This window comes from Tetrao urogallus (genome assembly GCF_951394365.1).
Source record: "Tetrao urogallus genome assembly, chromosome: 9".
NCBI classification, from domain to species: Eukaryota; Metazoa; Chordata; class Aves; order Galliformes; family Phasianidae; genus Tetrao; species Tetrao urogallus.
In genome coordinates, this window is record NC_136822.1 from 19698725 (window position 1) to 19980411 (window position 281687).

Genomic DNA, 281687 nt, shown 5'->3' on the forward strand with positions numbered 1-281687 from the left:
TCCCTCAACCTCCCCTTGTAGATAGGAACAAATGCACTTGTCCAGACGAACAGCTTGCTAAGCAAGGACCCCAGTTTCTGGCTTTTTGTTGCAGTTATTACTTTTTTTTTTAAGAAAAGAGTTATTTGAGGAGTAGTTTAATAAAAAAAAATCCCTTCAGCTTGTTTCAGCATCATCCTACCGTTCAGCCCACTGTAGTAGTTTTCCATAAGTCAACAAATCGTTCCCATGTGATACAGCAGACTCACTACAGGATGGAGCAGCGTATTAGCGCCTCAATTTCCATCTACAGAATATAACAAAGCACCAGCATGACAAGATGATTAATCAATAGCTCACCCTGGCCCAGACCCTCACCAGCACACAAGTCCGAGCCGCTGCTCCTGTGTCAGCCCCACTGCCTCACTGCGTTAACAGCCGCCGTTTGCAGCATAATGGGAGGGGAAGTTATTATAAAACCATTTGAGAGGCTGCTTTAGCTCAGAGGTTCAGTTTGGCCGGTTGCTGCGTTCACGTCTTGAACTTTAAAGCTTTCTGTCAGTTCCCCCTTTCTCAGGCACACGCAGGATCACTGCGAGCTCCTGGATCCCTTCCCCGCACCGCGCTGCCTTCCAGCCGCATTTGTGTCTCATTTGTGGTTTTGCTGGTCAGTCACGGAGCGGCGCAGAAAAGCTGCTTGAGTTTAAAGATGCTTCCAGTAATGATTTAAACAAAACACATCCATCTAGCACCAAACAGAAGATCCTTTCTCCATGCCAAAGACCACGTACCTTGCCAGGATTCCAGTTGTAAGAAAAATGTATCCTGAATCCTGGCCAAAACCATCCTCTTCCCATCCCATTGAAAGTCTGTGTAAGTTTTATGAGTATACCTACTATGTGGCTTCCACTCGTCCTATTAATTCATCTTTTGTTTCGATACAGAAAATGGTGCCAACATTAGGAAATGCTCAGCTTTACAGTTCAGATTCACTTAACGAAGGCTGGGGAGCGGGATAAGGGGAGAACAAGCAACAAAGCCAAAAAAATATTACTATAATCCTTTTTTCTTTTCCGTCACTTCTCCCCAATTTAGATTCATTTGTTATTAGAGGAACACAATTTAGCAAAGCAAAGTTTACTATTATGCCTGAATTGGGATTTTAATCAGAATAACATTTAAATAAACCCTGAAATGAGGCCCTACTGCCAGGAACATGCAAGACTGGAGCTGGTGTCCCATATCTGCGGCAGGATTTTTTGGGGACCAGCTGCCCCTGAGGACCACCATGAGCCACACAGAGCTCTGTGCCACGGCATCCTGCAAGGAGAGGCTCCTTTTAATTTGATGCAGGATGACTGTGTGACAGCTGAGGCTGTCTGCATCTATAAATCCACTCAGGGAAGTTTTTAGAACCTCTTATTGTGAAAGGTGCTGTGGAAATAAGAAGCACTGAGACAATTGGCTGGGCAGGAGCTGTAGCAGTATCTGCCCTGCCTGCCTGACTCGAGGATCTGCAAGAAGGCACCTTCAGAAAAGATCCTTCTTTTTCTAGCTTTATTAGAATGCTAATTAATTCCAGAAAAGCTAAAGAAATGTGATGAAATGTTGCACTGCTAAGGAGAAGTTTTGCCTGAGAACCTGGAAGCAGAACTCTCCTCGCAGGAGGGTCTAGTGGGAGAAAGGGGTTAGTGGTCATTTTGATGCTAAATTATCAGTAATTAAGAAGTTGATTTTTCTGGGATTGAAGAAAATTTTAAACAGCTGCTTCTTTCAAGCCCTTATTCCTCGTTTTCATTAGCATGCGCTGAGGCAATCTGGGAAATATATTTCAATGTGCATTATGCTATGTCAAGACCTCAGCATCTGTACCTTGGGGCAGATACGTGTGAGATAGCAAGGGTGGGTTTGCCAGCACGCACATGTGGAAATGTTCAATTTGTAATATGATTATAGCCCCCAAACAAAGCCCGCTTGATACCTGTGGCATATTTGTTTCATGGTAAGTGCAGAAAATTCTCAAAATCGTGTCATGTTTCGCATCCCCAGCCAACTCAAACTGTAGAAGTAGCACTTCAATTCCTGGGGAGTCTCTTTAAACAGGCATATGTCAGGCCCAATTAAGGTCTGGGAAGCCCCATGCTAATTGGGCTGAGGCCCACAGCAGCAGGACGTGGTCACTCAGCATCGTGGCCCTGGCCCAGGCATGTGCTGGGGTTCTGCTTAGCCATGGTGCTCCTCAGGGCTGCTGCATGGGAAGCCATGCTCCAAAAGCACCTGGAAGAGGTTAAGTGGAGTGAGAACTTTTACTAGCAGTGGATAGATAAAGCAGCTCAGGGTGGTAAGCCACCAGATCGCTGTGTGGTCCTGCATCCAAAGAAGCCTTCAGGTACCTGCGGCAGGATTTGGGGCTGGGCTTTGTGCCCCCCACCCTACATGTCTGTCTCTCATCGGGAGTGCGGGCTGGCCTGGTGACATCCAGGTGTGAGCACAGCCTTTTGTCACAAGTCAAACATGTGAAACGTGATGTGGTTTTGAGAATTTTCTGCACTTCATTTGATTTCCGTGTCCCGAGACATGTTGTCTCATCTACTCAGTAGGCTCCCAAAATATAGGGTAACTGCTCTTATTGCAACTCACGTGCTAAGGCACCCAGAAAAAAAAAGAAGGCAAGAGCTAAGATGTGGAGATGAACTGAAGCATACTGAGATTTTAAACCCAGAATTTCATCAGGATTTGTGTTGCAACCCCAAGCAGTGGTCTCCATTTCAGATCCCTACAAACAACAAACATGAAACCGAAACACTGCAGGGCAGAGGCTCAGAGTCTTCATTCAAAAATGAATCTTCCAAATTATGGAGCCACATGTTTCATTGCACCCAAACTTCTCTCCTGCTTCCAGCAGGCCTGTTATTCACCCACCTGCTGCATCTTCTCACTTATGTGCCTGTAGGCTGAGCACGGCCGAGGATCTTTTTGAGCTTCCACTCTCTCCTGGCTGACACCGATCAGACAAACAGCGGCTGGGTTCTTCCCAAACGTCCCCACAGGCCCCAAGAGAACACGGTGTGCCTTTGTCCTTTCAGAGGAGGAAAACATCAGCAACAAAAAAGCAAGGACCTCTTACGGCATTACATTGTTCCTCAGCAAAAATTGATCTGTGAAAACAACTTCAGTACTTTTAAACATTGAATAGGACACAAGGCCAACATTAAACTTAGAAGAGTCATCCTGCTGCAGCTCATTCCTTATGATTTACTGAACAAACTGGATAAAAGCAAAATATTCCAAAGAAGACATAGAAAACGTGCCTGTAATATCCAGCACCATGCTCACACCTTAAAAGAAGATCTTTGCAACCCTAGAGCAACCTGAAGTCCCTGTGCTACGTAACAGTGAGATGCACTGCCATGCTTGCCCCATCTCAGCAGGGGACTCCCAAAGATGTGAAGTCTATTCGGCTGCAATCACAACTGTGCAGTAAAAACTTCATCCGAAGGGTCCTCAGAACCTCTGCTCAATGCAACCACAAGCCACAAAACCCTTTGCAATTCACTCTAACAAAGTAAAGACCTTTATTACTTTTAGAGTTGATTCCCTGGTACTCCTTTTGGAAGCTGTTATGCTAGTTTTATTACTTAAGAGCTATTAAAACCTTAACCACTGCATGGAGCAGCTTGCTCCAGCTTTACACTCATCCATAAAAACCTTGAATGGGAGATCAAGAACTAGCTTTTGGAGCCGACACCTTGTCAGCTGAAGAATGCCAGAATCAGGTCAGAATTTGTCCCTGCCCCATCTCAGTGTACAGACCAGGGTGAGAAGCTGAAGTGGAGGAGCAGGACTGGTAACTGGATTTTTGCCATGCTTTCCTTCATTGCTTGTAAGGAAGGTCAAGTGGAAAGTCGTGGTGACCTTTCCTTCCACCTGGAGCCAATTGTAAAACAAGCTCTGCTTGTGCCACCGTCTGTTAGCTTAGCAAGGAGCAGTGGTGGAAGGAACTTTGATGCAAGATCTAGGAGAGCAGGAACAGGGACTGGGGTACATCTAAATACTGACACCACCATAAAACAACAGAAATCCTTACCCAGTCTGAATGTGGTGTGCTGCTAGGAGAGAAGAAACGCGCTTAAGTCATCATCAGGATGGCACGGCAGTGTTGGAATCGCTCAGCCACCCCCAAATATCCCTCAGAGGCATGATTGCAAAACTGAAGCAACCTGACATGGTGTAATGGAACTGGTACGGGCCAAAAGCATCTACAAGGGAACTCCTTATATCAGTCTTTCTGTTGCTCAGATACTGGTGGTGTGTGTAATACAGGAGCTAGCTCAAAGCCTCTCATTATTTTCACTTTTTATTATAGAGTCCAAAAATCTGGCTTTCTCAGCTTGCCGTTGGTTCCAAAACATAACTTCCTTCTCCTCTACCCTGCCACTGAATTTTTAATATTTCCTCTTTGGAAAATGTCAGAAGCCTCAGCAGGGTGTTGGTTTCTGCTATAGCACAGCTCTGCTGGGGATGAAAGAGGCTGGGGGGCAGCACTTTGCCATCAGAAAAATTCTTCCCTTTTTCCCCACCGTAACAAAAAAAAAAAAAAAAGAGAGAGAGAAAAAAAAAAAAAAATCTCCCAAACCTGAAAGACCAGCCTCACAAATTATCCATTTATCATGTTTCTTCGTTTCAGCTGAAACAATGATCCCGGTACATTTTCTTTTAAACTTTGTCTCCCAGTCAGAGTGGCCACCTACTTTGTTGTCCAAATTTCTCGTGCAGCTCAAATCCTACAATGCATAATCTCAGTAGGGTTATCAGTTATGTCATGCATTATAAAGCCTCCAATCAGCGTAGTGGGAAACAACATTTTCATTTAATACCAGGAGAAACAGTGGAAGTCAGCGATTGATACCAACACAATGATGGGAAAAAGTGTCCAGAGGTGCTACTCACATAATCTCACTTTACAACATCTTGAAAATTCAATAGAAAGGACTTTGCTAACAATACCAGAATGACATACCACTGATTATTGTTCCTAAAGCTCTTAACAATAAGAAAGCTCTCTAAATATATCTCAACAAAAAAACATATAACAGTTTGTTTCTTCTCTCTCTTTTTTTTTCCTTCACAAAGCACACAGTATTAGTCAACAATTGCTCTGTGGTGTAAACCCATAAAGGCTGTTGGCTGGCAATGTTCTGGGAAATGAGCTCTTGAAAGATCCTTTTTTTCTTTTTTAAACATGCCTAACAATTGTATCTTGAAACAATCCTGGAAGCACAAGTATCTGCAAGCTGCAAGGACCCACTCTAACTTATTTTCTTGAGGCTGAGGAAAGAACCAGCTACTCACGCATTTTCTTCGCACACTTCAGAGTTCAGACACGAGAAGTAATGTTTAGCTCGGAGCAGGAATGAAAACCTTTTTAAGCACCAAGTGTTTCTTGTTAAGCCCCCGGTCTCTGCAGAGTTGGGTGAGTTATCCAAATGACACGTGAGCGCTTTTCTGCTTAATCTCAGCAGCCAGAGCCCTCAGTTTAACACGACTTAAAGAAAGGGTTAAAATGCAATTAAGCATACATTAAATACACCAGGACATTTCCCTCGGAGGCGAAGTTGAAACAGGCATCTTTACTGCTAAAACCACACTTAAGAGCCTGAGCTAGCAACCACTTAGTAGTCAGTGTCTGCTGCACAAGGGCCCTAAAATAATTCATTGCTCAGCACCTTCCAAAAGCAGCCCCTGCCTCTGGGGCCACTGCTGCTAATACAGAAGCACACATGAAGCCACGTACAGCAATAAATCACTTACTTGCCTTGCAGCATCAGGCCTGCAGCAACATTTCATTGCGACGTTATTGAGTCGGTGCGTATGGCCATCCCGAAAGTGGCTGATAAAGATTAAATAATAATTTAAATTCCTTTGATAGTGTTTACATTTAAGAAAGCAAACCCAACCCTTATGTCACGCGAATCTCAGCTGCAGTTATAGCATTTATGGCATTAAACGACCAACGAAAGGTCTCTAAAAATCATTAACTGAAGTAAACATTGAATCACGTTACAGAGTCAACAACAGAGGTTTTTTCTGAAGGAAATAAACGTGTCGCTCTCGAGGATATCGAGTGAAATATTCGCTGGATCTTCTTTTATTACGGGCTCTTAATCTCTCTGTTTACTATTGAAGTGGTTAATAAGCAATTCCTAAAACAGATCCAGAAGGTGTGTTTAGCAGCCTGCCTGTCAGCTCAAACCATCACCTACCCACGTTTGGCAATCCTAGCTCCATTCCACCTTAAGCACTTATTGGGACCATTATTTTTGTTCTGTGAACACAGACGTCAGTTGTATAGATTCAGTTAAGATCTGTTTGCTGTTGATGTATATAAACAGCATTTCCTGGCTACAAGATATATCTGAAGGAAGAACTTCTGCAAACACTGCAGGATGATCCAGCGGATGGAGTGAGAAATGTGAAAAGCCTTCCTCGAGCACTGGCTGTTTGGCACTGCTTTCCCTGCAGCATCACCTATGGCACTTGTTATTGCTGTTCAATAACCCCAAATTTATGTAATGAGGAAGACTCATTATATATTCTCACTTGCAGAGTTTCTCCTCTTCCCAGTAAACATTATGGATGTCTTTTAAAGCACATTCTGCTACGTTTTTTGGAGCCTGGTATTGAATCAACCGTACCATCTCCAGCAGTTGAATATATCTACACTACTTAAACCCTTTGGATTAAATAAGATCTTGTTTTCTCATCCTTTCTCTAATATGCAAGTACAGTCCTAATTAGGGGTCTTCCTCCATACAGTACGTAACAGCTGAGTTAGGGGCTGACTCTCCCAAAGGCAGGATTGGAAATACTCCTGGACTTGACATGGTTTCAAACACGGCTTTGCACGTTCTGCAGTTTTTCACTCCTCTCTGATTTTATAGACTTACACTTGCACAGTTTGGGACATACCATTCACTGCTCACCCGACAGACGGCAGCAGCTACAGCGGCTGGGAGTAACTCCGGGAGCAGGGAGATGCTTTCAAATTATCCCTACTTAAAGGTCCCTGTGCTCATGCCCGAGTGTGTGCACTGCTGTACCAGTGCAGGCAGGTGCATGGCAGAGCTTCTAACGGTGTTTTGTTTTGAACTCAAGTATAGGAAGCTGTTTCAATAGCAGGAGCCAGAGCATCTCTGCAGTGGGCAGGCAAATACAAAACGAGCTGTATTTCATCACTTTGCTGTTTTAAATTTTTAGATTTTTTTCAAATTCCTGTTGAAAAGTTCCACCTTGACATTGCTGGACAGCAGAGCTGCCAAACGCTCCTCACTAGGAATCGGGTGCCTTGAGGCTGTGGGGCAAACCATCCCATCTCCTTTACAAATCCTTCAGCCGTATGCATCTTCTCTCTGCCTCACCGACCATCAGTGCTCCCAAATTCTGACCCAGGAGAGCAGCCACCTGCCCAGCAGGAGGACAGGGAGCCCAGCCTGGCCTCTTGGTGATGCTTGGGGCTGGCACGGCGTTTGGCTGGGCACCTTGCCCCAGACCTGCACTGCAGCCTCACAGCCACTCTGACATGCCTGCAAAAATATGTTCCCCACTGACCGCACGAACAAACGCGCACTTCGTGAGCAACATGATTCATTTGTGATCTGAGGTTTAGAGGCAGAGCTTTCTGCAATTTTATTTCTTTTTTTTTTTTAATGCTATCTGGCACGTTTGAAAGCACTGTCCAAGAACATGAAACCTTTATGTAAAAGATTTTCCATTACTTCTTATTTGTGCGTCTTCTTCTCAGTGCTCACCCCAGTCCTTACGGTAAAACTGGCATCAGCTTTTTGAAAACAACAGAGGCTTTGGCTGCTGCCACGAATGCTGCAATTCTTCTTGTGAGAGCCCAGAAATGTGCCCCGTGGGGATGGAGAAGAGTGAAGGACCCTTCCTCCCTTCCTGCCCGTAAGCACAGCATTTCTTGTCTGTATCGACGTATCTAACATGAGAGAAATAAAGTGTGGAAAACTTCTTTCAGCTGCATTTCATGGGCAGGCTCTTTGATCATCTGATGCCTGAGTTTTATTCAGCACACAAGAAAATGGACAAGTTAGGTACGAGCTAGCTGCTGCTAAACGGCTGTCGACGTTGCCAGCAGTCATTAGGCAGCATTTGGCTTTGACCAGGAATACCATAAAATGGGAGCAAACCCTTCTACCTCCTGCACTGGGGCAGTATTTCACAGCTGCTGCCCTGATGTGCAGCTCCACAGCTAAACCTCAGAGCAAACTGGGTCTGCAAACAGGTAACGAGGCGTTAGTGAACTGTGCCTTGCATGTCTGATTGCAGTTTGGTTTACAGACAGTGGTGCGAGGATGGAATCCTGTGACAGATTTCTCTTAACGTTGTCTGTGGTTTATTTTTCTTTGCAGAGAAGTGCGGCACCTTCCCAGCCCTAATTGCCGGCTGCTCTCTCGTGGCTGTTTGGGGGAACTGCTGGCGTTCCCTCCTGCGGGTCAAAAGTAGCTTTTTTCACAACAAATTACAGTAAAGAGCCAGTTGCCAACTGGAAGTGACCCTAGGCAATTACACATTCTCCAGAAAGAGGATTTCCAACTGTTTTCAGGGCTCTTTACAGCCGAGTGCACAAGCTCTGGGCTACCGCAGCTCCTTGTTGGCTGGTACTGGGGAGCAAATTCATTTTTTTGCCTATCCACTGCCTGCTTGAGAAGCCAAGAAACAGGCAGGAGCTAAGGCACTCCTGCCTGCTTGCCTTGCTGGGCAGACAGCAGCAGTGATGTACTCGTGATGCTCCCAGGCATTGGCAGCAAGTTTTGCTTAATTAGCTGGTAGCAACTGTCCCAATTTGGAAATCCTGCCTTGCAATTCTTTTCAATTACGCCAAGTATAAGAAACAGAGCATGCATTCGTACGTGGAGCATTACACACGAGCCAGACCTGAGCAGTGCAGAAAGGCTGCCTTGATTCATTGCACTCATATGATTTTGGCTGCAGTAAATTCACTCTCCCGCTACAGCATGCAATTTGAGGGATTATTGAATACTGGCACAAACAGAAGGAATCATCAAAGTCTAGATAATTGCTGGCTTTTTTTTTCCCTTCCACTGTCATTGCTTTACCAGCTATTGTCTCTCTGTTTGGGAAAGCACGGCCAAATACCTCTCATAAGAAATAAAATATTAAACAAGTAAATTTTATTCCTTCTTCTGTTTCTTTTCCTTGTGGTAGGACTCACTCTTATGTGCCGTCCTTTACAGCCTCCAGGAAGTTTTTGGTTTCTTCTCCTATTTCAGTATTCCTTGCTTCATCTTTGCCTCTGAAAAATGCTATACAAGATCTGGTCCTTTTTTTTTTTTTTTTGTTAGCACCAAAACTCTTGGCCCCTTTAAGTTACAGACAGAAATCTAACACCTCTTCTTCAGCAGAAGGAGTTTGCTTTTTATGACCGTCACAGCAGCCTGTGAAATCACTGGAAAAGCTTTCTGCTCACCCCAGTGAGCAGCAGGCTGACAGACAGGAGAGCGCCTTCCCTCTCAGCCTTCGCCTGCCATTTGTCTTCCCTGCAATCCCCACACTTCGGTTCCCCTCAGCATCACTGGGAGATCATTGGCCGTTTCAGAAAAGACAACTGCTCCATCAGAGTGGAAATCTGAGCTTGCACATATGTTTGAAGTTAAGGTCTTCTTCCCAGAAACGCTTTGTGAAGCTCTTCTCCAGGCAAGCCTTTTCCAGTAAGATAGTGTCTCCTTGCCTGATATTTTGCTTAGTCTCATTTTCTTTTATCTTCCTTGTCGAACTTAGATGTCGCCATTCACTACTAGCAGATGTGGTTTGGGATTCCTACATTCTTTTATGCCTTTATTTCAGAGCTTTCATCACAGCTTCTCTTTCAGCTAGGTGAATCAAAGGCCTTTCCATAGTCCAGTCAATGCAAGCTATACATGATGGCTTGTTTTATTTGGCAATCTTCTCCAGTATGTGATTCATTGTCTGCAGGTGATTCATAGTTAGGAAATTACTTCTGAACCCTGCCAGTGCTTGTGGTTGATTAAAGTTCAGAAGTCCCTGTAGTCTGTTCACCAGTGCTTTTTTGTCAACTCAAATATTTGTGTGCAGTAAAGAACAGTAAAAAGTGGATGTGCTATTGACATGAGCAATTTACTTGAATGCTTGCATCTTTAGAAAGTTCTACCAGAATCTCTAGAACTGGCATGAAACTGTTTCACAATGTCTGACTAAATGAATCACGTTTTACAAATAAATATCTGTCAAATTGTTCAATTACTTGAGATCCAGTCATTAAGCAATAAAATAAAGCAGTAAATAGGAGACATCTGCTGCAAAGTGCTACAGAAACATAAGCATCTTTCTCAAGTTACCTTCTTTGCATTTCGGTATAATGATTCACCAAAAATGTCTTACCCAAGGCAATCAAATGTCAGAAAATTGTCCCCCGCAAAACAATATAGGCATAGCTTGGTATCTTACCCAAAGCAAACAGAGCTGAACGTCTTGGTGGAGCCTACCTAGGAACAAAGACGGCTGCACCGATCGGTCGGCGTGCTGCAGCGTTATTAGGTGAGATCAGATAGTTTGGATTGCTGAAACCTGAAAAGAAAAATAATACTGGGAGTCATTCCTTCTGATCTTGAATTAATTTTTTAAAGATGTAAATGCTCCCTTTCCTTTGAAAGATAATATTTCCCATAACGGCCTAGAGAGAACCCAACCTCCTCTTCGGAAGACTGCTGTGCTTTACATCAGAGCTCGTAGCAATAACATTAATATTCAGGGCATGGATGGTTGAAGAGTTTAAACACCGAGTCTCTAAAGACTGCCTGGTCAAATCCACTGCAGCAGTAACTGAATACTGAAGTTTGGTAACTCATAGGTGGCTGCTGCCAAACCGAAGGGGATAACAGCTTGTTCCCATCAGGCACATCTCTGCATCAAGTCTGCCTCTTTCCCCAGAAGGACAATGGGCGTTTTTGGCAGCACCAGCCCTCAGTGATGATGCAGAAAGTATTTTTTCCAAGAATACAAATTCATTAAAATATTTTTGGAAACGCATCTCCAGATAACAGAAAAATTAAAGAACTGTAGCCTTTTCCATAGGCTTTCAGGAAGCTCAAACTCATTGCTTCATCTGGAGTATCACTTTGCAGGCACTGCTTGATTCATGTTTCTTTGAAAAAGAAAATATTTTCTAAACTTATCTTGATAGTTACAGAATTTCCTGTCAAAGATACATTTTTCCTGCCAAAAGATTCCTACCATGCTGAAGAAGTACTTCAAAAAACTGTAACACTGGCATGGTGCTTGCATATTTTACTTGTAATGGAGCATATTACAAATATAAATGGAAAGAATGGTCAAGTATCCAAATCTGCATCATCACAGAAGTATTGGTTTCTTTCAGATCTCTGAGTACAACATTTCAGCACCAGCTCCATCTTGTTAATGGCTCCCAGTTAATGGTTAAAACTGGAATTGCACAACTTCAACCCAGGCAATGCAAAAGTTTCTTTGTATACGTCACAATTCTTTTCTAAACAGAATTGCTGTTACTTCTCCACGCTTCAGGTTGGGACAGTTTCCCTGCACGTACCTCCATTCAGATATAAAAACGTATTCAGTGACCATAGTTGTTTCCATATCCCTCACACACCTCTCTCTGAACAGACAGGAATGCTCCCACGTAGGTGATGTTTTCCAAAAGCCATCAGCTCCTTTCCGTCGGTTGCCATTTGTGTTTTCAACTCTTGCTGGCTCAGCAAAACTTCAGCTTGCGGTGCGTGCTGAGATGTGGCTGCTTTTGTAAAACCTCCTGCAAACAACAACAACGAGCTTTTTTTTCTTTCCTGTCTTTCTTTCTTTTAAACACAGTGCTCAACATTGAATTCCTGCTTCGTTTTGCCAAAGGTATTTGGCTTGGTCACTCAGCCGCTCTGATAGCTGAGATATCAGCAAACTTTGCCTTTCTCCAACATGTGCTTTTTATTTTAGGCTATGCAAAAACTATGTCATGACACCAGGGGAAATCTATCCTCCCACATCCTGGGAAAAAAAGGATGGTAGTTGATTCAAATTGGTATCCACTCTTCCGTGACATCAAGTGCATACACATCTAGCTGATAAACATATTTACCTGCAGTGTTTCTCTATGGCTCAGACACCAAGAGAAGCATGAAATCCACCATGAGCAGTAGATGGACCTCCACAAGGAACCATAACTCTGGCTCATTGACTTTATTTCTATATGTCTTGTTGTTGTTTTGTTTGTTTTTTAAATTAACCCAAAAAGGTCCAAAACAACAAATGTGTTGTTTTTTTTTTTAAAGTAGGACTCAAAAGACAAAGCATGTGCGCAGATAAAACAAAAGACCTCCGTGATTTTGCCTCTATTTCTCTGAAATAGAGTTACTGTGGAACTCCAGTCTAACTAGTTATAGTATAGGGATGTAGCCTCATCACACACCAGGGAGAGAGAGGAGGTGGAAAGACGATTTTCTGAAACAAAACTGCATGATTGCACATCGTGCTCAATTATATGCAATAGGAGAGTCAGCCTGCACATGCAGACCAACACCACCAGTGTTCACGTGTCTGCTGGCTTTCCAAAGGCAGTGATGCAGGAGGAACTGAATGCTCTCACTGGCACATTTCTAGGACCTGTAAAATAATTCTATAACCGTGAGCCCAACCCACTAGAGTGGTGGGATCCCTTCTGAGAGCCTGGAGATGCTTCTTCGAAACAACAGCTCTTGAGAATCATTTACAAATGTTGCCCCATCTGTAAACACAAGAAACATCCCTAATATAAACAGCGTCCCTCGCTCTGCAAGTGAGAGGAGAAATGAACAGGAAGCAGTGCACTAGAAGGAGGAATAAATCAACGACAGACTTTTATGAAACAAGACATCTTGGTCCTTATGCATGCACTCACACACCAAAATCACTTATTAACTCCACATGGATCAAGCAAACCCTTTGGAAAAGAGAGCCTAAAAAGATGAAGAACATGAAAGGAGCATCTAGAAACAGATGGGACATAACGTTTTCAATAAACCCTAACATAGATGGGAATCTCACATAGCAGCAGCTAAACTACCTCGTGCTGTGAGCCCATCAAATTTCACAAGCTTAACAACATTGGTCCGAATCTATACATGTGGATGAGAGTTTGCAGAGGATAAATCTTGCATGTTATTCAAAGCTGATGAGCTGTGTGGTTCAGCAGTAGGGATGCTCCCCATAGGTTAATACAAGGTGCTCATGTAGCATAGCACTGGAAGGAGCAGCTTTTCAGTGTGATTTGAGAGCAGGGGTATCATCATTCATCAGTGCTACTTGCCTGGTTTATGACTGATTTACCCATCTGCCAATTTTCCACTCCCTTGCTCTGAACTTTGACTGGGCCAATTTTTTTTTTTTTGTTCTATGCCTCAATCTGGGCCTTAATTTTAAATTAAAAAAGAAAAAAAATCCCCAAACTCTGGTAATATTCTGTAGTTACTATTTTCATTACAGAAAGACCAACAAGCCCCAAAATAAGACTGGAGCCAATATGCTCAGCTCTGCACAAACGGAGTGCAATTCTCCTTCCCTTGAATACTCTGCAGCCAAAATATGCAGACAGGACCAGAAGTTCAAAACACAGGTAAAGAGCAATACAGAGAATAAAACTCTCTGTCCCAGTTCCCTGTATACTGCCCAAGCTATCCGTTCATCCAAGCCCTTCTAATGCCTGCTAATAACTACTGAGGGATAGTTTTTAATTGAGAGCTACTGTAGTACTGAGGAATACACGAGTTCCCTATGACAAAGATGAGAAACATTCTTGACTGAGGAGAGAAAGATGCCCCAAGGTATGATCATATTTCCCATTAAAAAGCTTTGTGTATCTTCCGATGTAACTGAACATTAATAGCCACCAATTAAACCTGACAAAACAGATAATAAAAATCTACAGATATCTTTAATAAGCGACAGTGCCTACAACTTAATTACCTTAATCACATTTTCTGTTACTGCATGGCTGGCAGTTCATAACCAACCACCCCACCTACCTCCTCCAAGTGTTTGATATAAAGCACCTTCACAAAAAGACCTTCACTTTGCAGGAAAGCTCTATTCGTCTGTGAATTAAGCAAGGAAATTTGTATCCAGGGTCAGATCACTTTGGTATTATTTGCAATGGAATGGGGCTCCCTGGGAATATTATCTCCTCACAAGGTGCTTGCTGCCAGTGCTGGGCCAGAAGCGCATAGCATGTAAGTCAGGACATCAAGGCCAGACTGGAAGATGCTTTGAGCAACCTTCTAGAGGAAGGTGTCCCTGCTTGTAGCAGGGGGTTGGAATTAGGTGATCTTAAAAGTCCCTCCCAACCCAAAACATTCTATGATTCTATGATGCATCCTCTGCATTTAAGGCATTAGTGTGAAATCCTGGGAGGTGTGACAGACCGGGTCAGCCCTGCCTTACCATGCCCAACAGGTATGGAAGAGAAGAGCATGGTGATGGGGATGGCCACCCTGCTCGAAGATCTCTGTGGGACTGCTCTTGCCACCCTGCATCATTCTGGGAAACAAGGTTGTGTTGATGACTGATTGTCTTTTACTGTGATTCCCTGCAGTCCTGACCTATTTAGGAGGGGAAGGGTGATGCCGAAGCAAAGAGCTCCCAGTTCAAAGCACATCCGAGCTGCTGTCATGAGCAATCCCCAGTAGAGCTGGTGCCTGGATCATTGTGCTGACTTCCATGGACAGAATCTGGGAAGCGACTTGGCTAAGTTCATGGAGTTCTGCAGTATGCATTCATTCACAATAAGCTTTTGGGAGAAAGAACAGAAATTATTTGTTTCCCACTTCTGAAACCACATACCAGTCAGACGCAAGGATGTTTCTGAAAATAGATGGCAGAGTGAGAATAGTTCAACAAGGAAATCTTTCTCTCTATTATTACTCTCCTAATCAAAATATTAGCAGGACTTAAGATTATGCCTTCCACTCTTTGTTACTACAACTGCTGTTTCTACCCAGCCTATGAATATTGTTTTTCTGGGGGGAAGATTTAAGAGTCTTTCATAGGAAATAAATACAATTATCCTCTTTTTACTATTGGAGAAACAGAGACAGAGAACAAAGACTTCAGATCTTCCCCAGAACCTAGTCTGTGAAATGTCCATGCTGGATAACCACAGTCCTCAGAAAAAAACAGAAGACATGGGATCTAGGAAAGCTTCAACTGTTTTATAGACACATTTACGCATATCAGAACATTTCATCTCAGGCAGCTGACACTGCAGGTAGCTGCTAATTAAAATCTGGTGTGCTGTGGCTACTGTCTTTAAAATTCTGGCCAGCACATGTTTTATTTCTCTTCATATTTTCTTGTTGTTTTAGTTTCTGAGCTCATCTGAAGCTATTTTCAAAAGGCAGGTTTATGTTTAAAGATTGAGTTTAATAAGCTTGTACAATATATAAAGAGATTACAATTTATTATTTAAAAAGTTTCCTGACAAGATGTCTACAAGAAACATGACCCAAACCACACCGCCTTGTAATAATACCTCTTAAAAATTCCTGACCTCCCACTAAACACTCCTGCAGACTTCCCTGGTTCAGTCCTCACTGAATATCTCATATATGTCCCCTATAACATTACACAGGAGGAAATGAAACGGGAAAGCCATCAGCTCAGACAGACACAAAAATGCTTCCAGGTCGGTCTGCTATCTGCCAGCCACCTTCCTGACTGGGGCTCACCAACCCGAGCCAGAGCAACCTGCACAATCACATCGTACCAGCAACCTTCTGTTAGCTGGGAGTAGTGGCCAAGCACCAGCAGCATGGCAGCCTGTGGGAGACCTGCAGAGACACGGCTCAAGCAAGGACACCTAAAGCATGGTGCCCAGGACCATGGCCAGGTGACTTTTGAAGGTCTCCAAGGAGGGAGAACCCACAGGCTTTCTGGGCAACCTATGCCAGTGCTCAGTTACCCAGACACTAAAGAAATAATTCCTGATCCTCAAACACAACCTCGTGTGTTTCTGTTTGAACAGAAAGCTTCTCATCCTATCGTTAGGCACCACTAAAAATAATCACAGACCAGAATCGTAAAATGGTTTGGGTTGGAATGGACCTTAAACAGCACCTAATTCCAAACTCTAGTGCCATGTATATCATATCAAAGTAGACAAGGTTTGAAGCCCCATTCAACCTGGCTTTGAACACTTGCAGGGACTGGACCTCCACAGATTCTCTGAGCTGCCTGTGCCAGTCCCTCATCACCAGGAGGATGGAAAAGAGCCTGGCTCTGCTTTCTTTGCATCCTCCCTTCAAATTGCCATCACTGCTGGCCCTGGTTTTCCAGCCTACACAAACCTGAGGCGCTGAGTCTGTGCCCTGACCACGGCCAGCACACAGCTTCAAGTATGCAGGGCTGGAACCAGGCGAGATCTGGTGGGGAAATAGGGAAGGAAACAATGCTGGACAGGGCAAGCTGCTTCCCAGCCTCCAGAGATTGCAACCTATACACACAGCCAGCCTTGGTGCACCATGAGTGCTGATCACGGGCTGGTGGTTCATGGCCCACCTCAGCCTCTCACTTGAGCTTCGTTGTCCCCGTGGGTCTCACATGAGCTAAAAGAGACTTGCTTTTCTAGCTGGAGAAGAGCCTTTAGCTACTTTTTTCTTTTTAATTCCTCACGGTAGGATTTTGCAATCTTAGCAATGTTGCTGTGAGGGGACTGCTTGTCCCAAAGTCTGCCAACAGCCATTCATGATCACTAATAGGTAAAATCTACTCTGGGATTTTTAAAGCTTTTAAGCAAGACAGCGTCTAGACTGGTATTTAGTGGCAATACAATTAAATCATACTGAAAAAAGAAAAAGAAAGAGAGATGAAATTATTTTAATTACTTTTTGAAGCCACTTCTCCCCTGCAGAAGTCAGGACTTGATGTGATTTAAATCAGTGCAAATCAGGTGTTACTCACTGACTCTGCAACAGCGTACAGATTAAAGGGATCACAGTGTCAGCCTATAAGCCTACCTAAAGCCTGGTCTATGTTACAGCTACATTTGCAATAAATTATTTTATGTGCTTTTTTTTTTTTTTTTTTTTTGATACAGCACTTGCCAAAGCAGTGCCACAGCACCATGCGGTGACTCAGGAATTCATGTAACATGCCCTAGGTGCAAATTCCATGCTTAAAGCCCCCCAGTGAGTCATGGACATGCTTTCTCTGCCTGTTCTCAATAGGCATCTCGTCCCCTGAAGTACCACCCTGCCTGCTGACCCCCAGCAGGGAGCAGAGGCCAACCACGGCTGTGCTGAAGGCAGATGCCAACGGTCTCTCACCAGGCGGCTGAGGCCCATTTTTTGTGGCACCAACCCAGGGACTATTTCACAACTGAAATGGACTCGTAGTCCCCAGCCCAGATATGGAGAGGGCTGCTCCTTATATCTTTCCCCTGTACTGTCACATTTATTGTTTCCCCTTTATGCTGGGGTGGATGATCCAATGGCATTGATTTGCTCCTTGGGCTTAGGCGACCCTCTGCATCAGATGCATCTCCAATGCCTAATGCTCTTCCCTTAGATAATTAAACCTTCATTTGTTGCTTCCTTGCAACTCCAGCTTTTAAAATTAGACTTTTTTTTTTTCCCTGTTAGGTTAGGATCTCTTCCAACTTCCAATCCCCAATTTAGATTACATGCTCAGAAACTAACTCCAAACATTTACTGCGTTTGAAGGTCACAGTGCTATTGATTGATTTCCAGTTATAATGTATGTTGTCCTAACATGAGTTAAAAACATTCTGGGCTAAATCCAAAAATGCTGGGATCAAAGCATCTGGACTTGTTGCTTTCATGTTTGGCACTTAAAGGGGCTGGCAGTCACCAATGTGGTCTTGGCTGGGCTATAGTTGTTTTCATTCTCTGATGTGAAACAGTTGGGAATCACAGACCCTCCAACAGTTATAGTGGACTAAATAAAAATTGGCTTAATAACCTGCCAAGCATTTGAAAGTGCCAGTCTCCACAGTTTTTCACAACTTATTGGCCATGGCATGTTTTTCTTTTCATTTCTCTCTCTCTCTTTTTCTCTCTTTTCTTCCTCACTTTTTAAAAAAGAAATAATTTTCTATAAATTACGCTTTTTAAGTTGGGCATTTGAAATAGGCAAACTCTTCATCTCATCAGACTCAATTTGTCATCTTTGATCTGACTTCACTCATTATTTTGGCTGCGCCATCTGATTTTTTAATTTTTGTAAAAAAAAAAAAATACATATATATATATATAAAACATTTTTCCTATCTAACTTATCACATAGGAAAATAAACAAAGTCCTATTTCTTGGCTGGCCTGCCTTAAAGATATTCCTAGTAATGCATCTGCACATCAGCTTTTCACTTTCAAATGCACTTTAAGCAGATTATTCCTCAAGTTTTTCATTAGTCTCCCTAGAAGCCTTCTATTTATATTTGTTGTTTATAAAATAGTATCCAAAGGCCATTGTGCAATGTGTTGCACATAGTCAAAAGCCATCAAGCTCTCAAGACAAACAATGGAAATACTTTGCAGATGGGAGCTACTTTACAGATGGTGTACGGGGGCAGGAGAGCCATGAAGGTTGGAAAAAGAAAGAAATATGGCTGTTGGCCATGGTTACCAAAGAAGCCAGTGGCAAAGCTAGGCACTTAACCCATGTTCCCAACTGATTGATTCCCCATAAATTATTTTTCCTCTCAACTTTACAGTCTCAGTGTAATTTCTAGACCGTTCCTTCACATTTCTAACAAATAAATATGAAGTACTTGTGATAGTGTGCAAAATCTAATTATTCACGCATTTCACACTTTTTTTGCTTTTGTTTTTCAGTCATTTTGGTTAATTTCATTGAAATTCACATTGGCTTTGGGAACAAAGCTCTGGAAAGGCCTTAGCAGTTGCCCAACGTGGGGCCAGGCTGTCAGCAGTGACACACTTGGGCAACGCCAGCAAGGTCAGTGCCTCCAGAATGAAAGAGTAGCTCCCATTATTTCCAGCTGGGCAGTGGCATTTTGTTGCACATTAGGTTGGGCTTTACGCTCAGGCAAGTTTTAGTGTAGCCTATCGGTCAGAGAGAGCAATGCTACCCCTCTTGCTTCCCACTCTTGACAGCTAATCCACAGCAAAACTGGATTTATTATGGCCCCAACAGCAGTACAGCCTTGCACTATACCTCAGTGTTCACAACTGATGTGATAAATGTTCTTCCTTCAATCTCTGGATGGCAGCCTTACACTAGGCTGCGGACTTTTAGCAAACATCTCCAGAGGGACCATGCCCTGTGAAAAACCAACTTAGCCGCCCAAATTACAACTGTGATTCCTTGAATTCATGCAACCAGTATGACACCAATAGCAACTAAATGAAAAGGAACCTCTCAGCTCTTGATCTCTGAATGAAAAGTTGAGGTACGACCAAGTGATTAAGTTATCACACCCTCATGGCACAAGCCACTGCTGTAGGTACAGCTAGTAGCCAGCAAACAGCTTTAAAATGCACATAACTCAGCCTCGTCCCCTGTGTTTTGCATCTGATAAGAAGTTAGGTCTGCTGATGCAAACATAGGAGTTTGGTTCTGCAGTGCTGGACAGACTGACTTGCCATAGCTGTGCATGGCCTTCTTTTCTTACAGTCCCCCTGCAATTTGTTTTCTTATTTTTGTGCAGTCCCACGTTCAAGCACACCCACTTACCTCTGAGCTCTACTGCCCCGCTGATGGCATCCAGCAGAGCTGCAATCAGTGCCCATGGCTTGAATTTTGCTGTTTCTAGAGGGGACAGACCTATTTTTAAGCAGCTCTTTCCCAAGGCCTTTGTGAACCTTCCAATCACTTCTGGGAGGGTGAATTCAGACTGAAGAGAATAAAAGCAACTAGAAGTAAAATGTTATAGAGACAGGAAGGACATGAGGGATGAAGTGTTTAAGTAAAGAGATGATTTCAGTTCTGGCACCTCTGGCAGTGCTAAATATCTCTTTGAGACTCATAATCAAGGAAAACTGTACCTACAGCTAAGAAAAGTGACATTCAACACACGCACAAAAAACATATTTACTATTAATATGTAGTCTAGAGACATTTAAAAATAAGATTACTTTACAGTAAAATTAAAATAAATTTGGCCTGTAAAGGATTTTAAGGACTCTTTTTGTGCTCAGGTGAAACATTATCAATCGGTGCTGTGTGTGGTTGCATTTACTCACTTTGCTTTTCATATCACCATTAGAAAACCCCATGCACATTCTTTCCATATAAAATAATTTTGTAAAATAACTTAGTCCAACAGTTACACCTAGTCTGAGTATCAATTTTTTTTTTTTTTTTTTTAATGTTTTGATTATAAGTGAGTAAATGAGCATATGTGCAATTATATTTTGGGTGCAATAGCTTTAGCCGGCACATTTTGGCATTTTATTTTATTAGCTAAAAGCTCACATATGGTTTCCATGTTTCCAATCTGGCTTTAAGGATGCAATGGCTGAATTAAGCAATGGTTCTCCTCGCTCCAATTCCCTTAGATACACTTAAAAAATCCATTCAGATTATAAAAAAAGTAAATTAAGGTTTATAATATTCAGAAGGTGGCCCATGGTAGTGACTAATACAGCGCTATCTTGTAAGTGCCCTTGCACCCTGCAGAAACTGTTAAAAGACGTTTCACAGCTTAAAATATTAAATCACTTCTATGATTCTGTGGGGGAGAGTCATGCCTGGATGCCAATTTTTTTCCTCTAAGAACAATGATGCTGTTGTATCAGCATAGGCACCACCAGATACCTGGCTACCTCACGTGGCCACTGGGACTCGCAGGTCCTGCAGCACCCAGTGTTGGACTTGGGGGGATTTGGGAAGGACTTGGAGAATAACAGGATTGAGCTATCAAGCTTAGGAAGTCCAAAGAGAATTAAAAAGATGCTTCTTTTTTTTTCACATGGGAGACGTGGTAGCTGTCTCCCAACACAAAAAACCTGGTTATGAAAAGAGCAATGATCAACTCTGCATCTCGTGAGGAAAGAAATCACTTGCATTTTCAGCAGAGGTGCTGTGGTTTGGATGTTAGGCAAAGCTTCCTAACTGCAAAGGTCGTGAAGCACTTAATGAAAAGAGTGGAGTTAGTGAGTCCCTTGAGAAGAGGTTTTCAATAACAGTGAAGGCAAACACATGTCAGGGATGGTCTTGGCATCAACGCAGCAGCTTGACTATGTGACCTCCCAAAGTCCCAGCCAACTTCACATTTCTGTGAGCTCATGAAAATCCATCAAGCATGTCTGGAAGCACAAGAGTGCAAGACTCCTCTACTGCACTGATACAAAAGAAAATCAGACACAGGATATTCTTCATGTATATTCTTCTTCATGGTACAAACATCCAAATTCCCGGCCCCTTTTCTGGGCTTCCTAATTCACTTTGCCCAGCACGCTTCTGCTGAAGAAGAACAACTTCAACATGAGGGGACAAGAACATCCTCCCACTGAGCACCTGTGCTTGCTGTTGAATGTAGGAGTGACTTTTGGGGACTTTTCAGAGCCATCTTCTGAATACAACCACTCTGTTTTATGTGAGATGTTCAGAGATTGAATTACTGTGATCAAATCTGCATTGCATCTCACAGACAAGAGAAAATGAGTACGTGGATAGTGGGCTCTAAATTCTACGTTTTATCATTGCATGGTGGAGAAAAGTAGTCTCCTCTTTCAGTATTCACCTGGCTGTCTATTGGCTGCTAAGTATTCTGCATAATTAAAGACCAAAACTTTGGAAATAGAGGTTTGCTTCTACAGAATCTTCAAGTTTCCAACTAAATCCATCCTAATTTAGCAAAACAAGCAAGTTTCAACGTAAATCATGTACTTACGTACACTTAAGTATAGGATTCAACAGTTTGCTGACTAGGGTTCCTACATTACTAAGTCACTGGCTGCTAGTCTTGGCTCTATTTTCAGCTAAATCAAAATGGGAAAAGGTTTCCATACTGGGATTAAGCCAAAATCTTCAAGTGTTTTTCTCTCCCTTCCTCTCTTCCTCCTCCCTCCCTGTCTGTCTACCCCCACTCTCCAGCTGAACAAGATAGATGCTTGACAACTGTTTCTATCTTGCTAATAGCCTGGAATTTAGGTCTTTGGGTGTGGAAAATTCAAGACCAAATCTCTGCTCTGATGCACTCAGCGTAGGTTTGTAATCCCAGTTCTTGCTCATTTGAGATATGCTGACCATGGCGCTACTTAAAGCTGCAGCATGCTTGTGATTTGGGTACATCGTGGACTGAAGAAACTCTAAAGGTTCAGATGATATTTTAGGGAGTAGCCAACATTTTTTTCCAGCTCTTCAGAGATATCAAACTCCCGTAAGTCTGCTTGGAGTCGTGGAGAAGAAGATGACCTCATCTTTTCTGAAAATCAGCTTTACTTTTCATGTTTGAGAACAGAATCACTGTCTGCAATCTCTTAAAAAAATGCAGACCTTGGAAGCCTTTCCTTCTTAGTACCCGTGAAATGAAATAATAAAAACATTGAGAGCTTGGAGAACAAGTGAATATTGTGTTGAAAATTCCATGTAGTGCCTGGAATGGTCCACATGGACATGCGATCTGCAAGATCAAGAGATGCTTCAGCCCTTCTGCTGACACTTGAAAAAACCATTACAAGTCTTATGGAGGAAAACAAAGTAATGGAAACATCCGCTTAAAAGGAACTTTTCCAATCACTGGTACTCCATTCATTATATGCCTGAGCGGTTCCAGAGACAACAGAAAACTATGCATTGTTGCAATGCCAAGAACAAGAGAGGCAATACGGATGTTGTGTTGCTTCTCACTCATGGCAATCTGAACGTTTTTTCATACCTTCTCCATTTTGCCCAGCTGAAGTGGCAGGAGGTTGGTGCCACTGTCTCACTCATGCCCAAGCGTGGGGCTGAGCCAGGGCAGAGGAAACATTTTGGGGACCTGTCCAGCCTGATGCAGGTTGGGCTACAGGGCTAGCACCACAGCTGTGGCTGCCTACAGCAGCTACACAAGGCATTGGCTCAAAAGCAGGCACACTGGGCAGGATTTCTGCCTGATGTTTTGTCAAGCTAAAAAGCTTTTACAAGAGTTAGAGCACTTTATGGGAGGTAAAAACACAGCAGTCATTTAATTAACAGTACCTCAAAGTCTTTCCTGTAGAGAACTGCACGGCCAAAGTTTTCCCAGACCCACTGTGATAACCTTATTAAACTTTGGACAATATTACTTAATCTTTGCTCTGTAAGCCAGACTTCAGCTATTTCCCCAGTGTCACTGCAGTGTGGCAGTTGCCTATATTACAGTCCAGACTCTCCAGCATGGCGGATATTTGAAAATGTCACCATCTGTTACAGGTATCTCAAGTGCACTTTCAAAAACCTAATCCCAGGACCCAGTAAGACAGACACAATAATGTAGTGCTCTGGCCTTTTTCACAGAGAGAAGCAACAGCTGTTAATGAGAATTGCTTCCAATCTGTATCTAATGGAGGAGAAGGCACGCTCTTTCCAAATAGAAGCCGAGGGGATTCTGCTCAAAATACTCTTTGTGGCACCAAGTAAGGAAGTAACAACTCTGCATCATCTGCGTTACCTACACTGAGACCAATGGGCCAAAGGTCCATGGTGAGGAGTAGCTGCCACAACCCAATATGAAGTCTACCTCTACCCGCTGGAGTCATCAACTTCTGTTGAGTTTTGACTACTCCAGAAAGGGTTAAGTAATGGGTACATGTGATGAAATTGTGTAATTTGTACTTTTTTGGCTCTATGTGCAGTCTAAGCTAATGATCTTGGCTGATACAGGCTTTTTTTGATCTTTCCTTTTTGGCCTCTTAAAAGTTAAACTTACCCAGAACTTTATGACAAGGATACACATCCACTTAGTGCCAGTCGGTGCAGATTAGCATTTGCAAAGACTATTTTTGTCACGCTATTCTGCATCTTGGTGCAGTTCTCTACATCTCTTAAATGTAAAAATAAACAAACACCCCTACATCTGGGACCAGATTTTCAAGTGGAGCTCAGAACCAGATATTTTTCCTTCCCCGAGTGCTCAGCACCCATAGCAGGGCCAGATTTTAAGCCAGTTCAGCTAAACCAGGGCCAGGTTTCCACAGAAACACGGAGAACCAGAGGCTGCCACTGAGACAAATACGCACGGATTTGTCGTTTCACTCATCCTCCCACCCAGGAATGAGAATATGACACAGTGTTGCAGCAATAACAATATCAGCTATTGATAACAACAGCAGTGACCCTATGACAGGCGCCTAAACAGCTGGGAGGAATGTTGGCTGTGGAGGGCAATTGCTCAAGTCCCCAGTGAAGACCTGAGTGTTTGCTTATGCTCTCACTTGGCAAGACACAATGCTATCAAGATGCTATTTAGTGTTTGAGTAAGATTATCATTTCTGACATGCCACTGATTCCTTGAAACATAAGAAAGCCATTGGGAAGGGAGATATGCTTTTGCTAACTGCTCTTCCTTGCCGATTTACTGGGCCTAAGCCTGATTTATGAAGTGTAGCACTGGACAGGATGTTGCCAGTTGAGGTTGTATATAGTATGTCAGTTGCAGAATTTACAGACGACCTAAGTCCTGTAGGGAAATGGCTCTGCACTGGATAGAGGATGATCTGAGCAGGTGTTTTCCATCTCCAGCTTCTATGGCAAATTGAGTCTTTCAGTCTGATGACTGCCAAGTGCACATTTAATTGGATAGGAGAGCTAGTTGGGTGAACAAAGCTGGGAAGTCCTGCCTCTAGCCATACAAACAGCCTGATTAATTTCTTTCTGCTATAATCCCTCCTGTTTTGCATTTTCTTTCACAAACATCCAAGTGACCCACATTCAAGGAAAAGCAATTCCACAGTCTCATGCACAAAATGTTACTGGAAATTGTTTTTGCACATAAAAAGTCTTGTACTGGTAATCATGGGACGAAAGCACCAGGTGATAAGTGGCACAGTTGGGTACCTGAGCAACATCCGAACATCAAACCCAGGAGCAGCGAATGGTCACACCAAAAAATACCACTTGAGAAACCAGTAAGAAAAAAGAATATTATGGAATAATGATTGCAGATCATCTGCCTTGTAAGGAATGACATGGCATGTCAGGAACAGCATTCATCATGGTAACTGTTATGCGTAATGTATTTTTTTAAGGCTTTCTTTTTTTTTCTCTCCAGTATCATAAAGCAAAAACACCACTTATTTGCTCACAGCATGTAACAATCTGCAACTTTAAAAATCCTCCCTTCCTGGTGCAACCGTTCCTCCTCAGAGAGGCTGCAGCAGAGCTGCACTAAGATGCTTAAGAGGAAGTCAAGAAAAAGCCATTTACCAGGGAAATCTCTCTCACTCTTCAATACAGTTTTGTGACTACCTATGCACACAGTAATTCTCTCAGAGACGAGGTGAATAAACATGTGTCTTTCAAGCAAACATTTATAATGTATTTGATCATGGGGGAAGGACAGTTTCAATTTAGAAATGATGCCAACACTATGTTGACATTTTTTTTTTTCCCAAGCTGCAGTTAAAATGAAAATGTCCAGACAGACATTCAGCATAAGGCTCGGGAGAGTGTTTCTTTTGGCCAGTTCTACCACAGAATTTCACCTAAAACTGAAATACAAAAGAATGGGGTTGGGGAGAAAATACCAAAGAAAAAATTGTTTGTAGATGAATTATTCTGTGCGAACCCATCCAAAAACATCAATGCAATTGTTCATTAATAATAGACTTGGAAGATAGTTAGAAAAGTTTCACTTACTTTGAACTTTTTGAAAGCAAACAGGGTCCTTTAGCCAGCCATGTATTTGTGTATATCCCTTGTGTGGAGCAAATGAACATACACAGCTACCTGCCTCCTTCACCACTCAAAGTTTAGATCGTATGGCAGCAGTTCATTTTCTAGCACTTTGGGCTCACCCTTGGTGGCAGGTCTGCCCTGGGCAAGGAGCTCGCTCCCTCTTTTTCACCTTTTTGCATTCACATTTGCAGTTCCCCAGGCCAGAGAGCAGCAGAGGTTAATAGGACAGAGGCGGGAGCTGGGCGCTACCTCAGCAGAATTACTCACCCCCATTTAAGAGGACTCCTCACATCCTAGAAGTTAAGCAGTGCTTAAAGGCTTTCCTGGCCGGGGACAGAGCGGGGTAATTATCCCCTGTAAGGATCCCTGTCCATCGAGCTGTGAGAAACTTCAAATCCCACTGACTTCACTGGCACTTCAGGGCTCTCAGCACCTTCCAAGATTAATTCCTCAAGCAGGGAGAGGTCTAGAAACATATATTAGAGCACGTTACATCTTCAGCTGCAGTAGGGCTCTTTCTGGTGAGCTTGACAAAGGACAGATTATATGTTACGCCGTCCCATAAACTTCAGCAATCTAAGAATTCAGAAAATACCCTGTTCTATTACTCTCCTCACTTTGACATGAAATATTAAACACCGCTTACCAAAGTAACCTTATTGAACACAGATGTCTGCTATCACATTCAAATTGTTCAAGTCAATCTAGGTTTATATATTTTCCTTACTTAAGTGTTCGTATAAACCAAAGTGTGCCGTGACAGTAATGATTTCACAATATAATATATTCAATTAAGGAGACAAATATGCATTTACATTTTTACTGAACTCATTTCACATATTCATCAGCTTCAGCTCCGATTTCTTTTTGACTTTTGGTGGAAAATAAAGGAATAGAAAGGGTGCCACCTACTGAGATACTCAGACATTTTTAAAGGCTGAAAAGTTGTGGAAAGAGCCAGTTTGCTCATTTCAGATAAAAACAAACAAACATGAAAGCTAAATTCATAAGCTGGTCGGAAGAGAGCCATGGATAACTGTTTCCTTTCATCAGCTCACTTGATGACAAGAGCACTTACCCAAGGTGTAGGAAAAGCCAAATCTATCTCCCTCTTGTATCTCAGCAGGTTTGAATTCACCTATTCCCCCAGAAAACCCAAGCAAAATGAATCAGTCTGTCAGAATCTGTCAATTTTTTTTTTTGTAAGAAATGTATGTGAAACTCAGCAAATGAGAATCTAGGAGAGATTCATCATCAGTGCAAACTGTTCTGTGGGACACGTGTCATTTACTCTCCAGTCACTAATTGGAAATGTAAGCTGTTAAACAGCAGCACATAAACTGAATGCAACAGATAAGATTTAAGCATCTACTTACATCTAAATACCCACTGAGGATGTGCATCAAGCCTGAGGATGGTATTTTCAATACAGCTAAAGACTCAAGAATGAAGGCAGGTTCTTAGTACTGGTTTTAGAAACCAACGGCTTTGATTTTCATGAGCAGAAATCTACCATGCGTGTAAAGATCTCTGTAAATGCACGTTGAAGGAAGAAGCTCATTCTCTGATAAACCACTGATTTGCAAGTGGCATGAACTGATGGTTTTCTGGAGTAAGGAATCAGAACTCTTTGTTCTTTCTGCATATAGAGTAGAGGAGAGATGGTACACAATGTCAGGGGAATGGTGTAAAAAGCAGAAGTCGGCCATTTTTCATCTGTAATGAAGTGGCCCACTTTGGAACTGAAAAAGGATAGTTCCAAAGTGAGAATTCAATGGATGGGCAAACAAACTAGTCTGTGATAGATAATGCTACGGTAAGGAGGACCTGGAGTAGATCATTTTTCACTTATGGAAAAACATCTCTTCCCCAGCACAAGTTCCCAGAGGATCTCAAATGTGTGCCCAACACACTTCATTAATCCCTCCCCGCTGGGTACAAGCTTAGCTCTTCCGAGCCCTCACCAGACCTGAAGGTACAGCTTTATCTTGGTCTTTGCAGATGCAGACAGACCAGAGGTTTCCAGAAGTATTGTGTGCATTTAATGTTTGCCAAATTTTCTGGTGTTGGGAACTAGCGTAGCAATAACATACTTGGGAAAATAATTGTGAAATGTTAACAAGTCCTTATTGTTAACAGGTGTTTCTGGCAGAGATTCCTTCAGGGCAACTTGGACAACACACCATAGTTCAGTTGGTAATGGCATTTTTCCCAGAGGGACCTTCAAAGTCTCCTGTGTGGTGCTTTGTATTCTTGGCAGCACAGTCAGGAAGAAACCCAGTTTTCAACGTCGTCCTTTATGCCTACTCAAAATGAAACATGCCTTTATCAGCTGCTATGTATTTCTCATCTCACATGACTTGGCACGCACTTATCACGTGATTGCTTTAGCTCAGGGCTCTAAAGCACCATTTATGTATTCAAGATAACGTGCGCTGTGGATGGGCCCCTTTTTCAGTGCCTGGAGTGTTCAGTGACTGTTCTCTGCCTGCACAAGCACTCACCAAGATATACACTAAATGAATTTTTCCTGCTGCTATGGTTTGGTGAAATCATTCTTTCCCAAATCTTTATAGACCTGCTGCGTTCTCTCAGGGAACCAGCCCTGCATCTCTGGAGAACCTCCCTTGTTAGCAAGAAGCTTTAGGATTTATACTGAAGAGTGACTTTAAAAATGCAGGATTTTTTTTTTGGGGGGGGTAGCTAGGAATCAGAGCTAATAGAAAATTGATGACAAATTCATCATTACAGCATACTTCGTTTTGTTTCGTTTGTTTGTTTCTTCAGTGAAAAACTGACTTCAGAGTGCTGGAAGCACTGCCTAATGAACACCCTGGAGGTGTTCAAGGTCAGATTGGATGGGGCCCTGGGCAGCCTGGTCTAGTATTAAATATGAAGGTTGGTGGCTCTGCCTGTGGCAGTGGGTTGGAGATTCATGATCCTTGAGGTCCCTTCCAACCTAAGTCAGTCTATGATTCTGTGATTCTGTAATGGCTCGCCCACAAATCATGTGTCTCCATTATCCCTTGTAGATAGAACTTTATGAACTAAACGCGCAAGACTATCAAACTAATGTGCAAAAGGAAGAAATTAATGTCCAGCGAAGAAAAAAGCCAGGTGCCACTCCACTGAAGAAAACCTTTGCAACAAGAAACCAAACCAAAACAACCCTGCCAACACCCTTTTCAATGACATAACGATTTTCCAGGCTCTTGACTTCCACCTTGACTTTTGGAATAATATATGGTGGAGAAAAGAGTCCCACCGGATCAGAGGGGAACCTTTGCTACAACAATAGCTGTGCTGGCAAAATGTCTCCTTTCAACACATTCTTGAGTTTGCATTTTAAGTGGTTTTGCCACATTGGCAGCCAAAAATAACTATTTTCTGATCAAATTCACTAGTTCTTGTAAAAATTTAACATGTTAAATGTGTCTGTGAACAGTTCTAATAGTTCTTGATGGTGTCTGGTCAAACTTCTTGCTTTCAGAGGGGGAAAGAGAGTGGGATAGGGCACAACAAAAGGTTCAAGTAGAGCAGCACCCGGACCACAGCCTTCATTATCCTGCAGCCATCCAATCCCTCGTTACCCAAGAGTACATCCCATATATAATGTGATGCTTTTATGCTTGCTGTTCTGTACTTCATACATACCCTTAAGGTTAAAGCAATAATTAAGAGCAGATTTCTCATGTGCCTAGTAGAGCAAGGCCAAGATCCACACTGGCTACCACAACATAAATGTCAAATAGAAAAGTAAAAAACAAAAAAGCAAACCGACAGGCAGGAATTGCCCCTGCAGCCTCTGCTCATACTGATCTTACTCTTTGTTGATGACATACAGAAAGGAATCGCACTGCACATCTTACAAGACATATAAATCATTCAAAACTGGATTCCTGGCTGAAAAAAAAAACGCCAGCTGCAAAAACTGGAGCATTTTCATTAAGTCACTTTGTAAGTAATTTATAGCACTCTAAGACTGACAAAATAACAAAGAAATGACAGGGCGGCTTCTTATTAATTAGAATTGGAACAACGGGACAGAATTGGTGCGAACAGTGCAGTATTTCAACCCCAAATGGGGCTCCACTAGAGCAGGAAACGTGCACTCACTTAACCCTGGTGCCCCCACATCTGACCAGCACAGGAATGAGACAAACCTTGAAGTTTCACAGCGGGTTTCCTTCATTCTTCTGGAAGAACTCTGAAGGAGTTGCAGGCAGATGTAGAAAACATCAACGCAGAAACTTCCGCAAATTGGAAACCTGCAAATTCTGTATTACCGCTGCTAAGAGGTCTGTGCAAGCACTGGGGCCGTATGAACAGATGGACTTCTGCTGCTTAGGACGAGCAGAGTGGCCTCAGGCAGGACCATCAGTGCTCCATTTGGGCAGCCTTTGCTCAGTTGGACCATGCTCTGCTACTGATGCTGGTAGGTTGTAGCTTACAACAGTCATCAATTAATCAAAATTTGACCTCTGGGCAGCAGCAGCACTAGCTTGGATCTCTTACATCAAGCAATCACAGCCCTGAAAGTAACTAATTAAAATCTCATCAGGTCTTTGGAGTCACTAGAGGGAGACATGAGAATATGCCTTACGCCAAGATGTTACATCTGGACTGGAGAAAACATCCTGTAGATGGTGGCGTGAAGCATTTTAAAAATTAACTATAATATCTACACCACATGCAGCTTCTCAAGATGTTTTGCTGTCATCAGCTTACTAAAAGATAAAGATTTATTGGGCTATTACTGAGAAGGAAGCTAGATACTGCCAAATGGCATGGACAGTTAAATGACTAGTTGCTGACATCTTTATTCCTATATAAAACAACAGAGCTGAGCAGCGTTTTTTTTTTTTTTTTTAACTACCATGCTTGAAGAAATCAACAAAGCAGTATCTTATCGTACTGAACTTACAAATTATTTTTAAATCATTCCTGGGTTTTGGACAGTTTGGTTTTTATTGTTATTTTTCCTTTTTTCTGTATATACAGAATACTGCACTATCACTCTGTGAACTCTCAGAGTGGGCTGAAATAAGAGATAAACAGTACTGGCTACAGATGGGCTTAACATTTTCTTAAGATGTGGAAGGGACTGTGACAGGGAGCAGTGCTTCCAGCATCACAGTCACATTACTCTTATTCCCACTGACATACATCTACTAAGAGGATACGTGAACTTTTCAAGCAACATCTTTTTTAAAAGCTTATGATGCAGACCAACGCTAGCTTTGCGCAGGTTGGGTGCATTAACTCACCATGTCTACTTTTGATCAGCTCTTAACAGCAGCCACTGGGACTGAAGGTTACTGCAATAACTTCAACAGCTTCTCTAAATGGTTTAAATGTTGCTTCTAATAAAAAAAAAAAAAAAAAATATGGAACACGTTACAAGAATTACTGGACTATCTTTACAACACATGTCAAAAAGATGACAAACCAAATGAAGTTAATTATTCTACTCCTTACTAAAAACTGTATGAAAAATGAAGTAAATCACATACATCAAAATCCTCCAGTACTGCAGAGCCCAGTTTAAGAAGTGTTTGCTCTGAAATTTAAATATAAGCCCAAGACTGTAAAGCTGTTCTCCCAGGGTCTAACTCTCCACATCTGTCCACTTCTTCTCCAACAGCTTGATATACTGTCACCCCTTTGTTACACATTTTGAATTCAATTTAGCATGCTACTTCCAATTAACCAGCACACACTTACTGCATTATTTGGCATTAAACAGGCCCATGTGTTCCTTTAGCTCCTGCCAATGTGAGAAGACAATACCCTTAAGGTGAACAAGGCTGTATGTTCAGAGAGTATTAGGCTCTGGGAAGTGTCCAAGAAGTCTGATGGAAGCCTGCAGGTGTGCGGTTTCAAATGCCTTCAAAGTGCTTAATGCCCAAGTCTTCCAGAAATGTTACACTTCATAACCAGCTTCTTCCAACAAGATTTATGCTCTGTTTTGAATATTTCTTATACTCTGGAGTCCGAGTGCCAGAAACCTCTATTTATCAGGCTCGGTCACAGGACAAGTTGCTCTGGTCGGGGATCTTTATATAAACCCACTTATACATAAGGTCATTACTTATTCCATACAAACCACTAAAAGCAGATGTGATTTCCAAGTGCTTGCCCTGAATGTAAAATAGTTTAATACATTTTCATCTACAACGCAATTCTATTGCACTAAGACTGTCAATAAGGAGAAAATGAGCAAATTTAATGACATCTTAACATAAAAAACAGCATCCTTTCACTACGATACAGGTACAGTACAGATCTGGGATATACCTCACATATTCTTTGTAAAAGCCTACAAACCCATAGACATAATACTGTTATGCATGTGCTTATTAATAGCAATAGAATGAGCAATACATACTCTAAAAGCAGAGAATCCTCGCTTGCTACTGAAAATTGCTTTGTAGTGTTTGAATCTAAAGCTTTGGCCCTGCAAAATAATTGCTGGGCACCACAGTGGCAGTCAGTCGTAGGTCAACACACAGGAAAACTCCTTCAGGAACCCAGGTTTGAGAAGGTTTCCAGCTTAACTACAAAAAAGAAGAGGGATGGGATGATGGAGGTTTCTGGTTCCACCAGTACTTTTTAAGAACTCTTCGGAATTCTGCTCCGATAAAGAAGAAATCTCTAACAGAGACGTTGTTTTTTGTCATTGTTAGATCAACAGCATGAAGCCACGATGGCTCCAAACTCTGTCTTTTGCTCTTCTGGAAAGGACATAAAGGTATAATTTCCATGTTTGTCCTGTTGGCAACTTCTGATACTATGATGGTTATTACTTACACAAACAAAAATCTGCAGCCAATCAAAATAATATGGTTGGCAAGAAATCTGGGCAAACTTTAATAGCTATGGTTCTTCAACATAAAAAGGATAAAAGTAGAATAATAATTTTTGGCAGGAGAAGCGGGGAATTTTTAAAATTCTGATTGTTTTCCTATGAGGATAGTGTTATAAATACTAAAGTCTAACTTAAAACATGTTGTTCAGGTTTCATGAATTCTCATTGAATAAAATTCTGCCGGACCCACTGAGTTACACTCAACTCATTGCCACTCTTCTCAAACTGGAGTTATCTGGAATGAACAACAAGGTAAGAGAGTGGCATCTGGCACAGAAACAGCATGTTCAAAATAATTGAAATGTCTTTCTGAAAGGAGTTATCTGTGTGTGCAAGTGTGCTACAGTGGAATACACAGACCGCTCATTTGAAGAAAGCATAATTAACTTAGGTCCTCTGGGACACAGAGCCAAGAAAGTTATTTACCAAGTGGAAGACGGACATAAATTTAAACACAAAAAGCATTTTCACTGAAATTTTTTGCTTTCATTTTCAACAAGTGCCAGTGCTATGTTCAGGATGCTATCATCCCGACAGTCTTCCACTGATGAACAAAGTAAGGGGAGTTATATTGTTTTAGTAGTAATTAAGCTCACCTTCCATAACGTGAATTTACTAGAATAATAATTTAGTGGATTTTCCGTTACAAAAAGTACACGCATTCTAAGAGAAAAAAGTTAGCATGCACAGAATAAGGTAAATTTGTTAATATGAAGAAAGGAATAGCATCAAAACATAATATTCATATCACAAGCAAGTAAAATTACTTAATTAATAGCTAATTATGAGTAGCTTTAGCTTTTCTCTGATATCCTGTAAGCATTTTTCCCTGCCTTGTGAGAAGTGAAAACCTTCACATACAGCAAACCAAGAAAAGACAACAAAAAGTACTCAATCAAAAGTCTGCTAAAATATTTGAAATCCATAATTTTGATTCGTAGTTTCATACAGTTGTACTTTATTCTATGTTTTGGAACCAAAACTGATATCGAGACCCAAATCAGGACAGTCTGTTCTATGGAACTGAAGTAAACTTCTCTCACCAGGGCAATAACGTTGAGTAATTAAGAAGTATTTTGAAGAAGGAGTTAATAAAAAAGACTGCTGCATATGAATAGTTTTGTATGAATTGGCATTTTCCAATTAAAAAAAAAAAGTCTGCTGAAGTATTTCCCAAGCAGATCTTCTTGGCCCTCTGATTCATTGGCACAGACTCAGTGTCAACCACTTAAAATAAGTGTTTCATCACGTACCTAAAATGGTGACATTCTTTAATAATACTTCATACAAAATCTTTTATTTCCTTTATAGTACATATTTACAATTCTAATATCAAGTTACTGTGGAAAATGTAAACAAGATACACAGGTGTAAAGAATATGGCTTGAGAAAAGTTTCCCCTTTGATTAGCTGCTCCAATCACATATAAGTATACTTAGATATGTAGATAAGAAAAGGCAGTATTTTTTATAAGCTGCTGTCGAACAGTAAAATGTAAGCTCTCAGGTTTTATGCATTAGCTGCTGAGTAACCACATCAGACATTGAGTATCTTTCCAAAAACTTCTATGTCCAAGAAACTGTAACAAGGCCAATGGAAGGTCCGTAAGGTGAGAAGAAACTGGGGCACACATCGTGCAAGGTGAGCTGAAGGAGCCGGGTATCTTCAGTCTTTGGAAGAGAAGACCATGGGAAGGTCTGCTCCTGTCTTCAACCACCCCATGGGGGCTGCAGACAAGATAAAGCCAAGCTCTTCTCAGAGGTGCACTTGAAAGGACAAGAAGCAGTGGATGGAAGTCAAAATGTGGGAAATTCTGGTTAGAAACTAGGAGAAATAAATCATGGATATGAAATATACATTAGGGCATGGTCCCAAAGAAGCTGTGGGCTCTCCATCCATGGAGATATTGGAAACAACTGGATGAATCTCTGAGCAATCTCATTTAACCTTGGAGGTGGCCGAAGAGAAACCTGGACCTCCAGATCTCATCCAATCTCATTCTTTAATATGAAAAATCTTGAATATGAGGCAGTGCTTACACTACTATTATAGTTTGGCTCTGCGGTAAATCCGTAGTTGAAATCAAGAGATGCCTGTTGCTGGACCTGGATGCTTTTTTTCTCCATCAGTTACTATGATGATATCTAATCGTCTTGCACAAGATTTACCTAAACATTTCCAAATCAGTGAAATTGCCCCAGTTTCAGAGCTAGAGATCAGACCTAGGCCACCACATCTCAAAAAGAACATTTTAACTACCACAGCTTACAGAAAAAATCCTGCCGAGAACAACTCACTTCAGACTAGTTTGGGAACAATAGATTTATCACATTTGCATCAGGAAAAGTTTTTTTGCAGTTTACAGAGCTACCATAAAGAAAGGACAAGAGTTCAGAACCAGCTCCTGACATTTTCTGGCTGAAAGCACAGTTGGTTGGTTCATCTGGTTGCGGTCACAAATATCTCTACTGAGTTTAGAACGGCTTCCAACACCCATGAAGTTTTGAATAACAACAATAAGACTTCCATGAGGCTTGAAAAAACACCTAGTAAACCTTTATTGCTTCCAAAAGATCACAGCTTGAATTGCAGATCCAGGTGAGCAAGCATTACTTGCTTCGAACCAGACATATTGGTTTAGGACTTGAGGAGAACCAAGAGGTAACTGTTGCTTCACATACTCATTATCCAATTGCAAACATAAACATTATTCAAAATCACAAGTGAGCTTCAATTATTGCCACTTTCTCTCTTCTATGACAAAAATCCCTTGCAGAGTTGCGACTCGTTGTGGTGTGTGAGTGGTAATGCTAGCATGAACACAAAACCTGGAAGAGCTTGTGCTACCTGGCCAGAGCCCGTGGTCCTGGTGCCTTTAACCAAGGGCACCCCTGATTTAGTAAGACTCAAGAGGTTACTGAGCACGTTTTGTAACTCTTAATCTAAAGAGAAGTACTAAGAGTTACTCTGAAATCTTTTAGCCTTGTTAACTCAGAACACTAAAATAAAGAATATTATTTCTTAATAATGACTTGGTCCTATATTAAAAAACAGCCTGTCTCAAGAGACAAAAATAGCACCAAAATGCCATTGTTGTAGGTGACCAACAGCAGCTGTTGAGTGGTATCAGGACTTGTTAGAGCTGATAATTAGATTACTGTGTGGTAAAGATCACATTATAATCCTTTACATAAAGAGAACTCAGATTATTGTTACATATCTATCCTCACTATTGGCTTTCTCCATCCAAGATAAAGCTTCCTCCATTGTAGGAAAGTTTTACAAGAACTGCTGTACAGTTTGACTTCACAAACTGCTGAGAAACTCCACTGATGAGATGGAAGAACACAGAAAACCAGAGGAGCCTGACAGTTAACATTGTGCTCTTTAGAAAGGAGCCTCAGATGCAAACAAGATATGGATGGAGACCTTCCAGCCAGCCAATTCACACTTGAAATGTGATATGTATTCTTAAATGAATGAATAACTTATCAAAGATGGTGGCAGATTCTTCATCAGCTGTAACTTTAAGACTGGATGCTTTTCTAGAACATACAATGTTTTTCACAGACTTGGTGAATCCCACTGGTTTCTGAGCAACGTGATTTTGCAGTGAACTTGCATTAGCTTCATAATCTGTTAAATGCTCATTTAGCATGCCGTGGCTCACTTTAAATTGGTGTGTTACTGATCCTCTTTGGAGCTGGTTTTACAAAAAGCAAAAAGAAAACAAAAAATCCACATGTCCAAGCTTTCAAGCAACGAATTATACTACTTATCAGAAAGAATGTCCCAAGTAGACTAATGGAGAGGCAACAGGCTAGGAATAAATACATGAAACAGATTCAACTTTTTAAAAGGAACCAGCTACTAAAAGGCCTCTGTAGTCTTCCATAAGAAGTGTGAATACTTCAGTACAATTCAGGCTGAATTGAATACCTGTTTTCATATCCAAATTCAAATACCTTCTGTGCATATAAAAGAGTACATTTATTAGTCCAAACGTTACTGTTGTAGAGCTCTCGGAAAAATATTCCCTCCTTCTTGAGTTTGTTCTTCATAAAAAGGAAGCTTTGGAGGGCCACCTAGAGAATTAAGTAGAAATGCAGCCTTAGGTCTATATAACATAATACTGCAATATAAATCATAGAATTTACATTTATACAATTTAATGAATGATAACCTTCAGAGGAAGGTAGAGGACTGAGTTATGTTGGCCACCTCACACAGGCAGGCAGAGCAAGCAAGACATTAAAAAAGTCCCTCAGATGGAAGGTTCCACAGTATTTCTTAAACTAAGGGAGGGACTGCATGGCATTACCAGCAAGCTGACCATGTTTAGATTATAAGTGGGAGAAAAGTTCTGCATGGTCTTACGCATCATTAAAATGAGCAATCATCTAAATGAAGAACCAAAAAATGAACCAAACAAAAACCTTTTGTTGAGCATTTTGTCACCCACACAGATCAATCTTACGACGTTTTATCTTCTTACCCAGCCACTATTTCACCATGCTCTTCAACACACAACCAAAGCACAATGTCTATAACACAGCCAATGTCCAGTGTTACCTTCCTTGCAGGTTGGCCCCATCCACGTGGCTGGACAGACACATTTCCCATTGTATGGGTTGCACTGGGACTTTTTGGCACACTGGCATCGCAGAGAGCAGTTGGGGCCATACTGGTCCGACCGGCAGCCTGCAAGGACAGAAGTGTTCATTAGAGGATAAGTGCTTTTCCCTGCTTGATGGCTGCGCTACGCTGAGGAGCATCCTTGAAAGTGCATGCAATAGAAATTCAGACCAAGGTCAGCATTCAGGGTGAAATGCAAGCACAGGAGGGAAATCAAGGATGTTTACTTAGAAAAAAAAATATATTTAAGTCCCTGGATTTTCACTGGGAGAGAACGTAGAGCTCACACAGGTTTCAGTGAGAACTCAGACCTCCATCAAGCTCTGCAAACTAGGGGAAGCTTTGTGAGGCTCAACAGATGGACTGAAAATAGCATTGTTTCTTAAAAAACGTCTTCATATAATTTTACATGAGGTTAATTCTTCTAACCCAGACTCTCACTTTGCCTAAAGTTATATGCTTATCAGTATAAAACTAAAAAAGCCTCAGTAAGTTATTAGTATACTGTACAGGAAATTGTCCTAAATTATGACATGCTTTTGCTGTATTTCTCTCAGGAGGTACAGATTTGGGATTGGGAATCTGCTTTGACATCTACATCTGCTAATACTGAGCCATGACGCTTTGGAACACCTTGCAATCCTCAAGCTTTGTCTGCTGCACAGCCCACCCAAACTGTGACCCACCTGACCTGAAGAAGTTCCTGAAATGGGAACCATCCCTGGCATACACCCAGGGGCTGGCAGCACAAAAGGAGAGGTTTTGGGGCTGCCTGGCTATCAGTGTGGAGCAGAAAAGAGCTTTCACTCAAGCAATTTCCAAATGGAAATTAATTCATTTTAGGTATATTTGTACATCATGTCCACATTGCACAATTCATTTACCCCCTGGCAATGTAAACTCACAAAGGTCTCACTCCCAGCTCTGCAAAGGATGGGCAAATATATTTTATGGGCAAATCCTCATTGTAATTTTTTTTATATGTGGCGGAGCACAGGTAAGAAGGAAAAGCCCCCAGCATGTCCCATGGCAGGGTGCTGAGAGCCCTGCACACAACAGCCTTCTTTCCCTCACCTCACCAACAGTGCTGTAAGTAACCCAGGCTGCCTTTCTCACATAGCACTGCAGGGTTAACCCAAGCCCCCAGCCCCACATCAGCTGCAGCCCCAGCACGTGGGACAACCCTCCCCAAGTGCTCAGAGCTCAGCCTTTTCAATTAGGAAATGTTATGAGAAAAGGTCTCCACAAACACCTCTGGACCTGATTTTAATTTATGTAATACCACATTTTCATGTTAATAACAATGTGTATTTAAGACATCTGTTTGAAAGTCTGCAATGTTAATTTACTACAGAAAAGGAACGCCCATAAAAGTCTGTTATATTCTCTCTCTCTCTCTCTTTCTTTTTTTTTTAATTAACATTTTGCCTGTTTAATGGGTGCTTTACCAGAGTTCAAATTAAAATCAGGCCTTTTATCTTTATGGCTGCTGCACAGACACAGCTGCTCACAGTTATATCACAGATGAACTGCGCCTAATTGAAAATAAAAATGCAAATAAAACCTACCCCATAACAGCTTTTCATGGACAGGGGCGACCCTAGCTGATTTAAGAAAAATAAAAATGACTCCTAGAGTTTGCAAGAAGCAAAACCTTGGTTCACATCATCGGTGCTGAGCTTCCCCCTTGTGTTCCATTGCTGCTAGAATCGCACTGGAAAGGCCTCTGATGCACAGTGCTGAGTGCTGGGTGGCTGAAGTCCAGTGGCACCAGTGCAGGAGGATGGGCTGCTCAGTTTCTAGCAAGATGATGGTGCAGGTTGGCAAGCAAGTCAATCTCCATTTTAGTTTTTGGGATTGCAGTAGCCTTCAGGCTCCCAGAATTCACTTGACTTCTTGCTTACATTAATAACAGGATGTTCAGAGCTGTTTCTTGCCCTATCCCAGAACAAAAGGATGAGGAATATTCTCCCTCTGTGATACTGGGGATTGGGAGGAATGTGGTTCCTTGCGTGATCCTTTAGTGTTAGCACATGGATGCTCACCACCCTGTACACTGCTTGTTGGGATCACACATCCCTTTTCACACTTGCTAAAAGAAAAGTGCAGTTCTCTTAACTGATTGCCCTAAATTTCCACCAGCACAACTGAGATCAGAATCTGGCTCAAGAATCCCTGTCCTTACTGCCTCTCAGCCCTCAATGCTTTTGACAGTTTGCTCGGTTTCCTTCACAGGAGAATTCTCTCGCCTATTTTTACAACCCTGTTGCAAAACAATTCTGCTTCTCTGGGCCAACCATTTACCAAGCACACAGCTCCTGTGTTGCGAATGAGGCAACACTATTTGGAGTCAGTGTTCCCAAACTACTGCTGGTCCTCAGAGCCAGGAACACTGCAGCAGTTCCACCACCCTCACCTCAAATTAGACACTCTTTGAGATCTTTGAAGAACCCCATAAGTGCCCCTGTGACAAAATCCCCATGGAACCCTTCCTGTTGTGCTGTGCTGCCACTCATGACATGACATCTTACTACTGGCCCATACATGGTTTTCCTATTGATGCATCAATTTAAACACTGATTAAATCAGAGTAAGCCTATTGATAAACCTGGCAACCTGCAGGAGAATACTCTGCTGCAAACAGTGTGTCCTGGAATACTTTATACTGCGTCCTTTTGCTGTTGTGCTCAGACCAACCAATGGGTTTCACTGCACGCCAGCACACAGGAAATACTCCCTTACCAATGTCACATTTGTCCCCAGTCTTTCCAGGTGGGCAGAGGCACTTCCCAGTGGCTGGGTTGCAAGGAGCTCCTCCGCAGTCACACCGGTGCTGGCACTGCTCACCAAAGCGCCCGCTGGCACAGCCTGGAGGGAAGAGCCCCATAAATGCCCCTGTTAGGAGAACTGCACACCAACATCACAACAAATACATCAGCCAGAGGAGGGCTTGAAGGATGGCTCGGAGGAAAGTTCGTAAACTCTGAGCTGAACTCAGTGCTAATGCCAAGTTTAATGAAGGATCGAATGCAGCGGATAGGCATAATATTTATGTGCACTCTCTTTAAGTTGGTTTCATCTAATCCAACTTATCAAAAGTATTTGTAAATCTGTCCCAAAATGTTACTGGCACTTATTTTCATTTTTAATTAGGGCTCTTTAGAAGACCATTTCATAACACTCAACTGGTCTGACATGCATCAATTTAATAATCTTACTTGGAATTTTAGAAGCAAACTTAAAATCAGTAAAAGAAACTTATTCTTAATAAACAACATGTGGAACTCATTGCTGCAAGACACCGTGGAGACCGGGACTTTCACTGTGCTAATCAGAACCAGAGTGGTTAACGCACAAGGAACTGAGAACACCCAGCTACAGAACAGGTAAGCAATCACAAATTCAGTGTTTCAAGAAACATGAAAAATATGGAAGAAGTGGTTCTGGACAAACAAACATTTAGATAAGGATGTGGTTTATTTGCTTTTTAAACCAAGTAGGTGTAAGTACCTTTCTCGCAGTGGATACCATGGTACCCCGAGGGACAAACGCACTGCCCCATCACGGCGTCGCAGCTCGCTCCGTTTTTACAGGCACATGCATGAAGGCAGCTCAGCCCATAAAACCCGGGGGGGCACCCTGAGAAAGGAAAAGTGTCAAGTGAGGAAACAGGAGGAAGAAAAACATGGATCCGTTTGAGCTCCTCTATATTTGCAGCTACCTTCTTTGGGAGCCAGCAAAATTGATATTTGCCACTGCCGGTAGTAATTCCATTTGCTCTACAGGAACATCTCTGAGTCCCCATTTGTCCCTGCAGGAGGACAGGTGGTGGGGCTGTGGGGGGTTTGTGTACTCACCATGCTCACAAGAGCGGCCGTAGAACCCTGCTGGGCAGTGGCAGCAGCCCGTGAACCTGTCGCAGGTGCCGTTGTGCTGGCATGAGCAGTCCAAGCTGCAGCTGGGGCCATACTTGCCAGGAAGACATTCTGCTGGCCACGTGCGGACAGAGAAAAAGGACAAAAAAAACACCCATCTCACACCAAAATCTGATGGCTTTTACAGCTGAGGCATGACGCTCAAATAGTAACTTGCAGAGCTCAGGTGAACGCTTGTGAATTTCTTTCTCTCCATGCAGTCGTGCTCACTGAAGACATAGCATTTCTGAACCATTATTATGTATTTACATACTTTGATGAGGATTTATACTTTATAGATGTTTGAAGAGTTCAATTTTCTTTCACTATATTGTTTATATTGAGCCTTTCCAGTCCCACAAGTGTTGTAAAGGCACATAATAAATGCTATCTTCTTTTTCCACCCTCTACATCTACAGCAATGCTTTCTTTTAGACACATACAAAGTGTGAAAGAAAACATACAGCATTTCCTGCTCCATGTTATCATTGGAATTCACAGTATTTGAACTCTTCATAAAAAAGGGAAGGTCTCTTTTTCACACGTAGACTTTCCATGTATAACTAGATATCTACTTGTACTGAACTAAGTGCATCTCAAACTGTCGAAAACCATGTCATGCAAAAGTGACTGGTCAATATAACTAATATGGGCATAATTTCTGCGGAAGTGATAACTGGATGCAGTGCAGACCGACTTAACAGAGCATAGCCATGTACATATCAGATTCATAACTGCAAATGGCATATCAGGTCTTTGGAGAACATCATATCTAATCACCAGAAAGATACCTGATTAGAGGTCTTTGATTTCTAGTCATAACAGACTCAAAACCACACTGCTGTGGAAAGAAAGACTCAGTTTTCCCATAGCTCGGTATGTATGTCAAAAGACAACCATGAAGATCTTCCTAGCAATACAGCACTCCATCCTTTATGCAACATGCACATCTCTCCCAACTATTGGACACCAAAGTAGTTTTGTTTAAGCATATCTAGAGGATGCACACAAGACACTGTTCCACATCTGCACAACCCGATCACAGTTTGCAGCCCAAACACAGCCCATGTATGGTTATACAAATTTCAAGGAGCAGGCAGAGATGCTCACAGTCCATGCAACACTGTGTTTGCCAGTTATTGGTAAACAGCACCAATTTGGAGATGAAGGGAAGAGGTATTTTAGTGCTCATCCACAGTGGTATTGACATCATCACTCCAGTTGGCAGCTATTCTATATACATAAAGCAGAGCTCTGAATCTCATGCCTTTCAGGAGATGGAAAGAAAGAAAAGACACGCAAAAAGACTCTGTGCTCATTCTGCTCAGTGTGCTTTGAGAGCTGACACAGAGAAGTGAGGACAAGATAGCATGATAATTTCAATTATTTTGGACAGATGTTGTCGGAACATCAAGGAAGTCAATATGTGAGAAGTTTAATTGCAGTCCAGTGCCAAAGGGAAGAGAAAATGGAGAGAGAAGGTAACAAGATGGGATTGAGATGCTGGCTTCTGCTGACCTCGGGAGAGCAATTCAAAGAAGATACAAAAAAAATGTTCCCATGAACAAAAGAACAAAAAGTTGGATAGGAGAAGAAATAAGAGTCCATTCAAAGGAATTTACAAGGATTACAGAGCAAGACTCAAGAGGAAACTGTTTCTAAAAAGAGATCTAAAGCTCTAACTTTGGGCAAGGCAGCATGAGAGAAGCTACAACGATGAAAGCAGCTGGTAGTGAGATTAATTAAGCAAAACCTGTTCCTTTTTTGAAGGCCCACAGCCACTGCAAACCCCTGCTTGAATGCATGTGTTCACTACTACCAAAGGAGGACATTACCTTTCTCACACGATTTTCCTGTCCAGCCGAGTCCACAAGTGCAGCTGCCATCCACGTAGTCACAGATAGCACCGTTCTGACAGCTGCACGTCAGGCGGCAGCTGGGGCCGAACCATCCCTGGGGACACACTACAGAGAATTAACAAAGTTTGGAAAAAAAAAATAATAAATTTAGCATCCCCCCAAAAGATGAAAGTGACAGGGAATAAATGCAAACACATGCTTCCCGCTGAGTATCCCATGTAACATTCATTCACAGCGCCCTCCCCGTGTGGTAAGAACACTTTCCCCATCTTTAGGTTCATGCTGCTTGAGCTGCAGTATTTGAAAGAAGTGACTTTATCTTTGCACAGAAGTGCAGTGGTGCTGGTGGAAGGGCAGTGAGACATGGGCAGAGATGGGTAGGAAAAGGGCAGGGCAGAGGAAGAGAGGGACAAGGCTGAGATCCTGCAAAATGCAGCAAGCATTATCAAGCCAATATTGGCTTCAAACACAGTGGGAAACACAATGCTTGGCACTGAGTTTAATTTGCAACTATGAGCCCAGCTGACGAGCTGAACTCCGGTCCCACTTTGTTACCTTGTTGACAGCCAGGTCCCATTTGGCCAGGAGGACAGGTACAGCTGCCAGTCCGTGGGTCACACTGACCTTTACCACATGCACAAAACAGGGCGCAGTCCTTCCCGTATCGATTTTCTGGGCAAGCTGAAGGAAACACAGACTTCTGTTAAACACCTTGGGTATGCCAGTTTTCATTTCCAAAGAAGGCAGGATCTATAGATGGGAGTTGGCTTCCTCTTTGTTCCATCTAACACACTTCAAAACGACTATGAAAACAAATCCCTTCCAAAGACATGACTGCCTCTTCCTCTGAAACCTTTCTTTTAAAGTTGTAAATATAGCCTACACTTTCACATGAAATACTTACTAGGTTTTCCCCCAGTAAGGCAAGTGTACATATCAGCTGCTCATGCTCCGAGCTAAATTCTTCTTTCCTTCCTTAATACTGATGCTCTCCTATGCTGAAGAGCAAAGCTACCAACTGCTTAGCATTAAAGCATTGTCTTTCTGTGAATAAGCTGAAAGAAGCTTCAGAAAGGGACTGAAGATGATAAAACATCAGTTAAGCTCTGATTAACACTGAAACCTCTATAGTTGGTACAGGTATAGCAAGTGGAAATCCCAAAGGCTCTATATTTATCCATATTAGGAGATCTTAACTTTGGAAATACCACAGAAATTCAGCCACATGATCTAGCCCTGAAATAGAGAAGTACGAGAAGTGTTGCCATGGAGCCTTTACCAGTTTTGCCATGACAAAACTTGTTCTTTTTCCCATTTATTGAAAATAATGGCACCGTAGCATGAAACAAAATATTGAGACAATTTCTCAACCTAGAAATTTTGGACAGGAAGAAGGAACTTGAGCAATTCATGTTGAGTTGGCTCTCGAAACAAATTTGGGCAAGTAGGTTGTAATCCTGGGATGAGTGTCCTTGCTTCTACTCACGCAGAAAAGAAGGAAAATATTTTGCAAGAGAATTTTTACAAAGCTGGAATCCCGATTTACAGTTCAAGGAGGAGGTAACTGCAATCTGTCTGTTTTTATACTGACAAATTCTTACAAATTATTCTCTCTGCTGTTTTTTTGAAAGAAACAGAACATGAATGTTGGCTTACTTTTACTACAGTCGGCTCCAATGAAACCAGGCGCGCAATCACAAGTTCCCGACACTGGGTCGCAATGGCCTCCATTCATGCACTTACAGGATTTTTGGCAGTTTGAACCGTAAGTACCTTTTGGACACCCTGCTTTAAGGAAAACAAAAAGGCAATTAGGGCTACGCTGCTGCTGGGACTTTCACATTTCATGTCATAAGCCCTTTGTTGCCTTCGTGCAAAATTCGATTTTCATTTTCTAACTCTATTTGCTTTCAGACGATCAGCAGAAAGCACTGACAAGCAGATGGCTGCCTTGGGCAGAGGACCTCTTTTTGACTCCAAGCCAAAGCCCCAGAGAGCCTGACTGGCTCCTCCTCCTATTTCTCATCCTTGAAGGTAGCAAGAAAAGCAAGCCCAGAGATTCTCCTCCTAGATTTCTACACCAAATCAACTTTCTCTCTTTTCCTTTCCGTGGCAGAGGAAGGAGATGGGGCTCTGGTCTCTCTTCCATTGGGCAACAGCAGCCTGCTTTATCACAAGGAGCCATGAGCAGCACAACCTCATTGTGCTCTTGTTTTAACTGAGCAGTTCTAGAAAGTGGGCAAGTTTCATCTTGTGAAAATGTTCAAGCAGCAGAAGTTGGATTCTCTATAATCTACTCATTACCACCAAACTGGAATTTGCAGTGCTCTGGCAAACCTAGCGAGCTGTAGATGGAAGACTTCAAAGATGTGCGTGTGACAGTAATGCGGAATTTCAGGTGATGCCTTCTCAGAAAGTAGATACAGGAGTGAGATGCTTTAAATGCAAAGCCAGAAAATTCTCTGAGAAAGATAAGGCTTTGTTTTGGAATCACTCAAACAAACACAAGACCTGGATGGACTACTAAGCCAGTGTTATATGGCAATGAGTTTCTCCTAGTTTTCAGTATACCAGAGGAGTGAAAAGCCTGTGCTTCTAGAGCAATGGGATCGTTGTTCAACAGTTGCATTCATCTCCCTGCCTCCAAATGACATTTCTTTGCTCCTTTCTTCCTTCTCTTAATCTCCACCAAAGGAAAGCTTATGGCTACTTTGGCAATCTGGCTGAATGTGTATTTGCAGGTCTCCAGGCAACAGATTTCTTGCAATCTCTGTATGAGGAACTTTATATTTTTTTTTCTGTTTTCTGAAAGCATCAAAGCATGGTCTGAGTGCCTGGAGAAATCCCTGGGTTTTTCAAACCATTCCATAGAGAAGGAGAGCTTACGGTAACGCTTTAAAGGGATGCCTTTTAAAATAAAGCTGAAAATTGGCTTCAGCTCAAATCAGGATAGCAGATCATCAGGGCTAAACAGATACACACTTTTCCAACATGCAGATACTCTCCTCAGCCCTTCTCATCTCCATGAATACTTTGTCAGTGCTTCCATCTGTTGGTGCAGAAAATCTGTTTCATGTGCAAACCCTGGCACTGAGGTGTGAGCCCTGCAACATCTATTTCATGGAAATGAAGCTAAGGGCACACCCTGATTCAATGATTTAATTGGACTCTGAGTGAGTTTCTCTCTTCATCCTCCCTTTCCTTTCAGTCATCATTTGGCTTTTCTCTTTTTTAATTCAGTTTCCCACACTCCCACACACTTGGCTTCTCCCTGGCAAAGCTTTCAGGGCTGTTCCTCAAGACTAGAAAGAGCCGTTCCATTAACAAAAGGGGATGCAGCAATTCCCCCCGTACCAATTTATTTACCCTTGCAACATTTCACTTAGTTTTGTTCAAGACGGAGCAGCTCAAGCAGGGCAAAACTGTTGGCTACGTGACTGCTACCAATGCCATCTCATCTGCTGCTGCTTTGGGGGAGAACGATGCAGACAGCTACAGCAATTGACACGCAGTCCTGCCATTTATAGAGGGTTAGCCTCTAACCACCAGTTATCTAATAAAGACATTTTCTAATTTAACAGTTTCCTGTGCATTTGACATGTTATTCTGAGAATGGCAGGAGAAGCAGACAGATTTCTAACTCATTTCCTGAATTTTCCCTTCTGGTTTGGGTGGTTTTGCCATGACCAATAGTTCCTAAATCTTTTCATACCAACCACATACACTAAGTCTTTCCTTACCACTATTATTAAAGCACCGTCAGAAGTACATTTTGGAAGCATCCTGTTACCCGCAGCTTGAAGGTGAGGTTGGTGATGTCTTTCTGGCTCAGGGTTCACCCAACTCGAGATGTAGCATGGTCTTTCTGCCCATGACAACACCCCTTACAGGGTTTTGTTTCTAACACCACTCCAGTAGATCTGCCCATCCTCCGAGTTACAGACAGCTGATGGGAACCTTATTGCTAGTTTGTCTGCTTCCTCAGGATCCTGCCTGAAACAGGAAACTGTTTCAGCTCTTCACTCCAAAATTTGAGAACATGAAAGCCTCATTGCTCTTGGCTCCTGGAAATTTGACTTCCCAGCCAACTACACCTTTTATAGATATTTTCTTGAACCTTTTTTCACAGTGCTATAAATACACCAGTAGTTGCCAGAAACTGATTCCAGCAGCATCCAACCACATGTTGACTGGCCTGAAGCCCATTTCACGTCTCAGGAGCAGCTCCCTATGCTGTTTTTAATATTATGTCAAAAGCTTCTTCATCCTGGAGCAGCCCCAGCCCTCTCTGCAGTGAGGACGGCAGGAACAAAGAGCGTTTCCACCAAAGTCACGCGAGCTATCCACAGTTGTCAGATAAGCTGCTTCAGAGTGAGGTCCGTGACCTCTCACTCCATTGACATAGAGCTAAAAAAGCCTCAAGCACGAACCGCTTTCCTTCCATTTTTGTGTCTCTCTATGGCTTGGCCTGAACAACATAAGAGAGAATAACAAAAAGAAATGATAGATGCCAGACAAGTTTTCTCCCTCAGTGAATCTCTGCCATTCCACTGCCTCTCCTGTCGAAGTTTAACAAAACTCATAATGGCTGAGAACTTGCTGAGCATTTATGTAGGACAGCAAAATGCATTGAAGGATCACATCTCATATGATGTAGATTGATCCCAGTGGCACCAAAGTCCATGACAAAACACCCTCCACATGCAATGAAACACAGATTTGATTTTGTAAGTAATTTCTTCTGTAACAGAACTGGAGTATAATTAATGTTTTAAATTTTAAATTCTCCAGTGAAATCTTAGGGACCTAAGCAAACATAAGGACATTTATTACAATCTATGGAGAATTAGTACCATATGCACGAGTAATCACTACTGAAAGATTACTACGTTAAAGGTAATAGGCTAACCATGATTAAGTCTTTTAAAATGATGCTGTTAAATAGTTGATCTCCACTACTGCTCTGCTATAATATTTATTATAATCTAATGTATAATGGATCCAGATGGCTTTAGTCTAGATTTTGAAGGCTGAATTTCAATCACTCACAGTGAGAACTGATGTACAAAGGAGGATAGAATCAATCCTTACATTTACATTTATATTTTAAAGAATAACTTTTGATGACAGGGTGGTAATACAAACGTCTGTCTCCAAAGTGAGCCTCTTAGCCATTTCTGCTCAAAGAATAACGCACAAGTTTAACCCTTACCAGAGCTGCCTATGTTGCAGCTGCCCTTTGTGCTCTGTGAAAACCAAGCAACCCAAACACAGCCATACTAAATTCCTAGGAAAGGAAAATCAGCATTTTCCTGAGAGAAAAAGACTGAGCTTGAAAGGACAGACTATTACAAGCACAGAATAAAAACAAAATTAAAGTTGTAAATAAAAAGGCAATTAACTGTCTCCTTTCTCTGGATATTTTGGGATATGTTTCTTATCAGTTGTCACATTCCACCAGAAACAACTTCACAGATGTCCTAAAATACCAGCATGAGGCATGTGGATCTGGGAATATTTTTTATGATGGAGCATTCAGCCAATTGGCATTTCGTCCTCTACGCTGCTCACCGTTTTTCAATCCAGACTAACAATTTGTTTAATTTGATTGTTCCTCAGAAGGCCTTGCAACTTAACTGCCTTTATGAATCGCTTAGATTTACTGCCAATCGCAGCTTGTTGTTTTATCATAACCATTTGTCCCGACTTCAGCACTCAGAGATTTCGGGAAACATTTTGGCCAAGGTGTGTTGAAACGAAAGAGCTATCAATATCCAGGTGTAGCTGAAGATGAGAAGTGTGCACACAGAGAATTACACTGACGTTCTTCAGCACAGCGTGAAATCAGAAAGAATTTAGGTTGCAAACCACGCTCGCCCCCAGGAAAAAGTAAATCCCCTGCAACAAGGCAGGCACAGCTATTACTGTAAATTAGCACTCTGCTTACTGTGTCTCAGTCAGTGCTGAAGGACAAGATGAACTGAGCGCTCCTGCATGTCGGGACCCCCCAAAAGATGAGCATCCCATCTGTGATACTCACGGCGGTCGCACAGGGCCCCATGGTACCCCGGGTGGCACACACATTGCCCAGTGATGGGGTGACAGTCCTCCTCAGCACGGCAGCGACAGGTTTGGCTGCAGCTCTGGCCATACGTGTTTGGTGGACAAGCTCGGGAAAGAGGAAACGTAAACCAATAAATTCAATTTGCCTTGGTAAATATAGCACTCAAACAAAGAGCAAGCTGAAATTTATTGAATAAAACCCCTGCCCACAGAACGACACCGTCCTCCGGGACTTTGGGTTTATTGCATTTACTTGGGGGTTACTTCACCGCTTGATTTTGTTTCGTTCAGTCAATTTGTGCCCAACTGTCAAGGGCCAGATACAATTCTCTTGTCACTAGAGAAAATCATAGGGAAATGTCAGGTAAAATTGACTGAAATAACAGTATAACTCACCAGGGACCAGACATATGGATAAAGACATTCTACCTTTTGCAGAGAGTTTAAACTTGCACAGCTGCTTTGGCACAAACATTTCTGTGGGCTTCACTTTGCCTGGTGACAAGGACATCATTTCCATTTTTCAGACTTCTCATGTCTAGTTCTTAGTGGTGGCTCTGAATAGAGGCACAGCTGACCTTCGTCTTCCCCTAAGCTTTGTCCAGGCTACCTTGCCCAGAGGACATTAAGGGATAGGAGGGGCAGCAGGAGCACTGCTGCATCTGTAGGTTATCCAAGCAAACACAGGAGTGGCAGCTTTTACTGGGAGGGGAAGTCATATTTATCCAGTTCAGTCTCTGTTGGCTGTCAGAAGGCTACGGACCTCCAGAGGACAAACCTCACCTGCCCAAACCATACCAGGCACAACGTTCAGAACCAGCCAAACCATTTGGGTGAGTGACATATGCATATGGAGCGCAGCTGTGCACCACACTCCTATCCTTGTCCAGCTTCACTGCTGCAAAGGTTGCTCCTTCTGCCTTAGACGCTGAAGAAACTAATTGTTACCCCCACAGTTTTTAGTTATTTGCATCCTTGTGACTTACTTCTCTCGCAGCCATGGCCAGTGAATCCTGGAGGACAGCCGCACTCACCGGTCAGGTGGTGGCAGGGGATGCCTGCAGGGCAGTGGCATCGCCGGGCACAACCCACACCGTAGTGGCCAGGCAAGCAGGCTGCAGGAGGACACCAAATCCCATTAGCACCAGGGCAGGATGGCACCAAGCTGCTCCCCCCGCTCCTCTTTGACAGGCCCTCAAAACCAACTCGGAGTGCAAGGATCCCAAGATGGCTATGGGATGCGTGCCCCACAGACACTCACGTTTGTCACAGTGCCTGCCTCGCCACCCCCTGGCACAGCGACAAGCCCCTGTTTGGGGGTGGCAGGACACGCTGTGAACGCAGTCACATTGCTCCTCACACCTCTCTCCAAAATATCCTGGGGGACACGCTGTGGGGAGAAGCAGCAGAGAGCATGAGTTAGTGCTGCAGCAGGGACAGTGTGTTGCTTGTTCACTGCATGGTGATGGGAGCTCAGAAGGCTGCATGCCCACAAAATGTAATTGAAATAAATATTAAAAATATAAAACTGTTCAGCATTGGTTATTAATGAAAACTCATAATGATGTCTACAGTACATATACAGATGATCTCTATAGATATGAAAGCATCATTTATTTTTACAGCTAGGTGCACAGAGGGGGAGCTGACACTCGTGGGTCCCTACAGAGTGATCTAGGAGAAAGTGAGGCCTGAAGTGGTGTGAGGTTGGCATTACGAGGTGTTACATGGTGTTACAGGTGACCCTTGTGTCCCTCAGCAGTTTACAGTGCAGCAGAACAGTGTTCATGGCTTACAAAAATCACAGTGTGCCAAAAGAGAAACTGAATGTACACTGCACTCATCTGATACCTAGTGCTTGTGAGATTGCTGTTAAGGGATCTACATAGATGTAAACGCACAAACTACATTAAATCTGGGCAATCTCAGTGATCTGAACCATTATGGCTGCAGCAGCTCTGCATGCATCCCTTACATCCTCACACTCAGCAGTGAGACAGCACAGTGACAGCTCAGTGACATGAGGCACAAGAGTACCAAAGGACTGAGAAAACACCCACCAAGCTCACAGGACGTCCCTGTCCGGCCCTTGGGACACTGGCACTCTCCAGTCACGGGGTCACACGCAGTCTGGCCAGGGCAGATGCAGCGTTGCAGGCAGCCGGCACCGTGCCAGCCCTGAGGACAGGCTGGGGAGAGGAGAGAGCAGCAAAGTCGTGGGTTAGGAGGGCAGGAGGACATGGGTCAGACACAAACTTTCACTTCCCATTGCCCCAGTGGCTTTGTTGGTGCTGCAGGAGGTACAAATGGGGACCATAACTTGCAAGTAATTACATCGGTGTAACAATGTAACACTGCTCCAGGAATGAAACAGGAGAAGGCAGGCCTGATGAAGTGAGCTAACTACAAGCCATCAAATGCCCTTAAGACTTTCTGTTCACACCTATGGAAAACAAGCCTTGGTTCCACCAGGTTCCTCGAAACCAAGGACTAGAGCTACTGATTTCAGAGCTTCCAGCATCTCTCTGTACAGTGCTCTTATATCACAGTTACTTTTCCAATGGGCAATTGATCTTGCTATCCACATCTGCCAGACAGCAGTTTACAGTTCACCTAATTTTAAGTTAAACAGGTTTACTAATGCCTATTACAACCAGAAGTGATGGGCAGAGCCTATTTCTCTGGCATGTGCCAGATGCACAGATTTTTTAGGATGCTAACAGGAGCAAATTCTCCCTCTGTCAAAGCAGTGACTGGGGGATGGCTTTCCCATCCTCACACACTTTTTCTACCTCCTTCCTTCCAAAGGAAAAAGAAAAAACACAGAAATCTCCAAACATATCATTAAAGAAAAAGGGTATGCTTGACAATGTCCTCATCATTGATCAAATCAGGACATTTAGTTTGCCAGCCTTCTTCCTTAAGCCTCATTGGAGTTGGGCTCAAGGCTGCAGCTCCCAGTGCCTTTCACTTGTTCTGGATTTAGACTGAGTCTGGAAGAAGACACCGTAATGATGTGAATCAGTCAAAGGCATGGGACAATACAGTAGAGCATAGAAAGTGTGTGCCCTGGTGTCATAAATAGAAGTGTATGGACTTTTCTCCCTGGCCATACCTTGTTGGCAGGTGGCTCCTCCCCAGCCTGGGGTGCAGGCACATGTCCCCGTTACATGATCACAGATTGCTCCGTTGTGACAGTTGCAGGTGTGAGCACAGCCCTGCCCAAACCTGTCCCCCTGGCACGCTGCAATGAGAGGAGTCCCCAATCAGTGAGCATCCAAGGAGGCATCGCACAACAAACCCAGTGCCAGTTGCAAATTGCCTTCTGTCAACATGCTTTTCACAACTTAATGGTGCATAAGTCCGTGCATTAACCACCCCTGACACTAAATAATGTGCCTTAAAAATATGTATCATAGCACATTCTGAGGAGACTTCCACAAAAGGGTAGGATTGCTGGGGTGATGGATCAGCTGTCATCCCCCTACCCTGCAGAATTCCTTTGTGCTGAACTAATGGTCCAGCAGCACCACTGGCGTGACAGCCTGGGTATTTATTTGCATCCTGGTAAGAGACCTGACAACTTCATTGTTTTCATTGTTCATTTTTCACAGTTGGATGCACCAGCTCACCCAGAGCCTCATTCTTTGGTCAGAGAGGAGTGATATTTCCAACACGTTCAGTTAAGCAGCTGGCTCCCAGGTGAAAGTTTAATAAAACCATCTCGCTGCAGTGCTGCCACCCATGAAGAATGGCAGTGTTAAAATTTCTCTGGTCTCCATTGCTCTGAAGGTTTGGATATATGGTGGAAAACAGGCAATCCTGCTGTTCTGGTTTCTTGGAACATCCCCCACAGTGTGCAGAGAGAGTTGGTGAATTTGGAGAGCCTCATTGCACTGCCTCTCCTCCCTGCAGCCCTGCTGGCACGTGCTGTAGGGACAAGAACAGCTCAGACCCCCGAGCCAGAAAAGTGTCCTTCAATCCCTGAATAGGACATCTCCCAGGATCACACCCAAACTATCTCTTTCCACCAGAACCTCTGTGTTTCTGAGGATGCCAGCTGGCAAATCATGACAGAGTGCTGCAGGAGGAAATGTCCCTGGGGACAGGATGGAGGAGTGAAATCATCTTGACTGTGAGAGCATGTTTTGGTTGACAGTATCTGACCCATTCACAGCCCTTCTCTTCCCATTTGAAGACTTCCAGCTTCCAGACATGGTTCTCACAGACACCATTTCTCCCAGGGCTTCCCAACAATTCATTTTTTTTCACATACCTGGAACCCATCCACATTAAAACCACAAGGAAGTGCAGGAGCGCAGTCCCATCACAGTCAAAGATTGTTCTGCAAACGCTGCCTGATTGCCAAGTTCTAGTTGATGGGTTCAGCCCATCTTACAGAGCTTTGGCTCAGTTTTGGGAGCAGAACTAAACATTTCCACAATACAGACCAGAACTATATCACAACCAAGCCAAAGGAAAAACCAGCTCATAACCATGTCCCCTGACTGGTTACTAGTGGTATGAGTGAGGTTTTTGGAGCATGTGTGCTAAGCTCTTGTTATACTTACCATGAAGACAAAAGAGTTTTCTAGTGAAAACTGTAGTAAGAAAGCAGAAATTTCTGGAGGAGAAAACTTTAAGTATTCTACTGGGTGCAAACAAACTTCTTTTAGCTTCTCTCTAGGACAATCTTAGTTATCAAACCACTTTTCTGAAGAATAAGATAAGTGATATGTTGCAGTTACTTTCACACAGTTCCTCAACTGAGTGTACGAACATCCCTGGGGCTTTTCCTCCTCTCTTTATGATGTGTGCAAAGGAAAGCATCAGCAAGGCTTAAATTATTACATTTCTTCCTGCTTCAACATTTTCCTCTCAGTGCCTTTCCTCCGTGAAAGGAGAAATTATTCATTCAAAGTCTTTAAAATCTGCTTTTACATGCAGAGAGAGGAACACACGAAACTGGAAGCCAAAACATTCAGTCTGGAAGTCAACATCTATCAAAAGCGTAGGGGAGCGTGGGGAAAAAGATGTGCGCTAAGGCTCAATGGGGTGCCCAGAAGATTGGATTTCATACAGCTTCCGTGGATTATGCTTCCCAAAATGTTGTTAAAATATCAGGAAATTCGCAAAGTCAAGTGTTCACATACTGTGAAATGTCACAGCTCTGGTTATCAGTGCCTCTGAGCTGAGGCTCTTGGAAGAACCAATCTTTCTGTACTCTTTATCTGTAAAACCAATGTGGTCTCTGTTTACTATAAGGGAAACTGCTTGTGAAGGTCCTGGGGAGCCATGGCTGCTTCAGAAAGAGGCATTTTTGTACAAAAAGAAGGGCAGAATACCTTTGCTGAGTGCCCATACATAATGTGACACCATTTTGTTATTATTTCTCCTCTTTTTTGGAGGTCACAAAATTTGGATGAGTTTGTATGCAGAAGGGAAGATTACATCTCTGGCACAAAAAGATGCCAAGTGTCAAGTCATCACTTCTATATCTTTGTGGCATCATGATACTCAACAAAGCAAAGCTGAAATGTTCTCAAACATTGGTAATGTATCTAGAACACCTTCTTGGATTCCTAAAATATCTCAGGTGGACATTCACGAAAAAATACAATTGCCAAACACATCTGTAAGAGGAGGGAGAGCTTGCTTGGCAGATTTCATCCTAAATTATTATAAATCATTTATGAGCAACTGCAAAACATGGTCTTGTAATGGAAAGTGTCGGGCAGCTTTAACAAAAGGCATTACTGTCCATATCTCCTGTAATTAGATACAGTGTATAAAACTCACTGCATGGCCACCTTAAGATCAATTCAAATCCCATATGTCAAAATTATTCCTCAGTATCCTCCAGCACATTGCCTGCAATCTGATTACTTGAAAACAAATGCTGATCTCCCAGCTGCCAGAGCTGGCAAGCCCCAGGATAGAGTAGGGTGAATATTAACACCAGGCAGGGACAGGGAGGGGTGCACGACCAGGTGATCTGAAAAGGGGCACTGCCATCTATTTTAGTAATAACTGCTGTAGTGCGAGGTGCTACCAGACAGCATTAAAGTCAGAATGGAGATGCACCATCCAGCCTAGGAAAGAGCAGGATGCCATACCACACTGCTGGCTGACCTTGCTCTTTTACTTATAGGCAGAAGAGACCTTGTAGGATTTGCAATCTTAAACCAAAGGAGAAAGAAATTAGCTGGCACAGGGCTTTAACAACTGCAGTGCAAGTGGATGGATAGCTTCTAGGGGCCACAAGGCCGCTGACAAAGAGATGTATTTCCTAAGTGAATTTAATGAAGTATGAGAGGAGAAAGCTTCCCATCTCCAGGACAGCCCAAAGAGCAGGGAAGGGCCAAAGGGACAGACTGCTGGATCAAAAGGGCCAGGGATCTTATGGGAGAAATCCTTTCGGGGGACATGTTGGGTGGTGGAGGGCAAATGAGGGAAAGATGCCAGGAGCAAATGCAGCCCTCAATTAGGGCTGGATATATTGCAGTGGAAAATCAGACTGCTTCAATGCAAGTATCATTTCTCTCTGTTTTCTAAGTTAAACATATTTTCTATTGCAGAAATCTGCAGCCTATAGATTAAAGAAATCTTAGAAATAAGCATTTACTATCAGCAAAATTTGGGTCCGTGTATATTGCTGCTTCAGACAGCAGTTCTACAGCACAGTGCTCAGAAAGCAGTTGTGTTTTCAAAAGGAAGTATAGACCATGGCATCACCCTGACGTGAGACTAGGAAATTAATTGAGTAGTTAACACCTGAAAACACTTGTAATGCCGTGTAGCTAAAGAAAATAGTACCATTTCCTATGAAATTTGGTGACTAATTTCTCAGAAGAGCCAATTTTATATGGTATGCACGCAGACATACAGAAGTCTTATCAATCCCAATACTGTGGGATGATCTGCACATATGAAAACCCAAGAAACTGATATTTAAAAAAAATAATAATAACTTTTCTAGGAATTACTTCTATAACTACTTTCTCCCGGCTATATAATGCAACAGTCCCAGCTCTCATTTTTCCACACTGTACATTTGTAATGTGCCGCATTATAATTGAAAGCTACCTGAGCAACGTAGACACAACATTTCATCTCCTTATACTTCTCAAAATGTAAACCTGAGATCCAGTCAGATAACAGCACTGCTATTCAATAAACGATGCCTAAAATACTTGAAAAAGTCCCAACATCAGCTAAAAACAAGGAAAAAAAAGTGGATTATTTGCACTGCTGCTAATTGTTTCATTTTTTTGCTACTGTTGGGCAGGAAAATGACCCATCTAATGTGTGTACCACCCTGTAGCCCCCAGCCCCACACCCAGCAGAGCCCAGCTGTCACTGTACTTACGCTGCTCGCAGGTCTCACCCCTCCAGCCTGGGAGGCAGCGGCACGTCCCCAGGACATGGTCACAGCCTGCAGCGTTCTTGCAGTTGCACACCTGGTGGCAGTCAAGCCCAAAAAATCCTTCTGGGCAAGCTGAAATTGCAAAACAACCTTTTTTTTTTTTTTTTTTTTTTTTTAAGCATTTCAGCAAATGCTGAAATATTTTTTCCCCCTCTCTATCTCTGAGATCTGGAAACATTATCACAGAATCATAGAATGGCTTGGGTTGGAAGGGACCTCAGGGATCATCAAACTCCAACCTCCCAGTCACCGACAGGGCCACCAACCTCCCCATTTAATAGCAGACCAGGCTGCCCAGGGCCCCATCCAACCTGGCCTTGAACACCTCCAGGGATGGACGGGGCATCCACAGCCTCTCTGGGCAGCTGTTCCAGCACCTCACCACTCTCATAGTAAAGAACTTCCCCCTGACATCCAACCTCAATCTTCCCTCCTTCAATTTAAAACCATTACCCCTTGTCCTGCTATTATCTTTCAAAGAGTTGATTTACCTCCTGTTCATAGGCTTCCTTTAGTTACTGGAAACATTGTCGTCTCCTAAGACTTCAAAGTTAGGAGGCTGCAAAATTGTCACATTCAATGTGATGGTAGAAAAGCCTTCCCAGCCCTGGGATGAAGCACCAGCAGTTTGCTGGGAGCACGAGGCAACTTGGCAGCTCCAGTCTGCATCTCTGCATCCTCACACAGGCTTGGCCCATGTGGGTGGATTGTCAAGAGCACAGCAAAAAGCACATCCCTGCCAAAAGGAAGCCAAGCCACTAAAAACAGAAGTGCTACAGCTCCTGGGAGAAGTGCTGGAAAGCTGTAGCAAGGGCAAGCCACCCACACGTTTTCCTCTGCCTTCACTTTTTTGGAGCCAACCTAACTGTTCTAGCTGTAATTTTCTATGTGAAAAGGTAAAAGAGATCAGTGCAGAGCAAACACTCAGCCTGCCTGAAAGAAAACGTGGGAAACGGGGTCTGGCGGCAACTCAAGGTCATGAGCAACAGGCACAAAATTCCACTTTCACCTCTACAGTCTTCCAACAATTTAAAAAGCTATGTCCAATCTGATTCGGAAACTGGAATTCGGTTGTTTTTTTATTTTCTCTCCCAATTGTATCACCCAGGTTTCCCCCTGTTCCTCACACCTACTTTGCAGAAGGATATTTAGCCAGTTTGTCCTCCTTTTGATTCCTGCCGAAATGAACAGAACACCACACAGACAACAGCATTGGTTTTTCAGTATGGTCACAGTCCAGCAGAAACCAGTGCTTTTGATGTATCCACAACTAATATTTCTCAAATCGTATGACTTAATTTCTAACTAACCGGACCCAAACCAGGTGATTTGGCTTGTCAGCTCCTGATGTCATAACTATGACAACATAACAAAGGAGTCACAGGATGCGCACTGTCTTTCTTGGGAATGACAGCCCTGTATTCATGCATTACACAGAATTTCTGTGTTCTAGAGCAAAAAAACAACAGAACAAAACAAAAATTTATGAAAATAGGGTTAAAATAAAAAGTGTGACTTTTAAAAGGGTCACAATGTAGGTACCATGAATTATGGGACACGCTCGGTAACAGAGCTTTGGAAAGAATATTCGTTTCATAGAATAACCCCAGGTAAGAATAGGAGGGAAACACTAAGCCCCATGTTGCCATGTGAGAAGGGAGGCTGTGCAGCACTTTCCCATCAGAGGGCAGTAGGGTCCTGCGAGTGCTGCCATTTCCCTCTAATGCTACCATCATAAATTAGCTGATAAGGTTTTTGGAATACAATAACTGTGGTTTTGATGTAATGATCATCACTTATTAAACTTTCAATCATTAAGAAACAATTTTTTGAATGTCTGACTATGTGCTATTCCTGCTGCACCCAAAGCTGTATATTTTTATGATCTGCACAAGGACACAACACATTAGATGATGCCATGAACTGGCTCACAACAACGTCCCTAAGAAATCTATCCAGTCCATTCCAACTCTAGCAAATTATCATAGGAGATGACCTGTCAGATTTGTTAAGCTGAAAGGTTGGTTGTTCTTAAAGAGTTCCCTTGGAAGATCCACCCACAGATGCATGGTTTTCAATGCACAAAAGGATGGGGAGCAGTGCAGGCACATCACCTTTCTCACAGAAGGTCCCAGTCCATCCAGCACTGCACGTGCAGGCTCCGCTCACATGGTCACACGCAGCCCCGTTCTGGCACTGGCAGCTGTGCTTGCAGCTGGGACCAAAGCTTCCTTCAGGACATCCTGCAGCGAGGAATCCAAACCAGATACGGGGTGAATGGTGGAGCAGAGAGAAATTTTTAGACAAAGGAATTCTTACTGCTTGCAAAAGAGGATTCGAGGTGTTAAGGTAATGCCTTACATCTGATATCATTAAGTGCTCTCCTTGGGCTTGTTTATTAAAACTCTGCTGTTTAGGAAAATGTCAGGGTGTTAGAAGACTGAATTCCGCTCAGGAAAAAATATATTGATTGTGAGAGCAGCAAAGCTTGCAACTCCACTCTTTCTGCTTGATGGTCTAGCACTGCTAACATGCCCACGTCCTCCAGGACACCCATTGCCAGGAGGGCAAGGCTCTCATCCCCACTGCCTCCTTGTGAGCCATATCCTCTGTTTTCTTGCAAATCCTCATTCCCTAGAAAGCTGGAGAAAATATGGAACATGATGGACTCCTGCAGACAGCTGCATAATTCACTCTCAGGCTCTGCTTTAAAACACATCACATTCATGGGACAGCCTAACACGTTACATCTGTGGGACAGATTAATGGTTACATCTCCACAGCAGTTTATGTTCAGAGTTTGAAAAGATTTGCATGCTGCTCTCTATCTGAGGGAAAAGGCAGCACTTGAGAATGAAAATAACTTCTTCCAGGGTTATAGGAAAATTAGTCAAGAACAGGGCCAGTTGCCTAATTGACATTAGATATTTTGGACAAGCTGAAATGTAGAGATGCCTAGGCATCAAATACATATAATTAAAGTGGAACAAAACACAGACTGAAGAAAACAGCAAATCTAAAGAGGGAGCATCAGGGGTAGCCAAAAGCTTTGTCAGAAGCAATGGCTTCCCTGCTTCCTCTGTCAGAGAAGATGAAGACCAGCTCTTTGTCTGCTTCCTATCTGCAGAGATGGCATTTTTAGAGAGGTCAAGAGAGAAGGACAAGTGGAGTTGGCAGCTACGGCCTTCCCATAGCAGTCCTTTCACTCCTTGTGGGCCAACAGCAGTAAGAGCCCTAAGATAGTCTTTTGAGGGTTTTTGCCTTTGGGTCACCACTCCAGATTAATTGTTCTGACATTTCTGTGTGACACCAGCAGATAATTCTGTCTGCACTACTGAGATTCTGGCAGCTGGTTCTGTGCTACTGTAAGACTGTTTAATAGATAAAATCTTCATTTTCTTCAATAGCAACAATAACAACAATAACAAAATAGCTTAACTATGCAACTTACTGCCACGAGACGAGTGGATACCAAATGTTTGCATGGAATCAAAAAAGGGAATAGGCACATTAGTTAGAAGAAAATACCAAACTGTATTAAATATAGAAACATTGCTTCTGTTTTAAGAAACTTCCAAATGACAAATTGCTGAAGCCTGGGAAAACGTATCAGAAATCCTCTATGTGACTGTTTTTATCCTCTCCGGGCATCTGCTATTGACCCCTGCTGGAGATGGATTGGTGGAGATCCTGGGTCGCTGGTAAGGCCATGGGACATTCTTGTTGTTAATTATTGGAGGATCCTAAATCTTCTTGATCCTGCATCTGTTATGTCCACACAAAACATTTCTCAATGCCTGGTCTTAAAGAGCATTTATGAAGATATGCATACCTACAACTGAATAAATATAACCAATATGGAAAACCTTACACTACACACCAAACATACATCAAATCTTATTACTCACATTAAATCCTAAGATTCAAAACAGCCATTTAGGCCTGAAAATAACTTGTCTGGGATCCAAATTAGTGACAGCATTGGACCCTGCTGAAACCCAGCAGGCGGCTGCGAGGAGGACAAATTCCTGCTCCTTGCTTTTCCAAATTCCCTTTGCTGACAAAAGGGAGACTCACTCTGCTCGCAGTGCTCCCCGGTGAATCCTGGCTCACAGAAGCAGGACCCGGTGACAGGATCGCAGCTCCCATCGCTGTTATTGCAGGCACAGGAGTTTTCGCAGCGCTGTCCCCAGTGGCCGCTATTGCAGGCTGCAATGCAAAGCAGTGTTTATGTTGAGAACGAGCTCTGAGCTCAGCCGAGGGATGATTTCACTTATAAATAAGAGAACAGAAAGGATGCAAAATAAGCACAGAGACGTTCGTAGGGATAAAATATCAGCTGTTAACTGATACAGCAAAAATAGGCATAACTGGGATTAGCTGGTTGTACATGTAACTTGTTAGCAGCCAGCCGCCTGCAGAAGTTCTGAATGAGAAGGCAGCTTCTCCCCCTCCTGAAAGCTGGGTGTCTTTCTGCCTTTGTCAAGGACATGGAAATGGGCTTGGCAGAAGTGTGACTGGATGAGATTGGCTGTCGTGTGTTAGGCAGGGATTCAGACTTCAAATAATCTAATAGCTGGCTTTCTGGCCTTGAAATGACAGAAGAAAATGGGAGCCTCAGAAGTGGGCTGCCTCTGAAAATTAAGCTTTTTTCAGGTATGTACGAAAGGCTCGAGTGCCTGGTGTTGGAACACTCACCTTTGACTTTTGGCAAGACAGATAAGGATTCCTCATTTCTGTGCAGAGGGATATTTTTATTTTAGTACAAACCGTTTATTGAATGGGAGGGAAGCAGGGACAAGCAAAGTCCTAAGAGAAAAATATATGCCTCTTTTCCCCTCTACTGAGAAACGTGTGTTTTATCTCTCTATCTCTATACGAGCGCCTGAACTCTTCTAAAACTCAACAAAAACAAAAAATAAACAAGAAGGATCTCCATACTTGAGAATTTACAGGGAAAGGGGGAAAAGGAAGCTCAGCTTCATGGGATCGCCTTCATTGTCTGGAGAGTTTCTACAGAAAATCGTAGCAGATTTTCAAACGGTTGCAAATCACCCTGAAGCAGTTTTTCTCTCCCAGCTGTGTGTTGACAGTGGCTGCTGGAAAAGAAAAACACCCCTTGTTTTAAGACAAGCACAGCTAAAACTGGAAGCATGACTAAGATTTCTTTTCAAAATACGGGGAGATGAAATGTGGACACAGAGAAACCTCAGCGTCTTTGTTCAGGCACTGCGCCGCTTTCATTCTGAAAATCATATAACACGATTATGACAGCGTGCCACAGCCAAAGCGCAGCATCTCCTTCCTTTCATGTAAGAGTAAGGATGAATATGTCAATTAGGACCAGAAAAAACGGTTTTGGAGCTGAATATTTGTTTCATGCCCAGGCTGCAATAGCTGAAGAGCTGTCTGACTGAGAGGTTTCTGCAAAACAACTTTTGTCATAGCTCTTCCCAAACAGAAATAAAAGCTTTTCTTTGCCATGGTCACGTAATTCTTTAGACAGCCTGAGGATTTCTGGGAAGTTATCTAAATGGCTCCATGCATTTCTTAATGGTTGAACTTAAAATTCACAAATTGGAGGAGGCTTCAAATTCTCCCAGAATTTTCTTCAGCATCAGGCCTGAGAAGCCAGATCCAAAACTTACTTCCATCAACACCTGCAATTAATTGGTATTAATTTCAAGTTTAGAGAGAGCTTTGTGCTCTTTTGGATTTTTGCAAGAGGGATTGTAACAGATCAAGCAGAAAAGATGTAAACGGAACAAAAGGAGAGAATCAACCAGAATGGGTTGGCATTCCAATAGTGCTGTCCAAAAAGGGCAAATCTGGGCTCTTACATTGCCACCAATGCAGAGAGCTACACTAAAGTCAACGGATGGATGTGTTGCTCTTCCAGAGAACAGAGCTTCTCCCAGCATTTGTATGCACAAGTTAGGGGGCAACCTTAAGACACAAGACTGTACATGTCACTCACTTGTTGGATAAATCTCCCCTAAACAGTGTGAAAAATGGAGGAACTAATCTTTAAACTAATATGTGCAGGAAATGAAAAACAGAACTGTCAGTCAAAGTGCCGACAGTGGGCGAAGGGATCCACAGTGTTGAAACAAGAGCTTATATCAATACTTGGTGCTTCATCGGCCATCTATTTCAACACTTTGAACCTAGATAATTAAGGATTATATCCATCCAGGCTGTGCAAACCCACAAATACACCATTTCAGGAGCAATAAGATTAGCAAAAGTATATGAAAAAAAAAGTAATAGGCTAAGAACAAACAGAGCTGGTTCTTACAGTAGCAGATGAGTCTCTGTGAGATACCACATGTGATGGATAGCAAGTCTGTGTTTGACTTACGGTGCTTGCAGTCGTGACCAGTCCAGCCAGGGGGACACATGCACTCCCCAGTGATGTGGTGACAAAAAGCATCACTGCTGCAGCTGCATGGCAGCAGGCAGTTTTGTCCATAGTATCCAATAGGGCAGGCTGAAAGCAGAGGAGCAAACTGCAAGTTCGCCTAGATAATAATTCAGGCACAGATCTTTTCAAACAAGACAGCAACAGCTTGTCCCCTAAAACATGCACTAGCTGGATCCAGGAAGCAAAATGGTGAAATGAAGGAAGCATCTGCAATTTGTGTACTGAGTGGCTAGGGCTGAATCCTGTAAGCGGAACAGTTTTGCCTTTTGGATACTTCTACCCATGAGTATCAGCCAGAGGAAAAATCTTCTCCAAAGCACTGGGTGATTTTGTGATGAACAAGGAGAAAACACATGCCAGCATGAAAGCCTTGCATGAAGCACTCTGTCCTGAATGTCTGTATGTCCTGGCAGCCTCAACACACTCAGCTGAGGAAGGAGCCGTGCTCCAGCAGCATGGACTGGGGGCTTGAGGGTATTCTCATGGTCTGTGATGGGTCTACACAGACAGTGCTGATATCACTATTTGTCCTCACACTTTAATACAGAATTAGTGCAATAAATTTGCATTGCTGCCTATATAACCCATGGGGCCAGTTGCTCAGCACCTCTCACCAAGCAATCAGAACTACAATGCAAGTATTATGGCTATTTAATACTGCCTTTCTAACTAAATATGGCTTTAATTATAACATCAATTTGGGATGCAGTTTAGCCTTTCTTTGGCGTTTATCTGTTACCTGCCTCTGTCTGCAAAACATAGTCAAACTCGACCTGGGAAACATCTCAGGCTGCAGAGTGTTTTATTTTGGGTCAGTGTCCCTAATGCCACAAAAATCTCACAGAACAGAAAGAAGGCAAAATCCACACCAGAAGCTGAATTTTCACCCAGGCATTATGTTATCTCTGTGGACTGAAAGCGCTTTCAAGGGAAACCCTCTGAAAGAGCCAACAGAACCCTACAGTGCAGCATGCAGGAATACATCTAAAGGCAGACACAAAGGCTCTCTTCCAGCTTGCCTTGCATGTCTGTTTTGTGGTTTGGTTTCTGATCCAGTAACTGTGAGCATATGGGTATATATGAAAAATGAATTTCCACACTCAGCCAAGGAAAATCTAGACTGAAGCTCAGGAGAAGAGGGCTGCATTTGTATTTCTGCTGGGCTGGATGCAGGAGGTGCTTTGAAGAGCTGCATTTCTAGCTGGTATAATTGGCATCCTGTTTTTCATACCCAGATTCACCTCCCATGCAAATAGCAGAAGGGAAACCCCTGACCCCTTGGCACTGCAATGTCCTGGAGAATTTATTCACTCCTTTATCAGTTTTCCAGAGTAATGCATTCCTTTTTGTTTCCTTCATTGATTCCAAGTCCTATTCCAATTGGACCAAGTGACCCCCAGATGTATCTTCTAGCCTGAACCATTCACCAACTCTCTGCAAGAGCTCCAAGGGCACACTTTGTGCACCCAGGCCAGTATACAAATCACTGTTATTAATGGAGTTGGGAGGACACGATAGGATAACTGCACAATGCTCCCTTTTCTATGAGCAATCCCACTGAGTGGATGTCATAAGTTCTCCATCAAGACTCACCCTTTACCTGTACTTCAAGCAAAGCACATTGGGTTGCAGCAGTTTTGGTAGACAATGCCATAATCCAGCTGTTCACCCTCTCTGCCAAAGCAAAGCACTCCCTACCCTAACCCCACATGGAACGTACCTCTCTCACACATGGCACCAGTTTTCCCAGCTGGGCAAATACAGCGCCCAGTCTCTGGGTCGCAGGGTGCTCCCCCGCAGCTGCAGCTCTGCCTGCAGTCCACCCCAAACCTCCCGGGCTGGCAAGCTGTCAGAGGAAACCCAAACAGCTGATTAATACAGCAAAGCATTGGAAAGATAACAGCATTCACCCTCTATAGCAATTTTAAACAGAGCTGTGCTGGCACAGAGTGATCTACGTCAGCGTCACTGTCTTATTCTAACAACAACTGTACTTTTTTATCTGCAGCTTCTGCATCTGAACATAAGGTACATAGTAAGCTTTCCCACCTAGTGTGTACCTCCCAGGGAAACTTGCAGTGAGTACCTACAGGAATGGCATTTTTCTCCATGGAAACCAGGCGGGCACGGACGCTTGCAGGCTCCCGTCTCGTGGTCACACAAAACGTTGGTGGAACAGTTGCACCTCAGTTTGCAACCAGCCCCATAAAAGCCTGGTGTGCATGCTGGAAAATGCAAGTAAAGGCACGGCGTGTGTGAGGAAATGGAAGAGATAAAGAAACTTAACAGAAGTCAGAACAATAATTAGCAGAACTTGACAGAAAAATCTATTCTAACACGTATTTCAGAGGTGTTGATAATGAAGTGGAAGCAACAATTAAACACACGCACACTCACTGCTAAGAAGTCGTTGCTTAAATGCAACCCAGAAACAGAATGAGAGTACTTGAGGCTATATTAGACTACGAGGATATGAAATATCATCACTCCCATTCTTCACCAAACTCCCAGACGCAGTGCCATGAATCTGATGTTCTACTGTGTGCCCAGGGAGGAACTGTGAGGGAGAATATTGCTTTACTCCAGCTCTGCCTACAGAGACATACAAACAGGAATGCAGAACACAATTCTCTCTGAACTATGCCCAAAACTACACAGAATAACCTGAATTCAAAGACCTGGAAAGCTAAAGGAAAACCAGCATTACAAACCATTTACAAATGAGCCTCCTTGTGTAAAACACAGTTTTTGCCACTTATTTGCTGTCTGCATGAAAAAAAAAAAAAAGAGCAAAAGTGAAAACTCCCACAATCTTCATTATTTAGAGTTGTAATAGAGTTTGGTTTCTAGATTGCTGAAAAACAGCACTGTTGCACTGCATTCCCAGTGGTGTCCCTGCAGGCTCTGTGATATCGGGCACTCACAGAGGCTGCAATATGAAAAATCAGAGACAAAATAATTAGTGGAATATGAATTTACCATTAGCAGCAGCACAGTAAAGCTCATGGGAGGAGGAAGGAGGCATGCAGAGAGGACAAAGGAATAAACAGACAGGGGGAACGTCCCTTCCTGCTGTACCTTTCTGGCACTTCTTGCCATGATATCCAGGCTTGCAGCTGCAGGTCCCGTTCTGTGCACTGCATCCCAGCGTGTGCTCCTTCACACACTGACACTCCTGTGAGCAGCCCACACCGAAAGCCCACCTGGGACAGGCTGCAGGCAGGTTAAAGGGAATCATTAGGTCTGTAATTAGGCATGAATTATCTGAAATCACACCCTTGTGCAGGATGCAATGACTGTGAAAAGTGTCTACTTTCCTATGGCAGTGCCTATTAGTGTGTGGGTGTGTAAAATGCAGTTCATAGGATTCCTATATAAAGTAATTAACTCCATTCCAAGCAATATGTGGCAAATGCAAGAATCAGAAATGTTTTGACACAAACTTAGCTAAGTTTTGGAATGAAAAATATTTGGATATAGCCCAGAACAAAAGTTTCATGACAAAAGAAAAAAATCAAGCAACTATTTTCTATCTTGCATGGATTTTCCAAACAAAAACTGTAAGTGAAAAGCAACTGGACTGCCTGTTTTATAACGCTTTTGTGTTTTGATCCATTTTATTCCCATTTAACATTTGGTTGCATTCACGGCTGTGCTTTTGTGCTATGAGCATTCCCACTTCAGGACAAATCCTGGATGTCTCAGCTGGCAAATCCACGCAGGGAAAGAGACACAAATTTAGGGAAAGCTAAAGTTTGAGCTTATGACTTTTGATTTACCATAGGGTGAGCAATGAAATTATCAGACTTGAACCTTATCCACAACCCTAACTTTAACATGCCCAACCCAAATCACCCTATAGCCCTCACTTTTACACATTAACAAACCTCAGCTCTTACAGCAAGGATTAATTGCTGCAGAAGAAGGCAAATGGAGTTTCTGGGGCCTCACAGAGTATCTGAGAGGTCTTCCATCTTCTGTTCCTCTCTAATTGCAGAGCTCATGGACTATGAACATCCCCAGTGTGAGCTCTCCTGCTAACACCACCCAGCAAGCCCTATCCCAAAGTCTTGCTCATTTTGGACACGTGGAATCTTTGTAAGTCTGCTATGCTGTGCACACATTACATAAACTGATCAGGAAGGCTGCTGGGACTTACTGAGGTGGCAGAAGCGTCCGTACAGCCCAGGGTCACACAAGCAGGCTCCATACAGCCGGTGGCAGTGGCCGCTGTTGGCACAGTTGCATGGTTTGTTGCAGTTCTTCCCAAAAAATCCCTTGGGACAACCTTTGGAGCATATAAACGCAGGCAATGCATCAGTTGTTAAGGATTTAAATGAACACCAGGTCAGCTCTCTTTTAAAGGGTGCTACAGAAAATACCATGTTGATGGCCTCAGGCTGAGCCTCTGCACAGGCCACTGGAGCAAAGCCCTTGCTTTCCCTCATCCATTTTCTTGCCTTTATTTAAACAAACATCACTCGAGGCACTCCACGGGGCTGCACTATGTCCCACAAAATGGAAACTATTCTCACGTGGCCAAGATGTACCACACGCCATATGACAGACAGGGAGAAACGAAGGGAGATGGCAAAGCCTCAGGCTCACGCTACACCTGGCGGGATGAGGGAGCTCATACCGTCTTCACAAAATGGCCCCTGGACTCCTGGTGGGCAGCGACACAGCCCTGTGATGGGGTCACAGGAGCCTCCATTCTGGCACTTGCAGGTACTGGCACAACTGTCACCGTACGTGCCCTGGGAGCAGGCTGCAGGGAGAGCAGAAAGAGTGAATGGGCCCCGACATCCCGCCCCTGTGCTCCACATGGAGCAAAATGAGAAGGCAGGCATCAGAACTGGGAAGAAAATAATCCCTGTAGTCAAGCAGTCTCTGAGCAATGTCATAGTCTTTTTATATAGGGCAAAAACGTTCCCCTAATGTTTACTAGATGATTCTAAAGCGATGTCTGAAACAACCAAATTAACTCAAGTGAAGAGTACCCATTGTGTGGTAGCCATACTCTCCCCTGTGTATGCTTCACACAATTCATGGGCTCAGAACAACTGCCTAGGAAGTACCAAGCTTGAAAATGCAGCACAGTTTTATACAGTTGGAAATACATGTTTTGAACACCTCCCATCCACCAATAACCATTACGAAAATGCTGTGTTTTTAATTATACATTCTCCAAAATTCCACTGCTGCCCATATACAGAAGTGGGTCCACAACAGCATGGCACTCCTTCTTATTGCTCTGATTACTCCAGTGCAAAAAATAAAAAAAAATAAAAAAAATTAGTGGTGAAATAGAGCACTGTTCCTGTTTGCACCTTCAGCCAGTTGAGTAACTGCAGCTGCTGAAGTCATTTGACTTAACTGACATTTTATCAATGTACATTAAGAAACTTGACATTTCACATCCATTTTCATTTGGTTTCTATGGTGTATTATTATAGAAATACAGTTCCAGATTTCTCAGCTCCTTAGCTTACCCTAAGCCCATGAACTACGCCATTCTTTTTTCTTCATTTGAGAAAGAAAGAAAAAAGAATGAAAGCCATCACATTTGGTTACTTCATACAGATTAGATGTCGTATTTATTCTTGTCAGTGCTTGCTTCGTTGAACTGCAGGTGTGGCTTAACACAGTTCCATAAGTCTGCATTCTCTAAATGCCAAAGTTAAATTCCAAAACATTACATGCATGGATATCTAGTGTAAATATAGAGCAAAAATGTTATTATTATTTATGAAGTGAACTGAAGAATTTCCTGTCCTGAAATTTTTGTAATCTCTCTAGAACCTCTACAGCACCATGAATGTCAGTAAAATCATCCTAACATAGCAGCCTGAGTAGTCGTAGGTAGAAATCATCATTTCAATTCTCTTCATTCCTATTCCTTCAGCTCCCCTTGGTGTTTACAAACCAAACCTCGATTGGTCTCCAGAAGTAACTAAGTGCAGACTGATGATTTCAATCATTTGCAATCATTTCTGTCTCTGTGATGATGCCTTCTAAACAAACAAGATGGTGATTAACCTGAGGACCACTGCCTATTGATGCAAAGTAACGTTGTCTTTCCAGTTGGTTTGCATGCATACTTCTGAAACAGAAAGATCTTCTACCAAGAGGCAAGAATAAGAAGAAAACTCTGAAACATACAATGTGCAATGCTAAAAATTAACCAGCGCCAGAAAACTATGTTAATAATAAAAAGGATGATTAAAATAAAGAAACAAACAGCTCAGTGTTACCAATACAGTTAAAAAAAAAAAGGCAATGTCTTGGGATTCCATAATGGAAAACCCAAGTTTAGCACATTTGCCCACCCAGACAGTCACACCACCTGCCAGGACAGCCCTCTGAGACTCAGCTGGGTGAGCTGGGGAGCGGAGCATTGCAAGCACACTGCAGCACCTGGCACCTCTTGCAGCAAAGTGAATAGGAATGGTCCCAGAGTGAGCATTTCGTAAGGGGTGCTGCACTGCATGGGATGGCAGAGACCTCGCTGTCTGAAGGTTTGTGTCATTTGTTGTAGCATCCACACAATTTACACCTAACGTGTCATACTGTAAGAAAATGTTGATCTGGAAGTGAAAAAGCTGCGCTCCTTGAAGAGCTTCTTGGATTAAAAGTACAGCAGTTTATTCCTGTTTCCTCCCTATCTTCAGTGTCACAGCTCCAGGACAAAGTCGCTGCCTTTCAAACGAGTTCAATGCACTGTACTCACTTTCGTTGCAGGTAATGCCGGTCCACCCAGGTGAGCAAACACAGCCACTGCTCTCACTGTTACATCTGCCTCCATTCATACAATCCTCACAGCTCAAGCTGCAGTCATTGCCAAAAGTATTATCAAGGCAAACTGAAAGGAAAAAAATGCAGAAGGCTCAGTGAGCATCAGACAAAACACTTCTGGAGGCTCTTAGCTGTCCTTCCAGATGCACAAGTACAAAAGGGAACGTGCATGACATTGACAATCAGAAAAAAAGCCTATTCAAGTCATTAGCGTTCATGCTGGAAGCACTGCAAATTTCACCAAGCCGTGCCAAAATGTACTCCCAAGTGGACATTCCCAAATTTTCCGCTTCAAATTTTAATCTGAATAAAAGGAAAACTGGGTCTGCAGCTGGAATTCATGCCCTTAAATACTGTGATTCCCCATCAAAGAGCATTTAAAAGTACTTTTTAAGAGCAAATAGCCTTCAGAAAAATTGAAATTGTGCTAATGCTAAAAATAATTGTGTACAACAAAAAATATTTACTGGGAGAGAACCTTTTCTCCTTGTGAGGCTCACCTTGTTGTTCTGTGATTTTAGTAGGTGCATTCTGTGCTGTAAAGCACAGACAAGCAATATTTTTAACAGCATAGTTTGAGTTATTCTAGGAAGACAAAGGATAATACACATTTATCACTTCTTTGTTTCCTCTTGGTTCTAGCAAGGGTAATTCCAGGCAGAAAAACTAAGAAATACAAAAATGCATTTGTGCCTCCCCATCCTGCCCTCCTTCTCTGCCCAGTTATGAACACACACGGGCACACACTCTTCTTTGTGGGCTCTGTTGACAAAGGAAGAGAAAAATAAGGGTTCCTCTTAGCTAAAATGCATTGGTGACAAGAAGATCTTATCCATGTGGTCAGACTATTGCTTTGCAGGCTTTACAAATGTGGCTGGAGCCTTTTTAGAAGGGGATTTTAGAAAACATCTGAGAGCAAGCAGGCAGATTACTTCAGCTTGCAGCAAGTCAGCAGACTGGTTGCTTTTCACCAGCAATTTTCTGTGTGGGGCCAGATTTCCTTAAAGTCTCAGTACCCGACTGTTCCTCCTTCTAAAGCTGAGCAAACGCCCAGGTTTGCAGAGGCATTGAGAATCTCAGTGCTCCCACTCGGAACAAGCTGAAAATGCCTTCTTCAGAAGAAGAATACAAATTACCACTATAAACTTCACGCTTCTACATTAGAAAGTCATTTAGTTTATAGAAAATCATTAATTATTTGCTCCATTTAATCATTTAAAGCATTTTTTTTTTTTTTTTAAATAATATAGATTCCAGCACAAAAATACAGGGATATTTGAGAAGTAAAACAACTTACTGAGCCATGAGTTTCTTTCCTTCCTCACCTTTTCCTACAAACCATCACATGCTGTAAATCCTCAGCTTTAGAAAAAGAGCAGGTGCTCACTATGACTAAAAATTCCCATGCTTGTGTGGCTAAACATAGATAAAACATACAAAAACTTGTTAATAAATATTTAGTTGAGGTTTGCCCATGGTTATCTCATTTACCAGTTTCCTAATTGATTATCAGCATTGTTGAATATACCTGGATGCTATGTGATCTCGGAGGCCTAAATGGTTTCTTGATCATAGCTGAGACCGGTTCCTGATTCATTGCCTGTAGGTCACAGCCTCCAGATGAGTAATTAGAGCTAATACAAAAATCATTGGGCATATGCAACAAGCATGAATGAGCCATCAGCACTCATCAAAAGGTTGAGTGTTGGGTTTGAGCCCCTCTATGGTGCGGTTTCCATTTCCTAGGGAGAAACTGATGCTGTATAGAGTGCAAAGGGTGCAAAGTTTGAAGCAGCACAGGACATGGTGTTCTGCACCCACTCCTATGGCTATGTGCATTCGTGGGCTCTGCTGCCTCATCTCTGCGTAGTTACCTCTCTGAGAACGTGCCCCAGCCACCACCAAAGCATCTGAACCTCCAGAGGGAAGTCACGTGCGTCTTTTTAATTCACAAATAAGAACATGCACTCACCAGCTCTGTGCACCAGCATCAGCTCCCCTCGCTGATCCTCATCCTCACGCAGGGCCCCGAGCACGTAGTGCAGGAGCTGGGGGGCACCTCTGAACTGCAGCCCCGGAGCCCCTGCGAAGCCCGACACTGCTGAGTCCCCTCCTAACACTGACACACAATGCATACAAGGTTAGGATGGCATCCCCAGACTTTCTCCCCAGCACCCATCTTGCATTTGTGCTTTGGTGCTCGGTGACTTCCCAGCTATGCTTTGGTACATCGTGTTGCAGCCGATTTGTTTTCTGGTTTATGGATATGAACCGTTTTTGATGCCCAAGGTAAGAGACAAGGAGAAACAAAAATACTTCTCTTTTTTCTGTAATTGAACCCTGGGCCTCGGACGAGACCATCCCTGTTACTGTGCCATATTTTCAATGGGAGTTTAATTTTCTCCACCTGAAGTTCATGATTGCTGATAGCGAGTGAAGGTCATTACTCTCACTCATCTGGGAGATGACAAAGACAGAGCAAGTCTGGCTGCCCATTTCCAAAAACTACAACTGAAGTCTTACCGTGATAGGAAATCAGCTGGCTTTCTTTCAGTTGGTTAAATCAAACTTTGCCTAAAATTTAGCGGCTGCTAATATAGGTTATAAAATTAGGTTGCTGATCTTGTTGCTTTGGCAGAAATCCAGAATCATGCCACTGACTCCATCACAGCAGAACCTGGACACCTCAGGTTGGGCTCCCAAAATCCCAGGAGCTGTGAAGATCCCAGTTCTGAGTTCCCAGTTGAGAAATACTGACCAGCCCTTCAGGATGCAACAGGAACTCACCGATGCAGGAGCGCCGGTCAGCGCCCAGCCGGAACCCTTCCTTGCAGGCACATTCATACGACCCCAGGGAATTAATGCAGATGTGGTCGCAGTTGCCATTCTCAAGACGACATTCATCCACATCTAATAAACAGGCATAAAGGCTGGTTAGTGCCTCTGTTGGGAGAGTACTCTCTGTACAAGGCCAGAGATATTCTGAACATAAGGAAACCAAATTTTCTTAGTACTTTGGGGCTATTGAGGGTATTAAAACATTTCAGCTCAGCATGGAAGAGATCATTCCACCTATGTTTTTGCCTCAAGTGAAAACAGCTGCTTTAAGCTGTTAAGCTCTGTTGATCCTTTGGCTATTCTGAGGGCTCTCCTTTTGCAGAAGTAGTCTTTAAAACACATCCACATACAGCATGCACAGAGAGGGGGAAAGGTCCCTGATTCATCTCCCATGGCCCATCTGTCCTTGCTGGATATTGGCTTACTGTATTCCAACATTACAAAGTGGAAATTTCATTTTTAAACCATGCTGAGCTGGGCGGGATCAGTGCAGGGCACTCACCATCGCAGCCACAGCCGTCAGCACTGGGCTGGAAGCCTGCTCTACAGCTGCACTCGTAGCTGCCCACGTAGTTGATGCAGAACTGGGAGCAGCACGACTCGCCGGTCTCGCATTCATCCAGGTCTGCAAGGATGGGGCAGCTCAGTCAGCCCTGGACTGAACTCTCACCCCAGCATCAGAATGCAATGCACACACATAGCAAGCAGCTATTGCAAGGCAGTTTGTTTTAACAGAGCTTTAGCCTAACAGCGCAGCTGCTGGGGGGCCAGCCTGCAAAGTGCAAATGTAGCCTCTTGAGAACTGACAGCTTTCTGCTATACATAGATGTGGTACATATCTATAACTGGTACCCTGGGCACAGATGCATTTGTGGTTAGATCTTAGAATGATAGAATCACAGCATGGTTAGGTTGGGAGGGACCTTAAAGCCCACTCAGCTCCACCCCTGCCATGGGCTGGCTGCCACCACCAGCTCAGGCTGCCCAGGCTTCAGGCACCTCCAGGGATGGGGCATCCACAGCTCTGGGCAGCAGTGCCAGGGCCTCACTGCCCTCTGCATTAAGAATCTCCTCCTAAATATCTAACCTAAATCTCCCTCTTTCAGTTTAAAACCATTCCCCCCTATCCTGTCACTCTCAGACTACTTAAAATGCTGATCCCTTCCCATTTATTAGCTCCCTTTAAGTACTAGAAGGCAGTTACAAGGTATCCCTGGAGCCTTCCCTTCTCCAGGCTGAACAAGCCCAGCTCCTTCAATCTTTCTTCTGAAGAGAGAAGCTCCACCCCTGTAAGCATCTCTGTGGCCCTTCTGTGGACCTGCTCCAAAACCTCTTTGTCATTGTCATCAATGTCATTCTCATGCTGGCATCCCCAGGCCTGGATGCACTACTGCTGCTGGCATCTCACGAGGGCAGAACCCTCTCCCTGCTGCCAAACCTCTGCTGATGCAGCCCAGGACACATTGGCCTTAAGGGCTGCAAGTGCATGCCACCAGCTCAAAGATTCAAGAATCGAGCTGCTATCTTCTGACTGCAGGCTCCTGGCAGATCTCCCCCTCCCAGCCTGCTGCCCTGCTCAGTGGCCATTGAAGGCCATCTTGTCAATGCTGAGTTTGCAAAACATTTCTGAACGTTACCCAGGCGAAGAGCCGCAGATGGGAAAGGTCTGTGTCTCAATTAACCTTGGAGAGAGCACCAACGTTATTAGGAAGCACGGGCAGGAGAAAGAGGAGAAGGAAAATGTAATTAATCAGTCGAGGTGAAGAGGTCAGCACAAAAATTATTAATGTAGGTTATTTGGACATGGAGTGTTTTCCAGAAATGTCACAAGCTGAGCTTCTCTGCACTTTGTCAGATGACACCTCGCTCTGGGGTCTATTAGCCCATTGTCTGTGCAGGAATGCAAAATGTGCCTCCAAAAGAAGGAAATTTTTGCTGTTAAAAGCAGCTTTGCACTCCCTTGGCCTTGCCAAGCCCTTGACCTCTGCTCTCCCTCCCTGGCTGTGGCCGGCAGGGCAGTTCTCACATTGACATCTCCATTAGCAAGTCACTGCCTCCTCCTCAGCACAGGAATGTGGCTGAAGGAACCTTCTCAGCCCAACTCATTGGCTCAGGATCTATGTCTGCCTTCCTCTCTCCTTCCTTTATACTCTCATTTTTTGTGCCCCAGCACCAGCCACCCTTACAGAGCTGTGCTTTCCTCCTCCCTGCCCATCCATTCTCCTTGCTCTTTTCTCCTTTGAGGACCTTTGTCCATGCTGTCCCCAGAGCTCCCACTCCTTGCCTCTCTCTTTCCATCTAACTGTTCTTTTCCACAATGCCTGCTCCTTTTTTTCCTCTCTCTTCTTGTCTATTCCTTAAAATTTTAATGGCATAGTGATAATAGAATGAGATAGCATAGCAAAAGCTGTAAAGAAAAACAATCCTGTCATAAAAACATATAAAACATGAAGGAATTTTTAAGCTCTTTTTGAAGCAAAAACAACTGTAATTCTATGGCTTCCACTTCCTAAGTGACACTTCACACAGCTCACCACTAAGCACGGAAACAGAATAACTTCCACAGCACAAAGCAGAGTTTGCACGTGCGGCACTGCTGAAAAACAGCTAACTTAATGCAGCTGTAACCTAATGCAGTCGTAATGCTCCCATCCCAAAATGGCTAGAGAGGGAAGGAAAACAAAACAAAGCCTCAGCAATGTGTTGCTCGGGCTGCATGCAGACGTGGTCTTGACAGCATGAATTGTACCCTGGGTTACCTGTGCATGCCTTGCCATCTGAGCTGAGCACGTAGCCATCGTGGCAGGAGCAGCGTGGCCCTGTTGCCGTGTGCTCGCAGCCGTGGGAGCACCCACCGTTGTCCTTCTGGCAGCTGTCCACTATCTCCATTTCAATGCCTTGCGGAGAAACAAATAAAAGGGATGGTAAAAATGAGCACAAGTGGAGAGGCACTGGAGAATGAGTGCTGCATATGAAAGCACCCATGAACAAGCAAAATGCGGGCAAGGAAGAGAAAGCCAGCTCACACCTACATGCAGAAACAGCACAGCCCTGAGCCACTGAACTATGCGGATAGGCAGCACGCTCTGCCCTTGTCCCAGAGGAATGGAAGCATTTGAATAGACCAAGTTAGTCAGCTCTACCAAGCGTGCCTGTGCTTTCCAAAAAGCTGCTTTTAGCTGATTTCCAAGCACAAATTCTGTATGTTTTCATCACAGAGTTCCACTACTGAGCCCGATATCTAGCCAACAACCTACAGGCTTTGACCCTTCAGTGGGGAGACAACACAATGCTGACACCAGCCCCCTTCACCCTGACAGATCTCCCCACTCTCCCACACTTGCCTGGGCACAGACATTTTGATCAGGTTCAGTGGAAACCTTCATATAGGAAGAGGAACATCTATTCATCTCTCTCCTATCCAGCTACTTCATGAAATGATTTCTTTAGGAAGAAGCTCGATTACAAAGCCTAATTCTCTTCAATTAACCCTATTGCTGCCTTAGAGGGCAATCTAGAGAGGAATCTTCCATGCTGTGCAGGGGGGCTGAGAAACAACGCCCCTAAAGGAGCCATTGTACAGCCAGAAACGTTGCTCAGAGCAGCATGTGGCAGAGCTGGCACAGATGGATGGCATTTCCCCTCTTTTGCACTTCACAGATACATCTCCATTGGTGGCACTGATCCTACTCCATTTTTCCTTTCAGCTTACCTGGAAGTGGACATCAATTTGAGGAAGATATATGGAAGGCTACATCTAATCCACTGTGTGATTGTTTGCATCAGGGAAAAGAAATCTAGGCTGCTGTCCAGTATGCTAAGTTGGGATTTACAAACCCAGCCTTTATGCATTATCTTTGCCATTTACTTTGTCTTAGTTGTTCATTAGTAAAACACGGATTTCCCTATGCTGCTGGGGAAATGAGAGAATAAACAAAGACTGTGAATTGCTCAAACACTGTGATAATCCTGATCACAAAAATATGCAGAATGTTTGTGTTGATATTGCTTGCTCCATAGCTTTGTGCATAAGGCACAGAGAATCCCCATTCACAGAGACCTGCTGAACACTGAGGTAAAAATACGATATATTATACATTATTACATTGCTTTCCATGTACATTGATATTTTCAAAGCGATTTTCATCCTTATTAAATATTTCTTACACACAGATCCTTGAAGTACACGTTCACTCTCTGGCACACCACGTATTTTCCTAAAGAAATCCTGCTGAAAATTCCTGCACTGTAATATTGGACTGAATGATCACTGCCCAGCTCTGCTAAAACAGGTCATGCTTTTGTCTGCATTTCAGTGAGCTTATGTTATGTCCATAATAACATCAACTCTCCCACACCATCTCTTTTATTAACCTAATCTTACCCTTAAGGACAGTGCAGGGATCGCCTCCCAGCAAGTCAATCCCCCGCTCAAGGACGGCACTGCAGCTTAGGAAACCCTGCTGTGTGCATAGGGAAATAAACAGGGCTCACTTACTTTAGCTTGGGAAATTTTAGCTGTTCCAATGTATTTTTTTTCATTCTAAATCTTGTTTTGTTTCCCCTTTTTAAGCATCTACTTAACAGTGTCAGTAATCTCTGCAGAAACATGAGTAAACCTATGCAGATGAAGACAAGAGCAGAATGTCATGTTGGTTTTCTTCCGCATCAGACTAGGCATGTAAGAAAATGGGGAGAGGGAGGGCAGAAATGAATACATTTCATAGAACAGCAATATTTTGGTGGTGCTGGAATAGAATTCACCAGGCTCTGAAGATAAACCAACAGGGAGATTTGCTCTTTGAAATGCAGTAATTAAGGTCGGTGAACAGAGGCTTAAGAAGGTATCAACCTGCAAAAATGGCAATAGCAGAAGATGAAGAAAATAATATTAAGCTTGAGTTTTTGCATATACTTATTTTGCTGGGAGTGTTAATCCAACTGAATTAAAAATGAAGCATAGCAGTTGGCAGATAAGGCAACCTGAAAGGCAGAGCTGTAAAGCTGTCACTTACGGTAGCACTGCTTCCCATCAGCCCCCAGCTCGAAGCCGGGATTACAGGCACAGGTGAAGGATCCCAGCATGTTCACACAGCGATGAGCACACCTGGCTCTCCCTTCTGCACACTCGTCAATGTCTAGGAAGCAGAGAGAAAGGCAAAGACACTAACAAAAATATCGCCTTACGATCACGTGGCTGCGTTTCCAAACGTCCAGTGGAAAGAGCATCTTGATGCGGGTCTACAAATGACAGCATCTGACGGATCCAGGAACACTGAACTCACAGCATTATTCTCCAAAATAATAGTTTTTTTCTACTCAGTGCTGACCTTGAGCCCCTCAGCACGAATTTTTACATCAGACATCATATTTACTGTATCAGCCAACGTATGAGGGTTGCCCTGAAAGTAATGCCTCCTATTTTATTATGTTGGCTCATGATGTCAGAAGCAGAAGGTGGTGGTATGTTCCACTCAGAGTATGGCACTCACTGACATTCATCGATGTTTGTTGAACATTTATGGGGACCAAATGGTGAATGGGAGCAAACTGAGGCAGTGGACGTTGTGTTTCAGCAGTAGCAACATGATCCAGATGGCCATGCACAGCTGTCACACCGTGCAATGAGAAGCACCTCAATCAGCTCATCACAGTGCTGACTATGTCAAAAAACAGTGCTTCATAGCTGAGAATTTGCTCTATTAAACAGTGTAATTGTGCTCTTTGTATCTGCTGTAGTTTCCATGGTAACAAATAGAAAGCATTACTTTTGAAGCAACCAACATAGCTTCTCTGTATTTCCTCTAACAGGAGCAGTGGTAACAGAAGCCATGTGAAGAAAGCAGACAAAAGTCCTAACTCCTTCTACCCTAAAATTAGCAGTAGGTCCTCACAGCCATTACATTCAAAGTAGTGGAACAAGAAATATTTGCTTATTTCCTGAGTGTTAAATGATTTGGATTAAATGGCAGCAAGTACAATGGAGACAGATCCTCTCTGTCACATCCACAAATCCTGAAGTTCCTTCTGCAGAGAAGAATCCCCTCTCCTCAGAGGAGAAAATTGAAAAGGCAAGGAGCTGTATGCAGGGAGTTACATGCCACTAAAGGCATATATCTTCCTAAAGTCTCAGTGGAAGGGAACTTTATTTGTACTAGATAGTGCTGCCATGTAGCACAGCTGCACACCCCCAGCCTGCACGCAGACACAGCACACGCCTACCCACCTCCTGCTCCTGCTTTGGTTCTGACACTGCACTTGCAAAATGCAGATTATACCCTGCAACGATCCAGGGACAGAGCACCTCATGTCCAGGAGCTGCTGCCAGGCATGCAGCTCCTTGCTCTTTACTCCAGAAAACAGCTTTCTAACAGCTCCACTCCATATGTGCTGTAATCAGACCCGTGCTCACAGACTCCTGCACTTGAACACAAGAAGCTTTACGAATGCAATCAGCCTACTTGCAGAAAGAGACCCCAGGCAATGCAAACACCATACACTGACCCATGGAGATTGCAGGATGAATGACAGCTGCTCTGAAGTGGCCATGTGTGTAGCTGCTGTTTAGAATAAAATGGATTATTTCTCCTTATTTTGTCATAAAATGTCAATTTGCAAGTAGAAGAATGTTGGCAGTTGCTGGAAAAGTTCTTTTCTCTTATTATGTTTTTCAAAAAAGAAAGCAAAAACTAGAGAGCCATCCCACAGCCACCATGGTGTACTCATTTCTTCATATCTGGTAAACACAGCTAATAGCTAAAGCATGACACCTCCCTGCCCTGATTTCCTTCTAGCTCATTTTACAGAGTCAGATACCAGTGTGAACTTGGCAAAAAACATGGAAAAGTTTCTAAGAGAAACATATATATATGTATATTCATGTTAGGAAATGATGCCTAATAACTTATGACTGTTGCCATGAGGTCAGAAAGAAAATTTGTTCCAGTATGTAACATTGCTAGTTATCTAGTGCTTCATTTTATACATAAATTAACAGAACTGTCAACGTTTATTCAAGATAAAATGAGGAATATGTTGACCCCAGTATCAAACTCACTGCTGTTTCACTAATTAATCGTCACCATAGAGGCTACACTACTTGAAACTACTTTTTGGTGTTTAAAAATGCTTTTTCAGTAACCTTACACATGAGTCATCCCAACAGGACTGGGATCATCAAGGTGCGCTGTGCTCCCTAGGGAAGGGTTTACAGGCAGCTGAGTAAAATACTTTGTATGCAACCAGCATCCTGTACAGAGACCCATAGAGATAACACAACGAGTCCAGTATTGGTACAATCTTGGCCAAGTGTTCAAAAAGAGGAGTTTAAAATTAATGTGTCTGAATGCGTGCCCTGATCCTGACAAGGCTGTTAGAAACCTGCACATCATGAAGTCCACGGGTGCTCTGTGCTTCATTAATCTGACAAATTCTTGCTTCCAAGCACCATATTGAAGAGAAAAGCAGCAATTCTGGTTACTAATTTCCACACATTTCAGGTTATAAATGCTTCAGATCCCTTTGAAAATCCCAGCCTAAATGCAGGACTTTGGAATTCAACTTTTTAAGCTCCTCTCTTTGGAAAAAGTAGACTTCGTGATTTCTTTCTTCACAGTACTTTCTTTATGAATATGGAAACAGTTCTCCAGCTAAAAAGCCCTTTGAATTCTAAATAGGTTTTCGGTGACCTGGTTCAAAGTGTTACCTGAACCAATTTCTCAGGAGCTGTATCTGGGGCATTATTTTAAAGGGACACTACAGGAATAACACTACAGCACTGCGAAATCCCACTGCTAGAAACAGTGATTGAAGAGATCATGGAATAATTGCCATCATGAAGGTACCCCTCCATGACTACTGGCTGATGCACATATCACAAAGAGAAATGCTGCTTCAATAAAACATGTACATGTTTTTCCAACATATTTCTTTTACACAGAATCACAGAATGGCCAGGGTCGGAAGGGACCTCAAGGATCACACATCTCCAACCCTCCTGCTGCATGCAGGGCCACCAACCTCCCCATCTGATACCAGACCAGGCTGCCCAGGACTCCATCCAACCTGGCTTTGAACACCTCTAGGGATGGGGCATCCGCAGCCTCTCTGGGCAGCTGTTCCAGCACCTCACCACTCTCTTTCTAAAGAAATTAATTAATTAGAACTTTTTAATTCAAAGCCCAATAAGCCAGAACACCGAACAATACTTTCCTTCTAATAGAGTCCACAGTTTCTTACCTAAGCAGGACTTCTTGTCTGTAGAAAGATAATGCCCTGGGTGACACTCGCATTTGGCAGTTCCTCTCTCATTTTGACAGATGTGTGAGCATCCTCCATTCCCACTTGTGCAGGGGTCTATCACTGAAACCAATTAGAGCACACTGTCAGCTTAAAGGTCACGCCTGTGCCTGAAAACAGTCTTACCTGCCATCGCTGCAACCACAGCTGAGATTACGATACTGTGAAAGATTAGACTGAGAAAACATCTGACACAAGTTGAGGTATGGTTAAATCCGTTGTTTTTCTGTCTGCTATTTTCTCTGATCCTGGACAGCATTTTCCATAGATCAGCAGCAGTATAAAATGAGGGAAATTGTGGTTGTATTCCTCTCTGTAAGCAGGACGGGAGAGTAGCTTTTATCCTTATTTCACCATAACTGAGTAGATTTCAAGAGTTGCTCTAAACAATAGCAATTAGTACACCAGTGTTTGAACCCATAAGCACACTTAACATGAAGTTTGCCAAAGAATAATGTATATGTAGAAGTCTCCAAAGAGAATACTTGCTGAAGAGCACCAGACGACCTCCTTCAATCTAACAACACGTGGCATTAATGTTATACATCAAGGTTTTTCACTCTTATTCAGCAATAACATGCAGTTTCAAGGATAAGCAGTTCTAAGTGATGAGTACTTAAAAATACATTTATAAAGTGCCTGCAGAAGACTCCACCTCAAAAACTTCACTGTGGTTAATGTGTTTATTTCTGGAGTGCATGGCTGCTGGAAGCAAACTGATGTGTTTGCACAAAGACTTTGTCCATACACAAACTGGCCTACTGGGACTGCTTGGACAGCATGATTTGGGTTAAGAGCCAGAGTCTTCATACTAAAATCTGATATTTTGCACAGAGCTGGTGTTCCAGTTGGAGTTCAGTTACATTGACATGCTGGTAAATAACAGCATGCAGGCAAATTTGTGGGATGTTTTTGAAAAATGAGTCCTTCAGCATTCTAAACCATTTAAAACTCAAGGCTATTTCCTTACAATTCATGCTGTAATTCATAGTTTTAGCTTCTTACTAATTACTGACTGATTCGAAACACTGGACCAATACTCCACACTTGCCTCCAGCCTGACTTCTTCACTTCTCCTTCATCTCAAGTTTTATTCAGAGTAACTTCTAGAGGGGAACTGGGAAAGAAAGCCAGCATCAGTTGAAGGTGTTTTCTTCCAGACTTTGCTCCATTGGCTACCCACACACATATATGTTTAGCTATGAAGAAGGTGCTGGAAGAATAAGACCTTTATTTTGTAGTGGTGGTGCATTAAATATGGTGGTGCATTTTTTTTTCCCCACATCCTCCAAGTTTTGCTTTTTTAACCTATGTAGCCAGTGGTATTTTATGTCACTGTTGGCCACAGAGGACACTGCCCCAGAACACCTTCAAATTTCCTCATTTCACCTCCTGACATCCCAAGAACACAGCCACTCGAGTGTGCAGGCTGAGAATTTGACAAGATAGTATAAAATAATATCACAGTTAAGGATTTAGAACTGAATTTTTCTGTTGGACTTTCAGCACGATAGGTTGCAAATAGGTTTTCAAGGGACAGCAGCACTTCATCTTATGTGACACTTTCAAGGCTGACAGCTTGGCTCTGCAGTTAAACAGTTGCCTGTCTACAAAGGATTTAGCTGCAAGCAAGAACTCTTTCTCTGACTGATACGAAATATTATTTGTTGATTCTTTGTTATTATTATTATTTGGATAAATTAAGTGAAATCACTATCACACAGCATCTGTTAAACCTACATATTATAAAGGTTTTCAGAGCATCGAAAGCTTTAATTTGAGAATGATTACAGCAGAGAGCAAGACGTGTAATAATCTGTGACATGACTACAAGCAAACAACAAATTATAGGGTACGTGGTAGTAAAATGTAGTAATTTGAATAAAAAATAGCAGCCTTGGAAGTCCCTAGACAAGATAAAAATTCGTAAAGGAAAGAGATTTTCAGAACATAAAGCAAGTACAGATTGACTTGTTTTACTTGCTTTTGTTTCATTCTGACATATCTGTTTCTTGCTGTCATGGGCAGGTTTCAGGAAAAGCTAGAAACATCTCATTAGTGTTCTTTCTTCTAAGCATTTGTCTCATATAGTCTGACTTGTTAACATTATTGGGTAACAGACTACATCCTATGAAACTCTATTCCAAGCTGTTAAATGCCGTGTTCAAAAAACAAAGACCAAGAAAACCCCAAACAATCCCAGAACTGATCTGTTCCCAGGCTGTCCTGAGACACAGAATTGTATCATAGAATCATAGAATGGCCTGGGTTGAAAAGGACCACAATGATCATCTAGTTTCAACTCTCCTGCTATGTGCAGGGTCACCAATCAGCAGACCAGGCTGCCCAGAGCCACATCCAGCCTGGCCTTCAATGCCTGCAGGGATGGGGCATCCACAGCCTCCTTGGGCAACCTGAAAAAGCCACACCAAGGCACTGATTTGAGGCAACAACAATGCTCTTGGGAAAGCATGTGTTGCATTGTGCTGGGAACCCTTCCAGACCTTCACTGCAGGCTGCAAAGGACAAGGTCTAGTTCTACAATCCTACTGGTTGTGCACTCTAGAACAGCAAAAGAAAGAGAATTGGGTCTTGTCACAGTTTGCTTGCTCATGGCAACTGTGACCTTACACAGGAGAAAATCCTCATCACTCCTGGATAGCCCAGTGTAGAACTCACTCTAGCAGAGAAGTCATACAGCCTGCGCCTTTACAGAAGTACCAGTGTTACCACAGATCCCATCCATACACACGTGGTGCTTCAAGCTCATCACTCTGATTCTTCACAACTCCATCCCATTGCCGTGACTCTGTGGGGAAGGCTTCACCCTGCTGCCTTTCAGGATCCTGGCTGCAGCATCAGCCCTGGGATGACAGCCCTAGATGCCAACCCAATGCACTCACAGCCACTTTATTCTCATTTGTTCTGCAAAAACCTTGTCCATCAGCTTAACTAGCACTTTTCTCCCCTGAGTTTTTACTCTTTAAGGCATTTATGGGAGAAAAGCATCCCACTCAGCCTTCACTTTGCCAGCTAAGCTCCTCTTGCAAGACAAATCTTCCTTCCTCTGCCCACAGCTGCTCTCCTGGAAAGGCTGTGCTTCTCCATTTCAATTTCCATCACCTTGCATGCAGTTTAACAACAGGCTCCAGCTCAGATCTGACCCACAGACACAGCCATTGCTCAGGAATTCTGGTGGTGAAGCTCATGCAGGCCAGACCCTGAGGCCAGGAGCTCTGCATGCCATGGGAGCTGACGGCAGGATTTACTCACACTTTGTACACAGCGTAGAAAAGCCCTGAGGAGAAGCAGAGCCATATGGAAACAGTTCTGTGATGGGAGTTTTAGCACAATAAATCCATGAGTTTGGACCCATATTTCACTGGCACATCCAAGGGTGCCATGTGTGTGAGATTGTCGTGATGTGGGGGGAGGTTTGATTTAAAAAACGATGGATTTGCTAAAAAAAAAAAAAGGCAACAATCAAACTCAAAGGTAGCATTACTATTCTGCTTGCAAGTGCTCTGTAGCCTGAAGGGGAGGAATGAATCAGGCTGTGATTAGGAGCGAGATAAGCCAAAATCAGATAAAGAAAAGACATCATGTAGTAGAAAATTGAGAGGCCAACTCTATACACAACTTGATGAGTAATGAATGTTGGGATTAAAACGTGACCGTGTTCCTCACTTATGCCATTGCTGCCAGAGTGAAACGAGTGGCCAGGAGTCCATGAGGGCAAAAGCTCTGTGACTGTGAAAGAAGGCAAACTTCACACCTCAACTACATTAATCTTTTTACCATTGGTTATACGAAATGGGATGAATGCACACGGTCCTGTGCTTCCTACATCCTCACCAAGCTTTCACTGCAGCACCTATCCCAGCCCCTGCGTCACTCCATTGGCACGCACAGGGCTGCCTGGCATCGCAACGTTGGCCAAAGGCAGTGAATAGAGGAAGAAATGATTGAAGTGCAGCCACTCTTTGATCTGATGGCAGCAAAGGGCCCAAGGGTCTGTCAGGGGAAGGAGGGGGAAACAGAACAGCCCCCCTGGCATCGCCCATTTCAGGCTCTGAAGGACCGTAGCACAGACACATGGAATAAACAACAGGGACTGAGGTGGACTTGAGCATCTCTGAAGATACCTCTCCTTTCACCCAAGGCAAATTAATATTCTTTTTGTTCAGCATAGACCCCCAGCCTCTGGAGAAACATTTCTCTTCCTGCCAAAACACGTTAGCACACACCCACACCTATCCGCACACTGCATATAAAAATAAGATCTGTCCTCTGAATCCGTTACTGTGCTGCACACGCGTACGTGTGAGCATGTGCAGGGCTGCATCTATCCATACTAACAGCAGGGATGTATTATGCTCTCCATCAGTGGCTGGAAAGGCTATTTTGTCCTCCATGGAAGGCATCAAACTCTGGGCCCACTGATGCCGACAAAGAGCTCTGACATTTCCGTTACTAATATTAGTACAAATTCAGTTATCTCTCGTAGATATTCAGAAAATGTTAGCTACAAAAGCAGCTGTAGGAGGCATTTCACCCTATGCTATCCATTAGCAGACAATTAGTTTCTGCATGGCAGAAAAGCCAAGCTTTGACCTATAATATACATTTCTCAACATGTTATTGCCTAAAATAATGCTAAAAAATATATGAAACCCTGAGCATGGAGCCCTTGCTGGAAGATTGATAGTAACGATGGAGTCAGAGCACGCAGCCTCCTCCTGCCTGTGTTTTTCACCAACTCAGATGATGACAAGAACGTAACCAGACATACTGTACTTCTACTTGTGTGGTAAAACAAAGGTTATAGATTTGTAGAGATACCTTCTTCATTACTTCCCCTATTAAGAGTCACAGTGTGTGAAAGCCTCCACAAAACTGCATCCCAACAGCTTTCCTACACAAGGCAGACATCAAAGATAACAGCTGGCACCAGAGATGAATTGGGCTCCAAAGCCTGTGTTCTGCTTTCTCTTCTTGGAGTTCAAACAAGAATAAATTCCAGTGAAAACAATGAATTTACATCAATCCAAAAGCACAGCCCAGTGCTGCCATAAATATGTTTTCTGTTTGAATCTCCGCTTCCCAGACACCAGCTGGTTAAACTTTAATGAAGTTAAATTTGTGACATTAGCATAGTCAAGGCACTGACAACCAAACAGAAGAAATGGACTGTTACCTTTGGTTATTTTAATTGCCTAATTGGTAGTGAATGCTCAGCCTGGCACATATAACCAAAAATGAATTCAGTACTGAGCAAAATTTTGTGGGACAAAATGCTAATGGAGAAAAGGAGCGTTGTAAAAGATGTGGCATACTGTGGCATAACACAAAGTATCAGAGATCATCAAAATATTCAACAAGAAAGAATTTTGCTCTTGGATGCTGTTTACTTCTGAAGATAGTAACCCACTTCAGGAGTTATCTGCCTTGGAGAATAAGCATAAGTTTCTCATGAGAAAAGGAGAAACGACAAACGGATTTCTTCAGATCTCTTTGAGGGTCATGCTGCTGGTGCCCCGGGGACAGATGGGTCCCAAACACACCACGATGATGCAGTAGGAGGACTGGACTTGCTGCAAAGAGCTTGAGTAGTCTCCCATGCAACCTCACGATAAAGTAGCCTTTACCAGGTTTCCAAGTCCTCAAATGTGGGCTGAATATCTTAGAAGAAGAGAGATTCCCTTTCCTACGTATGGGAGAATTCCAAGACATTGAGGTACCAAAATCTGCTTCCCTCAAGTCATTTTGGCACACTGCTCCCTGAAACGTAGGATTTCCAAAAATGGAAAGAATGAGCAAAACAGAAATCTGAGCTGGGTGCATCTGAAATCCTGTCTAAAGGGATCCTTGTTTCTAATTTCTGTAGCGGAGATAATAACCTCCAATAAACAGCTCGTTTCCAGAACGCAGACCCTTTTTATTCTTTGTATGATTGAGAGGCTGTTACATCCTCTAATGTATTCTTCGAACAGACACTCTTGCTATTATGAGCCCTGCTGCAAATGTTAGACGTTCTGCTCAGCTGCACTAGGTTGAAGGAGACGTGCACTGCTCCATTTACCTCTTGATCAGATGAGTGCTCAAAATGTAGAAACTGGAGCAGCAGGCCATGCCAGCCCCAGCCCCATCCCCACCTGCACCTGGGCAGCATGAGCTGTTCATGCCCAAATCCCTGAGCTATAAAATAGTTTTATATGAAATGCTTCTCCCCGTCCTCGTCAGCTAGCATCTGTCTTGTGCTCCAGCACATGAGAGTTTATTATATCCGTTTATTTTCGTTTCCTGTCTAAATAGCTGAAATGGAACTCAATATTCCCTGCTCGGTATTGTGTACATCCATTACCATGATAGCAACTCTCTGTAACTTCCTTCTGTCTCTCCTCTCAGGATTTATTTCTGTTTCTCTTTGATAATTTCTGAGATATTGAGTTGAACGTTGTGTTAAGTATTTTTAATAACTGCTTTTCAATGCTTACATTCCCAAAATGAAAACTCACTTTCTGTTAATGTTCATAGCTAGGAAAACATAAAACCAAGCTTTACGATCGGTGCCAAGAGCAAACAGCTACAGATTGCCCACAGAAGGCTATGGGTGTTATAAAGGTAAACTCATTTAATCCCCTCAATCTCTACTTTTTGTATTTATCGTTCACTTCTCTATCACTTCTCCCCCTAAGCCACATTAGTCATTTTTAGTATGAAATTCCCTCTCTACCAGTGCTGAAAATTAGACAATTCAGAGAGAGCAAAGCAATTCAAACATCCCGTCTTTCACTTTTGTGTCAGACCTGCTCATATCCAATCAGAGAGAGATGAATTTCTCTCTTCTCTTGTAATTCATACACTTCTGCTTCTATGTAAATATGAGACATCTTGCTTTTGCCTTAAATTAATTTATTTCTCACACCCTTGTGCTTCCTCACGCACTCTCAACCCAACTGAGAGAGCGAAGAAAAGATTCCGACTTGGCCATATTTTTAATTCTAGTTCATTACCAAAATGCTAAAAGTCTTTGTACGCAGTAAACCCAACAAATCTGAAATGCTAAGTTCCTTAAATTAAGAAAAAAAAAATGTTATTACTGCAGACTGAACACGAGTTCATTTTGTGTTCTGGCTGCATCAGTAAATTTATTGCTGTGATAATACAAGAAATAATGAATGACATATTTGGTTGAATTTAAGCACAACCAAGGGAATTCACTGCAGTACAGAAACAATGACAAAACTGTGAGTGAATTGATTCTGCAGATGTGGTCTGACTACACTTGACTGTTCTTCTCAAATTACCTGAAATCAGGCTTCAAAATTCAAACAAATTACGTTCACTTCTGCTGAAGTGACAGAATATTTTCATTATTTTTGCAGAACTTGACAACCTGACTTTTATACTATTTTAAATGCAATACAATGAGTATGTATATACATACGAGGATTTTCTAAGCGAGATGCAGAATTAACTCTGCCTCTCTCACTTCAGGGCCCGGAGTCCAATGTAAGAAGCAAAACATTTATTGCTAATGGCAGAACTGCTTATCTTCTCAACAAACACAGAAATGACCACTGTTCTACATCACTAGGACCATATAATCCCTCTTCCTACTGTTTTCTACTCCTTGATGCTTGGAATGGGATTCTTCCGATCAAGAGGAGAGATCTTCAGTATGATATAAAGTGAACAAATTGGTTTGTTTTGCAACTTCTTCGGTTGTTGACTTTCATTTCTTGTCTTTTGTGCCATAGAGAAGTACAGCATGGGTTTTGCTCACTGAGCAAAGGAAGAGGAATTCAGTATGACTTGTAACAGAGCTACTAAAACATGACTGCAGCAGATTAAGACGTATTTCTGACAAACAGGAGTGATGTAAACCTTTAAGACAGATTTAAATTCAGGAATGGATGAAAGGAGACAGAACTACTGATGGAACAAGGAGCTATCACAAATCCATAGCACCCACATTATCAACCTGCAGCAAGAGCAGAACATCCAAACTCTCATCTTCATTCATATTCATGAGAACCTCCTGCATGAGCTAAAAAGATTAGCACAAGAAAACATTCCTGTGACATGCCTTGGAAAAGAGTTTCCAGCCCACCCCATGCATACTTCTCATTTTGCCTAATGATTAAAATTAAAAGCAGACAAATTTGTGTTACTGCCTTACCTAAAAAATATTTAAAAAATTAAATGTACAGCAGAGACTGAAGAGAAGTGGCAATCAGAAAGGTTTCTTTTTAGGCAGTTCCTGAAAACAGAAAAGACCTCCGTGTGCAAACTTGACACTACTTCAGTATTTTGTTAGCTTTTTATCACTCCCTTTCCAGCTACCAGCCCATAGCACCACATTCCTAAAAGTATCTTCATTATTCACAAGTTCAGCCTCTGCTCTGGGTCCTCCACTCACTGGAAAATACTGTCAGAGATTCTCCTTTATTGCCATAGTTCTCAGCAGAGCTGATGGTTTCCCTCTGCTCATGGAACCACCTGGGAAACCCACAGGACCCACAGCCCGTTCAGTCTAATGGAGATCTCACTTACTGTGGGCCAAGTTAAAGCCAACTTTAGGGTGGCAACCCCAACGCTTTATTTTGACTTTGACACAAGATCTATTCTGGGACTGATTGATCAGAACAAGAGCATTGCAAGAGAGCTTTGCTATCTGCTGTTTGTGTTTCTTAAGGAAAAACAGGAAAATAAGACCAAGAAAGAGTGGAAGAATTCGCAGCAGAAAAACCCAAGTCTACAATACCTTGCACTTTTACAAGAACATAGGAGATAAACATATATCCATGCCTTGCAGCATGTACTCACTCAAGCACGTGCGCCCATCGGCGTGCAGCCTGTATCCTGTCTGACAGTGGCAGTGGAAGGAGCCGTGGGTGTTGATGCAGCCCTGCTGGCAGCCTCCATTCACCTCTGCACACTCATCCACATCTGTAGGAGGAAGAGAGATGGCCGAAATTACCAAACAGCAGAGACATAGTTCAGTTCTCCTGGAGAAGCATATAGCTTGGACATAATGCAACCACGATGCTCCAACTGTGATGCTGTTTTCTTTTTTTTTTTTTTTTAATGGTTTATTTTGCAGCCACACTGTAAACAGAGCAAAGAAAATTGAAATTTTGATGGTGTTTTTCAAAGTGCCCACAGGCACCACCTCTGTGGTCTCTTCTTTTGAAGCACTGGCTAATTAGAATGATCTGTGACACCAATGTTTCCTCAGGGGCAAGAGAAAAGTCCAGGGAGATAAGACAGAATTTAAACATGTCTGGGTATGAAGGTATCACTGGTCAAACATTTGGCTTCCACAAATTATGCTGAAAATAGATTTCTTTATGCATCAGGTCCTTAATCCTATAGAAGGTCTTCTTGAGGATACAAGCACATACAACTGGCATGGCAAAGAGACGTGCAAGATCAGAGCTCGTGCTCCCAATCAATGAGAGCATAGGCATTACACAGAAGTGCTTTTTGTGCCATATTTTCTGTGACTCCTGTCCCTTGGCTTTGGCCAAGGAGGTCAGCTGTGCTGGTTGTGCCATCTCCCATCTCCTTATGATTCCCAGCCCCTCACTGTCAGGGCAGCACAAGAAGCTGAAATGTCCTTGGATCTGTGCTCAGCAACAATTAAAATATTGCTGTGTTCCCAACAGTACTGCCTTCTGTAGCACTGTATCAGCTACTAGAAAGATAATTAACCCAACTGAAACCAGGACAATCAATTTGAGAAAGCTGCTGTAACACTTCATCTGAGAAGGAAGACAATGGTGGACAAAAAAGAGCAACAAAAGTTGAAGTAAACACTTGAATGTTCAGCAATAATTCACAGGACTGAACTTACAAAAGTATCACATAAGCAGTTTCTGTATATTTTCTGCAACACCACACTACAGTAAACAGCATTTGATTGGCATGTTGATACCATTACCTTAAAAATTGACACAGAAATCACTGGAAATAAGGGCCAGTTACCCATTCCCTGACCTGGCAGATCCTTATCTTGGGTCTGTCCTTTCCTCACAGCCCCCTGGGACAGCAGCTTCACATCCCTCCATCTCACCCAGGGGCAATGCTGGAGCCAAGTCATGCTGACCGCTGAAGATTCCCTCTTGTTGCTAAAACCAAACTTCCCTAAATTCCCCTCTGCACTCTGTATCTGTATCCCCTACTGTGACTTTTTTTCTCTTAAAGATTCACATTGACTTAACATCCCTTTAGATCAACATTCTGAAACCACCTGAAAGGCTTCACTCGTCCAAACAGCTGTGAATGAGGAGAGTGGAATGGAAAGAAAGACAAGAGTGGCTACAAGGAGAGGCCATCTGCTAATTGCTGCTGCCAGGGCAGGGGATGGTAGCAGAGCCAGGAATGTGGAATAGAGTGGAGCATGGAAAGGAGAGCACAAGGAGGGGATCTTCCCCCCTGGTATTGTACTCAAGGAGCATAGAGGTCTGGCTTTCATATTTTTGCTGTCAATGTATCTGCTTTACATTTGGCTTTGATGGTTTACATTTGTTACGCTTTTATGTTTATTCCATTCTAGAAAATCTAATCAAAATTAAATGAAAAAGGAAGTTTTAAAGATGATTTGGAAATGCACGACATCCTGGTCCTAAGGAAACATATTTATCAAGTTAAATTTTAATATTTCACATGTGAATTTCACTCACCTAAAATGAAGTCCTGGTGCTGAGTAGCATTTAAATTCAGACCATTTGCTAATGTGTGCCACTTTTTAATCCTCCTGCTATATTTGTTCTTTTATTGGACTGTATACTATGTACATTTCCTACTGCCTGAAGACATCTGGAATACTTAAAAAAACCAACAAACCAAAACAGAAGTTTCGTTTTTTTTTTTTTAATGTAAACTGTAAACAGAAAATGTTATTCATCTTGTTGGATGTTATGCAGTTAAGAAACGCTCTGCTGAAAAATCCCAGGATGAAATCAAAACCAAGAAACCGTTTGTCTTGAGCATCGAAGAAATAAAGTACACAAAAAAGGCTCAGAGAAATACAAGAAGGAAGAGGATGAGCTATATAGTTCCTCGCATCCCAGTATTTATACCTCCATTAACTCAGTTACTACAAGCTTCAATGTATTACCTTTATAGGCTGCAGTCAGCTGCGGAGTTTCTCCATGCACCAAACACAGCTTTACTTTAGGACATCAGTGCTTACAAAGGAGAAAAAATAGCCAAGATAACCAAAACTAGCAATTACACTTAGGCCCACCTGTTAGACTCTCTTGGAGCATTTTGGTGCCTGGATTTCCAGCACAGCACCTGGACCTCTGCACTGGCCACAGTCCTTCTGCAAACCTCATCCCCAAATGTCCCAAAATGTCAGCATGCCCCCTGCATGGCCAGACCCTTTGCCCACCTCCTTCTTTTCCAACCACTCAAAAAGCCCCTCTGGGGCTTTCTGTGGGAGATCAGCATGGCGAGAATTAAACACTGAAAGATCTTTCCACGTGCTGAGGATATAATGAAGAAATATGCAACAAGCAGCAGCCTTTGGTGCCTCCTACGTCTCAGGAAACAACTCTGCCCCCCAGTTACAGAAGAAAAACATCATTATGTTTCCTAGGGAAGCTGAAAAGCAGACCTAATGTAAATGCTAGAGCTGAATTAAGAGTTTTACAGGTGTAAGCTATTGGCACTTTTATATTAAAATAGCGACACGTGTAAAGGACATACACACCAGGGAAGCAACAGCTTACATTGCCAGAAGCATATGAGTGGTGTATGACAAGCAGCCATTTTTTTTTCTGCACAGAAATAACTGTAGAAATCTAAAATTATGAAGTCAGTCCACACAGGATTACAGGAGATTGCATCTGTTCAACTCTATTATATAATAAAATTTGGATTCGTTTCTACCACAGATCAAACTAAAATACCTATGTGCTACACTGCCTACGGTTACAACTGAGGCTGCTTCTCCAAATAACCTGAATTTCAAGCCACTTTTTCTCTTATTTCTAGTTGCCCTGCGATGAAAGCAACTACACTTCCCCTGTTTACAAGGGTGGATAGTGATAGGACAAGGGGGAATGGTTTTAAGATAAGGCAGGGGAGGTTTAGGTTAGATATGAGGAGGAAGTTTTTCACCCAGAGGGTGGTGAGGCACTGGCACAGGTTGCCCAAGGAGGCTGTGGATGCCCCATCCCTGCAGGCATTCAAGGCCAGGCTGGATGTGGCTCTGGGCAGCCTGGGCTGCTGGTTGGTGACCCTGCACATAGCAGGGGATTGAAACTAGATGGTCATTGTGATCCTAATAGACGGTCATTTTCAACCCAGGCCGTTCTATGAAGACAGAGGCAGAGCCATCCATTGAGATGAGTGGGGCAATAGATTGAGACTGAGAAGCAAAATGAGAAATCTATGCCGTCCCAGCACTACCTTGAACATGGAATTATACTGATGGGTGAAAAAAGCAGAGTCAATGTGTGAATACCCTACAGTTCACCTGTGAGAGTTTTGGCAGAGATGCACATTAGTGAAATCTCCCATTGAGAGTCTCTGCTGGCAGCCCACAGCCTACTGGGGATGCACAGAGATGATGCCCTGACTTACCCATTTATCAATGGGAATGGTCTTATGGTCAAACCAAAAGTCAATGCTACCTGGTGCCAGGATGAAAACTGGCAGACCTCTGAGGTCCACACAGCATGGCTGCATGCCACCCATTCCCACACCTAAGAGGATGGGGATGCACAACACCAGTTCCAAATATGGGAGAAGATGCTGGGCACACAAACCCATAAAATGACACATCACCTTGCCCTTTCCAAGGCAGGTTTTACTGACGACATTAAAGATTTTAAGCCTCTACATTTCTAAATGGGGGCTCTGCTAATTTTCAGGGAAGTCTGCCCCCAGCTGCTTTGGCAACAGACTGATTTCCCTGCCAAATACCCACTTAAACACACTTTTAAATTGCATTACAAACAATTTAAAGCTGTGTGATTGCCTGTTTGGAATTCAAGGTCATTACATCAGTGGCTTTTGTACACAGCCTGCAGGATTGTTTTTGTATTGTTACTTACAATCTTTAGGAACAGCAATGATCAATCAGTTCCTTAAAAATAAACAGAGAGCAGTGCCAGACACAGATAATTAGTGGACCTCCAATTTTGTTTTTATAAAGGAGAAAAAAAACAACAAGGTGTTTCCAGATCAATTTCCTGCTAACAAACAGCTTCGCTTTTTACACTAAGAAACATAACACGCACAACTAAAGAAAGCCCAAAGAAAGAGAAGAAAATGAGTTCTGACAGCAGAAGGACCAAGCACTGCAGGATTCTCTCCATTCCCCTGACCCTCCTGCTCCTATCAGCTGCACATTACAGTGGGTTTCCATTTGCAGTGCCCTAGGCTGTACATGGGTTGGGGTCAGGCAGCACCTTTTGCCATCCGAGGTCCTCTTTGCTTTTAAATCCTTTTTTTCCCCAAGGGAGCTGTTTGGAAATCTCTACAGCCACTACTCCCACAACCAGTGCATCCCCACTCTCACAGTGGTACATTCACATCCCTCTTTCTCTGCTATAGTGACACACATAGAGTTGAGCTGTGGTGCAGGGATAGGATGGCCACTATGTCAGATCTCAAAGTGCTTGCAGAAATACTAAAAATTCCTCCCACTGAGGGAAACCACCATACCTAAAAGGCTTCCACAACTGCACCCTTGTTCCCAGATGCCCAAGAGACACTGCATGCAGTTGGAATGAATGACACGTGCACATCACCATTTTCCATTCACCACAACCCACCAGAAGGGATGTAACCAAGGGAAACACAAAATCCTGCTTCCATCTACACGGAGAACGTCTTCTGTCAGTAGTTTTAAATTTATAAAGTCAGACTCTAATTAGAAACAATTACAGCAATTGTTTATAGATTTGATCTTTGCAGCATCATCTTAGAGTTTAATGAAGTAGGAGCTCTGTGGGTGCAGATATGGTACAGAGAGGATTCAGTGCAGTAGGGATATAGGGAGGCAGGGAGAAGTAGGTAAAGAAGCACAATGAGAAACACAAAGGGGCTGCATTTAACATTACCAGAAGTGCACGAATTGTTTAACCTGGGAATTTTCTGGATTGAAGTTAACAAAAATCCTGCTGCACTGGTTTGGTTAGTAGAATCCAAAGGATGTCTAAACCTCACACAAGTGATGAAGTGAAAACATCCAACCGTCTTTCCCACTAGCTCACAAAGTGGATTTTATACATTATTTTCATGTATCTAAGTTAAATAATTTATATAATTAGGAGAAGGAGAGGAAACAGGCTTAATATCCAGTGGTGCATAAGCTGATATTCAGAAATTAATTCTGTGAGAATGAAACATAAAGTGAGAACCACTGTCAGTAGATAATTTTATGACACGTTCAGCTCCCTTTAAATCACACAGTCTCCCCTCACGTCTTGTGCTTGGAAATGCCTGCAATTTGACAGCCAGTGTGAATCCATTCACAAATGTACTTACTATGAAGCGTGACATGATTTGCTCCTTAAGCAGAAGTTTTTAAAATGATCTCCCCTGCTTTACGGCCATTAAAGGGGTTTTGAGGTTTGAAAGTTTCATTCAAGGAGTTTGGGACCTCCTGGTGCTAGAAAAATATTTGTTCAATTTTTCCACTTTGAAGGTTGTTTGACATTAGCACTGACTGTAAGGAATAAAATACAACAGGTTTTAAGTCTAAAGTTCAACAAGAAAAAGCAGAATTCCTGCTAATTTGAATTAAAAACCTATTTCTGTTTCACTGAATCAAACTGAGCTGCAAAGAGAGCAATTTTTGATAGATTTTACGTTGCAAAATCTTCCATGAGCTTTCTTTTCTACTTCACCAAAAATGCCATAAATACCTGACAAGCTCTCTTGAGTGGTCCACTGGAAACTGATGTTAAAACACCTCAGTGAAACAGCTTTCAGCAGAGATAAATGTGCTCCTGTAGAGTTAGCTGGGTCATTTCAAACTGCTGCCGCTCCCAGGCTTTTATTTTCGCTCCTCAGGCATTTGTCTCTGCCCTTTTCTGGCCCCTCCAATGGATTATATGAGCATCCATTGTCTGCTTCACTTCAAAGTCAGCCAGGTTAGCTCAAATCACTGCTGAAGCTTACTTAAATTTCAGTAAGTCACAGGTGTCCGAGGGAAGCAACAAAATTAATTAATGGAATAGCTTGAGCAAGTCATACTGAAAGGAGCATGTCAAATCTGATAAGGGATTGGTTAAAAGGGATGGTTAAGAGATTCTTTACCCAATTTAGTTGCTGAGAACCAATTGCACACTGAATGAGGACCCTTGTTAGCGCAGTGAGTTTTGCACAGTATTTCTTCTTTGCCTGGGATTAAGCACAAAGCAGCTTTAGCCAGCACCTATTTCGGCAAGGCTACCCAATTAGTCATGCATGGAAACAAGCTTTCCGTGTTATCTAATTGCTTACCTTCCTCTGAAAATGAATGGTATTAGAGAAAGACAGAAGGAGAGGCAGAAAGACCGCTTTCTGGAGAAGGTTCACTGACTCTCAGTCTGTCTCCTTTCCTCAGACCTCCCTGCTGAATCGGTCACCTCAAAGAGGGGAATTTTCTACCCTGTGGTTGATATCTTGCCTTATATTTCAGATGTTTTTCCTCATAGATTCAATGACTTCAAGCTGTGATTAGGTTGGCTTTCCCCTCCCATACCCCTCGTTTATCTGTCTTTATACTGAGAACACCAGAGGAAAACACTAAATGAAAGTCATATATGGGACACTAGTCATGTTGGGTAATACATATTTATGCTCAGGTTTGAAGGGAGATGCATTTCTTGATTTCTTGACAGTTTTCAAAGAGGGAAGAGGAAAGAGTCATCTCTAAGGTACAGATTGCTCAGGGAGGAACGTGGGGCAGCCAGAGCAGTCACCCTCGATCTGGAGAGACAACGCCTGGAGCACTGATGGAGGGAATAATTCACCCAATCAAGTCCTGATTTCAATTTCCTGATCTGTCACTGGCCTTACTGGACAATAATTGCACAAATAAATTGCTGTGAGATGGCATGCAACCTTATTAGTGGGTCCATGGCTGATTTGAGAGAATGGCATTTGATTTGACGAAAACTCTGGTAATTTGAATTCATTTTGGGGCCTGGTGGTTTTGTTGGTGGTTGCTGTTCATTTGTTTTAAATATTGTCTTTCATGTGAAGACTGACACAATGCAACCGCATTGTGGTGGGCAGAGACTTGTTCTTCCTCACCTATCCTGGTCCCACCATCTCAGTTCACTCCTCAGTGAGGAGCAGATCTCATGGCAGAGGGATGTGAAGACAAAATGGCCAATAGCTGCACTGCTGATTTCTGCTTAATTTCAGTGCCTGACACACCAGTCTCTCCTGAGATATTTAGTGGTGGTTTAACTCAATAAACAGTCAAGAGCCCTTCATCCACAGCCCTATATACAAACCATATGCTGCAGCTGAAAACTCTGAAGATTGTAATTAGAACTGTCCATTCAATTTAAACAAGGTCAGGAATGAAAACTATTTCAAATTCAATAAACAGGCCATTTGAAAGCATAGATGCTGTGGAGGACAAGCTTAATAAGTTAACTGACAGGTAAAGTTTCATTTCTAATCCTCATTTTGATACCATCTATAGCCTCAGGAGTCAAAACACATCATTGCTCAGTCCTCAAAATATGCAGAGAAAATGAAAATGTCAGCTGAATGAAAAAAAAAGGAGAAGCATCTGTTTGATAGCTGTGTGAGCCTGCGATATGTAAACTGCTTTGGAGTCAAGCAGCCCTAATTAGAGTTTCAAGGCATTCCTCATTAAATATACGCACGCAGACATCTATATGTGAGCTTTAAGGAACGATTGGGGTCAGATGATTTGAAAGAAAGTCAGGGTATAGAATTAAAGAACACTTGAATTCTCATGGGCAGCCTTCAGACTACACTGAACGCTTGCATTTAGCAGCGAATAAATACTTTCCATCTTCTTTTTACAATGCAAATCTGCACATTTCTCTCGCCTTTTTTTTTTTTTAATGAAAAAAGAATGATCCATTCCTGAATCTCAGATCAAAGTACACGTCACAGAGAATTACAGCCAAGAAGGAAGACTGATAGGGTTACCGGCCTCCGTGCTGGGTTACGCTAATAGATATTTTGGCAGCCAGACCCACTGGATGACTCCAATTCACATCAATATTAAACCCACGTAGATGGACGTAGGCTTGCAGTGACAAACTGCTGCCAGGATAAGTGGCTTTAAACAGTGAATTTGGAAGAGGACATTTTGCCTGTGCACTGCCACAGAGTGGGCTGAACACTTGTGTAACTTCTGCTTAAGAAAGAGGCTTTGAGATCACTTGCATCAGAAGGTACAGGGCAGTGCTATGGAATAGCTTGTGATGTGAGGCACAACAGCAGCAGGACACTTTGTTGTGGGACTGCATCATGCCATCAATTTATGATGATGTATTTATGATGTTCTCAGTTATGAGAACACCTCTTTTTTGTTGTTGTTCGTAGCAGCATTAATGCACACTTGCTGTGCCCAGTGAGCATCTTCACTGCGGTAGGACACAGATGTCTTTTCCACGGTAAGTAAAATATGCAAGAAAAAGGATAATGCTACAAATACCTTCATAATCTGATGTTTCCTGCTTACTGTGCATGCACTCTGCTCATCTGAAACATAAATGCTTATTTGAGACAAACGTCCTGCATGGGTTGGGATGCAGCTTTCTGCCATCACCTAGATAGTCTCATCTTGCTAACTGAGTGGAACAGAAGTCAGTCCTGGTGATAATTGGTTAGGGTGGAGAAGTTGCCAGTCAGATCTGTTTTGTTCAACACGTGAAATGCTTGCAGTGCTGTCAGTATTTGAAGATAGGGAAAGAAATAACACAATATCGAGCTGAGCATATCTCATCCCCCAGGTGAGACCACAGCACTTCCCACACTATTACTGAAAATCCAGCTCACTGAAATTGCTCTACAGCCATTCATTCATTTGATGCCTCCTCAAAATGCTCCCACTAGAGCTATCGTAACACCAGACTGAACTTCTAAAACATAAATTGTCAGCAAGGAAAAGACAGTATATTACAGAGATTTTCTTCCTGACACTGTATGACATATGTTAGCCGTGACTGCAGAGATTCCTCCATGACAACAGGTGAAGAGGCATCAAACATCCCAAAACACTCCTCCTCTGACACCGCATCCCTTTTGGGATAGGAACAGTTAACAAGGTGTTCAGGTGGGTCTTTCAAAGATCTGGTATGCACCACCAGCAGGTATATTTCAAATCAGTCTTCTAATAAATCCCAGATAAAACCCTCAGGTACTCATGTAATTGAAGTTTAAGTAATCCAATGCGATGCTGATCACACTACTGATCTTTTAATAAGGAACTGCAGCCTTCCCAGCAGTTGCTATCTTGCTGACAGTCACGTCTGGATCGCTTCCTCCAGGCCAGTGCTTTGAACAGAGAGGCTGACAGATTTCCGCTTTAGATTCTATCACAAATTGTTTTAAAGTTCCGTGTTGTTTTTTTTTTTTTTCCTGGGACATATCAGATAGCTCATAAAATCCAGGCGCATTTCAATAAAAAGTGGGATTTCTGTTATTGTCCCCATTAAAGATGACATTAAATGCTTCTAAAGAGGAATATAAACAGCGCTGGGGAGCCGTACTTCTGCATATCTCTGTATCTGCTGCTCATCGCTGTTTACAAAGCCTGTAGGCAAAGCTATAGAGAATGCAATAGTTACCCTGCACAATGCTCTCCACTGAAAGGCAAATGTGCACATTTTTCCTTTTATAATTTCCATTTAAAACACGAATTGAAGGTTTCCAAGCCTTGCCTCTCTCCGCAAGAGTAATTCAGGAGCAATTTACATTTTCGATGTGCTCAAAACCAACACCAAGATGACTCATGTGCTGTTTATAAGATGCTTATATTTGCTGGTAAATACCTTGCTACAAACAAGCTATAATTTAAGTATTCAAAACTCTTAGTTCAGCATAAAATTACTAACTGTAATTTCGGAGACCATGAACAGGGCTTCAATTTCAGGCTTGCAAAACTCTTCCTACACAATGGTTCTTGAAAGTATGAGTGTATTTTCTTCTCTGACAGCAGCAATCATTGTATCTCCGTAATTGCAGAACAGATTACCTCGCTTTTAATTCACATTAGTCAGCTGCAACAATACCGTGTTTCTTTCCTTTCCTTTAAAATAAACTAATTATTGTCAATCAGCCCAGTGGAACGTTAACATGCTCCGTAACCTGCCTTTCAGAGGTAGTCACAAATACCAAAAACTAGCTAATATAAACTAATCAGAGCCCTAGAAAAGCCTCAAAATATATTTGTACTGCAGTCTATCATTTTTGTCATATTATTTCTAACTACTTTATTTTGTCTGGACAATAATAGGGCTGTCATGTACTGTGCTTTTCGTCTAACTATTCAAAGCTCTTTGCATCCACTAATTAAAACAGATGAAATCCCTGACTTGTGTAGTAAATACTACAGTGTTTCCCAACCTCCAATCTTTTCACTGCCTAAAGAGGACCAGTAAAGCTTTGTACATCAGTTGGCACAAAGAGAAGTTATCACAGCAGCATGTTTGACCACCCCCAGCATTCTGCACAAATGAACGACCGTACAGATCAGCACTGCATGCAGAAAAACCACGAAGGCAACGACTGCCATCCTCCCAGCACTTTACACAACCACTTCTTTCCAAAGATAGTAGCAAGTTATGGTTCCAGACAGTACCTCCACCCTGCTGATAGAGCCCACAGCCAGCTATGAGACAGTGAGCTTTCATGTGCCATACGGACCTGAGCAGCAGAGCTGGGACTCTGAGCTTGCTGTTACCTGGGAGGCCTGTGCCATTGAGAAACAATTTTTCTCTTTCAGTCCGTGTCAGAACAGTGATCAATAATTCATCTGATAGCAGACACGCAGAACAAGGTGCCAGTTTTCTGTGCTTTATGAATAATACCACGCTGCTTAAAAATCATGCTGTTTTGGAACACAGCAGAAGATGTGCTGTAGGAAACATATTACATATCAATATATAATGCATATATGCGTATGTATATATGTAGAACTACGCAAGACTCAGAGCCATCCTTACATAATTTTAAAATTAAACTGCTTGTTGCATTTACTTCATGCAAATGGCTTGTTGAAATGCTGCAATTGAATTAAACAGAAACAGTCAGGAAAGAAAAAAAGAAAAAAAGTCTTCCATGGAAAAGAAGAGAATAGGACCTGGGATCCAGCCTGCCCAGGGAGCTGTGTAGGACTCCTGTACTGAAGCTGTTGCTTTGGAGCCCCTTGGTAAGGCGTTGCTCTTGACTCTACCTGCTTGCACCCAACTGGTTAGTGTGAAACTCCTGTTTAAAAAGTGACCAAAACCTTCCAGTGTGTGTCCTTGGCTCCACTAAGCACACATACCTGAGGTAAACAAGTGCACTCTTCAATGGATGTATTTATAGCTGCTAGGTCATCTACCTCAAGGGATCCGTGATTTCACTCAGCCTTCTCTGTCCCACAAATTAGAAAGGGGAGATTTTTGCAATGGCCAAACATGAAAAGTGTAATGCAATGCAATTGAAATTCTAAAACGAATCGATTATCAGAGTATCAGGTTCTCTTCCTGGCTAAAAGTGCCACACTGTTACTCAAGATGTAGGCTGGAAGTCTCTGGTCCTGTCTGCCCTGCTCGATTCGAGCGCTGTGTTCATCCCCTACCCTCCCCAGTAGAAGAGAAGCAGGTCAGAGCTGAAATGAGGGTGATTTTGCTAAGTTTAGTATATGATACATTTTAATAAGATGGAAAAGGTTTGTGTGAGTAATTGAGCGGATTAGGTTTGGAGGGGCACACAGAATGAGAGGGCAGTGACCAAACCAACCTGCAGCACTCACTGTGTGTTGTCAGCCTTCAATTAGCAACCCAAAATTCAGCTCAGGTTTCTGCCTGCCTTGGGCTCGCCATTAATCAGGATTCAGGTAATTCACTTTAAAAGTCCAATAACCTACAATTAATGCTACCTTTACTACGAATCCATTGTAATTTTTCCTACTTATTTCTGAGTATATTTTTGGCTGTAATACTGTCACAGAGAGACAAATGCAGAAAGATGACACTATTTGCCTAGGAGAGTGCAACAGCTCCCAGCATCTATCGATCCTGGCTGGCTCCTAATGCAGCACGGGAGTGCACAGGAAAGGACGGTTGAATGACCTCCAGCATTCATTCCTCCAAAAGAACCAGAGGTAAAACAATAAGAGAAGCATCAATTTCCAAAAGAATTACTTTGGAATTGGACATTAAGTGGGCATAGTCTTTAAGTCACAGATAATTAGATAACCGTGGGGCAATTGCTACGACTTAGCTTTATTTCCATATCTCAGGACAGAATCTTGAAGTAGAGATAGATAAAGAGGGATGGGTGGCTTCTGCACATCAAGGAGTGCCTTCACTGGGTTACCCTAAGATTTGGGTTCAAGCTGAGTGGCACTTATTGCATGTGTAATCAAGTCTGATCTATATTTCTTCTTGTAAATTATCATTTCTTTTCCACATTCTCCTTTGTGCCATTGCACATCACGGCAGTATGAAACCACAAACTTTCTGAAATAAGACACTGGATCCCTCCCACAGACTGCATCCTCTTCCTCAGTTAAAATAAGTAAATAATTAAGAATAAAAAGGAAAAACAACTACTTAGCATTGCTCTGCAGGTGCACAGTGTTATGTCCTTCAGTTTCTTCACAGGACACAGCAGAAGCGTGATGCATTGATTTGATGGCAGGGAAACCAGTCCAAATGCAGAATTAGTGTGCTCATTCTCTTTGGCAAAAACACAGTATTTGACAAGAATAAGTTATGACCAAAATCTCAGGCTTTACAGATTAAATAAATTCTGAGGTTGCCCTAATAAACACTTTCTTTAACAAATCCTTCACCATTCCTTTTAGCCAAGCTATTAACTTCCCTGTGGAAGCAGTGTTTAGAGAGCTCCCATCAGACAAGAAATCAAGATAAATGATTGACACCAACAACTATTACATTACTTGGATAAACAGCAGTGGCACTGCAAAGTCACACACGTCCTCTGAAGGTGGCCATTCCTTGAGCCTCTCCTGCAAAGGTCAGGGATCTGCCCAGGCTCTGGAGCTGGGCTCAGCCCCCAGGGATGCCCAGGGACTGGGCTGCACTGATTGCAATACTGTTCTGATCAGTAAAATAAAAGCTTCTTTTCATCAACAGCTAATCGTAGGACTTCGTTCATCTGCCTTGACAGATGAGAACACAATAATATAAATAAGAAATGACATTTTACCAAAGAAGGTTAACATAAGGTCACAACATTTTTCGTTTGACTTCTGTAGCTTACTCATGTGTGAAAAGCTGCAGTTGTAGCTCCAGCCTCAGCACGCTTTACAGATCTGAGCTTGTGCTGATAGGTGAGCTTAAAAATGGTATTAACGTTTAGAAAATAACATTTTTGCTTTTTTTTGTGATGCTTGAGTAAAATTGTTTCAGGTTGATATACAATACAGATAGAGAATACTATATGTATCACAGAATAACATGTAGGAATCAAGGTTACTTCTGCCCAAGAAATGAGGAGCTATTGCACAAAGATGGAGCCAATTTCTGTATACAAATATGTGTTTTTCCTCCCTTACTCAGACCAAGCTACAACTTTCTGAGCAAATTCCCTCACTGACATCAGCCAGGCTGCCCCCAGAAATATTGAATGCTGCTACAGATGCAATGGACACAGAATAAGGTCTTCAGCCATGCACTAATAAATGTCAAATATTAATTTATTGTAAGATGCAGAGATTTAAATCCAAATCCTCTATCATCATTAATTTCAACAGGCTGTGTGAAGAGTGAGAGGCAAGCATGAGCTTTATGTCAAAATCCGTAATGCCTATGTGACTATCTGCCAAAAAATATTTCTCTGTCAAATAAGAAAACTTAAGTTCTGTCCATAAAGACTGGAGATTAAAGGTGCATTACAACATGTAGTTAATTAGTCTTGAAAGGCTAATCAGCTCACCACTTTGGTTGGCATTTCCATATAGATGCACATGCCTTCATCTTACTGTAACTGCCTATTAATGCCAGTAGCCCTCACTGAAATAAGATGTTACATACCGTATATGAATCACATATCAGTCCATAAGAGACCACAACCAGTGAGAAACATTCCTTACAAGTTTTGGAAGGGGCACAGCATGGGGTACCCTGGGTTGTGTGGCCCTTTCCCATACAGCTTTTATAGAAAGAACCACCCCAAGGCTAGCTTTGCTGAATCCTAACTGCAGCAACCTTTCTTTTTTTTTTTTTTTTTAAGGATGATGCTTGTTTGTACCATTGTCTTGTTGATATTCATGTAGCCTTGCGTCCTGTGGACACCTTTGATAGCAAAGAAGGTAGAGATGCTGAGCATCTCAACTCCCATCAACTGCCCACTGTCAGATTCGGCTCTTGAGTTTCCTAACACAGCTCACAAAAAGCAGCTATTATTGACTAATCAGTAATACAATTCATTATGTTGCCAGATTAGTGAATTTTTATTCACCATTCTCCTCCTCAATGTTAAACAGCTACAAATAGCTAACAACATTTCTTTTTTTTTTTCTTTTTCTTTTTCTTTTTTTCTGGTAGTAATTTCCTGACATCTTTTCTTTCTGTCAGATGGATGCTCTATTTTGTTTCTGAAAAACAAGATCAATCTTTGCACTAATAATGACCTACTGAATAAAACCCACACTTCTTCCATGAGCTTTTGTAACAATATGCCTTGTTTGTACTCTGGCTGACAAAAAACCCACACTCTACAGCAATTGATCATTTCAGTTACCAGTGAAATAAAACCAACCACGAGACAGATAATGGGAGCAGAACAATAGAGCACAGCCATTTAATGCTACAGTTTAGACTAAGAGCTGACATAAAGCACAGCGAAGCTATAAAGAAAGAATGTAACTATCCAGAATGACTATCAGCCTTCTTCCCCCCCAAAACACTGGCTAACCTGAGAAACTGCTTTGCCCTCATCTGCAAAAAGAGCCCTTTGAGCACTGCGGAACCATTGCATCAATAAAGCACCAAGTCCTGAGAGATCAGCACCTTCCAGCAACACGCACAGTATTTTTGGGAGCTCGTGTTTCCCTCAACCTCTGAGTCACTTACATTGCTACGAGTTTGCTGAAAGTGCCTTGCTGCAAGTACAGCCATATGCTCCTTGTTGTTACCTGCACCACAAAAGTTCAGGTGCAATTATCATCACTGCTGCATTCCCCTTGATCTATGACTTGAGTGGCTTCAGCTCATTGCACGTTTCCATTTTTGTTAGAAGGTTTCAAACAGAGGCTTCAAAATGGCTAACAGTACTTTCTTCTCCCATTCCTATGTAACACATGAATCAAGTATTTCTAGCTCTGAATTTTTATAGAATGCCAAAATAACAGAATTTGAAGACTATCTTAAGAATAGCAGATTCGTACAGAGGAACACTAATCTGACTGATACAAACCCACATTAACCGAAGCAGTACTCTCACACGCTGAACAACTAGGATTACAATGAATAGGACCCTTGCTTTTGAAGATTACAAGCTTTGGTAAACTTCTAAGCAGATCTGCAGTCAGTATTCATCAACAAACAGAGCCATACACTGGCTCACAGGAGCATCACCAATTGGCCACCAAGAGGGCAAGGGAAGACTGAGCTGAAGTAGCAGGGATCTGGGAATCATGCATACTATTTCTAGCTTCAGCCCTCAAAAGACCAAAAAGAAAGCACCAAGGACCACAGTGAAAAGCTATGATAATAAAGTAATGTATAAATAATAAATACAAATAAATAAAATACATTGTCAAGCTCAATATTGAATGATAGCTTACCTTGCAAAATATTTCTACAAAACTTCTTGAGGAAAGGAGTGGAGATGGATAATCATAAACTTAAAATAAGGAGTGTGATCACAGGTAAGAAATACATTGCTTTGCAACAAGTCCTAAGGAACATGTTAAAGGGCAATAGTAAAACGAAATCGTGGAGGAAAGGAATTTGTGAGATATGCAACAGGAAAAGTCAGAGGCTTCTTGTAAAGAGATGACACGGCTCACAAAAATGTACCTAACATCTCTCCTCTTGAGAAAAATCAGAAAATTATTATTACATACATATATAATGATTGTAGATAAATATAAAATGACTGTAGATTGACTGCAGATTAACAGATCCAATGGGCTTTTTTTTTTTACATCCACTCCATGTTTACCAATATGACTTTAATGAATCCTTAAGCATTCTAACATCAGCTTATGTGATGTTTCAGTTTTACAGAAAGTCAAACCTTTGCATAACAACAAATTTTACCCCATAATGCAGAAACTGGGTTCCTATTTCCCTTAGGAAGAAGACAAATGGGTTTACGTAGCATGTGATTTTAAATCCTTTTTTATTCTGTTAATCTCTAGCTGTGGAATTGTGATTGAAATGCAAAAATGTATATGTATTTTCTGATAAGACCCATTTTGTTTTAGAGACACAAAATGCTATAAAACATACACACTTTCTTCAGGTTTTTAAAACTGATGATGGAAATTCCATAATCAGAACATGGCACAACCAATCCAGGTTAAGCGATAACCATTTTTCAAAAGAAAAAAACACAACCCTTTGAAGTGTTCTTAGAGTTATATCCTTATAATCCAGACATGAGACGATCGGTATTCTTAACAGCTCTGAATGCACACTCTTGAGCTGGCTCCAGATAAAAGCTAGCACTTCTATTTCTTTTCCAATACCTTCTGTGATTCCTCACCAGCAGTAAGGCACAGGACAGCACATTACCTCCACACGATTTCCCATCTTCCCCCAGTTTCTGGCCAGCTGGACATTTGCAGTGGTAGCTGCCAATGGTGTTACAGCATTGGTCCTGACAGCCTCCGTTCTCAGTGCTGCACTCGTTTACATCTGTCAGTAAAAAGATTAGGTGGTCAGTAAAAGGGACTGTGACCAGATTCTATACGCTTGTTTAAGAACAACTGCATATGATTTTGGTTCTACAGAATGAGAAAGTTACTGAGAAATAAATAAGGACCCTTCTGGTCATCTCTACTCCCATCTGTGTTACTGTGCCCCACAGTTCAACCCGCAATGGGAGAAACTTTCCTCCTTTGCTTGAGTGCAAGCTGCAAAGTCAACCAGCGTTCAGGTTAGAGAGCAGAAGAACTGGGAGGAGGATGATTAAGCAACAGAAGGTAAGCAATATTTTGACTGTACAAATGGAAGCAATTACTTCTTGAGAGACACTCTGCAACACCAATAGGGAAATATGGATTTTTTTTCCTCTCTTTTTTTCTTTGTTTTAATTTTTAAATCTAACTAGATTTTGTCCAAAAGAAATACAAAGCTACATTAAAAAAAAAAAATCAAGAAAGAATGAATTTCCTATATATAACCTAGAGAAATGAGAACCTTTCAACAGCAGTCCTTAGGTTTAGACTAAGGTTTACCAAGGTTTGTTCTTTGAAGAGCTTGAGATCAATTTTACTAATTGGCTTAAGATTTTGGTTAAAAATCAAAGAGTTAAAAGAAATTTTAAGGAAGGCTTCAGATTATTCAAAACCAAACAAACAAACATAGAAAGAAACATCAACATTTGACAGTGTGGATTGGGACCAGCATAAGCACAAAGACCTCATTATTCTACAGCTCTAAATTCAGTGCGATGCAGTAAAACTTTCTTCACCCCCAGTGACACTGGCAGGCTACATTAAAAAATATTCAGTTATGTCAGAGCTACACAACAACCCAAAGCTTATCCCACACAAAGCCAGCAAAGATGCTCTCGATTTGGTGATTTAGAGAGAAAATTTTCTGAAGAAAAACACTCGCACACCCCGAAATGCAAAAACAAACCGTACCAAAATAAGACATTCGTCTGTTTGCTTCTCAGCAAGAAGCTGGGAGAACATATGACAAGTGACAGATCTCAGTCCTGTTCCTCAAAGCACAGGAAGAAGGCATGGCAGCGCCGAGCATCGCGCAGAGGGCTGGCAAAGCGGACGTGTTCTAAGTGATTTTCTCCTTCTGAATAACACACATCTCAGTATGCCTCGTGGTAATAAACAGTGATAAGCTGCACAGTAACCCCACTCCACATCTTAAGCACTAATAGTGCTGAAAACTAGTAAAATCTCTTATTCTTTCTTTTGCAAACAAAATTATGTGAGGAACTCATGTTTTCTAGTTCAGCATCCACAGTACCACATGATCTCCTAGCATAAAATATTGACATAAACATTACATCGTGTGGTCTACCAAGCACAACCCAATTGATTAGCACCAATATACAACTGGGAAAATACCAACATTTTCATCCAAAGCACTGAAAGTAAACCTTTCCAGATGAGTAATCATTATCCCCTTGATTTCACAATAATAACTTACACGGAAGTGTATGGTGCTGTTGCATATTAATGTACAAAATGTTTTTCATCCTGATTGCGACACATTTTTATTTTCAATCAGGAATCTTCTTATTAAGCATTAAAACCTGTGACCCATCTGGACATTTTGCCCCAGTAGCAGCACTTGCTGTCCTAACTAACAAACTCCTTCCATCTCTTTCTCATCCTGTGTCCCTTATTTCCTTCTTTCTGCCCCAATATTTGCTTTCTTCACTGCTTTATACACCAAATATCTACTGCTTTTTATATTATATGATTACAGATTTGTCAGTTTTTAAAAAAAAGGGAAAGAAAAAAGGAAAAGACGACAACAATTCTGTCAAATGATAAATTTCTGTCTGCTTTCCATGTTCAATGTCATTCAAGGTTGCAAATATGTTTGCCTTTTGGATAGCAAGAAAAACGACAGGAAATTTCTGACATGTAACAAGTCTGCCAGGCTGGGGCTGACGAAAGTTCAGTGTTATCAGGACTATCAATCCATCTGTAATGACATGCTGTAGGCACCTCAGAAAAATAAATGTGATGCTTTCTACTGCTATTTTTCACATTTATTTATAGATCCAATGTTGCAACACAAAAACGTTATCCATGGGATGTGCTCCATGTGAGCTTTCAATCCTGCAGTGGGAAGTCTTAAAGAAAAAAGAAATTAAAAAGAGCAAACATCTGGATGATCTTAATATTAACTTGCACGTGACATCTGCCACACGTGGAGAAAAAAATGACGCTGCATTTTAAATCAGCAGCATTCATGGATGGAGATTGTAGACATATCCCTATGTCCCATACTCCCAATGTGAGGCATTACAGAACTGCCCTACATATAAATGGATTTATTTGTTCAAAAATCTCAAATATTTGATATCTTCACAGTGGAGGAGCATGTCTGTTTGTCTTGAAATGGATCACTTTTGCTCAAATAAATATACGTAAGAGCCATGTGCTGAACAGAGAAGGGCTGATCCCAATAGCCATCTGCATTCCTGCTGGATGCCACTGTCCCACAATACCCCAAAGCAGAGCAAACCTGAAACATGCCCAGCTCCAAAGAAAACGAACTTTCATCATGGTTTTAGGTAAGTTGAGATGACTCGGGATTTCCCACAAATAAATACAAATTTTATATAAATGCAAGCACTGGACAAGAAGTTTTTCACCAGTAATTCCAAATTTAGACCTAACAGAGGTGACCTGCAGTATTACTAACTCTGTGCCCTGCACACCTCTACTGTGTATGGGCTGCTGAGCTGCAACAGCATCTTCAGTTCAGCATCTTCCACAGACGAGGTACAAAGCCTGCCCTGCCTGCAGGGACAGAGGCTTGCTCAAGGTCTGCACCAGGCAGGGAAAGCCCTGCCAGCACTGCAGCACGAAATCAATGTACTGAATGAGAGTGTAAGTATATCTAGTGCAACTTAAACGCACCTATATGAGTATCTTAGGATAGACAAGTGCCTGGTACATGAACAAAGAAGTACATTGGCATGCATGCTACTGTTTGTTTCACAAGGAGGTGTAACAGGCGAGTGCCTCCAAATTATAATGCACACTTGACAACTTTTCATTTACAGATCTAAATAATTCGATTCCAGTTTTGGAAGAGCTAAGAGATGCAGAGAATGCGTAACTCCACAAGGCTTTAGACACTGCTTTTAAAACTACAGCCCAGATGGTCTGCAACCAAAACCATATGTCTGAATAAATCCTGAAGCCTGGGAAAGTTGATTTGAACTTTATAGGCCACTCTGTGCTGTGACATCGCACAGTTCATGTGAACACAGACGCAACACAGCATCGTTACACACAGAGTGCACAATGCTCACGCCCAGCTCCTGCATCTCTCTTTTTCTTCATTTCATGCAAGATCTATATAACAGTCAGCTTTGGACAGTAATTGTCTTGAAAACATAAATTACATCCATCACTTCCAGCGCAAACTATAGATTATCATCTGAATAGAAAACAGTGCTGCTCATTCTGATAGCCAGGCGCGGTTCTACACGTGTATTGATTAAGCACTCTTATGCTTTATTAGGTTTCCTTTCTCCACAAAGTCAATAACTGGAGGAATAGTTCTTCTTGTGCTGTTATGAAGTATTGTAAATCTGAGCTATTATTAACAAGCTCCCGATTAGTAAAGCAAACCTCTCTGAGTTTGGCACAGACTTTTCTCCAGCCAGCTCTCAGAGAGCTTCCCTCATTGCCACCTTATCCCCCAGCTGTCGAACCTGAGCTTCCACCAGTTAGCACCTCCTTTTATACAGACATCTTTTATTCCCTTTTTCAGAGAAAAATTACTGCTGCATGCATTCCTCTCCAGCCCTTTGTCACATTCTTATACACAGAGAGCATCAACCATCCAATTTATCTGCTGTGCTCGTGGCCCACCCTTCCCCAGGGAGGCGGATCCTTGAAGAGCTTGCTTGCCTTTGTTACTGCATCATTAAAAAAAACCCTGATCTCAGGAAATCTTGATGTGAAACCAAACAAAAAAATAAATAAATAAAACTCCTTGTTAGACATACATCAACAGTATTAATTTTTTCTTATTAAAATGATAGGCTGATGACTGAAAAGAGACAAAAGATGCAGCAGTGCTTTGCCCTTGCATGCATCAATAAGTCCTTTAAAATCAGAATAAAAACTGGTAAGAGGAAAAAAAAAACCCACCAACCTTGGAGTTTAAATAGCAAGTTAAAGAACAGCTTTAAAAAAGCAAGGCACTGGCCAGGGCTGCTGTGCTGGGCTCAACCTGTTAATCTGGTGCAAGATCAGGAAATGTTCAGTGTGCGCCCTGAGATGGAGATGGCCCACTCCAATACTCCAACGCCTGCTCTCAGGACTAAATCCTGTAACCTGGCATTTAATAGTCCTTCCAAATCTTACTGCTTATCCTCCAAAACCACACACACGGCTGGTCTCTTTCACTCTCTTTTTTCCTTCTCATGTTCCTAAGCTTCAATGCTATTTTGCAACAATAACTTCCAAACCAAACTATTGGGTGAAAAAAAAAAAACACTGCTTGGATTTTTTTTATCCCACTTCATGAAATCACCTTTAGCATGAGCAGCGACTTCCTCAAAGTTAACTGAAGGACCTACATGAAGTTTTCTACACCAACAGGAATGACTACAACGAAAGGAAAAAAGCCCGTCAGTACAATGGAATCCTGTAATAGTACTCATTTTTAACTTCAATTTTGCACACGAGGTATGAATAATGAAACTGAACATCTCAGAACACCTGAATTAAGCAACAACAGACTAACGACTGATAATTGGATGTGATTGGAGATGATTGTGGAGCACAACTAGAGCTATGATTACAAACAGAGCACCCAGCCCAAACCGCGAGTAGCACTGCTGCAATTAAAGATATTTTATCAAATTAGACAAGAGTTTGCCTTCCCCTGCTATGACAGTTATGAGCAAAACATAAAAGAAAGCCTAATTTGCTGTAATGTATCTTTTCTTACAGCAGAGCTCTTCTGAGAGGGATTTCTTTCTGCTCAGACTTTACACGCCACAAAATGGAGCCTTTTTAGAAAGAACGCAGGGCTCTGCAGTGACATCCTTAAAAGCCTTTGCTTTTGTCTGAAAACACAGTTGTGTTACAAACGCCTTCTCTTTGTGCTATATCTGACTTCCATTACCAACAAGCGGTGGCTATACGCATGCAAACAGGAGAAAAGACTCTGAACTTTGGAGGTTTGATTTCACGACATAAGCTCTTATCTAACTTGCAGGCAGGTAAACATTCTGTGAAGATCATTTCCAAAGCAGTTATTATTGAGACTTCGGGAGCCTGACCGACTCAATTTCTGGCAGGAATTGAAGGCACCAGTTAGGTGTTGGGTTCCAGCCAAGCCAAGTGCTGGAGCCTATTGGGGAGCTCACCAAGAGCAACTCGACCCTGGGACAATCTGGCAGCCTTCCACCCCTTGTTTCATGGGTAAGAAAATCAGGTTTTGATCAAAAATGAAGGCTGAGATGTTCACAGTATTTTTTTTTTTTTTTTTTCCCCCATTGAGCTGTCCAGCTTCCATCTTCTGTATCTCAAGAAAATTTATATGCAGAACTACTGCCTTATGCCCTCCTTCCCATTATCACCCATAAAATGGGTCATCAGACTGCAGTTGTATAGAAAAAGCAGATAAGCTAGGTCATTGCTAAAAGCTTAGCATTTACATTTATTAATCTCAAGTGGTAAGAAATAGTTAGTTTGACACAAAAAAAAAACAAAATAATCAAGGCTATGTAAAACCATTGGGGTCCTCAGGCCACAATAGCAGGAGTGTGACAACTGACATATATGTGGAAATAACCCAAAGGTAGCTACAGGTTAGCTAACACCAACATCTTCAGGAACAAACACAATCTCAGAGGTGAACAGCACTGACATCAAAGAAGCACGACAGGAATGTGAAGGCACCTTCTGCTCAACCTCTATTTTCAAGAGATTTAAGATGTCACCTCCTGCGTAGAGCACTGCGAGTTGAGCACGGAAGTAACAAAAGCAGAGATAAAGAGAACACTGTGCAGCAGTTTCAGAAAGAAATAAGTACTCTGGATTCCAGGTAAAGCCTGTAACAATGGGTCAGAGCCAACCAGATCAGCAGTGGCACACACTTGGTGTTTAGATGCCTGCAATGCTGTTACTTCAGCATCCACACACGGCTGCAAGCAGAGGTGGTGGCAACAGAGCAGGGCAAGCTGAAGGCAACAGGATACGGGAGCAGCAAGTGGGGTCCTCTGAGAGCAGCCTCCTTGGAAAAGGAATTCCAAATAATATAATGGAACTTCAAATCATGATTATTTTTTTCTCATTCCAGGAAAGGCAACAAGGAAAAATACCGTTATAAATGTAAAGCAAAGTATTTATTCCAGCTTTATCTCTCTTATTTTCCTGTGCTCAGGAAAAGAATGGATTGACAGAAGCAAATGCACAACTCCTTCTTTTCAGTCCTACAAAATAATTGCAAATTTGGAACTTCAGTTCACCTTGTATGCATGTAGGAAAGGGGACACAGCACTGGAAAAGGTGGCACACAGAGACCTTTCTAGAAAATGCTTGGGACCATTTGTTTCCTCCGCCAAACAAAAAAGCTCCTGCCAGCCAAAAAAGCGTATGAAGACACAGATAACTGAAGCGTGGAACAGGTGTATGCCAGGCTTCTGGTTTAGAATTAGAATGATGATTGAGTTTTAACTGGAAAGTTCTATTTTCTTTTCTTCTCTTTTCTTAATAGTTGTCCTTGCCATTCAATGTCTATCACTGGTAGGACAGGCTCTGCTCATCACTAGGGATTAGATCAGGCAGCAATGAATGACAACGCCTCTGCTTCTGCATTAAACATTTCTTTCTTCTTATTTCCTCCTGAATATTTCCTCTTGTCTTTTGTCTTTCATTATTACAAGACTCCCAAAATCTCTCCATGTAGAATTACTCGCTACCTTGTCAAATAACCTCTGCAAGCTACGGTTGTAAAGCCATCTCACTTTTTCCTACTATGGAAAATAACTTTTCTGTAATTATTCTCCTGGGTGGCTGCAACACGACCATACAACCAGGTCACCCCTTTAATAACGAGCATAAATGAGAACTCTTCATTTGGTCTGCACAGACGTACGTCGTTGCCACTTAGCTGTGCTCACTCACAGTGCCTTCTTGTAACCGATCTGGCACGTCAAGGGCAAAAGAATCCACAGAAATAAAAACAAATGATTAAATCTTCATCAGTTTAATTTGTAAAGAAACCCCAGGGAAGTCATTATTCCCAGAGACCTCATTGCCTAATTTGTCTTCCAAATTCCTCTCGCTTATTTGGCACAAGTGGGTGCTCATTAGCTGTTACTCAGTGTTCCTGCAGGGCAGGTTTCCTAAGAGCAGCATTGTGCAGCACCTTGATGGAAAGCCACAGCTGCCTCGAATGTTTCTAAATGGGGGCTAAATATTCCAGAAATATCCAGAATCAGCAGTGAGGTGAGCACCCTTGTACTGAAAAGGAATCCCTGCTGATGCATTCAAGCAGGACACCTGAGCCTGGGGATGGAGTTAAGCAAGACTGAAAACAAGCCATGTCCAAACCACTACCCTGTTTTTTCCAGGGGTGTAACCAAAGAAATTCACACTTGTGCTGTCAGCAAAGCATTAGTGAGATGGTGCAAAACACTCCTGCCTTCACAAATCCAATTGGTCTTCTCACATGTGATCCTTTCACACTTTTAAACATCCATTCCTTTACCCTTCTCCCTGCAAATGTTAGGCCTGTTTTCACATTCCTGACTATTAAAAAGGGTTTACTGCTGTAAAATCTTAAATAACAGCACACAACTATCAAGTCACTGGTTTTAAGATAACCAGTTGTACTTTGTCAGCAGCAGTAAGGTCACAGTATTCAAGTTAATACTCTTAAGTAGAATATTTATTAGAAATATATTTAATATTCTTAAGATTTATTATAGATGTTCAACAAATTAAAAACAGACATCAAAGGGCAACAACTGGTGGAAAAATCAAAGCATGGCCATGCAGGCTGTGCAGAAATAAAGCCATCCACACAGCATCTGCGTGCAGAGCATGCAACCTGGGCAAACAGAGACATATTCCAGAGCCATGTATTATTTGGAGGCCTAGTCCTGCTCTCAGAAGGTGATGAAATACATCTATAATATGTTTACCTTCATCTTTCACTCATTCTTACGGGCCGCTCAGAGCTTCTGATTTATCCAACTCTCTTCAAGCCAAATGCTGATAGCTTTCCAGCACGTGGAATAACAGTAGTATGATGCACATCAGAAGAAACCAATGCACAACAGCCTGCCCTGAGCCTCCCTCACACTGCACTGTGGGCTCTTGAGACCCAAGACCTGTCTTGCTGCATGCATCCATTCCTCCTAAGTGTGAGCATCAGTGAATTTGATATTTCACATCCCACATTTGCAACTTCACCCTTCAGCTCCAATCAAAAAATAAATTCCTCACATTCAAACCAGTCTAATTACTGTTTTTGCATGGAAAAGACAGCCAAAAATCGTTCTGACTCACAGAAGGAAAGTGTGATATATAAGAAGAGCACATTTAGTGTAGCGTTTTGGATGGTTCTGAAGATCTAGCTGGAAACAAGTTGCTCCTAACATCATAGCAGTTGCCAACAGTCACCACCTAATGTTGCCTGAGAGACTGCAGTGACTGTTTAAAGGCAAAGGCTCTGGTATCTGAGGTATCACACTCCGTTACTGATGGTAATGCTGAATTTCTACCAGCTGGAGAACATTCCTGGGATGGCAGCAACCACATTTTTATCACAAGGGATGGATCTACTACACAAGAGTCTCAAAAAAGCAACACATCGCCCCCAAATCCTGACAGCTGGCCATGGGGACTTCTGAGGTCAGAACTGATGCAGTATCCATCAAGTTGACTTACAATTAGTGGGCAATTCAACTTTCTCTGTACACTGTACCACCTTCTTGGCCCACTAGAAGCTTCATTATTGCCCCTTCCGAAGGGCAGAGATGTGGAACTCTCTCTCCTCCAGTGTAAGAGACCAGCAAGTCCCTCCTGTGCAAATCAGCTGGTATGGGGGAATGACTGACAGCTCTTCCTTTTCCCCTTTCTCACAGCCATCCACTTCTGGTTACAAGTTACAGACTGGCCATCCAAAGTTTAGTGGGGTTTTCCTCTCAAATGCTAATGTATAACAATAAGAAGGGGGAAAAAGAATTATAAATTCTACCAAGGTCATTAATGTACAAAATGCAAATTGTCTCCCATTTGTCAAAGACCCTGGGGAAGTCTAGAGATAATTGAAATGATATATGAACAGAGGAGACTAACTGCTAATGGTCTGTATATCAATGAATCAATGTCGTATTTATGAAGGGCTTTGGGAAATTATTTTAAATACTTCATCTATAGCTGAAGTTTAGCCTACTTTTTCTTTTTAATGCTGAAAAATTAATGATTAAGTTCAGTTTACAGTTACACAACTGTAAACCTACAGTAATTTAGGCTCAGTAGCAAGATATTGAAAAACTACTGAAGTTTGTGCCAGAAGTAACCAATCTCTTCTATTACCATGGATTATGGTGTAACTAAGAGCAATATACTTTTCAGAAAGAATCAAATATAGGACCAGCCCTCACTCTCATAGCATTCAAACTCATTTATTTTCCTGTGCGTCTCCATTTCTCCAGAATATGAATGAATTGGAAAAACAGGGAACATTCCAATTATTCTCCTGCTTCTCTTTCTTTCTCTCGAATTTTTAATTACAGAGTGAAATGTAGGGACTATTTGCTGGTGCATTTATGGGATACTGACCAAAAGGGCAGAGGGGAACAGGAGAAAGAAATATTTCCTTTGCAACCAAAAGTGAAGTAAATCTTGGAGGCAGTCTGGGTTTGGGGGCAAAGAAAGCCAGATTCCCTCGTCAAATTCCCTCGTCAGATTCCCCTGCTCAGCCTTCTCCTAGTTTTGGGGAGAAGCTTGTTCCCCCTGCACTTTTCTGCTTTCTTTCCCATACAACAAACAGAAAGATTTCAAAGGAAATCTGCTCAACTCCAGGCTTTCCACCAAAAAGCATTTTTCTAGCAGAAAACCCTGTAATATCCAATTTAACTGGCAAACATCAGTATGCTGAGTCAGGTAGGCTCAGTGCAGGATTACCTGAATGAGAGTCCCCTTCATCCCCTTTCTCACTGAATGAAATCACGAGGGAGAACAGGGAGATGAGGGAAGTTTCCATGAACAGCATAGGATTGGGAGAGATTTGTTTCATCTGAAAATGGTGCCACAATAGCTCAGCTCATTGAAATATGCTACTAAGCTGGAAATTACATCTGGATTTCTTCAGAATTTGAGTAATATACATAGAATTGATACCCTCATGATACGAGAGGCAATGGCACACAAGCAAATGAATGTGGTTGTCAGCAAAATACTGCTGTCAAGCAGTCTAAGAAAAGATAACATGCATTGCAGGTACAGAGCTCACATTCAGTTTTTTAGTCATCACAGCAAAAACGTACAAAAAGAATTGGGAAGTCCCATTGAGAGTTCCCAGGGGTTGGAACTGGTCTTCATGATTACACAGTAGCACTGGGGAGGTGCTGAGGATCCGAGCCCTTGGGGTAACAACAAATCCTGAAGGAAAACCGATCAGTACACAAGACTAATGCAAAAAGGACCCTGAAAATCCATCTGTTGAGAACCAGCACTGGGCATGCTATTCTCATCTAGACTTCTGAACAAACACTCCAGAGTATTATTGGGCAGAATGAAATTCTCAGTACCTAGCAGCTAAGAGCACAAATGAAACAAGGTGTCTCAAAAAGCAAGAGACTTTCATGTGAAGAAAGTGTGGTTTGGTTGGAACATCTGAAAGTACATAAAAATATCTGCCAAAAATACCTGCCTTTTCTCCCTTGTCACCACTCTTTAAATCTTCATTTCTCTATCAGTCTTCCTTTGCATGAGCTCAAATTAACCACTCTAAAAACAGTAATATAGCATCTTGCCTCAGTTAAATGAAGACATATTTTTCTCCTTTCACCTATCTTTAAGCATTCACTGATGAGCAAGCAAGAAGAAAAATGCCTGCACAGAATAAAAGCTCCAACAAAGAATTAAAGCTGAGTTTTTAGAGAAATCTCCAGCTTCTCAACAAGATGGACACCACATTTTCCCTCTGAGCACCTCACCACTGCTTTCCAAGAACAGCTTCAAGGAGACAAGGAGACACCAAGGGAGGGACAAACCATCTTTTATGGATTTTCAGGGAACAGGAACATCAGCTCTCCTTCTCTGTGGGCTCTGGTGCTGTGTAATCACAGAAGTCATTCACTCACCACACAGGTGTACAACAAGGCTCCATTAATTGCTCTCTGTGAAGCACTGCCTGGTCCCTCTCGTTGTCGTGGTAGCTTACTAAGCAGCCGATTAATAGAACATTCTATCCCTCCATTATTTGAAGGATTTTTGTTCCTCCAGATATTCATATTTCAGTCATTCAGAAAATGAAAAAGATAATTCACAAGAGTTAATGATACAGCACATGTTAACCGACCGGTTGGCTCTGCACGAGATTACTATTAGATCACTATATGAGAGCAGTGAGGTGCTGGAACAGCTGCCCAGAGAGGCTGTGGATGCCCCGTCCATCCCTGGAGGTGTTCAAGGCCAGGTTGGATGGGGCCCTGGGCAGCCTGAGCTGGTATTAAATGGGGAGGTTGGCGGCCCTGCGTGTGGCAGGGGGGTTGGAGCTTGAAGACCCTTGAGGTCCCTTCCAATTCAAGCCTCTGATTCTATTTGCTGAGAACACAGTTTGTAAGTGGCTTTTCAGGGACATAATTACTTGCAGTGTCTCAGCACGCTTCTGTTTGTGTTTTTGCTGTTTTATCCATGTGTCTCTCATGAAATCTTAAGTGAAAGCTGGTTACCTGCCACTGACTGCCCTGTGCATTCACAGAAGGAAGCAGGAGTGCATATCTCTCATGGTAAGCCCTCATTATGGGCCGAAATTCCCCTCTTAACTGAGTCATACTTCTGCTAAGGAAGTCTAGCTGAAATCTTGTGATAAATTTTCCCCTATGTAAAGTTTCACTCCAATCAGATCTTCCATTGTCTTTCTTATTTCATTAAAATTTTGAGTTATATATACAAACTGTTCATTATAAACATTCATTCTGGAAATACTGCAAATGCAGATGTCACAGTCATTTCTTCTTCAGCTTTTCTTTTTGTAGGTGACATTCATATTGCAGAATAATTTAGACAGTAATTTAATCACAGGGTTTAGAGGTCCAGCAAATGTTACATTTACATAATGTCAGTCTTTCAGCAGATAATTTGGTCCTTTGCATGTGTTAAAAGACGACACGGCTTGTTAAGATCTTGTTAGTATGTTTAACCCAACAGATGAATGGCTGGTTTGTTAATCTGCCATATATTTCTAATTTTCCTAAGAATGATTAGAAAATTGTATTTCGAGCTCTTTCATTCCATCAGAGTGACAAATCAAAAAGATTATTAAATCTTGGCATCTAGGAATCTCCATAAAACAGTCACAATTCTGCTACACAGCACACAGCAAAATGTCTCTTACATAAATATTACAATAGCTATTATTTTACTTATGCTTACATTAAGCACATTTGACCTAAGGCACTAAAGTGTGCTACAAACGTTATTTTATTTATATATATATATATATATATATATATTATTTTTTCATAAGGAAATACGGTTATTCAATTGTTCGAAAATCTATTTTTTTGTTGTTTTTCCATGTTGAATGCTGCTAAGGAAATAGAGGAAAAATTATTTAGTTTTAGTATGGTAATGCTGCTGCCCTGCATACACGACAGATGAAATAAAAGCTGGTAATTTGTTATTACTGAAAGAGAAAGAGTATGCCTGTACAAGTGATTTTCAAAAAGTTCTACTGTGCGTTCAAACAGAACAGCAACAACCTGGTCAGTCGAACTGTATCTCAGGAGCCTTAACAGCAAATATCTGTAGCTAGAACTCCTTAGCTTTTCTGTCGGTTTATTCTTGCTTGTTTTCAAGTTGTCCATTGTACCCTTGCTATTTAGAAGACCAGAATTTGCAGTAGAAAAACTGCTGTGTTACTCAGTCAGCCCATGCCAGTGGAGGATGTTTTCCACTGCCTCCCTTGTCTGGCTTTAAATGTGCTGTATCTGATCGCAGCCAAAATCAATAAGCCAAAAATTACACCAGCAGCTGATAGCACATTTGGTCATTTACTTGTATCTTGGAGCAATTTCACCACTCTTTAAAACAGAAATGTGTTTACCTAGAGGACAAATTCATACAGTTTGCTATCAGTGAAGTATATACACTCATCCAGAGCAAGGGATTGAAAGGCACTGCAGAACTGAGTAGAACTATGCAAGAAGGGAATTCCTCCTTATTCCCCTTAATCCACTCCATTGGCCATTTTCTATTCCTACCTTTACTCTGCAGAGAAACATTTGCTTTCTCCCCTGGCATAAGATTTTGAAATGACCATACTGCATTTCTTAAACAACTTTGTTTCTTTCCATCATACACTGATGGAAGTACCATACAAATACCTAGGAGGTGGCAGTCTCACCTCCTTACAGCATTTTAGAGGTACAGCTCTAGCCCTTACTGAATGGTGGATAACACACCTAATCTGAGCTGTGATGCAATGGATAGTCTAAGGGAAGGCAGAGAGGGTACATCTGTTTTCCAATACAAATTACGAGACTAGTGCTCAAAATTCCACAAGTCACTATTTTGCAATCTGTTTCACTTAAGAATTATTTTCATTTAATGCAGCAACTGAATGGAATTTTCAACTCATTGTTTTTAAAAGTACATCTGAACACCATTTCAATTATGGTGAATTTGGGCTCAAAGCTTCAAGGAAAGTAAGGAAACCCTGTCCCTTCATGGCCTAACAAAATTCTGTATAATCTTAAACAAAATTGGAATTGACTTTATTTCCAGGAATAGGGTGAAGACAAAGATTTAAAACCATCAGACCTAACAGATTTAATTACCAGTGTGGTTAAAAAAGAAAGGATTATTTTTTATTAACACCTAAATTTGAAACTGCATGTTTCAAATTTAGAATTAAAGCATAGCATCAATGGGCAATAAAAAAAACCACACTGATAAACTGGTCATCAGAGTGATACAATTCTAGGCTCACGACACGTCCTTTCCTCATTCCTTAGCCTAGTTTGAATTACAGCACTAAGCTTGGATGACCCAATGCCATATATTTCCTTACTTAGTTCCTAAATCCTTAGACAGTTTAAGGAAATAGGCTAACAAGGGAAGATTTTCTTCAGTCAGATGGTCAATCAAGTTGACCCCTTTGTCAAATAGACTGGCAAAGAAATTCTGACTTGTGGGTGTGTGCAAGGAACAAGTTGAAGATGTATATAATGTTAAAGCTGTCCAAAAGCAAAGGTGTATCACAGTCAAATCTTCTCCACTTAACGGAGTCATAAGAAAAAACTTGTTTATAAGTCCAAAACCAAACCACATCCCTGTACAAGGAAAGCAGAGGAAAGCCATAGAACTTACTCCCAAATGACCTCATCAATGACATTTCTTTACTCATGAACAAGAATCAGAAAAGAGAACTAGCTCTTTGAGGAATGCATGCCCCTTCTATTTAATATTAAAGGTATTATAAGCACATCAGTGGCTTCTTTAATTCTTGTATTTCATACCTATATCACCATAAAAATCTATTCCTGAAATCCATATTCTCATCCAATCACTGTCGAATACATTCCTTCCCCGAAGAAAGATAAAAGTTGTGATTTTACTGCAAATGAAATAAGAACCAATTCAGAAACCCTTAATGTTTCTGAACCAGTGCGTGTTGGGGAATTGCTTGAGTTTCAAATATCTTTTTAAGATGGGCAGCAGCAAGTACATCCTTCACAGACAGCCATCAATGAGCTTAACTTAAAATAAGAGTCTGAATCAGGATGAAAGAATACAGGGAGTATACTTACAAACTGGAGAAGAAAAAAGTCTCAAAGGGTCAGACTTCCTTCACAGTGAATATATAGTGAATTGGGACACATGGAATGCTCCAACTTATATCTTAACCCTTACGAAGCCACAAAAGATGAAGATGTGAATTTCATGCTATGTATATATATTCCTTACGCCTCACAATGTAGCACCTTAGGAAGTATATTATCAAATTTATTTTTTCAAATGAACTTCATCCAGCATTGGGAATGATGAACCCCTTTGGTTTCTATTACTAGTGTTAGGCCTGGGATGAGTGACAGCAATCCCCCAGTACCAGGAGAATGCACATGTCACTTGTCTGCTTTTCCTGGGAGACCCTCAATTACAAATAACCATCAGCTGGCACCAAAGCAAACCTTGGATAATCTTTGATACATTGCTCACCTTCCTCTTGCTGTAAGAGTCACGCAGTTCAAAATGAAGCAAAGCCTTTAAGATATGGATGCTCTTCACGCGCACAGGTTACACATTTAATTTCCTGCTTACTGGAGTCTCCAAACTCAGCAGTAAAGGGAGAACGCAAGATCACCAAAATAATTGGAGAGAACTAAAGCTACACAGTAGAGTAGTGACAGAAACCTCAGGAGAGGTCGCACAGATGTTTCCTGATCCTAAGCATAAACTACCTGCAGTAACAACTAGTAAGCAATTAATTGATTGGTCAAATTACCTCCTCGTGCAAAAGGGAAATACTTAAGTGACTCAGTGTGCAAACATCTCACCTGCTTCCACCGCCACACGAGACCCTGGAATGGTGAAGTCCCGAAAATGTCAACCTCACATGGGCAAGGAGATAAAAAAGACCTGAGATTTAATTAGGCCACGACTTTATTAATCTATTTCTTAGGGGAAGCACTGGTGATAACTTGCATGTTGTAAACCATGATTCATTTTTTAATCATTTCTGTCTGGTAAAGAGCTGTGTCAATATTTCCTTCCCTCCTATTCCACACAGCCAAATTCCTCTGAGTGATACCAAAGGCATGTGGGTGAGGGGATATCTTTACTGCTATTAATCTCACATTGTACTCCACTTTTTTTGTTTTTTTTAAGGACAACCTCAAGTCTTTGAATTTTCCTTGAAAAGGAAAAGCCCTCACCCAGGCAACACGCAGTTATGACATTTTAGTTCACCTACTTCTCCTGGACCACAGATGAGCATGGAGATAATTAGCACTTCCTCTGAAGAATGTCCCCATTGGGAAGGTTGACACTAATACCTTTAACTTCACATCAAATACAATCTATTCAGAGGGCAATTATCCATTTGCATCACCCTTGTTGCCTTCTGGGCTCGTCACCACCTGAAGGGTTGTGTTCCAGTAAATCCCAAGAAATCCACCGCATGCATCCTCTCGTCAAATCCCAGGAGAATTTAGCTTACATGGTGAATAAATGTTTTGTTGAGCTCTTTTTGGCAGGTATTAACCCATCCAGCCTTGTGCTGGCCATTCAAGAATTGTTTTTCCTTTGAGGAACAGCTGCTCATTTCCAGGGAAATTGCCTGTCCATTTGAAGACCCAGCACACAGTAGATCCAAACATTTGCTCTCACTATAATTTTTTTTTAAATGCAATTCTACAGCCCAAGACATATTCAGATAAAGATATGACAAACAACTGTTACGGTATTTACAACCTTTGGGCCAAATATTCTGCAGGCATTACTCCACAGACTTCAGAGTTACACCACAAGAGAATACGTTAATTGTCTGGCTAAGAGCACTAAAGAAAAGTTCCTGTTATTGTTGTTGGAAACCAACTGACAAGCAATTCATTACTGCACTGTAATGCAATGTAATTTATTGGTTGATTTGCTGTGAGGGATTTTAGCTACATACTAATACACATACTATAAAAAGAATGCAAATTCAGTAACGCAAGACCAAATGAATGAGAAGTAACATTTTCTCACAGTTGGCAAGAAATTAACCTTTAACGTTTTTCCTGTGCTTTGGGAACAGCACTTGGCCAAAAGCTCTTACAGTAATAAAGCAGTGACCCACAGCAAAGAATAAATGTCAAACTGAAATGATAACAGCAAGCCTACTTACCAGAAAGTGGTAATTTATAAGATTTTAATTTGAGATTATCGTGGGGGGTCAGCCTTATCAACTAATTCAGAATGTAGGTCACAATTATAGCCCTTGAAGTGTAGTTCTGCTCTGAAATGTGACTGTAGAAATGGCATGTTTATTATTTCTAAATGATTTCTTTATCAGATATATCGAGTTTACAAGTAAAACGGTAATGGAACTTGTTTGCTTTTCACTTTCTCCAAATTTTACAGTTCTGTAGCTCACTAATTTCAGCAGTTATTTCTGATACATTACCCTAAAAGGCAAAGCAGACCCCCTACTTCTCACTTTCCTATTTCAAGTTCTGCAGAGCCAAATTACATCCTAGTTACTCTCTGCATCACCAAAAGCTTTCAACAAATTTGCACATATCTAAGCCAGTTGGAATTTAAAGCACGACTTCTCCTGATAATGGGGATACAAAATGCAACCCACCTTTCACTGGAGGCAAATTCCTTGGGCAGTACCAATCAGCACCTCCCCACCAATGTACCAACATCACACCATCTCTCCCTGAAGTTTTCTATAGGCTCTATAGGGTCTCCAAGCTTAATGATTGGAGGAGAAAGGGCATTTAACAGGTTTCACCCTGCCCAAGTGCTAATAAGGCACTAATACCTGTCTAGAGCAGATCACTACAATAGCTGGAATCCAACATTTATTTAACCCTAAATCATACTTATATAAAATGGCCAAGGAAGAAGAAAAGACCTACCAAGCAGGTTTCTTGCCTTATGTCATAACATTATACTCGTGTGAGCTCCCAGTTCCAGGTGGATGGACATTACACAATGTAATTGCTCATTACTCCCAGCTGCTCAGCCTACTTTTAGGGATGCATTTGGGCCAGCTCTCAGCTGATTTACAGAGAAACAAAATTAATTCCAATGGGGCAGCAAAATGAAATCAAAGGCATTTGCTCCACCTGTACCCATGTAGGGGTACAGAGACAGGAATGTTGTTTATGAGCAGGAGGGACCTCACCTGTCAGTGAGATACAGCAAGATCATTCAGTGCTGCTGATGCCATGATGTCCCATCCAGACTGTTACATCTTGAGATCTTGTACCTACTGTTTTTCCTTTTTTTCTCTAAACTTCAAGGAAAGAGGCTCAAAAAGCCCTTATCCCTCTTTTTGGTGGAACAAGCTGTGAACAGGAATAAATTAATTCAGAACAACGGGCTTATTTCCCTTTCCACCACACAAACTAGAATCAGGGTGTGAGTAGATCAGACCTGGACAAGTGCAACTGAGAAGATGACATATCTGACTTCAAAACAAGGTTATGTGCTGATGTTTTCACATCCCCAATTTTATTTAATAATTTTATCCAATAACTATACATGTTTCCTCAGTAATTCCATCTTCTGGCATTCCTCCTGTGCCACAACTTTCTCTAAGCTGATATATGAACTTATAAAACTTCATTTTGACATGCAAATAAACGCTCAAAGCAGACTGTAATCTGTTTTTGTCTGTCCTAAAAATTGCCACGGACTAAGAAAAACAGTAATGCACAGATGTGCATTTCATGAACTTTACTATACCAAAAAGTACAAACCTGCCAATACTTCAAAATACTTCATAATTGATCTCATCTTGTCTGAGAAATATTACCAAGAGAGGGAATAACTGGGCAATTATATAGACTGAAGGGTTGATGGCATTGTCTGGTGGTGACAACTGAACAAAAGACAGCATAATGTTAAATATAATACCTTTCATTACAAAAAGGGAGGGGGTGGCTGTCAAGAAATTATTCGTTGCAGACAATTTGTTGCTCAATGGCCTGAAGCAATACCAAGGGCTGTTAGAGCTGATATGACAGTCCTTAACTGCATAACAATCTACACGTTGGGATTAATGCTATCATCAAATTCAAGCAACGGCTTATAACTCCAAATATTGGCAGAAATAACCAATTTTCTGTCTCTTGGAAGGCAGAATATCTTACCTTAGGTAAACTGTAATTCAATAGCAAGAGAAAAAAAAATCCTGCCCTCCAAATGAATAGGTTTCACGTACTATAGTATGTGTGTTTGAAAATATATAATTACATGTCAGGAAACAGACCGAGAAGTAATGCACTGAAAACACCTTTCTGCTCTTTTCTCCCAGGTTGAGTCAGAGTTCAGACAACCTTTTAAGGCTGATGCAGCTGGCTCAGCAGACACAGAAGACTAAGCCTGCCTTTGGGAGGCTTGGCAGGACGTGCTTGATGACAAATTCACATGAAATGACTGGAGGTCTTCCAGAGTGAACAGATATTTTGTCTAATAACCTACCAACGTAAACAGTGTGAAATACCCAGCCTCTTTAGTGGTGTCTATCTCATCAAAGCTTCAACGGACAGCAGTCCAAATCCCTTGAAAAACTAACTAGGAAAATCAGAATGTGGACAGGGTATCAAAATGAGCCTAAATTCAGTCTTAATAGATACTGCTTTTAAGAAATTCCAGCGGGGTGCCAATTCCCACAATGGCAAGCTATCTCATTAAATTTTGAACATCCAACTTCTGGTCCAGACTGGAAAAAATTCAAACTAGTTTCTCTCTCCAAGTCATCTACCACGTTGGAGTTTCCAGATGGCTCTAGAAAGGCTGCAAGTTCAGGAGCAGCAAGAGCTGGATTCCTCTTAGAACGGATTACTTTTTCTTACAAAAGATCAAAAAGGTTTAATTAATATTAGAACGTTCTTGTAAGTTCTCCCACACAATAAGAACATTGAAATGAAAGCACAATATGTTTCTATTAGGACACTGGAATATTTTATATCCTTGCTTTCACTGGAGAGCATAAAGGAAGTCAGCAGCTGTTGCACCATTTGGTGTTATCCCTACTCCCTCCTTGGTCAGGGTTTACACCAATCTTCTGTTTGTGACTGGGGCACCTACACAGTGCTGAGGTATGAGAAGAGCAAAACAAAACGAAGCAAAAATGTGCTCTTATTTTCCTTTTGCTACTGTAATTTGAAAAAGAAGAAACGAACACAAAAAAACAGATATTTTAAGCAGAAAACTTTCAGAAAATATAGAGGCCTTTTGACATTTCAGTGATTTGTGTATCATCATCTCGCTGCCTTCTTCTTATTAAGAGGCTACATCACTCTTGCAAACCAGCAATGAGTGTGGAAGTATTTATTATCATCTATACTTTCAGTACAGATCATCAAAATTTGGTGAGAATTGTCTGTGTGCGAGAGAGGGCGAAAGCAAAATGTAATTACTACTTTTGGATCTATTTATTTCAGAAGCTGGACACAAGTCATTGCCGTGACATTTTCATTTTCCTGGATACACAACCGTATTGTAATCTCATTTACACTGGTGTAACTGCATGAGGATCAGTGAGCTTTCCCCCAATTTACACTGCAGTAAGTAACAGCAGGAATCAGGCCTGTGACTCTTAATCGCTAATTCTCGTTCACCTCTTGCATGCAACAGTAGCTGTCAAAAAGCTTTTGGAAAACTGTCAATCTCTAGTAAGAGATAAAATCTTGATTAATAAAAATAATTTAAAGCTGAGTTTGTTCTATTGGAAAGAGAGGTCATTGGCACTATGGTGTCAAGAAGCCAATATGTTTCAAACACATGGTATTCTTAGGGGAAATCAAAGCAAAGTCTGCACAAAGCTTCCTGCCAAGTGAGCTAACAACTCCATTTAACAAAACACAATCACCCCAATGCTTGGAAGAGCTCCTTCCTTAACAAACAAAAAAACAAAGCAAAATGAAGACCAAAGGAAAATTATTTATGTGATCTAAATCAGAAGCAAAGACGGAAATGGTGCGCTTTGAACAGGGGCAGATGGGGGCAAAGGAAGGGGAGTCTAAGAAGAAAAATGGAAATGATCAGCAACAAAAATTCAGTTCTCCAATCTTCTGTTCAGTCAGTCCATGATTTCCATGCAGGCTGGTTAACAGACCTGAGTCTACAGACCTGTTCAACCTGAGAGACTCAAAAGAGACTCTGTAGAAGTTCAAATGACTATACTCAGCCTGCTTGTCCTTTTATTTGCATCCATCCTGTGTATGGGTGCTCTCTGAGACCAGCTGTTTGAGTAACACCATTATTGCTTTGAGAGCACCCAATGACTCAGTGCAAGAATCACAATCATGAGGTAACTGCATCTGTACATGCACAACTGCCAGACACCGCTGGGCTTGGCAACTTTCTCATTTTGAAAACCTTTCTCCTCCAAAAAACCCAAACCCAACCGCTGTCAGAGGGCATTCCCATATAGAATAAACATGGATGCTAAATATCCTTTCCACCTCTGATTAGGGCTTCAGTGGATGCAATGTGATTCAAGTCACTGGGTCACCTTCAGCTACCTTCTGAGAAGCTGGGAGAGCATATCTCTTAATTCTGAGGTTGAAAGCTGAAATGCCTTTGCATCAAATTTCCCTTATTCAAGTTACTACGTGATACACCTAAGAAGAAAAAGAAGCCAGGACATGCCTCCATTAATATGAGTATGTGTATATGTAGCAGCTAAACTAACTAGCTACATCACAATATGCACTGGAGATGAAACCAAAGCAAATGCCAGCATGATATATTGTGTCAGTAACATCAAAGGAGAAGGGGAGGGGAAGCGAGTGTGGAAATCAAATACAGTGCTTGGGAAAGAAAGCTAATTTTGAGTTTGATGTGCACGAGTGACACTCATTAAAAATTGACGAGTGCATGTTGGAGGATGCCACCTGGGATTATGCAACTGCTAATTAACATTTAACACCATTTTCTAACCTTATAAAATATTCTTATCCTGCTGAAGGCTTCTTCATAACAAGCACACTAGAAAAAAAACAACACCCAGCACCTAGCAACAACAAATCGAATGGGAAAACTTTACAAACTTTATATAGCAACATAGGATTCGTGAGGGGCTTGCTTAAAGGGGCACTGCCAAGCCAACTACAGCCTATTAACAGCTGAAAATGTGTGTCTCTGACTCTGTTCTTCCCCACCTGGGGCACACAGGAGCAAAGGGATGCGTGGTGCTTGCAGCTACCTTTGAGTGAGCTGCCAGCAGCCATGCCTCCCAGCTGCAATCTCCCTTGAGATTTGGCACGAGCAGCATGACAGCTGGTGTTCTTACCCCAAAATCTGCCCCATGGATTTACATCACTACCTGGTTGCTGGTCCTGGTGGGGATGTGGATTCCAAGGCACCAACATTTGTTCTTGCTTTAAGTTCATGTGGCTTAGGGGTCCCAACCAGTAAATTTTAGAACTGGGGTAGAATACAGTGGAAAAGAGAGTAACTGAGAAGAGCAGAGGACAGCAGGAGTAAGAGTAGACAGAAAATAGCTAAGATGACCACAAAACCTGGGCCTTGTGGAATGGATCATAGTAGCAGGATGAAAGGGAAGCATCTGCTGATTCAGCACCAGGCGTAAGGAGTCTGGGAATTTGCACTCCAGAGAATTTTAAACAATGAAGCCCAATGCAAAAAAGAAAAAAGTTTATAGATGACATTTGGTTTGGGCTATTTATACTGGGTGTTTACATTGCAAGTTTCGTAGTTTCAACAAAGAAAGGAGACCAGATGGACAACCCAAACAGACTTGCTTTTACGCTGCACAACGTGCGGGTGTCTCAGGGTCTCCCTGCAGGAAGGACAATTTGATTCTCTGCAGCCTGAGACTTTTGTATAAACCCAGGAGCCTCCGGGCTTTAATGTGCCTCCAAAGGAAAGTGGCTCTGTAAAAGATAAACATCATTTGCTGTATGTGTACACAGTAACTTTATGAAAAAAGATGGCCCAATGATAGATGTGGATCCAACTGCAGAGTAATGACATATGTAAAGAGATTTTAATTAATGCATTGGCATTCGCACGGCATGCCCCAGAGGATTCTTGGGCCTTTCGTCACGTGCCTCCAGATGAACGTGCTAATTGCATGGTTAAATGCTTTCCACTTAGGCAGCACAAAATTTCTGCCTCTTTTCACTGGGAAAAGATGATGGGGTTAGCCCTTACCAGCAATTCTTCACCAAAACAAAAATCTTTTAAAATGGAGTCGTACTTCCAGCCCTTTCAGATGTTTTGTAGTTACCTATGGTCCATAAGTATCACAGATAACAACAGCTGTTAACATAATGTAATTTTAATATCTCCATACCCAACATTTATGATGTATTATCTCACAGTCAACAGTAATCAACATCTCCTCCGGCATTTCCATCATAGAGCAGTATGCAGAGCAGGACATTACTACACATCCAAACCCAAAGGGCTTCTGTGTGTACACACTGAAGAGCAGATCTGCTCTCTTAATAGCAGTTGGAAGAGGCATCAGCATACCAAAGAAAAATGAAGAATGTCAAACTTGTGTTCTCCTGGTAAATAGAAACACAATCCTTTTACTGGGCCCAATTCAAAGAGCCACCTACTGTATAATCAGAAATGGTTTCCCAAGATAAATCAGAGCACGTGTTCAGAGCCAGTGCTGTGTGCAGGACCAGCATCTACGCTCACATCTGAGTGCCACTGCTCTCAGCTTTGGGTTTATAAAACACATATACTGCACTGCCTTCATCCCAGTGAACAGCAAAATCCACACTGAGATAACGTGGAAGGTAGAGAATGAACTTTGTTTTTTCTGTGTTTTGAAAGAATCGTCTCTTACCATTATCATTGTTTTAAAAAGTTAAAAAAGCATTTCTGAAATGGCCCCCGTTTGAAATGTAAAAATATACTTTCACATAAAGAGACACTTATTTTGCAGAAAGCCCAGAGAGATAAAGCGCTCTGATTGCCGTGAACTGTCAACTTCATAGGAGAAAAAAGATCAAACACAGACTTTAAAATCTGCCCAAAGCCTCTAACCCTTAAGCTAAGAAAAGAAAAACAGTAAATCAGCTTTAAAAATATAGTACAGAAAACCGTATATTCCTAGAAGAGCATGTATCTGAAAATTATTACACCACAATATGAAGAAAAAAAAATAAAGACTCTGTCTTATATGCCAGAAGGAAATTGAGCAATTAAAAAAAGAAACAGGCTTGAAAAGCCTATTCCAATAATGGGGGAGCAGGTTATTTTCATTGCCAGTATGCAAATCAGGAAGGATAAAGATAAATGGCATACATAAATGAGAATTTTTCTTTTTTTAAAGGAAAAAAAAAAACCCAAATCTCTTCACCAGAGCCTTCCAATGTATGAATTCTCTGTTTATATCAAAGTACCATTTTGGAGTTTTTCTTATTTCTAAGCATTTCAGATTAAAAAGATGCTGATGGTGACTTCTGGGCCATACTCAGAGCAGGTGGCTCGTTTTAAGATTATTGTTAACAACTGGTCATATAAAAGAGGCTTATGCTTGTCTGCACGTCCTTTATCCATATGCTTCTGTGTACCTGGAGGCAAACCAAAATCAAAGCACAAGACTTCAAATGCTCTTTATGTAGCAAAGTGCTGATTACTCAGTCCAGCCCATTGGCCAGGTGTTTTGAAAAACACCAAATCTGAGATGTATTAGAGTAACTGAAAGCAGAACCTATGCAGACAAACATGATCAGATTCACCAGGAGAAACAGTACCATGGATTTGCTGTATTTCTCTTCAATGGCACTGGACAAGCTGCTCTGACTCTGGTTGTTTCCTGCCGGCTTTACCCTGATTCACCTGCAATTCATAAGGGCAGCATTCTTTGGAAATTTCCATTCTAATAGGACAAATGGAAATTTGGGTACGTTCCCAGCTGTGGTGAATGAAAACTCAATAGGTTTGTCCAGCATGCTTAAGCAATGAAGAGGTTTATGTAGGGAAGATAAAAAGAACTTACAGTCATTGCCGTATTTCTTGTTCTATTTGAAGGGATGCATATAAAGCCAGAATTCAAAAAAGGAAACCTAATTGGAATCTTCTACTCTTTGAGAAAAAGTAGGGACAGCCCAAAAAATGTGATTCCCTTCCTCCTCCAAAACTAGAGTAATAGTAAAACTTAAAAAAAAGGATGAATTCATAAGTAATGGGCTAGTCACAGTTGTGAAACAACTTTCCTTTTTTCTTCACAAAGATGCTAAAGTCAATGAAGTCGAGGTGCTTCATATTTACCTTGTGCAGCAGGGATATATTGTCATTTTGTTTTTAGTTGCCATGCTACAAAACCTCTCTGTGATTTATCACCAGTGCAATCACCAGGGAGGTGAGAGCTTCACCTTTCACCAACAAAAAGCGAGCCCGATGTTTGCGAACGCAGAGATGGCCAACACTGACGACAGCCACACAGCCCCTGAAACCAAGTATGGGTCGCCTGCCAGTTGTCCTACGAGGTCTTACCCACCCTTGATTTCTGGAGCCATGGGGCAGCTCTGGTGGAGTGCTGCTCCCTGCAGCACCCAAAACATGAGGATGGCGATGAGCGCGACGCCTGTCTGCACCAGCTCCTTACAGACTGATGATAAAACAAAGGGGTTTTGGCCAAAAAACACATATGCCTGATCTAATGACTTATATTTCCTGCACAACGTTTCTCTTACATCATTCGTACCGTCTCCACTGCACTTTATTGGGACTAATAAACATTCCACACTTACTCTGCAATGTATTTTCTCCCTGCAAGACAGCCTATTTTCTATTAGCATCTAAACTGCACACTTGCCAGTCAGGCTAACCTCATCAATCTTGTCCAAGGCAGAGGTGCTCGTACCCTCTCACAATATTTCTAGGATTGCACTTTGAAGATATTCACCCATTTATTAAACAGAAATGTTGAAGATTTCATCTCCAGGCTTTAAAAATAGCATATATTAATGGAAAGAAAAAGGATCACTTGAGTTATTTTTAAGCTCACGCTTGATTTTTTTTTTTAAACCCAGAGGAATCCATTTTTATGCTTCCCAAAAGAATATATTACCATTTCAGCCACGCTTTGAATTAAGAAAGCAGAATGAAGGAATTAAGATTTAAAAAAATAATAATAATAATAACTATTGGAACCATGCCTTGGATTTCTGTGTTTATATTCTCTCTTAATAATGACTTGCAACTCGACCCCCGAGGAGCAGAATAAATTAAGTGTGCACCACATTAATGCAACTCCCTGTGCTGGGGCTCACAAGTATTCCTGCCAGGCCCTGCACCCCCATGCCTGCAGAGCTGGGCTCCCACTGCCTGCTGCCAGAGTGCATGGCCACAAAGAGCTTGCAGCTGAAAGAAGAGAAGGAGAGATGCCTCCCCTGTGACCAGGACCTGGTTTGTTATCCTGGGCTGGGAAATCACTGTGTCAGAAGAGTTGGATCTCTTCTGTTCTGCTGTGATTTTCTGGGACAAAAAGTGCATCCTAGTTAGTGATGGGCATGGCATTTGTCCGAGCCTTCCGAATTCACCTCCGCTTCTGTCCTCCTCATTTTGCAGAAATGAGTTCTGTTGTTTTGCTTGCTAGAAAGGACTTGTTCATTTTCTCTAAGGAAGAAGCAAGAAAGGGAATGTTCCCTTTATTTTGCACAGCGGGGAGAGACAGGCAGAGAAAGATGACGAGTGTCACTGAAGACTGCATGGGAAGACAATCAAAATAATAGAAATCCATTGCTTTTAAATTTCACCTCAGCTATTTTAAACCCAGCTCCTACATTCCTCTAGAGGATTTGTGAATGAGGAATTCCACTATGTGATGTACATGTGAGTTAACACGAGATTCCATTAAACAGAAGGAAACCTGAAACCTGAAAGATTAGATCTCAACATGCAAAACTATTTGCCATTTCAGAAACTCTGCTCTTTAGCAGCTCTGCTTCCTAGCAAAGCTTTTCCAGATGATCCTCCACAAACTGAACATCGCTCATAACAGGAACAAAAGCTTGAGCTATTAGGAAGGGAAAAAACATTCACATTATTTCATTCTGAAGAGTAGCTGTTGTACAGCAATTACTTTGCATAAAATCTTTCATAATGAATTAGGAACACAGTGCAGCAGCCAGTCTGACATAACAGGCAATCCATCATGGAAATGATTCATAAATTAAATCATCCCCAACGTAGGCCATCGCATATCACTGTATAATAGCTCCTCAGGAGTCGTTATGACTATTCTGTCAATAATGCATAAATTTCATGACCCTTTTAGCTCCAGCCACTCCTCTGATCCAAACACTAGCAGCCCTCCACTCCTTTCCCCCCTCACGATTGCCATGCGCTGATTCCTTGCCCCGGTTGGCAGATCATTGATCTCCAGCAACACAAGCTAGCCTTAATTTTTACAAAGAAATCCAGACCCAAAATGTGCACTTCCATGGCTGAAAGTGGGGAGAAAGCAGGAACAGAGGAGGAGACACAAGGACCTGTATGGGCTTTGCCCATCGTTTAGGGGATACACACACACACTTGTTCAGTCAGTTTACTATTGGTTTTCTTAATTCTTCTGTTTTTCTGCTTTCACATCATGACTCCGCATACATCTGTGATAGGGGTTGGCAAAGCCAGAAGAGGAAGGCCCATTTGGTATGGCCTATGGGGTGTGGTGGCTTTCTGACATGCTTCTCCATAGCACCGTAAGCCCCTGGTTGAGCTGTGGAGCTGTGTGCTAAGTGCCAAACACTGCCATGATGGAAACAGAGGAAGGCACCTCTCAGCACATAGAGCCAAGGAAAGGCGTTTTTGAGAGTAGTGATTCCTGTCAAGAATTAAGGGAAACCAAAATGTCATAATTGAAATATATTGGATATGGAGTAATATAACTCCATGTGAAATTTTGAGTCTGATGCCTTATATGTATATCTAAACCTTTGTCTCCTTTTGCTAGAAGAATTATGGTCAAATTTGGAAATGGGTAGATTGCTACTAAGCCAGATCATAGCTGCTTTCACATGCATTAATTTAAGAGCTACTTCACAAAAGTAATCTCTTTTCTTTCTTTGAAGAACTTCAAATATGTTAGACACCTGTTCTGTTATGTAACAGAAGTCACCTTGGAAGTCGGTATGAATCACAGAATCACCAAGTTGGAAAAGACCTACAAGATCATCCAGTCCAAGCGTCAAGAAACCTACAGGTCATGTTCCAGATGCCACCAACTTTTGTTTAGAAGCAAGTAAACATGTAAAAAGTAAAAAACAAATAAATAAAAAATGTGTGCGTATATATATATGCATATATATATATATATGTTTATGTCCCTTTCTTGGCACAATGTGCATAAAAGACAACTTGTACTTCTGATAAAATCCCTGTTCCAAAATACTGAACACTTTTGAAGCCGATTTGAAATAAACTGAAGATAAAATGTCGAGTTTATGTCTGGACACCTTTTACTATGTATCATAACATAAAGCAGGGCAATCTGCAGCAGTGTACATCTAGCAAAATGGCCTAAAATACAAGCTGCCTCATTACCGCAGCTTCTGCAATTTCACCACTATACATCTTACACCGTGCAGAGTTCATGTGCAGATCAGTCCCATCAATTACTGCTTTATGCCATGTGGCTCCAACATCGCCTCAAGGAGAGCCCTGTGCATCTACCTGCAAAGGTTGGCGAGGTGCAGTTGTGATTTAAACACTGGCATTTTGTTTTCACACTCAACAAGGAAACCTGTCATTGTGAAAAGGCAACCAGCCAAATAATCTCGCATACACCTCAATTATAGGTCAGCAGTTTACAATTCTAAAAACTGAGTTCTTCAGTGTAAATATTAATGATAGTTTACTGGAATCTTCAAGGAGAAAACAGAAACAGAATGAAAGAAGGAACTCATACGCTGCAAGAAACCACCCATACTTGGTTTCGTTCCAGTGCTATTCTTCAGCACGGTTCAGATATTTCTCTTTGAGGGATTTTATGCATGGTAAGCAGTAACAGCATGCAGGAATACTTTCATTCCACCAGCCTTCTGGATCCACTGGGATAAATCACCGCTCATAATAGCAGCACCAAATACTTCATGTCATTTTAAACCTCTGGATGCCTAAGCCCATCCTTTACCTCACTAGTAATTACTTTTTTAGGAAAAAAAACAAGAAATATTACCTGCTTGACAGCTTAAGCCAGCACTGACACATTAATCTTTCTCTCCAGGTAGTGTCTCAGATTCACTCCATCGTAAGAACCAAGCATTGGCTTGGGGAGACACTGACCAGCAGGGCACCCTGACACAGTTTCAGTCCAATACTGGGGAACTTCAGTGTCTGGTGACATTGTTTCAGTCCTTGAGTGTGTAGATATCATACACATTTTTTTTTCTTTCTTTTTTTACCACTTTGCATGAAGATAAGTTCATTTTCATTTCTGTTCTATGTCTGAACACCACAAGCCTTGAGTTCTACCACAGCAATCCCAATGTCATGCTGCAGACCATGGGCACGAGCAGAAGGTCCTGAAGGACAGATGACAGATTTCATCCAAATTTTTGGGCAATTCATCCTTTCACTATGAAGTGCAACTCAGGCCTTTTTCTTCTAAACACATCCAGGCTTTGTTAGAGATAATAGCTGGTAGACCCTGGGGGTGGCAGAGCACGTTGGGTGAAAGCTTCTATTTTTCCTGGTTTGTGGCTGTTTTTATTTAACATAAAAATATGCAAGTATGGAATGTGACCCATATTTACAAACTCAGAGCTCTATGGTCTCAAGTGCTCTCTGGTCAGCCCTGAGAGAGGTGTAATTACCTTTGCCACAGTCACTGAGCATCAGTTCCTGTTGCAAGCACTCAAGTGCCCATCGCATATCCTGGTGCAGGACTGAACATAAAGCCACAGACCCTGTTATCCCTTGGGTGAAGCCATTCTTTCTGTCACTTTCTGTACCTCAGTCTGTGCACCCATGCACTGATTTGTAAGAGGAAGAATAGCTTCACACAATCAATACAGTTTAAAGAGTTGTTTGGTGAAAAATTACGTCTGCAATTCATCTCTGCGCTGAATCGAGTTTCCTGCAAGCATGGATCAAAAAGGTACTTACATATCTGAAATGTAAGATAAACAATTGTGCTGAAATGTAACTGCTTGACACACAGAAACTACTTGGGTTACTTAAAAGAATAATACAAGAATTTGCCGAAAATAAGAATTTTCTTTTCGCAGAATTTGCTGTGTACTCAAATGCAAGTCAAGCCTTGCTTCATCACTTTATTTTGTGTGCATTGTTTCTTATTCAGACTAGAATAGAAATGCAATCTACTGCCTTCACGTCTTTACTTCTTAAGCATTGACTTTTTTATACCCTTACCTAGCCTAGTTCCATTTATTAGGAGCGTATAAAAATGACTGCCTCATATAACTCTTCTTCTAAAAATGCCTCCAGCCTGAAGGCTTCATAAAGTTATAAGCAAAGATTTATATGTCATAAATTATTGAAAACAAAAAAGATCTTAAATAAGTTCTATCTTCAAAAAAGTGGTAGTATATTTCAGATAACAACGACTTTTCTAGTGAGAAGGAAGATAAAAGTGTATTTAACAGGGATTTTGCTACCATAAACTAGAACACAGCATTTGCATATTCAAATATATTACAGAAAAGTATGCTAAATCAAATCTCACTTTGTGAAATTCCTTACAATTGTCAATTGGAATTCCAAGTACAAAAATAAATTGCACTACGGACTTACAGCTGCACAATCTAGTGGTGAAACAGAACAAATGAGTATTGCTGCTGAAAGAATGAGAGGAAATGCCCGAATTGAAGTTTCCTGCTTTTACAGCATACACCTCTCTCACATCCACTTCTTGCTTTTCCCATAGGAGCCCTAAATCCACACCCCATCACTCAGTTCATAAAACAGGTACAGCTTTCTTACAGAGAAGCTACTAAGTGGAGTAAATCCTACTTTTAGTGCATGCCTTCCTGCTTTATTTTTTACCTCAACTCAGAAAATTAAAATATAATCAAAACTACTACAAAAAATTATTTGAAACACCAATCACTACCATGCCTGAGCACTACATAAGTGTTCATTTTGGAAGATTTTAAACACATTTTCTCTAGATTTCACAGGGAGATGTGGTAACGTGTAGAAATGTACATGACTTTTTGCTGTACATTTTCTTCACGTTGTGGCCTTTCTCCTTGCATCTGCTTCAGAAGAGCAGAAGAGAGAGAGAGAGATTCCTTCCCTTAAAGCAGACCCAGCTCCAGAGCCAACCCAAAGTGATGCTGCATCCTTAGGGTAGCAGAGATTTCCTTCCAGTTCTGTGCCAGCCCACACTTACACCTCAGTACATTTACCTTCTAAACCAGAACACTGTGCGAGAGTATTTTGTAAACATTCTTCCTGGACAAAACTTGGCCAAATTCATGCATAATTTGGACATAATTTTCCATATACTAACGCATGAATAGATCACAAAGCCATGCTGCTTAGATTCATTAGACTGGAAAATAACTCAAGAGAATCAAACTCCGACTATTGTCCTTAAGAGCTGCTATCACATCCTTTTCAGTGCCTTAAATGTTTTTATTTCAAAGTAAAACACCATTCTCTCTGTACTGGTTGTTGACTTTGGCTGGCCAGACAGTTTAGAATCAAATTTGACTACTTTTCAATACTTTATTTTTGTATCTTAAGTCACAGTGCCTGCAAAGTACATAAGGCTGTCCAGATGGAATTTGTACCTGTGCTACATAAACAACACCTCAAGCACAGAAGCCCAAACAAGAATAGTGCTACCTCAACCACAGGAATTAAACAGCACTGAAACAATTAATACAAAAACCTGATGGGCAGTTTCCTCTCCATTACAAAGTCTTACAAATCGCACTATGATTTTATTCTATAAGGCTTAAATCCTGTATATAGACAGAAAGAAAATCTAAAAATTTGCTTTCACTTGCATCACATGGGAGGAAGACAATGGTGTAAGATGAGGGCTATAGGGAGGAAGACAATGGTGTAAGACAAGGGCTATATATCAGTTGGATAGATGCACATTAAAAGCCATCAATTAGCACAGTCAGCTTACTGCTAAAGAGCAAGTTGCCACTTCTGTACGTGGAAGAATTAGGTTCCTTAATGACAGATGAGAATGAGCCCTAAGGCTTGAATCTCAACCAGCCCACAGGTGTGAAACTTGCTGTGAAAGCTTTGCACCTCTCTCTGCAAAGTTCTCAGAGAATCATAATACACAGAAACGTTTCACAAATTCAATTTAAATAATTTGCTACCTATTTACAAAAACTAAAAGGTGCCTATCAGCAACTCGGATTAATTAGAAACCAGAAGGCACTGCTGCACAGGGGCTAACAAGGGCAGTGAGTGATGCTTAACCACCTGGAACAGATTCCACCTCCTGGGTTACCCAGCCTTACTAATTCAAATGAGAAGACAGAAGTTTGGTATTTGACACCAGTTTCAAAAGCACAGCAAACACACGAGGGTACATTCACATGGCTCCTAGGAGTACAGCAGAAGAACCAGCCTGTAGTCCAGGGCTTGGTTTTCCTTTCTGGCCATGTATACTGCTGACTGCCCACCGAACTCACAGCAGATCAGATTTGAATTTTCAAATAAAGAATATTATTAAAAAAAAAAATCCCAATGACTGTACATTTTTGCAGGAAGGAAGAGGATTTCCCCAGTGACATTAATTTTTGAACATTGAAATGCTGTTTTTCTTTATAAAAATGGTGCTCTCAAAGCTGTCCAGGAGATCCCCAGATTCCCAGGAAATCTCTAGATTTCCCATGCTTGGTTTATGGGCTTCCTTTCAGTGATTTCCATTAGCCTGGCAATTTCATCTTGAATCTAGCCTTGATTTTTTTCCCCCTTGCTGAATATATTACAGGTCACGAAGATCCTTCCCTAATGAGTATGGTGGATTTGCTTAGCCCTGAGAAAAGCCCAACTCCCATTTCCAGGAGTTTGCTGACTACAGAGCTACCAGGAGCAAGCAGAATCTATTTTAGTTTCTTCCATTAGCAGGTTGGACTATGAATACATGCAGAAAGTAGAGCTGCAAGTAAGAAGGTATCATCATTATGTGCTTATTTTCAGAATAGTGCCAGGCTTTAATATCTTCATAATCAAGATTTACCATTTAAAAGCTGCCCCAAGCTATTGCCAATGTACAGTGGATACTCACGCTGAGCAATAATGGCTTGTACTGTGATAAAAGATTTATTCTCAATACAAGTATGCTTACTGAAACAGGTTTTCTTAAATCTTTATTTATGAGATGCATCAGACTAATAAATGAAAGGAAATTTCTCTGTGTATCAGACATTTCACTTTGTTTCATTTCCTGGCAAGATTAAAGAACGCCACTGACACAAAGATCATACTCAAGGCCTCATATTTAGAAAAAAAAAACCCACCCATAATATTTTCAGAGGAAAAAAAAAATAAATAAAGCACTAGGAAGAAAAGTAGCTCTATGGAAATATCACCATATACCCAAATTGCGTTTTAAATTGTGCAAATGTAGCTCAGATTTCCAAAGGAACAGAGTCCAACTGATGGACCTTCCAGAGATATTTACCCAACCTGAGTGTCTCGTAACAGCCCCCTCCCCTTTGATATTCACACAGGAGTGCACTGGGATGTTTTGAAATTAATAAATAATACAGCCACTAGCAACGCAGTATTGATTTTCTGCTGGGTTTGTCTATCTCCTCAGAATTTTAAGGGCTCTTTAAACAGATATATCCATTATGTGCTGGAAAGAATCTTAAAACTCCCCAGTAAGGCTGCCGCTGATGACATATTGACAGTATCTCAGATTGAAATAATTTTGGAGACTCTGCTTATGTCATCTGGAGATACGGAGCCTGAAGGACCCTGCTGAAGGGCAAAGCAAAGGGCGATGCCTCCAGCACTCACAGAAAGCAGCAATGCTACAGCGCCGCTGCTCCAAGCCTTGGTCATCAGCTAGCTCAAACAGAAGCCATTCCCGTTATCAGCCATATAAATACAATTATTAAAGCATCAGACTTTTTCCATTCAAAAGAGTGCCCTGAGGACTGAGATTTTAACTCTGCTGCTATAGAACTGAGCAGTCCTTATCTTCATTTGCTAATACAAACAGAATACCTTCGCTAATTCCCAGAGCAGCTCCCAGCTCCTTTGCAAAGCTTTCCTGGTCCCTGTGCTCAGCTTCTGTTGGGGCAAAACTTAATGCCTTAAATCTTGAAGCTTTCAGATTTTCCATTTGAAATGTAGGATGCCAAAACATTGTCACCTCGTTAACAAAATGGAATGACGTGGCTTCACTCCCATTTACCAGTCCCCTGGAAGACAAGGTAATTTTTCTACATTTTGTTGAATTAGTTTAATAGGAGAACGTCTAAGAGTTTTGGCTAAGCTTTGGCAGGAGTCTGAAACAAGAACATGTTCATCAGCAATGTAAAATGTTCATTCTTGTCCCGCTCCTATTTTCTGCTCCTTTGCTTGAGTAGAAATGTTTTCCTCATTATGGTCTTGATTAAGAAGTTTGATGTGCTGACCTTGAATATCAAATTAAGCTCCATGCTGCAAGCAAAGCATCCTATCTTCTCTAGTGGCTTATAAACTCATTAGACACTTCAGACATTGTTTTAAAATTTGCTGACACTAAATCCATTTAATATGGAACAGAAGTGCTACGATTGATGGGAAGCGAATTTGCAGTTAAGTGAAACACGCAATCTCCGGGTAATTTCCACCAGGAATCCCTTCCATCTCGCTTTTGCCTTGTTTTAGAACAAATCCCTATTAAATACCAGGCCGTTAATCATCTTTTCATTTTCCAGTCAAATGATCAATACCAGGGAGCAGACAGTAGTCTGACAGCTGCTGCAAGCCCTTGCCAGCATTGGAAGGCAGAGATTGCTCGGTGCCCGATGGCTTGAGACAGTTGCATTGCTCACCATGCAGAAGTTGAAAAGGAATAATTTCAGCGTAAAAGTTCACTTGCTGGTCTATAGTGAAAGTAATTTATTTCAGATGCCACTTTTTTTTTTTTTTTTTTTTGAAGCTGCTGTATCAGAATTTTAAATCTTTTTGCCATCTATACGCCCCGAGGGCACACGAAGTGAATCAAGGCTCTTTTTTGCTTTCATGAATTCTAGACTTTGACAAGAGTTCACAGAGAAAAAAAATAACTTCTGAGCATCTGTCAAGCCCTGTGTGCCTGCTCTTTGCTTAACACGCTTTGTTTTCATTTTGGCAGGATATGTTTTGTTTGCATTTAAAATGGGGCATTTGATATCAAATACAAGTCATTAGCTAAAAAACAACTCCACCACCACTGCAAATCGCCGCCAGTGCACAGGATAGGAGTCACGAAAGAAAATTAATTCAGTCGTTTGTAAAGGCACTTCAAGGGAATGTCAGGATGTACAGTCCGCACACAACAGGAAGGAGAGATGGGGAGGGGGAGGCACAGGGCAAAATTTATTGCTGGAGTGAAATTCTCATCAGGGTAATTCATCTGATATAGGGAAAAGTACATGTCACATACCCTCGCACTGAAAGGTTTAACTAAGCAGATATACTGCAGAGAAAGAGTCAATATGAGGTCACAGAGGCACCTAAATTCCCCATCAGCCTTCTCTCAATACTCAGCTGGAACCATCCATCCTCTTTTCCTCCCCGTGGCGTGTGACCCAGGAGCCTTGAGCTGTTTTTGTGGCACCATGGGGCAGCTTTGTCCACAAGGACATCTCCTCTCTGCCACTGATTGCTGTGCTGAGCCCTCTGCAGGGATTGCTTGGCTCCTCCTCTACTGTTTGGGAAGTCTGCTTGTGAGAAGAGGATCCAACATCAGGTTGGTAGACAAGATGCTTAACCCAAAGGTAACCTTGAGTACAGAAATAATTTTGTTATGGGGTACCTCTTCGAGCCAATTCTGGCTCAAATAAATATTTCAAGCTGAAATATAAATGTAAGTAAATATTTAAGAAGCTGATAGAAACCACGTATAAATGTACTGTACCAAAATATTTACCTAGAGTGATTCAAATTGGCCCCAGGAAAGAAAATAGCATCACCAGCACCTGATATCACTATTCAGTTGGTTCCTCTGTTCTCACAACTGCTCAAGCAGAAGCAGATATACCTAATATTGACGTGAACTGCTGGAGCTGCAATTCAAACCAAGGTGGGGAGGTGGAGATTGGGGTCTTACAGTCACCTTGTAAGGAAAGTAAGGAAAATTGAGAGCGCAATTTCAGTCCACAACAGATCAACATGTAAATCCAAAAGGACAACAAAAGGACTTCATCCTGCATTCCAGCTGACATTTCTAAAATCGATCACAGAAACATAGGTATTTAAAAAGTGTAACGGTGCCAGAGAGGAATGTGACCTTCATTAACCCAAGGAAAAGGGAAACCAAAAATGGGAAGAGACCCCCAAGCCACTTCTTCTACTTCTTGAACCAGACTGTAAAAGGGAGAGGAAAGACCCTCACTCAGCACGGAATGTGGGGAGGTGTCAGCAAACCCCTCCCCCCACCACTGCCTTTCCCCACGCTGATACAATCAGCCTTAGCAGGCACTGACAAAGGAGTTTGTGTTTTGCATCTTGGCTGCTGCCCATTTGATAAAGAACCAAGCCGTGTTTGACTCACGCAACAAGAGTGCCGTCAGAAAGCCAGGAGAAGCCGTGATCGTCCAGTGACAGCATTTAAGAGCTAAATCACTGAAGAGCAAAACAGAAAACCACAACCTGAGCAGTCGTGCCTCGTGTCCATGTACGTCATATAAAAAATCAAGCCTTTTAAAATTATTTGTAGTATTTTGCACTTCGTGTGCAGCGACATGTCTAAATTTTTAAATAAAGCATCACAGTTGACTATAAATACACTACTTAAACATACTTTTAGGTTTTTCCTATTTTCTTCTTTGTTACTTGACATTCCTGTAGTCACCTGCTTTTGTTCTACAGTAACACTGCAGCATTCCATTCCCACATTGTCTCCCTTCCCAGACTTACTGCTATCTCATTCCCCAGTAGCACCCAGTGCCACGGACTGGTCAGGCTCATCTACAGGTATTTTGTCATGTTTTCCAATTAGCATGAAGTTGCTTTATTTTTTCTTCCTTTTTTTTTTTTTCTTTTGTCTAAGCAGAAATAGAACATTTCTTAGCTTCTCCACTTTGAAGTTGGTTGAGAGTGTTAAGATTTTTTTTTTGTCCTGTTCTACAACAAAATGGATATTGCACAGCACTTTCAGCTCTGATATCAGAGGGCTGCTTTGCCCAATTCCTGAGAACACTTTCCTTTGCAGCCAACTCTGTGTAGAGAAAAACATTCCCATGGGGATGAAGGCAGACAAATTGTGCAGGGAAAGCAATAGGATTTCTTTTTTTCTTTTCATACTTTTTCTGCTGATTCCCTGAACAAAGCCCAGACGGATTTTACAGAAGTCATCCAAGATCTGTGATATTTTGTGCTCTCAAAGGTTTGTTTTAATTAAACACAACGTAAAAGCAGAATTTCCATCACAACAGTCAAGGTTCTGTCTACGCTATAAATCAGAGCTGCCTGTGCATGGGTCATAAAATAGGAGAAGTAACAGTGTTTTAGCCCTTCAGCTCTTCATTTCTTTGGATTTACGTCTGCTGTTAAACAAGAAAGCCAAAATCCAGCAGGAAGAGACAAGGAAAACCTGGGAAAAAAATAGAGCTCTGCATCCACAGCCAGATGGTTTAACAACAACAGCACTGAAAAATATTTCATGACAGCAAGATATCCAACAAAGATAGAAATATGAGAACATCAGTCTTTTTTAAAGCAACTGCTTAAAAAGTTTACAGAGGAATTAATAAGACACATCTGTTCATGTTAGCTGGGAGCTCTGTCAGTGGCTCACGAGCTTTCTTCCAATCCTAAATCTGAATTATTTGATAGCAATCTCTTCATATTCCATGCATTTACCATCACCGTTTAGCACAACCAGTTGGCATGCTTTCTATCCCACTTCTAAGCTCTCAGGGGGATGCTGTGTTCTTCTATCACAAAACAATCCCATAAACAAGGATCTCATCTCCTACTTATTTACCTTCACGAAATAATTAGCTATTCTCCTGCCTTTTCCAAGATCAGTGAATCTCAGTCAACCCTCATTAGTGTAGCTCTTATGACACACAGTACGATCCTCTATAAAAATTATTTCTTGGATCCTTTGTACTCTTATCAGCAGGTCAAAAGAAGCTTTTGGATGGAAGGGTGCAAGATACTGCAGTATAGTGTGCAGTTTGGTTTGGCCACAACAAGTTCATTGTTGTATTAGGACAATCCTGATAACAGATTTCAGAAGAACTCAATGTTTTAAAAGAGCACACGGAACTCGGGTTAATCTATATGCAATCCTTAATGACTTGTAATGCAAAGACAAATAGCACCAGTGAGGCTTAAGATGTATCATAACATTACTGAAAATCATCTTTTATCTTGAAATATTAAATGTCAACATGCTCCAAGGAATTGCTGTGTTTCCATCTCTTCTTTCCTGCCCACATTTCAGAGCCCTTCGTGTTAATGAGAACCATGGATCAGACCTTCCCTCACAGCACAGCTGCAGCTTTCTGTAACAGAATTGCCCAGGACAGTCAGACCAGATCTCCCCAAAAGCCACATCAATTTCAGCATGAAAGTTCTGGTTGGATCAGAAATGAAACTCTGTTATTCCCTAACACATTTTAATCCACCAGTCAGATTTCTAGGTGCCTGTGCGTGCTTTAAATACAATAAACATGATATGTGTTTGCTTTCTCCTGAAGGAAGGAATTCCAATGAGGAGAGAAAATATCAATTTTTATCATGAGACAACTTTAACTTAACAATATTTCAGGATGACCATGTGGGAATTCTCAGACTGTCAACTATAGCTACATTCACTTTACAGCTTTACTCTGCACCTTGGGAGCTACTTGTTTTTTTTTAGGCTCCTAAAATTAGTTTGGAGGCTGTTCTTGAACAAGACATTATCCATTTGCCCTAATTTTCCTCGAAAAATTATCCCATACGTGTTCTTAAGTGTGATCAGTACTTATCATAGAATGGTAGAATGGTTTAGGTTGGAAGGGAAATTAAAGCCCACCAGCCCCATCCCTGTTGTGGCCTGGCTGCACCTCCACCTCAGGCTGCCCAGACCCCCATCCATGGCCTCAGGCACCCCCAGGGTTGGCATACCATACTTAGAAGTTCCAGCTTCTAAGATCTGAACTCCTACTAATAACTCCTTAATTCAGCAGCAGGAGTTTTCCAATGTCCTGGTAGCACCTTGTCCTGCAGAAGACACGTGCACCTATGTGCACACTTTCTGCTGTTCCTCTGCTTTTAAGGTGCTATTATCTACAGCTCAAAATGTGCTTTATTTAGAACTATGAGTGATGTGGACCTCAGACACCACATTTGCCTTCCTATTTTTAACGTTCATTTGTGACATCTTCAGGATCTGATGTACAACAGAGCAAACTTAAAAGCAGATGGTCCCACCTATGCAATAAAGAGTCAGTGTTCAAGGATATTTATTTCTCCTTACATTGGTGACAAAGGGATATAAAAAGTAATTTGTCAGCAATCAGTAGCAGAGAAGTAAGGGGAGGAGAGTCTAATTTGAATTCTTAGAGAAAATTTAGACAAATTGAGCACCCACATTTGGTGGTTTGGTTTAGATGTTTAATGACAAACAATTGCATAGAATGGCAATAATAATAAAGTCTGGGGCTCAAGGCACCCAAATCCCATCACTACTACTCCTCTCTGCCTCTTCCATACAAGATTAGGCTCTTCTTCAATGCTACAGTCATGACCCACCGCAGCACCTTTGAAAGCAATTCCTGCCTCACCATGGACAAAAATCCCTCATACTTGCTGATCAGAGCTGATATAATTAAGCTTTGAGAACTAACATTACAGTTGGGTTTCTTTGTACCAATTTTTCCAAGCTCGTAGAGTAAACTCTTCCTTTGTTTTTTGGGGTTTTTTTTCCACTCTTGGAATATTTTGCAACACGATAAAACATAAATAAATTTGAGCTATGGGATAGATGAAAGAAAGAAGACTGAGGATAATGTGATGGATCACCTTCAATCACCTTTAAGGAAAAAAAAAGATTTATTACATTTTTTTCCCAGCAGAACACCAGATGCACTGCCTTTAAAATACACTTAAAAGGGTAATGGAAATCTCAAAGAACACAGTGACCAATGAAGAGATGCCAAGCAGAAGCAGTCCATATGCAAGAAGGCAGTATGCGTTTGACTAGAAATGACTGTGTGCTGCAAATCAGGAAAAAATAGATATAATTGTTTAGTTAGTGAAGTGATGCGCAGGAAGATGAGGAATGGAGGCATTCGAAGCCAGGCTGGATGTGGCTCCGGGCAGCCTGGTCTGGTGGTTGGTGACCCTGCACACAGCAGGGGGTTGAAACTAGATGATCACTGTGGTCCTTTTCAACCCATACCATTCTATGATTCTATGAAAAATGCTACCATGCACTACAAGTACCAAAACCAGATCTTTCTGAATATTTCTAGCTATCTACTCTGTAGTCCTAAGAACACTAAGCACTTGCAGAGTCTCAGAGGAGAGATTCTGAAAGTACAGCTGGAGTTGTGCCCTATCACAATGCTTCCAGACTGATCACCGCCTGCCTCGCGTGCTACTGAAAGCCCAAGATTTTGGAGAGGGCTTTGCTCATGGATTGGTGGGAGAGGTGGCATTGGCTTGGGAGGATCGCAGGCCTCCCCCTGTAAATGTTATCAATGCCCAAGTGTCAGGAGGCCGTTCTATCACCCTGTGTTCCCTCAGCATTTCTGCACTGTCACGTGCTGCAGCTCTGGCTCGGTTCGCTGGTCTAACATCAATGAATGCATGAGAAAATTGTCGGGAGTTACTGCAGAGCCATACCTAGAAACAAAACGTGGGCCATAATGGTTAGCCACAGACAATCGAGCTAATTGAGCATGTTCTGCTTGCATCAGTACTTAAGAGTCAGAGCCATGGAGCGTGCTGGGCAATGAAAAGAACATCTGCCTGGCAGAATCCAGCCCATGTGTGAGTTACAATTTGTGGAGAGCAATTATGTAGCATTTTTGCTTCAAACCCAAAGCAGACGTTTAAACCACGTGGTGATTACACAATTAACTTGCTGTACAGGGCAGCCCAAACATTGCTTCACGAGACTGGAGCACCACACCATATTTTACATGTACTAAAAAAATGCAGAAGCCAAGGCCCCAAAGGTAAGAGAGTAAGAAAGTTTAACAAGGAATGGTTGAAAATGTGAACTGCCAAAGGCAGCAGGGGGGAGGAGAGCCTTTTAGGTCCAGTACCACTCCCACCTGAACTCACTGATCTCTGTTAACTGGATCTACAGGAAAATAATCCATGTTACAAACCAGCATGGGGAGCAGCTGAGAGCTAGAAAGGGACTTCGGCAGGACTGCATCCCTTGCTCAGCTGCTGTACAGCCATGAGTTTTCTCATCCAGACCTCATCCAAATGTAAAATGAAGAAGGAAAATAAGCCAGATGCTGCCTTGGAAAGGGAGAGACTGAGTAGACAAACATAGTTCTGTTACTTGGGAATTAATTCTCACCAAAACATATTTCTGCCACTCTGAAATTGTAATATCTCGTTTCCAAAGCCACAACACTCATTCCAAGAGTATTCGGTACAAATTACATGCTTTGATTTATCACATCTCATTTATATCATCTCCTTCTACAGTCTAAAGTTAATTTAGCATTTGCTAACAGAAGGTTTCCAGTGTTACTGTACTGAATTAAGCAATAAATCCAAAAAATCCAGTCCCTGAAGCAGTGGTTGTGAGCAGGACACCACAAACCAGACTTGGTGCTCACTCCAGGAGCACAAACATTGAAACAGTTCCCACTGTAACTGTGCAAAGAGGGAACCCAACAGAATGCTTTTGAACGAGGGAAGTCATAAGCTGACCTTGACCATACCAGAAAATAGGTGGCTGTAGGGAATTAAGCATGGTGCTTATGGAAACCCAGCACAGTGCTGGGACGTCTGCCTGAGTCAGGCTGACTTGAGAAATGTTCTCTGCTGAGCAGCAGGGTGATTCTCAGCAGCATGGGACGCATTGAGTCATTGGGATGCACCACATAAACGTGTTCACAGGAATTACACCTCTGTACAATTTTGCCTGAGGGTTGTCTTGCAAATCCATCAGTTAAACCAGCTAAAAAAATCAGAGTCCTGTTCTCTTTGATAGTTTCTTTTTTAAACATTTTCACCATCACAGAAGCCAGCAGATGCTTATGGCAAGCATGAGAAAGAACATGGCAAAATGTCTTCTGTGCCATCACCCCCCAAGCCTCAGCGCTCTGATGAGAAACCACTCCAAAGTGGGGAACCTTGTGGAGCTCTGGCTTGCCCTGAGACTGCTTAGTCCTCCATAACTACAGCACACAGCTCACAAACCAAGGGACATGAAAACCTTTCCACTTCTTTCTTAAGGGGCTGCTCAGAGCAGCAAACCTGCGTCCTGCCTTGAGCTTTGCCAGCCCCACAGCTGTTCTGACCACAGACCAGAAGGATTGCCATTAAATTTCACTGCAGCCTCATTCCTGGGCTGGAGGTGGTGGGAGATGAGCAGGACTGCTGCCTGCAATGGAGGGCTGCATACATAGGGCTCTTGGAGAGAAATGACAACCCCAAACCTCAAAGATTGTAACCAAAAAACAACTGATTAGTTACTTGTCTGCTATTAGTACTCTTAGTAAAGAATCACTACTCTATTCGGTCTTATGGTCCAAAAAAAAAAAATCTTTCATGGAAGCAGAATAATTTCTTCATTGCTCTCTATTTAGGAGATTTGAGGTCCAAGGGGCACAAGACTAAAAAAAAAAAAATAATGAAATATGTACCATTTTTTCTTCTGCTTTGCTACCAAGTCCATTTTCACTGGCACAGCACTCAGACTTGATCTCCTTTCTGCAAGGACTTAAAAGACATATACCCTAGGAAATAATCCTGCATTAGTACAAATGCAGACCAGATGACTGAAAGGTCATTCAGAGCTCTAACACCCTGATTTTCTGGACTGCTGAAGGAGGCTATGTAAGCATACATAATTTGCAAACTCATTTCCTCCTGAGTCATCTTTTATTTACCTTTTTTCTCCTCGCCGACTTACAGAACTAGCTTTGTGACTAAACAATTTTGGTAAGCCTTGCAATCAACAGGATTAAACAGTGTGTGCTGGGTGAACTACAGACAGATTTCATTTGTCAGCTCCCCAGTGCTCTGACTCTAATCAGGGATAATAATAAAGCCAGCAGTATTGCTAATCCAATCAGCAACTCCAATGAAAATATGAATTTGTAAATGCAGTTCAAAAACTCCCTGGTCCCTGTGCAAAGCAAAAGGGCAATGCAAATCTCTCTTTTTTTTCCTCTCTCACTCCAAAGGTCTCTAATGAACAAAAAAGGGAGAGGCAGAACAGAGGAGCTGCATATCAAAGCCCAGCTGTCCCTTGAAATCCAACTTTAATTATTAATACATGAAATATTCTGAGTAAGGAAAACATGCTTTAGGTCTTGCAACCTTACATTGCAAAAGGGTCTATTACAAAGCTAAAAATCAGCAAGACTGCCTTTTCAAGGAATTCTTCCTATTAAATCGTTCTCTTGTATATGACATTTCCGTACCCTGTTCTGGAAAAAAATAAGTTCAAAACTTGGGATATTTCTTTTCCCAGCTGCTTCTGTTTTCCACTTGCAGCAGGACAAGGCACAGATCGGAGCACTGGGAGCCTTGAAAGAGCTGCAAGGACTGAGCAGCCCACAGGGATTAATGGGCACCTGCTGCCAAGGGCTTCTCCTGGTCCCTCACCTTCATCCTGCACGCACAGCAGCACTTCTTCGAAGCAAAGAAGCCAAACTAAGGCGGCCATTCCAGCTGCACTGCACTCTTCCAGGCATTGTCATTATTTTAGGAAGAGCTAGGATAAATATTGCATATGCTAATGATGTATTTGGTCCAATCATTTATTCTACGCAGATCAGCTGTTTGAGGACTAAAGCAATTACCTCCTGGTGGGGACAAGTTCCCAAATTTTATTAGATTCTGGGCATTTCTCAGCACACTGAGAAGTTACTCATCTTCTTAATGGCATTTGCTTCAGAGGCGTATCTTAACGAGGGCAAAGACTAAAATAAGAAATACTTTATATGTTGGAACTTTAGAGAAGGAGAACTTCGGACCTCCCCTACCTTAGTCCACGTGCTCCTCACCCTGAGCTGCTTGCCTTCACATCTTTTGAAATTTAAGCACTTTTGCAGCTTTTGCAAGAAAACTTGGTTTATGCCAATCTCTCAAATGGGGTGCTTGCCTTGAAGCTGCTCTTGTTTTTATGGCCATAGCATTCTCAGTGTTATTCCTCTGGATGATGCTTTACCTCAAGGTAAAACAGCTCCTCCTGAGAAGTCTGGACAAATTTGAGACACTTGAATACACTTGCAGGGACATTTGCCCTCTATTATCAGGCTTCCTCATCAGGCAACACGCTTCAAGATTTCCCAAAAAAGGATGAAATGGGTGCCTTCCTTTCACCTTCCATTTGTTGCCTTAGGAGAGTTTAACTCAGCATGGTTCCAGAGACACATGACTTCCCTCTGTCTCTCTATCAATTTTTGAAACATTAGACTCCAAGATTGTAGCCCAGAAGGGAGAACTCTTTAAAACTTCAATATTTAAGCCTTAATACAATCTCCCCCCAAAACACAGAAAGCTGCAGGATTTTTAAAAATGCATATCAAAAGCAACACGGGTTAGGAGCAAACACACGACTACAAGATTAGATGCTCCGAGTCCATCTTTTAGATCAGATTTTGAAGAGGTGGAATAGTGATTTTGAACTATTATTATATCCAGTAAGTATTAAGATGTGTTTGCATGAATGCCAAGATTGTAGCTGTAACTGTCACTAGATGCTACATTCTCACCTAACTCAATCTGTGTTTTGAGCTGGATAGGTTGTTCCTGACAGCAACTAAGCAGTCGCCATAAAGTAACCACTGCTAATACTTTAATTATAGTGATATCATCATTAACTTGTGCTCCCTCAATCTGTTGCCTCCACCTGTTATTGCTCATTTTATATTTGTCTTATGCTAATGCATGGAAAGGAAGTCATCCTCCTGCAATGTAGCTTTACGTGGCTCAACAAAAATGGGCACCAAGTGACTAATACCTTTACATGCTTCTTTAAGAGGAAAATAATGATTTTTAATAAAATGCATATCAATATTTTTCCAGTTGCTACTAGTAGGTGTTCTAATATCTGAGGATCTCCATCCTTACGCTTAATGTATTTTTTATAATGAGAGAAACAAAGAAATTCTTACATGTAAGGAGTTCATAAACTCTTCATAAAGCCCAAAGTCACTGATGAAAAGCTGGATAAACATCACATATAAAACCTTACCCAGGACGCCAACTGCTTAGCATGTAGGCACAGACTATTTGAGAGGGTATTTTTTGATGTCGGTTTAATGAAGCAACTTTCTCTAGCTGTTAAAAGAGAGATAACTGTCTTTCCATTCTCTCTTATTACTGCAGCCTGTTGATGGCTGTGAAGTGGATGCTCTTTTGGTCCTCTGAGTCACAGCAGGGAACAAGCAGCAGCTGAGCCAAACACACAAACCAGCAAGCCAGGGTTTGATTGAAAGCCTGAGATACAGGCTTTGGATCAGCTGCTGAGCAAAAGTGTGTTGTTTTTGGGAATGGTGACAGGCTGTTTAAAGCTTAGAAAAAAGAAAATGCTGTCTGTTACACATGACAACCCCAACATGAGTCCAGGACAACTTTTCTGGGATCCTACTCACAAGATCAGGGAACATCACGAAAAGTTGCTGAAATTCTCTCCAGACAACAAAATGACTTCAGATTTTCCCCAGACATCAAAATGACTTCAATTAATCTTTGCACTGATAGACTGTTTCAGGGTATATTTGTAAATGGCCTAGGGAACAATAATTAAGCACTCAACTTGATGAACAGCTGTGCTCTGTTGAAAACCAGTCATTGAAAGTAGGGACAGAGTTACCTGCCTCATTGGTTAACAAGATCTATTAGAATAAAAACATGAAATAGTAACCCTAGGGGAGAAATCATTCTTCATAAAGTATTAGATGCTTACGTTTGGTTTCCCCACAGAATTTCTTTCCACGTTGTGAATTTCTTAAAGAGGAAGGAGAAAGTATCACTGCACTTCTCTTTAGCTTCAAGGAAGTGGGTGACCTCTTTCTTCTTGAACATAAAGATTCAGAAAAGAAATAAATAAGATGAGGGATAGTGCAAGGGATGGGGAAGAGCTGTATTTTTGCTTCAGATAGGCTTGTTAAGGTCTTATTTATACCACATGGTACATCACTCCATCCAAAAAGTCTCAAATAAATATTTGAATTTATGCTCAGCCACAGCACTGAAGAAAGCTACATCCATTTTCTAGAATTAACTGAATTTTGGAAGACAGTGGGTAACATCCTGCATCCCCAGAAGCCACACTTTCGAATACATCAAGCTTACCTACACAGTTGCCTTCTCTAACAATTTGGGAAGCCAGCACTTCTGAGAAACGAAGTTTCTGCAGCTGACAGTTCTGCAGGAAGACAGGCAGATTTCCACCAAAACACAAATCTGTCGAAGGCAGTTTTTATCCTGCACGAGCTGCAACATAGGAGCTGAAAAAATAACCTGAGATTGGGCAATTCTGCTTAATTATGGCCGTTTCAATAAGCCACAAATATGTCCACAATCCCCAAACACCAACGTGCCCCAGTTTCTCTCATTTATCACAAAGTTTATACCACCAAAATCTGCCATGTGCTTCGAGATCAGGTGCTGGGGGGGCATTTAGAAACCATTACTGTGTCACCTCTCAGACAAGTGGTAGGCAAAAGCAATTCAGCAGCCAGCCCTGCAATCTCTGCAGAGTTTGTATTAACTGGGGAGCTGCAACAGATTAAGCTACGCTTTGTGCTTTCCTCATACCAGAGCTTTAGTTGGAAAGGGAAACATCCCTGAAGATTTAACCTTGTGTGAGCAGGAAAGGTTAACAGGAAAAAAAAAATCAGGTCACATAATGAGAAACTGAATGAAGATGAAAACTGCTTTGGCCAGGAAGGGTTCTTTCTGTCTGCTCTAGAAACAGAAAACAGTCAAAAACAACAATTTGTCCACAGAAAGTAGAGTTTTTGGTGTCTGTTAAATATGAAGGCTTGTGCTTTTCAGTGTAATTCTTTTCTTGTATTTGGTTCCCTTAGGCAGTGGAGATCTTTCCTGCGTTTAGTTGCTTGGCTTTATTTCTCAATATGCCATGTGTCACAAAGGCAACCGTTCAGAATTCAGAGGTGATGAAACTCCTTATCTTTAATTTGAAGGACAGCTTACACCAACCACACACACAGGGAATATTGTTTAACATAAAGCATATGTGCCAGTTTGCCCAAGAGCACGAGTGGTGCAGTGTGTGGCACACCAGGAAAAGGAATATCAGAAAACCATCACCATGCTTCCAGGCACTGCGTGCTGCCTGATTAGTAAAGGAAAGCAATGCAAAACATTGGTCTTGCTGGAGCTCTCAGCCATTTATTGACATTTACTTAAAAAAATATAAATATAGGCATCAGAACAATAGATCAAGATTCATTTGCATAAGCCTGATTATATTAACTATTAAATTTCTCTCTGCCTAGACTGAAAGCTCCTGGAATATTCTGACCAAATCCAAAGAGGAAGACAGATCTTCTTTGCTCTGGAACAGATTCAGGTGCCAAACCACAGGAGCTGCTCTGTCTACAAAGAATCAAGTCTTGTAAATTTCCCATTACTGACGAAAACAGCAAAAAGTACATCAACCTCTATGAAACAAAAGGCAACACAAACAACACAACTTCCCAGAAGACAAAATTCCAGGGCCTTGTCTGTCATATATCAGAAACCTCAAAATAGCAGAGTAAGCATCCAAGAGCACATGGACACCTGAACCTTGTAATCCCCCATCCAGGGCTGGCTTGGGATCACCAACCCCAACCAGACAGCCCAACAGCTGTCCCAGCAACAGGCAGACATCAGGGCAGCCACCCATGCTCCCTACCAGCTGCCAACCCGGCTCGCTCTGACCTCCAGGCTGTGCCCAGCAGCTGCTTGTCAGTGAAAAACAGAAATTTTGCAATAAAATTAACTTGCTTGTGTTTTATTCAAGCCCAACTACAAATTGTTTCTCCATCACTCTTTGAATCAGTGGCTACTACAGCTCATTATGCTCATTTCCCTCTTTTCCTCTGGAAGGGAGGAGAGGAAAGAAGACTTTCTGCCTGCTTTTGAGGGTTATACACAAAAAGGGTATTCACACACCACAATGCAAAGTCTAAACCTTACTGTTGTTTTGAGGACCACACTGTTTTGGTCACACTGACTAACTCCAGCTGACCAGCTGAAAGCTGCTTGCCTTGAAAGCACGTAGAGATATGAAATCCTACTGTGGAACTACACAAAAAACGCTCAAAGAGAAAAAAGTAGGCTTAGTTATGGGAGAAATCTCTGTTCTCTTCCAATTTCAGCTCTAACCTAATTTCATTGAAGTTCCAGCCTGAATGACTATGTGGGAAAGAGAAACATTGCCTAAAACAGAGTTGGCTTTATCACTCTGTGATTCTATGACTTTCTGTGTACTCTTAGAAGGAATACACGCCATTTCATAATCACAAATTTCCTGTTTCTCCAGAATAACACATCTCATGGCTTCACAGAAGAGGGCACATGCCGTTAATTCGAACCACCACACTGTATTTCTTTACAGGAAGTCAGTAATGCTGAGAAGGAACGTTAGGCACCAAAGAAAAGTACAAAAAGACACAAGCTGCTTTAATCTTAACCAGCCCATCTAAAAACAGCACAAATATTATGGTATCATCTAGAGATCTCAGCTGTAGCAGCCTGTACAAAAGCAATCGAGGTGTGCCTACACGGCAGGGCAAATTGCCATTCCCAGCACCTCCCACGAGCTTCCAGTTAACTCAGCCACCAGATGCAGCGTGGCTAAATGAGCTGCAGAAATAGCAACAGGTAATCTGGGGAAAAATCCAAGCTGACACAGATGAGACCACATGGCAGGGTGAAACCATCCCCGTTATGAAGTAGTTCAAATGAATGTGAAAGAAATGATAGGAGGTGGAAAGCAACAATGCTCCAAAGCAAAAAAAAAGAACGCACTAATGCAGACTATGCAAAACAATTCTACAGCAAAGCCAAAGCAGAGCCAGGTCTCCTGAGCCCCCTTGCTTGCCCTAGCAATATATATTGCTATATCACTCCCTTAACATATGGTGAACTTCTGCAAAAACACGAGATATAAAAATTGTAATTTTTGAAGCTAATGTATTTCTGCTCTTTTTGCAAAAGGGGCTTTGTGCAAGCACCTTCTGTTGGACAGCAAAAGATCATAACCTTCTTCACAGCTACAGATTACCATTAAAGTCATTCCACAGCTGTTGCTTGCAGATGAAAAAGAGCTTTATAAAATGCCCACTCTTTCCGAAATATGGGAGGTTTTGGCTTGCAGGATTCACAGCCCCTTACTCACAACAGCTTGGACCTATCAGCCACTAAAGCTCTCTTGGACTGCCCCATCACCTCCTCCTCGGGGCTTTTGGAAGCTGTCCTGTGTTCACAACCCTCATCAGCAGGGTCTGCCTACCAGACAGAACGCTTTGCTGTTTCCTCTGCAAAAACAACTCACTGCTTGTCACCAAAGGCCAGCAATATTTGGTCCGGTATGAACATAAAGATCCTGAGCAGAGAATAGAGATTCACTGTTTCTCTACAAATAGAACAGATAAATAGATTGACAGAATACCCTGAAGTAACCAAACATCCACATAGTAAAATAAGACAAAATACCAACCCATGGCCTATATGGTTTTCAACTATCATAAACAAGAAAAGAAAGCCTTTGATATGCAAAATATACAAGAAGCACTCTTGAAGACTTGAATTCATTTAAAATGGATTTTGTTTAGAGTCTCTTTCAACTCCTACAGCTTTCCTACCAGCCTCAGGTCTTCACTTTTAGACAACGAACCCTTTGTGTTCTGTCATACATTCACAGTACTAAAAGCCAGATGTGAACTGCAGTCTCATTAAAGGCATCATTGCAAGGAGGTGGTGGAAGAGGAGAGGGCTTATGACCAAGCAGGGAGGTCTGAGATTTCACTAATTCTTTTGGTGCAAAAAAAAATATTTTCAGAGAATAAAGCTGCCTAATAAGAAACAGCTTTTAGTATCTAAATATGTATAGTGCTCAGAGCACCACTGTTTGTGACACAGCAAGAAGAAATACTCACAGATAATCAGAATCAGCATTTGTTAGGTTGGCTTCATTCTACACTTGCTGAAAATCACAGGTTTCTAAGTCCTGTGCTCCTAATATTACTTCCACACTTAAAGGATTTCAACTCAGATTTCAGCGAATATCTCACCACACTGACACCCAATTTACACATACTGCCTTATTGGAAGTCCAAAGCAGGAACAAACAGCTCTGTGCTGGGAAGGATTCCCACCAGTGACTGCGTGATGGAGGCATGTTGGTGGACCCGTGGCTGGGAATGTCAGCTTCCCTGCTCCTGCTGTGGGACACGTGCTTTATATGCAGTTAGGATTTGCACTGTGACTGCTCTGTGTAATGCCTACAGGGAGCCTTTGCTGATAATAAATGTAGTCTGAAGATGGGAGTAGGGTCTTTGTGAGCAAGTTTGAGGCTTAGACGTTCTGAAGTCAAGGCTTGGGGAGAACGAAGCCATACACAAACAAAATTAACGTTGTACATCTAGAGTCAGCTAAGTGCCCAACCAAACACTGCACCTTGCAACAATCTAGTTATTTCTGTAAAATAGCATGCTCTTCTCCAAGAAGGCATAGGAAAACTAGTTGCACCTCTGCTTAGCTAACATTCATGTTAGATAAACCCACATCTCCAAATTTCTCTAAAGCAAGAAGAAAACACTGCACTACAGAGAAATTAGACAGACTTAGTAGTTCAATTTTATCTCCTTTTTTAGGAACGCTACAAATGATTTCAATCCAGACAAAAAATGTATTATTAATATGTGCTTGCAGGCATTCCCATGAGCCTTCAAGTTTGGGGAATGGGTAATGGTATTGAAGCTGTAAGTGCCAGATGGTTAAATGGGTGTTGTGAGCTCTGTGATTATACATTGAGATAAGGTGAGGGGGGAAAAAAAGCCTAATTTCCACATATGTAAGTTCATTATTTAAAAATAAGTATTAAACTTACCAGCCTTCTCAACGCTGCTGTTTGACTCCCCACCTATTAATTCCGCTAACAACCATTAAAAGAGATGAATTCCAATCCTATTCTTTGTGAGAAACTGAAACAGATAGTGATGAATGAAATATTTCCGTCTGGCAAGCAAAACTGCCACAAGCCATCAGTGTCACTGTCGCTGCTAGCAGCAGCAGCAGGCAGATTCCTGTCCCACCTCGCTCTGTGTCTAGCTATCTGTAGCACTTAACATTTCCTTTCACTTTGTAGGCAGCTGCTTGAAAAGGAAAATAATTCAGTGTTCTCTATGCAGGAAAAGAACAGAACTATCTCGTCATAGCAAACAGTGTTTTTTCTTAAAAAGTGAGTTCCTAAATTTCTCATACAAAACCTGCCTTGAACACACCGCTATCAGAAGTGACAGAGGGGAAAAAATTGATGGGGATTTCAGCAGTGATTCAAATGCAACACAGACAGGACAGACATGCATCAATTTTAGATTGAAGGGCCTTACTTTTTTCATTTTTAGTGGAATGTCAACTGAATTAGGCGGATGGGAAGGAGGGGAGGGCATACAGCAGCAGACGTGAAACAGACATTGCATCATTGATGTTTGTTATTTACACCTTCAAGAGGCAAAATACTGTTGTGAACATCCCTCTTGGTTACAGCGTGTTACAATTCTCAGTTTGCAAAGGTTTGCATAATATTGCAAAAGCTGGATAGGAAATGCAGCAGAGGGAAGACATCCCTGGCCCAAAGGACTGGAGAAATTCCTCCTCTGAGACTTCCTGTGCAGCAAAGAATAATTCTGAAGCACCTGATAAAAGACATCCTCGGGTATGGAGAGCAGAGGAACACTGCTGACAAAGACAAATTTCCCACAGACTGTACATGAAATGGGAAAACTGCTTTTGTAGAGCTGATGATCATAAAGCAGAATACCAAAACACTGAGCTATTATTTCCACTCAGATCAGAGCCTTCCTTAGCTGCAAAAGCGTACACGTGTTCCTGAACAAACAGCAGTACTAGGCGTGCAATCAGAGCTCTCAATTAACCAATTCTATCTCCAAACCAGTCATGGCACAATCACTGGTCTGTACAATTCTCCATTTAAACAAATACTTGCAGAAAATAAAAAAGAAAAAGAAAAAAAAGAAAAAACACAGCACATTAGGGGAAGAATAGAAAAAGAGTTTTGAACTTTCTATTGCCAAGCAGTAGCAAGTGAAAGTAATTATAAATGAGGATTTGCTTTCCTGTATAATCACATTCATTCCAGTCTGTATGCATGTCTTGTAGAGGAGGATCAGGCAAGAGAAACAGGCAGAGAGCTGCACAGGTCAATTCAATTTATCTGGAAGTCTCAGTGGACATCCAAAATAGAGAAACCTTATGGAGAGTGAGTGTATCAGCCACGCAGGTCTGAGGCTAAGTATATTTTAGCTCTAGGAAAAAAGATATGAAAATAAAATGATGAAGCACGGAAGATGAGTAGTTCTGATTTGGATTCATTTTTCTCAAACTGAAAATGTGGGTGAACGAAAATAAAAAATTTCTTTGCAACACCAACAAAATATATACAGATAGAGAAATAAAATGGTAGGACTGACCCTGCTGCAGCTAAAAAAAGAGAACAAACATTTGGTAGTGAAGCTCCTCTGGAAAAAGATCTAAGTCCCTGGGGCAGCTTCTCCAGTTAAATGAATTGCTTGAGATTTGGTTTACCACTAGCTTTGTTTTTCTATCTCTCAGATGCTTGAAGTGGGAGCTAGTGCACTGCATGCTTTTGTTTAGATTTAAAATTCTGAATCTGCTTCTCCATGGAAACTGGAATTCCAGTTATTCCAGTCCAATTATTCCATACTCTCTTAGGTGTATCCTTTTGAACAGATAAGCTAATTAACAAATTGTTTTGAATGCTTTAATGAGCTAGTCTCCAGTTTCTTTAAGAATTAAATTGCAGTAGGCAAAACAGGGCTGCCCCACTTTCTGTCTGGGTGCCATCTGCAGTAAGGAAGTCGTGCTGTATCTCCTCTCACCTATTGGGTACCACACCACCAAGCTGCCAGCCAGCTGCTCACCCACAGCACCGCAGTGCGGGGCTCTGCTCTGCCTCCCAGCTTCAACAGAGGCACTCACCTGCAGGGCTGCACCTCTGTGGAAGGCATGCATTGTCTTTATGCGTTGACTGCTTTAATGTCATCACATCCTTTTTATTTATTTGTTGGTCCCAAGTGCTGCAGTTTCCCTGTTGCTATGTGTACAGGCTTGTGAAACCAGCAGTGGTATTTACAGCCAAATATCACTGCTGTTTCCCCTGCAAATTCATCCCTCTCTGCAATATCAAGCATACATTTTCTTGCCTTACCATACTTCCAAGGTCCCTAATAGCTTTGTTCCATCAGTCAAGATGTCAGACTTCATTAACCACAGGACAGAAATGAAGGCAAGTGTCCCCTCTTGCATATTGTCCTACGTTGTCCCTCACCCTGTATGAACACTCAGGGACACAGCTCTCCCAAAACAAAACTGAAGCACTGACTGCCTTCAGAAATCTGACAGCTCCATTGGGCCACTGGCGTGACCAAACCACAAGATAAGCAATAAACAGTGCAAACAAACAGGAAGATGCTGCAGTGTGCGAAGTCTTTCACCATTTGCCTCAATGGTATTTCTTTTTTTTCTAAAGAGGTTATTCAAAGAACTGTAAAAACTGAAGCAGAAGACTTTCCCATGACTTCCCTTCCTCATTCGGTGTACCTACGTAGCATTTGTCAAATATTTCATTAGAAGATAAGCTCAGTTTTATTTTAGAAATTGAGGAGTGGTTAATTAACTGACAACCTGAAGAACAGGCTGGTAGTAACAAATGGGACCAGGAGCTGCGTTTCATGATCCCATGAAATACATATCTCAGGAAAGCACCATTAGTGATGTTTTCAGAAGCAGACTGTGCACTCTATATGGTGAGCAATGCAAGAATAAAAATAAAATAAAGTGGGCATAAAGCCTGGAGTATCGTCAACAAGTTTCAAATCTTCAGATAAAAGAGAAGGAAAAAAACAACACAGGAAGGGAAGACATTGTGAGAACAGTTCAAAATAGAAATGCTTTAATGTTTTAAAGAAGACGGTCCTTTACAGGATGTTAGGAATAATCCCTACTTCAAATAAACTACACGCTGGACAATTTAAGAGCCATCAATGTTTGTTTTTTTTTTTTTAATATAATGTATCCGCTCAAATCTATCTGAAAACGTCACTTATTCTGCCTAGGAAATGGACTGTAAGAATGATCCTCTCTTTGAAATCCTGTAAGAAGCCCAATTCCTGGGAGAGAGGCTGAGGGAAAGAACATCTGTGTCACATCTATTAACAATCCCTCAAGTTGTTGTAGAAATACAATCGCAGCAAAGCAGTATCTGTAGACAGGAGTCTTTTCATGTGCATCTTTGTAGGATCTGTCTGCTGAGGTTACCTAACAACAGAAGCAGTGCATCAATTCCCTCCTTACTGAGGCATTACAAAACCAGGACTTCACAGAAGAACAACGCTTGCAAAAGCAGCTGCTGTGTTTTACTTACTATGTGTAGACTTAGAAAACATTGCTGTCTGGTTTCTTCGAGTAACTGCTGACCATTGGAAGTACAATGAATTCCTTAAAGAAGGCACGCAAAAGTTTTAGCAGGGGAAGTAAAATACTATAGGCAAAAATAGCCAGCAGCACTATCAACTATTTAAGGACTTGCAGCATAAGCTAAAATCACCTTTAATTTCAACAGGACAAATGACTGCTTCATAGGTTTCATATTTAGTCAGGAAAATATTCCCTTTGAATTTTAGTCAAAGCTGAAAAGAGAAATAAAAACTTGCTCAGGGCAAGTGCTCACCAATGAAGGTTCATAAGATCTACTAAGGCAAAATATCAACTTGGGCTGACAATGTGAAAGCCTTGGACAAGTACCTGCCTTTCCCTGCTGTAGAAGAATGCTCCTGCTCAGAAATCCTCCAGAGGCCTGGGAATCTCTGAAAAAGTTTCATCACCCAAAACAAAACTTGTTACAACACACAAGCAGGAGTATTTCAACATAATACAAATGAGCAAAGATGGAAAGCCAAGCGAGGGGAGAAAAGGCAGCAAAGAAAACAAAGAGGTTTATTCTTTATCATTAAATACAGATTTTAGGAAGAAAATTCAGTTTCACTACAGTCAGTGAGAGTTTTTCCATCAACCAGAGAGGAGCTGAGGATTCAGCTCCAGACCATCCTGCAGTACAACCACTTACTCCATCACTTTGGTTTTTTGGTGGAGAAATAGCAAAATGAAAAATCTTTGGCAAACCCCAGGGCAGCAGTCGAATGTAAATGAGGAGAAAAATGATGAAAAGTGCGTTAATGCCATTTTTCAATATGTTGGAACAAAACAAGTGGTGGTAATTTAACTCCACAGTCCAAACGTGTTTTGGTGATTTTTTGGGGGGGAAACTGGAATCAGAGAAATCTTGATTTGTTACGGGGAGGTGTCTCATTGAATGACTACACAGCCTCTATGGATTTGATAAGCAATTCCTAGAGCGTGCCTGTAGAAACACATGTGTCTGTGTGCTGCTCAAATGCATTTGCTAGAGAGAGGCTTACAGTGCTGAGATGAGCAGTGTCCAAAAGCTACAAAGCGCTCCATTCAGAATTAATCATTTCCAAGTCCAGGAGGAGATTTTTTTTGTTGATGTTTGGTTGTGGGTTTGTTTTTTTGGCAATGAGATTTTTACAGTATTCTTTGGAAAACCCAGCTACAACTGTACTCTATTTAAAAATAAATAAATAACATTCTTTGGCCTCCTAACAATTTAAGTTATGATTACATCATGTGTTATGTCTGTGGCAGTTTATCAGATGGGATTCCTGCCAACCTCTGACTAGACCACTAGGAAGAGTGCAGACAGCGTGGCTGCACTGCTGTAGTCATCTTCTGGCCAATGCATTTTCAAGCATTCAAAACCATTTCCTTGCTGGGACTGACCTTGCCGGGACGAGGACCCAGCTTAAAAATAGAGGACGATCACTGCACACCTACTCAATTAAAGGAGTTAATCTAACATGCAATGTATTAAAAGTGCTCCATTCTGCAAGGAAAAAAAAAAAAAAGAGGTGACTGAATTTTACCATGAAGAAGCAAATTCATTTAATAGAGAATGTTCCTACTGCGTTTAATTTCAGAAATAAAAGACTCTACCTTTCCTTTGTAAGTCTTCCAAATGTTCCATTTGCCTTTTTCATCGTTCAGAGACGTGGACTGTCTTTTTGCTTGGCTGTTGCCTAGCCCTACACACAAGCCTCCTGCTACGTGTCAAAGCACCTAGAAAATCCGGTTCAACACTGACGAACTGAGTTCTCTATTCAGTGCTCTAAAAGATTCTAAAAAGTTCATTTTTTCCACAAAACTGATGCGAGGAAAGACTTGTCCCACAGCTCCAAACACATCAGTTGTGGTGATTCTTACATCTGCATCGGTTACGATTACATCAGCAATTGCACGTTTAGAGCTGGCTTCACTTTTTGAAGATATTAAAAAAATTAAACGCCTTAGTTTCATTATGCTATTCAGAAGCTGCTCTTGCTTCTTCTCTTTGCCAACGATCTGAACTCTAGATTAATCTCATAAATCATTTCCTCTTTTAAACACCTGAGCCATGGACCAGAACAGAAATTCATCCGCAGTTCCTCACACCTATTGTGGCATTCTCCAATTCTCTGATGAAAAGATTTCAGACTCAGAACAGCCTTTTATTTTCTTTAATGGCTGTAGATTAATAAAGCAGATATAATCCAGAAAGGCTTCAAAAGAAGATGTTCACTGGATAAGAACCATGTATATTTCAGTTCTGTCCAATAAGAAAAAATTGTTTTCACTCATACATGACAAAATTTATGATGAACCACTCTTGCAAACAATTCCTCACTGGAGTCTTACAGAGTCTCGACAGCACGCCCATAACAAATATTACGCATTCACACAGCTGACTGATGAGCATAAAAACCTGCTATCCCTGTGTGTCTCACCAAGCCTTATCTAAACTCATTGCAGCTATAGAATTACTCGGGGAATCTCATGGAATTTCTCTTATTTTACGTCCAGCAGTAACAAGGTTTCCACTTACCGCTTTGCCCTCCGGATGAGCAGGGAATGCAGGTGTGACAAAACCTGAACTAAGCGGTACTGGACCTGCCCAACCAGCATCTGATGCAGTGAGAGCTGGATCACATGCACATGAGGCCTCAAGCAAAAGTCATCCGGGTTCTCTCACTTGTTCCATGACGTACAAAGTGGGTACTTGACAATTTTTTTCACAAAAGGAAAACCCTCTTCCTTTTGAGCACAGATTCTGCCAAATTTGCTGATTGGTTTTCAAGCACTCCAGTTATCCCTTCAGTTACACGAAGGGAACTCAGACTGGAATTGCTAAGGTTCCTTCTGATTTACAATGATGGAAATGAAAGAAAGTTTAGGAGCAAAGTTCACCAAAAAAAGTTAATGGCTGAGCTTACTTGCAGACAGTATTCTTCTATCAAGCTATTAAAGAAAATATGGAATTACAGACAGTATGATTCCTGAACTTTAGAGCCTAACTTTGAGCCTGCAGGACAGAGGAAAGGGGACAACACTGAGTGATTAGCTCCAGCACAAAGCCAGTGCCCATCCCCAAATGATCCAGAAAGCAACCCTTCACTCACAGCTAGCCAAACTACCAATACTTTGCAAGTGAACCACAAGCAAACCAAAGTGTCAACAGCATTACATAAGTCAACAATGATTTTGCTTAGGACAATATTTACTAGTGCTTGGAAAAGCCTCTTCCCTTCCTACAATCTATTTGACTTCTAACATGAAAGGAGTTTAGAGGAAGAAGTGACTTTTTAATATATATAAGAAGTAATGCTATAGGTTAAATTGTGGTAACCTTGGAAACAGCCTTTCTCCTCAGATGTGCCTGTGTCAATTAAAGTAATTGGTGCACTTCAGTTAATGGTGTCTAGATTTTGATGTCCAGGCTCATGCTGAAACATTAGCCCTAGAGGACACTTGGCTGAGAAATAGTTCCTCTAAAGAAAGATTCTGCTTGAAATGTTACAAGGTTCTTTTTTGGACGAATTTCTCAGAATAGTAACTGGAAAGAGAGGCTAGCTTAAAGGGACGCCTTCGTACATATGCAGGATACACAGGGGCTGGTTAGCACTAGTGAACTCATCTAGTACTTGGAGCTTATTTTATGTGTATGCAAACTAAGCTATATAAGCAAAGCAGAGAAAAACCATTTCCTTAGCTTTAAGATCTTTCGGTTTAAAAGAAGAATCAAAAGTCATCAGATATACAGATCTAGGAAACCAATTCTCTCTTCCCCTTAGTATGTGACAGGCATATATACATACACACAGACCTCCATTGAAATTTATGCATCCGCTGACAGACAACGTCTACACACAGCAGGGCCACAAATATCAGACAGTAGTACCTTCACTAAGCATCTCACGTGATCCTAAATTGGAACAAAACTACAGAATTACCACTTTCTGACACACTTGGGTAGAAAAAAAAAAAAATCAAGAGGAAGTGAATTTCAGAGAGGGTCTACAAGCAGCTTCTTCCAGTATCATTATACTTAGAAAGAGCAGAACTCATTTTTTCATGAACTTATTTTGAAAGCAACACAGGTGCCAATCAATCACTCAGTTCAGTGTCATCCATCACCAGCTTTCTGCAGAGATGCACATGCATTTTTCTGAAATGGCTTCTGCTAAAGCATATCTTTCTAAGACCCCATTTCCCCTTTGCAAAAGAAGGCATCAAATCAACAAATCGAAGAAAAAAAAAAAATCTTTCTCCCCCATACGATGTTCTCTGGAAGAATATTGACACAGTTTTTATATTTAAGAGGGACAGATATTTTGAAAAAATATTTGCTCATTTTTTATGTAAATTACCCTATGACAGAAACAGTGACTTTTAGCAGAAGTGGTTGCTCACTATGCAAATGGTAAAGTGAGAAGAGCACATCTAATATTTGTCCTTTCTCCCTCTATCAAGAGGAGAGAAAACAGAGAAGGAATTAAGCAAAGTTTGTGAAAAAGCTGTCTAAATAATAGCCTGAAAAGATTATTATTGGCTTTTTCATTTGTCACACACAATAATGACAGAGGAAATGAAATGAGTCAGTCCAAGCCATTATTTTTTTTACGTTAAACATCTACTTTAAGTCAAAGCCTGGATGGTCCCAGTCTGTCAAGCTGAAAGACTAAAAACGACCCGGGCTGAGGTGACGATGTTATGATATAATATTTTGATATTATGATACAATACTTTGATATTGTTAATGTACAAAGGAAAAAGCAGCCCGAGGAGGGCAGTCGCTGAGTCAGGACTGACGTGCGCACTCACTGTCAGCAAAGGAAAAAAGATCAGAAAAATCACAATCCAGAATTGGCCACCGCATCAGTTGTTTTCAGCCTCTTTGAGATTTGAAGTCGTTTATGTGAGAAATCTGTAATGGAATACGGAATAACTCGATCAACAGGATTTAAAATGAGAAGTGTACAAGTCTGCAGTGGAACAGCTGCCAAGCTGGACTTGGGACAGCTCAATTCTACACAGACATTTTTCAGTTTAAAGACTACAGTAAGTGAAATCCTGAAACATTACACCTATAAAACAGATCGGAAATATGCTGCAGTCCTCAGTAAAACCAGCAAAGGTATTGCAAGTTTCAACTTGTAACTCATTACAGCTTGAATACAGAAAACATGTTTTGGTCACTGAAAAAATACAGAGGTTTTCTGTAATGGTTTGTTCTTATAAAGCAATAGAGCGTTCTCATTCCTAAGATGTGAGGAAAGGGCCCACTTCTCCTTCCACTGACAGAAGCTAAGTTTGACATTCCTATCAACAGGAGCAGAATTGAGCTGTGAATCTAAAGTTGCATTTAAACAATCATCACTTTGCAGAACAAACAACAGAAACTTCAGAGTCATTATTCATATAGGCTGAAGTGAGATCAGCATTGTGGTGGGTTGAGCTTTTTGGGAATTACAGAAAGCAAATGAGTTCCAAACAAATAGATGGAACACAAGGAGGAGTAAACGCTAGAGAAGAACAGAGAGAATAACAAGATCCCATCTTAAGGACTTTCTGTAAGTCTGACGTGGGACATTGCTGGGAGACAGACATTCCTTGGATCTAGGAGCTGTGCTGGCCAGGCCCTGAGATAGCCCAGCTGCAGGCATGTGCAGAGCCAGGGACGTGTCACACTGGGCAACAGATTGGTCTTTTGTTTCATCCATGAGAATAATAGAAGGGACAAAGACCATTGGGGGTTCATTCAGCACTGCCAGAGGAGATGAAGTTGCTTGTATGCTCGAACAACAACAGAGATCTTCAGATACATATAGATTTGAATTTTGGCAACACATTCTGGATTAGAGCAAGAGCAAAACCACTCTCTGAACTTGAAGATAATCACAGAAGTGAAGTACTGTTGCCTGGCCAACCCTACAATATGGTACATTTTCTCTCAGGCTATTTGTGCAGGCCTCTGCAGTCCCAGCCCTCACTATCTCTAACATTCAGTATTTAGTTCACTTAAACTACATATAGAATGATAAGCCATGAAACGTAGGAGTGCCAAAAGATAATCTGCACTACCATTAATTGCTACACAAGTACATCAGAACTGTCATGAGCAGTGATACACCAGGCATAACAAGCATTCTGAAGTCAAACTCCCAGTTTTACTCTGATGCAGAAGGAAGGATGCTGATGACAGATGGGCAGAGTACAGCAAGTCATTGGGCCAAAATCCGGACTAGATGGCTGTAGCTGCATCTCACTGCCAAGACTTGAAACCTCAGTTTGCATCAGAAACCACCAACTTCCTGGATTCAGTCAGGAAAAAGAAAATCTATGAAAAGATAATCAGTCAAATATTAAGAATACATATTAACCAATCATCCACTCTGCTGGCTGCTCTCCCTACTTTTCTGCTCTGGTTCAAGGCTGTTCCCATTGCCTACAAAGCCCCTGATTTATGTAATTGTGGAACTACCATTCTGTACCAATTAACATCATTATTCACTTAAGGAAAAGCTCCCTTACTTGCTTCTACCCAGACTATTTATCCTCTCTGCCTGAGCTGGTGCACACTTCAACCCTTCTAGGTTGACTGGACATCAGTTCAGAGTCGCTGGACAGAAAGGGTCAGGAGTGCCTCTATCTCCAGTTAAAAAAATGATTACTGAAGATGTCCATAAAGGTCTGCGAAAAAAATCACATCATTAAAAGTATGCTACAATCAAGTAAAACAGCAAGATGAGAAAGCTTTAAATTGGTCTCATTACTGGCAACTTGTCTAGACCTATTCTGCTAGTCAATACCAACTGGTCAAGATAAAAACAATGCTCAATGCATAATAGCTATGAAGTTACCCACTCATGTAGCCTAAAGTTACTACTGTTATGGGAAGATTGGCACATCTATCAAGACAGATAGTAAATTTTGTAGGCAAACGTTTGTCATCATTGCTTGTTAAGAACCTAACAGGTTTCCTATTAGCACTGGATAAAGTTAATAATGGCCCCACAAAACCTTTGAAATGGTGACATGAAAGCGAGCCTCCCAGACTAAAAAGTCTTGTTTAGAAATACTAAGTCTGGAAATATTATATTGGAAGGGAATGAGTCCAATGCAATAAATCAGGAGACTGTTACTAAACAACTGCGTCAAGATGAAGACCAAAAGAAACTCACAGCATTGTACCCAGTGAGCTGTACAGACAAAACAAACTGTTGCGGGTCAGCTGGGCTCTGACCTTCACTCTAATGAACTGTATTTCAAGCATTCAATTTCTGAATGCCACGGCACCATGCTGCCCTATATTCTTATATTCTCATCTGTTTATAAACATGGAAGTGTTACTCCAGCAGGCACTTTCCTCTTGGTGCTTTGATATGCCTATTACAAAGAAAGGAAAGACCCAGGTACAAGTTTGCATTTTGTAAAGCTTTATGTAAACAAACATGCAGAAAGAGGCCATGAGACCAATACACCAGGTGATAAGGAAAACTTCCACTGAGAGAATATTTATTTCAAGAACTTCTGGTTAACTGAACATGTGAAGTCAAGAGACACATACTGTCCAAATAATCTGCTTGAACAGTGTTTCTGGACTAATACCTAAAATCTCCTGTGAAATTTCAGTGTGTTGTTATGCTTCACACACTTTTTAAGTCAGCTGTTAGCTTTCCCCTTCACCTCCAACACGTTGCTCACATCCCATTACAGACTGATCACATTTCATTTGTTGGTGAACTCAGGTTTTATTTGCCATCTAATTTTCTTGAGAAATTATGACAAAACATTAGAAAATGTTTTTAGCACAGTTAATTAGTTTTTGAGGGGGCACAGCCCCCTCAAAAAAAAAAATCAGAATATTAATCACATACACTAGCAGTTCATCAGAAGACACTCTGCTTTATTGTGCACATGTCAGAATAAGTGATAACGCCAAGGGGCTAGCAGGATAATGAACAACTGCCACAAGAAATGGATCACTGCACAAAGCCATCTGAAGTACAGCAATGATGGGGAGAGCAACAGTGAGCTGCACCCACAGTTTCTCCTTTCCTCCATCTCAAGTTTGCTTGGTTAAACCAGGGATGGAACACGAAATCAACTGTAACAGAGTTCTCTAGAGATGTCTCTAGAGATGTCAAGTACAAATCCACTTCAACCACCGAATATACAGCCATGCCACAGGTGAATTTGCCCTCCAGGCAAAGAGTTTAGCAAGTCTTGTTCATACATGCAGTTATTTCACAGTTAAGCGTGCCCTCTGATGAGCTTCAGACACAGTGTAAAACTGAAGTAAAATGACCACAAATGGAGATTGATCCTTTACTATGCCAGAGTCATAAATAATTCCAAATTCAATTCCCAAATACGTTCATATAGAAGCTATGTGAAAACCTAGTAGAGCAGATTTTAAACCAGACCTTCAAAAGCGGTTCTCCAGCTCATAATTAACCACTAAGCAGAGAAATCGGGGAAGAGTGGATTGAATTGAACTCTCAGCTTCCTTGATTGTGCAAAGATGCAGAAGTGATGTACTTTATAGCCAAGCTTTGAGACCATCACCTACATAAACAGTCCTTCAGTCAGTGACACGGTGAGCAAACAAGGCTATTCAGTTCAGTAAGCATTACACAGTTTCAAGAATATATCCATCAATGTTCCAAGATGAGGAAAAAAGTATTCAGGAGGCTTAACATATTGGGTTTCACGTTGATTTTTTTTTACCCAGTTATAGCTTCTATTTTGTAGCATAAATACAAAATTGGAATTTAGAAGAAATAATAAAAGGGGGAGGTGGTGTGAGGGAAAACAAAATCACATTTTTATATGCAGGTACATTTCATGCTGAGGTACAGCTGTGTAGAAAAAGGAGATGGAAGGATAGCTGAAAGTTGAGTCCTGAAGTGTCCACTGAAATGGTCTACATCCCCCCCCCAGCCCATCATCACTCATCTTTTGTCATATATTAATAGGATTTATAGTATTTGCAAGTGAAGTAAAGGATGTAAAACAGTAACAGATCAGCACTGCCTCCTCCAAATCCTGTCAGCTTTCCTGAGCTCCAAACAGTATGAGATTACTGTGAAAGAAAACAGATTCAGGCCAGCAACCCTGAACACAAAAGCTGTATTGCAGAATGGGTGAGAGAAGCAATTGCCCATGAATTCTTGTTGAACCCAAAGCAATTAGATTTTACAAAAAAGGAAGCAGTTAGAAATAAGCCTTCTGTGAAAGGATAGGACTGACACCGCCATACCCTACAAGTGATGAATGCCATCAGAACACCTCAATCAGCTTAAAAGAAAAAAAAAAGAATGGCAGGTGGCCCTTAAACAAAGCTGACGTTACCCACTTTGGTTGTACTTGGAACAGGTTATTAGAAAGCTGCTGAAGAAGCAGAACACAATCTTGAATAGCTTGAATGCAAAGTTTTAGTCACAACTTCTGGCTTCAGAAGCGGTGAGGACACGAGAAAAAGTGAACAGGGAAGACAGGAAGAACGACTGAGACAAGAAATAGAAATGACAGAATTTCAGAGAATCACAGGAACAGAGGGCTTCCATCTCCTGAGAACATTTTATCTGCAGCCTTCTCATCCCCTGCAGGAGGTAACAAAGCGCAAACAACAGATACCTGTCCAGACAAATAAAAGCCGTGCTCAGTAAGCAGCATATTCCTGCATTTCAGAGCTTGTTATTATTGAAAAGGAGAGAGAGCAATCTAAGAAAGTGCCTAAAAATTGTTGTGTAGGATAGCTTTGAAACACACAATATAGAATGTGAGTTATTGGTGTAGGTTTGTGTGCCCAGCAAAACATACTTTAGGAACACAGCTTATTTTCAGAGAACAGTGAGCTTCACATTAATCAGAAAAATAAAAACAGATTTCCAGTATTCCAAACCATTAATCCTCTCAGCATTGAGGAGAGCATAGGAAGTCATATCAGGAAGGATTTGTGATCAGTGATGCTGGAAAGTGACAACAGGGAGCATCCGAAGTGAGCTGAAGGCTGTAAGCTGTTGAGTTTGTACTGCACAACTGTAATCCTTTTAGCAGAAAGCCCTTCTGAACAGGGGAAACCTAAGTACAAGCAGTTAAACTTACTGCACCCACAATTAATGTGTAAATCTAATGAAGTGACAGATTTTCCTTTCTGGAGAAAGGACTTCTAGTTCTTCAGATGTAAAAGACATCATGCTGAGTGGTACCAAAACAATCAGGTTTGAAACCAAGCCTATGATCTGTACCAAACACAGAATTCCACATCACTTAGAGCTGCTCTTGTTCCCATCTGGGTTGGAAACTACTACTTTCTCCCAGGCAATTGGATATTCCCGTTACAGTTTTCCAACACTCAAATCAAATTCAAATTCTAGGAGAACTGGAAAGTATCAACAAAAAAACAAGATATCTTTTGTAACAGCTGCATTATTTACACATACTGGAACAGGTTGCCCAAGGAGGCTGTGGATGCCCCATCCCTGCAGGGGCTCGAGGCCAGGCTGGATGTGGCTCTGGGCAGCCTGGTCTGCTGGTTGGTGACCTGCACATAGGAGGGGGTTAAAACTAGGTGATCACTGTGGTCCTTTTCAACCCAGGCCATCCTTTGATTCTAAGACTCTACAGTATGTGAGTCAGGGCAGTCCGTTACTGACATATCATTGATCACATCAAAAACAAAAGAGGGAAACGTTAAAGTGCCTTTGGCAGAAGTTTAGCCTTCTTCCTACTCCTGTGTCAAGCAAGCATTTGCCTTGCAGGAATGCCACAGAAACACAACATGACACAGTACTGCTTCCTTTTAAACCTGTTTAACTGAGGGCTCATAACACAACCCATGCTTAGCCCCAACTTCTCAGCTGTATGGAAATCACTCAAACACTCACATCACTGTACAAGGCATTTGGTGATCGGATATTTTAGGGCTTGTTTGTGAATAGCTGCATATTTGGAAACAGAGTAAAATACAGCATACCTGACATACCTGAGCAAGTGCCAGAGAGACAAAAAAAACAAACCTCGCACTGCAACCTCCCTGGGGAAATCTTTGTTCATTTTAATACTTGTTCTGTCAGCTGTCTCTGTGAATGACAAGGTTTTATCTCTAATGTGAATGGCTTTGAAGGCTACTTGCATTATCCATTCTTCAGCAGCTGCTGAAACCACGGGGTTGCAGACTTATAATTAAATCCAGCTGCCAGGACTGTGAGTTCAGTTCTATCGAAGGGAGCAGCAGTGCTGAATGGTTGCTGGCAAGATTCTGCCTCTGTTTCTAGACAACGTAATTAACTCTTTTGCCTCTTTTAGATGAAATAAATATCAGCACTAAAGAATGTGTTAAATGACTAAAATTGTATTTATTTACAAGAGTTCTATTGCAGTCATTAAAACCAAGAAAAGAAAACTCTAGGTAGATGATGGCCCAGAGCAGATAGCTCTTCCCAAAAAAGCACTCGTAGGACACCCAAGGACAGGACACAGGATGGAAGGAGTTTCCTGCAGGGCACATATTAACTGATCTACTCTTAAGCCTTAAAACACAGACTGCAGAATACAGCAAATATCAATACCCAGTGTGAGAGAATTGCAGGTGAGGTATGGCAGACTGAACCACAGGGCTTCCTTCGAGGGCAAAATCATCTCCAAAGCCCAGTGCCCATGACTAACATTACTTATAGATAGCCCAATCTTGACTAAATATCTGCAGATGTACTTTTAGAGTATAGCTTTGTTGTAAATTTTTTTTTTCCAGACAAATGGTTCATGTTCATGTGTCAGCAAAAATTTGACTCTCTCATTCACAGCCCTTTAAGTGCTGTTCAAGGAAGTCTCTGCTTTTGTGAAGAAGTGACTGAAAGCTTCTGAAAAAACACTGCACAGAAATAGAAGCAATTGGCAGAAACACTTCAGAACAACATCACCGAGGTAAGAAGTAAAACATTCATTTCAGCTTCGTTTGTGAGGAGTTGCTATTTGTACCTCTTTGGAAACACGCAGCAACCCAATCACATCTGAGGACTGGTGAGAAAGCCCAACAGAAGCCAGAATAAAGGTGAATTTGCTCTCAGGTGGTTATACTTAGGTTCATTTACTTTTGACATCTGTTTGCTGTTCCCTCCTGCCTGCCGCTAGCACTAATGGCTGCAAAGCCCAGGCATGTCAGCAAGATGGGCTATTACATCCTGTCATACCTAGGTGGAAGCCAGTTGTGATTTTGCTTTTACCATCCCCATTTTAAAATGACAAAGCTTTTATCTCTAAGCTTTTTATTGGCTTTTTTTAAAGGGCTTTTTTTTTTTTTTTTTTTTTTTGAAACCTGTAGAGGTTCATATCTTCCCAATGCAGAAAGGGGTTCCCAAAGACTGCAAAGATAAAGGTGAGATGCATGCAAAGAGAGAAGGGAATGCAGGGAAAAGGCAAAGAAGGAGAAATGGAAAGGTTGAAGGAAGCCACGTTTTTGCTTTTTAAATCCTTTATGAGGTCCTGCTCGCAACTGGAGTTAAATCTCTGAATCAACAGCTATCTGTCAATAGAACAGATAATGTCACTTTATCTCATCCATAACTTTTTCCTTGAGAGATAACGGATAGCTTGGACCTTCTGTGCTATTTTGTGCAGTAAAGTTGTCTTTCAAAAGCATCTGCACAGAAGAACTTTTGACTCATTTCTGTCCTATATTTCTAATCAGCCCTGGCATTTTGTATTTAAGTCCAACTTTACCTCTGTATTAATTTGTGACTATATATGCATATAGTTTATTACTCAAACCACAATCTGTTTTAAGTACCAGACTATTTATCAGTTGCCAAAGGAGAGAAGACATTAGAGAATGGGTTGTAACCATAGGTTCAAAAAAAGAAAGCATTTACTCACTGTCATCAGATGACTTCCTATGAATCTACATGTAGGAGCTGACATTGTACATTAAAGATGGATCTTAAAAAGGGGAAAAAAAAATAAAGCTGTGTTTTCTTTCCTATTTGAAAATATTTAAAAAGCTGATACGAGGTTTGTGTTTGCTATATTAAGGCTTAGGTTTAAAAGAATAAAAAATAAGAAATCATTAAAAATTTGATCCAGAGATTTTCAAGGCAATTAGGTCACTGATGTGCTGGAGCTCTCCAACTTTTCACCAAGAGGAGAATCTGCTCAAAGGTTATGTCAGAAGACTTCATCATGTCTCAAACGTCGTTCAAGTTGGTAAATTAATTAAGGACTGAGAAAGCAAGACAGTGTTTTTCCTGCACATAAGATGAGATCAATTATTTCTAAGCAGGATATAGCAGGAAAAAACAATCAATTCAGTTCACTAACTATAAATAGCTGCTCTGATTAATATACTAATTTTAAACACCAAAGGTATGTCAGCATAGTTTCTCTTGCTAATACTTTAACTACATAAAACTGCCTGCAGCATATAGTTTTTAATGCTGTGCCTGTCCAAATTTGCTCTAATAAAGCATAAATTAAGATTGTGCACTAGAGAAAGCCAAATTCCATCCACCATTTTTCCCCACAGGAAAAAGCATTCTGAAATACTTAAATAGACATACCTACCTAACACTGCTTCTCACAGTCAGTAGGAGCGACCACGTTAGGTGCCAAGCTTGTGACATTGCAAGGCAAGAGCTGGCTCTGTGTCCAGCCTGCTGCATGGCTCCACTGAAAAACTGAGTATCTCTGTCCTTCAGTTCCAGTCAGTTCCTTCCCTCGAAGGATTCTAAACAACCTCCACACAAGTAAAGGCAGCAAAGCACCAACAGAAGGTATTTCCTTGTGCTGCTCCTTTCCCCTATGCTCACACAGCACAAAGGATGCGCCAAAGTCTACTGTGAACATCTGATGAAACACCTTGCTACCTGCAATTGTGCTTTAATAAGGCATATTTTTAAAGTTTCACTACTTTGAAGGGCTTTGGATCCTAGATCTGCCTTGCAATCAACAGCACCACATAAGCAGACAAAGAATTAACCTACCCTCAAAACCACAAATATGATGTAGTTCTACTGGGAAAGATGAAATCTAAAGGCATCGCTGTGGGTGACAGATCCATGGCACTTTAGGTTTGATTTTTACCATTTTAAGTGATTTCAAAAAGAAGCAAAATTAGTAGCACAGCCTTATGGATATATATATATACTGCCCAGTAAAGCTTACCCTGGTCCTCAGTCTCACAGAAGGAAACATGCATTTCTCCAAGAGACAAGTATTATGCAGGAAGAGCATTCATCATGCAACTCCTAGAGATATTTACTAGAGAAATAGAGAAGGAAACATTCACCATGAAAGAGTATTCTGAAGTTGCAAGAAGATCCATCAGGCTTCATACCATTTCATTCAATATTTATAAAAAGTGTTTTCTTTAACTAATTCTGTAGTGCAAACTCTTATCCATCCAGAGTAGGAGGTGCTCACAGTTGTTTACTAAAATCTTTATACAGTTCAATACCTTAATAGAGTGTGACCAAAGTCAAGGAATAGATTGACAGCTAGTCAATGAACTGATAAATATCCATCACATAAGCATTTCATTTTAGCTAACCGTGCAGTGGACATTCTGCCTCTATATACACATTCCAATGCTATTATCTCATGCTTAATTACTTAGGTCTCAAAGCACTTTACAAAGAAATGAACTATTATTATCAGCACTTCACACACAAAGAAATTGAGGCACGGCGGTATAATTTGCCAAAGTTATTGAATTCATATCCAAGGTCAGTGACAGGTGAAAAACAGCTCTTATCTCACACATCAGGCAAGCACTGCATTCATAGACCACACTGCTTCCCAAGCATGTAATATTTAGCAATTTACATTAGCTAGTGTAAAGAATTTAAGTTTCACCTGCATTACAGCAAGTACTGCACTGTGAAATTGAAGCATCAGTACTTTGAGTCCGTAAGACACTGGAATATTCCATCTTTGCATTCAGCCTTTCTCCAATGATTAAGACAGAAAATCTCACTTTGTGAGGAGTCTGACTTGGTTGTCCCACGCCTGTTTTTAAACATCTGAAAATACCCATCTTCTCAGAGATGCCCAATTTTGGTCACCTTGCCAGTCACAGTGGCTTTTTGCAAAGTCATTGTAATGGAAAGCTTTTGCTTTGGTCAAACCAACGAAGCCTGTTCCTTCATTTTGTGCATTAATATCAGAGGAGGAGGAACTCCAAAAAGCAATAAACCTTTCTTCATCAGATCTCAGTTTAAGAGTCAAAACTAATCCTTATTTTTCGCATTGCACACTTTTATTTGTACAAGGAGGGAAGTTACTCCTGTTTGTAGAACTTGGAATGCTCTCACTAGCTGCATGTCCAAACACAACTTCCAAGGCTGAATTAAAAAAGCTAAATCAAATTAACTCATTTCTAAGTCCAGCTCAGGTGCCTGAGATTACCAGGACAGCTAGCAAATAACAATGAAACCAGCACTGAAGCTGATTTAATTCTTGGCACTGGGTTTTGTTAATTATTATTACAGGTTTTCTGTCCCTTTTTCTGGGCTCAAGAGAAATGAGAATCTCAACTTCTGAACAAGTCGAAAAAAAAAAAAAAAAACACAGCTCGTAAGTTTATATTGTAATTGATATAAGTCTATTATTACAAGACAAATTGCAACAGACAAAGAGAGAGACAGCTCAATCTGTTACTGAATCCTTGTAATGGCTATATGAAGAGCTCAACCATTTCACTCATAAATCTTCCTACTAAGTTTTTATTGCTGCTCGTGTGGATAAAATAATAAAACTTTGAGGTATACAAGAGATGCAGTAATGCATCTCTTCTAGTCACAATTACATGGAGTTTGTTACAGGAATCATAACCTTCTCAGCATCTAATCAGAAATAACATTGTGCTACAGGCTGCTAAAGCACCCTGAGAAGTCATTAGATTTGATTGTGACAGTTGTGAATAATCACCTCTGCTGCACATTGCTGTGATGCAGGGGGCCATCGTCAGTCATTCCCAACGATCTGCCACAAACTTTCTGTGGGACAGACCATGCAGAGCACATAGCAGCTGGATCTCCAGGAGGATGACCTACTTACTAATAAACTTAGGGGCAAACGTTAAATGCAACAGAGGAAAACAGATCAGGAAGGTCTTGAAACGTTTCCATTTGTTTGTGTGCGTGTTCTGTTGTTGTTCTTGCTTGTTTTTTGTTTAGAGGGTCTAATTTTAATTAGCTCTCCTCTTTTTGTTTTATTTTTCAGTAGTGTTCTCTCTGTTGTCTGTAGAACACAATGCCAAGCATGGTGATCATGAAGAACACTTACATATACTAAACTTTCAAATCAGCTGTCAGTGCTGAACAGCAGAAAGCAGGTGAGTAGAGGGGCTGAAGGGATAACAGATGGGATACTGCAACAACTCAGAATGCAATCAAATGAGTGTGTTGTCAATTGCTAATGGATTTTCCTCTAACAGGACACTGAGAGGTGGCCACAGCACCAACAGTGGCCAATAACCAGAGTTACCAGAAAGGATGCCATAATGTAACACCATTGCAATTAACATTATATAGATTATATTCAATAACTGTACATTATGGTCTGACACTCATTTGATTCACTGAAGCCTCAAAGCCAAAGCCTTTGGTAGAAGAGATCACCTTGTCCTGTATGTTAAGTGTAGGATGGAAAGCTATTTATTTTCCAGTAAAGCTGCAGGGAGGATACAGGAGATTTAATGACCATTTAAAAAGCAATGTGCTATAGTTAAGTAACACAGCTGCATTAAAACTCAGGCTACCTAAAACGGCAGTGCTCCAACTTCAGCCAGAAAAATACAATAAAAAACCCTTGGAAAAAGCCCAGATGCTAAGGCTGCTAGCTCCACAAAACATTTTCTTTAGTTTTGTTTGCAACAAATATGATATGAGCCTCACAATCATCTGACTGGAGATGCCTGCAATGGTTAAGAAGCCTTGCACTCTAAATTACCTTACTTTTGTTAGGCAGGTGAAATGTCCATGATGTTCTTTCAGAAGAGAGGTTTTTCCCTTCAGAATTTAATTTATAAACGCACTCCTGCCAGGCTGCGATAGCAGCTACTGTATAAACCTGAAAATGATGACTGCTGAAATTCCATTCAAACCCTCGGAATCAATAGAAAGCAGACAAGCCACCAAGATAAAGTTCCACCCGACTGCAAAGAGCAAGGACTGCAGGATGCCTCACTTTGTTTCTGCAGTGTCCGCAGCCACCAACCTGTGAAATAGAGACTGCACAATCTCATTTCAGGCCAAAAATCTGACCTCTGCTATCCGCGTGCTACGACCACATAATCTGCTGTTAGAAGTGCTTTAATGCTGTAGGTATTTCCAGACAACAGAAGGAAGACTCAAAAGTCTAGTGAAGACAGTTCAGAATTTGCTGAGAAATACTGCATTTGGTTAAAGCTTCTTACATGGGCTCCATAGAGATTCTAATCCTGCTTACCTCGAAGCAGCAGCTCTACATAACAAAGCAATCTCCATTGGTGTCACACTGGTTCATACCAAGCTACGTGTAAACTCATGTATTTCTTTCCTGCCCGTACAGAGAACCACTGCTAGGGTCTGCTTAGCTGAGTAACACTGCCTGAAGGCAGAGGTTGAAATCCTGCAGCCTGGTGTCAGAAGTTTCATTGTGAAGGGCTCTGCATTTTATTTAATTGTTTGCTTACAAATGAATAAATGTTCTCTATGACCAGGGCCTGGAAAACACAAACCTGTTGCAATGCTTGCTGACTTTTCCAACAGGGCTGAGAAGGAAGTTACCATGTCTGACACTCTTTGCCCCAATCACAACAGCCAACAGTAACAAGGTATTTCTGTTTATAAGTGTTCCTCTATGTGCATTTTACTCAAACAGGGAGCAACACTGTTCATCACAGATGCATTTGCAATGGTTGACATTTGACTCACCATACTGGCAGCGAGGACCCTGAAATCCTGCAGGACACTGGCACACGTGAGGTCCTTCTTTAGAACACTTCCCTCCATTGAAGCAAGTGTCAGCAGCACACAGCACTAGAACAAACAGAACAAAGCAGAGTGGGTTTTGTTTGTTTTGTGCCAAGGATTCTCCAGAATTACCTCCTCTTTTCATAGCCTACTACAACAGAACATCCAAATAAAATGAAATTCTTTTAAAAACAGAAACTGATATTTATAATGTTGATAGCAATAAATTTAATTCTAATGAAAATAAGTCTAGGGCAACGTGGTTTTATCTGAAGACACTTCAAAGGTAGAAAACAATTTCATAGGACTCAATGTAGAATGACAGAAGGGATGAACTGCTGAAGGGCAATGCAGCAGTGGGCAGACAACACCAGGGTATTAGAAGATGTTGTGTATGTCTGAGGAAATGAAGGTACTTTCTTTCAACTCAGAATATTATTCACTTAGAACAGGTTAAATTCCACCTCCTTGAGCCAAATTTGCTATGAGTATCAAATGCAAAAGAACACTGTGGCTACCTTTGTGCCTTAAATGATCTGCAACAAGTCTCAGCTGCTCTTTCAGAAGAAAATACTTCTGTACTGCCACCAGTGCTCAAATATGTGACATTCCTTTATGCCAGAGACTAATATGCAGATTATAAGCATGCCTTTGACTTCTTACAACAGAAGAAACACACACTAAACACGCAGATTCACACTGACACTAATAGGCTCTCAGGTGGTTGGATTTTGTTTTGGTTTTTTTAAGAATAAAGAGGGGGAAAAAAAAAAAAAAACAAAAGCAATCTCTGAATGCAGTCCTCAAGTTGGTAGAAAGATTAAAGATACATAGGAACAGATGCTTGCTTTTAAACTGAAAACACAACCATTGATGAAAGGGAGCAGCAAAAATAAACAGTGAGTAGATTGTTGTCTTTTACTGATGTCTTGTTAACAGTGGACAAAGTGCTTCCCAACCATTTCAACTTAATTCCATGTTTCAGTAAAACATCCAGTCATGCTTAAGAATCACTGATAGGAACAGGCTCTCATCAGATGGAGAACCTCAGGGTGGAAAGATAACTGCAGCTTCTTCTCCATTCATAGATCACCTCTTCATAATTAGAACTCCCAGTTATAAATAGCAAGAAAAATCTTTCTAGAAAGAAGATGCAGAAAGGCCCAAGGATATGATCTCTTCAGTCATTGTTCTGTCACAGTTTTGCCATCATCAACTTACTATGCAAGCAGCCAGGTTCGCTGTTGTGTTGAGCCCACCCAGGGCAGCACTTATAGACAGTCTGGTGCTCCATTCTGTACACCTGCTTGTACACAGTGTAATAACCAGACCTTCAAAGAGAATCAGTTCGAGAGAACAAGTCAGCTTATTCATATATCAGTAGCAGAGTACAAAATTGTGATTTAAAGCTAAGTCAAGAAGGCCATGACACATCCAAAACATGCAAGTCACATTTTCCACCCAGTAACAGACTTAAGGACTCAGCAAGATGTGATATGTCCATAACCAGATTGCACATATCTCAGGAGATTACACAGACTGAACTCTCAAAGTACAAAGAAACTGCTTTCAATGTCAGTACCAGAATTCATTTGTATCATTAATTACCTCCTCTCGTATCCCATGCACCACCTCCTCCCTGTGCAGCCCTGTTTCCACATCTTCACCATGCGGCTGAAGGCCTGAACACATGGCTGTTGGTGCCCCACCAGCACCAGCTCCAACACGGGGCAGACATTTGGCCTTTGGGGAAAGAAAAGAAAAGAAAATCATCACATTTCATTCTCTCCAATGCAATATCTGAAAATCTGAGAAGAACATACAGAAAGCTAAGCTACCTGCAACAGTTAAGAGTTAGAAACATTACTAAAAATACTGTGGATCTGTGACTTTTTCCACCTTGAACTGATCACAACAAGAGAGCAGCACCCATCAACACCTGACAAATCAGCCCAGAGAATTCAGCCTGGCAAGTGTCACAGACCTGAACAGAGCCAAGATTTCATTACTGTTTTGGTTGCATAAGCCACGAGCAGGAACACAATCCTGGTAGCAATTTTTTTTGCACATGAGCTGGCCTCTGAGCAGCTAGGCCAGCAAAATGCAATTGCACCTCGTTCCCAGAAAATGAGACCTGCAGTGCCTGAGCCAGGATGTGATGGACGACTCAGCACTCTTTGCTGTCTGTAGATAACAATGGTCTTTCAGATGAGGCTCTGCTGACAAAGGGTGGTGCCTGGTAAGCAAAAAAGCTGATGGCTGAGGTGAGGGAGCCTGAAAGGCGCTTGAGGCCATCCATGCCTGTGCTAGAAATGCTGGGAGCCCCATTGCTCCTCATGGAGCACACAGCAACCACTATCGAGCTGACAAAGCAGGGTAGGAACAGGCACTGACCTCTGCAGAGCAGCTACCAGATAGCCAGACCGAGTATAAATAATAGAAACAGATTCTGCCTTAGAAAACAGCATGTAAACCGAACAAAACTTACAATGAAATTCAGGCTGTACAATTCAATGGGAGCTGCTCCATTGATTCAAGTGCAGATAAGATGTATCTAAGCAATTGTTGTGGGAAAAGGGCATTCTGTAAGAGCCCCCCTCTGCTATCTGCCTCCTCAGGGAAGCATATGAGATTTAAAGAGGAAGCATAGCTGTTCCCTGCTGAGGATACCAAAAACAGCAAGAGCAAAATAAAAGTGTTGCTTTGTAGGATGGTATGTAATCCTCATCCTGCTACCAAGCTCTGGTTACAAAAGGACTGAGGGTTTTGCAGAGATGCTGCCAGCCTTGCTTTAATTCTATTCCCGGTGTAAATTAGAAAGTTCTGAATAACAGAAAATAATTCTGCATAGAGCATACCAAGTCCAACTGAAGCTACAAAGCTCTTTTTGGTGACTTTCAATACAGTGGTCTCGTGTAGCAACACTGAAATAAAGCTATTTCTGGAATAGCATGCAGACTGCTAGTGTAATAATTAAGCTCCATCAGAGCAGCGAGCTCTAGCCACAGAGCCTTTGCAAATGTAAACCTCTATGATCAAAACACAGAGACAAAACCATGAACTTTGTATATCTGTTCTCATTTAGCATTTGTAAACATGTAGCAGGTGTGCCACACAGCTAACAGGGAAGTTCTTCCAGTTTGAGAGGGCCCTGGTCAGGCTATGAAGAATACACACTGTCAGCTGACAGAGGCATAAACGTGAGGTTGCGATAGAATGGATAGAAAGCAACTTGCTTTCACCATTAATGCAATAAATAATATTTCTAGCCCAACAGCAGCCTGGCAGTTAGAGTTATCATTAGCTACACTGGATATTGGCAATATCTCTTTCGGGATTTACTGGGCTTTTTACCTCAGGGGCCCCAAAGTACTTTGCAGCCTCGTTACGTCTGAACACCACACAATGAAGCTTTTCTAATGAGAAGTAGATCTTTCATCTGCAGGTCTTCAGGTAGCTTACCAACATCATTAAATTAAACCTGTGCAGAACAGGAAAATCCTATAAGCAGGGTCATTTCTACCAATGAGTTAAACACTTGGAAATAGCTGCCTGCTTAGATCAAAGCCACTTTACAGTGTAGCAGAAGTGTCAGGTGTGACTTTGGTTACCAGAAGAACAAGAGGAAGGAGCAGCCGCCAGCTCATCTAATCAGCACTGGTTTTATTTGTTCTACCTTCAATAAAACAGACCAAGGTTCAGTTGCCAAATCATAATCTTACCGACACCATTCTAGTGCATAACCTCCCAGTTTCTTGACAAGGAGGCCAACCACAACTATGGCATACCTAAGGCAAGGAATATAAGAACTGAAAAATCAGGCACCACAATTGAATCATTTCCCCCCTCTCCATTTTAGTACTGCTGGATGATATCTCCCCAGCTGGCATGAAAAGCAGCAACCCATGCACTGCTGTTGGAAAAGTCTCAACACTAAGGGGTCTACAGTCATGCGAAACACCTCAAATGAGAAACCCAAGCAGGTCTCTGAAAGGTGCTGCTGATAAAAAAAATAAAAAGAAACAAGCAACCAAATAGTTCCAGACTGGACACCTGGGGCACAGTTTTGGACGTGACTTTCATTATGTAGGCTGCCTAAATAGTACATTTGTCCTGGATAAACTTACCTTGATAAAAAGCAGTCCCTTGAACTAAGATACCTAATTCCCCCAGGCACTGAAGTAGCTGCAAATCTCCGTTACCCTAAACCACATTTTCAGTGGGACCAACGCACACCATCTGCAATACGACCATTTAAACAGACATGTCCTAAATTATCATATTTCAGTTTTTTTCCAAAATGAAAACATCACAACCTCCATCTCTTGCTTCCACAGAACGTAATACATGCTTCCATCACTGTGGATCCTCCTGGAGACTGCAGCAATCAACCACAGCACACCAGACAACTCACACCAGAAAGATCCATCAGCCCCCCCAAGGCCTTCCCCCAGCTTTCAAGAGAACCTTTTAGTCCTTTTCCTCACAGGAGACAGAATTCCTGTCAGCTCTGAGAACTTAAGCTCTGCTGCTGACTGAGTGCAAGACACAGAATTAAGGCACATCACTTTCCCCACATCCCATCCCTAAGGTTCTTGAGAGAAAGTTTCTTGAAGATGGCCCCTTCAGATCCCTTCCCCACTACCCCATATATTTCTTCCTCCGTGGGGAGATTGCAGTTATTGATGTTTGTTAGATGGCTCCATGCTTCCTATGCTTTGAACCTGCCAACACTGCAAAGCAAAGCAGAAGACAGCAGTGTAGTTTCAGACTGCCTCAATTCCTCCTGGAACCACCCTTGCTCTGCTTCCGTGTCACCTCCACTACTCAACAGCCCATGTGTGCCAGCTATTCCTTCCTCTCACATTACCTCAGCACTCAGCGTATTTAGTTTAAGTTCAAAGCAATTGTTCTCAGCCCATTCTTAGCACAGTCTGCTGTTTGTTTCACATCCAAAGCAGCTCTTTGTATGCCCAAAATCTTGCCTGCTTTCTTTTTCCATTACGTCAGTTGGTCTAATAAAACCCTTGCCTTACTTAGCAACCATGTCTCACTTAGCAGGCTTTTTTAAAATGACTCTCCCTCTAGTGAATGGAACATCATGTACTGATAATTCATGCATATCTCCTTTTATTAGAATTGCCTAAAATTTCCAGATAAAGGTACATTCGTCTGCACCACACTTCCATAAATAAAAGAACGAAGCTGACAATTGTTGTAATGACAGACTGAGCCCATCCTATAAATTCCTCTCATGTGCTGTTGCCACGTGTCCAGGAATGGCTGTATTGACTTCTATGATACAGTTAATAGGAACAAACAGCACTTGCAGAATAAAGAAAGGCAGCAGCATAAAGTCAAATGCTTATTAAGATTTATTCAAAGCAAGCCATTCCCCAGCATGCCCCTGGGATAACGTAAAGGCAAATATTGAAACCTCTGCTACATTGCAACTCAACTGCAGCAGTTGCATGACATGGAATCCTTTGCAAAACCAGGGGCAACACACATCCCCTCCTCAAACACAGCTCCCAGCTCACAACACACGAAGTTCAGTCCTCTGTCTCACTGCTCTTTGATAGATAACACATAAACAAGCAAGCTGCTGGAACAGAAGTACCACACAAAACACAGTTAGTTATGTGTTAAGGCTCTCTGCTCGATAGGTGCCACCTAAGACTAAAATGAAGCTCAAGTGGATGAAAAGCCAGAGAGGTTGTGGATCTCCTGTCCATCCCTGGAGGTGTTCAAGGCCTGGTTGGATGGATGGAGCCCTGGACAGCCTGGGCTGGTATTAAATGTGGAGGTTGGTGACCCTGCCTGCAGCAAAGGGGTTGGAGCTTGGTGATCCTTGAGGTTCCTTCCAACCCAGGCCATTCTGTGATTCTATAAAGGTACATTTAGGCAAGGAGAGCTCCACTTTTACTGTCGTGTCCGTTGCATTCAGAATACTTCTTATTGGGAGTTTAAGTGTTAAAATAAACCAAACACGTGTCTATTATGCTCTCTGATTTGATTGATACACCAATCCCTTAACACCTTTATACACCAGTGCTCTCTGTTAGCCAAGACTAACACCAAGGCTATTATTAGCTCCTCAGTCTGAGTCAGGCAAGCCAGAAAGCTCTAGCTTAATATTTGCATTAAGAGTCTGCCCTTTAAACAAAGGCACCCTACACACAGCTCAGGACTTAAGATTCCAATGAACAGATAATTGGATCAACATGAAGCAAGAGCCACTGCACAACAGGAAAAGATCAGAGAATTAAAAGCATCTCCAGAAGGAATATAATTCATTCTTGCGTTTACATTTTGAAAGGGGAATAGACATGTTTGTAGAAAAAAAATGAAGTCAAAATAATCAACCACGTGGAGGTCTGTGAAGTGGGAATACTGCTAAGCTGGCTCAAGGCACCCCTGAATCTCACACGGAGGCTGAAGCAAAGCTCTGCTGCACACTCACACTTCTCTTGTGCCTTGCACTGGCTGCCTGTGAGCCACAAGCTCACTGCACTCTGCTCTCATCCATCCCAAGAGTTTTATTTCACAACATTTGCATCTTTCTTGAAGGCACCAAATCCCAAAGGCGTGCACCTACACAAGTCTCAGCTTCCACTCAAAACAGCCTTTCTAGTCTTGCAATTTAAGATTAAATATTCTAACTACTAACCTTGTGAGCAGTAAAGGGGAACAGCATGGGGACAAGGCAAGAAAAGAAAAAAAATTGTAGACTTGGTGACACAGAGTAAAGCATAAAAAAAAAAAAAAAAACAGAGCAGCAATTCAGGGCCTTTGAACCTCAGCAGCATCCCAAACAAGCTCCCCAGTGAAAGACCCACAGGGTTCCCATAACTCAGGGCAGAGGATGGATGACAGAAGCACCAGATTTACCATTTCCAAAGTGACTTACACTGGTTTTATTTCTGCCCATGATTCTGGCAGACAGGGAAGGATAGAAGAGCAGTTATTTTACACGTTATCACCCAACCAGATGTAATCTCATATAGCAATAGATCGGTTCTTTTGATCAAGTGCAATACTGTTTCCATGTAACAAGGAAAGAGCAGTTACCAGCACAGCCCATCTGCTCCTGGGAGCGTGGAGGCAGCTTTCTGCACACTGCTGGCATGTGTGCTCCATAGGGGGAAGAAGGGGTGAAGAGAAAGGAAGACAAGTGAGCACATGGGAGCAGCTCTGCCATTCCAGAAGGTACATTGTCTTCATGACAGTTTTAGTCTGCATAGCACAACCCTAACACCTGGACATGAATGACAAGGGAAGTCAGCCTTTAATTCCATCAATCCACCTTCTACCCTGTCCCAGCTTAAAAACCAGAAAGCTGAAGCTGGATCGGTTTAATGGCAGTGAGAGAGCAAACAGACATTCAGATATCCCTGAAGGGTTCTTTCAACAATGCAATTAAGACAAAACAATATGAAGTAAAAAACGTTGGCTGTCTGATTGCATGTCTGCCACAGAGACCAAGTGAATGACATCACTTTCACACTAAAGCAGAAGGCTGTTAACATCTTCCTACATGCAAGGCATCGCAGACTGCATGGCCTCAGCTGAAGAATTTGCAACCTGAGCACAAGAACCAGCAGCTTCCTCTGTAAGAGTGCTCCAGAAGGAGCCTTGCAGAAGCATGCTGTGCTCCAGAAGGGAACAGCTCAGCACTACGATGCTGTGTGCAAACAGGATATTGATCAGGGTTTGTTATAAGGAGCAACTCAAGAGGAAAAGGAAAAAGTAAATTCTGTCCAAATGCAGAAATCAAGTTAGGAAGTAAATGATGAAAAGGTCTAAAGAGCAAATTAAAAAATAGTCATACATTTTGTATATGGAGATATTTTGGTAAAGAGCAACAATAATCCACAAAGACTAGAATGACAGAAGAGACATTTCTTCCCTTTAAGAACTGCCACACACTCTTCTTTCCACCCTTCAACTATTTTAAGGCTCATTTCCCCACATTTCTCAGATAAAATTAATCAGCACTACCAGAGACAATTAGGGCATCCTGCTCCCCTGACCGCTAATCAATCCCTGCTCTCTACTGATCCCGTATCAATATTTGTGATGTTTATGTGCCCTCTGGGATATAGATTGGGAGCACCGGGCTCATTTAGATTAGGTCTCATTATCACTGCTGTGCTCGGGATCTTTGGATGCAGGTCTGCCACAGAAGACTCTTAACCCCACGGGTTACTAATGCACTGCTGTGTCTTATTCACATCCTCTCTCTGATTAGATGGAGCAGCTAAACAACATGAGACTTCCTCCAGCCTTTGTGCACCGCATCCAGATGCAAAGCAAATCAATATGAGATGATTAATTACACACTCAACTATTATAACAACAATAAGATTTTTAGTTCCTACTGCTATCAGGCTGCAGCGTCTGTCCTTTAGCTTCTACTTAACTATCCTCCTCCTTCCCCCAGGGTAGGATAATCTGTTTTGTTTAGCAAGAAATGTAGAAGATAAACACGTACTGATTATTATGCCCAGTCACTTTTTTTTTTTTCATCTTTAATCAAGGAGTTGTTTTATCTATTTGAACTAGAACCAAATATTCCCAGCAACACCCAGTTTCACACTTTCTGCTACTTTCTGGCTGGCTTCTGCAGGATCAGGTAAGACATCAGGTAAAGCACAGACCCAGAGGGGATGGAAAAACGTAGCATCATCACTTCAGCATGCAACTCCAATGAACTCCTAATACCCACATCCATTCATGTGCAGGGAAGCTGAGCACATTGCTGTGTGTACTGCACCCAGAACAGCAGGTTATCCCACAGCAAGGCTGGAGTGAGGCTTAGTCTGAAGAGTTTGCTACCCAAATAGGAAATAATTGCAAAATGACCTGTTAGCATCTCCTTAACCCCTCTGGTCGTCTTTGTGGTTGGCTTGTGCGTTGCTAACTGCCTTCTGCATACCTCTTCACATCTCTAAGCTGGGGCTATTTATTTTTAAACAAGAGATTGGAAAGGACAACATCCAGGAGCAGCACTGAGAAACCCTTCCAGCAGCACAGTGCCTTCCAGGCAGCTCAAGGACCTGTGCCCCAAGGATCCAGCTCCAGTCTAACAACAAACCATGAGGAAAGTCAGACAGGAGGAGGCTAACAGATAGTTTGCATGCACACAGCACTAAGACAGAGCACATAGTTGTCCAGAAGTCAGCTGTAAGAGGAAGGCACGAAGCAGCAGCAGGCACTTCTGGATGAAATTTCACTTGAAATACACCCAGGCTCAATTATCATTCCACTGCAGAAGAGTGAATAATAAAAGTAACCCCAGCAAGTCTGCCAGGTACGCACGCTCAAGTTTCTCTTGGCAAGAAAGCACAGGAGGATCTAATGCTAACATACTAAAATGAAAGCCATTGAAAAAATATCACACCACTTGAGCCAGAAGGAGGAAAAGCTCAGATTTTGTTTACAGTGAATGCTGCATTGCTTGACATTGAAACCAGTGAAGCCAGCAGAAAGCATCACTGCTGTCAAACTACCTTGGTCTCAGCTATCTCCTTCATGGAGGACACCAGATTTTTGACTAAACCACTTTTCTTCAAAGCTTACTTCCAAAGTAATGTGTAATACATGCAGGAAGACTTCAATTCTTACATGCTGATATCTTAAGAGTTGGAATATCCCAGTTATTTAGCCCTGACAAACACTGAGGTTGATACCACTGGTGCAGGATTGTCACCAGGCAGTTTTGCAATTGATGATGCATCTGTCAGGTGGGCAGAGCATTAGCAGCCACACAAAGGCAGAACCACAGACTGGTGTGAAGGGCTGAAGTGCACAGAAACTCATTTCCTACGCAGGAATAGCCTGGCTGAAAAAGACCAGGCACAAAACAGATAAGCGTAGGGTGATTTGAGATGCATTTTCTGTTATAAAACCATAAGGAGCACTACAAGAAGCCTGCTTCTCAGCCACAGCCTGAGCTATTGGGATATATTTTCCATGTAAAAAACATGGTATGGGCATGGTGTTGTCTGCTGCCCAAAAGCTGCTGTTGATTTATTAAAGGAAGGAGGCATGATACTTCCTCTAAAGAATCCAAAAAAAGGGAACTCAGGCACTCAGATTCCTCTAACCCTCCTCTTTCAAATGCATGGATTGAATACTCATCCAGAGGTCAATGGCACCAAAAAAATACAACTGCATGCACAGCTCAGCTTGTACAACCAACACAGCTGAAAGCATGCACTGTAGAGGCAGGAAAGTCTTCAGTGCACTCCCAGAACAATTAATGCTGACTTTCAAACCAAGAGCAGCATGGAACCCAAAGCAAAAAGAGCAAGACTGCATGTGCTCAGTACATAATCTTCAAAAGCTTTGATTCAGCAATAATGAAAGGAAATTTCTTTCTCCTCAGAAATAAATTAAAAGCAATACATTTTAGAGAGAACATAAGCAATAACAGGCTTGGATTTCAGAAGGAGGAAATCCATTAACTGTGTTCAAAGAGGGAAGGTATTTAATTGGTGAGTAACATGATTTTGCAATATGGGCTGTTAACTCTCTGAGATCCAAAGCATCCTTTCCAACACCGAGGTTCCATGGAGGAGTCAGACCAGGTTTTTCACTACTGTGACTGATATGTGCATAAATACCTGAGCCACGTCAACATTTCAGAATGACACTTAATTAAACCTGAAGAAGTGCTGACAAATTCTTCCTCCCCAGGGTGTTTTTGAAGAGTAGCTTAAACCCAAATCCCATTGGGAGTGAGAGGAAGAAATGGCTTCTTTGCCTTGAACGTGCAGACTTGAGGCTCATACTATGTGTACATAGAATGGCCTGGGTTGGAAAGGACCACAGTGCTCATCCAGTTCCAACCCCCTGCTGTGTGCAGGATCACCAACCAGCAGCCCAGGCTGCCCAGAGCCACATCCAGCCTGGCCTCGAATGCCTGCAGGGCTGGGGCATCCACAGCCTCCTTGGGCAACCTGTTCCAGTGCCTCACCACCCTCTGGCGGAAAAACTTCCTCCTCATATCCAACCTAAACCTCCCCTGTCTCAGTTTAAAACCATTTCCCCTTGTCTTATCACTACCCACCCTCACAAACAATTGTAATTGTATACACATACATATATAAGCTATTGTGATCACAGGTAGCAAGTTTCTAGATCTCCCTATGAGAGCAGGCATTGATGTAACCAGGAAATATTTTACAGTAAATCAGATCAGTTCCCTCTTACAAAAATACACCATCTTCAAGCTATCAGATTTTATGACCACGTATTTCCACTGCCAGAGTTCAGATGGAAGTATCTTGATCTCATTTTCCTCCTGAATAAAGTGTTATAATTCGGGAAAGGAACTCCAGAAAATCACGCTCATCCACTTCTTTTCATCCTCCAGCCAGTGAACATACAGAAAGACAGCCCTTCACTATCTATTAAAAAGCCTAAACTCTAAGTTAATTTCCCTCCAGAAATTCTGCTGAAAAGAGGCTTTGCACGCCAACTTTTTGTGGCTGTGGTTCTGCCAGGGAGCCGACCAGCACAGCTCGATCTGCTGGCAGCACGCTGTAGTGCAGCCGCTAGAATGGCAGCACTGATTTTTTTCTTTCGGCGTGACATTCATATTCACAAAGATGAGAAATCCTTCCATATTTATTTTCTTTCCTAGCAACCGCTACTGGATACTAAAGAGGGACAGCAGGATTAAAAACAGCCATCTCTGAGAGCAGAAGATTTTCCATTACAGAAGCAGAAGGGAATTGTACCACACTGCTTTATTTCAGCTCCCAAACCTGAACACACGTCAGGCCCCACAAACCAACTCTCAACAACTGCAAATGGGCATCGCTGGAGCTTAAAAACCCAACACACCATCTAAATATGCTGGGATACTGTCTCACCAAGACATGACTACACAGTCTTCTTCCTTATCACCCAGAGAGCCTTGTGACAGAATTCCAGGCTCCCAAACACAGCTCTACAAAAAAATTATACAAAGCAACCTGGTCTAGCATTAAATGGGAAGGTTGGTGGCCCTGCCTGTGCCAGGGGGCTGGGAGATTCATGATCCTTGAGGTCCTTTCCAACCCAAGCCATTCTGTGATTCTGTACCACCACACACCTCATGGAAGACTTGCATTGCTTTGTTATAGCCAAACAAACTGCACGTCACTGCAAATATATTAAAATTCAGTGCAAACAACAATTAGGATCTAAATGTATCTTAGGATCTAAATGTATCTTCTCGTATGGAAGCACCCTGTACACCACTAGTCACAGTGAAATGCATTCCAGTCCTCAACAACACAGACTTCAGCTTTTTAATTGCATTTACTTGCCTGAAATAATTAAGGGTTGCAGTTTGCACTACTCTGAAAGCGTCCACAACCAACAGTGAAGCCCTGAAACAACAGCTACCATTGCTACACATTCACCTTTACAGAAGATGGGCTGAGTTTACTTGACCACTGTATCAATGCAGATACAAAGCTGAATGTTACAGCTTGCTTTTGGGGAATGATTTATCTCAAGGAGCCTACACAGAATTAAAGAAGCCTGAAAAGTGTTTCTAAGGCAGGAATCCAGCTCTAAATCCAGGTGTTCCTTGAGGTGCACTCAAAGTGACTTGCCTATGGGTAACATGATGATATGCAGCTGCAACACCTGAGAATTTAAAAAAAAATGGAATAAAATGGTTTTAAAGACTGCGGTGAGATCCTTTAAAACCAAAGCAGACCCCTGATGTACCATCCTGGGCCTGCCCAGCCACAGAGCATGGCACTGGGCTGAGCGTGCAAGAGGACAGGTTGCACTTTGTGCAAAGCAGCCCTCACTTCAGTTAGCTGAGAGCAGGAGGAACCATTCACTGAGCCACATCTCAGTTCCTGCTAAGGAAAATCCCAAGCAGTGCGCAAAGTGAGGGCCTTGGCATTCGCCTCGTAGCCACTCCTTCCTTCTGCTCTGTGTGGGGAAGCATCTATACTTCTAAAACACACAGTGAATACTTCTTGAAGAAAGGTTTTCCTCTTCTGACAGCAGCTGAAGCTTTCTGGTCTCAGTTCCCACTTCTGCCCTGACCCACAATAACTCCTGCTTTCTTTTAGGCACAATCCTGAATGTAAGCTCAGTGTTACACAGCTACACATCACCACTTAAATGTCATGATGTGCCCCAATTTTAAACCACAGGGCTTACGGCAGCAGAGGAAACTGTTAACGATAAGCTTTTTGTGATGAGAGATGGTTGACTCCTCATTTCAAGGTTTAAATGCCATGGTTTTTAGTGAAAATGTGTATTTGGACCCTGGTTGTTCTCTAAGTTCTAATATAAAATCATCAAGGGCTAATTGTCTGGAAATATGGTTGATGGAGTTAGTCATCCCATGATCTGTTCTGCATTATGCCTCCTCAGGGGGCTTGAAAGCAGAAAACCAACTTGCACACAGACCCTGTGCATTTCTAGCTAGGAGTAAACACTCAAAGTCAGAAGCAAAACAAGAACAATTAGGAGGAGAAATATCTTTCTTACCCTCAGCCACATAAGATCCCAGGCAAAACAACAGCAAATGGCAAGGAAGAAAACGCCCAGCACAGAATGTGCCAAGGGATGCATTTGTTGTACTTATCCCATTGACCACAAGCCATCAACGCCAAAAGAACAAAACTGAAACAGCAGAATGATTCACGGCAGTGCAAGCTGGGCAGGCAATGACTTCCCGTATTTCTGAGGGCACCAAAGTCTCTAAGCAGGGCAAAGGGAGAGGAGAAGAATACTTACACTCGCTCTGACTCAACAAAAGCAATGCTAATTAGAGTGATTGCAGGGATATCCCACCTGTGAAAGCACTCAGGGCTTGCCACAGGTATTAGGGCTGGGGGCAGGGTCCGTGTTTTTCTGCACAGCTGCTCCCAACGGCTCTGACACAACGGCAGATACTCTCATGTGGTGCCATTTACAACAGAATTTGTTCGGGGCAATTCACAGCTGGCATCGCCTCCAGCATCAGAAGTTCTGGATCACCACTGTTAGTGATGGAGCAACCGCAGGTCTGTGCGGGCCAACGGTGCTCTTCTAGGAGAAGAATTGCTTATAGAAAGAGAAAGCAGCCTCAAAGAAACTCCATGAGAGCTCCAAGCACATTAACCTGACTTCTCTACACAGCGTGGCCCTACAAAATGGAGTAAGGTTTACCAGGAGTCTGCTGGAGGCCGTTTATGTGTGTTAGCCTGACACAGCCTGAGAACACGTTGCACGACAGACTCAGACATTTCACTTCTGCCACGCGAGAAGTAATGGGAAAGAACCAAACAGCAGCCAGTGAATTCTGCGAGAGTGGGATGGAGTTGAACGGAGCACGAAGTACAAATAAATAGAAGGGGGAACAAAGAGGGCAGGGATGGAGGTAGGAACACCTCGGGACAGCTCTCAGCGCTTTGGGGGTGGGGAGGACGGGCCGTTCGCGATCTGCTAACAATGCAGGGGAGCTCTGCAGGGGGAAGCGCTCCACACAAAGCACGCAACAGTTTCCAGCCATCATATTTCCACTTACAGCGAGCATAAAACTTCGTCCGTGGGATTCCGTGCACGTCCTACTCAAGAAATTGTCCGGAAAGATAAGCGTTTCGCTTCACATTCCGAAACAAAGGGCGCTCACCGCCGAGAACACCTCACAAACTTGCTCAGGGAGGGCCGGTCCGCGCCGCGAGCCGTGCGTGCAGCTCTTTGTGTCCGCGCACCGCCAACTGCCGCGGGCTGCAGCTGCTACGGCACTCAGCTCCGCCTGCACGCGGTCCGTGCAGCACCCGGGGCGGTTTTGAGGTTTGCTCCGTCGCTTCCCGCAGGTAACGCTCCCGCAGCGAGCAGCACCGCGCGCGGCTCAGCGCTGCCACCCAGCAGCGCCGGGAAGAAGAAAACCTCAGCCCCGAGAGCATCACCGGAGAGCTCCGGGTCTCCACCCGAACTTTCTGCCCCCGAGCCTTCGAACAAAGCCCCTTCCCAGCCCTCACTCACATGCCCCGCTGCAGTCTCGGCTCCTCCGCTCTGCTCATTCGGGCCGCCAGCGCCCAGCCCAGCCCGAGGCACAGCCACACCGCTCCCATCGCGCGCTGCTCCGCGCCCCTCTCAGCAGCAGCCGCCCACCACCCTCCAAACCCTATAAAGGGGCGGCGAGGCCCGGCCCACAGCCCGCCCCTCACCGGGGCTGGGAGCGGAGAGCCCCCCGGCGAGGAGCCCCGCGGACCCCTCGGGCTCGCACAGCCCTTATGCTCACGTACCCTTTCGGCTCCTCGCTGTGGGGCTCGGAGCGCCCTGCCCCCATTATCTCGTTTTAAGTTGTCCCCGATTAACTCCTGAGGCGGAGAGATTTCTTCACCGTGGCAAGGAAACACACAGCCCTTCCCTGACCTTAGAATTGTACCCTGAGATCCGCACCGCACGGCTGAGCCCTCCCTTCCCCTCCCCTCCTTGCATCTGGAGCAGTTGGAGCTCCGCAGGACCCTGGGTCGGGCTAATCTCATTACCTCCCGCAGAGCACATCGTTTTCTAATCATTTTATTTCTTAAAGCCCAGGAAATCTTTCTTCATAAAATAATAGACCTTCATTATCTCAGAGCTGAGTGTTAATTATGTCCCGAGTCATCATCCCGATTTGGACCACTTTCAGGATGGCATTATGGCCAAGTAGCAAAGGATCTGATTGCCTGGCCGTGGTTTCTCCAAGAGAGGTAAATTAGTATTTAATTTTTGTTCTATCTTAAGGAACTCAACAATAAACCATTAAGAATTATTCAGTATTTCGAATCTGCATGTGATGGCTCCGAACGATGCACAGTAATTACTGCACCCAGTTACTAAGAAGATCAGCATGCAAACAGGGGCTATTGAAGTGCAGAATTCCCATTGCCTTGCTTGGTGAAGGCTGTTTAGTGGATGAAACCTTTACGTGGGGGCACAGGGTGGAATACAGCTGAGTTCTGAGGATGGAGTGGTTTGCAGCCCCTCGTGATCAGCACAGGACAGCATGCAGGCTTTAGGAACTGACATAATCCCACACTGAAACGCAAACCCAGTCTGCTCGATGTGCCCTTCTTCAATTATTATGTAATGTTTTGTTCTCAGCCGTGTTTTAATTGAGAACATCTAGCAGGGCTATTGACTTTAATGGGACGATTCACATGAGTAAGAGTTGCAGGGAAGCAGCATTTGTGAAGGCAGCTTCAAAAGTCCATTGGGATAATTGATCTGACTGAGCCCAAGTCGGTTAAATCTTCAGGCCTGATACAGACAATGCAGACATGAAAGCAAACTCATTTATTCTAGTTCTTATGGTGGGAGCAGTGGGAAACGTCAGGGAAAAACGGTGGTGTGCACAGAATTAGTGACTCCTTTTACATCACACAGCCCTGCCAGGACCAACCAGATGCAATCAGCCACGACACTTATTTGCTGCAAAATGGTGTATCTTTGAGCTTGATTCCTACCAACTATGTCGTGCCCACCACCAAAGCAGTGTTGGCGAAAGAATTCTGTTCCTGAGTGGTGAAAGGAACAAATTAAATCCAGCGTTGGAACTGAGCAGCCAAAGTCCTGCTTCCCCCAGGCGACTCTGCAGGTCAGCTATAATCTGAGCCAATCGCATAGAATAAAAGCTGTCAGAAAAAGAACACCTCATGTAGCACTGCAGGACTTTCTGTCAGATGGAAAATACGTAACTTCCATTATTCTCCTCTTTCATTGATCAGGACGTTCTTACATTTTCAGGTGCAGCCCTTTGCTAAGCATTATCGAACGGCGTATTGCTTACAACAGAGTGGAGATCCACGAGTTCTGCAGAGAAGCTGGCATCTCTCGTGGAGTCTCATACTGTCGTCTTTATTCTGAAGTGTGTTTCTCTCCCCATCAGCATTCATTGATGATTATTTTCCTTCAAAGACATTGTGAAAGTTGCCGTTTGTCCCCGAGTGTGGATGTGTGAATGAGCACATCTACAGCTTGGAGTCACACCACCCCGTGCCATTTCCATTTTTCCGCTCAATCCTCAGTATCTCCAAGCCTTTTTAAATCGCAGTTAGTTCCAGGATTTAACATCCCCTTCTGATTGGAAGAAGTTCTCGTGCAGAGACCGTAATTAGAAAGGCTGTGCTGTGTTCTGTTATTAGCAGGAATTGTGATTTTTGGAGTGGTGGGTTAATTGCTAATAACCATATGCAATGCTTCTCTCAAGATGTTTCCCATTACAGTAATTAACTTAGCAGCTGGGGTAACAGACATTTACCATTTGTCTTCACAGTATCCCTGATTTAGGATTGCTCCAAAAACCGATTTGGACTTTGTTCAATTCCCATGCACAAGATGAGAAACAGGGATGCTGAGAGAGAGAGAGAGACTTGGGAAAGAACCAGCTGCAGAGATGGTACCTGTTTGTGGATGCAAACTCTCCACTGGTGCATCCTCAGGACTTCTGAACTTTGCTACAACAGTCTCAGAGTGGGACTGCAGCCTTCATTGCGCCAACTGGAAGGCAGACCAGTGTGACCAAAGGACATTAAAAAAAAAATAAATGTATTGATTGCTGTGTTGCTCAAAACATCAGTTGATTAACCTGTAGCCTTTTTGAGGATTTATTAATTGAAAAATGCAGAATGCTTTCTTTCCGACTCGTATTCTTAACCTTGAGATTCCCTACGGTTTGTGATTCTTTTCTTCTCCACGTTTCGCAGTCAGCTCTACAGATACAAACATTTTTAGGTAAATATTTCCTTTCTGAGCTATCTCACTGGAGTTCCTTCCTCCACAACAAGTGGTAAGAGCCAGGATATAATTACAGCAATATTTGGAAGTCTGTGGCTAACCTGAAATTTAAGAAGGAAACAGAGGTGGCCTGCAAAGCCAGACCACCTGACAGAAGAAAGGCAGCTCTGTAAATTTAATTCGTCGATGGAAGATGTTTAAAGGATTCCTTTTGCTTACAAGTTCATAGGAACACAGTGCTAGACTAGGTCCATTTTTAAATTGGTTCTGGCCAAACAGAGCAAGTTCCGTGCAAGGCTGAATTAAAGAAGGTTTGTTAATGCCCTCAAAGATGTGAAGCAGTGCACCAACGCAACTGGAAGCTTCCTCTGCTGCAACAAATTGGCGTTGCTCCATTGCAAAGAATGGGGGAGCACTAATCTGCGGTAGCTGGGGATCTAGCCTGCACAGATAATCCTAATTATGGACTTATTACAGAAGTACATTCTCTAAAGCAGCTGTGTAAGGTGAGAAAATGTAGTTCAAACTATTTTATTCAACAGGAAGTAAAAGCAGAGCATAAATACATACTTGGTGTTGCACTGGGCCTTAACATCCAATAGCTTTCTGGCACTGTGTCACTCCCTGATATTTTTCCCTACATCACATAACAGCAAGTTTCTGCTAACAGCGCTCACAGACAGTTTTGATTATCACCACTTGTCTGGGAATGGATAACTAGAAGAATTAACTCCATGTTTGACTGAAACAGTGCTACCTGAAGTGCAGTGCTCGTTCCTACTGAGAGTTTTGGTTTGGGTGTGAATTCGCTGTCACCATCCTGCCTATCCCCCATCTAGGATTGGAACTAGATAATCCTTAAGGTCCCTTCCAACCCAAACCATCCTATGCTCTCCTCTACCCCATCCTTCTGACAAGCAGCAGCTCTGCTTTCCCATTTGCCCGAATAACAGAACTGTGTGCTCTCATTCATGCTCAGTATTCGGGCTGAGGGGAGGGCAGGAAAGGCTGAAACAGATGAAAAACAAAGTTTGACCCCCAGTACAGCCTCTCTAAAAGGAAAGAAAATATTAACAGGTATTTCTTTTAGACAGAATAAGTAGAAATCTATTGATATTCAAGTCAAGTATGTATTTCTGTAGGGAGCTCTTACATCTGATGGAGAAAATAAAATGTTACCCACGTTCACAATTACTTATATAAAGGCCACTGACCTCATCTCTTAGCTTTTCACTTTAACATTAGTTAACCAAAACCCCAGCAAGAACTGACTATTGACACTATAATCCTAAAGTATGTTTTATGTTGGCAGGCAACAACAACTGGGAGTACTTCTATCTATTTCTGGATTTGGAGTAATGACACTCCAATGAGCGACTGATCCAGCGTACTTATACACACACACATTAAGATCACACATCTGGGAGACTTTGCATCTTCCCTGCCCTGCACAGGTGAGGGCCAGATGGATCTGAGGCTCAGCAGAACTATCCCAGCTGCATTTCGATGCAAAGAATGGGGGTGCAGGCACTTGAGAGCTTCACAGAGCAGTGCAAACGTTACAGATCATTTTCGAGGAGAAAACGCTGGATTTTTTTTTCTTTTTTTCAATTTTTAACAATTCTTTACCAATTTAATTTCATTGGGCCATCCTATTACCCACCCGTAAATCTGCAGACAGCTGAACCAGCAGCTCATTCCAACATGCAGCAGGGTACCTGCGTGCTGTGCGCTCCCTGAAATCAAATCTGGAGAACTCGTGCTAGGAGTGTTTAAAAGCTCATCAAGTGAGGAAATACAGCGAGCACCCTGAGGTCATCCCAGCGATGGCAGGTAAACAACACCATCTGATTTTCAGCTATTTTTGGTCTATCCGAGGGGTAGGAGGTCTCCAAATGTTATTCTGCTATTCTCTAGGAAGACTGCCACAGAGAAATAAAAAATAAGAATGATAATAATAAAAAAAGTGTAATGAAATCACTCTCTTTTGCATAATGACTTCTTGTTAGCTCATAGCACAGTGCAGCTGTGCCAGGGCTGTGCTGGGATCACAAAGGGATGAACTCAACCCCACAAAGCAGGCAGTAACAACACTGCAGGAACTCCTGTATGTGAACTACTGTCTTAACCAGCGCTAATACTTCAAGAGCTCTAATTTATCCTCTGGGGTAGGCAGCCTCCTCGCAGTTTGGTTTCAGATGTCGGGACTGGTAACTTTAATCTGCATCGCCAAAAATGCAGTTGCAAAATAAATCAAAGACAAGAAGCGCTCAGAAGTAGAGCTCTCCTCAGGGTTTCCCCATCCCTTTGGATTTGCTCACATATTTCAGATGTGAGCTCCTTGGAAAGTCTGCGTTTTCTTCTTTGTCTAACACAGTGCTGAGCATATCGCTGCTGCCGAAAATACGGAGCATTCAAAGGAATACAACTTTTGTGGGTTTGCTTCCAATTAGGAGCTAATGAAATCCCAGGAATGCACTTTCACACAACTTGTCACAGAAGAATCAAAACTCCGCAGTGCATCTCTGTGTATAACCGTGCATCAGTTTCCTCTCAGTTCTGCTGACACAACGAGATCACACTTCGTTCTGAGATGTGAGAGCTGTACTTGGCCATTTTTCCCTCTGAATTATCTGCTTGGCTGCTGTCACCATTGATCTCTTAAGGCCTTGACTGAATAATCAGTCAGACAGCTAATTAATGTAGTGGCTTGGAGGGAAAGAAGGAGGGAAGGATGAAATGAAAGAGGAGAGCTTTTTCCTCGTTCTTCATGTTTTTCTTGCCTTTGAAAGATGCCGTATGTATGGCCTCAAGGAGCCTTGCCTGTGCTTTTCCATTCCAAGGTGAGTGCAGTGAACTTACTGACCAGTGGGAGGAATCAGGAGGATTTCATGGGAGTTATGAAACTTGAATCCAAAATCTAAACAAAACATTTGAATGCTTCATGATTGTCTTTTCATATTAACACTTGAGGACAGCACTATGGATTTGGATTGAGTAGCAGCCACAGGAGATGACCCTTATTTTCAGTTTTCTTAGAATATACTGTGATTTAAAATTCAGATAACTTCGTATTTTAATAGAAAGAAGTTTTTCCCCTCCTTCCCTCCTCCTGGTCCCTTTCACCATCTCATAAAACAACGATCCACAAGATCTGGACAATTAAAAATCCCTTCGAGTTTGTTTTAATCAAAATGAGTCAAACTCAGATTCCTTCACATATTCTCTAAACAGCGCTGCTCAGTTGCCTTTAGTAAGAGATCAAAGATGTGAGGAAAGGGAAACCCGCACAAGATATTTGCAAGCATCCCTCCATCCTTCCCTATCACTTTAGCAACCAATATCTGTTGAAAAGATAAACGAACTATTAAAAAAGTTGGCAATAGAGGGATTCTGTTTTCCTAAGCGTGGCTACATGAAAGGCACAGAAAACTCTTCTTTGTGACAACTATGTACATAAAAAGGCTTTCATTTCCTTTATTCTCAAGAAATCTTAAGTATCCTTGAGCAGCTCTTTGAATACGTTGAGTTGGCCTGATATTGCTGTGCACATATATATTGGTATTTACATATTACAAGGCAGGATTTTCACATTCTTGTCTATGGGGAGTTGATGAACTGAAAACGGTTTAATAAGTTTTCTTTTTCAAATCTCATGGGAGACAGATATTAGCATCAGCACTATTTGCTGCTCAATGCAAATAAAATCATTCCGTGTTCGGGAATTACGCTGACCAAGCTTCCTCAAACAGCGAGCACAGGGCTGCAGCACCAAGGTGGCAATCAAATATTTCACACATGCCTGCATGGCTGTTTATCTGCAGCTTAACAGGTCACGCTGTGATCATACCAACCACGACCAAACGGTATTGGAGTAGAACTCCCAGCTGCAATGCCCAGAACTCCCAGCTGCAATGCCCACTCCTATTTCTGACTTCCAGAGAAGTCTGCAATGCTACAAAGACTTACAGAAGGGTTTCAGAAGCATATATAAGGGCCCAAAGTGCAGTCATTGCTCCGACAAAGTCACCGCTGAGTGGATGAAATACTGTAGATCAAACCTGCTTTACTAATTTGAGTTTCAAGAAAGCAATAAATCAAGCAGCTAGATACACGCAGGACAAGGCAGTGTCATTGGTTAGAGGTGCTTTAGACTGACTTCAAAACCTGTCTAAAAATCAGAAATTTCTGAGGGCTGTTTCTCAGGGATCCTATAATTAAATGTTCATGGACTCCAATTCCAAAATATTATGAGGAAAAATCATGCCAAACTAAATCAACATTCTTCTTTTATAATTGCTTTATTAGATGCAAACTCTAATCTGGACAGCTTCAGTGAAGCATTTCTTGCATGTGGAGCATCATCACCTTGACCTCAAGCAGCCTACAGCCCATGAAAAGATAAGGAGGAGGTGATTGTGAGTAATGGTCAGAAGAGAACTCTTCAGTTATGGGAAGTTCAGTTATGGGAAGTCCAGGCTCTCAGGAATGAGCCTGGTGGGAAGAAAAGCAGTGCTGTCTGCATCATGGGACAAGCAACAGGCATGGCCTCATTGCGTTTGCTGGTGAAAAAGCTCAGAGATGCTGTTGAAGAGAATAAGAATATCATGCTGGAAAAACAACAAGACTTTGAGGCTGGCAGGATGAAATCAGAAAAAACAAGATGTTAGGTGATACACCTTGAGGCTAACAGCAAGCTTTGCTATGGCACACAAAGAAATGGAATCAACAGTCAGACAGTTCTGTAGAATACCACAGGTAGACTTTGGTTTGCTGCTAAAACGGCTTGTTCATGTCTCTGCTGGGGCAGAGAAATGGATCACTGTGTCTGACCTCTTAAAGCACTCTGCAAAGGAGGTGGGACAGGACAAGTATCAGGGACACAGCTAGAATGTTGGCAAAGAGAAAAGACAATGCTGGCAAAAGAGTAAGGCAGCTAAACTAGCCATACATATATATTTAAGCAGGAAATTATGAAGGAATGTTTAAGCGTTTAACAAGAGTGTCTAGAATAGCTTCCTAATGCAAGCAGTTGGAAAAACAAGGGAAAAAAAAAAGCGAGCTAAACAGTGGAACTTTGTAATTAATTAAACAAATTCTAAAATATGTTTTTGTGTGATAACAGGGAGCTGGATTTGGTCACCAGGTGATGCCTTTCAGTCCTGTGTTCCTGGCTGTTTTTCAGCGTTTTAATTAAGAATCCTATCACCATAACCGTGGTGCATTGCAGCCTCAGGTACAAGAATAGCACAATGATCTTTTCTCTGGTAATTCATGTGCTAAAAATGAGGTTCTACTGTAAGCAGCTACACGAAATAGCTTCAGAAGATGGAAACTTAACTAAGGTTTGCTGACTTCCAACAAATGAACCTTTTCCTTCTGAAAGCGGGAATCATCTTTTGGTTTTGGTTTGGGCACAACAGAATCCTGGACCTTGCTTAGGGATTCTTATCATTATGCTAATATAAATAACAACAGCAATAACAGGCAGTCTGACCCCCAAATCACAGCATGCTGTCACTTTTCCCCTTCAGAAGAGAGCAATGTTTGTCCTTAAGATCACACAGAAACACCTAGAGGCTGAATAAAAGCAAGGCCCAGATATATTTTTAAAACACTTCTCTTGAAACCATTCATTGACTGATAAATGCTTTCAAGAGAATAATATCAATAATATAATAATATTTATAAGTAATATAAATAACATCTATCAAGGTTAGCACTATGGGTAAGCAGGAGAAGCAGGCAGGTTCTGTAACATCTTCATGCAACATCAGCTAAGTTGCCTCCTAAATTTGCTTTACAAGACCTTCACCTCCAGCAATGAGGCATGCAGGGAAAGCTCTGGCTGATCAGCAATTGCAAAGCTGATTTCGGGCACGATGTACTTTTGACCTGGATACTGTTTCCTACAAAGGAATAAAATCTCATTCCTACTCCTTCACTCTTTGTAACAGCATTTTTTTCCACTTTGTTACTGAACTCTGGGTAGGAAAATATGAGAGAAACATTTAATTTCATAAAGCTGATATGGTAGACAACATTCACTTAACATCAATTAGCTTTTATTAGAGCTGGTAAGCTGAACCCGGGCAGCATGCCACTGACATTCAGAGCTTGGTCCAGGCATGATAGGGACAAAGTGGGATGGCTCTGCTGATCTGCTGCTCCTCCTGGGTCACTTAACTATGGGTAGCAGTGCCTGGTTGCTGGTCCCCATGCTGCTCCCAGTACCAGAAATTACAGCAATGTGCTAAAACCCAGCTTGGAAAGTGATTTCATATTGATTTTCTTTTAATTCTCACAGTTTGTTTCCTGAACTGGCTACGCTGGCTGCTGGAGCACTTCTGAGCCAGAATCTTTGCATTGAAAGAACATTTCTTACTTCTTCTCTTTCAGGTGGGGATCACAACAGTGATAGTCTTCAGACAGATTTTTAATGGATAAAATATTCTGTTCATTTTAAGGCTTGCTTTCACTTAGCTGAAAGTCTGCACAGGAACCAGAATTCGAAGGTTCAGATATTAAAACAAAATCATGGAATCACCAAGGCTGGAAAAGTCCTCCAAGTTTATCCAGTGCAACCATCCACCTACCACCAGTAATTCCCAGTAAACCATGTCCCTTAGTACAACATTTGAAATAGGACTTTGGGTTTATTTTCTTGCTCTCGTTGCTCACAGGTGACCTAAAAAAAGTCATGAAGAGAGTTGTAAATGCAGTCAAAACAGCTTTAGGCCATTTAACTCTGAAAAGAGAGGCAGCATGAAATCTTGCTGCACTAAAACCAAATGGACATTCAGCATACGGTTGCTGATATCTATAAGGAAGCAATTTAGATTATCCAACAGAAACACAGAAGACAAAACTCATCCTAAATCTCTCCTCCCTCTGAGCTTAAATACAGCCTGTGACTAATTAGCTAGATCCATTTGTTAGCCAGTGCTCAGAAAGCTGTGGCTGCACAAGTAGAAAATATGAAAGCCATCAGAGTCGCACTGCCATACAGCTTGTGGGCTCAAGACAGAGGTTTGCAGTGAGGGGCAGGGAAGTGGGGTCATCCAAGGCTCCTTCTGCTCCTGCATCCCATGGTTAGGTGCAGGCAATGAGCAGGAACTCCCTGCGGCCTCCCTTGCTCATTTCTAGAAAAACAGACCAGAGGAATAAGGCAAGAGAAACAGGAATCAGTGAGGGATGGGTCAAGCTCTCCAGTTCTGTGCTGATGACAGTCTGGAGAAGATTTAGCAAAGCTAATTGTTTATTTTCCTTAAAGGTCTCTTTCTATGGATAGCAATGGCAAGAGGACAGTGGACAAAGAGCTCTGATAGCTGCTCTTTGAGGATTAAATTATCATACTTAAAAGCAACAATCAGTATGACAAAATCTCTACAATGGACTTTTTTTTCATACAGATATGCTGTATTTCAGAGAACAGAGATACTTTTAAAGGGAGAGGAAATAAAATGTCTATTTCTCAATAAAAATGGAAATCAAGAAAATGCTATTTATTACTGAAGAAACCAGAACAAAAAATCTTGGATCCTTCAGGGGTGAGCATCAACATGCAAATACAGCTCACCTGAACAAGAGGAGTAGTTAATGATCGTGATTTATCCAAAGTGAAATTTAAAAAGTCACTTCAGGAAGTTCAAAATTCATGTCACTGCACTCCCAGCAGGCACCCAGCATGGATTCCTGTGTCGCTTCTGCTGTCAAACAGGGGCTTTCCATCCTCCCCCATTCAACAAGCCACTGATCCTTTCACTGTGCCTGGTGAAAGACATGATGTGATCCAGCAGAGCCACCGTCCTACACCAGCTGAGAGCCAGCTGCTTTGTGTCTCTACATTCTATCCAGAAACAAGATGCACCACAAAGATATAATTGGCAATTACAAGGTCACATTAAATGGTATGGAGCGAGCTATTTAAATACATCAGAGTTAAGTAAAATTGATGCAACGAATACAAGTACATCAGGTAAAAGGCTATAGTCATGAATAAATAATGAAATAAAAATATCACAGATCAGCTCGTTCCGTTGCATCACATTGAAATTTCAGTGTGGTTTCAGACATGTGAAAGAACAAATGAAAGGCAGAGCAAAGACAGGAGCTGCACTTGGTGAACGACTCCTTGCTGATGCTGTGTGAGCTGACTGCAGCTCAGTGGCGAGCACAAACGTGTGAGCAAAACCAGAAGGAACTCTGGTTGACATCTCTTCCTTCTGGCTGAGATGCAGGTTTTTTGAATTAAGGTACATTGTTACCTACTTTGAGGTGAAAAAATAGACAATAGAGGTATGCTGAAGCAACAGGGTGACTTTGTGAATGTGGACAGCAGACTGTACTCCGTCTTTTCATGCTGTCATGTTCCTTTGTTGATGTCTCTCTTTTAAGATCAGCTTGCTCCATGCATCACCACTTGTCTTTTGTTTTCTCGCAGCAGGGAAGGCTCAGTTAATCCATATGTCACCACAAAAATTCAGGCTTCTCTTTGATAGGAAGCAAGCATGACAGCAATCTATTGTAAAGGTGTTTGGGACTATCATTTCTTCCAAGCTAATTTATTGACTGGGTGGCTTTCAGAAATAATAGGTCTATTTCCCAAGATAATGAGTTGAGATGTGACTCATGAAGGCCATGTGAGCACTCGGATTGCCTAATGATGGGAAAGAAACTCATAATAAACTACTGCTCTCTAGAAATCACTCTCTGCTGTGATATGTCACTCCAAACTTGAGAGAATGTGAATATTTCCACCCGTCCCCTGGTGCAGTGATTTTGTTTGATAAGCCTTAGCCATGTAAAACAAACTCCTAATCTGAAGCCTTTGACAGATCAGGATGCCAAGAATGTATCTGATCTTAGCGCTGAGGATGACAGCTTTGCTGAGCAAACTGCAGCTTTAGCACCGTGGCCCTATGGGGCAGATGCGATCCCATTAATATTTAGGTAGGGCTCCAGAATCCACAGATTAGTAAATCAAAGCTGACAAAGTGAAGCATCCATGCAGATAAAAGACCTTCAACACACTTCACCGACCAACCTTTTCCTAGGATACTTCAATTAAATATATGTACCACAGTGCAATCATGTAAACACTGCATAATTCCTGTAGCATTTGGGGAATCGTTTTAACATTTGTTAAGAAGTGGTTTCTGTTGTTCCTGTTGCCATTTGTAGGAAAGAAGATGGACAACACACAGCTACATCTCCACAGTAGAAAGAGCACGCAAAAGAAATGAGCCTTCCTTAAGGAGGGGAATGAACTCTTTGAAAGGACAGATAATGGCAGAACAAGGGGAAATGGTTTTAAGTTGAAGGAGCGATGATTTAGGTTGGATGTCAGGGGGAAGTTCTTGACTGTGAGAGTGGTGAGGTGCTGGAACAGCTGCCCAGAGAGGCTGTGGATGCCCCGTCCATCCTTGGAGGTGTTCAAGGCCAGGTTGGATGGGGCCCTGGCAGCCTGGTCTAGTATTAAATGGGAAGGTTGGTGGCCCTGCCCGCAGCAGAGGGGTTGGAGCTTGGTGGTCCTTGAGTTCCCTTCCAACCCAAGCCATTCTATGATTCTATGATACCCAAACACAACAAAAAAAATATCAAAAAAAATGCCTCCAGAAAACGGGGCTGTGCTCAGGGTCTGCAGAGGCTGTAGGAAATGCCACTTGTCTGTAACTGCGGGATGCTGAAGAAATTGCTTGATGCACAGAGCTTTTCTGGCACGTTTGCAACATTCAGAGAAAATGGGTATTCAAAAAACCCGTCATAAAGTTTTCATGCCTTTAGGTGTAAAGCCAGCAGGGCTTTTTATGATTGCTGCCGACCCGTGCTCATTCTGGAGTAATCAGCTATAAAGTGGCTGAGCACCAGAAAGCTCTGGGCCGTTCTGTGTTTATGGTTCTTTTAAGGCTAGCACTCTAAAGGCTGACCCTGAATCATCCTGACCTTTACAGAGGTGCTGAAATATCTATGCTTTACATCATCAAGGAAAGAAATTGCTGCCTTGAAGTGTTCTTGACCTTGTTCAACACATTTCTCGTGTCTTTGCTGATTTGCTTTCAGTTGCCAATAAAGCACCGTCAATGAGTTTAGAGATGAGAAATAAACTGCAGAAGTTACATTCCAGGAGCATTTATAATTTCTTCTAACAATTAGAGTTCCCTTCCAGCACTGTGAACTCCAGATTGCTGTGGATGCCCTGTGCTTATATTCCTATGAATTATGATGTGATTTCTACAAACACACTTCAGCATATTGTACTTACATCAACACTTACTAATGCTTAGCAAAACTTTTGACAAACATGGTCTGTTCTGAGAACGTACAGAGAAAATAATATTGAGCTACAGAGTCATCAGTATTTTCTAAGCCCTATTTTCTCTTTAGCACAACAGATGTCCATTGAAAAGAAAAATATGTTTTCGATGCAGTTACAATTAGTGGGATTTTTCCTCCACAAACATTTCCCTTAAAAGCTGTTCATGAGAAGAGCGGGTGAGCAAAGCCTCTGCTTGGAGCTGCCCTGCTGAATCTCCGTGGATTCAGAATTCCACTTTCCACCCCAGTTGGAGCAATTCTGGTCAATGTGGGACCACGCCGTAGTAAAATTTCTGTTCAACAGAAATGAACAGATGCAATTTTATTTGTGAAGTAAAACCTGGATTTTAAAGGGTGAAATTCTGAGGAAGAAATAATCTCTTACTATAGGTTTAAAAGCAATTTGCCATAAATGTTTGTGTGCAAGCTAACAGGCAGTCCACGTCTTCTAAAGTGATACCTCGTAGGTCAGTTCTAACGAGTGCAGGTCAGACAATTACCTGTTGGTTTCAATTAAGCTTTGCGAAAACACCCCTGTGTCATGGCGTGCCATGAAGGAAAATAATGAGGCAACATAAACCAAAGGGCTTCACTTGCAGTGCTGACTTGGGGCTGTGTGAATCAAGTTTGCACTGAAAATAGTCAACTCAGCCACAAGTAAGGATAGCAGGGCAGTGAAAACAAGATGAAGAGCTGAGGGGCAAGATGGAAGGCTTGCCAGGGACACAGCCCAGCTTCCACCAGCTGTATACTAGCACTCCTTGACTTGCTTCCCCTGTAACGTTGTACTTGGCATTGCTCTGATGTGATCATCCTGGTGATTTCAAACACTTCATAACCTTCTGGCAAAGTCTGTCTTAAAGTTCTGGAAAATTTTCCCAAATCTTATAGGCGGGGAAAAAATATCAATAAAAATCATGGAAGTCAAGTGTCGTTTCTATTTTATTAACATCTAAGAATACCCACATGGATGAGCTCAGCTGTGAAAAAATACACAGTGAGAGATAAAATCTTTACAGTGTAAATAAATAATGCGTGGGAAGAAGAAGAGAAAAACCATCTCTAATTCAGAGAGAAGAAAAAGGCATTTATGCAACGTGTCCAAATAAATCAGAAGCAGAAACAAGATGCTTGGAGCAGAACAGGGTGCTCAGAGCACAGACAGGATGCTCAGAGCAGATAGCTTGAGGCTTGTCCTGCTGTCCTTGCCTTGTGTAGTACAGTAGAATGTTCTTCCTTTTTTCTAAGGGCGTGTAACTAGTACATGAAAGTGATTAGCTGTTGGGAAATTGAGACGAACGCTAACATACTGTTATAATTCCTTATTTAATGGCATAGTAAACATCTTTGGACTCTGTGATGATTTCTGATGAAACTGGGGAAGGATTTTTTTTTCTGTTTGCTATTTGTCATCCCTTTATTGGCTCTGAAATAATACTTCACAACTCCTTTTTCCTTCTCTTAAACAAAACCTACTCTCAAATCACGTGGAAGAAGAGCGTATTTACTACTTTGTGGAACTTTAAACGCTGTTGGTTTGGGTAGTTAACATCTTCAGTCACACTGCCCACATAAAATGCCAGAATCTGCCCAGATAGGGGGATCACAACAGACAAAAGTTTTGCTTTATTTATGTGTGTACCAAACAGCCGCACTCTGACGACAGCATGCCTCGGTGACCACTTCATGCTTCTCCAAATGTGCAAGCCAGTTTAAGTCAACAGAAACCAGATGTGCTTTTTAAGCCAGAATTTTGACTGAAGCTGTTAGAAACGAATCCTTTCTGACAGAATGAAAGCACTAACACCACAGCATCTTGCAGTGAACAGAACCTATTCAGCTCCATAGCAAGCCTGCGACACACAAGAGAACAAGGGAGCCAGGGTGGGTGAGGGCACTGGCTTCCAACAAAAGTGCCCTGCCACAGTGGAAGAGTAGGATAGGCAGAAAGAGCTTCTCACAAAGATCCACACAACCAGAAGACTCCTTCAGGTCCCACCACCTTCACGTATACCCATGGAAGACGTATTTCCTTAGAGAACTTTTGTTCTCAGGAACTTTGTGTGTCGGGGCTTTATTTCCATCTCTGTAGTCACTTGGAAAACTTTTCATCGCAGTAAGTCTGAAACAAAAACAGACTGCTTCAGCTCTAGAAGGACTTAGTGCTGCCGGAGAAAAGAGAGGCAAAGATAAAGCCAAGGCACGTCTCGTTCACTTCAACCACTCGAATCAGAACCACGGCAGTGCCCGTCACAGTCGGCAGAAGGTTTTACATGCATCAGTAACTTGGTGCCATCTGGTGGACACAGGCTGGAAGCCCACAGCATCATCTACACAGAGGTTACCGAGCAGCACTTTCTCTCTGATTGAGGTTGTGACAGAAGGAGATCCACACGGCTTCCGCTTCTCCTGCACACTTCAGGGTCTGAAACACCACTGAGAGAATAGCCACACAAAGCAGGGTTTGCAGAAGTCTGCCTGCTTTTTCCTTAGGGTCATATTCTACTTGGCAGGACATTGGATCAGGACACATGCTGTTGTTGTTGAGGATTCATAGAGGGCAAATTGAACATAAATTGTAAAAATTCATAGTTAAAGAGCTAAGTCTGCCTAACAAGAAGGAGGGGAGGAAGGAAGAATCTCATACCAGCTTCAGCCCCAAGGCCTGGATGCAGGACGACTCCAAAAACCTCATGTCAGTCAAAGAGAAGCACCTTCCATAGTCAAGAAGAGCAGCTTCTTCTGCAGTGAGCAGGTTACTCTGCCTGCTGAGAAATTCACACATCAGTGCCATCCATAACTGCAATGAATAAATGTGAAAATTAACATTTAATCCCATCTGAGCAATGTTAAAGCAACCAACCCATCAGGACAACAAACCAACCTAATAGCAGGCACAACTGCGCTAATTGGGAGCCAGAACACTTCAGCACTTTATTCATAAGGCATGTTTCTGTCGGTATATGTTCTCATTACAAGGTGTTAAAATTGGCAGATGAATACACTGTTCCTTCTTAATGTATTAAATGACTGTGCTACAGTGAGGGCTTCTTGTCTCAGCAAAAAGTGAACCGATTTCTTGCAAGCATGAACTCACTGGTGCCATTGATTTGCACAGAGGTTTCCATTCACTGCCACTGACATGCTGACAGGATGGAGAGCATCAGTGCATGTTCTGGATCTCAGTTATAAACAGAGGGTTGACATGAGAAGGCAGTTAATAGCCCAACCATCACGTTTAAACAATTTCTTTTCCCAAAAGCTGCATTATGGAGGGCCATCCAGCCTCTCAGACTTAGTTGTGGAACCACAGTATCTCAGATGCTATTCACAGAAACCATTCTATGATTCTGTGGCTCTGTGATTCCCACTCAGAAAACATGGAAAATCACTTTCTGTGAAAAGAAAATCCTCCTTTGTTTCAGACCAGTCTGAGTGTCTGTGATATTCATAGACAAATGTTTGCATAATTGGCTGTAAGTGATGGATGAAGAGGATGGGCCATCCTCGCTAATCCCAGTGTCTTCAGGAAATCATATAAAACTTCTTGAACAAGTTTCAGTATTTGTTCTGGAACACATGAATGGAGCCCTCACAGACGGAGCACGCTGACCCGAGGGAAAAAAGGCAGCCTAGGAAAGTTCAGACAGCCCATTCTGTAACACGTTTCCAAATATCAGTGTGATAAATGCAGCAAAAATTCCATGTTTCAGAGAGAACAACTCTGGAACGGGCAAAAATCTTGCAATGCAATGTCATCTATGCTTACTATACCCTACCTCTCCAACTTCATTTATTGGCCCCAAAGCACAGACATCCCTCTTCCCTCAAAATACCCCACAAAAGTGAAAAACAAGCGTCTGACTTCAAAAGCTCCTCAGCTCTGTAACAGTAGACCAAGAGTATTTTAATTAGAAAAAGATCCAGACGGCGTGCTACAGGTCCAGCTCTGCACTTCAAACTGCTCCAAAACGCAGCTTGGCTGTCGTATTTCAGCTGGGGCCTCTTACTTTTACTGTGGAAATAAAGATGAAAAAAAAAAAAATCCCCTCTGTAGCATTGGTGTGAGTCCAGATTGACAATAAAATCACTGGAGTTTCTCAGGATTGACTCTAACAGGAAGTTTTATCGCTGCATATTGACATTAGTCATACATCAGGTCATGAGGCAAGGAAAAACAAAGGGATCACATATTAAATTGTGAAGTCAGAAGAAAGCAAAAGTGAAATCTTAAGTATATGATGTTCAATAATCAGATGGTGAACTTAACAGAACCAGTATGTCAACCAACAAAACCGTCTGCAGGCATTCCAGTCTTTGTCTCATATACGTAATATTCACCACATAATGTGCTTCTCTTCTGAGAAGAGGAATAAACTCTCTTCATTGCTGGTATTCAATAGCTAAAATATTCAGTGATGTATTCTGATTTTCAGTCATTTGGGTTCTTTAACCCCTTGGAGCAAAAGAGCTCTATTCCAGATGTACTTTAATCTTCCTACAGCTTCTGCCAAATTTCTGCTTTCTGTTTTCCATTCGCTCAGTGCCCTCATCATATGCAATGTGTCTGTGTCACTTCCTCCCTATGTGTTTAGGCTTTTTCTTCAGTAATGCAACATGCAAGAAGAACAGCCAAAGCAAGATTCCAGGCTCTTTATGGTTGCTGTGTATAAGTTTGGGAACTTCTATGGGGCTCATAGAAGAGAGTCTCCTTTGAAAAGGAGATTCCATTGGAAGAGTAATAGTTACAACATGCTGCAATCGACTTGCATGTACAGCTACTGCCATCAATTCTCTAGCAGGTGAGCACAAGCAAGGCTCCAAAAGGCACAAAATATCTAAAGAGAAACAGCAGGGAATTGGGTTGCATTGCAGGGATTTGGGGTATGTGCTGAAACGAGTGGATTGCCAACAGCCATCTGTCCCAGTAGGCAGCTGGTATCTCTTTTCTCTGCCCAGTATCAGCCTTGTGTATGGTAAGCACAGCTCTGTATGGGTACAAAGCAAACTGCCCACAATTCAAACCCTCCTCATAAGCGTTCAATTGGTGGGGAGGAAGAAGGATTTTTCCATGTTCTTAGATGCTCCTTGATACAACATTTCAGCTTTTCTCTCTCTGCTTTCCCCTCTCCACCCAGCCACCTCTTGGCATGAAAGCTTCAGGAACATCATATGCATCCTCCATCTAAGGCTGATAACACCAGAAAGTACATTTTACTCTAAAGGCTTGTTATTTATAATGCAGTACTTCCACACAAAGGTTATTATTAGTGGCCACAGTGCTTCTTTATTCGCAGTGTAAATGTGCTGTGTAAATGCTTGTAAAACGTTACGAGCTCCATTGCCTCCAAGCACTTACAGTGCAGATGATGATGAATAAATCACACATGCACACTGCATCACATCTCCCCTGCCACTCCCAGCAGCACCTTGGCTGGGCTGTGTGTCACACTGCAGGCAAAGAGCTCTGCAGTGGCTGTGCAGGGATTTCATTGATTCCCTTTTGTCACCCCTACAGCCTACAAGCTATTCCTTCTCCTGAATTATTGGTGCTTATTGATGCTTCTTTGCAGTCACATCCTCATCCATGATTTCTTAATCTCAAGGCCTGACCTGCGCACAGCTTTTCTGGGGAGTGAATCTTAAAATCACAGAATGGCCTGGGTTGAAAAAGACCTCAAAGATCATCTAGTTTCAACCCCCTGCTATGTGCAGGGTCGCCAACCACCTGAACAGGCTGCCCAGAGCCACATCCAGCCTGGCCTTGAATGCCTGCAGGGATGCTGCAGCCTGGTAGGTGCTGGCCCTCCTGGAGCACCCACTAGGTGGCACCGACTCTCTGACATTCCCCTCTCCACCCGCTGTGCATTTCCCTAGCTTTGCTCCAGGTTTTCTCTCCCCTTTTTATTATTTTTATTATATATATATATATATATAATTTTTTTTTTTTTTTGCAGCATTTCCAAACACTGAGCACATCGGGATTAATCACTGCAAAACCAAACAGTTCCTGGGATCTTTTTTTCCTGAGCTTACAGATCTGCATGGATCCAAGCCAAACAGCAAGCTACACTTCTTCACAGACAAAAACATCAATTTCTGATGTCATTTCTACACCAGAACCTGCCTGGTGTAACTGTTAATTACTTTTGTCAGGAGCATCTTCATAGAAAAGGTTCTTGGAGGCTCCTGGCTTTGTTAGCCTCACTTATGTGTGTATGCAAAGTAAAGCCAACCTCTGTGGGAATTCCTATTTCCTTGCAGCTGGGCAGGCAGGGAGAGCTGCAGGAAGAACTGCAGGGAGAGCTGCAGGGAAAGCTGATGTGGCAGTGAGTGGGAGCTGCCAGCAGGTATCCAACAAAATAAGCTCATGAAATGCTAGTAGAGTTGTTGATGGTTATTTGTTTGGGCTGTTTTTGTTTTTGTTTTCTCTTTTTTTTTTTTCTTTTTGTTTGTTTGGTGTTGAGAATAGGTTTAGGAATAGAAACAGCCAACCATGGTCCTCGGAATTTGGGACAGCTCTGTGAATCAGTTCTTGATTCTGGAAAATGCACACAGCTTTCTTCTTTCTCTCTTGTTTTTTTTTCCTTTGGGAGTGTGTGGGAGAGTGCAGAATCTGCAAAACCTCAAGAAAAGGGGCCTGAAAACATGGGACAAGCAAGGGATCTGAAGATGCAGCTTGCAGGAGACACAGTTAATAAGTTATGCTACATCCACATTGCTCAGTGCATCTTTTGCTGAATCTATGCAGCATCTTCACAGAAAGCTCACAATACACGTTATGAAACGGAGTACAAATAACCCACAATGACATGACCAGAAGACACAAATTGCAGCAGTCGTCACTGAGCTCTCCAACAACACTGGAACACTCACCCATGAAGTCAGCAGGATGCCACGGGGACAGCAGTGCTGTGCTGCAGGGAACTCTCATGCCATGCTGCAGGGAACTGCTGGCCCCACCGCACCTCTGCTGAGTGCATTTCTGGCGCATTTGAACTGTACAAAACTAGAAGTGAATAAAACTGTATTCCAGAGATAACCCTGAAAGTAAAACTATCTATCTGCAGTCCTGGGAGGCCAAGATAATATCACTAATGGAGATGGCACTCCTGTGAACATGGAAATGAAGGTGAACACGGCCATTCAAGCGCTGAGTGAATTTTAGTTTCACTTAAAGTTCTTTGTCTACATGTCTTCAGATTTTATAGCTAGATTCCTGAGTGCTTGTTTTCTCTCCTCGAATTAACTCTAGAATATAAACAGTTCTCTCCAAACTCTACTTACAAGTGCCATTTCAGGTCCTTAAAACAAAGCAAACTTGTCACAGATACCAATGTCAATGACACATGCATTAGTTCATCACTCACTGTCCTTATCTTGCAGTGCCAAAGATTTCTCTTTCCTGCAAGGTCAGACTGTTTCCCAGCTGTAGGATATCAGACTCTGGCTTTCATTCAGGCTCTAAAAAAACAAAAGATGGTGAAAAAACAGACTCATCTGACAAGACTGGAAAAAAAACAGGGGATGGAAAAATTCAGAATTCACTGGACTATTTATTCCTCCATCTGCCATGGCTCCCAGTCTGGCCAGCCCAATGGGAAATGCACCAGGAAAACATCATCACTGGGGATTACTGTGTATCAGAAAAACACCCATGTCTGTAGTCACTGTTCCCAAGTTCAGCATTTCCCTGTAACTCATAAAACACAGCGTCCAACTGCTATCTATTGAAACAGTAGAATGGGGAAACCCATTGCTCCCTCAGAATCATTCAGATAGAAAGCAGGATTCCCCACGCTACCAAACACTTCCACACAGTATCGCCACCAGGCTGCTGTGCCAAAATGCTTCTTATATCTGCACGGTGCTCCCCTAAGAAATTCTTCCTGCCTGCTTGCACTCACTGGAGGCACAGTGCATCTTTTGTGTGCAGCTGCTCTCACTGCACAGCACATCCACCTGCCTGAGTCAGACTGAGCATTATCATTGTTTGCATTTCACTTAGCTGTTCAGATTGATTTGTAGTGTAAACACAACAGAACCGAAGCACACAAAGATCCCTGCCTCGCAGCACTTCTGTGCTATGCAAATAACGTGCTGTCAGAGAGTGCCTAATAACTAAAATATCATCCCTTCAACCATACAAACATTCTTATTACCAGCACCGCTCAAATATTACTGTTTTTCTTGTGGACAATGCCAGCCCTCAGGAGTGCTGGGGTTTCCAACTGCGAGTTTCTTATAAGGTGGATCATCTGACCATTGCCTAAAGTCAATTAGTGATTTAACAAATGGTTTTTAACTCATTTGAAGTCCTAATATTTGTCATAAGCTATTTCTGTTGAATAGTCTTTATGGCAGCAGTCAGGTCGAGAATAATGGGGCACAAGGGCACACCGTGGTACAAGGAGTGCTTCTGCGATTGCTGACTCACATTCCAGTGTTTTCCTACAAGCATTCAGTATTCAGGTCTTGCAGTGAGAACTGAGGCACCAGAAAACAAATGTCAAAACTGGGTGTCCAGTCTGGGATACCCAATGGTGTAATTTTTGCATGTTAAGAAGCACAGCACTGTCTGTATTAAAACACAAACCCCCTTGTCCTCATTTCAGATCACTGCATCAACCGACAGCGTTCACCTGGCTATTGAGGAGAACACTCAGACACAAACAGATACACAAAGCTTGGTTTTGGTGACTTCCCCTAACATCACAGACTGTGACCTCACAGAAGGGCAAGCTCAATTTTACCACAAGAAACCACTTCTTGAAGTCCAACCTTTTTGTTTCTTCAATTCCTGGCAACTAACAAGTGACACTGAGCGTTAAAACAATCTTGTTATGCATTAGAGTGCTTCAGGCACAGGACAAAAGGGTCCTAAAATCTGCAGTCAGAATGTGCTTTGTAGCTGGAGAGGCAATGACATATGCCTTGCCAGTACATTCCTTAAGTTTTGGCAACTAAATGGTTGGGCTGTGAGATGCATAGGACAACCTTCACTGTACACTTGTATAACTTTAGATCTCCAATTCACTAAAAAAAACAATAAAGCTCCGCTGTCTGATCTATTTCACTGCTGTGTTCACTGGGTCATTCAGGAAAAAACTCATTGTTCTCCATTGAACAATTCTTATTCGGAAAATGGTATCCCTAGATACACAAATAGTCAAGACTGACAGCGCAAAGGTGAAAGAAAGCACAAGAGAATTGCAGCAAGAGGAAAAACAATCAAAGGAAAAGGGCAAGAGTAAAAAGCGCAGTTCTCTTATGGCCAACCTTCTTGAGCTTCCCATGCACTGTGGTTGACAGTGAGAACCCGTGTTCCGAAGAAACTGGATGTCCCTCCTCCAGGTAAATCCTCCATTATCCAGTTGAGTCTGAGCACATTGTCTCTCCTTCTCTTAGGGCACTTATGGGGTTATTCTTTACATATCCCTCCTCTAATGTCTCAAAACTTGCAGGAGATTAATTTTGCTCAACATTTTTCTGTCCCACTTAAACCTATCTGAAATTGGCCAATGAGTTGGTCAAGTCCTTGGCCCTACAAGGGAGAAATGGACAGATGGTTTGATTGCATAAACCTCATTTTCTTAGAAAACCAGGCTAAAAAATTAGAGAAAAAAAGAGTGTGCATAAATGTCTTGCCATAAATTCCTTGCTGCACACTGAGCCGGCTTCTTGTGGTACAACATGGCTCAGGAAGCACCACAGCCCTTCTTTCCTTGATTGTATCAGTAACTTACTCAGTAATTAGTCAAAGTAACGTTATTCCTCTCCTAGCAACTAATGTAATTTTAATATATTACAGTCTCTTTTAAGTCCAAGCCTTTCTATTTTGGGACTTCCAATTCAGATTTGCCTAATAGCTTCACATAATGGTCCCAGGCACCCAATAAATTCTTCATTTTAATTAATTGGTTTGCTCATGAAGAATCACAATTTACATGAGCAGAAGATGAGATGTATCACAGCTATTACTGATTGTAGGTAATATTTGATTAGAAAAAAGCAGAGAAGCCCTCGTTTCTTTCTTCTTTTTTTTTTTTTTTTCCCCCCCACAGCAATTGTTAATGATATTGCCGATTTCTACAAGCAGATAAATTAGATTTACCACATAATCAATTAAAATATTTGGAATAGGTTTTAAATAATAATGTTAATTGAGTGTCCTCTTGAATTTACGATGTCTATTCAATGGGTATAAACCATAATGATAACCAAAAGTGACTACTGCATGCAGATGTAGTTGCTGGATAGCCAATTAATTATTCCTCAGCACAAAGCCACCAAAACTAAAGGTGGCTCTACAGAAGGTAATGTAGGCAACAAGTGGACACCCAAGAAGTTTAACAATTCAACAAACTGTAGTAAAGCAGAGACTTTCAGGAAGCTTCCTAATGGCAAGGGAAAAGAAAATGATATATATTTTTTTAGGTATCACTATTTCAAAGCATTTACAATTACTCCCCAGTTGCCCAACTCACAAGTTTCAACTCTTCAATCCTCAATCTTGGTATTAGGAAAGCAAGGTATTCCACTACATTAAAAGGCAACAAATAAAAACATGAAATGCACTCCAGCAGAAGTCACACCAGCCTGTGGTACCGACCGCTATTATTGGTATATGCGGGATATTTGAATAACAAATGTTCAAACCACTTTCATATTGCTTTCTTTTAAGGCCAGAATTATTCCTGTGTGAAAAACACAAATCAACGAGTTGGATGTGCTTAGAAACATAACTTCAGCGCACGTCTTTGATATTTGTTCACACAGAGGGTGGTGAGGCATTGGGACAGGTTGCCCAAGGAGGCTGTGGATGCCCCATCCCTGCAGGCATTCAAGGCCGGGCTGGATGTGGCTCTGGGCAGCCTGGGCTGCTGGTTGGCGACCTGCACACAGCAGGGGGTTGGAACTGGATGAGCACTGTGGTCCTTTTCAGCCCAGGCCATTCTACGACTCTGTGACTCTATAATTTGGCTTATCACACTCAGCTTAGCCTGAGGCGAGCAGGGTGTTTCTTTTTAATTTGCAATAAATACAACAGCAGACAGAACCCCAGTCCTGCCAGCTCTGGTTAAGCATCGGTGCCGCGAGCTCCGTGCCAGCTTCGTGAGCTTTCATTTCCCTCCACCTCCTCGCTGCCCCGGGCCGCTCCGTGAGGTGAGGGGCGGGCGGAGGGAAGCGGAGCGCCCGGCGGGGCCGGACGGACACCGCGCGCACCCAATGCGCTCCGCCGCTGCCTTTCCGAAGGGAGGGGAGAACCCCGCGGTCGGGCCCAATGAGGCCGCGCCCGGAGCGGGACTTCCTTCGGGGATCCCGCGGCGGGGAGCCGCGGCGGAGCGGAGGTGACACGTAAGTGCGGGGCCGGGGAAGTTTCCTTTGTTCCTCTCAGGTGGCGTTGGGGCCGGGCCGGACCGCCAGAGGCGAGCGGGGAGCCGCCCCTAGCCCCGCAGCCGCAGCGCCGGGGGCCGCCGCCGTCCTCCCGCCGTCCCCTCCCGCCGCCCGGGCGGCGCAGCATGCGGGCCGGCTCCGCCTGGAGGCGCGGGGCCCGCGGGCTGCACGAGGCCGCCCGGGGCGTCGCGGCGGTGCCCCGGGGCTGAGGCGCTCGGCCGGCCGCTCTCCGCCTCCTCCCCACCCCCCCCGGCGCGGACCCGGGGTCGCCGATGTCTCCGCCTCGTCGCCGCCGCCCGCCGCCTCCCGCCGCTGAGCCGTGAGGGGCGGGGGCGCCGGGACCCCGCGGGGGGACATGGGCAACGGGATGTGCTCCCGAAAGCAGAAGCGGATTTTCCAGACCCTCGTGCTGCTGACCGTGGTGTTCGGCTTCATCTACGGGGCGATGCTGTACTACGAGCTGCAGAGCCAGCTGCGGAAGGCTGAGGCCACGGCGCTCAAGTACCAGCAGCACCAGGAGTCCCTGTCGGCCCAGCTACAAGGTACTGCTGCCCGCCTACGGCCACGCATCCCCCTTCTCCGTGTGAGCCTGGCTTCTCGCTGCCCCACCGCTTGCCAAGTTTTGCTCTTGAGGAGCTTCCCTCCCTCCTCTCCCTGCCGGCTCTGGGGCTGCCCTGCTTTGGTGAGACCCCCCAGCTCCAGCGGGGTCAGACAGCTCTGATACAGAATCGTAGGGGTTGGAGGAGACCTCTGGGGATCGTGAGTCCAATCCCCTGCTAAAGCCGGTTCCCTGCAGTAGGTCGTATAGGAAGGCAGCCAGGCATCCCTCACTCCCATGCGTTGGTGTAGAGTGTCTGCAAATCCCAAAGGCACGCACAGCACACTGAAGTTGGCATGAGTAAAAAAGGCAGCTATGCTGCTGCTCAGCAGCACAGAACACCCCACTTCTGGGACTTCCATGCCTCTGTGCTGTCCCAGCTGTACTTGTTCTATTCATAGAATCATATCGTAGAATGGCCTGGGTTGAAAAGGACTGCACTGACCATGGAGTTTCAGCCCCCCCTACTATGTGCAGGTGTGTTCTGTGGTGCTTACCGACTGTTCTGCTGCAGAAGCACAAAGCTGTAGTTCCAGGAGGACAGGTAACATGGAAATAGCTCCAACAGAGGGAGGAATGTTGTAATAATTTACTCCCTGAAAAAAAGAAAAAAAAAAAAAGTTTGAGTGTGAATTTCAAATAAACTATATGGGTAATGAAACAACCTTGAGTTTCTTGGCTTAAAGCTGTAGCATAAATGCAAGTTCTTATGCAGCTTGGTTTAAGGATGCATTAGATGTGGGCTTTGTGTACTTGGTGAAAAGCTGCTGATCTCTGACGTGCAGGAATCAGATGCAAAGGGGCAAATACATATGCAAAGCATCAGCACTCTTGGGAGTGCAGCACCTCAGCACCCATCTAACTGTGAAGTGCGAGGTTATCAGACCAACACATACAAAGTCCAGAGCCAGGTTTCAGAAAGCTTTAGGATTTTTTTTCCCCTAAAAATGGTGTAAAACAGATGAATGAACTACTCTCAACAACTGTAACACTACTTAACTTCAGGGTGATCTTCAACCAGACTTGTCTGTGTGGGAGCAGACATAAGAGCATGCCTAGAAGTGTGTAGTTTTTATACAGAGATAGCAGAATTAAGAGTAATAGAATAATCCTATAATGGTTTGTAACTTGAATGTATTTAGCTGTGACCTTAGGCCTCCATTACTTTGTTTTTCAATTCCAAGCAGAAACACTCTAACAAAAAATAATTAAAACTTTTCATTTTAATTGCCAGCGAGGTGTCCATGTTTGGCTGGGAGGTGGGTATGTGGCAGAGGGCTAAAAGGCTACTTTTGCTATTCTGTATATTTGCCAACAGTATTTGAAGGGGGAAACAGGAACATCTTGTTCTCAGGTTAAAATTCAACAAGTTAGCTTCCTCTGTTGCTCTGGCAATGCCAAAGAGGAGCATGCAACAAACTAAGCAAACAGAGATGGGCTTTGGATCAGATAGGTTAAATGCAGACTGTTAGTTCGTGTGTTCCCCTTTTGAAACGTACCGTCAGCTATGCCAGCCAGTTCATGGAGGAATCCTTGTAGATTTTTGTATGGTGCACTCTGGAATGGATTTCTGGGTCGTCCTCGGTGTTTTTGCTGGAGGGGTTTGTTAGTGGTGGCAGCACGGAGGCCTCGGGGCTCTGCCCAGTTGACTTGGAGGTCCACAAACACAGAAAACCCAGAGCTATTTCTGAACGCTTCCCGCTTTGTTAAACTCTTTCATATGGAGCGACAGGAGGGAATTAGTTCTGAACAGGGATGTGTAAACAACATGACGTGCTAACAGAAAACCTTGTGTTTGTAGGTGCAGCATCTGACTGCACTTTGAACTTGTAAATAGTCTGGATTTTAAGACAACAGTGTTTCTGCCACTAAACAAAAACAGCCCTAGACTAAAGCTGCATCTCTTTGCCGTCCTTTGTGACACAAGAGAGATTGTTTTTGAATTATTCTTTTATGAAAATTGCATTATAATTAAAGCAGAACAGCTTATCTCTTCCATGTGACATAATCGGTTTCTCTGAGATAGCGTTGAGTCTTGAAGAGTGCACCAAAATCTTTTAAATGGGAAGTAGCTGGAAGGGCTGGTTCACTTGCGTTGCATTGCCAGGAGGGAGAGAGTGGGTGTATTCACAGTGGCTGATTCCTCAGTGCTTTCTGCTCTTTTCTGGGTGATTGAATAAGACTTTAAAGCTCATTACCAGCAGAAGAGAGAATTGAACCCTGGACTTGTACTTCCTGAGCAAACATTTCATCAGTAGGCTTTTATTTACTTAAAAAAGGAAAAAAGGCAACTTTCTGGAGTTGTCCTTTTGAGGATCCTGTGCTGGGCTGGCGGTGCTCCTGGAAGGGCTGCTGGGCTGAGGTGTTGGGATGGCAGTGAAATCCTGTCTGTCCTCTGCATCTCGTTGGGTTCAGCTGGGACTGATCGGGCCTGTGGAAGAGCTGCTCTCCTGGCTGCACAAAGAGAAACACTGTTGGGGTTTCTGGGTGAAGTTTGAGCTGGTCTGTGAAATGCTTAAAGGAGCATAGGTGATTCCTAAGTTTGTTTATCTGGTCAGATTTCAGTGCCACTTGAAGTGTAGGCTCCCTTCGCTCCCTGCTGTGCCTTCTACACTTTTCTCTCTGCACATTTTTTCAGGGCTTTAATCTATGCTCGGTGATAGGAAGCTTCTTTTTGGTACTTGCCAATTCTTCATGCCTGACAGAGCAGCGTTTTCTGATTTTGCTTGAAAAGCCAGTCTTGCATTTTTATGCTTTCCATGGCATTGTGTTATAAATGCAGCATGTGAAGCAGGCTGAGTCTTCTGTACAGCCAGGGGAGAAGAAAACAGGACCTGAATGTACGGCATGTACAGATAGCTGGAAAGTGATGCTGGAAGAGGTGTCAAAATCGTTCAGCGTGTGCACTGGTCTGAAGAGCAGTGCATATGGCTGCTGCTGTAGGGTGTTATGCTCTTTCAGGTGTCTGCAGCTTGTGGGACTCAGCTGAGAAGCATATGTGCTCGTGAAATAAGGTCAGGTTGTGATGGGAGCAATGGCTGACGTGGGCAGCATGGGAAGGTTAGCTGGTTAGAGGCTGGATCTTAGGCACGGCCTTCAGACAGCTCACATTGGGTCACCAACCAGCAGCCCAGGCTGCCCAGAGCCACAGCCAGCCTGGCCTTGAATGCCTGCGGGGATGGGGCATCCACAGCCTCCTTGGGCAACCTGTTCCAGTGCCTCACCACCCTCTGGGTGAAAAACTTCATCCTCATATCTAACCTTAAACCTCCCCTGTCTCAGTTTGAAACCATTCCCCTTGTCCTATCACTGTCCACCCTTGTAAACAGCCGTTCCTCCTCCTGTTCATATGCTCTCTTCAAGCACTGGAAGGCCACAATGAGGTCTCCCTGCAGCCTTCTCTTCTCCAAGCTAAACAAGCCCAGTTTCCTCAAGCTTTCCTCACTGGAGAGCTGCTCCAGTCCTCTGATCATCTTAGTTCCCTCCTCTGGACCCTCCTCAAGAGCTCCACGTCCTTCCTGTGCTGGGGTCCCAGGCCTGGACGCAGTGCTGCAGAGGGGGACGATCACCTCCCTCTCCTGCAGGCCACCCCTTTTTAATGCAGCCCAGAACACAGCTGGCCTTCTGGGCTGCAAGTGCACATTGCTGGCTCACGTCCAGCTTCTCATCTGCCAGGACCCCGTGGAAGAAAATGTCAAACTTTGGCATTTTTACCTTCTAACAAAGTTCTGATTGGCAGGAGAAAGTAGGGCTACTTCACATTGGGAATTAACCAGAGGCTACATTTTGAGATGAAACAAAATCTCTTGGCTGCTAAGAAAACCCAAAGCCATTGTTATCTGTGAGGTGTTCTGCTGAGAAGATGATCTTCTTGGTAAGCTGATTATTTTAAATCTCGTTCTCAGAGCATTAATGTATTTGAAACATGAAGACAATCTTATTTAATATTTCTTAAAATGATAAAAACAAAACTTGATACTGTTTGCCTCCTGCAAAGATGCCATCAAACTAAGTCTTAAGCTGCTGACTGTATAGGAGCAGACTTCATTGCTGAAACAGATATGTGTTGACAGCTGTAGACAAACCTGATCGTATCTTGGAGTGCTTTGAGATTAATGCATCTACAAACGGGTTTTTAGCTCTCACAACTTCTGTCTTTGCATCCTCTGGGCATTAGGTAATTCCTTGTGTACTGTTTTAATCTGTTTAATCTGTCTTAATCTCTAATCCTAATGACAGCATAAATCTAGTGTCTTTTACTACCTTCGTTTTCCTTATCTTTCTGTTAGAGCCTTAATGTATCCGCTGCCTTCAGGCGATCTCTGCAGTCTGAGATGTACTGTAATCTTGGGCAGCAACCCAGCAGGGGCTCTGAACTCAGGAGGTCAGAGTTGGCACAGTTGCAGCCAACGTGTGGCTTTCCACAAAACTGTCTGATCCAGTACTGCAAAGCTCCAGCTGAAAAGCCAGTGAAGTTCCTCGGTGCTTCTTGGGCCTCTCAGCCTAAACTGAGGCCCCTCCTGGGAGGTGACCTGCTGGAACTTCATCAGACCCACAGCAGCTAGATGCACATACATGTGCAGAATGCATCAGCAGCATAGTTTGGGTGATAGCTTGCTGTGCTAAGCACACAACGTGGGAAGAGTGGAAGAGGGTGGAAAAGAACTTGCAATTGTATTGACAATTTTTTTTATAGTTAATGTCTGAGGTTGCACACTCCCTGAGAGGTTCAGTTACAATTGTAAGATTATGTCTTACATATAACGTGCCAGACACATTGTCTCATCGGGCTGGATGTTTTTGCTGAGCTGGATACAGGATAGTCAGTGTATCTGGGTGGGGCGACTGCATGATAGTTTCCATCCACTCTGAGCTTTGAGTATTCAATGTAGCATCTCTTATATAGCTGTGAAGATACCTCCAGCAATTTGTGGCTAGTATAGTTCAGTAATTTTGCAATAGGATCCTTGCACAGAAATAACAATTAAATCTGTTCTGCTAGATGTCAGTCTGTTCTGAGCTTTAATTGTAATGAAAGCTTAAATAATTGAAATTACTGGGGAAAAAAAAGAATATGCAGAATGATTAAGGTGGAATCTTTTCACCTTTTGTTGTGTGACTCGTGTTGGTGGGTTTCTTGTTTGCTTTAATAATGAGTGAAAGGCATGACTTTCATGCCATGGAGGCTGAGGTCAGTGCTGGGGGAATGCAGCCTGTTTGAGCATTCTTTTTTTGAACAAGTCTTCTGTGCTGGATGCAATTCTGTTCTTTTTCTGGCCATCTAGAATAAACCAAAGTTCCTGAGAAAAAAAAACTGCAACTATATTATCTCCTCTTCCACAGTTTTGTTTTTTTGCTTCCTCCAAGATGTCCAAAGTTGGCCTTGTTTCCCTATGGTGACTCAGGTCCCCATGTTCAGCAGTCATTTCCAGGGGTGATCACAGATAAGTGCAGCCTGCTCGTGCTCCTGGGGGCATCTGTTCCTATCCATGCCACCACACTGAATAATGATGTTGTCAGTGTTCCAGTTAATCTCTTGTACTTGGATGCATATTTTAAGGTTTTATAGGGATCTTCTATTTAACAAATAACAAACAAATCACGAACCACTGGCTCAAACAATTCATTTCTGTATGCAGTTCTTCAAAGCATCCACCTGAAGCTGGCTCCTGGCCCCTGCATTATAGCACTCATGAACAAACTGGAGGAAGTGGTTGAGCAGTTTTGTAAGGTGATAATTACAGCTGTTGTGTCACTTTCTGCCACGTTCCGTTATGATAAACCAGCAGATGTAGGTGTCAGTTGGGATAGTTGGGCTGTGTGGGTAATGGACAGCATTTCTCTTCAGTGCCAGTTTTTGCTAATTTCTGGATATATATATATATATATATATATATATATATATATATATATATATATATGAAAAAATGTACATGGAAAATATACATACATAGGATTTTAACGCCACTAGAATCACTGGACTTCTTCATAAAGTTGAAAGGAGGCCAAAATGATTTTTGAGAGCAAGAACAGGCTGTTGTTTCCTGGAGCTGAAAGATGGATGAGCAGAGCCAGACAGTCAGAGGTGACGTGAAGGAGGAAGCTGTTGTCTCTGGAGCTCTTCTGTGTGTTTGTGTGTTTTCTACAAAGGGATCTCCTGCGTTGTGACAGAAATGGCAGAATAACGGAAAGAAGAAAATACAAAGGAAACAAAGAAATGGAGTTATTCTACAAGGGCATCTGCTAACCATCCCGTGTGGTTTAAAGGATAACTTGAGCAGCATTCAGGCAACTCACCAGCAGAGGAATTGAACAGTCATGTAATTGTGCATGGCAGAAGGATATCTTACAAATGCAATCATTAAAATAAAGTTAAAAATGTAAGTCTACATTCACTAAATAGGTTTTGTACTCGAAACAAAAGAACTAACGAAACCACTTCAGCATAGACAGGAGTACAGGAAATGCCATATGGGAGGTGAGATCTTAGTGTGACTGCGTGTGTCACAGCCATGTGTGGCATGAAAGGCTGGAAGAAATCTTTGGAGTGTACAGGAAATCTCCTCTGGGATGGAAAATATGATCTTTTTCCAAATAAAAGTCATGTCTGGAGCCTGGCAGCTAGGGATTAAACGTTCAATCATGTTTAATAATCCTTCTCAAACTGGAATAGCTGCTGCTAAAAATAAATGTTCGCTGCTCCAACATGATAAATACCTTCCCTCACCCCACCTCTTCGCTTGGTTTTTGCTTGGGATTTGTTTTCAAACCTTTTTGTTTCCTCGAGGTGGTCTTACTTCTGAGAGTACACGAGGCAGGCTGAAATAGGATTCTGTTAATTTAGATGTTTACTTCAGTTTGGAAATTGATTTTCACATCATCCTGATGGTTGAACGGAGGCCAAAACTATTTCTTAGAAACAGAAGCGTGTCTTTCTGGGGTGAGCTCTTATTAGTGTGCCAAATTCCCCAGCACTGCCCCATTTCACAACTGCATGCAAGCAAAACCTTTAAGATGTGCAGCACTTGTGCACGTTGTGCTTTGGGTTTTCCTCTTTTCTGTTTGAGGATGCAAAGCTGAAGGTTTGATAAGCCTGTAAAAGTTTCATGTCCTTATTTAAAGCCTGCACGCATTCCAGAGTGCTTTTGAACTTTGATCACGATTGGTTCTGATATCTTTTCTAATCCATTTCCACACTCAACATACAGAGGTTGGTAAAAGCCCCCGACGTAGGGCAGGTTCCACAGGGAGCATCAGTGATGGTTCTTGTCTGGCAACACAGCAGGGACTGAGTTGGATTTTGCAGAGCTGGAAGCAGGAGATCCCACTGTTAAATACAAAGTGCTTTCTCAGAATCGTTAATGCCACGCACAACACAAATGACTGGAGAATTAGGTCAAGGCAGTGGTTATTTTTAAGTACAATTAGCAGCACATGTTTTAGTTGCCAGGAGAAATTCTGGTCCTTTGTGGGAACTGGTTGTAATTTGACAAAGCTGTTATCTGATTGTTCTTTACGTGTGAAAGCTGCAGAGTGTAGGAGAAAAGGGAATATAAATGTGATACTGCACGCTGTACTAGCTGTGGCTTGCAGTGAACAAAATGAGAGCAGTCCATCCCTGCCTGTGTACAAAACTGTTCGGTAATTAAGCCAGAAGAATGCTTGTTCTTCACGCACGATCAGCTCCGCATTATCTTGGCTTCTATTTCAGCTCTTTGTTTATAAATTAAAAACAGAAAACATACAGGGGCATAAGAAATGAAATAGCTTGGATATTTTGTTTGGTATATTGTAGCTGTCTGCTTTCGGTATAAAATACAACTCTTCTGTTTTTTATGTGGGAAGCCTATGCAGCTCTACTCCAGCCCTTGCAGTAGGGCAGGGCAGTGGCAGGGAGCTCATCCAGCAGCTCCCTGTGCTGTAGGAGGATGTTTCTGGTCAGACGGTCGCTGGCAGATCTCGCTGTCTGAAGCCAGATTCGCTGCCTTCATGGCATGCAGAACTCAAGGCTCCAAGAGTCTTGCTGTATTCATCATGTGTTCTCCCAGCATGAAACACGAGCGTCAGATGAGTCAAAAAATCTCATCCGAGATCTAAATTTTAATTACTGTCGTTGGACTAGAAAATCTGTACGGATTGAAGGGGCTCTCACTCGTCTAATTGAAATGGGTTTTCTCTGAACAGAAAAGTAATTTGCATGGGTTCACATTTTAAATAGTTCTTCTTGCAGTGATGAGAATTGGAAATGTAACAGTATTTTTATAATGAATGTCTGTGTTGTACAGACCTTCGTGGCATTGCTAGGAAGGTGCCAGTGTGGTAGGGCACGCTCTGCTGGTTCCGTTCAGCTCCACCACGGTCTGAGATGAAATACCATTGGATGTTGCCAAGACTACTGGAATCTGCTGGTTTTAAACTAAGGGTGACATTAAGCTCAGAGAAAGGCTGCAAAATTACAGAAGAGATGATAGCATTGCAATTAACAAGACTTATCGAATGGTGTTTGTTTAAATCCCAGTGTATTCTCAGTTTCTCAGTGTGGAAAGTGATGGGAGTTGGGGTGCTTTGGATGCTCTCAGGTCATACGTCTGACAGACCAAATACCAAAGTGACATAGCTGAAAAACTGCTGATAATGGCAAACTGGAAATAGTTGTTATGTATCCTATAACAGCGTATTCTTCTTAGTAGTTTGACTGCAAAGCAGAGGGGACCAACCATGAATATTAAATAACCTTGCTTTCATCAGAGCGCTCCACTCCTGTGTTGCAATTAACGTTCAACAGCGGTTGTGGTGATGTAAGCTTCTGAAAACATCGTGAGCTTCCTCCCCTTATGAAGAAAAGAAGGTGGTAGAGAAGTCTTAAGTCTTAATTCAAGAACTGTTACATATTTCCTTATTAAACATAGAAGATGTCTTAGTTAGCTGTGATTTCGCTGGTTCTGTTGCTGGACTTTGCTCTCTGAGGTTAGATCACCTTGCTGTGGATGAGAGAAAAGTGTTGCTGAACGTGTTTAAACCAGCAAATTAAGTAGGAGGTGATGGAGGAGAGGAACTTCCCCTCAGCCCTTTCCTCACTTGCTGTTCGGCCCTCTAAAAGGCTGTTTTAGGACACGGTGAGCTTTGTTCCAATGTTTCAAAGGCTTCAGCACAGAAGTGACAGAGGGATGTGCCACCCAGAGGGACGTTAATGGCACTGCTCTGAAGTGCCGTGTGAAGGCAGGGCAGCCAGAGCTTAGCAGAGCCAAAATTGGATGTGAAAGGTACAAAGTATGTGGTCCCGAAAAGCTGAGATGTGGCATTCCTTTTCTCCTTTCTTCCTGCCCTTATCATTATGGCTTTATTGTGCAGGGCTTCTCCCCACGCTTGTTAAAACACTCGGAGGAGTTGAAGCAGATCCGCTCGCAGACAAAGCAGTGCAGTGAGAAATGTTACCTGCAGATCCATTTGTGGTTTGGTCTAATTGCCAAGAAGCCTATTTCCACTCCTGATTGCGTGGGAGGGGAAACCATGATGGATTTTCATTTCTCTCCTGAGTTGCTATGCTACAACCACTGCTTCTTTCGCAACGCAGTTCAGCATTCACGATCTCCAGTGCTCAGATAAAACCATTACTGTCGTGGTGCCATTTTTTTCTTCTTTTCTGGAAACTTACTTGCTGGTCACTTTGTGAATATTCATTAAATGCTTGTTTTGTTGCAGAGGATGTCGATACATTCGTTCATCTTGACTGATGCCCTTGGCTTTGGATGATGAATAGCGAAGCAGAGATAGAAGCTGGATTGCTAATCAATCCTTGTCACCTAAGCCAAAATGTAAACACTTTGAGATAAGCCAGGAGACAAAGAGCCTGCAGAATGCATCTTGCTGGAATTACGAATGCTTTTTAAGGTGCAAGAGGAGTTTTCTGTGGCTGCCAAGATAAAAATCCCTATTTGAGGCTTCCTGTTGAAGGCTTATGCTCGCCAATGGTCTACTTCTCAGCAAATGAGTTTCCTAGTTTTGAAGGAAAAATCACAGGTTCCATTAATTTGTACAATTCCTTTGACAAATGCAAATTAGAAATACGTTTTTGTTAAGTAAACCAATTAGATAAAATCATAAACTGAAACTGTCTTTTGGAATGTTGTAAGCAAACAGTTGCCTCAGGTGATCTTTGAGGGTCACAGGTCGCTGGGGACAGTGACAAGGAAATGCTGCATGCTCCATGTGTGCACTCCTTGGTAGGGGTCTGCTTGTGTCAGCTCTCAAGGGATGGCACCGTTGGTCTGTTGGTGCTGAGCTGTGACGCAGTGGCTGCCATGTGGTGCAAACCTACTGTTATCCGGGCTCTACAATTAAAAAGAAAACAAAGTTGTCCAAGCTTTCAGAAGAACTTAGGGATTGATCTTGAGTTTTCCACGTCTTAGGCTTAAACAGAAATCTAGTGTGCTGCTGCACCTTTCAGAGCCATTCTGCTTTGTGCGTCCGTCTCGCTTCCCTCCCGTGGCCATTTGTATGCTGCAGGATCTCCGCTGGCAGTGCTGGGGTAGGGCTGTCCTGGTTATGTCCTCATCTCTTTACAAACAAGGCAGAAGAGAAGGAAAGAATGAGAAAATGCGTATGTCTATATCCTAGGAGGAAAACGGATTGGGTAGCTTTCCTGTAGAACAACTGTAGCTGACTCCCCATAAACAAATAAATTATAGTTACCGCTTTCTATGGCTATGCAATGGAAATGATCCAAACTTCGGGTTCAGTATCAGATGCAGAGACATAAGGTCAAGTGTTGTAAGCAGTCCTTCACCCTGTGACCTCATTCCACTTGTATTTTCTGGGCACATTGTGTGTGGAATATTCTGGGAGGGGTTGGATTTCTTTTCTTTGCATCTATCACTTGTGAACTGAACTGTATACAAATTTTCTCTTCTTAGTTGTATATGAGCACAGATCAAGATTAGAAAAATCACTGCAAAAGGAAAGGCTTGAACATAAGAAAGCAAAAGAAGGTAAAACATCATTTTTCCCTTTATTTCTGTGATAAGTTGGGTATTTAAGAAAAAAGTAACTTTTGTTCAATCTTGAATTACTGATTTAATAAAGCAGTAGGACCAGATCTGCAGATTGTGTTTTTAGGACTTGTTACGGATCACCACAGCATGGCAAACTATGTAAGTCTCTGTTGTTCTTAAAACTGATGACTCAATGAATTAAATAACTGCTGTAGCAAAGGTTGAGAGCATTTCCAACAATGACGTCGTTTGGTGGGGCTCCTGATGGCTGCCTGGTGCCATCTGCTGGACAGCTGCCTCGTGATGTGCAGAGGTTATTTGTCACTGTGAAATCCCAAACTGAAGCAAAAGGACCTTTTTTAAATGTATTTCTGTACTTCAGCTTGGTCTTGACTTTCTCACTTTTTAAACTACGCCTCTTTACTGTGATAGAAAAATCACAGAATCACACGTGATGCCCTTTTCCTTTTGAATGACGCTACTGAGAGAGGCTGTGTGACAGATTTGTGCCCGTGGCCTTGAGCTTCTTGCCCCTGTACCTCATACAAATACTTTAAATATGTTTTTATTTCTGATTTTTTTCTTTTTTAATGAAAATACTTTTTCAGCACTTGAGCATTTTGTTAAGTTCCTCTGTTTCTGAAGATCTTCTGGAAATTGTAACTGCGCTGTATTCTGCTCTTAGGAAAGTTTTTCTACACAAAAGTTATTTAAGTACAGATTCCAAAGTTTTTGGTTTTGTTCTTAATGAGTATTTTTCCTTTTATGTTGTAGATTTTCTTGTTTATAAACTAGAAGCACAGGAAACCTTAAATAAAGGAAGGGTAAGTCATCAGTCCTAGTAACAGCTTCTGAGATTTCAGTAATATTTGATGCTACGTGGGCTGCAAGAAAAAGGCAGTGTTCTGCAATTACAGCTGTTCAAAGAAAGAGGTCTTACAAGTGCTCATTGAAGGAGCTCTCATTGCATTTCTCCGCTGCCATTCTTAATTATGTGAGTTGCTGTAAGAGATATAACTAATAAGCTGTAATAATACCTTTCCAGAAAACTACTTTAGAAAATATCCTCCTGTTTATATTATAGTCATTCAAACACTATTATTAGTTCTAAAGGGACAGGGGAGTAAGGAGGTGTTAGAAATCTTTTCATTGCTCAGTCCACAGGGAAAAGAACAGTGACAGCACAGCGACAGCACTCTAACAAATGGTCTTTGAGCAGGAAACCACATATAAATACTAGTAATAAAATCGTTAAGAAACCCAAACAATAAAGTGTTTTAGATATCAAATGCCAGAAGGAAAGCTGTCACTGGGAGGACCCAGAGACCTGTAGAGCTAGTATGTTATGGAGGCTTCAGGCTGAAAGTGGGGAGAGCTTTGTGAGCTGAGTAAAAGACATAAAAATGCATAGTTGCTGCAGTAAGTAGTAATAGTTACATATACACGCTTGTACGTACATACACACTTGTTATGTTTTAAAGCAAGTGAAGAGCTTAATTTGTTTCTTGATGATGTTATGTCCTTTGGTTTCTGACTCCTGGATAACTGCATGTATTGAGGCTAGGAGAATGACAGTATTGTTCAGGTTAGTACTAATGTGTGCTTGTTTGTTTTACAGCAAGATTCAAACAGCCGATACAGTGCACTGAGTGTCCAGCACCAGATGTTGAAGGTGGGTGACCGAGCTGTCCAGTCTCACAGGACACTGGTATTCTGCAGCTTAAAGGGTGTATGGCCTCAGTCATCTCATTCCTGAATGTCAGCACACTGATGGTGCTTTCCTTGTACAGCAGTGCTGCTGAAAGCTGATTTACTTTGGTTCTTAGTAATCAGGCTTTCCACTGGGTAATGTAATCTTTTCAAATGCAATTACCTGTATGGAGCAGTGACTTATCAGACTTCACATAGTTTGGCATCTAAGGAATTTCTCAGACACATTCAGCAGCTCCCTGTGGCACAGTGCAACTGCTGGGTGAGGTGACGTAGCCCTAGAAAAGGAGGCTGCTCGTCACAGAGATCATTTTGTGTTTGAGAGGATCCGCAGGCTGCATGCTTGGAGTAATAAACTTCCTGTTATGAATGCTTCGTATTCATTTAGACTTATTCAATAAACTGCAAAGTCAATATTAGCCAGATATGCTAATACAGAGCTGCTCAGGTGTCCAACTTGGTATTTGCAGAGTCAACATGAAGAACTAAAGAAGCAGCATGCTAACCTTGAGGAAGATCACCGAAAACAAGGAGAAGAGTTCAGCAGGACGTTCAGTGATCACAAGCAGAGATACTTAGAACTGCAGCAGGAAAAAGAGCAGGAGATCTCTAAGCTGAAGGGTATATTGGCTGCCCATATTTAAGTGTGTGTCAGTTGTGTTTTGTGTGATGTGAGATAGGCAGGCACGATGTCTGTTCTCACTAATTAGGAGGTGTAAGCTGGGTCAGACCGATTAGTTACATTTTCTTTATGATTTTCTGTGGCCTCTTTCTGAAATCTCTTCTTTATAAAAGGAAGTTAATGATTTTTGTCACTTCTATCAGAGATCTAATTGTGCCCCTTTATGAAGGGCCTTCGCATACCTCATTTCTCACAGATCTGCTTTTCTCTGTATTTCTCAGCTTCTCTGAAATGTTGCACCTGCATACTTAGAAGATGAGTTGTTCATTTTTATCACTTAGTGCCCAGTTTCCTATTGAAAAGATCTCTTGCAGTTTGCAGAACGCTCCAATCCTCATTATACAGTTGCATAAAACAGAAGGATGAGGGGCTCCCCATCATGGCCACTCTCTCCCATGTGTCACTAACACATGAGTTCGTTTTGGAGCTGTCTGCAGGTTTGTCTGCACAGTGTTTCACAGGCAGAGGCTGTGTGTATTAGTTTTGCCTTGGCTCTGCACCAGTGAAGTCACACAGCAAGCTCTGGGGCTGAGCTGGACTGCAGCCTAACAGCTTGGACTGTGGGCAGAGCTTGCTTGTGTCTGCTTGCAATATTCCACATCAACATAATGTAAGAAGTGGGAAGAGAAGCCCCTCTCCCTGGTCCCAGAACGTAAAGCTTCTTAAATATGCTGGCCATCTGGGCACCTCTTCCAAAATAATAGCTTAGTCCTTTGGAATGAAACTCACTCACCAGATGCAGTGTGGGGGAAGAGGGAAGAGGGGAGGGTGGCTTCCTCTCTGCGTTTTAAAGATTCAGATTACCATAATGAATTTTGCCATCTGCAGTCCCTAGAATGAATGACAATGCACAGTTCCAGTTGCAGGCTGGGTGCACTGTAATAAAATTTAATCAAATATTATGCTTTTTTTTTTTCGCTTGTAAATGTAAGATTCTTTATAGGATAGGTGAGAGGTGTAAGGAAAGCAAATCCTACCATTTTGCTAATCCAGGCTTAATGTTGGAATTGTGTAGATCCTAATATATATATTAGAATATTTGTAGTTAGTTCCTGTTGTGGTGCTTTAGTGTTATGATACTAAGCTGGGTTTAACCTCTGTTGTTTCTTTTAAATAGAATCCCTGTACAATTTACGGGAGGAGAACAGACAGCTGAGAAAAGCTCACCAAGATGTTCATACCCAGCTGCAAGATGTAAAGGTAGGTTTTCTTTTGAAGGAGGGGTGCCAGAACAATTAGCATGTAAAACAAAAAGCCCAAGATTTTTTAGCAATAAATGGGCAAAGACTTGTAGTTTCTCTAATGTGGCAAAAGGGAGAGAAATATGGCTGAACTGCATTTGTTGTCTTTTGCCACCTGCACTTAAGGAACATGATCATTTTAAATAAATATATGTTTATATATACTTAAGAAGAGACTAAATTGGAAGACAAGTATTTAGTATAGAAATTTGAATTGGAAATTTAACTGTAAGTAATGGATTGTGCATTTGCCAAAGACAGTGCTGCATTTTGAACTGCATCAAGTGATCTCCGTAGTTCAGAACCCCCTAAGCTTCCTGACTTACCTTTAGAATAAACTTTGTGAAACATGTCATGCTCTTTTTGTTTTTTTGTGTGTGTAGCAACAGCATAAGAACTTACTGTCCCAGCACAACCAGCTTGTAGTGACATTGGAAGACCACAAGAGTGCACTAGCTGCTGCACAGGTCAGAAAGGAAAGCAGCTTGTATTAGCTCTAACCTTCCTTCCAGCTAGTTCCTCCTAGTTCAGCTGACTGTAACGTTATGCATGTAGCCTTTCGCATGGGGAATTTGTAATTAGCACAGTGCTGCACACTGCAGAGAAATGCATGAGTTTAAGGGTTGCTTTAAAGAAGCTGCAGCAACTTACAGGCCTCTGAGGAGATACAAAGCTGTATTTGTAGGCCCCAGAGTGCATGTGTTATTGGCGAGAATCTCTGCGCTTATGGGAGCTGGAGAATTCCTTTCTTTCTGTCTTCTCTGATAGAACTTCTATTAGTTTAACATCTCTCTCTGACTTTCACATGCATCACTTTTAAAGACCTGGATGCTGATGTCTAATCAAGTTTCTTTTCCTGTATGAGTAAGGCTATATACATCAGTGCAAGACAGATTGGGCATATATATGGAGATATAGAAGCTCCATCTGAAATTTAAATTTGTTTCCTTTTTTTTTTTAATCAGCAGCATTGTCTTAGATGTTGGTTTCAAATGAACTGCCTGTGTAGCCTGAACTTTGCTAGGCTATGGCAAATTCAGTCAGCTGTACGACCTGTGTAGGTCACAGGGCTGGAAGTTGGGAGTAATGTTGGAGAAAGGAAGGCTCTGGTGAAAGATGAGAGGGAAGGTCGTGAGGCAGTGGGAAGTTGCTTTTGTTCCAGGCTGAACCTTCTTCACCTGAGTGCTTTTCAAGGTCCACAAAATCATGAGTTGCATTAAAAGATCTTGAGGTTTTTTGGGTTCTCTTTGTTTTTTGTGCATTGCATGCAGATATTCAAAAGATAGGGAGAGACCAGGAAAGTTTCTCATAGACTGTATAAGGATTCTTAATTTCCAACATTGAGCATGCTGGAAGCTGATTGTAAGCTCTGTTCCCACTGTCCTTGTTAGTTACCTGCTATGTATTTCTGATAACTGAAACTCACCCAGGGCAGACCCAGAGCCTGAGTTAAGGTCTACCAAAGCCAAAGGGAGGCTCCATTTACTTCTGCTTTTGGATTTAGTTTTGTGTCACACAGAGCCTTTCTGTCTGTAAGGAGAATGTGGCATTTATCCTGTGGAGAACCTCCTTCAAGTGGAGGATCTCCTGTAGCCTTTCAGAACAGAAGGTATTCAGCACACTCACATAGTTTCTCCTGCAGATCAGCTACAGAAGGTGCACAAGGGATTAGTGCTTAGAAATGCGGCTCTGTAAATTACCCTGCTACTTCTAGGTGTATTCTAGACATTAAGCATCAGTAGTCAATGCAGCACTAATGTATTTGTGACCTGAATCTTCAAAGCATTGTAATCTGTGTCCTTTTCCATAGCTCAAACAGCCAGACAGACTCTTTATACATTTTTATAAATCCTGCCTTTCTGCCAGCCTTAATACCTTTTAGGCTGTGGCCTTGAATCACAATGTTCAGCTTAGAATGATTTGTATGGTGAGATGGAGCACTTGAAGTCTGATCCAGACATGCATAGTTTCAGTATCCCAGTGCGTTGGTCTCTCTGCGTGGTCAGTAAATAGGGGGAAAAATAAAACTCAAAGACCTACGTATCTGTCTTTTGTTGCGTAAATACTATGTTTTCCTCTAAAATTTCATATTGGACTCTCCAACAGTTAATCAGGAAAGAGAAGTATCCCTCTGGAATGGTGAAAGTAATTACTGTGCGTTCTGCTTTGCTTTTAGACCCGTCTGTTTTAACGGCTGCCTTAGTCTGTTGAGGATGCTTCGAGGTGCGCCTCGCTTCGGAGCTGTAATGCAATGCATCATGTCAATCTGTAGCACTGTGGATATTGTTCTGTAGTATGCATTGTTCATCGATGCATCGTGCCTGTCTGCTGTACTATTGATTGCTATGATACCACTTAATGCACTGAACCACACACACAGGAGCCAGATTGTAAGCTGAGTTTTTAAATGACTTGTGAAATGCACTTCAGAGTTCAGAGTAGTAAATGCTTCCTCCATCTCCATGGAGCAACAGAGGTGCCCTGCTGTGGGGCGCTGCCTCTCATAAGCAGTTGGTCAGCTTTTATAAATCTTGCATTTCTCAATAAGTTTTACTGTGTGACAAGCTTTCTTCTATGCCTATTGTATAGGCAGCGACCAGTCTTGCTTCTCATGCTGGATTTCAAGGTTAGAGGAAAATATTCTGATCCTGTACGGAGTTAAACTGCAAATCAGAATACATCCTACTGTTACATTTTAGAAAGACTTAAGAAATTTACATTTGGTCTTTTTTTTCTTTTTCCTTACTCTCTTTGCCAAGGGTGTTCTGTGACTTTTGTTGCCTCCGTTCTGTATCTTGTCTGTTGTCTTTTGTAACACCTGTCTAAATGGTGAGGATTTGGCATTTTCATGATGTGTATACGTGCAAAAAGAATTGTGCTGCTTTTTACCAGTAAAGAAGCTGGGTTGCTCTGTTTCCCTCGCTTTAGTCTGCCAAGAAAACTGCATCGTCTCCTTCTGACAATTCTCCTGCTTGGCATGAAAAAAACAAATCTTCATCTTTGTCCTATGGGGATTTTTCCAACATTCTTCGCATGCACGTGCACTTTGGCTGAAAAGATGATGGTGAATCAGTGCTGTTGGGCGCATGGAAGCGACCATTCTTAAAAGCTCTCATCCCTGCTGCTCCTAATAGTTGCTGTGATGTGAATATTGAGTCTTTCTTGCGTATATCTTGCCAGCAAGCTCACTCTGGTGTTTTTCACTATGTTTTATTAAGAAGTTGATTTGGACGTGGTGTAATTAATGTGTTGACTTCAGTCCCAGGTAGAGGAATACAAACAGCTGAAGGACACGCTGAACAAAATACCGAGTTTCCGCCAGTCTGAGAAGTTGGAAGCAAACGAACAGGTGGAGGTGCGGCCGCCATCTCCCCACAGTGAGCTCCCAAAACACCACGAAGCTGTGGCTGGAGAGCATAAAGAGGTATAAAACACTGACTTGCTACACAAGCCGTAGGAAATGGTTTCCATTTAGTAAAAATACTAGCTACGTGCTTAACTTCCATTAGAAACATACATATAGGGCTACTTGGTGATGCTGTTGTATTGTGTAACAGCTTGTTTAGGTATGCAGAGCCAAGAATCAGGTATTGATACCTTCTGGCAGGAAGGGTAGCATGTGTTAAGGCAGCCAGTTGGCTCTCCTGACTACAGTTTCACTATGCAGGTGGAAATAAAGGTGTCTGTATCTGGTGCTTAGCTCTCCTGAAAATATGAAATCTGTAATATTTTGCACTCGTATAATGTTACATGTTTTTCAGAGTGAGAAGCCAAAAGAGAGAGAAGAAGTAAATAGCCAGGAGAGAGATGACAGAGCTGAGTCTTTTCATCTACAAAGAAGGGCTAATGAGGGCCAGCATGCCAAAGAACTGAATATTCAGGAGCAACAAGAAGCTGGAGAGGATGATGAGCAACATGTTGATCAGGCTGAAGAAGAACGCAAAAAGGAACTTGAAGAGGAAGAAATGGAGCAGGCAGGTCAGCCTCAGCACTTAGAAGAGGAACAGGACCAAGTGCCAGAAGAGCATGAGTGGAAGAAACAGGAGCAGAAAGAAGAAGAAACCAACATATTGGGTGAACGTCTTCCATCAGAGGTATGGAGCGCTTTTCTTACCTACTGGTTAATTAATTCACTGTTTAATTGGAGGCATCGCTTGTCATCGCTGGTCCTGGTACTTCACTTGCCTGTTCCCAGGTTAAATTGGTGTAGCATTTATAGAAAATTTGGGATTCAAAGCACTTGCACACATAGGATCAGCACACACTGCTGTGCTTGCCAAATGCAGCTTAATTAACATCAATTCTGCTGATAAAGAGCAACAGGTGGAAGAAAAGAACAATCATTTTGAATCCAATGTTCTATTTTAAATTTGAAGCCTGTGGCAGATAATGGAAAGTAGATCATGCTTATGAGCATGAATTGTAGAATAGCCCAAGCTGGAAGGGAATCGTGATCAGCACTTTGATGAGGAGGTGTCCTGCCATACTAATTTGATGAATCACAGCAAATTGCAGACTTTCCTTTTCAGATACAATTTCCCTCTATAAGCACATTTCCATCTTTGTGTTCACTGCCATTTAGTAGGGAATTTAAACTGGAAAGTGAACAAGACTAAAATAGGGGAAATCAGTGTGGAGCAGTGGCAAGTCTTGCTCTGTGCAGCTCTAAGTAAAACCACTGAGTGCTGGATTTATGTTCTAGATCAGATCTCTAAAGGAATACACATTTTACTGATCTCTTTTATATTTATGAGTAGGAAAAGCGTGGCTTCCTGCAGTTTTTATCTTCTTTGCCACGTTCTCCACAAACACCCCCAAAACTCTCAAAATCTGTTCAAAAAACTGATTTAAACTTAAACAAAGACAAGAGGTAATGAAATAACTTTGTTATACTTTTCTCCGTTGCGTACAGAATCTGCCTAATTTTCCCACTTACTTTTGATGTCAGAAGTTTCATGCTTGCTTTTGATCACTGAATATTGGATTTTAACCTATGACTAAAACGTTTCTTTGGCAGGTAACACCGACAAAAGCTGTCACAAAAAGATACAAACCAGCCTACGAACAGCAACTGGAGCAGCAACAGCTTGCAGCCCAAAGAGCAGAGGAAGCCAATCAGCTCAGGGAACACCAGGAATCGCTGCACCAGCAAAGGCTGCAAACACAGCTGTTAAGGCAGCAACAGCTTCAAGAAAAAGAGCTTCAGCTACAGAGAGAGGCAGAGCAAGGAGAAAAATTCTATAAGAGCCGACTGAGGTTAAATTCTTTTCTGTATGTTTGTAATGGACTGTGCATTGCATGGTCTGTGCTCTGGGTATTATGGCATCCACCACAGCACCACTGAAAAGAGGCAAATCCAGTACTGAAATTAAGTCAAGTTAGCCTCGACTCTTCCTTTCTATGGTTAAATCTGATTGCTGTTTTTAAGAGTGGGAGCTGCTTGGTTTTTTGTTTTGTTTTTTCCCCTTTCACCATGGAAGCCTCTGAAATCTGTAGGAATGAGAGTACCCAGAAGTTAGCATAGGGAGTGCTCATTCTATAAGGAGCAATGTCTTTCAGGAAAGGTGATGCTAAAAAGTAACAGCTAATATAAAGCTAGACTGGAAAACGTTCTGGCAGCAGTTGGAAGAGGCAGAGATGTGGTGTGGTTGTTTGTTTCTGGAAGCTAAAATGCTTTCTGAAGCTGAAATAATGAATTTGCATTTACTTTTCTCAGTCAGCAGGCTCGTTATGATAACATGGACCATGATATTGTTCAAGGGGAAGAAGAGCAAGGCATTCAGGAAGAAGAAGGAGGTAAGGTTCCCTCTGAACTGCCTTTCATGCAAGGTTTTGATATTATTTCACATTCAGCTCAGATTCAGATGAAATATAAACAAAGAAAAAATAAGCAGTTTAAAGCCCCAAGCTCAAGTAACACTGTTGGAACTGATTGAAACACAGGTTTTACTAAAGATCATATCCATATTTCTGAAAGGAAAGGTGTCCTTTTGCTTAAGCTCCTTAGACAGGCCTTTAAGTCTCTGTTGCATATATGGCTTTGCCTATGATTTTGTTTGCTGTCTTGAAATGTAATGATCTTTTAGTGTTAGTTTCCTTCTACAAGTAAAACAGCTCTGTTGGCATTACCTGTTTGGTAAGCTTTTTAGGAAGAAACTGCCTACTGCTAAAAGCACCCATGGAAGGTGCTATATGACAACTCTTTTTAAAAGGGCTACCTAGAAACTGCAGTCATACAATAATATCAAAAATTTGTCAGCTTATGAACATGACAACCAGCACCGGGATGAAGGTGAAGATGAGGATCAAAACAATGCAAATGAGCAGCACGAACCAGAACATCAAGGAGAAAATCAGCAGGCTGATGAACCAGTGAGTATGAATTAAGATGCTATGGATTGCAATTGCTACTGAAATGAAAACCCAGAAGTCTCATCTAACATAATTACACATTACAGAAATAAGGTGAAGCAGAGTTCTGCTGGGAAGATGAGTCTGACAGTTTGAAACTACATCCGAGATCTATTTAAAGTTGCTGCTTCTAATTTGGGAAGAAGTGAAAGAGAGCTTTCTAGTTGGAAGGCAGTTGCTTTTGTAAATTCTTCTGATCTGCACGTTAGGTAGAATAAAGGATTTGGTGACATTTTTATTAGATGAGAGGATGAGAGCCAACTTAATCACCACTGAAACCAGCTGGAGCCTTTCCACAGGAATCAGTGGTCACTAGATCAAAATCTTGTCAGTACCACAAAGCGTGAGTTCTTGAAAGGAGAACAGAACTTCAGCACTGAAAGCACTCACTGCATGCATGCATTGCTCAGAGAGCTAGATGCAGGAGAATCAGTATCATGTCTTCCCCAAGTTCAATTTTTTTATAGTGTTGTGGAAAATAAAACTTGTCATCCTTCCTTCCCACCCCATAAGCAAATTTAGTGGTATAGTAAATATTTTTAGAGGACCTTCATATTGTTGGCTATAAAGATACTGGAAAGACTTCTACAATGAAAAGCAGAAAGAAAATGCTCATTTTTGAATGGCAAAGTGTGAAGACTAAATACGTTGTGGGTTTTTTTCCTTCTCATTCATATAAACACAGATGAGGTCAATATTGTAAAACAGACTGGTATCAGAAGATCTCATCTCTTTTAAGCTGTGTACATTAAATTTTTAGGGTTTTTTTTGTGTGTCAGTTTTCAGATATTCAGTAAACAGAGTCCAGCAGCCTATGTGGCTCTAACATACCTCATGCTAAGGTAGCTTTCAAGTAAAATGGCATTTGGCTGTGAAATTAAATGAATATGCATTTAACATTCATATCTGAAAAATACAGAAGGCAGCCATGGAAGATGTGAACCCTGCTGATGACCCTAACAACCAGGGAGAAGATGAATTTGAGGAGGCTGAACAAGAGAGAGAAGAAAATTTACCAGACGAAAATGAGAAGCACAAGCAGAACAGTGAGAAACAAGGGCATCCTGGAGTGGAAGAACACCTAGTGGTCAGTAAAGGGAAAGAAAGCACCTGTGGGTCCTCTGTAAGAGCAGCACAGCACTGCTTGATGAGAGAACACAGCTCCAAATGTAAAGATCCATTTTAAACCATACGTAGGTGAAAGTATGAAATTACTCCTGGTGATACACCAGTATGTCTTTCATGACTAGCTTTGCCCAACGAGGTTCTGTAATCTTATTCTTAGGGGCCTCTGTAATGACCTTCACACAAAGCACTGCTAGAGCCCCCGTTCATCCAATCTCCAAAGTGTTTTTGTTTTGTTTGTCCTTGCTGTGCTGTCTCCATGCCATCAGCACTCAATCACCTGTAAGCATTGGCATCCCTTTACCTCTGTGGCCATTCCACTGAATGCTGCACCTTTCACTTGTGTTCTAACTGTAAGCTCCTCTAGGCACAGATAAGCTGTATTTTTATGGCACTGGTCTTTATTGGTGGGACTATTTCATTCCTGATTAGCATGGAAAGTATTGCTTAATTTTATGAAGTGATTTTTATTATAATCATTCTGCTGTCTATCTTTTAATTTAGGGCAAATCTAAATCTTATAGCCAGGCTATCATTAATGCTAATGAATGCTCTGTAACATTATTTTTTTCTACGCCTTTCTGTGAAGTTTTTACTTTTAGAACAAGAATCTTTAACCCTTTGTCTTCTAAAATTAATGGCTACGTACACAAAAATTGAATTTTCACATGATCTTTCTGCAGATGGCAGGAAATCCTGACCAGCAGGAAGATAATGTAGATGAGCAGTATCAGGAAGAGGGCGAGGAAGAGGTAAGAAAACAGATGTAAGGCATATGTGGATCAGATAGCATAGCAAACGTTCATTAACTTTCAAGGCTGGTATCTTTTATAACTGCAAAATGAACCCAAAGCACGTTGCCAACAGTAGTTTCTGACTTTATGAAACCTTGCTAGTGTTTGCCATTACTCTGCTGTGCACTGGTGGACACAGACACAGTTAGTGTCATTGCTGCTTATGTGCTGTGATTTGTTAGCCTTCCATGTAACACAATATTAATTGTGAAATAATTGAAAAGATTAGGCCATTGGCAATGCAAGGAGAAAATCCTGCAAATCTCAAGCCCTTTGAAGGTCACTGCAAACCTCATTAACTTTGCACCTCTAATCACACATTGCTGTTCTGGGCAAACTGTTTTCCTGCTCAATTATTTACTGTTTAAGACCGACTTTGATTTATCTGTGCTCCTCCTAAGGATTGCAAGTTAGCCCCCCCTTACTGCTCTGCTGGTGGAGTCAAATAGGTGGGAAGCTGTTTGCACATTGCTTTGAGCTGGAGAAATGAAAGGAAGGGAAGGGAACTTTTCCTTCATGTTGAATGGCATGCCCATTAACATGCACTACCCTGTAATGTGCTCTGCAGTTCTTCAGTACTTACCTAATCAATTGCTATTTTCTACTTCATACATAATGATTTACAAAACGGCTATTCATTATTCACTAATGGGGATTAGCTGGGATGCACTTAGAATTCAACAGTTCAAAATACAGTACTTAAATCAAACCAGTCATTAGGATCTGGGAATGGCTGGCATTTGGCAATTACTTTGGCTACAGGAAATAATTTGATGCATGTTTCATAAAGGACTAGAACCAGCGTGCCTACTGGAAGCATTAATTGTAAGCAGCAGCAGAATGGGTAATCAAGAATGAGGTAAGATGCTGTAACTAGGAATAGTTTCTGTATGAGGTTGACTGAAATATTATACGCTGCTGCTGTTCCAATCTGTTTAAAATATCCCTCAGTGATCCAGGTTTGATAGCTTCTCATCTGCTAGCAGCAATAGCTAACCCCAAACAAAACGTTCACAAGCAGCTTTCACCTCCTGCTCCGAGAAACTGCTGAGCACACTGTCCTGCTACAATGAAGGCTGACAGAGAGAGGGAGAGAAAAGCTAAATAATTTGGCTGATGCTGCTGCTGTTCAGGAGAAGGTGAAAGGGAGCCCTGCTGGAAGTAGCACTCACGTTGATGTTTGTGGCAGGGGTAGGAGGCAGCAGTGAGTAGCAAATACTTCCCTGCTATGTGAAGTGGCTGTTTTCCACTGGGGGAGCTGAAAGGCCTTAGGGAAGCAGCATACCCAACTTGTAGGTCACCGTTTGAAGAGTGTGTGCACAAAAGCTTACAGTTCTTCAACAGAAAATCCAGTTTACTTCTTTGTAATTTGCACCTAAATACGAAAGGACATGGAAGTGAGGGAAAGTGCTGACAGAAAAGAGAGGACAGGGTTGAAAGAGATTGTTCTTCACTGCCAATCCCTGTTTACTCTTCTGAAGTTTTCCAAGAGCAGTTGTGAGCAGTTTCCTGATTTGTGCTTTCTTTCCTTTAACCTCTCCGTGCCCTTTCTTCTTTTTAAAAATCTTTCTTCTGTGAAGATGAGCACATTTATGCCACAGGCTACTTTAAAAAAGAAAAAAAAAAGATGACAAAAATGTACTGAACAGCTCTGTGCTCTTCAGATTCAGGAAGATTTGACTGAGGAGAAGAAACGAGAACTGGAACGCAATGCTGAAGAGCCATATGGTGAAAATGATGAAAATGTAAGTGCTGTGTAAACCCATAAACTCAGTGGGTGACATGAGAAGATTAAACACTTGGCACAGCTGTGATTGTGTCACAGTGACATTGCATTATCATGCTTGGAACTTTCCTCAGATGATAGACCTTGAATTTTCACACTTTACCTGAACTTACTTTTGCTCACCCTTCCACCTCCATGTCCACAGTTGGTGCTTGGACACCTTTGGAAAGCTTTTCCTATGCCTGAAAAACAGCAACAACAACTCCAGCTGCTTCCTTTTTTCTTTTCCTTAACCTCTCATTGTCCTAGAATGAGGAAACTGCCACTTTCATGAATCTGATTATTTTTCTTTTAATAAATCAGGGAGATGAAAAGAATAACGGGGAAACGGATCAAGAGCAAGAAATGCAAGATGAGAACAACCATCAGAAGGAAGTTCATGAAGAAAATTATGAGGAGGAAGAAGAGGAGGAAGAGGAACGTGGAGCTGCTGCAGCGAAAACACGGAGACGAGGGGAGATGTAGTCCTCACTTTTTGGTAGCAGACACATTCCTGATTTTAAGAAAAACTTTTTTGGGATATTTAAGTCCCAAAATAAGTTTGTGTTTTACTCTTTTTACTTTTCTATTAGATGCTCTCATATGTTTATATGAATACAGTATTTTGATACTCTAGATTAGGATTTCTTTTCTATTAAAGATGTACATAAGCAGCCATCATGCAGGTTTCATTTTTCATCCTTCAGGGCATGTTTTAAGAGGCCAATCTGTAATACGCTTCCACTTCATCCAAGCCTGACAGACACTTGGTCTAATTTCAGATACGCTTAACGTCTGAAGAAATACTTGTAGTGCCTAAGCCCAGTCAGCATTAGTCAGTCCAGCTCTGTCTCCCTTGACACCACTCACATGACTAATGGCTGGCCAGCTACCTGTCTGAGGCACAGCCTGCAGTGCTCCTGAAGGCCCACAGGTAGTTTCATTCATTATGATCTCATGGATTCTTCAAATCCTTGAAGATGAGCACATGCCCAGCTGTTTATGGGACCAAGCCTCTTACAGATGCAGGACAGTTATAAAATATGCAAGTTTTACAAGCCTTCAAAATACAGCCAGGTGAACAGCTGTTCATTTTGGCAGCTGTTTATATACAGCTAAATTATGCATTTATTTTAATAAACATTACCTTATTACCTAGGTACTTCAATTACATGCACTACATAGCAGATAACGTAAATGGTGCTATGCTGGGATGCGAGCTGGGAACCTATTTAGACTTGATGATCCTTCACGACAAATCAAAACACTACAGCTGTCACACAAATTAAGATTTACAGAAGGAGCAATTTTGTCATCCTAGCTAATATATTAAAAATGTGACCTACCAGCTGTAATTAGATCATCTTCGTGACATGCTTTCTGGAGACTGGAGAGAGGGTTAAGGCATTTAAAATGAGTTGGTGTGATTCGATGCCAGATGCTGAACTAATTTATTTTTAAGTTTAAGCTGGAAAGATTTCTGTGTCCTCTAGTGTGAAAAATCAAATGAGAGACAAATCCCACAGAAGTTTTTTGAACAGCAAGCATCTCTAGCACTGCATGCCTGGATGCAATGGAAGAGGGGTGGGGAATGATGCAAAAATTGTGCCTTGGTGTAAGCTACGATGAACATAATCACAGTGCATGAATATATACAGTGTTTGTATTGGTACAGACCCTGGTTATTTAATATATGTTGTAAGGAGAGTGGGAATCTGGATTTCCTAGGCCATGCCCCATTGCTGGAAATGAGGCACGCAGTAGCTCCCCTTAGGAAGTGTGTGTTAATATATAAAAGGAGAGGGTTTGGGATTTTTCCCTTTTTAAATAACGATGCATAGCAATGGTTTTAGTTTAACTTTTGATATGAATGTAATTTAATTCATTTTTCTACTAACTCAATTACATTCTGTTTTATAGTTGGTTTCCACTCTCAGTAATTTTCCTGAATGTCTCAGACACAGTGCTTATGTTTCATAGGAATATTTTTGTCAGCAAGTACTTTGGGTTTTTAATTACCATAAATCAGAATTACCTTATGTATAAAAAAAGTTTACATGATACTGTAAAATGTATGATATGTACATAATCCTCAGAATACAATTATTTTGGTAAATTGGCCTGTATTTTTAATGTCACTGTTGCAGTATTTAATTATTTGAGGCATAATAAAACTTGACTGCAGTCAATGAGCTGGAATACGGTCACTGATTTTTCACAAGTGTGAAGTGATGTGTTCATACTTCAGCATCTCTTAACCTTTCTATCAAGTGAAAGACGACGACCAGCTGTCCTCTGCCCAAGCTGTGGTGTAGGAACCAGTCAGTACTGTGTGTTCAAATAGGAGAGTCCTCCCTCATCCTGTGGCTCCTTCGTTACCCTGTGGCAGAAGGCTGAGGCTTCTATGACTATGGTGGTGGTGATTATGGAGGTGGACGTACAAATATTAAACTCAAGCTTAACAGGGGAACACAAAGGGCTCTGTCTTGCACAATATATACTTCATTTATTTTAATGGAAACAGCATTACTTGTTATGGAATGTATACGACAGCTTTAATGCTGGTGGAGAGGCAGAGGACACAGACTCATCTGTCTACCTACAGTGTGGAATGAGCCAAAGTCATCTGCAGATGCAAATGATCTACACTACCTCTACTTTTATAGTGTCCTCACATTGACATAAGCTGCTGCTCTCTTCCCCAAGTCAAGAAAGCAATTGCTTGAGCAATTTTCTGCTGATGAATGGAGTTAAATGAGCATTTATCCATTTTGCTGGAATTTGGGCCATGCTGCCACCAATGCCCTTGGGCACAGTGTGTTTATTAAGCAGCTGTGACGATGCCCTTTTGTTCTCTGTCAGGCTGTGAGGCTTTGCTTGGCTAACTTGTCACTCCAGCAAAAGTCCAGAGCGACAACAAAACTCCGCCCATACTTGGGAGCTGCAGAATAAGGGCTCCTATTATGTGCTGTATGAGCCAGTGTACACAGCAGATGCAATATTTACTTCAGCAAGCAAAACAAGTTCACATTTACTGTCAGTAGGCCAAGAAAGTCTTAATGAAAGCTTGTTCTATCCTTCACCAAGAGCCTATTCACTCCAGAGAAAAGTTACTTGACTAAAGCTCAACAATCTGAATAGGGTTTTAGCCTTAGCTGACAACAGCACTGTGCAACCCGTAACACCCAGCTCCCACTACAGCACGGCGTGGTGGGGCTTTCCCAGGGCTTCCCAGCCCAGCTGCTGGAGGTTGGCATTGCTCACAGCATCACTCCACGACTTCCAGAAGCTTTCATAAGCACAAACCACACAACTATAGCCATGCACCCTGAGCTGCCAGATTCTGTCCCCTTTCCTGCACTCATTGCCAGACCCTGAGGTCCCGTGTGGTAGATCAGCAGTGTGTGTGTGTGAATATAAATGCTTGCCTCATTGCTATCCCCACAGTTCTGAGATACAGGGAGAAGTAACTACTTTGCTGATCAATAAATTAATGGATCAATGTGAAAAAATACACTGGAGATGCCCCGCAGCTGCAGCCTTTGGGCCTTATGAAGGTGAAAGGCAGACTTGCTAGTTTTTGAGCCACCACGAGGTATCTCCTCCCGCCTAATGATAAACTGAGAAAGCAGCCAAGAGGATTTTGCTCTAGCCATAAAATATGTTAAAAAAAAACAACACCCAAACAAAAAAGCACCCCACACCCAATGGAAAAAAATAAAACTCAGCAGGATTCATCCTGTAGATCAAGAGATTCTCCAGTGACTCAGGTGGAATCTGACTGCTCTACCACTCACTTCACTGCAACGACTGCCCCTTGCCATGGGGCTTTGAACATCTGAACATCTGCAATTGGGACCAGATGCAGGCCGGAGGCTGCTGCCAGGTGTGGGCAGAGCAACGCAGCAGTGTGCAAACTGCACTTGCCCTGCAGGATCTGCCTGACCCAAAGCCACGACCGCAGCCTAACTTCAAGCTTACTCAAGGGCGAGCCATCTCTGCTTTAAAGCAAGCTGTAGAAACTCACTGTGATTAAAAATGAAACAAAATGATACAATTCTCACTGAAGTACAAACAAGTTTGTGGCAAGTTCTATATGCTTTTGCTGCCCGTTTCCATGACAAAGGAGCTTTAGAGCCATCACTGATGACCTTCATGCAGTTTTTCAAGTCTGAGCACATAAAACATGTTTACTTTGCAAACTTCTGATTCTGCTCCCAGCAGGAAATAAATGTGTACTATTTCAATGGAAATCGTTGCAGAGTGAAGGGATTGAGAAACCTGGAGCAAAGTACCCAGACCAAGACAAAAAATGGCGCCCAGTGCCTCTGACACACAGTCAGACTCCAACCAGGCTTCCCTTTCCTAGTTCTTACAGGTTCAGATGCAAAGTTATTCATTATTTTCTCATCATTATCACTTCTGCAGTTATATGACTCCGGTATCCATGAATAATGTATTTTTAAGCTTTTGTTAGAGCTTTAGCACATTAAAGGGATTCACCAGCTCTGTTACGTTTGGGAGTTCAGTTGACAGCACGAGCAGCGCCATCACTTGTTGCTACCTGCTAAAACACACAACAGAAAATCCACCAGTGTTACTGTCTTTAACCTGTGATTCCTTGAAAACACTTTCCTTTCACAGGAATACTTGGCTCTCAAAGCTTGTTTGCAAATCTCAAAGCATTTAAAAAACATCAAACCTTGCCTTAAGGGGAAAAACAGAGGCAAAGCAGCACAACTGAGCTGAGAAAGGGAATCCAACTGCCCTGATTCCTCAGCTCAGTTCCAGAGCCCAGCTGCACAGCTATCTGTGAGCACTGGAAGCCCCTCACTGCTTCTTCCAGCACGCTTGTAGAATCTCCCAAGGATGGAACTGAGGTCCTGAGCCCCCTCTGGGTGTGATTTTATGCCGACATCTCTCTATAACCTGCTGATTTTGACCATGAATTTGTATAGTGTCTGATGGAAACATCTTTCTTCTTAGGGAGGGTTTTGGCTGACGACAGGAGTAAGTTAGCACAGTTCTACTGCTGCAAGGGCCCCTGTTCATGCCAAAGCTGACCATGTTACATTTGTCTGCAAGATGCACTTAAGAACCCAGCCATGTACTGAAGCAGATAAAGAAGGTTAGCTTTAACGAAAGGTTAAACTTCACAGGGAATTTTGTACACTGCCAGATGCCAGCCTAGCAAAATGTCATAGATGGCATTTTGGAAAAGGCAGCCTTAATTAGTGAACAAATTGTACTGTTATCTGTTATCGGAACAAAATAGCCCAAGTAGTGTAAAAATGAGATTAGGAAATTAATTCACAAGCTGGCTGGGGAGTGTTGTGCCACTGGTGTCCGAGGATGGCGAGATCTAAGTGCTGCCTCAGATCTCCCCCAGCACACCAAGCGCCACAGATGTAAGACCTTTGCAGATAACAGCACCATTAGATTCAGCCAAACGTCAGATTTGAGCTGTGCGTATCTCACCTGCATTGCTAGTGGGACATCTGCCATATAGGAATTGTAATCAGTGCTACAAGGAGTGAAGGAAAGAAGGGATAATCAGAAGGGAAAGCATGGGAAAAGAGAGATTGTTTGTATTTTAGGAAACTTCTGAGGACCCAGAAGCCCTAGCTTTCCAGAAGAGTCACCTGGCTCTCCTTGGTGTGTTAAAGACGTGATATTTTTTGACCCCATGTACAGCATCACACATGTAAGGTTTACAACCTACCACGGCCTGCCTGTATTTTAAGCCTTTTTCTGTATGACGAATCCATGTTTTGCTCAGCTGGTTCATGTGGACACAGATCAATTGCAAATCCAACGATCTGCTAATTCTTTTGGCAATTAGAAGTTCCCACAGCCAAGTGCACACTGACACAGAACTTCACTGCTGTTTGCTCACACCGCTCAGTATCATTTGGACTTGATGACCTTGGGGGTCTTTTCCAACCTCGATGATTCTATTATCTCAGCCTGCTTGAAGGCAGCTGAGCTCTGCACTTCATTCCTCTTGCAGAGAGAACAAATCAACACGAGTACAGCACAGAGTCAGATCTTAGCTTTCAGAAAGTTTGCTTTCTGATTACTTGTCTGCAAGGATGGTATTTTTCTTGCCAATGCTGTTTCCTTGGGCTGGCTGTGTCCAGGAGCTGGGCAGCTGTCAGTCTGGCTGCTCAGGGCACTGCAGAGCTCTCTCAGTCTCTGTTTGCTGATCATTGAACCGCCAATTAATGCCCCATCTGTAGAGGAGCTCAGCACCACCATAAGCTGCCATATCACTGCAGAGCATCAGCTGCTGACAGAGCTCAGACCCCAAATGCCTCCCTGCCTCTAAAACCTGCAGAATTACTGCACACAAGAAAAGCACAGAGAAAGCATCCATCCTCACGGAGGGACTTTGATTCCTTCTGATTCCACAAAGCTCTTTCACATGTTGTATCACCAGGCCAATACTTAACAGCCCCATTTCCAGAGAGTGGAACCACTGACCTCACCCATCCTCCACAAGGCAGGACAGTCAGACTTTTAGGTATTTGTCCCCCATCCCTCACAAGATTTGGGTCCATATGGGTATCATCTCTCATATAATGTCAATGCCAATGGATCAATGTGCCATCTCTCGCTATACAAAACACTTACAGTGCTCTCAGAAAGAACCTGATCACTGCAGGACTTGCTTTTACCTACTGACAGCAAGCATGCCAACAGCCAACGTAATGCAATACCTAATAAGAGGATTAAGTAGAGAGGATTTCTCTTTAATATTGCATTAGCAAAGGCAGATACCTTTCCTGCCCGTTCTAACTCCCTCACAGGATACGATGTCCATGCTTGTAAGGGAAGCTTACTGACATCTGAGCAGCTGATAAATCTGGCTTTGTTTTTAATGACCCCAAGAGCTGTTCCCACATGCTCACATAATCTTACCAACAATTTACCCTCATAAATTAACAAGTAGCCTTAGGGCTTTTTAACCCAAGAAGCTAATTTAGATCCTTTGCATTTCTCCTGGTTGTAAGTGAAGGCTCAGGGCAGCCAGGGCTGCACCTCCCCAGCCCAGCAGCACACTGCAGAAGGGATGCAGCCCCTGCACGGGCAGTCCTGACAACTCAACCCCTAGTAAAAAGACCTCAAAAGGAAAAAGGATGAACTGAGTGTCACAGCTCCTGGATCAGAGTAAATGTTTTTGTGTCTCTGCTGCTAAATACTGCTTGACATTTGCAGTTATTTTCCCTTCTCTGCTTCAGTTTGTTGTTTCTATAAATGAGTGGGGCGGCACTTTGCTGTCTTACAAGGCCTTGATCAATAAGAACATATTAAAGATTAATAAGTAAGAGCATTAAAGCAATCACGCTATGCTAATGCCTCCCACCTAAATACCATGGAATGCTCCATAGGCTTTGAGCCGTTAAACAAAGGACTGGAAATCACAGATGTCCGAGAAAGAAAACAATTACATGCTGAGATGACACACTGGGCAGTTCCCATAAAAATCAATGGGAGAGCATGGCAATAAATTGCTGGGGAGATGAGCTTTATTTCATGGCTCATAAGTGAGGATGCCATGCTACCAACCTGACAGTCTAGGAGGGCTGAGCTCACACTGCAGTATGTGGGGATACAGGGGGGGGAACATGGCATTGCTTGGTCAAGCTGCACAAATACCTGAGGTGTGGGGCTCACCCAATGTCCACCTGATGCTTCAAGCAAACAAATTATTCACTAATAATGTCACTGCTCCACCTTAAAAAAGGAGGAACAGAGAAGGAAGGCAGCGTGCCTGAAAACAAATAAAATTTACGACAAAGCAACAAGCTGAAACAGGACCAGGGTTCCCATGTGCCTTGAAATTTGTGTCCCAGGCCAGATCCTAACCAAAGCAGAAAGATGGGGCTAGCTGGTTTTGTGTTAGGAAAATTGTTAACACATGGCAGTCAGCAAATAAGACTGGCAGCAACTGCAGACCTACAAAATACATTATGAGAGGAGAAGATGCATATTTGAAAGACTGGGAATTTGGAGGCTGTGCTGCACTCACTGAGCTGCTGGGGTGGCTGAATGTGAGGGAATATACATGTTAATATGCAAGGTGTCCTGCAAACACGAGTAGCTTTGCTGCTCCCTTGGCTTGCTGGCAGAACATTTCTCTGCCCTCGTATGCCAGACGCTGAGTATGTGCCAATAAATTCTCTTTCTGGATTACCATACAAATGGCTTGTTTTGATGCTGGCTGCTCACTTCGGGAGCGTACTGCTATCCTCCAGATTCATCAACAGTAAAAGCCAACAGGGGATCTACACAAATTAGTACTTTGTGGACATATCTAGAGATAAAGGTCCATGGGGACGATAGATAGCATTAAGTAAGTTATACAACTCCCTGAGGTTCAGAAAAAATTAAAAAAAGATTTAGGGCTCACCAGCTACTCTTCTAATTTCCTTGCGCAAAGGAGATCTTTTTATCTGAGAGTGAAAAACATGAGCTCCCAAAGTCTCAAGACAACAAATAAACCCAAAACACGAATGCACTTCCCTTCCAGCCTAGCCTTATCCTCTCCCCAGACACTGCTCTTGCCTTCAGCTCCCTCCTTCAGGCTGCCAAACCCACACACGGCCCCAACTGGGCAGGTGTTTCCATCCATCTCCACCTGATTTTAAACCATTTACTTCTTCCACAGCATTTCTTCCTGATAATGATTTCTTACTGCCCTCCAAAAGACATTTGAATCTGTTTTCCCAGTTCACGTGGCACAATAAATTATCAGGAATCAAATTAGCTATCAGAAGCCTAATAGATTTGCTCCTTCAAGGGCTAAATTAGTTTTATCACACTTTATCTGGAAGAGGGGAGCTCTAAAAGCAGGTTTTGTTCCTCATTATGTACACTGAAACCTATCTTCAGCAGCCACTCAGGGGATCAAGAAAAGTCAGTAGCTCAGCACAGATGGCCTTGAACTAAAGGTCAAATAAAAGAGCATGAAAAACGTGGAAATACTTTAAAATTGCTCTTTCAGACAGCAGCTGCTGGTTGAGTAACTTTTCTGTGTGGGCTTCACCATCTTTGAAATGCCTTCTCAGTATTACTGCATTCAATTTAAGCCTGCAATAAATTTTTTTGTTTGTTTGTTTAGTTTTGCTGTGTGATCTAAGTGGGATTTCTGGTGTCTCTCAATAAAGAAAATACGTGTGTGTGTGTGCTTTACTGTGAGAGGCTTAGGAAATAGAGAAGACTGTGTGTGATAATAAAGCAGGTTGGAGTCTCTATTATGTAGTACATGTTAAGTACAAAAGCCCTCCAGACCAGTCTACAATAAATACTTTTCCCTGTGTATAATATCATGATCCCCATTGGCAGCTGAGTGGATGATGAGCTTACACTGGTTGTCACTTCATCAAGAAAAAGTGGTGGGTAAAATTGTCTTAAATGCCTTTCCAGCTTGTCAGCTGACGTCTGAGCAAAATAGCCTATTCTTTGTATTTCTTTGACATTACCTCTTAAATACTGCTCTCCAGTCACAGCTTAGTGCTGCACACTGCGCAGTTTGTATTTAATATACTTGTTTATACAGAGACTGCATGAAAATTGAGATCCCAGGTGTAACCAGTCATGAATCTCGATCATTTGTGAGCCACATCAGTCAGCTACAAGACCAGAAGTCCTTCCAGCACAGGACCTGCTCTTCTCTGGGTGCGGCTGAACCAGAGAGGCCCATTCCTGAACAATCCTGACCTTCATAGTAAGAATCATTAAGGTTGGGAAATACCTTTTAAGATAAACCCCAACCCCAACCCATCCCACCATGCCCACTGACCACATCCCTCAGTGCCACATCTCCATGGCTCCATGGTTCTGGATCATTTCCAGGAATGGTGACTCCACCACCTCCCTGGGCAGCCAGTGCCACTGCATCATCACTCTAAGAAGAAATCTTTCCTAATACCCAACCACCAATTCTCTGCAGTGGTCCACCACAATCTTCCCGTGTATAATCAATGGATATCAAGATGTTACAATCACAAATAAACAAGAGAGTTAGGCGAAGTGGACTATGATAACAAGAGAAAATAAATGGAAGGCTTGACCCTTATGCTGAGCTCACCACAAAACACCAGAAGGAGGGATCTCCAGACAAGATCCTTCCCCACTGGTAGCCAGCTCTTAAATAGGTCTAGGAGGGGTGGAGCCAGGCTCCACCCCTTCCAGCAGCACAGGTGAATTGCCTTCACCTGTGCTCCTCTGGCTGACTCATGGCTCGCCTCAGGTGATCAATCAGAGGTTCAGGCCGTGACTCAGTAGTTCCCATACATTCCCATCATAAGCACCACAAGTTGCCTTATGCCATCCTCAACAAATTCCACCAACGCACCCATGAGACCAGCAACAGGAAGAGCTCACCCGCCCCCACCCCCAAACAAGGGAGTGGGGATATTGAGATGGCTTTATTTAAAGATGAGCATCACTGTGCAAAGCTGGTAGGAACAGTTCATGATAGGTGCTTATAGATTCATTAAGGCTGGAAAAGACCACTCAGAAGACAGGATGAGTCAGGATACCCTTAAGAGGAACATCTAGTTAATTCTAAGACATGCCATTGAGAGCGCAGTCAACTGGGAGACCCAATGGGCTTAAAGAAGAAAGGAAGAGCATCAGATTGCAGCTGATTATTATTGCTAAAAAAAAGTCAGCATTTCTCTGTGAAATCAGTGCTGCTTTTTGCTCTAGCTCAATCCACAGAAAAAAACATCTTTTTATTTTCTCATTCGTTTCAACTTTTGACGATGGCACTGCAGTTCATTGGCAGCTGCAGCTCTGCTCTCTCCTGTTCTCCTTGTTGGAGAATTCAGATCATATTATTTAGCCCCCCAAATATTAATTGCTATGTCAATCTCTGGTGTTCACAGAGATATCTTTCTAACAGGTAAGCCAATTCTGTAAATTTTTTCACTTCCAATCACTGTGTTTTGTCAGAACAGAGTTAGACCCTGAAAGTAATAAAAGGAGATTTAATAGCGAGTAACTACAATTAGTACTGAGGGAGCTGCAAAGCCCCCTGCTTTGGGAATGAGCTGTGAAAGGGCTGGTGACACGCAGACTTGCCCTTCACCAAGAACAAGAGCTAAGCATATCTGAGAAACCCCATTCATTTTCTTTGAAAGATTGTACCTTGGTTCTGCTGCAAATAGCACACCATCCATCCGTGCAGCCCTATCTTAGACTAAAGGATGCATCTCCAAGTAAATTAGAAAAACAATTTATTCTAAAGAAAGTGATGAATTGTAACTTAATTAAAACTACACAGGAAGGCTGGAGAAAGAAGGATTAATTCAGACCACTCCTAAGGGAACTCCAGCCCTAGCAGTGCTTTGAAAAAAGAGATTCCATGGCCATCCATCACCAGCACAGGAACAGCCATCTGTTATTCCCAAGGCACAACTTCTCCCAGGTAAAAGGCTTCACAAATGTACCTCTTTACCACAGCGTGCTTCCTGAACCCAGAAATCACTCACTCCAAAGTCAGCTTGTATTTAGAAACAAAAAGAAACGGAGATTGAATGGGAACACAGCAGCAGCCTGCTCCTGAAAGATTTAGATTTGCAGCAGACAGAAGAACTGATACTTGCAGAGCACAAAATGCACCCTTAATTCACAGCACAATGGCCAAAAAGGGTGTTTCAGCATGCTGTCCCATGTTGGGAAGCAGAAAGCATTATTGGAAAGCAGATAAATGCAAGGAGAATGCTAAACTTCAGCAATATATCTCCTGCAAAGAAACTTGTTTTCCAGCTGCTTTTTTCCAACAAAGTCACATTCAGTAATTAATAACCCAAACTTTATGGTCTATGAGAAGGTGCATGATAATTTGCTCACCTTTTTTAGCACCACGCTGCCTCTTTACTTGCTTCCAGTTGAGTGCTGGCAGTTGTCCTCAGACCATCAGGAGGAACTTCAGCAAGGACAACAAGTCTGGGAGAGCAGAGCACAGGGAGCTCCATAAGCAAGCACTTACAAAAAGCACACAACCCCTGCAATCTCCTTCCCTACCGTTCATTCACATCATAACCCTTTATCTGCTCTGCGTTACAAGCAGAAACTCAGATATTTTTTTCTCCTAATATTGTCACATCATACCTTCCCCTGCAGTTAGCTACAAAAATACTTTTTTTTTTTTTTTTTTGTCTTTCAGAAATAACCATTTCCATGTATTTACTAACCAGTCCACCCCAAGTTCCTAAGGCCTTGATCCTGTTCTTGCATTATAGCTGCCCTTTCCAGCTGCACATACTTCTAAGCTGCTTGATGTTAATTAAATACACACACACTTACTGTGTCACATTATATTTTGTTGTGACTGTAGGTATTTGGGATATCTGAGGCTTTAGTTACTCATCTAAACTTTTCCCACTGTTAATACAACAGAAGACATTACCTTTTCAGGTACTTATGAGGTCGCAGGTGAGAAGATAACTGGGCACTGCATCACCATCACAAAGAAGACACCGCAGTACATCTTCTGGGCTGCCAAAGCATTACACTGTGGAGCAGAAACGCCTCTTCAGTACATTTCCAGCCCTTGCCCACCTCCTACGTATGGACTCAGGCAGGTTGGTCCTGATAAGCTCACCTAGGCTGTGCTGAAATTATCCTGCAGCCAGCACCTGAACCCCTCCAGCACTCAAACATTACTCTTCAGTAAGAATGTGAAGACGACCTAGAATTGAAAAGCAGGTTTAGGGTAGGCTCAGCTGTGGCCTTTTCAATAATAGGCAGACATCTGTGTGATAAACACATCCAACTACAATAAACAGGACTGTATCAGGAGAGAAATTTGTCTCAGATTTAGTCCAGCACGTTCAAGCTGACAAATACAATCATAGAATCGTGGAGGTTGGAAAAGATGTCTAAGATCATTAATTCCAACCATCAACCCATCACCATCATAATAATTAGGCACTCAGCTACTTAGAACACTTCTGTACCACACAGGGCATGACAACCCCTTTGACTGCTTCTCTCTGTAGTTAAATTGATGTTATATTCCAATTTCTCTACAGGCACAGATCTACACTTTCTGATCTTAAGCTGTGCTTTCGGAGTTGTATTTGTTGTCATGTCTAAACTAAGACACTAAAAAAAAACTAAACCAAGCCAGAAGAGGAAACAGAATGCCAATACTTCAAGTTAGAATCAATAGTAAAACATTAAACAGAGTAAAGTGCAGCAGGTCTGAGCTCCTTAACCTGCCTTTAGATACTGTTGATGTTACATGTCCTCCAGATTGCACTCAGTCTTTAATACTCTTGTGCCCTGAATCAGCCACAAAAACTCACCAAAAACTCTGAAAGATTAACGAGGGACAGCTCACACAGGATGGAGGCCTGTTTTATTCCAATTCTTCTACTGATGCATTTAAATCTACAGAACTTCTTGCTCCACCGACACTCTTGCTTTGTCTTCACCGTACCAAACACACCAAGCACAGCGGTGTAGCTGAAGGTGGAACTGGGGATATGGTGGAGGAGGCAAACAGCTGGGGTTGAGATGTAACAAAAAGCTCACAGCATCCTGAGCAACCAAAGGCATCCTGGGCTGGCGTATCATGCTCAAGGGAAGCATCAGACCAACATGATGAAGGTTTTTGCTGCCACACTGAGCTAACGCGGAGAAAGATGAAGGATAAGTCCCCAGGGAATGAAGCTCAAAGATGTGTAATGCTGAGAGCTGAGTATGGGGTGAAAAAGGGCTCGGAGCCCCCAGGGCAGATGCAGTCTTGTTTGGCTTCCCTTGTGTTCAGAAAGATGGAGCTTTGTACATTTAGTACAGAAAATTAAAGTTGCATCAGAGGAATGTCTGACTTCATCGTCAGTTCATCTCAACAGAAACATCCTTGAACTGGCTCAGAGCTCGGGTTGAGAAGAATAAGTGTAGTAATGCATCACAAATGAAACAGACTGCACATAGAGTAGAAGTGAGAAACATGTTAACACGTAATAAAAGCAAAATGATCTCTGGAGGGGGAAAAAAAAAAAGGGGGGGGGTTGGATTTCACTCCCCAGGGCTGACTGCACAGTTTCCTGTAGTTTGACTATTCATGAAATTTCTGGTTATTCTCAATTTGTTACTATCCGTGCTTGACTTGTCCCTGGTATGCTTGTTACATTTGCTTTTATGACTGCTTTTATCCAAAGCATATGTTGTCAATGGCTTTCTTTCCTTATCTTCAGCGCGTCCAGTCACATAATGCAACAAGATATCTGGCCATTCCAAAGCAAATGTATCTTGGATGATAGATTAGAAATGAAAAATGAATGCTCAGAGACATCTTAATAGCTTTTTTTTCCACCCATGCTTCCTGCCGATGTGCCTCTGTGTGTCTCATGCATGTATCCGGATAGATTAAAACATCAGTCTGTATACTCACTAAATTCATTTTTAGTTGGAATGCTGATATACCCAGGAAACCATCGAAAATGATAAAGGTTCTTTACTGAGGAGCAAAATTTAAATGGCAGTGATGGAAAACTGCATCACACAGAGGAGAAGGCATTTGATTTTAATCCGTCCGGAAGGAAAGGGTGACACAAATGAACATAGACTGATCTTCAGAAAAAGGTCCTCGAGGGAAATGGGGGGGTGTTCTTCTTCCCAGAAATGAGCAGCCTCACCATGCCCCTTCTGGTAACCTGCTCACTGGTGTGTAAGCACTTCCCTCTCCCCTTCCCTCCTTCCACACCAAGGAAAGCTGCACTCCTGCAGCTCTGAAGTCACAGGAAGCATTTCTGCTAAATGTTAGGCAAAATTTTGGAAAAACTGCTAACTTTTCATGAAAAGTCAGGTTTGAAGCTTTGGGGATAATCAGAAATAGCAGATTACAGCTGGCTCCAAAGTGGTAGCTATTATTCTAGATTTCAGAGTGTAATCGCAGTAAATGAGATCTGAAAAGCTCAAGAGAAATAAGAGCTCTACTTTTGTCCCATTACTGCCAGGTTTTCTCAGAATCATAGGTTAGGTTTAGATTAGACCATTCCATAACTGTGGAAAACAAGGGAGGAGAACCCAATTTGCTGCTGGCCCATCTCCTTTTGGGTTCGGTCAGGTATTTCTCATGATTCCTACATGTTCTAAGCCAAAAGCCCATCTTTTGAGATAGGAGAATAACAAAACAATCTCCTCTCCTCATAGCAGATGCAGCAAATCCTTCCAAGCCAAGTGTTGACCATGGCATGCAATCCATCCTCAGCAGTGCTGAGCCTGGGACACCAATATGGGGCAGGCTTAGAACTTCCCCTTAAGGGATGTCAAAGCTGAGCTGAGTGTAAGTTTGGCAGAAAAAGAAAGCTAGACAGTAATAATCTAATTTAGAGCCTAAAATATGTATTAACTTATCCGTGGTTTGGCCAGTTTCAAAAGGTTCTCACTGCTGGGGTTTCCAGCTGACTGGAGATGTTGAAATGTGTCCAGTGTGCTTCCTCTGCCTCGTGGCTTTTGTCCAGCCAAACAGCTGGAATGTAATTGCTCTTTCTCCCCAGTTTCCCATGTGATATGGCTGATAGTGAACATCTCATTTAAATCTCATTGCAGCAAAGTGACTCAAACATTACCAGTGCTTTCTTGTTCCTGGATGCGCTTTAAATAAGATCAGCAGGACAGCCGGGATATCATCTTGTGATCCTCAGGGACTGCAAAGCCTGAACAACTCAAATAATGACAGGAAAAATGACAAGGGAGGAACCATCTCTCCACCGGGAAATCACAGATCAGTGTCTGTTCCTCTGCCTGTGACCGACCCAGGGCTCAGGTCATGAGAGCAAAGATCTGAGGGAGTTCAATGGAGACAACCAACCCATTCCTGATTACAGGTGTAAGGTATGAGCGGCGGCTCCCCCAGGCCTACCCTCCTTCAGAGGTGGTGCTTTCTCACATCCATCCTCAGCTGAGAAGGTCCTGTTTTCACACTTTCCAAATACAGCAGTTGGGTTTTATGTTGATCGCTGTATTATCCTATTTTCGGGTTAATCTCTAGACTCTAGACAGCATACCAGCCTCACTCCTCAGAGTTTTCAACTTCTCTGTTCTTTACCTCTCTGTGGGAAAGACACTCTTCTGGCCCCATTTGCACAGCACACACAGCTTTACTTTGCCTGTCTCAGAGCCCTGGATGCCTTCTTGTTTCTGTGGAAACCGTGCCTCTTCTCTGGATCTATGAAAGCTTGTTGAACTGTATCAAGGTGATCCCTCATCATGACACCTCTCTGCAGCAGCCCACAGCCTTTTTTCTTGCACAGCATTAGGACATACATTGAGCTAGACACTATTACACAAGCAGAATCGTGTGATCTTAGGTCATGCATTGCTGGGATGGACTGGTTGGATCGCTCAGCTGCAGGAGAGCTGTACTTTCCCAGGCTGTTCCTCTTGCCCTGATCCAACACAGACTGAGCTGCAGCCTTTCTGTGCACTCAGAACATGCAAGGCTGGGCGCTCGTTATTCCTCGCTCTGTTAATTGAACCAAACCGTGCTCGCAGCCAATACACAGCAGAGAATTTATCGACTGTCTCTGGAATTAGGCAATTCTGTTAATTGTCTTTATTTTCTAGGACTCTGTCATTCTCTTCCTGAGCCATTAAGGACATAGCTATTTGTGCACCAGCATGAGCTGCCTGGAAGAAGAGCTAAAATTGAGCAGGAAATGAATCAAAGACAAGGACAGGCACCTCTCACAGATAATTGCATTCAGATACCCCGGGGAGCCCTGACAAATCCCTTTTGTGCTCCTACAGCTCTTTTTCCTCATTGTAGCTTTGGGTAGAGGAACCTTTAGTAAACGGTAAGACATTCCTACACAACACCAGCAATCAGCTGACAGACTTCTTTCCTCTTTTGTGCTCTACTTTGTCAGTGGTTCTTCTGTTCAGTTTTTTCCCTTAGCAACCTGGACATTGATCCCTGCATCACTTCCCAGAATGGACACGTGGTCAGGAATTGGACATGTGTTTGGTGAATGCAATGCAAGTCAATAATTGTGGGTTATCTTTTACACAGAGTTCCTAGACCAGAAAGTCAGCCAATATTTTAAATATGTGAAACCCACGACATTCAGCATACATATCATGTCTTATTTATAATCCAGTTATCAATACTCACTTGATGACTGTGGTATCAAGAACACGCTCAAAAAAGTAGTATTTCTGATTCAGTGCCCCAAAAAAGAGTAGTTTTCATGTACAGAATTTATTGATTCTTTTAAGTAGGGTGATTCTAGCACAGCTGTGATCCCACACAAATACAGTGCTAGAGTACAGTGCACATTCTGGGGAAAAAACTGGTATCTGGGGATGAATAGTCCTCTGGCAGTTTTGGGACACCATCCAGTACCTTCAGATTTGGCAAACTGGAGAACACACTGAAAAGGAGATGAAAGAATAATAGAAATTGAGACAAATATTCTTTGAGGTCTTGCAAATGAAGTAGGCTCTGATGAAAAACAATCAGAGGATTCAGTGATATTCAGATATGATTGCGTTGATGGAAACCTTGATTTGGCATTTGTTGCTGAATTTATTTGGTAAAGAACTAATTTATAAATTTCAGTTTTCATTCTGCTGTCCAATTTTTATATCATCAAACTCTGGAAAGCACCCCGGGAATCTACAATTTGAATGGAGTAGAACCAAACCAGCTGTCTAATTGTAAAAGAGAGCACACGGTGCTGGCCTACACTGAAATTCCTGGACTGCTGAAAATCAAGGATTCACACTGCAAGATGCACAGCTCAACTTTCATCCTCCTGCGATAGAGAAACTGGGCTCTCTGCAAAGATTTCTGCACTTCTGTGGACATGGTGCCAAAGAGAAATAAATGGTTGCACCTCCTGTTATACCGTTCCTTTCAAGCAGTGTATCAGTATTGCTGATCTTGGTCATTAAGACCACTCTATTTTTTCCTCTTCGAAGAAGAATCATAGCTTCCTGAAAGCATTATTACACAGGGCCTTAACCCACATGCTGTGCCATTTGCTCTGTAGCTTCTGAGGTGAGCATGGATTTCAGGGCTCATTCTCTCATTCTCAATACATGTGTCAGGGCTTTATCAGTGCTTGAAAATGATTCTCTCTGTCCTCCAACACTGCCAGTGAAAGCAGTGCCAGAATTATGTACATGTAATTGACTTAAATGCTGGTAGGACTGGGGGCATGGAAATAGTAATTGTTAAAAAGTGCTCTTCAGTGTTTCTTCCTCTGGATCTTTTATATGTAAATAAAATGTGAAATACATTATTTTAAATGTAACTTTTAACTGGCACTTTGATATCTGCCTATCTATGCTTAAAAGCACAAGCATTACCATCACATTAGTAAAGGAACGTCTACAAGACTGAAATATAAAGCCTACTGGAAATTCAGAAAAGCTTCCATCAAAGATGTTCCTACTTTTTTTTACCTTTCTAGGAAGAAAGGACTTCTAAAGAACATATTTACATGTTTATCTCAAAAATATCATCCATGTCAGTTGTAGATGGCTGACTAGATTCAACGATTGTAGTTGGAAGATATGCCAACTCTGCATATCACTGGAGTTTGTAAGAAATGCACTTCATTACCCTTTCTGACCTAAGCGTAATTTTTTTCTTCTTAGCAACAGGGCTTTGGAGTCAAAATCAGCTGGGAAGAATAAAACAAGAGTGTGAACATCCAAGTGTGCATGAGATGGTAAGACTTACTGTTGCCTGTAGCTTTCTTGAAACTCACAGGGATTCCTCTTGAGTATAAGGGATTCAAGCGGAGTATGTCTCAAGTCTGATATTCCACTCAGTGTCATAATGTTATTTTCAGCCAGTGACAGGTGCTGAATCTGAGGTAACTTTGGCAGCTGTCTGAAGGATGTAAAGTAGTTTTTATTGACATTTAGCTCTCTGCATCTGTAAAGTACAAAGCATATGACATCACTGATCACATCTATAACAGTACATACCTGTAAGTCAACACAGGGATGGTTCTTCATCTACCTGAAGTCATGGCATCTTAGAGTTTCCAATAAGGGGTACAAGAATTTTATTCTGAAGGACCTGCTCTCACACTTGTTTTACGCTTGTGTTATTTTTGCTAACCAAGGTCTGCAAGATCAGATCCCCATACTTTACACTTTCAGCTTTCATTATATTTTATAAAAGATGCATCATTATTCCTGTTCTCTGTATTATAACTTTCAGTATTCTTAGGCACAAGACATCAGAACAGCAGTGGATGCATAGTAAAATAGTTGCAATCTTAATACCTGGCCTCTCACCATATCTTCACTGTTTAACAAGATCTCTTTTAGCAAAAATATCACTGAACTTAGTCATTATTCATTATCCACCAGAAATAAAGCAGACATCACCTTTTACTGAGTATCTTCAATTTCAGCATAATGTGAATTCAGAATAGAAATACAGTGATGTTTTCCCCATATAATAATCCCCAAAATATCATATTTAATCAGTTTTCAAGGGTTTGCTCCAGACATTACTTAAGTAAATAACAGTTCTGATATCTATAATACAAAAAAAGATAAGCAGGACATCTTGCCTACCTTGGCAACCGTATGGCACTTAGGTCTGTCAAAGAATTGTCCACCAACCAAAGTTTTTCGACCCGTATCAATCTTTGGAGAATCCTTCTGAAGTTTTCCACCTGGTAAAAATCACCCAGGTCCTGAAATGAGAGGTTCAGCTCCTGGCGAGGGAAAAAAATAGAAAAGACTTACTTTTTCTTTGCATTTTAGTAGCTATATTAAATCTTTTAAATGTCAGAAATCCTTAAAAGGTCAATCTATTTTATCATGCTGCTCTTCCACCAATTAAAAACAAACGGCAGTGCCAAATTTCCTTTTGAATCACAGCACTGCACTGCATAATGTTATGAAAGTTAGAGTCACCTGAAGCGGTACAGTGGAAAAGGCTGGAGCTTTACCAATCAGATAGCAGACTCCATCTCTCTCTATAGCCATGCTCTCCACTGGTCCACTCCCTCCACCCACTCTCCAACAGCCTTTTCTATAATCTTTCACTTTTTTACCTCGTTATTTTTCTGTTTTCTCCCACATAGTATTTTATGCCTGAACCTTCCCCTCCCCTCCCCCTCAGTCATGTGAATCTTTCTTTCAGGTGCCTCTTTTCTCTGCGACTGGGGATGTGTGTGTGCACAACTATGTGATCATGGCTTATACATTCAATATATAATCTTATCTGGAAAACAATGCTGAATCAGCCAACACTGGTATTCTCCATTATGTGTTTGTGCACAGGGAGGTGAGAACCAGAACACTGTGTAAGTTAAGTAAGTTTCTACATGACTTCTTCCTTGAACTCAGAGAGGCTATAACTTATTGCTGATGAGAGCCAGCAATAATGCAGTACCTCCAGACAGAATAACTGCTCAGACTGGTGTGAGGATAGAGAGGATGAGCTGAAATGGAACCACTTCATTCTTTAGCCGTTCACTCATCAATTTTTTGGCAAAGGATTTAACTAGCTGTTAAATGCCTGAGCACAGAGCTTTATCACCAGAGCAGAGTTGGTTCAAAAATCCAAACTACAACGTTCTCCAGTGTTTCTTCCATTTTGTGAAAACATTCTGGTTTAAAGTGTTGTGGTGCCAACCTGAGCTTTAAATTAACTAACTGCGAGGAGCAGCCAGTGCTTCACTTCTTTGGCTTATTTACTACCATAGTGCAAAGAATTAATGAGAAAGTTTTACAGCACAGTTTTCCCAGTTCTCTTGCAGTTTCTTTTGCCACTTCTCTGTGTCAGTTACTTGTTTTCTTTTTTTCAAGGTATGTTCTTCTCCTCTGAAAAATAACTCTTCTTCACAAGGCCCTGCTCAGAAAGAAAAGATTTACAACAGTAGGTTTGATATGGAACCAGCATTTAATTCCTTGCTAAAAGATTACTTATATGCCTGGGAATTATACCTGAAATGTAGAAATATATCTAGTGTTATAGGTGCATAGGTTCCCAGGCTTCCATGAAGTAAATGAATGTGAAGTTGTTCTGCCATTTCTGGGCCCATTACTCAGCAAGCAATGTAAGGTCGTGATGATCCAGCATGTGGTTAATAACTGACATTTATTCTGGAGCTCAGAATAAAAGCTTTTTCTAAATGGTTGTGCACAGGACAGGCATCTGAGTTCTAAACACTCTATGTATTTGCTTGCATGTTTCAAGTGAGATTACATAAGAGAGCTGCACTTGTACTTTAATTGTACTGAGAAAGAATTATGTTTCCAGCTTGCCAGTCATTGACAACATCTACAAATAGGCTTTATAACCTTATTGAAAACTTATTTGTCTTAGTGAAGGCAAAAAGTCAGTGGATCTATCAAAATGCTTACAGCTTATGCATACCTTTAAAACTCCAACTAAAGGGCAGTGTGGAATGTTTTCCCATTGTTTAGCCCTGAACATATAAACACTGGGTTTAAAAATTCACCTTTCATTCCTCGTGTTTGATTACACCTTTAGATTGTAATTGGGCCAATTCAGCCTTAGAATAAAAGGTATTTCACTGTTTGCAGGACTGGATTTCACTCCTGGTTTCTTGCCTGGCATATGCTTTTAGCGTTCAGAACAGTATCGTTATGTTAATGAGATTTTATGAGAGGTAATAATAAACATTGCAATGCTGAAAAATTTTAAATTAAGAGTTTTGACTTCTCTTTCCTGTTTTCAAAGATACAAAGGTTATTTTCCCAGCAATTAAAAACAGCGAAGACGTACAACATGGGCTGAGATCCTGCCTCTTTTCAAAAGAGCGGTAAACCCCACTTTATCATCTCTAACATTTAATGGCACACCAATAGAATAGAGATGAGGCTTCAACCCATGCATGTCTTTTTGCTCTTTACCTTCTCTCACACGGGGACAATGAAGCTGATTTCCTTGAACATCATGTTCTTCTATGTCATGCCAGCTGAGGTACTTGAAGGGATCAGAAGGAAGCTTAAAAAAGGCAAAACAAAGAAGTAAAAGAATCAGTAATGTTTTCCAGTTCTTGGCACTGTATCGTCTTATATTTCTGGCCTTACTGCAGAAGCAAAAACATTCATACATGGTTTCACCGTCTTCTGCCTTAAAACCATCTGGTTAACAGCAAAAGGACACACGGTAGAGAGGATACAATGGCATGAATTTCTGCATACGTAAGTGTGAAATCATATTTATAGACCATCTCACATACAAAATATCTTGAAGGCAAATGATGCATTCAATCTAAACACGGAAAACCTGCCGCAGCGTTAGAGAACATGAGGTTTCTGCCCATTTTGCCTTTCCACTAAAACTTTTCAGGGCATTTTCCATCCCGTTACAGCTGAGCTACGCACACATCCAGCAGCTGGTAGTGCTGTGGGGATTCACATTTTAGGTGCAGTTTACCACCGCCTTTTCTGGAGTCACAATTACTTGTATGCACTGCCTCAAATATTGCACACAGAATATCTGTTACCTTTCAGAGCAGTACTGGCTGTGACGTTTTATAGCAAATGCATACAGCCTCCTTAAGACTTATCACATACTTGTCCATTGCACCCAGTCCCATGCACAGTTCTCAAATGCCTTCTGGGCCATTGAGTCAAGTCCCTGACAATGCTGACATCATAGCATATAGTCTTGTGACTTGATCCAGCTTTGGGAGATAAGGGGAGCAAAACACAACAGGTTCAAAGGTGAAGAAGAGATTTCAGTCTTAGTTACTCTGTGTCAATGTCTCTCATCTGTAGTCTTGCAGTCAGACTGATAAGGCAAACACTTACTGGAGAAGATAGCCCTGAGTCACAGCTCTGCCTGATGAATCCTCTGCTTGGTGATAAAATTGGTGAAACAGTGTGTACGTCACTGAGAATGGAGCAGCAGGTTGAATAGGATGTACAGAACTTTTGATTGCTCGTAGTCAGACCTGAAGAACTGTAGAGGAGATGTTAAACCAGTAACAGGTTCTGTTCAGACAAATGCAAACTATTTGACAATAATAGAAGGCACAGAGCAGTGAGGGGCAGGACATGGCACCAGATGACAGCCTTGTGACTCTGGTCAAACCATAGGTACAGCACTTCCCTCCGGTACCTAGAGGGAACCTCTCCCACAAATACCATTTATTTACATAAAAGCAGCAGTTTGTTGAAAAACACTAACCTTTAAGATCACAATACGTCCCATTTTCTCTTGCATAGCCCTGTGTTTGTGGATCTGGATTGTAGGACAATATGACTCCTCTGCTGCATGCTTATTTTAATCCTTTAAGAAAGTTTCAGTAGAATGTCAAAAGTTCAAAGAAGAGCAAAACTTTGTATATCTTGAGGTCGTGTGTGCATAGGCTTTGACAGCTTATGCCCAATAACACTTCCAAAAGTGTATTTTACATACTCCAAATGGTGCAATTTCTGCAAGTGTGCTTCAGAGATATTTAATAATTTGCAGACTGGCAGCTGCAATTTAGAAATTTACCATGGAATGCTTGAGAAAAATAATTTTAACTTAGTGTGTGCCTACAGCACTACAATTTGACTTTTAGTGAACATGCTCAGCGAGAGCTTGTCTGAAAGCATCAGCTGTCAGAAAGCATCATTAAAACAATTACAGTCGGGAGCAGAAACGGAGAATAAAAACGCAGCTTTAAAATGGTCTAGTGAGGATGGTAATGACAGTTTCATATCGAGTGTAAAAGACCGGCTAAACTGCATGCTGGTTAAAACTTAGCATTACAGACTCATTGGAAAATAATCATGTAGCTACTTACTGCGTTGACCTCCTAACACTTTTGCCTTTTTGCAACATCGTCAAAACCAAATATTGCTTCTTGCCTGGAAGCGCACGCTGACTGCAGAGCACAGTACTGACATGTGAAATTATTCCTCCCTTCTTGCTTTATGGTTTCTCTGCACTGTTGTTGTTTGTTTAAAGCAACCAGGGCAGCCACGATAACCCACAAGGGACTGAGAAGAAGCAGAGCATGCTCAGCATTTCTGAAAAGAACAGCTATGTACGTGGGCATTTTTAGAGATCATCCTCACATAAGCCATTTTTATGAGTACACTGCTGCAAGTCACCAGGCATTCACACACAGCAACCCTATGAAAAGAGGATTTACAGAACTACAATTTGCAAAAAAGAAAAGAAGGGGAGCTCATATGTAGCCCTCCCTTGGTATTTATTTTGCTTTCATTTCCCTGTGTGTTCAGCAAAGTCACATCAGAGAAATACAGAAAAATACTTTTTTATTCAAAGAAAAGTTCTGTTGTTCTTCAAAGCTTTCGGGGGAAAAAAAGTTAGGATGCACTCAAGTAACTGTTGAGAATCACAAGACTTCCCAAAACATTCCTCTCACTGCCTCCTCCATCGAGGTACGAGTACACATTGCTGGTCCCTTGGAATGTGGGCGAACATATTGTAGCTGGATGATTTCTATTCTGATATTTCAGCAGAAGCCCACTCACCAAATTCTGTGTCAGTGATAGAAAATAAAACATAACTTTGCAGAATCAATATGTGATAGATAACACTTCTCAAATCAGGTGGGCGGTGAGATTTTTATTGGAACAAGTGGCAGAAGGAAGCATTTTTCATCTCAAAACTGAGTTTAATACCCTAACATTATGGCAGAGGATCTTTCAGAAGGAGCAAGGGCAACACTGCTTTTTGCTCCCTTTCTTTGTTTTCCTGACCATTTTGCTGTACAATTGATGCAAAAGAAATTGTAATGAATGAGGCAGGATGCAATTCCAAACAACTACAGACCACACAATGCATGAAAGCAACAAAATTCTCTGCCTTGATCGTGAGGCCCTTTGGCTGGATATGAATCTCCAATGACACCTCTGGGAGCAGCGCACCAGATTATGTCAAGCATTAGGGGAAAAAAATGAGATTCATGATGTCTGTCCAGGCTGAGTCATTTCCTCTCACTTTGCCTGCAGTGAGAAATTGGTAGTTATCATAAATCATAGATCTAAATTCTTATGAGAGAGGAATTAATTTCAGTAATGGAAACCCTCAATGGCAATAACCTTCCTCCATTCTCTCTCCTCCTGGGGTCTGTAGGGAGGCATCAATGATGTCTGTTAAGCAGAGACACTTAGCTATGTTTTCAGAATCCCATAAAAGACAATTGGAGATGAAACTTAAAAACTAAACTCGAAAAAATAACGGGAAAAATCTTTACTAATGAAAGTCCCAGATATCAACATGTCAGTGCCAGTCGTGTCAGTGAAATGGGTTTGTTTCAGCCCCACTGATGTCTTAGCAAATTTTTCATAGGCAACAAAATGCTGAATTTTGAATTTTCTAATGCAGTTGACTTCAAGTGTAGAATATATTAAAAGTCCACTGAATACTCTGACAAGCTACAGCTGTGGTACTTCTGAAGATACACTGCCAAAAAATATTCAGAGTGAAAATGATCCCTCCTGCGTATTATTCTAGGTATTTGGTCTTTAAGAAAGGACTGTCGGTCAAAAGACTTTTCTCCTGCTATAATTGACAGCTTGATATAGACTTGATATAGACATGTTCTAGGCACTCCTGCACATGTTCGATGTAGCCTCATGGAAAACAGCAACTGGAAAGCTCAGTGGTGAGAAGTATACAGATGAGGATGGGTGAGATATTGAGCAGTGGATGACGTAAGCTGAGGAAACTCTTGCAACTGGCGATTGGCGTAGCTTTGGGATCTGGTCTAGTTTCCAATAGTGTTACCCCCAATCACTTTTAAGGACTCAGGAGCCCCCAGGAGGCTTAGCTTTCCACCAAACAATGACTACTTTCCATGTAAATCATCAGCACTCTTGATACACTGGGTCAGCAAGATTTGAGAACAAGAAATAGGGCTGCGTCGTTCTTGCAGACATGCAGAGTAAGAACGCATCTGGGGATGGCGACAGTTTGATGTCTAGCTCAGCCAGAGGACACGTGATGGAAAGGTATTGTGCTCTTGTTCCAAGCAACACGTCTGCTCAGATTGCTATGCAACAGCAAAGTGCTCCAAGGCCTTTCCATTTTACTACTATGGAAGTGAAAAACACGAATTGCTATGAAGGACTGAAATCTGCTGGATTCTAAGATCATCTTTCAGAAAAAGGAAGTAAGGAAAGGGTGATAAGCCCTCAGAAAGTGAAGAATTCTTATATCTGGCTGAGAGCCACTAATTTTACAGAGATTCTGAGAGAGGTGGTGATGGATCTCCCAACCACTGGGACACGTATCTCATTGCCTGCACGATACAAACACCCATTATTTACGTTGTCTTAGTCAATTGCACACGCCAAAGCTGATCAACAGAAATGAATTGCAGGGTTAACTGGCAAATACAGTTTGCATAGGCATTTAAAACCAAGAAACTCAAAATTCAGGCTGTGCCTTGTTCAAAATGCAGACAATTTACTGCTGTGTAGCAGGTGTGGCTTGTATGCAAAGGCTTATTAAAAGAACCCTTTGAATTTAGAATTCTATAGGACTTGGACATTGTGTTTTCACACTCTATTGCCCTTCAATTATTTTTATAGGCATTATAAGACATAATCCAACAATTTGAAGCAGTTTGTTTGAGCATAATTTAGTGACAAACACCTGTGAGTTACAGTTACAATGCTGCTAACTGTACCATTACTTACGTTGCGTTACACATCATAAAACTGCCCCCTAAAAAGATGCAATTAACATAATTAGTTCTTATCCACATAATTGTACACACCTAGCAAATTAACTAACATTCCGTACAGCTTATCACGGATCTAACTTGCAGCCATACAAACACCACATCCCAATGTGTCTTTTGCACATTTTTATAATAAATTACACCTTTTTCTTGAGACACCTTTTGTCTTTCAGTAATCATCCAATGGAACCAAGAAAAAAAAGCATTTTTTTCTGTTCTCACTGCGCAACAATCTCCACCAGCAACGCAGGTTGGTACATTTTAAAAAAGACACTCAATCCTGTAACACTATCTTTCTTGTCAAAGCACATCAAGGCAGCTGTGCAATGGCTGCACTCCCTTCTCTTCTTTCATCCTCCTACCTTTCCGACATGGCTTGCTGCTGCATAAAGTCCTCGCATCTCGCATAAGGCTACTGGTGCACAGCCAGTGCTTATCTTCCCATCTTTTCCCCTGCACAGGGTGGTAGTTCAGCACCCTCTGAGGAGAGGTGACTTGCCAGGGCCCGGGCTGGGGCTGTATGGATTCAGTGTCTCCAGGGAAACACTGTCACCTCGCAACGCAGTCACGTTAGGAGCGGCTGTTACTGATCTCTTAAGCACACCAAACAAATTCCTGTGCTGATCTCGTGGCTGTCACCGAGCTGCCTGCCTTTCCAGAAGGTGACTGAAGGCAGGCAGGGGATCCCTGTTACAACATCATCCAGATGAATCTCGGGGCGCTCACTCCATGACTTCACTTTTCCAAATTACTGTCACATTTTTGCCTGTTAGCTTGCCTCTGTGGAAATGGTCCCCTCCTTCACTAATGGCTGTTGAACAGTTTATAGAATCATAGAATCACCAAGGTTGGAAAAGACCTAAAAGATCATCCAGTCCAACTGTTCACCTATTCCCAATAGCTCCCACTAAACCATGTCCCTCAACACAACATCCAGCCTTTCCTTGAACACCCCCAGGCTCGGTGACTCCACCACCTCCCTGGGCATCCATTCCAGTGCCTGACCACCCTTTCTGAAAAGTAATACTTCCTCATGTCCAGCCTGAATCTCCCCTGCCGTAGCTTGAAACCATTCCCTCTGGTCCTATCACTAATGACACGAGAGAAGAGGCCGACCCCCAGCTCGCTACAACCTCCCTTCAGGAAGTTATAGAGAGCAGTGAGGTCTCCCCTGAGCCTCCTCTTCTCCAGGCTGAACATTCCCAGCTCCTTCAGCCTCTCCTCCTATGGCCTGTGTTCCAGACCCCTCACCAGCTTTGTTGCCCTCCTTTGAACACGTTTGTTAAACAATGCCAGAACTCCGGATGAAAACAAAATAGATACTCAGAGTGTCTCGTATTTTATGTGCCATTCATTAAAGGTCTTTATGACATGCCTCTTCTCTGGTGACTGTCTTTGCACCACTTGAACACACACAGTCTTCTTATACATGATCTTCCATGCTACCTTCTTTGAGTTTGCATCTGAGAATGAAAACTAAACACTTCCCCTTAGGGAAACTTACAGATCAGTTTGGGATTTATTTCTATATTAAATTTTCATTATAACTTGAAAGCTACATGTCCTTCGAATAAGCGAAGCTATTCACTTTAAAATGTTTTTGATACAGTGCTCCTTTGACTCCCTCACACAGAAAGGAGATGCTGGCAGCATGCCACCGATGGAACTGCAGCAGCTCAGTATAGTTATGGATGTTGCCTACTCCCTGCTGAAGTTTACTGACAGCTTTTTGACTCTTAGCAGTGGTTACGGGTTTCAGTGCTGTGTTGTTTAAGGTTACAATAGAGCAGTTTCAGTGCTGTGTTGTTTAAGGTTATAATAGAGCAGTCCATCATGCTCTATTGATCTGCATTTCCCACACTGCAGACATGGCTTTTTCCTCACTTGAGCTCCTAACCATCCTACTGCAAGGAGAGGGGATAAATAGACTAGGATCAATGTGAAAAAAATTACACAGTAAACTTCTTTGCTCATGGATATTGAATGGAAAGTACCATATAGTCAGACTTCTATGGTTGTCTTCCCACCTTGCAATTTCTTCACACAAAATGCATCTCCTGTCCTCTTTTTCCTTCGGAATTCTCTTTCCTCTTCTCTTTTGTCATAATGAAATTCCCAAATGTTGAACTGTCAATTCATTATCTAAAATTTAACAAAATAACCATTCTGCATAGGTTTTGTGGAAAATGTAGATCTTACACAGATCACCCTTACTATAGGGTGGGCAGAGGACAGAATATTGAGAGTTCCGTCAAGTCTCTGAAGCACATCTTTTCTCTACCTGCTCAGAATAGAAATTAATATTTCATTTTTAAATTAGACAAGACAGTAATTTGGGCCCTTCTTACTTAACTCTACATAAAATGAAAGGCATTAGTCCACATCACAGTCTAATGGGATTCAGAACTTCCACAGCAAATGCATTCCTCATAAAGCACAGGAAAAAATATCTGTGCTCTTTCCCTGAAATGACACATTAAGGTGATGTCAGCATTTCCATTGTAAACACTGTTTTACAGATCCCTACCACCTGTGCACAACAACGTGCTTCTGCCTAGAACTGCAGCAGCACAAACATCCCTGCAAGAAAGACATGGCTTTTCCCACTCTGCCCAATTTCAGCAATAATTTTGTTTTCAAAGTGGCACAGCGGGGCAAACACACAGCATGCAGCCACCTCAGCCACATGTCTCCTACCTGCACGTGACTGATCTGACTCTCCTCTGTTTGTCCAATAGACCCAGCTGGTGCTCTGCGGAAATACGCATGAACCTGTCCCCTCCTGAGACCTGACTAATGGCAGAAACAACTCAAGATATCATGGCTGCTGTAGGCCACGAGAAGCCTTGCTGTGCTGGGCACCACAGAAGGCAGAAAACAGAGTTTGCTCCAGGGTGTTCACAGTCTAATTGAACAGAGTGGACAGACAAAGTGTCAGGGAGAGGCAATAAGATCATCCCACTCCCCTTCACACAGAACTATCTGAAATGCTCAGAGCATGAAATCCTGACACTGTTGCAGTCAAGAACAAAAAATTCTGCTTAAGCAGTGGGCTCAGCACCCGTATATGATCACAGAGACCAACTTCCTTAAGATCAGAACAGAGGAGCCATCTGGCTTTAAAGCCCGGGCACTTAAACTGCTGACTTCTTCTGATCTGAAATTATGTTAACAGTCTTTAAAGAACACTTAAATGACATTGCTTTGTTATAACATTTTTGATGCAAGGGCACCACACCATCTAAAAATCAGTTTCTCAACATAATTTCATGTAAATCTCTTAATTTACTTAGTGTTAGCTTGATACTGATTGGTGAAAACAGACCATTAGGTTGATCCACCAGCAAAATTAGATCTAAGAATTTAATGCTATTATATGTACAGTAGAAAGTTAAATTTCTATACTGATCTTACCTGGTTTGATTATTTTCAGGAATTTATATTATTCTTGCTGGATGAGTCAGTTTGAGAGAATTTCTTTGAACATTTAATTAGTATGATCTGAATGGATACAGGAAGCAGTAGAAAGGGAAAGCAATATTCAATGCATATATATGCTCATCTTTGTTCCTGCACATAAGCAGGCATACTTGAATAAACTATCTGGTTATTTCATCGGGTTACCTAGGCAACAAGTTTCTTTTTGTCCTGCCCACCTGGGATTCCAATAAACTGCCTCACTTCCAGTGATAGGACTTGGAGAGCATTTACAGGGAAAAGCCAGGAAAAGCAAAATAAAGCATTGGATGGGAGAAGCAGAGTTCATGAAATGGTGCATAAGGGTTAGACAAAAAGGAATCAACAACTAACTGCATAAATAATTGAAGTGAAAACAATATATGCCTGCTTTTCCAAGGTGTTGAAGCCATGAATTCCAAGGGAGTTGGAGAAGCTGTAACCAAGCAACACTACTGAAACTTGGTTCCTCTCTTCTGGAAAAACAAAGAGCTTATATAAGCCACAGTGACAACATCTGGCCAAAAGATTGAGTTTTTCCATTGATTTTATGGTTTTTGGATCATAGAAAGAGATGCTTACGAAATGAAGAATGGCATTTTTATTCAGTTTTAGGAGAGACTATTGAATTGGGCTTTTCTCATAAAATGTCAGTCAAGAATTTATGGATGAAGTTGACTTTTTCTGACGCTAAAGAAAGATCACGTATAAGTAATGTGTTGAGGTTTTTTTTCCTCTGAAGTTTCTTGCCTTCTCTTGCATTTGGCATCTTATCCACGGCTGTATGAAAGAGAAAACAAACTCAGATCCCAAGTGAAGCCAGTGGCATGCAGTACTCCTCTTCATTTAAGTGTAATGATTTCTCTTACTATATTTCTCACTGAAACAACGGATATTTCCACTTTAACCTCCAAACACAGCTTTTTATAATGAACAAAGTTATTGCATCCCTAGCCCACAGGTGCACACAAGCTTATGATTAACTTTTTAGCCCCTAAGAGCATTGCCATGGAACTCAGCGAGGGCAGAGTCAAACCTGTATGTGCAGACAAGGAAAAAAAAAAAAGTATCTGCCAGATTTTTATTTTTTTTTTCTTTTTTTTATAAGAGACTGAACCAAGAATTCTTTTATGGAGGCCATGGTTTAGAGCTCATTGAAATTGATAGGCAAATGCCATCCATTTTAATGAGCTTTCTGTCAGCCTTGACTTGTCCAAATGCCATTGCTGTCTAACTCTCACAAATTGAAACATCATATCCAAAACTGCCAAAACAGTGTCAGACACATGATGGAGCCACCCAGAGATGAAAACTCTGAGAAGGACAGTTCCCTTTGCCTCCATCCACATCTTTGTTATGAATCTCACACTTCACCTTTTCACATGTTAATTGTTAACAAATCCCAATGGAATACAACATTCATTAAGTGCTTCCTAATTTATTGAACATGAGTTTCATCAGATAATTTTAATCATATGAAAATCACTCTAAATTAATTTTGATAAACAATTTCCTGTTGCAGTCTTGTAAGCTTCCTCTTGCACTTTGTCATTTTAACCACTGTCTCTGGTTATTCTCCTGCACAACTTCCTTCATTGCAGATGCCACAAAATTGCCATAAATTGTATTTATTCATGTTACTGCTGCCAACTGCTAAGTAGTTATGGTTTTTGTTGCTGTTTTTGTATATTTGCTTGATTGCTTGAATTAAGATCAAAAAAATCATTTTGTTTCATGCATCACAAACTCCCTGAAACATAGATCAGGTAATGAGGAAATACTTAGGAGTCACTAAAGCACTCCTTTAATAAACTTGCTTTATCATATGTTAGATATTTAGGATAAACAGACATGATCTGTTTAAGCATGGAATAGGAACACTACTCATAATACATCTCACTTCTTCAGTCTGGCATCATCAGTGCCAGCAGTTCTCAAGCTGTTCATACTACACAGCCTGACTTTTGTCTGAAATACTTTGCACCTTTCCCTCCCTTCCTCCCAGTACATTCCTGCCTCCCATGAACATCTGTTTTATTCATATACCGAATATGTTTAGTTCTGTGGATGCAGGCACAAACTACAGAAATCCACCTGCACAGCCAATCCATTGTATACGTGTATTTACAGATGTGTATCTGCATATATATATATATACACATTTGAGTGTGTGTGTACATGCACATCTTTACACTCTTTAGTAATGTGCAAAGACAAACAAGAGAACATGGTATAACTACCCTTACACAGACATCACTGAATTCCAGTGTAAATGGACCTTAACGTATTTCTTTCAAAGCCCCTTCCTACCCCTTCTTTCCTTGGTTTTAATGCTAATAGGATATCCTTCTGCACTACAATTCCCACCGATATTACTGTTTGTGGGACAAAATGCAAACAACCACCTAGCCCTACACATGTGAAGAACAGACTGAAAGAACAGAAAAACACACAAAGCAATGCAGTTAAGTGAGGCATATAATTTGGTTGTTTAAAACTCAGACAACTGCCTTCGCAGACACCAGAGACAGAACCAAGACCTTTGAATGGGTATGAGCAGGCAGAACTTGTTCCTGATATCTCTGATCTTGTTAATCTGTATTCTTTCCCTATCTTATTGTCAAAAAAAAAAAAAAAAAAAACGTGTTTCAATTGACAGCCTTGTTATTCACTGCCTGCAAGGATAATAAAGATGTTTTCTAACTGAAAACAGAGCCTCCTACAATCAGAGAAGAGTAAAGCACTATGAGAAGACCCTTCCATTTTTGTTCAAAATGCATCAATCGTGCAACTCTACACAGCAAATGTTAATAATTTGTTCCCAATTGCTTTCAGCTTGAAAAAAAAATGGCAGCCTTGTGATAGAAGCAAGGAGAAAAAGCATTATTTCCCTTAGCACTTCTCTTACAGGAAGAATGTGGAGATGTAGCTAGAAACTGACATGGCCTGCCAAAAGAAATGAAATTCAATGAAAACATGCTTGCAGTGAAAGTCAGAGAATACACTTGTTGTATCACATTGTCATAAAGATTTCACAGAGATACAAGAAATTTGGAAAGGAAGGAAAATACGCAGTCCTGAGGGCTATGCTACGTTCACCTTTCAGCAGCACTAGGGGCATTTAAGCATTCTTTGGACTGTTTTTACAATGCTTTGTCCTTCAGATATGTATTTGTACCTGCTGCTACATAAGTGTGAGTGCTGTGTTGGCCTCATCACATGGGGAATTCTGAGTAACAAGTATTTTACATCCATGAAGCACACATACAATTATCAAATTCAAATCAGACCTACTGACTTCAGTAGAGATAGTGTTCTCCGCTCTCATATTCAAAAGACAAGACAACCTTACTTCACCTAACGCTGTCTTTCTGCTCCAGTTCTGACATCAAGTCTGCTGGCAGTACTTCACAGAGCACGTGTCTGCCATCACTGACAAGGGCAGCACACCATCTCTGTGCTTTAGTCTTTCCAGCCAACAGGTTAGCTTTGAGCAGGATGCAGTAAAGGCAACACTCTGGCTTGAAACAGAATGAATTCACCTGCTGCCTCTCTCTGCATTAGCTGATCTCATACGGAATCACCTCTGAAAGCAAATTTATACTTTTGTTTAGATTCATTTCCTCACTCTTCCTCCTGTGTATTTACTCCACATACACACACCACAGAACCACCCAGGTTTTTAGACTTCAGCAAAGCTAAATCTGTTGCTGATCAAAAGGAGAGCCAGGACAGTACCAGTAAAGTACTTTACATCAGTAAATTTCCCAGCCATAGAGCTGCCTGGCCACTGAACTGATCTCAAACATAAACTAAGCTCACCTTTCAGCTGCTCCACTTCATCTTGCACTGCTAACTCTATGCTATATTCCAGCAGATGAGTAATATCAAATTTCTTTTCTCCTTGGCTTGCACTGGGGGAGAGTTCTGTCTTCAGCAGGAAGCATTATATGGTGCTGTTGCATCTTCAGGCAAACATCTTATTGCACTTTCTTTTTTTATTTTGAAATCTTTTCAGATCCCTGAGTTTTTGCAGTCACATTGTAGAAGATCAGCAGTTGAGCTTCAACAGTATTCCTCCTTACTGTGCATGCTGCCTTCCTGTTGTGTAGATCTACTGAATGCAAAACAAAGCAGTAAGACTGTGCTTGCTCTACAGCTAGCAATGCATGAAGCATTTCTTTCTACATCCAGAATATTCATAATGGTGTCACAAAAGACACAATTCAATGTGTGACATTTAGTGTGTTATTGTGTGACACTAGATGATTAATGCTCACAGCAAAACACTGGATGGCTTAAGTAAACAAAATTAAATATTTCTTTATGATTATGGAAATTGTTAGATTGCTCAGGGAAAAAATCAGCTGCTACTCTCAAATGCTTCACATTTGTTGCCTTGTTTTTTAAATGCTTTGATTGTTCACTGGGTTTTCCTACCCACACACCCACTGACACTTTAGCCCAGAGAAGTGATTCAGTGAGTTGACTGATAGCTTTGGGCACAGCAGATAGCTGCATATTGGTCTCCTCCTTGCTTTATTATCTGCAATTTACAGCATCATATCACTCCCATTTTCAGCCTCAGAAAGGTATAGTGAGAGTGAAAAAGGGCAAAGATCCTAACCCACATGCCAAACTAGCAGATTGCTCCTTCCCAGGCCCTAGGGCACTGGACCAACTTCACTTGCTGGTCATTTAGCATGGGGTTTATACTGCACTTTAGCAACATTATTTTCTGTGGAATAAGTCTCTTGGGCTACAGTCAAGCAGAAGGGCCAAAGAATCGTTCTGAGTCCCATGTGTTCCCCAGCAGAGGACTGGAGCATCCAGTTATGCATTGCAGCAAAACTAAGTAGTGCAAATCACAGTTCAAAACACTGTATTTCCTTCCCCTGGAGGGCAGGGAAAAGGGCAGTCTAGTTCTTTGCATGCTTTCATCACATTCAAATCAGGTCCCCAGCCAAAAAGAGGAGGGGTCACAGGCACTACTTCTGCATCTTGGATCTTATCTGTGAAAGTGTTTTCCTGCACAACAGTCATGGGAAGCAAATACATAACCCATAAAATTCTAGATAAATTCTGAGATGGGGAAAGGAGTGAAGAATGTGATCTTATGCTCCTCTACCATCAGTGTTAGGAAAAACTGAGTTCACAAACGTGCACAGTTAGGGTAACAGTTAGGATAACAAACCAGCAACACTTCAATCATATTTGCAACAGCACCACACACAAAAGCCTAACACTCATTGATTCTTCCCCTCTCTATTAGCATATGCTGTCTTCCATACATTTCTGTCAAATGTGAACACATGCAAAATGCATAACCTCCATGTTTCATTTTAAAAAAGTTTTGAAAAGCTAATTTAAATAAGCTCAGCTTCACAGCACTCAAGGAGATACAGGAAGTAAAACATGCCCCCCACTTGAAAACCTTTGTTTATTGAATCATCAGGACACATTATATGGAAGTAGCAGACTCTGATCTGTCTTTTCTTCAAATGCTTTTCAATTATGCCTGCAATGAAGGAGGGTGGAAAATGAGCTGCCAGATGGTTAATGGTCTTACTGAAAAATAGCCTTCTCTGCTGCTTTTTGAAGCCACTTGTCAGGGAACTGTCATAATGTAATCTCTATTCTTCCCATTCATGGAAGGAAGCATATTTCAATCAGGTGTTATCAAGGCTAAGAGAGCCCAAATTAACTTGTCCTAAAGTAGCTTCTCAGGGCACTACAAATAAATCCACTAACAAATTGATGTATCTAGAAAATGCAAGCCAAGTAATATTAAAGCAGCATATGAAGGAGCTCCTCAGACAAAGGTTGTGACTTCTCTTCAGGGCTCTCTGTACTGACAGGACTAGGTGGCTGGTGAGTTTTGCTACTGCCCAAAATGCTGAACGTCAGTATCCCTTTACTTCCCAAGGACTCTCTGCTTTCATCTGTCTACTTAAATTTCAGTTCTGAATCTGCGCAATGGCTCTAGGAAAAAGAATATAATGCCAAGAATCCCAAGACTAGAAACAATGGACTTAATCCAACAGTTATTAAAGAAGAAGGGAAGAATTCAGAATAGTTGTTATACCTCCAATTATTAATCTCAGACACCTGTGTCCAATTATGTCCTCAAACATACAAGTAATTCATGGTGCCTGTTATTTTTTTTTTTTGCCAAAACCTACATACAGCCAGCTCTTACTCAGGACACTCAACTTCTCAATATTCCCCTAGGATTACTGCCCTACAAGGAAGTACTTCGTGGCTTCTTAGGATAGAGTGACATCTTGTGGTTTCTTCCGTCCATCATTGAGGAATTAGCCATAAGAATGTTGACTAACTTTTTCTGGTATAGAACACTAAGATCTTGAGGAATATCATACTTCATCCAGTCCCATGAAAGACCAGTTTCACGCTTGTGTATTTCTGTAACACTGCAGTAGGGTGAATCACATTCAAAATGCAAAACTTGGCTCTTACTGTAACATCAAAGTCTGCAGCTGAATGAAAAGCACTTGCATCTAATAGAAAAAAATCACAGCTAGGAGCTGACTGCATCCAGTAAGTAGTACATGCATGAATGTCCTATGCAACAAGTTTGCCACTTTCAATAACATTCCAGTTTCTTCTGTGAACTGTAGCGGATGGGTGCATTTTGGTTAATTACTTAAAAGCAAGCAAGTGCTCCAAATCAAGATTCTGAATAGACAGTGAAAATTTGCTCTTGGAAGAACACTGAAATTCTATTGTATAGAACATGTCAAGCTTTTGTTTGAATGAAGTTCTAATCCAGAAAAAATGTTTGCTGCTCAAGATCTTACACTTAAATAACCTTACCACTTTAGTTAACCAGCTTCAAGTCCCAGCACAGCTAC

At 42.0% G+C, this 281687-nt stretch overlaps 2 protein-coding genes across 2 annotated transcripts; one reads left to right on the top strand and one right to left on the bottom strand.

Moving 5' to 3' along the window:
• Window positions 1-36745: 36745 nt before the first annotated feature.
• Window positions 36746-195000, bottom strand: LOC306949647 (uncharacterized protein; the record flags this gene model as incomplete). Its single annotated transcript, XM_079539640.1, has 35 exons — window positions 36746-36825; window positions 37313-37441; window positions 40118-40243; window positions 40886-41014; window positions 41233-41361; window positions 43125-43253; window positions 43704-43829; window positions 44805-44933; window positions 49189-49317; window positions 50198-50326; window positions 50473-50601; window positions 51272-51400; window positions 52327-52455; window positions 56581-56709; window positions 58752-58880; window positions 60715-60846; window positions 62999-63127; window positions 64782-64907; window positions 65152-65286; window positions 66140-66274; window positions 67221-67349; window positions 67701-67829; window positions 69792-69923; window positions 71829-71975; window positions 72644-72766; window positions 73197-73319; window positions 75454-75591; window positions 77710-77832; window positions 80933-81055; window positions 89825-89947; window positions 106912-107034; window positions 179882-179986; window positions 181142-181251; window positions 181529-181663; window positions 194912-195000. 35 exons carry the CDS (start codon window positions 194998-195000, stop codon window positions 36746-36748), a joined length of 4389 nt encoding a protein of 1462 aa, XP_079395766.1.
• Window positions 195001-219719: 24719 nt separating this feature from the next.
• GOLIM4 (golgi integral membrane protein 4) lies at window positions 219720-245167 on the top strand (the record flags this gene model as incomplete). The annotated part of the gene is made up of 17 exons (XM_079539608.1): window positions 219720-219906; window positions 230876-230950; window positions 231728-231777; window positions 232572-232625; window positions 233134-233284; window positions 234463-234545; window positions 234970-235053; window positions 236693-236731; window positions 237846-238010; window positions 238348-238680; window positions 239604-239842; window positions 240303-240382; window positions 240846-240958; window positions 241917-242084; window positions 242806-242874; window positions 244581-244661; window positions 245006-245167. The coding sequence occupies 17 exons, from the start codon at window positions 219720-219722 to the stop codon at window positions 245165-245167; spliced, it is 2133 nt and encodes a 710-aa protein (XP_079395734.1).
• Between the last annotated feature and the right edge of the window lie 36520 nt (window positions 245168-281687).